The 288,358-nt window shown below is 41.1% G+C and overlaps 1 protein-coding gene across 3 annotated transcripts; it reads right to left on the reverse strand.

Annotated features, from left to right (window-relative positions):
• Positions 1-8,928: 8,928 nt before the first annotated feature.
• Positions 8,929-207,902, reverse strand: CLNK (cytokine dependent hematopoietic cell linker). Of its 3 annotated transcripts, none has more exons than XM_032272611.1 (19): positions 207,618-207,902; positions 192,594-192,646; positions 120,355-120,426; positions 108,153-108,181; positions 94,398-94,435; positions 88,312-88,453; positions 87,276-87,382; positions 81,155-81,200; positions 63,349-63,374; positions 63,116-63,135; positions 61,640-61,750; positions 52,781-52,808; positions 49,014-49,032; positions 46,806-46,887; positions 42,750-42,790; positions 35,599-35,732; positions 30,465-30,542; positions 24,133-24,288; positions 8,929-12,427 (listed from the first exon to the last, which is right to left on the reverse strand). In XM_032272611.1, exons 2-19 carry the CDS (start codon positions 192,602-192,604, stop codon positions 12,281-12,283), a joined length of 1,287 nt encoding a protein of 428 aa, XP_032128502.1. In that variant the 5' UTR covers positions 192,605-192,646; positions 207,618-207,902; the 3' UTR covers positions 8,929-12,280. The 3 variants fall into 3 exon arrangements, with proteins under 3 accessions (XP_032128502.1, XP_032128513.1, XP_032128508.1); XM_032272617.1 differs by lacking the exon at positions 8,929-12,427 and adding an exon at positions 15,978-16,956; XM_032272622.1 differs by lacking the exon at positions 61,640-61,750.
• Positions 207,903-288,358: the final 80,456 nt, after the last annotated feature.

The following is a 288,358-nucleotide window of genomic DNA, read 5'->3' on the forward strand; positions in this document are numbered from 1 at the left end:
AGGGCAATTGATTGCACTAAATGCCCACAAGAGAAAGCAAGAAAGACCTAAAATCAACACCCTAACATCTCAAAAGAACTAGAGAAGCAAGAGAAATTCAAAATCTAGGAGAAGACACAAAATAACTAAGATCAGAGCATAATTGAAGGAGATAGAGATACAAAAACCCTTCAAAAAAAATCAATGAATCCAGGAGCTGATTTTTTAAAAAGATCAACAAAATAGCCAGACTAATGAAGAAAAGAGAGAAGAATCAACTAGACTTAATAAAAAATTATAAAGGGGATATCACCATCGATCCCACAGACATACAAACTACCATCAGGCAATACTATAAACACCTCTATGCAAATAAACTAGGAAAATCTAGAAGAAATGGATAAATTCCTGGATACATACACCCTCCCAAGTCTAAACCAGGAAAAAGTTGTATCCCTGAATAGACAAATCACAAGTTCTGAAATTGAGGCAGTAATTAATAGCCTACCAACCAAAAAACGTCCAGGATCAGATGGATTCACAGCTGAATTCTACCAGAGGTACAAAGAGGAGCTGGTACGATTCCTTCTGAAACTATTCCAAAAAGAAAGAGAAACTGCTCTCTAACTCATTTTACGAGGCCAGAATCATCCTGATACCAACACCTACAGGATGGGAGAAAACTTTTGCAATCTATCCATCTGACAAAGAGCTAATATCCAGAATCTATAAAAAACAAATTTACAAGAAAGAAAAAACCTCATCAAAAAGTGGGTGAAGAATATGAACAGACACTTCACAAAAGAAGACATTTATGCAGCCAACAAACATATATGAAAAAAAGCTCATCATCACTGGTTATTAGAGAAATGCAAATCAAAACCCCAGTGAGATTTCATCTCATGTGAGTTAGAATGGCAATCATTAAAAGTCAAGAAACAACAGATGCTGGAGAAGGTGTGGAGAAATAGGAATGCTTTTGCACTGTGGGTGGTAGTGTAAATTAGCTTAACCATTGTGGAAGATAGCGTGGCGATTCCTCAAGGATCTAGAACCAGAAATATTATTTGACCCGGCAATCTCATTACTGGGTATATACCCAAAGGATTTTAAATCATTCTACTATAAAGACACATATGTTTATTGCAGCACTATTCACAACAGCAAAGACTTGGAACCAATTCAATTGCCCATCAATGATAGACTGGATAAAGAAAATGTGGCACATATACACCATGGAATACTATGCAGCCATAAAAAGGATTAGTTGAGGTCATTTGCAGGGACATGGATGAAGCTGGAAACTATAATTCTCAGCAATCTAACACAAGAATAGAAAACCAAACACTGCTTTTTCTCACTCATAATTGGGAGTTGAACAATGAGAACATGTGGACACAGGGAGGGGAACATCACATACTGGGGCCTGTTGGGGGATGGGGGACTAGTGGAGGGATAGCATTAGGAGAAATACCTAATGTAGATGACAGGTTGATGGGTGCAGCAAACCACCATGGCATGTGCATACATACATACCAAACCTGCACGTTCTGCACATTACCCCAGAACTTAAAGTATAATTTTTTAAAAAGTATATATTTTGGCTCACAGAATAAAATCTTTCTAGTTTTTTTGTTTCTTAAAATTTATTGCAATATGTTTTAGGTCCCAGGAGATGGTTCTTCTTGGATGTTCTATATATTTGTTTTGTGTTGTTTTGTGAACTATTCTGTAAATAACAAGTCTAGTTGGTTGATAGTGGTGTTAAAATTTTCTATATATCCTTATTTATTTGCTTACTTTATCAGTTTCTGAGAACTGTTTTAAAATTTCCAAATATACTTATTTTTCCCATTCAGTACTCTCAGTTTTTGCTTCTGAATATGTATTTATTTAAATAGCATTCTATTCATATTGTGTGATTTCAGTGGCTTATCTCTCCATGAAATTAACTATATTTCTCGTGGTCGTATTTTTTCTTCAGCATTCCATATTCTCTCTCTCCCTTGAGTTTTCCTTTTTTTTCTGGTTTTGTAGCATTTTCAAACATGTCTTAGCTGGGCATGGTGGCTCTCACTTATAATCCCAGCACTTTGGGAGGCCGAGGCAGGTGAATCACCTGAGATCAGGAGTTCAAGACTAGCCTGGCCAACATGGTGAAACCCCATCTCTACCAAAAATTCAAAAATTAGCTGGGCTCCATGACGGGCAGCTATAATCCCAGCTACTTGGGAGGCTGAGGCAGGAGAATTGCTTTAATACAGGAGATGGAGGTTGCAGTGGACAGAGATCATGCCACTGCACTCCAGTCTGGGTGACAGAGCAACCCTCTGTCTCAAAAATAAAATCCATGTCCTTCCCATTAGAAGCTTCCCTTCAAGCTTCTTATAGTTCACATGTAAGAATGAGGCACAATCATGTGGACTGAAATTTGTATGTGCATGGGTGAGCTTCACTATAGCATCAGAGAGTAGGAATCTGCTCTTTCATCAGGGAGTCTGTTCTTTCACGATGTCGTTTATGAAGGATCAGTATTCGTAGCAGAACTGCTCTGTTCTCTTGTTTAAGGGTTATAATTCTATCAGTTCCTCCTTGGAATCAAATGTTTAAAAGGCATTGGGGGTTCTAAACATTGGTAATGGAACTTTCACTTAAACCCCATTTCTCAGCACAGCACCCATCTCCCACTTTCAACTGTATCTTACATGCTTAATTCAAATATTTCCTGGAGATGCATTGCCTTGATGGCTGCCAGAGTTGGGGAAGGATGATATCCTGGCTAAGTAAACCTCTGGTTCCTAGGTGAGGGATGTGTTGATTATAATAGATTCTTATAATGACTGCTGATGAATAACTCTTCTTTTCACCCCAGTCCCTTTACCAGTTCTGCTGTTGTTATTGTTGTTTTGAGACAGAGCTTTGCTCTTGTTGCCTAGGCTGGAGTACAATAGGGCAATCTTGGCTTACCACAACCTCCGCCTCCCAGGTTCAAGTGTTTCTCCTGCCTCAGCCTCCTGAGTAGCTCGGATTACAGGCATGTGCCACCATGCCTGGCTAATTTTGTATTTTTAGTAGAGACAGGGTTTCTCCATGTTGGTGAGGGTGGTCTCAAACTCCCGACCTCAGGTGATCCCCCCACCCTCAGCCTCCCAAAGTGCTGGGATTACAGGCATAAGACACTGTGCCCAGCCCCCTTTACCGGTTTTTAAGGGTACATAATGACTCCAATTTCCAAGTCTTTCAAAGTTTTCATAATGGGAATCAGCTTGTTTCTTATTGAGCTTCCTGATTATAATTGAGTTTCTACAGGGATCAAGGTTACGTTCTTATTTAGCTATATTTTTGTTGTTTTGTTGTTGAGACAGAGTCTCACTCTGTTGCCCAGGCTGGAGTGCAGTGACCAAATCAATAAAGGAATTGAAAAGGCAAGAACCATAGGATAGAAGGAATGGAATCCTTCCGTGGAAGAAGAAGATCGATGTCAACAAAATTCTGGATGATGGAAATTAAATGGACAAATTGTAACTGAGTTACCAAAATGGAGGAAGCTAAAATGTTAGCCTTGTAGGAGGAAGTTCCATAAGAAACAATCTGATTCCCATTATGAAGGCTTGGAAATTGGAGTCACTAATTACCCTTAAAATTAGTAGGGCGTGGTGGCTTATGCCAGTAGTCCCAGCTACTCGGGAGGCTGAGGCCCAAGAATTGCTTGAACCCAGGAAGTGCAGCTAATTCTTGTATTTTTAGTACAGATAGGGTTTCACCATGTTGGCCAGGCTGGTCTTGAACTCCTGACCTCAAGTGATCTGCCTGCTTCTGCCCCCCGAAGTGCTGGAACTGCTGTGTGAGCCACTGTGTCTGGCTTCTTATTTAGCTATGTTTTAACTGGAAGTCTTATTACAGTGGGTGCATACATTTTGTATTTTACTAAATACTGCTAAATTGCTTTCCAAAATGCTATACTGATTGATGTTCCAACTAGTAGATGAAAATTTTAGTTTGTACATCCTCATCAGCTTTTGACATTATCTGAATGTTTAATTTCACTCAGTGTGATGGGTGAAAGTGCTATGTAGTTGCTATTTTAATTAACACTTCTCTGGCTGCTATTGTAGAAGTAGCTGTCAGATATGCATGAAGCCTGGAAGTGCTAGGAGAGTTTTCTGGGTAATAGTTCTTTGCCAGGCCTCCGAATACGCGCTGAGTAATGTTCTAGGATCTGTTTGCTCACTTTACTTTTATCTAATGGACTTCCGATACCAAAATCTGTATTAGTCTCCGTTCTCTAGAGGGACAGAACTAATGGAATACACACACACACACACACACACACAAACACACACACACGGAGCCTAATGTGTGTATGTGTGTATATATATATATATATATGTATGTATATATACATATATATATATACACATACATATGTATATATATATTGTATATGTGTGTGTGTGTATATATATATATATATATATATATACACATGCACACACAAAGGGAGATTTATTAAGAATTAACTCATATGATCACAAGGTTCTACAATAGGTTGGCTGCAGTCTGAGGACCAAAGAGAGCCGGTTCTTGTTCCAAAACTGAAGAGCTTGGAGTCTGACGTTTGAGGGCAGGAAGCATCCAGCATGGGAGAAAGATGGAGGCTGGGAGGCTAGGCCAGTCTGCCTTTTCACATTTTTCTGCCTGCTTTATATTCTAGCTGTGCTGGCAGCTGATTAGATGGTGCCCACGCAAATTAAGGCTGGGTCTGCCTTTCCCAGCCCACTGACTCAAATGTTAATCTCCCTTGGCAACACCCTCCCAGACACACCCAGGATCAATACTTTGCATCCTTCAATCCAGTCAAGTTGACACTCAGTACCAACCCTCACCAATAGGTAGCCAGTAAGCTCATTTGCCATTCTCATGGGGGTTGCTCACTCTTCAGGCCTCTCTTTAGGCATTCTGGCTGAAATCTCCCTCTGAGTGGGTCCATTGTCTAGTACTGAGGGACCACAGGAGCCAGACTCCATCTCCCACTCTCCTCCATTAGGCTCCATGTCATTTGTCCTTTTTTTTTTTTTTTTTTTTTTTTTAAGAAGGAGTCTCACTGTCACCCAGGCTAGAGTGCAGTGGCGTGATTTCAGCTCGCTGCAACCTCTGTCTCCAGGGTTCAAGCAATTCTCCTGCCTCAGCCTCCCAAGTAGCTGGAATTACAGGCACATGCCACCGTGCCAGGCTAATTTTTGTATTTTTAGTAGAAATGGTGTTTCATCATGTTGGTCAGGCTGGTTTCAAACTCCTGACCTTGGGATCTGCTCACCTCGGCCTCCCAAAGTGCTAGGATTACAGGTGTGAGCCACCTCGACCGGCCATCATTTGTCTTTAATGATAGCTCCATGATAATGGCTATTGGCATCCTCTGTTAATTCCATCACAGACCGGCTGTAATAGACACACAAAACAAAGCTGGATGTTTTAACTTACAGGACTGGGTAATGCTTTCTAATCAGGGATACCATAGCTAACCCTTCTTTCTTGAGACCCCATGCCATAGCTAACCCTTCTCTCTTGAGGCCCTTCTGGGAGAAGCCTCTATACCAGCTCTGCTTGCTTCTCACCTCACTTGATATTAGCTTTTAAAAATGTTTGATAGGATTCATTTTGGTCTAGAGATTTTTTGCATGAAAAAGCTTCTCATTTCTTTTAACAATGAATTTTCTATTTCTTCTTGTACTGATTTTCATGTGTAAAGTTATCTTTTTCAACTTCACTGGAATAAAAGCGCTTCTGATAGTTCTTTAATATCCCTTCAGTGTCTGCAGTATCTGTGGTTTTGTCTTTTATTTTTTGTTGGTAAGGTGTCCTTTTACTTAGTTTTTTTATTATTTTAGCTTAGGCTGGAGTGCAGCCACTGCCTCCCCAGTTCAAGCAATTCTCCTGCCTCAACCTTCTGAGTAACTGAGACTACAGGGGCATGCCACCATGCCCAGCTAATTTTTGTATTTTTAGTAGAGATCAGTTTTCACCATGTGGTCGACATGGTCTTGATCTCCTGACCTCATGATCTGCCCATCTCAGCCTCCCAAAGTGCTGGGATTACAGGCATGAGCCACTGCACCCTGCCTGTTAATCTTCTTAATTGTACTTAATTGTTACTAATTTTCTTAACTTACAGGAGTGGGTATCCAGCTTTTCATGTATGTTTACAACCGTTGCTCATAATATTAGGTTAATTGTCTTTTGACTTTGTCTAACTTTTGTAAACATTTTAAATTTTGATGTAATGAATCTATTTTTTTGTCTTAAGAACTCTTTCCCTGACTCAAAGTCTTAAAAATTATTAGACAAAGATGTAAGACTGAATTTAAAGATTGCTTTTTGCTCTTAAGTATTTGATTCATGTAAAATATATTTTTGTATATGATTTGAGGTAGAGACATAATTGTATTTTTTTCTGGATGATGATCCAATTTACCCAGAACCACTTAATACATTATCTCTCCTTTCTCTACAGATGCTGCCTCTATTGTATCCATTTACCCTTTCAGATCGGTAGTCCCTGCTTTATTCCCCAGGGCCTAGAATAGTGCCCCTAAAACAGGAGTATCAATTGAACAGTATGTTCAATTGTACTCCCTACATTTACAAGCACGTAGCCCATTATTGAATCTGGGCCACACTGGAAGAGTCATCTTGGGCCACACATAAAATACACTAACACAAACAATAGCTGACGTGCTTTAAAAAAGCTTGCAAAAAAAACCTCATAATGTTTTAAGAAAGTTTACAAATTTGTATTGAGCCACACTCAAAGCCACCCCGGGTTGCACGTGGCCCATGGGCTGAGGGTTGGACGAGTTCATTCTAAAGCTTGCATTCTGGGTGCACCCTTCAAGTCTCTTCCTGAACATCTTCTCTGGGAAATTTTCCCAACTACATCCCTCCCCACACATCCCATTTCTGCCTACCAATGCAGTGGTGGTACAAGGGAAAGAATTTCCAAATCTATTATTTTGCATTACATGATCTTGTTAACGTCTGCTATCTTTTGCTTAAAAAAAAAAAAAAACACAGCTTCATTGAGGTATAATTGATATAAAAAAAATGGACATATTTAATGTATACAATTTAATGATTTAGGAGATATACGTACACTCACGACACCATCATCACCATCAAGGTAATAAGCACATCTGTCACCTCCAAACATTTCCTCCTGCCCCATTTCCTTTTTGGTGGTAAGAACACTTAACAAGCTTAACATGATGTCTACCTTCTTAACAAAATTTTAAGTAGATAACATTATTGTTGGCCCAATGCTATACAGCAGATCTCTAGTACCTATTAACCTAGTGTAACTGAAATTTTATATCCATTGAACAACAACCCTTCATTTCCCTCTCACCACAGCCCCTGGTGACAACTATTCTATTCTCTGTTCCTATGAGTTTGAGATGCCTCATATAAGTGGAGTCATGCAGTATTTGTCATTCTGTGCCTGGCTATGTCATTTAGCATGTTGTCCTCCAGATTCATCCACCTTGTCATATGTGGCAGGATTTCCTCCTTTTTTGAGGCTGAATAATACTCCACTGTATGTGTATAACACATTTTCTTCATTCATTCTTTTTATTTTATTTTATTGAGACAGAGTCTTGCTCTGTCGCCCAAGCTGGAATGCAGTGACACAATCTCGGCTCCCTGCAACCTCCGCTTCCCGGGTTCAAGTGATTCTCCTGCCTCAACCTCCTGAGTAGCTGGGATTACAGGCATCCACCATCAAGCCCAGCTTATTTTTTTATATTTTTAGTAGAGATGGGGTTTCACCATGTTGGCCAGACTGGTTTCGAACTCCTGACTTTAAGTGATCTGACCGCCTCAGCCTCCCAAAGTGCGAGGATTACAGGCATGAGCCACTGTGCCCCACCCATTCATTCACTTTTTATGGACATGTAGGTTGTTTCCATATCTTGGAATAATTGTGAAAAATGCTTCAATGAATATGGGTGTACAGATATCTTTTCAAGATCCTGATTTGATTTCTTTTGGATACATACCCAGAAGTCAGATTGCTGAATATCATAGTTCCATTTTCAATTTTTTTAAGGAAACTCTGTACTGTTTTCCATAGTGGCTGCACTACTTGGCATTCCCACCAGCAATGCACAGGGTTTCCATTGGTCTACAGCCTTGCCAACACTTGTTATCTTTTGTTTTTTGATACTGGCCAACAGGCATATGAAAAGGTGCTCAGTTTCACTAATCATTGGGAAAAAAAACCACAAAGAGATATTAACTCACACATGTTAAGATGGTTATTACATGTATATCTTGCCTGCCAGGCTCTGAGCTCTCAATCACAGGGATTATGTCTTTTTCATCTTCACCTCCAAAGTCTAGCATAATGCTCTGACATCAATAACTGTTCTAGAAATTTTATCCTAAATTTGCCCTAAATATAATTTCAAAAGGGTTTTAGGGGCAATAGGGCATGAAACAAAATTAAGCTATGTTTTGAATTTCTTTCTTCAATACTCAGATACAGAGAAAATTATAACATTTAATTACATATTTGCTTTTATTTAAATTAGCAGGGCTATAAATTATGAATGTAAATGTGCTTAGCTAGAACAAATATTGCTCAGAATAAAGAAAGATATACAAATATAATGCTAATATTATACAATGTAGGCTATCTCATAAAAAGTTGTATATGTGTACACACATACATGACAAGTGGCTACCTTCGACAGTAGAGTTCATTTGATTCCTCCACAGTAATTAGGAGATTTAACTGATTACAGCTATGATGCAGTTACTCAATCACACCCACGCATGCACACATACACACATGCACACATGCATGTGAACACACACACATACCCCCCACATAAATTTGGGAACATTTTAAATTTTCTGACTCAGGACTTTTCAAAGCTATTTCAAGGGAGCTTCATGAAAACATTTAATGTTGGCCTTACCCCACAAGCACTCAGAGATAAGTGTTAAAATAGAAATCCAATTGAGTAATGGGAAACCAACCTAGATTATCTTATTTTTTTTGTATATTTATTTGTCATCTGTCTCTCTTATTTACTGCTCTATTTTCAACATCTACAACAGTGCCTAGTAATGAATACACATGCAGTACACAAAGGTGCTAACACAGTACATGACTAATGATGAGGCTATGCACGTTTCTCCACAATGGGAATTATATAGTCCAAAAAATAAACTAAAATTCTCTTACTCTGTTGAAACCAGATATCAAGTAATACTTTTAAACTAAACATAAAGTAATGGTTAAAAAGGGATGAAAACACTGGAATTTGGGCATGTCAAAGCCAAATCATTGAATATTCAATTACAGATCTAATAAAGCAGGTAGACTGTGAATAGTATAATTGTGTATGAAGACCTTGGTTCTAGTCACAACTATGTCACTGTGAGATTTTGGCCAATGAAGTACAATTTCCTGAATTGTAAAATGCTTAGAAATCGCTGCCCTCTGTTCTTTGCAGAAGTGTTGTAAGAAACAAATACAATTAGATTTATATACCCTTATTATTTAATCATCCATTACAAGCAAAATGTAAATGTGATTGTCCTTACTATGATCAACACTGAAAACAGTGAATTCAGAATGTCACTGTGGCAGGCCAGAGGTGGGTCACTTGGGACTCCGCTGAAGGACCTTCCTGGCCAGAAAGTTAGTGGCCAGAATCCAGCCGCGCCTTGTGGATCTGCCACAGCATTTGCAGGTCTTTTTTTGTTGTTGTTTTCCAGGATAGCCCCAGACCATGACTTAGCATCGTGGGCACTGAGACCTGGACATTTCTGCCCACCATGACACTCTCTCCTCTATGGGAAGACTTTGCTTTGGGCTTCACCATGAGCTGGCCAAGACTCTCCAGAACCGTATCTCAATCTCGTGCTTTTTCTACTCACTCCCACACCTCCCCTCTTCCCTCTCACAGGTGGAAGCCTGAAAGCCCACCCCATACCCATACTTCTGTTTCTTCTCCCTTTGATCTTTCTCAAACATTAACCTTCAATCAGTGTTTACACTTTGAACTCTGTCTTGGTGTCTGAGTTCTAGATAACCCAGCTAACACAGTCCCTCAAATCCCAATCATCCGAAGCAGCCCATGTCAATATTTTCAATTTTATATTTTTTACAGAAATGTTCAAATAGCTAAAAATATTGTGGGCTTTTTATTGCAAGATGTTTCTTTTTTTCTTTCTTTTCCCCTCATTCTTGCTGTCATCTTAAGGCTACTTAATTTCTACTTTTTTCTTTTTGGAATTATATCATGTATGTGTGATATAAGGTGATAAAGATAAGAGGTGATAATACATTATTTCAAATATACACCTCATCAAATGCTAACCTCCACCTGACATTCACCTATTTCATCAACAGCAATGGTTGAGAGGACTCATAGACATTTCTTGAGAACACAGCATTGAATGCTATGACTCAGTGAGTCAGAGAGTTGGAGTTATCAGTCATCTTCCAATAGCTTTGTAGGATGAGGGTCAGATTCTTTCTTGACATGAGCCTGGAGCCCTTCTGTAGAGTCCTTGTTTCCATACTGTCCCTGGCTTGTTGAATTCCAGTAGAGAATGACCAGCAACCATGTAGATTTTAGCTCTGGCCAGACCAGTGAGTTCCTTAGTATCCAAGCTCCAATGTAAACACTCTTATCTCTTGGTTCATATGTAATCTTCTTCAGGTACACTCTAAGATAGGCTCAGTTAGGTCTCAAAAATGCCAGCTTTACAAAGAGCTTCTTCATTAAATGCTCCAGATGTAACTTACAGGCATCACTTCACATTTACCTTGTGGAGGAAGAGCACCTGAGCAGGTGTTTGGATGGTGGGTAGATGCTAAGAGATTTTCCGAGAGCTCATTGTCTGCTGTCTTACAGAAGGGATGATCCTGGGCATTGATGGTATTGTTTTCATCTGATTCCATTGCCTTTTAATTCTTTTCAGTTTTCTTTCTGCATTAACGCTACAATTATATAAATATGAATTTCCTGTGTAAGCTTTGCTACCATTTGACATCATGATATACTGTTATTTTCAGCAGTATATATATAGTTTCAAAAAAGCCTATTACCAGTAGAAGAGTTTGTTTTACGGTGGTAAATCTGTATTTTCAAATTCTTTCTTTCTCTCTCTTTTTTATCACTTTTCAACTTGATAGTAAAATGCCACAGTGTGGAGAATGTACCTGGGAAGATGAGCTTGCATGGAGCCAGGCAAAGCAGATTACAATCTGGGGCTCTCTTCTCATAACTGATTAAGATCCATAGCTTCTTCAAGCCTCTGCTTCCTCATCTTTATTGTAAAACAAGAATAAAATTAAATCCTCTTAATTTTATTTAATTAAGGCATGAGCCACCATGCCTGGCACAGGAATAATATCATGACATGTGCAATGTTACTGTAAGAATTAGCATTAATTTCAGGACAGTTTTTCTTCTTCTTTGAATAGAAGTCCATAATTGGAATTGTTAATACAATTTTTAGTTTCCCTCAGACACATGCTTGGCTGACGGCTAGAGAAGGATATAATCTGAGCTCTTTACTATGAATGTGTTAATTCCATTTGACTTAAAGCTTCTAGAAGCATAGGATGCTGGAAGCTGGTCCTGTGGACATTTCACACCATGGTCAGGGTATTTTCAGTTTCGTCTTCAAGGTGATATTCACAATTGCTGGTCTTCCATATCAAATTTCTTCCTTATACTTGAATTTCTAGGATTACAATAAAAGAGAGCTAATATTCACCAACATCTTTAGTGTAAGAAATCATCCACACATTGCAGATGTGTAAGGCCATACAGCTGACATAAAGGCAACACAGTATCCTGTAAAGAGCTTAGATTTGGGAATTTCCCATAGACTTTTCTGCACTAGCTGCAAACAGTTAAGCAATAGCTTCTGGTCACCTTTGCTGCTTGCCTGTATCATAAGCATAATGGCTATGTTTACAGAATTTTGTTGTAGTTTAGAAGGTACTTTTAAAACCTGAGTTTTTATTTATTTTTACTTACTTTCCAGTGGCCAGATACTAGAATGTTTTTATTTTCTCTGTGGTTTGAAAATAAACGTTTTCTCTGTGGTTTGAACTTTTAAAATCGTGATTGATTTTCCACTTTCTGTTCTAGAGTGTTTTCTTTTCTACAAAGTCAAAAAAAGTCATCCTTGGAAGACACAGAAAATAATCTTTTGAAATTAATGAAAACAATGGAAGCATTGAATCCAGTAAACCAAAGATAACACAAAGACCACACTACAGAGGTGAGAAGTGTCTGGTGAGAGAGAGTGGCTGAGTCAGGTAACATTGTTTCCTGTGGGCCCCAGTTTTATCTTTCCCATCAATTAGTATAATGGGAAAATACTTGAAGTGTTCGATGATGGCTTCCACTGAATCAAACTTCTGAAACACAGAAAAGAAAGTTAATGATTTTTAAAGTATCTTTTGCATCTGCAGGTTAAAGTATAGCTAAGGTGCTTCATTTTGCATAGGGAAGAGGTAAACCATGTAACAATTTTGGTATGGTAAAGATGTTTCAGGAAATGCTTTTTGTTTTGTTTTGTTTTGTTTTCTGAGACATTGTTTTGTTCAGTCACCCAGGCTGGAGTGCAGTGGCCTGATATTGGCTCACTGCAACTTCCACCTCCCAGGTTTAAGTGATTCTCCTGCCTTGGCCTCCCGAGTAGCTGGGATTACAGGCATATGCCACCACGCCCAGCTAATTTTTGTATTTTTAGTAGAGGCAGGGTTTTGCCATGCTGGCCAGGCCGGTCTCAAATCCTGACCTCATGTGCTGGGATTAGAGGTGTGAGCCACCACGCCCGGCTGGAAGTAGTTTTTAAAAAGAATAGGCAAGCTTGAAGGATGAGTGAGAAGAATGATAATAAGGGAGGAAAAAAAGTTATTAAGAGGACCAAAAGTGAACCCTATGGCAGCTCTTTAAATTTCCTCCACATGGAATTTTCCCTCTCTGGAAGCAGATCACATTGGTTAAGTTCCATTCTATTGTTATCACAACCTTTGTATCCTAGCAACTCAGATGGGTTAATTACACAGCAATCAGGCCTTGGAATCTCTGTTGCCTCCCAAACCTCAAACTTAGCTCTAACCAGCAAAAATATAGAAGATTCAGGAATGAATGTATTAAATTGGGAGGCAGTGCCTGCAGTGAGTTTGCCCTCCAGTAATGAAGTCTAAGGAATTCTAGCATACATAGAGACAACCACAGGGCTTATTTAGCCAATTTAGCTGCCCTCCTTGGACTTCTTGTGAAATAATGAGATGACTGCAGATTTCAGTGTTTCTAGATATACAGATAAAATGTTATGACAATTTAATGGAAAGTAAGATTATTTCAGGTTTTGGGAAATGGAGAAGTGCTTTGTCAAGGATAAAGACTTGAAATGGGCTATGTTATGGTTCATTCCAGACAGGAGGGTTTAAAGACATTAATAGCGGAGAATGTACAGAGCCATGCACAAGGACAGGTATTGAGAAGACTTGAGCATATACAGTAATTTTTTAAAAAAAATTCAGTAGCTTTAGAGGTACAAGTGGCTTTTGGTTATGTGGATGAATTGTATAGTGGTGAAGTCTGGGCTTTCAGCATACCCGTCACCATCATAATATACATTGTTCCAACTGGTGAGTTTTTCATCCCTTACCCCCCTTCTCACTCTCTCCCTCTCTGAGTCTCCAATGTCCATTCTGCATATATAGTAATTCTGATTAGGTGAGCTTGGATGAGTTCCTGAAGGAGAATATTGGGAGATAGTCAGGAAGAGCTTGCTCAACCTGCCTTTCCAGTTTCAAGGCACCTTAGATTCTCCTTAACAAGCCTATGAGGTGAACAGGGATGGGGAATTATTTTCTCTAAAGAGCTAAAGGAATTTCAGCTCAGAGAAGTGGACTAACTTACTCAGAGACCCTTGGTTAGGGAGGCCAAGACCAGGAATGAAGTCTCACTTTTCTGGATACTTCTTTTTATTATTCAACTTTGCCTATAGCTCGTGACCTCTGATGTTCCAACAAACCAATGCAGAGATGACATAGCCTGGAGAAATGAAGCCCACGTGGGGGCTACTCTGCTTCTGATTTGGTTTTGTCTACTCCTTCCTCTGCCCAGGGCATCCTAGGTGCAGAAATGTTGGAAGGCCTCAGGAATAGCCAACAGGGAATGAGACTGACCAGTTAGGACCTCACAGAGATGACATTCTGTTGGAAGCATGCAGAAAATAATTTCCTATGCAAACAGATAATTTCATTTAGGGATATGTGCTGTGAAAATTGTCAATTGAGCTTAACAATCTCACCAGATCACTCAGTGGCTTCCCTCGGGGCTGTTAAGAGGGAACATTCTTTTTTGTTAGAAGCACACCGACTAGAAAGGAGTTAAAAAGCTAAAAACTTGTGACCTCCAGGGTCATCTCCTCCTTCCTACCATAATGGGGGTGGGCGGAGGTTGAAGAGCAAATAGACACCACAGTGAGGACAAAAATGTGGGGAAAGAAATGCAGAGTGGGAATTTCTTGATGTTAACTAGTTCCTGGATCTAGCCCATTTCTATCCTTTTTGGTTATATGGATCAACCAATTTCCTCCTCTCCCACCTGAGCTCATTTGAGTTGGGGTTTCTCTTTTTATACCCAAAGAGTCCTGGTTCATTCTGTAAGTCCCTTGTCCCTCTGAGCCTTTTACTGGATCTGTGGCAGTTTCCAATGATATAACCTATGTGTCAGCCTGACTTAGTGTGTTCAGCCTGTTAAGATACTGGGCTGGAAGGCGTGGTGGCTCACACCTGCAATCCCAGGACTGTGGGAGGCCAAGATGGGCATATCACGAGATCAGGAGTTGGAGACCAGTCTGGCCAACGTAGTGAAACCCCATCTCTACTAAAAATACAAACAATTAGCCAGGTGTGGTTGTGTGAGCCTGTAATCTCAGCTACTTGGGAGGCTGTTAGATGTAGTGAACTCCAAGTTTCTCTTCAAAGAATCAGTATGTCAGTATGTTCAGCTCTCTTATTCTTTAATTCTCCATTTTAAAGCTTAACTTCCTTGCAGGTTCAGTAAAGAACTTTTTCCACCAGTTCTAATCAGTAGTTCACATCTTCTTCCCTGGTCCCCTGCTCCATCCTGACTCATCCCTGTCACCTGCTCCGGTCGCCTGCTTTGACCCCTGACTACCTGCTCTGACCTGCCTGTAATGTCCTTCCCCCCAAACTACCCACCCCGCCACTCTGGCTCATACCGCTGCTCCCTTTAAAATCGGCAGTTGGAATTAGACTAGACTGTGCGATCTAATGCTAGACAATAGGGGAACGACACAGCAGTAGGGGCTACCTCCATCAGGAATAAGTGCCCCTTCCCCTCTGTCCAATTGTGCGCTCACCATTGTTCCGTCTGTGATCTGCACCCTTCTATACAAGTAAACTGCCTTGCCAAGGAAATTTATATCCAAATGCTACTTCTTTTGCAGCACCGAAAATTTTACTTAGAACACAGAGGCAGGAGAATCACTTGAACATCGGAGGTGGAGGTTGCAGTGAGCTGAGATTGTATTTGGAGGTTGCAGTGCCATTGTATTCCAGCCTGGGCAACAGTGTGAGACTCCATCTAAAAACAAACAAGCAAACAAAACTAGGCCAGGCTTGGTGGCTCACACATGTAATCCCAACACTTTGGGAGGCCAAGGCAGACAGATCCCTTAAGGTCAGGAGTTCGAGCCCAGCCTGGCCAACATGGTGAAATCTCATCTCTACCAAAAATATAAAAAAAATAGCCAGGCTTGGTGGCATGTGTCTGTAGTCCCAGCTACTTGGGAGGCTGAGGCAGGAGAATCACTTGAGCCCGGGAGGCCGAGGTTGCAGTGAGCCGTGATCACGCCACTGCACTCCAGCATAGGAGACAGAGAAGAGACTCCATCTCAAAAAACAACAACAAAAAGTACTGTAAACTTAGCAGCGTAGAAACAGCAGAAATTTATGTCTCACAGTTCTAGAGGCTGGGTAGTCTAACATCAAGGCACTGGAAGATTCAGTGTCTAATGAGCCCATTTTCTTGCCTTAATGCTGTGTCCTCACATGTTCAAAAGAGCAATGCCCTCTTTTATAATGGGACTAATCCCATTTGTGAGGTGTCCACTTTCAAGATATAAACACTTTCCAAAGTCCCCACTTCCTAACACCTTCACCTTAGGGCTTAGTATTTCAATGCATGAATTCTGGAGGAATACAAACGTTCAGACCATAGCACCACCCATATTACGTCTACAATAAATGAGTTTCTACCTGATGCTAAGGTAAGGTACTTTGCCTGTTGTCCAATGGGAGAATAATTTCTACTACATAAGGGTAATTGTAAGCAGAGGGCCTGTGGAACCTAAACGCCTGAGTTCAAAGCCCAGCTCTCCCAACCACTAGCAGTGTGACTGTCAACAAGTTTCTTGCATTCTCTGTGCCTCAGTTATTCTATGAACAGTGATGGTGATGATGGGACCTGACTTTGAGGTTCACTGTGAGAATGGAATTGAGGCATATACAGTACAGCATTGAAAAGAAAGTATAACACACAGTGAGTGCTCAGTAAATGCCAGGCCTTACTATTAACTCCTCCCTTCTGGATGTGCCAAGAACATCATGGGAGAGCAATGAAATCACCAAGAAGTTTATAGACCATTACTGTAAGCCTTTAGGAAGAGAATAATTTTCTGTATTTCATTTCCAATTTTAAACCAAGCACAAAGTTTTCTTTTTCTTTCTTCATGCTTGATAAAACGAAAGGTTATTAATAACAACAAACACTTTTCATGCAGAATTCTTTCACAAACTTGGTTAAATCCACGTTGCTAAAAGGAAATCTTTCCTAGTGTCAGTCTTCAGAAGGAGGATTATTTCTTTGTCCTGTTCTCATTCCTGTTTTCTTTAAGATTGTCCTGAAATAATACATTTGCTATTAATTGTTTTAATAATCTGCTACATGGATGACATTTCATACGAAATTGCAATTTTAACAGGTAGTAGGAAGCAAGACAGGTGAAATTAGTCACATGGTCTTTCCTTTTCTTTTTTTTTTCAGATGGAGTCTCACTCTCTTGCCCAGGCTGGAGTACAGTGGCACAATTTTGGCTCATTGCATCCTCCACTTCCTAGGTTCAAGCAATTCTCCTGCCTCAGCCTCCCAAGTAGCTGGGATAACAGGCACGTGCCACAGTGCCCAGCTAACTTTTTGAGTTTTTAGTAGAGATGGGGTTTCACCAAGTTGACCAGGCTGGTCTCAAACTCCTGACCTCAAGTGATCCTCCCGCCTCAGCCTCCTAAAGTGCTGGGATTACAAGCGTGAGCCACCATGCCCGGCCTGGTCTTTTCTTATTATTGGTTTCTAATGATGGGGTCAAAACTGAAATATTACCCTGAAGAGACTTTTTAAAAAAGATTATAATTGGCCAGGCGCAGTGGCTCCCGCCTGTAATTCCAGCACTTTGGACGGCCAACACAGGGGGATCACGAGGTCAGGAGATGGAGACCATACTGGCCAACATGGTGAAACCCCATATCTACCAAAAATACAAAAGTAGCTGGGCATGGTGGTGTGTGCCTGTAGTCCCAGCTACTCAGGAGGCTGAGGCAGGAGGATCTCTTGAACTGGGGAGACGGAGGTTGCAGTGAGCCAAGGTCATGCCACTGCACTCCAGCCTGGGCAACAGAGAGAGACTCTGTCTCAAAAAAAAAAAAAAGAATTATAATGAAGTTCTTGCATATTGAATCATCTTTTCCATGGGTACAACAAATGTTATGCTAATATTAGATCTTGGCCGGGCGCGGTGGCTCAAGCCTTTAATCCCAGCACTTTGGGAGGCCGAGGCGGGTGGATCACGAGGTCAAGAGATCGAGACCATCCTGGTCAACATGGTGAAATCCCGTCTCTACTAAAAATACAAAAAATTAGCTGGGCATGGTGGTGCGTGCCTGTAATCCCAGCTCCTCAGGAGGCTGAGGCAGGAGAATTGCCTGAACCCAGGAGGCAGAGGTTGCCGTGAGCCGAGATCGCGCCATTGCACTCCAGCCTGGGTAACAAGAGCGAAACTCTGTCTCAAAAAAAAAAAAAAAAAAAAAAGATCTTAAAATCCGTTTAAACCTTTTGTGTTTATTCTATATATGAACTGTGGACAATGTTTCCTTGCCAGAAAAGTAAATAAATCTGTTTGGGTGCACACATGAGAGTGGAAGAAGGAAAGGGGGTGAAGAGAGAGAGAGAAATGCCAAGCAAGAAGGATGAGGAGGAAGCAGACGGGAGGTGTGAAAAAAAACCCACGGGTTAATTATTTGTCTCTGTCCTCTAGTCTTTAAAGTTTAGTTTATCATGTATATGGTGATCTTTAGAAACTTATAAACATTTGCAGAACAAAAAGGAAAGATCTGGAAATCGAAATTGCTCCCTTCTCTGAGATTTCACAGAAATGTTGACAAACATGACTTATAAAACTGATATGCAGGCTGGGTGTGGTGGCTCACACCTGTAATCCCAGCACTTTGGGAAGATCACCTGAGGCCGGGAGTTTGAGACCAGCCTGACCAACCTGGAGAAACCCTGTCTCTACTAAAAATACAAAAAATTAGCCAGGCATGGTGGCACATGCCCATGATCCTAGCTACTCAGGAGGCTGAGGCAGGAGAATTGCTTGAACCCAGGAGGTGGAGGTTGCAGTGAGCTAAGATCACGCCATTGTACTCCAGCCTGGGCAACAAGAGTGAAACTCCATCTCAAAAACAACAACAACAACAACAAGCAACTGAGATGCAGGGTTGACATTTGGCAGCAGTTTGGCCTCCCAAAGTGCAGGTTGTTTAAGGCAGGTGCCTCCTTGGATGGCTAGGGCCAGTGTTCTACCAATCTCATTCTTGCTTAGGTGCCTACAGAGATCAGCACAGGTGAACAGGGCCTTCCTGGGATGGCAGGGACTTGAAATTACTCTTTCTGTGTTCCCAGAATGCAACACTGAATCTAACATACTGTAGGCATACAATTAATGCTTAGACAATAAATAAGTAAATGAGCAGGGGGTGCTGAATGATTCCCCCTCCAATATGTCTATGTCCTAATCCCAGAATCTGTGAATATGACCTTACATTGTAAAAGAGTAAATACTATTTGATATGCTATAATACAGGATTAAGTTAAGGATCTTGAGAAGGGGAGCTTATCTGAGGTTATCTCAGTAGGCCCTAGAAGCAATCATGTGTTTCTTCTTAAGATAGGAGCAGTGTGGCCAGGCCTGGTGGCTCAACCCTGTAATTCCAGCACTTTGGGAGGCTGAGGCGGGTGGATCACAAGGTCAGTGGATCATAAGCCTGGCCATTTTGGTGAAACTCCGTCTGTACTAAAAATACAATAATTAGCGGGGCGTGGTGGTGTGGGCATTTGTAGTCCCAGCTACTCGGGAGGCTGAGGCTTGAACCCAGGAGGTGGACGTTGCAGTGAGCCAAGATCGCACCATTGCACTCTAGCCTGGGCAACAGGGTGAGACTCCATCTCAAAAAAAAAAAACAATAGGAGCAGTGGGAGATTTTGATCAGAGAAGAGGAGAAGGTCATGTGACCATAGAGGCAAAGCCTGGAGTGATGCGGCCTTAAAGGAAGCCAAGGATTGCAGGCAGCCATGGAAAGCTGGAAGAGGCAAGGAGTGGTTCTCCCCTGGAGCCTCTGGAAGAAGTGTGGCCCTCCTGATACCATCATGTTGGACTCCTGGCCTCCAGCACTGTGAAAGAATAAATGTCTGTTGTTTTAAACCACGAAGTTTCTGGGGAAGTGATACTTATTAAGCACCTGCCTCTATGTGTCTGCCACTATTCACATCATCTCATGTCACACTCAAAATAACTCCTATGAGTTAGGCATTGCTGCATCATCTGTGTGGTTAAATTCAAAAGTTGCAAGATAGCTACAAAACCACAGGAAATTAAAATAATCCTAGAAGATGCTGTTTCTTATTATGTTTTTCCTGCTGAGTTGGGTGAAGATGCTCTCTTTATTTGAAGAGTGGCTAAAGTAGCTAGTTGTTGGCTTGCATTTAGCAGAGCCTTGCTATGCAAAGTGCCTTTATCTTGTTTTAAAGAGGTGTGATTCTTCCTCAGCAAGACAAAAGGCTCAGGCTGTAAACAGCTTGAGGGAGCTGAGTGAAATCCAGATGTCTTCCTCTTAAACCAGGGTGTAGCTCCCTCAGAGGGGAGGCAGGAAGAACCACCTATGAACTGTCATTTTTTTACCTACTCTCCAGCATACAGTAAACTCCAAGTAAGTGTTAACTATTCCTTAACGGTGATTCAGCCTGAAATGTTTTCAAACAGGTGGGGGATTGCTTGTATTTGCCATGTATGTGGAAGGGAGGCATGAGAATAGGGTCTGGAGACAGGGAAGCTAAGGACTTTCTAGAACCAAGTCAAATGGAAACCCATCAGCTATGACAGGAAATAACCTCTCCACGTACATACGGCATACATCGAGTAAATGACTGTGTAATTTTACTTCATTCTCTACATTTACATAGGGTGCACACCAAATAACCAATGGAAACCTCTAGAGGATATTTAAACTGCAGATAATTCTGTAAGGGGGCCCTTGAGCCCCTAGGCTTGGGCCTGATTCCACCCTCTGGAGTGTCTTTCATTTTCAATAAACCTCTGCTTTTGTTGCTTCATTCTTTCCTTGCTTTGTTTGTTTTGCCCAATTCTTTGTTCAAGATGCCAAGAACCTGGACACCTTCAACTGGTAACAGAAGTCAATACTGTATCCCAGCATTCTCATTTGCTAGCTGTGACTTTGGGCCAGATACTTAGTATTTCTGTGCCTCAGTTTCACATTTGTTAAACTGAAATATTGACAGCACCTAACTCAGAGGGTGGCTATGAGGATTCAATAGATTAAATTAGTTATTAATGGCTCACTGCACAGAATAGTTTCAGTGCATATAAGAAACCACCAAAACTCAGGATTCTGCTTTGGATTTCTTTCTCATTGCTTGATTTGTGTATATATATTTGTATTATTAATGAATGCTTTAATTGATTCATTCTTTCGACTGTGGAAATGTATGTTCAACACATATATGAGAAAAACAATAAGGAATGCAAAGGAGGAGAAAATTCCAGATGAACACAGTAAGGAGCTTCTTAAAACAGACATTAGGTTCTCTAAGGGATCCTTGGTGACAATTATTAGAGCAGCTCATCTGGAGGCTGAGGGTCTAATCTGTGGCCTGCCGTAGGAGACACTCCTTATTTGCTAAGATAGGCAGTGAACCAGCTGACAGTCTGATTAAGCTATTAGGATATTATCACAGAGTCGCTCTACTACTACTTCTTTATTAGCAGACCGAAGTAGGGAATGTTCCAGAAAAAGAAAAAGCTGTAACTATGTTCAGGTCTCAGTTTCCTTGCTAGTAAATGGGGTTCATTAATGTCCTTTCCAGAGGTTTTTCAAGAACTCCATGTGAGAACAAGTTAAAAAGCATTTGGCCTAATGGCCTGGCACATGTAAAGGCATACCACGTCCACATCCTCTATTATCTAAGGAAGAGAAACCCTTAAACCCAAGCATTTAAGAATTATATAATGATTTCCTGGCTGGGAGTGGTGGCTCATGCCTGTAATCCCAGCACTCTGGGAGGCTGAGGCGGGTGGATCACACGAGGTCAGGAGTTCGAGACCAGCCTTACCAACATGGAGAAACCCCATCTCTACTAAAAATATAAAATTAGCTGGGTGTGGTGGTGCACACCTGTAATCCCAGCTACTCAGGAGGCTGAGGCAGGAGAATCTCTTGAACCCAGGAGTCGAGATTGTGCCATTGCAGTCCAGCCTGGGAAACAAGAGCAAGACTCCATTTCAAAAAATAAATAAGAATTATATAATGCTTGCCTAAAGATGAGAAATTCTATGAGCTGGGAGAAGATAAAGAAGGATAAAGGGACATTGAGCTGGAAAGTCCATTACCATAGGTATCTAGGGGGACTATATCCTAGTTATTTAAATGACTCAGTAATAGTTATAAAAATATAACATAATTATCATGGACTTGATAGGTCCCAGGCACTGTCGTAAGTGTTTGACATTCATTAACGTGCCAATCCTCTTCACAAAATGAACTGGCCACTTCTCAATTTCGTGTTAACATAGCACTTTCTTAATGTGGTTGTGCCTGGTAGATTTATGTATTAATCTAGTGATTCCCTCATGCACTTGTTCATGTCACAGTGTTCCTGGGCTGTAGTAAAGGATGGTAAACTGACCCCATGGTCGTTTCACTGGTGCTGACTACTCTCTGAGTCTCAAAAGAGTGCTCTGAGTCAGACACGGGATTTAAGCTAGAATCTACGCAGCTTGCGAATCGATTTCACACACATGCCTACCTGAAGCGTGTTGGCAGCCCCGGCAATGTGCCCTGTTTTGTTATCTGCTGAAAAATAATCGGTATCTGTGTGAAAGCTCTGGTTTTATCCTGTGTTAGTTTGTCAAGGCTACCATAACTAAGCACTGCAGACGAGGTGGCTTAAACAACAGAACTTTCTTTCTTCACAGTTCTCAAGGCTGAAGTCCTAAGATCAAGGTGCTAGAAGGCTGCTTTCTCCTGCGGCCTCTCTCCTTGGTTTGCACATGGTCGTCTCTTCCCAGTGTCCTCACGTGGTCCCCCCTGTGTGCATGTCTGCTTCCTAATCTCCTCTTGTCATAAGGACATCAGTCATATTGGATTAGGATGCGTTCCAATAACCTCATCTGACCTTCATGAGGTTATGACCTCTTTCAAGGCTCTATTTTCAATTACAGTCACATTCTGGGCTACCGGGGGTTAGGACTTCCATGTGTAGGTTTTCTGGAGTGAGAGAGACACGATTCCGTCCATAACTACGCACATCCACAGACAAAACTGCGACCTGGAGATGTTAAACGGGAATCACTAAATTACTGAAGTCTAGGCTTTAAAAGAACATTTACGTTTGAGGAAATTAAAGCCCAGAGAAGCTAAGTCACTGCCTGAGCTCACATCCTTAGATACGGTGACTCGTAACTCCATTTCTTCTTTCCTTTACCCCTTCCTTTATCAACAGAAGAGTTGCAAGAGCAGCCTGTCCTTCCCCCTCCCGTTAGTGCCCGTGTATCTTTGGCCATTTATTTAATTTTCCGAGCCTCAATTTTCCTACATCTAAGATAGGAAAATTCATGACATCAAAGAGTTGTTGAGGATTAAAACAAGTAATGCTAGCCAGGCACAGTGGCTCATGCCTGTAATCCCAGCACTTTGGGAGGCCGAGGCAGGTGGATCATCTGAGGTCAGGAGTTCAAGACCCAGCCTGACCAACACGGTGAAACCCCATGTCTACTAAAAAAAATACAAAAATTAGCCAGGTGTGGTGGTGCATGCCTGTAATTCTGGCCACTCAGAGGCTGAGGGAGGAGAATCACTTGAACCTGGGAGGAGGAGGTTGCAGTGAGCCGAGATTGTGCCACTGCACTCCAGCCTGGGTGACAGAGTGTGACTCTGTCTCAAAAAAAAAAAAAAAAATGCAGATAGACTAGGCCTGGCATATACACTTTTTAGTGAAAATTTCCCCTTTCTTGTGGATTGATTTATATGTTATTCACAAATATTTTACTTGATTCATTCTTTCACCCCCCACCAGCAGATGTGTACTGAGAACAGGCACGTTCAACATAGCCGAAATGCTGTGTCTGAGTTCACATTTATTTTGGGGACACAAATCCATAGATAAGGAATTCCAACAGACATCAGAAATGTCTGCAGTGGGCAGTTCAGTGCTGAGGAGGAAAAGGAACCTGGCATTAGTATTTGCTCCCCTGAAGGTTTTCCTGGGAGGCAGAGTTTAGATGTGTCTTATAGAATGAGTTTCTTTAACAGGCAAAGCAGGGGATGAGGTGCATGAAATGGTCAGAACTGGCCGCTGGCCTGGTGGGCCAAAGTGTAAGACATGTGCAGATGTTCGTGGAAGGGGAGGGGAGGTCAGCCTACATCCCCCTCCTCCAGGGCAACATCTCCCAAACTCTTCCTTTATTTCTTGCACTTAGCCTGGAACAGGAAGGCAGTTAAGTTAGACCCACCTCGTCTCCTCTGAGTCCTGTCCCCAGGGCAAACTGCTGATTCCTCTCCAGGAAGCGGATTTTTACATTGTAGACTTTGTTCCCATTAAACACAACCAAAACATAGGGCTCTTCCTTGGATTTTGTGGAACAATCTCGGACCAAGAAAGTACCATCCTGAGGCAGAAAGAGTACCAGTCATCTTTTCAGGCATGCCAGCATTCTGCCCTTGTAATGGTGGCAACAATGATGTTTGCATGTATGAGATTCCCAGATGGATTTAGTTTTCAGTAAACCACAATTCAGTAAGTTTTTACCGAGTGTCTGCATGTCTAAGGGTTCTTGTCATTTTCTGAGATGTGTAGCAGTTGGATCTTGAGACTCTCTTCTTGAAAATCTTTCATCAAGACTAGGGGGTGGTGGCTCACGGCTGTAATGCCAGCACTTTGGGAGGCCAAGGATCACCTGAGGTCAGGAGTTCAAGACCAGCCTGGCCAACATGGAAAAATCCCATCTCTATTAAAAATACAAAAGTCAGCAGGGCGTGGTAATGGGCTCCTGTAATCCTAGCTACTCAGGAGGCTGAGGCAGGAGGATCACTTGAACCCAGGAGGCAGATATTGCAGTGAGCTGAGATTGCACCACTGCACTTTAGCCTAGGGGATAGAGCGGGACTCTGGTTAAAAAAAAAAAAAAGTCTTTCATTATCTCCTACTGACCTGGGCACAGTGCCCATGAACTTAGCATGACCAACCTATCTTGCAGTTTGATCTCTCATTGCTCCTGCAGCCTCCTGCTCCTGGCTCCTGGCTCCAGCCAAGCCATCATTTCCCAAAGGCACCATCTGATTTGAGACTCCCAGATTTTGCATGATGTATTAGTCTGTTTTCACATTGCTATAAAGAAATGTCTGAGACTGGATAATTTATAAAGGAAAGAGGTTTAATTGACTCACAGTTCCATATGGCTGGGGAGGCCTCAGGAAACATAATCACATGGAAGGCGAAGGGGAAGCAAACTTGGACCTTCTCACATGGCAGCAGGAGAGTAGAGTGAGGAGTGAAGGGAGAAGAGCCCCTTATAAAACCATTAGATCTCATGAGAACTCACTCACTAGAACAGCATGGGGAAAACTGTCCCCATGATCCAGTCGCCCCCACCAGGTCTCTCCCTAGACACATGGCAATTATGGGGATCACAATTCAAGATGAGATTTGTGTAGGATCACAAAGCATGTCACATGTGCTACTTCTTCTGCATGGAAAAGCCCTTCTTCTGGCCCCTTCTTGATATATTCATCTCTGAATGTTCACATATTTCCTCTTCTGCCTGATGCTTGGGTATTATTCTAAAGACAGTGAGAGCCACTGCAGGCTTTGAGCAGAAGAAGTTTTACCTAATAAATTGGACTTCTGTGTGGAAAGATGTCTATGCAAGATTAAGGTTCCTGAAAGAGACGTGGGGCTTCTAAGTCATGGATATGAAACTGAGTGGAGAGATCCTGTATGGGAGGAGGTATTGTAGCCTAAGTTGAGGTGAAGGTGAGTACAGGGCAAAAAAGCGGAGACAGAAAAGACCTGGAAATATCTGAAAGATGAAGGAAGACCAGGAGATTCAGAGTGACAGAAGTCAAGACGTGGCCGGGCGCGGTGGCTCAAGCCTGTAATCCCAGCACTTTGGGAGGCCGAGGCGGGTGGATCACAAGGTCAAGAGATCGAGACCATCCTGGTCAACACGGTGAAACCCCGTCTCTACTAAAACTACAAAAAATTAGCTGGGCATGGTGGTGCGTGCCTGTAATCCCAGCTACTCAGGAGGTTGAGGCAGGAGAATTGCCGGAACCCGGGAGGCGGAGGTTGCGGTGAGCCGAGATTGCGCCATTGCACTCCAGCCTGGGTAACAAGAGTGAAACTCTGTCTCAAAAAAAAAAAAAAAAAAAAAAAAAGAAGTCAAGACGTGGAGATTGACGGTTTCCAAAAGCAGGTCAACAGTGTCAAATGGTCCAAGAGCTGAGAACAGGATATCGATTAGAAATAATTTTTACACTCCAGGGAAGAATTCAGAATGATACTAAGATCTGGTTGTAAAAGAGTGAGAAACGGAGCAGTCCTCCTGAATGTAAACACACCTACCAGGCTTAGTTTTGTGGTTACACTGTGTCATTTACATGATGAAGAACACTGAAAAATCTGTAAGTATAATTGTATGTATTGTATAGAGGGTTATAAGTGATCTATGAGGAATAAATAGAGGCCAAATGAGATGGCTTATGCCTGTAATCCCAAAACTTTGGGAGGCTGAGGTGGGTGGATCACTCAACGTCAGGAGTTTGAGACCAGCATGGCCAAGATGGTGAAACCTCATCTCTACTAAAAATGCAAAAGTTAGCCAGGCGTGGTGGCATGTGCCTGTAATCCTAGCTACTCTAGAGGCTGAAGCAGGAGAATCTCTTGAACCCAGGAGGCAGAGATTGCAGTGAGCCAAGATCACGCCACTGCATTCCAGCCTGGGAAACAGAATGAGACCCTGTCTCAAAAAGAAAAAAAGAATAGATATGATAGATATAGATAAAATATAGAGTGATTTATGTCTATAATGAATTATAATTAGATTTTATAAAAGCTACATATAATTATATATTTCTATAATGAATATTTATAAATTTAGATATATAATAATGGTAATAATACTATGTAATGCAATATAACAATACTTTAAGTATACAAAATTTATAAAGAATACTGTAACATTATAGTGATGTTATGATGATACCGGCAGCTAAGGTGCATTGAGAATTGCCCTCAAGGTGCCAAGCACTTCACACACATTGTTTCATTTGCAGGTTCTTTTTTTTTTTTCTTTTGTGATATAGTCTTGTTCTTTCTCCCAGACTAGAGTTCAATGTTGTGATCTCAGCTCATTGCAACCTCCATCTCCCAGGTTCAAGTGATTCTCCTGCTCAGCCTCCTGAGTAGCTGGGATTACAGGTACAAGCCACCACGCCCAGCTAATTTTTGTATTTTTAGTAGAGAAGGGGTTTCTCCATGTTGGCCGGGCTGGTCTCAAACTCCTGACCTCAGGTGATCCACCCACCTCGGCCTCCCAAAGTGCTGGGATTATAGGCATGAACCACCACACCTGGTCCATTTATAGGTTCTTTACATAAATGTTGGGTTCTTTATATAAACTTTGATAGAAGTATTTTAGTCTCATTTTACAGGTAAAGGAGTAAAGGTCTAAAGGCTTAAATGAATCCCCTAAAGCATCACAGTTACTAAATGGAATACTTCAAAACCAAGCCAAATTCTTACTCTTTAAATACACAAGCCTCTGAGTATATAAAGTAGGATGGAGGAAGTTTCTGGAACTTGTTCTACCTAAAATGTTTAGTCATAATTGAAGTCTGAATGTTCAAGCACAGAGCACTGCCAAAGATCAGAAAGAGAGAAGAGGCCAAAACTCATGGCCAATTTTTGGGTTTATCCTCTTAAACTTTGCAATGAATTTGTCAAAATAAATCTGAGTAATCCTGAAATTTAAATTAAATTATCTTTCATAAATGGGAAACACATTTTGACAGAACTGACTGAGACGAACAGAAAAGGAAAATATGAAGTCATTTAACTGAGATTTTATTTTCTTAATGTTTCTTGGGAAGAGGCAGAAACAGGCATACAGAAAGAGAGGAAGGGAGCATTTGCTGAGCGCCCAAATGCTACCAGAAAAACATCAGGTAACATGCATATTGCTTTTCCAGCACAGTCCTGGAAGCAGGTCTACTAAGAGTAGTTTTTCTGGAAAACAGGCTCTGTGAGTGCCATAGTGCACCGAGCACTGATTAGCCAAGAAGGAGAGCCAGGGTTGGAATCTACCATCACCAGGTTCACCACTCTACCACGGCATGGACAGATTCCCTGGAAGGAGAAAAGGAAGGTTCTCAAGGAGCTGCATCAGCCAAGCACCCAGGCTTTCCACCTGGGCTGTGAAAAGAACTGTGAGGGCTACTAAAGGCAGCTGGGATTTTGTGAAAAGCACACTGATCTTGAACACATGTTCTGCCGATTTATTTACTTTTCTGACCAACGAGTTGGCTTAGCCTCAGTTTCCTCATCTAGGAAATGGGATGTTCCATTTATCCCACGTATGTTCAAGATACTTTTTTAGCAATGGTATCATTTCCTACTGCTGCTATAACAAACAACCATGAAATTAGTGGCATAAAACACAAATGTATTCTCTTACAGTTCTGGAGGTCAGAAGTCAAACATGAGTTTTGCTGGGCTGGAATCAATAGGGAAGACTTTGTTTACATGACTTTTCCAGTTTTTAGAAGCCAACAAGATTCCTGGCTTGTGGCTCTCTCATTCATCTGACCTCCACTTTCATTATCATGTCCCTTCTCTGACTCTGACAAGGATCATTGTGATGACGTTGAGCCCACCCAGATAATGCCTGGTAACTTCCCCATCTCAAGATCCTTACCTTCATCACATCTGCAAAGTCCCCTTTTCTATGAAGGTGACATATTCATAGGTTCTGGGGATTAGGATGTGAACATCTTTGGAGGGGGCATGCTTCTGTTTATCATTGCAACTTATACATAAAATTTATTTACTTTTACAACATCAATTCTGGGAGGTAGGTTTTATTAAAATTTATTGTAGGCCTATCATTTATTCACTAATTAATTCATTCATTCATTTTGGGTTACCTCCATCAACAATGACCATTGTACTGGTTAGCTGGGGATATATTTTGATGTTGCAGCAGTCTGGAGACACTTTCTATAACTTCTAAGCAATTGCGTGTAGTTCTCTGCACATAGTCATTATTGGATAATTATTTGCTCTTTGGGATGATGATTGTGGTAGTCATTTGACCTGAGTATCAGTCTCCCAGTTCTCTTCTCCTTTCAGCCATCTGGTAAGTTTGCACTTCCACACCATTGAACTTAAGGTTGGTCATGTGACTTCCTTTGGTCAAAGATATATAAGCAGAAGTAAAATATGTTACTTCTGAGGGATGTGTTAAGAGCCAGAGTGTGGGCCAGGTGCAGTGGCTCACGCCTGTAATCCCAGCACTTTGGGAGGCTAAGGCAGGTGGATCACGAGTTCAGGAGTTCTATACCAGCCTGGCCAAGATGGTGAAACCCTGTCTCTACTAAAAATACAAAAAAATTAGCTGGGCATGGTGGTGGGTGCCTATAGTCCCAGCTACTTGGGAGGCTGTGGCAGGAGAATCACTTGAACCTGGGAAGTAGAGGTTACAGTGAGCTGAGATCACATCACTGCACTCCAGCCTGGGCCCCAGAGCAAGACTCTGCCTCAAAAAAAAAAAAAAAAAAAAAAAAAAAAGAAAAGAAAAGAAAGAGCCAGTGTGTGAAGGTGGAAGCCCACCATTGAGATGGAGCCCCCAGCAGCCTAAGTTTATCCACTCAAACCCATCCTGAACATGGTATGCAAGCAAAAAATAAAGTGTCATTATGTTAAGCAACTGAGATCATGAGGTCATGGGGTTGTTGCTGCAGCATAACCTGTTACATCCTGACTATTGCAGGCTTCACAATCCCTGCTCCTTTCTTGAAGAAGTGAGACATAAAGACCCAACAGTACCTTGGGCAAACCTTGATTAAGAAGATAAACGTTGAAGAAAGCAGAAGGAAGCCCCTTCTATTGTGACCTCTATAGCCCAGTTTCCATATTTCGTGTAGAAAATAGTTCCTTAGGGTTGATTTTACTATGTTTCATTTTGCAAATAACTAAATCTACATGGGAAGTTATTTAGAAACTTGACAAAGCCACACAGCTGATAATTAGCTCTGCCAACCCTAAGGTCTGCAACTCTCCATGTTGTTTTATTTTTTATTTTGTTATTTTATTTTATTTATTTTTGAGACAGTGTCTCACTCTGCTGCCAGGGCTGGAGTGCAGTGGCACAATCTTGGCTCACTGCAACTTCCACCTCCCTGGTGGAATCAAGCGATTCTCATGTCTCAGCCTCCTGAGTAGCTTGGGTTACAGGTCATGCCACCACACCTGGCTAATTATTTTTTGTATTTTTAGTAGAGATGGGGTTTCACCATGTTGGCCAGGCTGGTCTCAAACTCCTGACCTCAAATGATACACCTACCTCGGCCTCCCAAAGTGCTAGGATTACAGGTATGAGCCACTGCATCAGGCCTGAAACTGTCCATGTTAAATGCTCTTTTCAACTGCAACCTCCCAGCATTGAGAAATGCAGGGTGATGCAGGAAATGCTACATTGAAGCTGTTGCTTGTTACATCTTGCAACCCATGAGCAGAAAACCATAAGATGCCTATAGAAACAACGATGGGCCATGTAGAAGACATTACCTTGTTCTCCTTCATTAATGCCTCTTCCACTTCCTGGCGACTGTATTCTCCAACGTACCATTCATTGTGCTGGATATCCTGCAGAACCGAATCAATAACAAATATTTTAGGGTTAAAAAGAAGTATAAATTATTGATTAATTAATTCAAAGTTTACTTTTATTCCACCAATGCCTAGTCATAGTTTAATTTATAGTAGATATTCAGCACCCAACATTTAGTCTCTGACCTGGAGAAGCCCACAGATGCTTAGGGCAGAGAGACATAGACAAAGTTACTATAGCTAGGGAGTTCTGAAGCCTATGAGAATCTGTTGAGAAAGATCCTTCAGCACCACCCTCAGAATAGATCATAAGCCCCCTATCTATCAGTGCTTTCTGAATCTTCAGCAACTGAGTCTTGTTGAGGTGGAAATGTGTATTGTTTGTGAAGCCTGTACTGCCCTCATCGCATACAAACAGCAGGGAGGGAGAAAGAGGTGCAGAAAGAGCTCAATCTCTGCCACTTCACCAGAGGCACAGTTGGCTGAGCTATGAATTGGGGTTCTAGTTTATCTAGCCTTCTCCCTGTGCCACACTGCTTTATTTTATATCAATATTAAATGATTTTAAATTCTTTTGATTGTAAAATCCAGACTAACTGGGAAAAGGAAGGGCAGTCAGGGAGCTGCATCATGGACTTGCAATTCCTTCACAGGGTTCTGAGGATCATAATATGAAATAACCCCCTTGCGAGGCCAGCATCTATAAGGTCCTTCCTTATATAGTAGCTTGTCGATCCATCCCTTCAACACTTCTTTGAAGTAGGCATGTCAGGTAGTATTAACCCTGGTTAAGATGGACAGTGAGGGTTCAGAAAGTCAACACCTGTCACATGGTTGGCGAGAGTTAAGTACGTGACATCACATCTTTGGTTTCTCATTTATTTGGAGTCTCTGGTCCACTGAAAAATAAACCTGATCCATCCAATACTGAGATTCTGATTCTATTCACATGAGAACACACTGATGTGAACAGCGTCTGGAAAGGTATGAGCTAGCTCTAACTCAACCCTGCAGCCTCACTTCCTGACACCCTATTTCAGACATGGGTCTGGCCAAAGTGCTTGTACTCCGGACACACACAGCTTCAGGAAAGACCAGAACTGGCCCTACTGCCTGGAATCCCTCCTTGTCCTCACCTCTGCCTACCCGGCTCAGCCATTCTTTTGCATCAAGATTGGGACCAAAAGTCACCTCTTTTTTTTTTTTTTTTTTAACTTGGAGTTTTGCTCTTGTTGCCCAGGCTGGAGTTCAATGGCACAATCTTGGCTCACTGCAACCTCTGCCTCCTGGGTTCAAGCAACTCTCCTGCCCCAGCCTCCCAAGTAGCTGGGATTACAGGCATGTACCGCCATGCCCAGGTAATTTTCACCATGTTGGTCAGGCTGTTCTCGAACTCCTGACTTCAGGTGATCCACATGCCTCGGCCTCCCACAGTGCTGGGATTGCAGGTGTGAGCCACAGTCCCCGGCCCAAAAGTCACCTCTTATTTGACCTATTCCCTACACCCAGGGGAGAGCTGGTGCTGAAAAAGTCCATGTCGGGGCCAGCTCTGCTTCACTCCCCAAAGGCATGTGACAACCTCTAGAGATAAAGGAAGCCTAGGAACCCCATCTCCCCACTGAAGGCGGAGCTGTCTGAGCTTGGAGTGGTCTGCTGATTCCAGGTGGACTCTTGGCCAATCCATGGACATGGCAGAGATCAGTCACGGTGCATTTCATCTACTCTTTTTATTTATTTGTCCAAGTTGGAAGACGTTTCGAGATTAGACCTGTGTTCCTCCAAGTGTGGTCATGAGGGATGACTGGTGAGTTTAGCTGGTGCTCAGAAACTGAATTATGTTATCTCCACATCACTTGGGGGAAGGAAGTCCCCTTCAAATTCTCTTTCTAGCCCCCTGAATAATTCAAAAGGGAATTTTCATTTTGGTTCTAATATGTCCTTAATATCTCTCTGACATTTCAAATCACTTCTTTAACAGAAGAAGAGCAATCCTTATGGTGACAGCTACTAGCAGGTAACAGAATCCTGCTACAATTTAATAGCTTGTTTTGTTTGCATTGCAATTACTTTTTTTAAAATGTAAGCAAAAATATCGTAAACCAAAAATAAAATTCTAAGGCTGCCCCAACCATCTGAATGGACTTCCTCCTCTGCCAGGGCATTGTTAAAATTTAACCTGCTAGACTAGTTTGGGTCATGACGGGAAGTAGGGGTCAAACATGCCTCATTATACCTCTCCAGCAGTAACATCAACACAGACTTTAAGTCTAATAAGAAGCATTTACAATCTCTTCTCTCTGAAGCCTGCTACCAGAAGGCTTCATCTGTACAATAAGAACTTCGGTCTCCACAATCCCTTAACTGATAATTAGCCCTCTATCTATCAGTGACATTCCCTTTCTATTGATCCCAGGTCTTCAGCTAAACTCAACCAATTGTTACCCAGAAAATTTTGAAATTTACCTATAACCTGGAAGGCCCTACTTCGAGCTGTCCCACCTTTCTGGACCGTAACAGTATATTTATTAAACGTAATCCCAGCACTTTGGGAGGCCGACGCAGGCAGATCACCTGAGGTCAGGATTTCGAGACCAGCCTGGCCAACATGGAGAAACCCCATCTCTACTAAAAATACAAAAATTAGCTGGGCATAGTGGGGTGCTCTTGTAATCCCAGCTACTAGGGAGGCTGAGGCAAGAGAATCACTTGAACCTGGTAGGCAGAGGTTGCAGTGAGCTGAGATTGCGCCACTGTGCTCCAGCCTGGGCAAAAAGAGCAAAACTCCATCTCAAAAAAAAAAAAATGTATTTGATTGGAGTCTCCTATCTCCCTAAAAAGTATAAAACCAAACTGCACCCTGACCACCTTGGGCACAGGTTCTCAGGATCTCAGCGTCTCTGGAGGGCTGTGTCATGGGCCACGGTCACTCATATTTGGCTCAGAATATATCTCTTCAAATATTTTCCAGAAATTGACTCTTTCATCAACAATGTAATAAGATTTACCATTTTAACCATTTTTAGGTGTATCAGTCAGTGGCATTAATTACATTCACATTGCTTCACAGCCATTGCTACTATCCAAGTCCAAAAGCTTTTAATGACTCTAAACTGGAATGCTGTATCCATTAAACAATAACTCTCCATTACCTGACCTTCGTCCTCAGAGCCCAGGTAAAGCATTCTATCTTCTGTCTCTATGAATTTGCCTATTCTAGGTACCTTGTATAAGTGGAATCACATATTTGTCTTCCGAGTCTGACTTATTTCACTCAGCATAATGTTTCCAAGGTTCTTGCATATTGTATTACACATTAGAATTTTATTTCTTGTTAGAGCTAAATACTGTTTCATTGTGTGCGTATACCATTTTGTTTATCCATTCATCTGTCAATGGACATACAGGTTCTTTCCATCTGTTGTCTATTGTAAATAATGTAATGAACATGGCTATACAAATATATGAGCGTCGGCTTTTAATTCTTTTGGGCATACACTAAGGAATGGAATTACTTCCAAAGTCACTTTCTATGATGTACAATACTGGTTTTTAAAAAAACTAACCTGAGTAGTGGTATAAAGTGAAAACAGGTCAACTTAAAGAGTATTAAGTAAATGTTTTTACTGATAGTGCATAGATATGGCACAAATCATAAAAGTATTTTCAAATAGCTGAAATCAGGGAAATCCTGATGTGGTCCAAGCCTGTGTCATGTCTATGAGGAATCTGGGACCTGGGAGGGAGTGTGATCTTGTGTAGATCTCTAGTTAGAACCAAGAGATCCCCATGTTTATGAAGAAGATGACAGAGCAAAAGGAAGTTGAGTGCATGACAAGGGGCAATAAATAAAGGATGTGTAATTTTTGTGTGTGCGTGATGAAGTCTAGCTCTGTTGCCCAGGCTGGAGTACAGTGGAATGATCTCTCTCAGCTCACTGCAACCTCCGCCTCCCAGGTTCAAGTGATTCTCCTGCCTCAGCCGCCCAAGTAGCTGGGATTCAGGTGCCTGGCACCATGCCTGGCTAATTTTTGTATTTTTAGTAGAGACAGAGTTTCGCCATGTTGGTCAGGTTGGTTTCGAACTCCTGACCTTAGGTGATCCACCTGCCTCAACCTCCCAAAGTGCTGGGATTATAGGTGTGAGCAATTGTGCCTGGCCAGAATGTGAAAATATTTTTCAGGGTCGAATTTCAGATTATGAGACCCCTTTTAGAATTAGGTAGAAATTAATATGAATATAAGGACAACAACAGAGCTTTAGGATACTGTAGGAATTTACCAGAGATATCCTGTACACCCTGCCTCTGCTTAGAAACCTTCAAAAGCTCTGTAGCAGGACAGTGAGTAATAGCAGGATATGGGATGGATACCTGGAAAAGGCACATCCTCTGGGGCTTTACAGTGAAAGACTTTAATAAGTAGCATCCCAAGGTGATGGGGTAAAAGCGTACAAAATACAGTGAAAGGTTTATCCCCCTATCATAGGATAATGTAAGTGAAAAATGGTCCAAAAATAACCAATTGCAGGGAAGGAGCATATTTTAGAAAGAGACCAGAAAATAGATGAGGGACACACAAGAACACATCTGTAACCATTTGCATCTCCCCCTTCTTTACATCTCCATTGAGGTAGGGACCATAACCTCTACCACATTGTCTGGCACATAATAACTGCTCAACTAATGGTTGCTGAACTGTTCAACTGAAATGAGTACGTCATACACAAATTTTTTGCTGGAAAAAAAATTGCAACCTGTAAATCCCAGTTAATCCCCCATAAGATTATTGGACAGTCAGTAAACATAAAACACATGTCTAAATATCTGTATTTTTGGATTAATTTTTTAAAAATACTTTAGAATCTGGAAACATGCCAGTCAAAGAATCTGGTGAGAGACCAATGTAGTATGTTATACAGCAACGTATTTAAAGATATTAAAATACTTTAAAAATATTAAAACCCAGTAATATACAGCCAGACAGGAAAAAGTTAAAGTCCGACATAAATAATCTCCTTTTGGGCACTGTTCAGGAAAGCTCTATTTAGATGCCAAGTACATCTAGAAGAACTTGGCAGAGATATGTCTGCTTACCTTTCTATCAGACCTTTCGGGGAAAGGCAGCCTCCAGCTTCTGTATTTATAGGGCGGAACATTTTCATGAGGGGTGCAGCTGGCTGGAGACTGGCATCTGTGAGGAGAACAGGACTGCATGCCTCCTCTATGATCTGGAAAGGTTAAATTCACATTTCAGTGTGATTTTGTGACTGGTGCAGACTGTCCCCCACCTCCAAAAAGGAGCTGGAACCCTTTGCTTCTTCCTATATCTGTGAGGACCTTCTCGGTCTACACCACCAACAGCTCATTCAGTGATGGTAATTCTCTCTGTTTTGTTCTCTGGCTGTAGCTTTGCCCTTCCCTCTCTTTTTCCTTAGGGCACTGAGTCATCTTTTCAAAATGTAATTCTGAGCTGGGCATGGTGGCTGATGCCTGTAATCCCAGCACTTTGGGAGGAAGAGATGGGCGGATCACCTGAGGTCAGGAGTTCAAGAGCAGCCTGGCCAACATGGTGAAATGCCATCTCTATTAAAAATACAAAAATTAGCTGGACATGGTAGAGCACTCTTCAGGCTGAGGCAAGAGAGTCACTTGAACCTGGGAGGCAGAGGTTGCAGTGAGCCTAGATCGAGCCACTGCACTCCAGCCTGGGCAACAGAGTGAGAAAAATACACACACACACACACACACACACACACACACACACACACACACACACGGAATTCTGACTTTGCCACTCCCCTGGTAAAATTTCTGACATGATTTCCTTTCCACCTGGAAGAAAATATAAATGTTTTCCTTCTGTCCATAAGGCTCTGAATGAACTGTCTAGTCACGTTTCTCCATCGGCATCCTCATTTCTCCTCCAATTGTCTATTCTGTTCTGTATGTAATGAACTCTGTTCATTTTCTTAAACATCAATAGTTCGTTCCCTATTTTGGGAACACCATTTTTTTTCAACTTGAAAGAATAACTTTAAAAAATGAAACATCATATTTTTTAACCTAAAAGAATGACTGACAAACTATCGTTATTCTGAGTTGGATATTTGACAGATATGTTACTAAAAATCAACAAAGTGAGCCTGTCACTTCATGGAAAACAAGGGGCAGTATCTGTTACTGATTATAAAATCAGATTTTGCAAGTGCAACCTGGAATTTGAGGAATTTTGTATCTGTCACTGTTACATTTACACTTTTCTGATGTGGTAGGTGGTGCAAACGTGATTTTAAAAATGTATTACATAAAGGGCCGGCGTGGTGGCTCACGCCTGTAATCTCAGCACATTGGGAGGCCAAGGTGGGCAGATTACTAGGTCAGGAGTTCGAGACCAGCCTGAACAACATGGTGAAACTCTGTCTCTACTAAAAACACAAAATTAGCTGGGTATGGTGGTACATGCCTGTAATCCCAGCTACTTGAGAGGCTGAGGCAGAAGAATTGCTTGAACCTGGGAGACAGAGGTTACAGTGAGCTGAGATCATGCTACAGCACTCTAGCCTGGGCAACAAGAGCAAAACTCCATCTCAAAGAAAAAAAATACATAATGACATATATCAACAGTGGAAGACCTGTGTATGTCTATTATCCATTATTTTCCAAGAAATCAATGCATGACGCTGCACAATCCTGCCGGTGTAAAAGATAAATTCAAGTACAAGATAGACCAAGGGATTTTAAAGTAGCAGAATATAAGAAGTTCATTGATAGGGCTTTGATTTCACATGACAGCTAAGCTTTAAAATACTTCCACTTGTCAAATGTTAATGTGGTATTCTCTCTATCCTCAATCAAAATAACTTATTTTCATTGCATGTCTTTCCAGTCAATAATAATAAAAAATATTTTTTTTTGAAATTTAGACCACAAACATGGAGTGAAGTATAAGAAGGAATACCAAGAAAAACATCTGTAAATGTATTGGTAATTTTAAGCAAGGAGTAACTATTAAAAAAAATCATAAAACCTTGAGGATATACAAACATTATGTAAGTAAAATACAGGCAAAAATAACATATGAAATGGAAAAGATGTAATCAGAATGAATACAGAATTATAAGCTTTTTAGTTGTAGTTCATTCTAAAAAACATCACCAAAGTTACGGTCATGGTTATCAACTGAACAAGAACTTTGAAAGGATGGTTTTTTTTTGATCCAGTAAATTTTTGAGATGAAATATTAATTAGACATTAGCAAATACATGCCATTTTCCATAATATTTAGATTATATAGGCACTTATTCTGCTTCTTGTAATCAAAAAAGCCAAAATTATCTACAAGTTTACTAAGAAGAACAGTACTTCTGATACATTGACGACAATTTTATTCTAATGAGAGCAAGGATTGTAGCTTTTTTTTTTCCCTCTGAAATGGAGTTTTGCTCTTTTTTTTTTTTTTTTTAAGTCTCGCCCTGTCACCAGGCTAGAGTGCAGTGGCGTGATCTCGGCTCACTGCAACCTCTGCCTCCTGAGTTCAAGCAATTTTCCTGCCTCAGCCTCCTGAGGAGCTGGGACTACAGGTGTGTGCCACCATGCCCAGCTAATTTTTGTATTTTTTAGAGAGAAGGAATTTCACCATGTTGGCCAGGATGGTCTCGATCTCTTGACCTCGTAATCCGCCTGCCTCAGCCTCCCAAAGTGCTGGAATTACAGGCATGAGCCACTGCTCAAGGCCGAGTTTTGTTCTTGTTGCCCCGGCTGGAGTACAGTGGCAGAATCTTGGCTCACTGCAACCTCTTCCTCCCAGGTTCAAGCAATTCTCCTGCCTCAGCCTCCCAAGTAGCTAGAATTACAGGTGCCTGCTGCCACACCCAGCTAATTTTTGTATTTTTAGTAGAGTCAGTGTTTCCCAATGTTGGCCAGGCTGGTCTTGAACTCCTAACCTCAGGTTATCTGCCCACCTCAGCCTTCCAAAGTGCTGGGATTATAGGCATGAGCCACCATACCTGGCCAGGATTGTAGCTTTTAATGTTGGGCCTAAGGATTTTTGTTATGAGGGCGTATTTATATCAAAATATTTGTTGCAGAAAACTGTTTGATCACTTAAAGTTTAAATTATCTTAATTGTGGTTAGTTAATTTCACCTGCCGATTTCTATTTTTAAGTGGGAATAAAACTAGAGCTATTCCAAGTTTTAAAATGTTATTTTATAAATAAAAAAGTTTAACCTTCAAACACAGTGAAGAATTCACACCTTCAGCATTCTAAGTTTTTTGTATTGTTTGAAAAGAAAATATGAATTTCAGACTTAAAATTTTAGCATGCCATTATTAAAAAATATTTAGGGTAACCAAAAGAAGACTAATATTGGAATATATAACTTCTAAGAAAAAGAAAGAAAGGAAAATAAAGGAGAGATGAACCCAGTATATGGCAGGACAAAAAAAAAAAAATACAAAGCAGTACAAATAGGAGGCACAACATAATAGAAAAACAGACTCCAAAATATCAGTAATCACAATAAATATCAAAGGTGCAAACTTAGCGTTTAAAAATCAGATACAGATTGATTTAAAAATTCCAGTTATGTGCTAATTGTACTTCTGACATATAATGACACAGAGAGTGAACGGATGGAGACCTGTATACCAGGCAGATCCTAACCAAGAGGAAGACAACAGAGCTATGCTAATACACAATAAAATTGACTTAAGAGTTATTTAAATGGCCGTAATTAACTTTCCAACATGGATTGAAAAAATAGGAACATACCCAAGAGGAGAAAATAATCATTTTCAGTATTTCCTATCACTTAAATGGTGTTGCATACATAATAATGTTCAGTGATTATGAATTTGTCATGATATTGTGGCAACTGATTTACTCTTTTTTAACCTTCAGTGTCTTGCTTGGATATTTTAAAAGTCCTACTTTAAAAAGGGAATTTGGAAACAGCTACACATCTGTAGTTTGTTCAGAGAATGACTTAAAACAAAACAGAACAAAGAAACAGAAACAAGTTTGCCAGGTAATTTTTCCCTGAAAGCCTGGTTGGATCTTTGTTGAAAGAATGAATGAAATTCTGACTATGTAACTGGCTGTAAGTATTTAGTAGATTTTGTTTTAAAGTAATCGAGGCTGTTCATCTTTGGAAATTTTATTCTTAAATAAAACATTACGTTTAAGTTTTATAACCCCAGGAAACAGTACTCTCCTAACATGGAGAATGGAAGGTCACAGAAATGAAGCCACAAGCTAAGGGGAAGAACAGTGGGAACGGCACAGTGTAGGTGCACAATAAATTTGAGGGAGAGTAGCCTAATAAAAAAGACATGGGTTGAAAAACCACACTGATATCAATAATTGCTAATATTTAAAATTCTTATGTGTTATAGATTAAGCTCTTAGCAAAATGTCTGATCATATAATCACTCATCAAGGCTAGCTGTGAGTGTTGCTTATGTTACTAGGGAAGCACAGCTCTAGACTTCCCTGTTGTAACTTATAATAAAGCATTTTATTTTAAGCAGCTTGTCCATATTTATTAGAAAAATTTAATTACCTTTATATGTGATTTAAAAAATAATTTTATAAGAAAAAGAGCCACCCATTTTAAAGCAAAAATAAATCATTAGTGAACAAAAACTAAAAATAGAAAGAGAAAAGAAAACAGATGATTGACAACCCCAGACTTAGGAAATAACGTTGTTACTACTTTGGAATCTAACCACAACTGGAGCCTCTTCCAACATGTCAAAATATCTTTTTCTGTCCTGAGATCCACTTCCTTGGGATCCTAATAATTTAACTTGAATTAATTTACGAGAGAATGGAGGCAAATCTGTTTATCAGGTTGTAACTGAACAAGAATAACTGAACTTTCCCAAAATTATTTTCTCATTTGTAAAATAAGTATAATAACATGTAAAACTACAGAGGTATAAATTTTACTCTGCTGTATGAATGCCCATACCTGGTGCATTAGAGAGCCCATTAGACCAATAATTCTAGGAGTGTAGACCGTGTTGTTTTCTGCTCACTTAACATCACCAAGTACTGGTGATTCAGGAATGAATTTGTGCCCAGTAAGATGAGTATGGGTTCTGTAGCTGGTGGAGGAACATCGCATGGGTGCTTAAGCACTGGTTAAAAGAAAGTTGGGTGGTCTCCACTGTGTATTCTTGGGGCCCAGCCCAAGTTTTGGTACAAACCATGTTCTTGGTGGATGTTTGTTTACTGAAACAGGAATTAATGAAGACTCAAACATTTCCCCCATCTATCCCAGGCTTCTTTCAGTAACCTGTTTCCTCTGAGATAAGGTGAGATGAGCTGAGAGCAACCTAAGCAACCCCAGTACAAATGATCTACTTAACAGCCCTGGGACGCTTGACCGGACTCATGTCTGTGAAGGCCATTTGCATCACTCCATTCCATTATTCAATTGCTCTTTATTTTTTATTTGTGCATGATTTTATTTTATTTTATTTTATTTTTGAGACAGAGTCTCACTCTGTCACCCAGGCTGGAGTTTGGCTCACTGCCACCTCCACCTCCCAGGTTCACGTAATTCTCCTGCTTCAGCCTTCCGAGTAGCTGGGATTACAGGCACGCGTCACCATGCCTGGCTTATTTTTGGATTTTTAGCAGAGACGGGGTTTCTCCCGTGTTGGCCAGGCTGGTCTCCAACTCCTTATCTCAGGTGATCCTCCTGCCTCAGCCTCCCAAAGTTCTGGGATTATAGGTGTGAGCCACCATGCCCGGCCAATTTTATATTTCAAGTTAAGATTCTGGATTCCTCTCTAGGCTATGATTCTGCTTCCCCATCCCTGCAATGAAACCTCTATAAGTAATGCCCCTTCTGGGCCTGGTCAGCCCCTGGACTTTCCTCCTGGATGCTCCAAGTCTTTTCATCTTCATCCACCTACTTCTGACCTTTAGGACTCCCGTTCCCGACATTTGATGACTAGGGATTGAGTCCATCGAGTTTATCTCAGCCCTCTTTGGGCACCTTTTAAAAAAGGGAATCCTCTGTTGGGAAACTCTCATTAGCAATGTGTGTATGAGAGGAAGTGAATTGATAAGCTTGGTTTTCCAGCCTCAGGTCCCGATGGCATATGGAGAAATGATATGAAGGCAGGCATGATGGAAGCCAGTGAGACAGCCTTTAGGTCCACCCAGGTCGATTGGATGGGAAGAAGAAAAGAGAATGCAGAAAACAAGAAAAGACATTAAAATGTATCAGTTACCTACCATGTGGCAGGCAGAGGGCTGTGTGTGTGTGCGTGCGCATATATTAATGTGAATATATCAGTGAACAGTACTACTTGAATTTTATGAAAGGGAAAATGTGAAGTTTAAATAATTAACTTGTTCAAAGTGATCTTGGTATAAGGAGAGAGGTAGAATTAGGAGCAGGATCACTAGAGCCCTCATCCTCTCCACAATACTTGGTGGGCTTTGCTTCCCCCAGGCCTAAGCTTCTTCAGGCCTCCAGGCTTTTTTTTTTTTTTTTTTTTTTTTTTTTTGTGCTCAACAAAGAGAGATTCCAGCGCCAGATGTCAACACAGAGTCTTCATGGCACATAGAGTGAAAAAAAAGGAAAGACAAATGAATATGATGGATCTAGTTTGTGCAAAATAATTAATAGTATCAACACCCACCACAAACAGTCATATAACTCTGTATTTATATGCCACTTCAGACATGGCCACAGATGGGATATCCTTTTGATTTTTACAAACAGTAAGAGCTGTCAGTTTTATTTTCTTCATTTCACAGATTTTTCTTGAGACAAGTTTGTTTTGCATCCAATGGATTGGGAAAAATTAAGTTTGTCAAAAACAATTGTTGGAGAGTGTGGGGAACAACGGGGACTCACACCGTTGGTGAGACTAATTAATGTCTACTTTGGAAAACACATCTGGGGCAGTTGAAGAGATGCATATCCTAAGACGGAGCCATTTCAGTCTTATGAAGGGAAATAATCACATTGTATACATGGAAGACATCTATACTAATGTTCATAGCACAATAATATTCACAAGAGGAAAAACTAGAAACTGCCTAAGTAGCCATATTTAATCATGGATCAAAACTATGTCATAGTAACACAAGGGAAATGAGCCAATTACATCTGTACGCATCAGCTCAGTGACTCTGGGGTTCACAAAATTTAAGTCACAGTGCAGCAATATCACAGTATCATGACTTACCTGTTTATTTTATAATTCTTAAAGTGCTCTTACCTCTGTTTTGCACATTGTGGTTGCTTGTTATGAAGGAAGAACTGTAAGAAAATACGTTAGAATTCAAAGAATGTTAGTATTTCCCTTGGTGGTAAAATTCCACGCAGAGGCAGGGTCAATGATAACAGCCTGAAGTCACATTTATAAGGCACTTTATATTTTACTGGATATGCCAGAAGAATCATTTATTTTGAAAGGCACTAGGAGGCATGTTCTCCTCCTTTCTGAAGCTGGCAATATTAGACATGAAACAAATTAACCATATAAGTTCTTCTCATGTCTTTTCAGTGAGCACATATCATTATTCTTTACTTTTTAAAGCCATAAGTTTAAACTTGCTTTGTAGCTACAGTCACTATGGAAAACAATATTTTGCTGATTGGGACTTACAGTCAATAGAAACTATTTACTAATTGAAAGGCAACTGTAGAGTGGAAGAAGAATATAGAAATTATTGTATTCCTTCTAGAAACATGAGCTAAGAAAATTCAGTGATTATAAGAAACCCCCAAAGAAAAAGAGATTATAAAACTGTAAGTCGAATAAAATAACAATAGGGATTTCTAAATACAAAAATGATACTACCAACACTTCATCAGTGGCTTTTCTTAGCACTCTACTTAATACTTAGCTGTAATTTTCTGGCTCATTTTGTATTGTGGTCAGCATCAATAGAAGCTCCAGGTGCGACTACAGTTAAATCTAATTACATGAGAGATGCTCTATTTCAAGGACTGTGCTATTGACTAAAGCCTCTGGGTTAATTAAATGAAACCTGATCCATTTATAGCGCCAATGAAATCAACTGAGCATATATCTGGTTTATGTTATCACCATAAAAGCCTGGGGTCATGTGTTTTGTTTTGTAGATAAAAACACCAACAGTTCATCCAACCATCACACTACTCTGCCATTGCCAGACTTCTACTGAAATTCAAGATTTGACTCTGTTAAAACCAGAATCCTTTTACTAGCAGCCCGTGTACAATTTTGTTAAATGTCTGGGAAAAAGTAGGGAATAGCAAAATTTTTCTGCTCTAATAGTTTAGGATTTTTAGAAAGTGTTGAAAGAACAGAAATATCCTCAGAGGATATCCCAGAAGTGCATAGTTGATAGGAATATGAAGGGAAAAAAATAAAGGCAAAATAATTAAAAATTTTGAAAATGATGACTCTTTCATTTAACAAACATGTTGGACACTTACCAGGCACGGTATGGTATGTTCTGGGGAACAGACGATGAAGAAGATACGGCCTCTGCCTGAATGAAGCTTCATTTATGAAAGAAACACATCCTTGTACCATAATTATAATGTATAATAAATGTTATGGTAAAGGTGTGCATAGCATAAGTTTTTGTGGTAGTAAAAGGTCATGTAAATAAGACAAAATTGCTTTTGTTCTCAGGAAAGGCTTTGTGGGAGAAAGGACTAACCAAGCCGACCCCTATGTGAACAGGAGTGAGAGTGTATTCCAGGCAGGTGGAGCAGCACATCAAAGGCCCAGAGGCAAGGAGGAGAGAGTATTCCAGGCAGGTGGAGCAGCACAGCAAAAGCCCAGAGGCAAGGAGGCATAGCCTCTGATGCAAGAGACCAGAAAGCATTTCCTTCTAGATGAAAGGCAGGGTGTGGCGATGATCAGCATCACTAGAAGGCTAGCGCAATAGTCCAGGCTAAAGTTGATGGTGGCTGGGCCATGCAAGGAGCTAGGCAAGTGGGGAAGAAATATACACATTCAACACACGTTTTAGAGATATAATTTTGGGAGCTGAAAATGGATGGGTTAGGAGGAGTGAAGATGGGAAAGAGAGCTTACTGAGTTTACTGGGATGAAAAGCTTTGCAGAAGGATATTACGAGTTTGGAAATGAGACTAGAAATGAAGATTTCAATTTTCACCATTATGAGTTTGTGCTGCCTGGGACTTAGCTAAGGAAAACTGCTCGCGGGGTCATTAGATACACAGGTCTGGAGCTAAGAGAGGTGGTTTGCAGAAAATAGGGATTTGGGAATTATCAACACAGGGTTGACGTTTGATGCTGGGGATGGATGCGGTTACGCAGGCCTTAGTGATAGTAAAGCAGACCTCGGATGAACTCTGAGGAATACCAACATTTAGAAGTCAGCTTGGGAAAAAGTCCAAGACGAGGAATTAGAAGAAGCAGCCAGTTAGGAGGAAAAATCAAGAGTCGTTATTCAACAAATTAAACAAACAAACAAAAGAAGTGAAACCACATCAGATAACTACTACAACTTGAGAACTTGTTATTTTTCCACTATATGATACTGTGTATATTTTTTCCTTTTAGAAAATTACATTAAGAAAGGGGGCCAGGCATGGTGGCTCATGCCTGTAATCCCAGCACTTTGGGAGTCCAAGGTGGGTGAATCTCTTGAACCCAGGAGTTCAAGACCAGCCCCGGGCAACATGGTGAGACCCCATCTCTCTAAAAAATACAAAAATTAGCTGGGCATGGTGGTGTGTGCCTGTAGTCCCAGTTACTCTGAGGGATGAAGTGGGAGGATCTCTTGAGCCTGGGAGGTCAAAGCTGCATTGAGCTGTGATTGTGCCACTGCAAGACAGAATAAAACCCTGTCTCAAAGAAGAAGAAAAGAAGAAGAAAAGAAGAAGAAGGAAGAAGGAAGAAGAAGAAGAAGAAGAAAGAAGAAAGAAGAAAGAAGGAGTATTGTAGTTTTGTATTTAGCTTTTCGGAACTTAAATACCAGACAGCCCCCAAAGCACAGTGAAGCTACATATCCCAGTACCCATAGGCCAAGAAATGAGAACAAAGTTACTGAAGGTGCCAGATGGGACCAGAGAAGAAAGTTGAGGGGAAAGGAATAGGATATGGTGATATGTGATCATGCCCCCCGATTCACTGGGCTTTTAAAACATGCCTGACTCTGCCCTAAGTGTCTCATGTAAGATAGTGAGGTCGCCCCAGTCACATGGTTCACTGCTGATAAAAGTCAGGCAGCCTGACTTCAGTGCCGTTCTTCATTCTGTTTCACCACAAACATCGTACATTCCCAGTAAATACTTATTGAATAGATCAAAGGCAGCCTTTTAGCCATGGGCAGTCACCAGGGATAGTCAGGATTTATGGGCTGCATGTTTAGAATCAAGTCCTTATGGGCAGCACTGGCTACTGAACAGTGCTTGGGCTTTGAGGCTGGGCTTGGCTTCAGTGGTAAAGGGCTCAGTATTTCCCAGCTTCATGTTTTTCATCTGAAGAATGGATACAAATTATCTCCTGGATTCATTAAGCTTTAAGCTGGGGTTCCATGGAGGAATAGGAGTTTTCCAAGTAGGGAGAGGGTGGAGAGGAGCAAATATGGGGCAGGTGCTACCGGCAGGGGCATGGTGTGCACCAGTGCCATGCATGAAGTGGCATTGTGGTTGTTGGAAGGCATCTGATGAGGCTGCAGTGCCGAGACGGCGGGGAGAGTGGCTTGAACTGAGGTCAGAGCCGCTGGCCAGAGTGAGATCATGAGGGCCTTACAGCACTAACACTGGGGGCCCTGGATTTTGTTTTAGGGCAGTCACTACTAATTTAGTGACTTTGGGCAATGAATTACCTGCCTGAGTCTTGGCTTCTTTAAGTCTTCAGTTGGGCTGACAGTTGTCACAGTAAGTAGAGCAGGCAAGTATCTAATCTGATGACGGCATTTTCACCAACACTTGGTCATGTATCCATAAATTGCTGTTCAGAAGTAGCTGTGAGCTTTGGTGTGGTCATCAACCCAGAATAGTTTGAAACAACCAACTTTTCCTCCCAGGCTGACTAGCATCCTTTCCAGTTAATCCTATCTGATTAATATTTAATCCTTAGAATGCCCCAAACTTCTATAACAATCAATCATTTATAAATTTTAGAAAGAACAACATTATTAAAATCAGTAACAGCTGTGATTCACAAGTTTCTCTTGAGCCTCTTTATTTGGCTTCAGAAAAAAAGACTTCTGTTTCTCAGAAAGTCTTAGTGATCCATTTATCCGAGACAGCACATGGCCTGACCCCCAGCCTCAGACCTGAGAAGGGATTCCTGGCTCCTTACCTGCTAATGGCAAGTGGAATCTCTTGAGTATTTTTGTTTTGCAACAGATGAGTTGATTCAGGCTTCCTCTGGTTATGAGGAACTATATAAAACAGTGACATAATTTGGTCAGATTGCAAAATAGGAATAATTGAGAACCATTAGAAGCCCCCAGAACTACTATAATTTTCTCCATGTAATCTCTGATTATTAGGAGGGGGCTCTTGATGGTCAGTGGAAACTATAACTCGGTATTCTACAACTCTTCTGGCTCCTGAGTGTGACTTTTTCTGAGGTTATAAAAATTGCTTTGAATATTTACAAGCCAGAACACATCATTGAACCTCCCGGAAAGACAGAATATTTCATTGGAAAGTATTTAGGTATTATTCTGAAGCCATGATTTTAAAAGATTTTTAGTTTCAATCTCATTCATTCATTCATTCATTTATAGCATTTGACAGATATTTACTGAATAGCTGCTATGGGACAAGTACTCAGCCAGAGTCTGGAAATACAGTGGAGAAAAAGACAGACATGGTTCCTACATGCTAATGAAAGCAAACAGAAAATAAGCATGCAAGTAGGTCAAAAAGAAGGTTTCTACTAGGCAGTACAAGTGATATAAAGGAAATAAAGTATACTTTGGGATACAGAGTGACTATATGTATGGCTAGAAACACCTTCTGAGAGATGGCATTTGAGCTGAGATCTTCACAAGAAGAAAGTTAAACAAAAGGACTGTTCTGGATGATGGAGGAGATTGGGGTGCCCCGCTGGCCATGGAACTTGTATTCTCATGTCCTCCTGTGACAGGGCAGGTAAGCTCCTACGGTTCTAATGTAGACCAGCAGTTCCTACCTGGTTCCAACCAGGGATACAGTTTCTCAATTTTTTCCTTCCTCAGTCATCAAATTTTTAAAAGTTCTGCCAACCATACAATCTGGAGTTATTTAGTAATTACATATGCAATTGATGTTACTGCTTTTTATTTTCTTTTCATTACAGATAGCTTTAACCAGCCATCCAGAATTGCCAAGGGCACATCATAATACTACGATGTAAAATCTCATAAAACACTCTTCCAGCTGTGACCATAAGTAATGAAGCTAAGGATGCGCACAGGCACCGGCACATTTTAATTGTGGTTGTTGCTCTGTACTCTGCCCAGGGTTCATCACAAACTGAATGCCTTTGGTTGAAGGACTGTGATTACTTGAAATGTGAGTCAGTGACTGGTCCATTAATCATGCACCCCATAAAATCACTTCATGTCATCAACAGCCACCCAGAGTATCTGCCCCTCTTGAGCTGAACAATGCCACATTGTTGTGTTAATAATCACTGTTGTGTTGCCTGTTGAAACAATATCTGAACTACCTGAGCATTTTAGTTAGGATGTTGAGCTTTGTTGTGGTAAAGGGCATGGTTTCGGTTAGGTCTGTGAATTATTTAGGCTTGCCAACTAACTCCTACTCTTCCATCAGGGACCCATGAGGAATCCATAAACCCAAGTTAGGCCTCTCTTCAAGTTTAGCTTTGTCAACATATAGAGAAGAGCAGACCTGAGACTCACAGAGAAAGAGCTACTTGAGCAAAACCACACAGTGAATTGATGGCAAGCCTCTGAATTCCTAACCTAATGTTGCTCTGTCGAACTATGCTATCTCTTACAAACTCTGGTCTGTGATGCAGGCCCTTTGGCTCTGGACATAATTCATCATTCTAGAGGGATGGAGAGCAGGATTTCAAAGGTGAATAGGAAAATACTTCCTGCTTAGCATCCTGCCATTTAGGATATGAGTGACCCTTGGATTGCATACTTGCACAGTGACACCAACACTGTAGAGGTATGTGCATGTGTGTACTTGTATGTGTGTGTACATGAAAGAGGCATATGTGTGTGCATGGCTAACATCAGAGGCAGAGATGCCAAGAGCTTCTTTGGAGCAGTGGACCAGCGATGTCTTTCCAAAGTGGTAGAGGGTGACAGTATAATGCCTTTTGGTCAGTAGCCTACGGCTAAAGAAAGATGTGTGGCCTACCCTGGATTTAAATCACCTGTTTAGACTAGAGGACTCTGAGGCTCACGTCATCATGCACACACATGCATCCCCATCCCAGACTTCTAAACAGTCAATCCTTTTCAATAACCGTGAACACTGTAGGTCTAGAAACAGAATCCACGCTAACAGTATTAGGGTAAGAAAACAAAAGTAAACAATTCACCTTTTTCTGCTTCAAGGACCTGTATTGAATTAAAAACAAATGTTTACTGACATTGATGATAGAGAATTTAATATAACACCTTGTGTTTTAGAGCTTTTGGTTGGTAGAATTTTGGTAAAGTTTTTGTTAGCATAGTTTATATTCTTAAAAAAAGCTAAATCCCTCAGAAAACTAAACAAAAATCAAACATTTTGAATCTTTGTGTGAAGGAACAGGCAAGTCCACAGTCTGCTGATGGGACTACCTATCGTTTTGACTCCTTCTGAAAGCAATTTACCATAATTATAAAAAACTTTAGAAATATCTTAATAATTTCATTTATGAGACTCTTTCTAAGACACAACCTGAAATCTGAGCCATGTTCTATGCACAAAGATGTTTATTGCATCATTACTTCTACAGAGTTAAATAATTAAAAACAATCTACATGCCCAGATAAGTGAAAATCGTTAGTTTTGATGCTATACCCACTTACTGGAATATTATAAAGACATTGTAAGTATTTCTGTCGAGAATGAAATAAGATTATAAGTATGCATCCATGTTACGTGAAAAGTTTGAAATAAAAACTGGACCCGTGATATATTTTTATGTGATTATATTTTATACCTACATATATTTGCATGCAGAAAAAATGATTGGAAGTAATATGATAAAATACTAGTAAAGGCTGTGCTTAAGCAGTAAGGCTATGGTTAACTTTTTCTTTACACTCGCTCTGAAATTTTTATTTTTTTAAAAAGGCTTGGAAATAGTCACGTTATCCTTTTTAAGTGTAGCCATTTATCTTCCTAAACATTTTCTTTCTCTTTCCTTCCTTCCTTACGGTGGTAGAATTCTTGATCATGCCTCATTACGAAAATCTTCATGCTTAATGGGCTTGTATATTGGGGCCCTACCCTTGAAGCAGCAAAAAGCATTACAGTAGATACAGTGTTTGCTGCAGTGTTTATTTAACTGCAAATAACTTTACGAAGTCTATCTATATATTGCATCAGTTGAAGAGGACCTCAGGTATCATTTAGATAAGAACTGCTTTAACCAGGGGGATGAAAGAGATCATTGAATGGCCTAGGAGGGTCCAGGAACCTTCTGAAATGAAAAACTAAATTTTTTTCTCTATAAGTATATACATATATATTTTTTTCTTTCTCTGGGGTGAGAAAGGTTTATTATACCTTCATCAGATTTTCAAAGTGGTATGAGGGCCATGAAATGTTAAAAACAGTTGGTTACAGATGAGGTCCCAAGGGGTCATGCCATTCACCTAGATTCCCGCAGTCATCTGAAGGCTAAACTGACCCTGAGCCCAGCTGTCCTGACTCATATTTGCTTCATAGATAAGAAACTTTTGGCAGCAAATTGCTTAGAGAGGCATTGTATATCTCCTCCGAAGCTAGCCAACAGAGAAGGCTTTTTATTTCAAAGACTTTGGCATTCCCTAGGATTCTGGAAAGAGGACATACATTTCATTATGGACAGAAAATCAAAGAAAATCTATAGGCTAAGTAAAAAGAGTAATGAATCCGTTCTAATGAATGGTTGGAAAGTATCCCTACTGAGTCTCCCCCGGGACTTTGAGCCTGACTGTTCAAAGTGCTCAATCAGAAGCAGCAGTTGCTCTCAGGCTTGTCAAAGGGGAGGGGAAGAAGAGATGCCAACGCTGAGAAGCCCTCCATCTGGGGGAGCAGTTGTTTTATTTAATTGAGACCAACCAACTTTTTGCTTGAGGGTCCTGAATTTAAAATCAAATGTAGTTAGAAAAGTAGAATGAAATCACTCATTTTTCTTATGTAACTTTTTATTGTTAGAAAATAGTCAAGTTAAATATTAGTATCTCTTTTATTACCTCTCTCCCTTTCTTTTTCCTTTCCTTTCTCCTCCCTCCTTCCCTTTTCCTTCCTCCCTTTCTTTCTTTCACCCTCTCTGCCTCCTCCTTTCATTCCTTCCTTCCATATTCTGTTTAGTTATTTTAGTTCAGAGGTATTTCTGTAATTTTTTTTAAGGCAGAGAGACATGGCTGTGGGGAAGACACATAGACCTTGGGATTGCCAGGACTGGCCCCGTCTCCTTCCATCTATAAGGACTCTGGCCAAGTTTGCCACCTCTCTGGGGCTTCATTTTTCTCTTAGAGCTTTGCGAGTATAAAATGAAACAAGGAGTCTTTCCTTTTTCTGAAAACTATAAAATGCTATGCGAATCTGAGTGGAGGCAGGTAGCACATAAAAGATTCCAGTCCACAAGATAGCATTCAGGCAGGCAGGGAGTGCAGGCACACGTACAGTTTGCCCTGATGGGCTTCTGTCATGAAGAAATGGTCTTGAATCTCAGCCCAAACAAACAATGGGAAATGTCTTGGCAAAAGATAAGGAGCAAGAATGTGTTTTTCCATTAGACCTTGTTCTTTAGACGATATCAACTTCTAGCAGAATGCCAACTGAAGTTGAAAAGAAAACAAACAGTCCTGCACACTTCCTGCCATCTAAGGCTGACTCGCTGTCCCCCAATTCCTTTTTGCCTGTTTGTGATTGGAGGGCCTACCATCCTCTCAGACTGACCAATGGGTTATGATTTGAGGTCATCGTGAGTAGCAGCCAACTACCACTTTAGATACCCAAGCCTGCCTTACAGGAAGAAGTGGGTGGAGTCCTGGATTCAGGCACCTTGGATGTGTGGGTTCCCCCAGCAGCTGAGCATCACCCAGCCTGCTCCTTCCTGGAGACACTAAGGAAGTACAACCCCTCCCAGAATAGCATGAGCCTGGGGAAGTCCTCAATGGAACCAGAACTGTTCTTCTCATCAAGTAGTTATGTATGTTATCTTTCTTGACATGATTGTCTTGTGGGTTAGGGAGATTAGGGGTAGTAAATGTCTTGTTTGAGTGACAAACTAGAAATGTGAGTTGTTTATGTTAACATTCTCCTAAAATCAACAAATGAGAAAGAAAACAAGGAAAGAAATTTACGTCTATGTCCTAGATGACAGCATCGGTCAAATACAAAGACAAGAACAAAATTCCTTCGAGTCCAGTGGGAGTGAGTTGAGGTCACTTGTGCTGTTGGACAGTCTTATCATCAGTCATGGTGACCCCACTATCCTCTTAGTGAACTTCCTTTTTGGGCAGTGAAGGGAGTCAATCCCCTTGGAAGGCTCTATTACAGCTCCCTCGCACAAGGCTTTCATGCCATGTATTGAGCCTCTACTGGTCACTGCTATTTGTGCACTTGCTTTGACTTTATCACATCAGCTTTGCACAGAAATGTACCCATCCCTATTTCATGGCTGAGGAAACAGAAACTGGGGTGATTGGGAGTATTTTCTGAAGTTCACCTAGCAAGTAGGTGGCACAGCAGGATTTCAACCAGGTCTTGTGCAACGCTGAATCTCACGTTCCTTCTACTTTGCATTCCTGTCTTTCTTATGAAGGACAAACAGCAAAGTGCAATACGATTTCTAACACTTTATTCCTGTAATGCTAGACACTGGAAGCGATCAGTAGATACTGTATATCTTCCATGTGGAACTGGGCACCTCGAACCCTGAATGACCATGGTGGCCAAATAGGATCTTGGTTTAAAATCTGGAGTGAAACTTATTTTACTTTGGCCTTCTTATCTTTAAAATAGAGATACTAATGCGTTTTGAGCATAGCTATTGTGAGAATTAAGTGTAATAAAGTGTCTGAAGCAAATAGAATCCTGCCCATTGCAGACTTTTAATGCTTCAAAATTCCCTTCTTTGCTTCCAAGGATAAAATTGCTACTTACCTCACTTAAGTCCCTTAAGTTTATCTGACTGCAAGAAAAAGAAATATGGTGTTACATAAAACACAGTTCGTAATGACCGAGATAAAATCATTCTGAGCCTTACAAACCTTTGATTACATTTTCATTGCCAAATTAATAGCCCATAGTCCAGTGTGATGTTTATCACTGTTCCATAAAACTAAAGCCAGGTTATTTTTCTCATAATTTTCTATGGAAAAGTCAAAGTTACGAGCCAAAATAAAAGGTGGTAATAGAAAGGGCATGAATAAACTTGCCTCTCATTTTAGGAGAAATTAAAAATCATCATAATTTATCCTGATATTTGATTCCTACGTCAAGTTTCATTAGCACAGTCAGACCTGTTATTAACTTGGTTTTCAAGCTCTTACTTTTTTACTTTGAGGGAACATAAAGAGTTTTCAATATGAAGCTGTCAGGTGCAGCGGGATCCCAGGAAGGCAAGTATAAGAGAAAGAATGCTGATAAAGAGCGGAGACAGGAAAAAGACATGAAATTGAATGGTAGAGAAAAAATTCCAACATGGAATTGAATAATGTGAATTTTGGAAAGGTCTCAGTATAAACTCCAAGCTTTTCATTCTATTGGCAAGTCAATTAACTTCTCCAAACCTCATTTTTTAAAAATCTGCAAAATGGCAGCAAGAAGACTCATGAGTGTTAATGTGAGAATTGCTAGAAATAAAAAGTAACAATGTTGGGGCCTGCCGTGGTGGCTAACACCTGTGATCCCAGCACTTTGGGAGGCCGAGGCAGGCGGATCACTGAGCTCAGTCTGGCCAACATGGTGAAACCCTCGCTCTACTAAAAATACAAAAGTTAGCTGGATGGTGGCACATGCCTGTAGTCCCAGCTACTCAGGAGGCTGAGGCAGGAGAGTAGCTTGAGCCGGGGAGGTGGAGAGGTTGCTGTGAGTTGACATTGTCCACTGCACTGCAGCCTGGGTGACAGAGTGAGATGCTATCTCAATAAATAAATAAATAATAACAATGTTGGGCATTCACTGTGCATTGTTGTCAGGAAGTGGTCAATGGTGAAGAAACTGTGAAGGAAGTGGAGCGAGGTTATGCATTCCAACTCCCCAGCTCTGTCAGTGAAAACACCAGATCTAAGAAATATGGGAATATTAAGTGTGCTGATCACAGTTGAAAGCTATTGATCTAGAGTTTTAGGAGTCAGGCTGTGCCAGGTAGGATGATCCCAGAAACATACAGTGCTCAGATGCTAGATCCTGGCCTCAGATCTGCAATAGGCAACTATACTGACGTTCCACAGCCTGAGCCTCTTACATCTTACACCCTCCCTCCCCCTGTTAGCTGGAAACCTGAGAAGACAAAGAGATTTGAATAGAGGTAGTGAAGTAGAACAAACAGCCAGAGTATTAATTATTTTGGGGTTAAAATGTGACTAATCATAGTATTAACGTTTAAGAAGCCAGAATATTAAGGATATTGACAGATTGGCTGTGTGGCTTCAATTTGAAATGTACATTTGAAGTTAGAAGAGTCAAGATGTGTTTGTTTCCATTTTAAAGAGTTTGAACTGTTTAAGAGAAATTAATTCTTTAAAAATTTATACATTTACTTTACTGGATTTACAGAAATTGTTAAAGTTTTGTTGGCTGGCATTTAAATCTGCCCTGTCAACATTAGAAGTACTTAAAAATCAAGTAAATTAAATGTATAAAGATATTTCAAATATTTAAGGAGATTTAACTTTAACAGTTTTCCCAAGATTCTTTAACCTATCCAACTCGAGTTGGTTGAACATTTGTTGAAGAATAAGCAGAGCGATTGTCTTTCTGTCTGGATAAAATCACTAGATTTATAAATAGAGTAATATACTTTATAGATTGAAATCTGAGGATTCAGGAAAGCTAGGGCTTGGAATGTGCAGCTTTAATAAATGGAATTTTAACTGAGAACCCAAGTGATTGTGAAAAGGCATTTCTGTGCAAACAAGAGTTTCTAACTCTTCGAGAGCTTTGAACACATGTTTGTGCAAGTTCTGTCCACTGAAGATGGCCAAAAAAACCACAGTCATTAATTTTTTCACAATGTTTTCCTATGCATAAGAGGTCCTCATTATAAAGATAAGTATATTACCTTTTACTATAAATACAGGCCTTCCTGAGACTCCCTTAGTTTTTGGCTTAGTTTTAAATGAATTGAATTTTATTCTTGCTCTGTCATCTGTGGGTTCTGTCACCCTGGATAAGTTAAATTCTCTCTCTGAAGCTTAGTTTTCCCACATGTAAAACTGATAAATCCAGACAGTAGTGAAGAGAATTGTTGAAGGTTCTAATGAAAGAATGTGTTGTGGAAACTATTTGGAATGAGATAACACTCTACATTTGCAGAACATTTTCATGTTCACATTTGCTTTTTAGTCTGAGATAATTATGGATTCCCATGCAGTTGTAAGAAATAACACAGAGAGTTTCTATGTACCCTATACCCAGTTTCCCCCAATGGCAACAACTTGGAAAACAGTAATAATAATGAAGTTTGTACTTTAAAATCAATAGTTTCCATTCATAAGTACAAATTTGTATATCTCCATAACCATGCAATCTATTTTAAGAGATCATGGTTTCTTTATATCTATAAAGATTTTTTGTTTTCACTTCCCAAATCATCAGAGCATATATTTTTGCAATAGAGATTGCATGAACTGATGTGATGCTGGCATGGCTGGTTGTAAAGGGAAAGCTGGCTGGGTGCATTGACTCACACCTGTAAACCCAGCACTTTGAGAGGTCAAGGCAGCCAGATTGCCTGAGGCCAGGAGTTTGACCAGCCTGTACAGGAGTCTCAGTGAGGCCCCTATCTCTATTTTAAAAAGAAAGAAAAAGAAAATGGAAAGCCACAGTTAGGCAAGGGGGTGTTTTGTTTCTTAAAGATTGGGTCCTTCATTTAAACTGTATTTTGGCCGAACCCTGCACCTTGAGCCATTGAGTGTACTGAATCTGAAAGAACATATGAGACAATGAACTCTCAATTTCTTCATTTTTATCAGTAAATTGGAGATAGTAATATCCATTTTTTCATAGTGCTGTTTTGAGACTAAATGAATTAACACATATAAGACTTCAAACTGGGCTTGTGTGTAGTTACAACTCAGAAAATGTTGTTGATTACTCTTGCTGTTACTCAGGATGATTTTATTTGTTGCATGAACAATGGTATTAAAACTGCAATTGATCCATCATAGAAAAGTTATTCCCTTTTTAATTGTCTTTCAGAATATGTCAAGGAGAAAGGCTCAATGTAGTGGTTAGTAGATATGAAATACCCTTCTAATATTTGTCTACTTTCCCTTTTATCAGAGGGAAAATTCCCCAGAGCTCAAGCTATCTGTATTGAAGTTATTTATGATAATCATGTCTTTCTTTTAAGCAAATTTATTTAAGTTGAAAAAATGAGCAGAGCAGAAAAATTGTTAAGTACATGGACAGTGTAAAAATCATAATGATGGAGGATAAGTGGTTGAGAACACCTCACCAACATTCTCCAGACTTCAAAGATCTCTTCTGGTTTTGAGTTGTCAATGAATGACTGGGATGACGTGTTCCTTTGCTGAATGCCTTCAATTCAGTAATTGTTTTGTGAACCAAGGCTTAGCTTTAACAAAGAGAACAGCAGAGCTGGCAGAGACAAATGGGGCCTGAAATACAATAGCTGGAACCACAGCGGCCATCCAGGGTGAGCACAGCCTGCTGCAAAGGACTGTAGCTGTCTAACTGCCTGCCATTGATAAAGTTGATTGCCAGATGTAAATCTTGGCCTCTGCCTTAGGGAAGGCGATTCATCTCACTCACCGTGCCTTACCAACAGCTGGCAGAGAGGGAGCAGGCACTCTGCTGCATGGTTTGGCTGCAGAAGCTCTGATTGCCAATGTTCCGTCTGTTTTCAGAGCAATATCCTTATGTGGTTGATTACATGGGACTTGGGCATCACAATGATGACATTACTACCCATGTGGACCTTGCTAAAAAATGAATTTGAAAGCGCACCTCTTGCTTTCAGAAGCAAAGCTGTCACATTTATCTTGGTATCCCCAGTGTCTTCTATGAGGCTCTGCAGGTATTTTCCCCCTCAATCGTCAAATGGCAACCCTGTGATTTTCAGTTACCTAACTTCTTTGAAGCTTGGGGACCTTAGGTGCCCAATAAGTAGGGAAGTACTATTTTTCTGAACATGTATGCCATCCACTGGACTAGGCAGTTTACTCCTTTGAGGCTTAGGAAACCATCCTTTACAAATCTGGTGGAAAAATTCAGTAAGAGAAAATACCTCTCTTGAGGTATTTTAGTGAAGAGATACAACGTAATTCTCAACACATTTAAAAATGATTAAATAAATGCAAATTATAACTACAGGAACCCCAGAGATATCAAATGCAACTTCTAAAGATGTCAACATCACCAAGACAGTGACCCAATAGACTGGTGCGATTTGGGCCCACAGAGGGATGCATTTGGCAGTCAATTGAGCATTATGTGAGACTCCGGAAACTCGGGCACAGGTAAGGCTTAAACACCTTCAAAGCCTTTGTGGTGGATGTATTCCTCGAACCTGGGTCCCTCTGGGTTCTTAGCCCTGTCTGCCTATTTGCTTCACCTGGGGAAGCCTTAAAAATTCTGATGCCCAGGTCCCACTTCAGAGCAATTAAAATAGATACTGGACATAGTGCTTTAAAATAAGCTTTCTAATTATTTTAAGTGTAAAGCCAGGATGAGACCCACTCTGCTATAAAACACAGCGTCTATTTCTAGAAAAGTATAGGGTTATGCATGCTGGTTACCTAATTCTGCTAAGAACAGATGGGAGGAATTGGGTTTCTCCCTCACTTCCTTCCTTCCTTCCTTCCTTTCTTCCTTCCTCTTTCTCTTCCTCCTTCCCTCCCTCTCTTTCTCTTTCTCCTTTTCTCCCTTTCTATCCTTCCCTCCCTCCCTCTTTCCTTCTTTCTTTTTTCTCTTTCTTGCTTACTTGCTTTCTCTTTCTTTTCTTTTTTTCTTCTTTTCCTGTGCTGTGACAGATATTATCCTAGGCCCTTTACAGGAATGGCACGTCTTTTCATCATCACTTTATCACACGAGGATGGTTATTCTTTTCTTATAAATAAGAAGAGCAAAACTCAGAGTTGTTAAAGAGCTTTTCTGAAATCATACAGCCAAAAGTGGCTCAACTGGGATCCAAACTCATTGCTGCTGGGTCCCACGATACTGTTCTTTCCAGCACGAGGAAGCAGAAAGAAGATAAAATCCTCTTTACTCCACATTGAACAACCTCATCATCTTCAATATTTTATTTTAGTTTTTATTTATTTGAGACAGAGTCTCCCTCTGTTGACCTCTGACGCTGGAGTGCAGAGGTGCAATCTTGGCTCACTGTAACCTTTGTCTCCTGGGTTAAAATGATTCTCATGCCTCAGTCTCCAGAACAGCTGGGATTACAGACATGCTCCACCACGCCCAGCTACTTTCTGTATCTTTGTAGAGATGGGGTTTCGCCATGTTGGCCAGACTGATGTTGAACTCCTTGCCATGTGTGATCTACCTGCCTCGGTCTCCCAAAGTGTTAGGATTACAGGCGTGAGCCACTGCATGCAGTCTAGATATTTTATTGATCCTATTTTCTGTCTCCTTCTCTGAGGTTTGATCTGCCCTTTACATGTTAGACTATTTCACCAGGAGTTTTAGGAATGCAGCATATTACATTTCCAATTCTGATGACACAGCATCATGGCTTTGATGGTCTATTATTATTGTTGCCTCCCGGTTTCTCACTCTTTGAAAATGGAAATCAAAGCACAGCAAATCTGCTTACTCCTAGTCTGGTTAGGTTCCTTTGAAAGCTGCAGAAGGAAATTTATATTTACCCAACATCTACCATATTTCAGGCACTGTGCCAGGTTATATGGATACTGAAATGAGTCAATTCCTCTTCCACCCCTTTGTGGGGTGGAAGAAACAGGCTTGTTAACTTCTTATATTATATGGAGTAACATAGGTACCAATGGAGAAGGGCCAAGGTAAAAAAAGTGTAATAAATGTTGGTTAAAAATAGGTACTGGCCAGGCATTTTTAAGCACTTTATAGGAATCAGCTCATCTAATTTTCACCTTAGCCTATGAGGTAGGTAGCAGATATTAATATTATTTGTATTTTACTGCAGAGGAAAACCTTGGGCTTAGAAAAGGTTAGTTTAGTACTTTGCTAGAAGAGCTAACACAGTTTTCAACCTTTGCAATATTAACCTTTGAAGGTTATTCTCTGTTGTGGGGCGGTCCTGAGCACCACGGGATTTTAGCAGCATCCCTGGCCTCTGCTCTCTAGAAGCCAGTAACATCCCTTCTTCAGGATGTTGCAACCAAAAATATCTCCAAACATTGCTAACTGTCCACTGGGGAGAGGAAGGATAAAGTCACCCCTAATTCACAATCACTTTCCCAGATCCACCATTCATGAGAAGTAGAATCTAAATTTCAACCTTGACATGGTTTGGATCTGTGTCCCCCTCAAATCTCATGTTGAAGTATAATCCTGACTTTTGGAGATGGGGCCTGGTGGGAGGTGATTGGATCACGGGGACGGATCCTTCGTGAACAATTTAGCATCATCCCCTCAGTGCTGTTCTCATGATAGTGTGTTATTACAAGATCTGGTTGTTTAAAAGAGTGTAGGCTGGGTGCAGTGGCTCACACCTGTAATCCCAGCACTTTGGGAGGCCGAGGCGGGCAGATCATGAGGTCAAGAGATTAGGACCATCCTGGCCAACATGGTAAAACCCCATCTCTACTAAAAATACAAAAATTAGCTGGGTGTGGTGGCACATGTCTATAGTCCCAGCTACTCAGGAGACGGAGGCAGGACTATTGCTTGAACCTGGGAGGCTGGGAGGCGGAGGTTGCGGTGAGCTGAAATCCCACCACTGCACTCCAGCCTGGCAACAGAGTGAGACTCCGTCTCAAAAAAAAAAAAAAAAAAAAAAAAAGAGTGTAGCATCTCTCCCTCTCTTGCTCCTGCACCTGCCATGTAAGACAAGCCTGTTTCCCCTTCATCTTCTACCATGATTGTAAGTTTCCTGAGGCCTCCCCAGAAGCTGAGCAGATGCCAGAATCATGCTTCCTTACAGCCTATGGAATTGTAAGCCAATTAAACCTTTTTTCATTATACATTACCAAGTCTGAGGTATTTCTTTATAGCAATGTGAGAACTAATACAAATGCAGACCATTTGAATCTAGACTTGAGAGCCTCTATTCCTTCCCATAGTGCCATGACAGTTGAAAGGGGAACAGAAAAGAGGGCGTTCCATGGGAGAGACAACAAGGAGGGTGCTTCTCGGAAGACTATGCTTGTGTGGGGCTGTAGGAGGGGAAAAGCTGAAGAGACATTCACCACAGAAGGCGGAATGACATTTTAGGCTGTTTAATGTTCCCCGTTAGAATCAGTGATGAATGGATTTCCCATAGAAGCTCAAAATGAGCCTGAGAGCCTGAGTTTCTGTATTCATGAGAAATGCTTCCTCACTAAATAATGCCTGTGCCCCAAACTGCTGATGCAAGCTTGAAGAAGAATGAAAAATAAGAAAGCATTCTTCATTCCATGCAAAAACAAGAAGAAAATGCTAATATCTTTTCTGACTTTCAAAATAAGGTAATTTTGGAAATTTAAACTCTTTTGGGAAAATAAAATAGGTTCATTCGAGTTTGTCACATTTTGTGATTAGCGTCAGCTGCCAAATGTCTCACACGTTTGGGAACAAGGAGCCATCATCAGTATTTAATACCAGAGGGTTGGTTTTATAATATTTATTTTTCATAAAGGCAATAATGTTTTTGATAAAATAGTTTTCAAGCATGGCTATATTTCTCCAGCCTGGGTGATGGGAAGCTGGGGGCCAATATCGGTCCTGAAATAGTCTGAATTCCCTTTCAGTTCTTACATAAAATATGCTGATTCTGTTCTGGCATTTGACATTTTCTTTAATAACTAATTCAGGCCACAAATGAGCAATTCTTTCAGTAACTCATTTTGTTACAGAGAAGCTGTATTTCCTGCAAAGAATCAAAACATAGGTTTCTAGGACTATTTTCCTCTGGTATAACTGGTTCCTCCCTGACATGGTTAGGCTTTGTTTACCCACTCAAAGCTCATCTTTAATTGTAATCCCCAGGCGCTAAGGCAGAGACCAGGTGGGAGGTGATTGGATCACGGGCAGTTTCCCCTATGCTGCGCTCATGACAGTGCATGAGTTCTCATGAGATCTGATAACTTTATAAGAGGTTCTTCCTCATTTGCTCTGGACACAGGTTCTCTCACCTGCCGCCATATAAGACATGCCTGCTTCCCCTTCCAGCATCCACCATGATTGTAAGTTTCCTGAGGCTTCTTCAGCCATGTGAAACCGTGGGTCAATTAAACACCTTTTCTTTCTTTTCTTTTTTTTTTTTTGAGATGGAGTCTCACTGTGTTGCCCAGGCTGGAGTGCAGTGACATGATCTTGGCTAACTGAAACCTCTGACACCCAGGTTCCAACATTTCTCCTGCCTCAGCCTCCTGAGTAGCTGGGATTACAGGCGCCTGCCACTATACCTGGCTAATTTTTTTTGTATTTTTAGTAGAGATGGGGTTTCACCATTTTGGTCAGGCTGGTCTTTAACTCCTGACCTCGTGATCCACCTGTCTCCACCTCCCAAAGTGCCGGTATTACAGGTGTGAGCCACCAACCATTAGGGAGCCTGCTCTGACAGGTACTTTGTTTGGTTTCCCTTGTTCCCCTCCCCCATACCCACATTCATGCTGGTCATTTCACCATTAATGATGAATCTCTTACCTGGGCTTTCCCCGGACTTCCGGAAAGGTGTGTCTCTGAGAGAAAGACAGCTTGCTGTTCTCTGGCTCAGGGGGCAAAGGCTGGTACTTCTTCGGAAGTGTGACCAGAGGCCTGTGTGGAGAGTCAGAGTAGGGTCCTGAGAAGGTTTGCTGCATCAATGATGCCTCAGGCCCTGAATCCACACTGCTCTGCCCTCAGTGTCCCCAGCTTTGGGTTGAAAATGCCAGTTTGAGGATGCTAACTTAGGAGAAGCCTGGTCAGGTCTTGTACTGTTTTATAAAGGGCCTGATATAATTTTCTACAGGGAGTCACATGCTGTTCCATAGTGCACCTGTTTGGGCTTTAGGAGGCCTGTGGAGAAAATGATAACAGCCTTCCATTCATCCCAGACTGGGAGACCTGAGTTCTTAGAACTACCCAAAGAAATACAAAAATGTGTCCGGGATTGGTGGCTCACGCCTGTGATCCCAGCATTTTGGGAGGCTCAGGTGGGCGAATCACCTGAGGTCAAGAGTTCAAGACCAGCCTTGCTAACATGGTTAAACCCCATTTCTACTAAAAATACAAAAATTAGCCAGGCATGGCGGCATGCACCGGTAATCTTAGCTACTTGGGAGGCTGAGGCAGGAGAATCACTTGAGCCCAGGAAGTGAAAGTTGCAGTGAGCTGAGATCATGCCTCTGCACTCAGCCTGGGCAACAGGGCCAGACTCTGCCTCCAAATATGTATATATAAATGTTTGAAAGTCAGTGAATGCCTCACTCACTCATTTTATTCACTCATTCACTCATTTGTTCATAAAGTGCATCAGGTACTTTGGTGGATGCTGGAGATATAGAGAGGAAAAAGATAAAGTTTTTGGTTCAAGCTGCTTCCCTCTAGGAGGGAAGAGAGAGAAGTCAAGAAATCATTGCCAGAGAGTGTAATGCATGCTACGGCAGAGGTGCTCATGGGTCCCCAGTAGAGCAAGAGTGGCCAGTCACTCAGAGCCTCTGCAGCCGTCTGCTGCTCTTTTCTCCCTAGATACGTATACGTGTAATAGTATTTGTGTATGTATCACATAAATATCACATAAATATATACTTATATATTGTAAGTTCCTTGAGGGCATATTCTATTTTCATATGAATCTAGGCCTACCAGAAGTATACCCAGCATATCATCCAGCAGATTTCTGTACTAAAAGAGTGGAGAGGAACAGAAAGAAATAAGGGAGGAATACATTCATCAAGAAATAATGAGTGAAGGTATATTGAATAGGTAACTTTGAATAAATGTTTAAATGGGTGAATGAAGGCCTGGTTAATCCTGCTCATTGAACATCTCATATTAGTTTTTCTTTCTCTCTACATCCATCTCTCACTCTGAAATCATATTAGGTTTTCAATGTCAAATGTTTGTGTTTCTCTTTTTCAGATGCTGGCACAAATTATTTCAGTTTACTGCAAAACAAAATGCTATTTTAAAGTGTCTTACCGAGGAGGTGGTAAAGGAATCTGAAAAAGAAAGGAGAAACCTAAATTAAGTTTATCGTTCTGTGAGCAGGGCCACTGGTTAACAGGTTTTTGGTTTACAAATAGAAATGACAGATTGTGACCAGACTTATAGGACATATTTTTCAAGAGCTATCTGAGCTTTTGCATTGTCTATATTGGTATGCTTCTAAAGTACATAACAAATAACAAATGCATTTTAATGATTTCTCCTACCTTGTTCTTCCTTAAAGATGTGTCTCCTAAAACATAAGAGGGAATGCCAGTGAATTTATGGAAAATGTCATCAAGCATTGATTTTATACATGCTTACAGCAAAATCATTTTTATTTATGATAATATTGATGATAATGTCAGTTAATATTTGTTGAGATCTTATGAGATACCCAGAATAATAATAAACATTTTAGTGATGTGGTCTTTTTAAATCCTCACCCTTGTTCTGTTAACGAAGAAACTGACACATAGGTAGGTTAAATATCTCACCTATACTCACCCAGCGAGTAAATGGTAGAATGAAGATTTCATTGCATGTGGTATGACTCTTCAAAATAGAATAATTTCTGAAGACCCCCAGAATCCAGCTTCTTTATTTTATGGATGAAAACACTGAGGACAAACTAGGTGAGATAATTTCTCAAGGCCAATTAACCCTAGAAAAAGCCCAAGTAGAGCCTGAAACAGATTTGTCTGACCTCTAGGTAGTTTTATTTCTGTAATTCGACTCAATATAATTATTGAGCTTCTATTCTGAGCTAAACACAGTACCAGGCACTGGGGTAAAAAGGCAAATTCAATCCTTCCTGTCAAGGTGCTCCTAGCTGGGGTGTTCACAGGCCAAGCTTCTGGCTCTGGGGATGTGACTGTGAAGTTGACTGGTAGGGTTTATACCTTTGTGGGTAGACCTGCACTGAAGGCATCATGAGCCATCTGATGAGGACTTCAGGTAGAGAAGACAAAGTATTAAATGAATATGTGGGAGACTTAAGTTAGTCTGGGTTGTCAGAAGAAGGCTCCTCGGAAAAGCAATGTTTGATTATCTCTAAAAATGGGCGTGATATAATAAATGCTATTTGATAGGGCTGTTGTGAAATCAGTGAGAAAATGTCTATCTCCTGCTATAGGAGACTTAAACCTCCACTGAAAACTGACTGGGTGGCTTCACACTGAGTCCCCTTTGCTTTTCTCACTTGTGAGACAAGGACGTTGGACTAAATCAGTGATTTTTAACCATGTGCTGAAGAGCCCCCTGCACTTTCCCCTGGAAGTCCTGTGGTGCGTGTGTGCAGGGGACTGGTTACCAGTTTACCACCCCATGTCATTAAAGGTTTAACTTCAGCCTGCTCTCCACTGTGCCTTCTCTTTAGATTCCTCTTGGTGAAAGGTCCAACTGGCACAACGCAATGCAAAGCAACACAACACAACATAACACAACACAAACTGGTCTGTATAATTTTAATGGCTCTTCTGGGTCTAAGATAATTACTTTAAAGAATAAGAATAAAATTACCATTCTTCCTTTCCATTTTCGGTTTTGAAAGACACTTTTGCAATAGCTAGGATTAACTTCTTTATATGAATTCCAAACACTGATTGCACCCAGAAGTAATGTATGTCTTTGGCATTGTGAAAACACAAAATGTGACCCAAGATGTACTTCAACAACAGGAGCAATCTAGTTAACATGAGATCTTTGACTATTTCAAGGAAGTCACAAAAAAGCTTAGGTCACATGATGCTTGCTTAAGGCACAAAATTAGAAAACATAAATTAATTTCCTTTCATTTGATTGTTTATTGGCTTCACCTCCAGAGCTCCCTGGTGGACCATCTTGCTGCCTGGGTTGATGACTTTCCCTGAAAAACTAGATGCTGGCTTTCCAAGAGAACTTTTTCCACTATATCTATTGGGGATCAGTTCAATTCACTGGAAAAAGAATTCAATAAAGAGACTGAGTTTCTGTAGCTTAATAGGAAAATTCCATTTATGGTTTTCAAGATACCTACCCAGTTTGCTTCAGGGGTTGTGAGTTTCAAATGGGACATCTATCTTCTTTTGTTTCACTGATTTATTATTGAGCACATAGTATGTGTCAGGCAGGGACTCATTTTTAATGTATTTATTGATGTAGGTGTTGGGAAGTATAATACCAACAAATAAAGTTGCTATTCCCATGAAACTTACATTCCAGTGGCAGAAGTTAGGAAATATGTAAACAAAAATATAAATAAACATTCACAAGTGATGACAAGTGCTACGCAGAAAATAAAGCAGACTAGGGGACAGGAGGGCCCGGAGAGCTGGGGCCGGGCTACTGTGTTTTCAGCCGGTCTGAGGAGGCTTCTGTGGTTAGATGAAATCAGAGGCCTGAGGAAAGTGAGGGAGCATGTCCTGTGGATATCCTGGGAAAGGGATTTCTGGAAGAGGAAACAGCAAGGGCAAAGATCCTCAGGGTGTGTCCGTTCATTTTCTGTTGCTTAAAGCAGAAGACTTAAAATTCGGTGATTTCTTTGAAATTAGGTAAGTCCAAGAACACACAGGTGCACGTGGTGAGAGCCTTCTTGCTGGTGGGGACTCTGAGGTGTACTAAGACGTGCAGGACGTTACATGGCCAGGTGGCTGACTGTGCTAATGTCCTAGCTCGGGTCCCTCTTCCTGTTCTCATAAAGCCACCGGCCTTCCTTCCATGATAACTCAACACCCATTAATTCATTAATCTGTGAATAGATTAATCTATTTATGAAAACAGAGCCCTCATGATCCAATTGCCTCTTAAAGGTCTCACCTCTCAATACTGCCACCTTGGGGCTGAAGTTTCAGCATGAGTTTTGGAGGAGACATTCAAACCAGCATTCCACCCCCTGGTTCACCAAAATGCATGCCCTCACATACAAATATATTCATTCATCCTTATACCCCCAAAGTCTTAACTCATTTCAGCACCAACTCAAAAGTTCAAAGTTCAGAGTCTCATCCTTGAGCCTATGAAATCAAAACAAGTTTCTACTTCTAAGATGCAATCGCAGGACAAGTATAAGGTACACATTCCTATTCCAAAAGGGAGAAAGAAGCAAGAAGATAGGGATAACAGGCCCCACGTGAGACTGAAACCCAAGAGAGAAGACTCTGGGTCTTAAGATTCCAGAATAATTTATTTTTATTCCGTGTCTGGCATTCTGTGCACGCTGGAACAAGGGTTAGGGCCTCTAAGCCTTCAGGACACCCCGCCACTATAGCTTTGTTGGGCTTAGTCCACCCAGTTCTCCCAGATTGGCACTGCACACCAGTAGCTCTACAGCTCAGGTCTTGGTGCCAGGCTCACTCCCATTACCCTGGTGGGGATTCTCTGCAGTGGCCTTGCTCCCATGGCTCCATTAGGCATTGCCCCGGTGGGGACTTTGCATTAGCTTCAACACCACATATCTGCTTTGTATTGCTTTAGTGGGTGCTCTCTACAATGTCTCCACCTGCACCAAGTCTCTGCTTGGGTGCTCAGGCCTTTGATGACATCTTTTGAGATCGGATGGAGGTTGCTGAGCCTCCACAGCTCTTGATTTCTGCAAGCCTGCAGAATTAGCACCACACAGATAATGCCAAGGTTTATAACTTATACCTTGCAGAGCTTCAGTACAGGAGTCTCAGCTGGGGTTGCCTGAGCCAGGCAGCCGTGAAGTGCTATGCTGCAGTGTACGGAGTTGAGTCCCAGGGTGGCTGTGGGCAGTAAGCTGGTAGACATACCCCAATCCTGTCCCTTGAAACCTTTCTTCCATTCTAGAACTCTGGGCCTGTGATAAGAGGGCAGCCTCAAGACCTGTGAAACATCATTGTGGTCATTGTTTCATTGCCTTGAGGAATAGCATCTGGCTGCCTTCCATCTCTGTTAATCTCCTTAAGAAACGGTCACTGGGATATACCCATGGTTTTCTCTCCTGAACACTTTTTCTCTGTTTATGTGGCCAGGCTGAGTTTTCCAAATTTATCCACTCTACTTCCCTTTTAATTATAAATTCTGTAAATTATTTCTCTGCTTTCAAATATCAATGTAAGTTGCCAAAATAACCCTGCAGCTCCATATATACATATATATATACATATATGCGTATATATATATATATATATATACACATATATATATATATGTATTTATTTATTTTTTTTTTTGAGACGCAGTCTTGCTGTCACCCGGGCTGGAGTGCAGTGGAATGATCTTGGCTCAATGCAACCTCCGCCTCCCACATTCATGTGATCCACCCACTTCAGCCTCCGAAAGTGCTGGGATTATAGGCGTGAGCCACCATGCCCAGCCTCCTTCTATATTTTATTTAGAATTTTCTTCTGCCAGATATCCTAGTTTATCACTCTCAAGTTTGGACCTCCTCAAAACCCTCAGGCATAAAAACAATTCATTCAGGTTCTTTGCCAATTTATAACAAGAATGGCCTTTATTCCCGTTTTCAATATCTTGCTCCTCAGTTCTACCTCAAACCTCATCAGAATGGCTTTTACTTGTCACAACCACTTATCTAATTACCAAGAAGTCCCAAACTTTACTTAGCCTTCTTGTCTCCTAAGCTTTCACCAGAATTTAGACTTTTTCTATTCTGTACCTCCAAATTATTCTACTTCTGCCCATTGCCCAGTTTCAAAGCTGCTTCCACATTTGCAGGTATTCATTAACAGCAACACTCCCCTTCTTGGTGCCTATTTTCTGTCTTAGCCTGTTTTTTGTTGCTTAAGACAGAATACTGGAAACTAAGTGATGACTTATATGCAAAAGGGATTTATTTCTTGCAATTGTGGAGGCCAAGAAGACCAAAGCTCAGGGGGTGCAACCTGTGAGAACCTTCTTGCTGAAGGAGACTCACGGCAGAGTACTGAGGCAGTACAGGGCATCAGGTGGCAAGGGGGCTGAGTATGCTGGCTCAGGTGTCTCTTCTTATAAAGCCACCAGTTCCCCTTCCACAACAATCCATTAATCTATCAACCCATTAATCCATTAATGGATTAATTCATCCATGAGGGCAGAGCACTCATGATCCAATTACCCCATTATGCCTCACCTCTCAATACTTCCACATTGGGGATAAAGTTTCAACATGAGATTTGGAGGGGACATTTGAATTATGGCAGATGGGATGAGCACAAGGAGGTGATGGCAGAGGTGGGAGAGTGCCCAGATCACATGGAGTCTTGTACAACATGGTAAAAACATTGCCTTAACTATGGTGAATCTTTCTTAAACCACTTCATTAAGGTATCATTGACATAGGAGACCTTTACAAATTTATTGTACACATCAAGATTGAATTTGGGGATATGTACATATCCATGAAACCATCACCAGCACATATCTGTCACTTACCAAAGTTGGCTCCTGCCCTTTTTGTTACTGTTACTTTATTTTATTTTTATTTTTTGGTAAGAACACTTAACACCTACCCTCTTGACAAACTAAGTACCCAGTACAGTATCATGAGCTATAGGCACTAGGTTGTAGAGTGGATCTTCAGTTTCTTTATGCACCGTAACTGAAGCTCTGTCCTCTTTAAGCATCGCCTTCCCATTTCTCCCTCCGCCTTGCTCCTGGCAGCCACCATTCTACTCTTGGCTTCTGTGAGTCTGACTGTGTTAGATTCCACGCATAAGTGAGACTCTACAGTATTGTCTTTCTGTGTCTGACTTACCTTGGCCCAGCATAATGCCCTCCAAGTCCATCAATATTGTCACAAATAGAAAAATTTCCTTCTGCTTAAGGCTGGAAAATACTCCATTGTATGTATACTCCACAGTTTCTTTACCGTTCACCTGTCTATGAACCCTTAGGTTGCTTCCATATCTCGGCTGTGCTGAAGAATGCTGCCATGAACGTAGAGTGCTGACAGTGCTTTAAGATCCTGTTTTCAATTCTTTGGATATGTACTCGGAAGTGGGATTCCTGAATCATATGGTGTTTCTATTTTTAATTTATTAGAGGAAACTTTATTCTGTTTTCAATAACGGCACTACCAATTTGCATTCTCACCAACTGTGTACAAGGGATCCCTGTTCTCCGTATTCTTGCCAACACTTGCCATCTTTTTCTTTTTTAAGTAATAGCCATCCTAAGAGTTGTGAGGAGATATTTCACTGTGGCTCTCAGTTGCATTTCCCTGATGACCAGTGATGCTGAAAACCACTTCCTCTACGTGTTGGCTACCTGTATTTCCTCCATGGAGAAATGTCCACCCAGATCCTTTGCCCATCTTCCAATAAGGTCACTCATTTTTTAGTTATTCAGTTGCATGAGTTTCTTGTCTATATTGAATATTAATCCTTATCAAGTATATGGTTTGCAAATATTTTCTCCCATTTCATAGTTTGCCTTTTTACTCTGTTGATTGTTTCCTTTGCTGGGCAGAAGCTTTTTAGTTTGATGTAGTCCTGTGTGTTTATTTTTACTTTTGTTGCCTGCCCTTTTGGTCTCATACCCAAAAAGTCATTGGCAAGACCCCATGTCAAGGATCTTTTCCCCATGTTTTCTTCTAGGAGTTTTGTAGTTTTGGGTATACCCCAAGTTAATTTAATTCACCCCAAGTTGATTTCCTTGAATGGTGTGAGACCAGGGTCCTACTCTGTTCTTCTGCATGTTAATATCTAGGCTCTCCACTATTCTTTGACAAGCCCATTTTGTCTCCATTGTGTATTCTTGATGCCTTCGTCAAAAATTAGTTTAATCAATGCATGCATTTATTTCCAGGCTCTGCGCTTTGCCCTACTTGTGTACATGCTTGGTGTACCACTGACCGCTACAGCCCTGTCATGCTATTTGTAATCAGGAAGTGTAGATGGCTCCAGCCTTGTTCCTCTCACTGAAGATTGCCTTGGCCACTCAGAGTCTTGTGCGTTACTCAGGGTGAATCTTTGTGATACGCCGTCCATGTGTCCTATGTTGTCATTATAATGTAGAATTCTTTTCTAGCATCACTTAGCATTCCTCCCCCACTTTTAAGATTCTTGTGTAGGGTAATATAAGCAATAGTTACAAAAATCCATGGGGGTTTCAGCCACATCAAAAATGCCAACTGGCAACCACTAATACCATGAGCGTCACTTAATCATTGCTTAGCTAACCAAAATCCTTCAAAGTAAGAGGTCAAAGTGAACTTTAAGGAACTTTGCAAGTGAAAAAATAACTGGATCAAACAAGCAAAGTAACTTATCTACCGTTATACAGCTTTGAGGGTAATTCAGATAAATTCTAGCAAGCTTTTTTAAATTTGGGGGTTTTATTTAATGAAGCAATAATAAGTCAAGTATTTGTGATATTTAGAGGAGAGTGAGCATTGGAGCTGAATTTGTAAAGATTGAACCTTGATTCTGTTCATACTATGGGCAGGATCATGGCAAGTGCTTAATAAATGTTTATGAAATAAGCAAATGGATTGGGGAGTGAATGAATTTCCCCATCTGGAGGAGTAAGGAGTGCTTATTTATACTTCACAGAAATTCATGTGTGGAATAAATGCACTGATGCACTTCAAGGCACGGTTCTTAATGCACAGCTGCAGTTACTGCTATCATTATGGTATGAAAAATCAGAGGGAAAATGGGAGTTTACTCTCCTAGTGAAGTACCCAGATATTCTAAAACGCTAGGAAAAGTTCTCTGTCTGTCAAACAAGAGGAGCCAACATTGTTCAAAGTCTTTCCCATCTTCAGTTTTCTCTTGGAGAAGCCCGGCATGCTCGCCACCTCGTGGTCACAGGGTGTAATTAGCACCATCTGCCCAGAGACTCATTTGCTTTTCCGTCTCAAGACAGATCTCACATGAGCTGTCAAAACTACTGCTTTTGTGGAGGTAATGTATTGAGGAGGGCATAGCATGGTTGCAGAATCCGATGGACCTTCGTTTGACTCTTTCAACTACAACCTATTATGGTGAAACCATGAAGACATTGTCAATATCACCGTGCTCTGGGAGGGTTAAAGTAAGGCCTCTTGGAGAAGGGGAAAGAGTTAAGAGATTGTTCTTTGGAGTGGCTGGTGCCGGCTTGCAAGGGGCACTTGCTTAACTTTCAGGAATTCTGTGAACTCGTTTTACATATGGCCATTATTAAAAATAAACTATGTAAATGTACACTGAAGTTACAGTAGCCCCCCAGCTTATCCTGGGGGGAAATGTTCCAAGACCCACGGTGGATATCTGAAACTGAGGATAGTAACAAATCCTCTATGTCCTCTGCTTTTCCTAAATATACAGACAGACCTATGACAAAGGCGATATGTGACAGCAAAACTAGCACATACTTTTTTTTCCTTCTTCCCAATTTCATGGATAGAAGATTCATTTTTGTTGTAGATCCCAGTAACCTCAGCATACAACATCTTTTCTTGCCTTTTCAAGTTGAGAACTTCCACCTTTTCACTGAAAGGACTCACTTTACATCTTCTGTTTGGCAAATCAGAACTGCCAGCATCACTACTCTTGTACTTTGGGACCATTATTAGGTAAAATAAGGGTGACTTGAACTCAAGCACTGCGATACCACGCAGGGGATCTGATGGCCAAGACAGCCGCTGAGTGACTAATGAGTGGGTAATGGACACAGTGCAGTGGAAACGCTGGACAAAGAAATGATTGGAGCGGGACTGCTCAGGATGTCATCATGCCACTCAGAAACAGTGTGCAAATTAACACATAGGAATTGTGTATTTCTGGAATTTTCCACTGGATATTTTCGGACCTTGGTTTGCCATGGTTAACTAAACCTGTGGAAAGTGAAACTGGGGATAAGGGGGGACCGCTGTCTTTGTTTTTCACTTAGCTACTGTTCAGTTAGTGCTAAATATGTAACATATGCAATACCCTCCCCCCGCTTTTTTTGAGACCAAGTCTCGCTTTGTTGCCCAGGATGGAGTGCAGTGGTGTGGTCTTGGCTCACTGCAACCTCTGCCTCCTTGGTTGCAGCAGTTTTCCTGCTTCAGCCTCCCGAGTAGCTGGGATTAGAGGTGTGTACCACCACACCTGCTCATGGTTTTTTTTTTTTTTTTTTTTTTTTTTTTTTAAGTAGAGACGGGCTTTTACCATGTTGCCCAGGCTACTGAGTTGTCTCGAACTCCTGGGCTCAAGTGACCCACCGGCCTCAGCCTCCCAAAGTGCTGGAGTTACAGGCATGAGCCACCACCCCTGGCTGCAATACCTTTTAACTATGAAATACAATCATGCAAATCAACACTTTCAGGAATAGAACATAAGTATAATGCTCTGTAATTAGAGATGCAGACTTGGGACAAAATTAGATAAACTTGGTCTCAATCAAAAAATGTATTGTGTTTAAGACCTTTATGATTTATGAAAGCAAACCATTAGGATATGATGTCCTGATGATTAATTATGGAAGAGTCCACAGAAGCAACTTATGCTTCACGTGGCTACTAATGTCTATTTGGCAAGGCCTGTTTGAGAAACTTCTCCAAGTCTGCTGAAACTTTCAGAAATTAATCACAGCCATACACGGCTGAAACCATTGTTTGGGTTTCAACGGGAAGAGATTAAGTTAGGCAAAACCAAGGATGTGGGAGAAACCTGCCTGCTCTAGCAGCTCCTCAAGGAAGGTCAGAAAGTGTATTTTCCTAGGAACACGCACTTCAACTGCTTTCATGCTAAGGTTAGTGAGAGATGTGGGCTAGAAACATTTTTTCCAAAGGAAGCCTGGGTGATATCTTTTCCCCTGACCTGGGTGTCTCAGGGAATAGAGGAAGGGAAAGGAGAGGATGATACGGGTGGTAGTGTAGCTGGATTTGTATGTATGAATCATATCCATGAATTCACAAAATGCTGGACCACTGAGTTCTACTGTGTTTCTACAGATAAGAGATTAAGGCCCAGCGAAGGAATATAATATACCTAAACTCCAAAAGAGACAGATGGGGCCAGAAGCCACCCAGGCTTCTTGACTGGCCCCTCTACAGGTGCCCACCTAATGGCAATGTGTGATTGAGGCCACAGCCTCATCTCCAGGTGCTTCTAGGACCTACTAAACTATTAAAATGGGCTAAATTACAGATTTAATTTGAGAAATATTTGCTATGCATCTGATACAGGAAAAAGAAATTATTTAGGCAGTTAGTAAGGGCAAAAGAGTCCCCAGCAGAACTTTTCTTCTAAAAAAAAAAAAAAAAAAAAAAAACAGCCCAAGCAATCATTTCTTTTCTAACCAAGAGCCTGAAAGATTGAGCTGCAAAAATAGATAAGGAAGTTGGAAGCTTGTGTGGTCGGTAGCAGGGTGGGGCAGGGAGGAGGCCTGTAGCTATATCAATTAAAAAAAGGCTACATGTCCACCATGGAATCTTCATCTTCCCTTTTTTTGTTAGCACGTGTGCAGTAAGAAGGAAATGGGTGGCATGGAAAAGCTCAGGCCGAGAACCCATCTGCATAATAAGATTGAGGTGGGGCTGCCAGAGATTCGTGCCCTATGTGGATGGCACAGCTAGTCCTGATCGGGTTTTCATGCCCTATGTAGAACACACATTGCCTCCTCACTAGCTCATCCATAACCCCCTATTTCACTGTAGATTGGCAACCCATTTTTCCGGGGCTCCTCTCCATAGCAGAGAGCTATTCTCTTTCTTTTGCCTGTAAAATTTCTGCTCTTAACCTCACTCTTTGTGTGTCTGCATCCTTGATCTCTGTGAGACGCTGTGAGACAGCAAACTTCAGGTGCCAGCCCAGAAAACGAGGCCAGTTCTCATCCACCGTGTCCCCGAGCCGATGCCACGTGTTTGCTATCAGGAAAACAATGTTCCATAAACCAATGTCTCTGTGATTGAGACATCTAGCTTATCTTTATACGTTCGTCTAAAACATTTTATACATTCATCTAAGTGATTTACTTATATGCTAAAGAAAAAACTCCACCGGGCATGAGAAGTAAGATTCTGATGAAATAAGATATATTTCCCTTCTATGTGAAACTGCCTTTGGCCTTCAGAGAGAGAATCTGGAAAACTTTCCAGAGCTAGGAGGAGGACAGAGGGTAAAGGAAGGAGGACAAACGCCTTTGCTGCACGTCTGCTCCGTGTCAAGGACTGTGCCGCAGTTTTTTGTTGGTTTTCACCTTTAAGGAAGTCAAATACTGTAGGATGTAGGTGCTGTTTTCTCTGTTTTTCTACACATGGAAAACTACATTTAGAGAGGTGAAATTTCTTGTTGTAGGTCTCATATTTGGGAAGCAGTAAAGCTGGGATTTGAACCCAGGGCTACTTGTCACCAAGTCCAGCATTACTTAAACACCTTCTAGCTGCTTCTTCCTGTGTTTTTTTGGGACAGGGTCTCATCCTGTCACCCAGGCTGGAGCGCAGTGGTGCGATCTCAGCTCACTGCAACCTCTGGCTCCCAGCCTCAAGCTATTCTCCCACCTCAGCCTCTCTGGTGGCACAAATATGTGCCACCACACCCAGCTAATTTTTGCATTTTTTTGTAGAGATGGGGTTTTGCTTTGCTGCCCAGGCTGGCCTTGAACTCCTGAGCTCAGGTGATCCACCCACCTTAGCCTGACACAGTAGCTCACACTGGGGTTACAGGCATGACCATTGCACAGGGCCTTGGCTGCTTCTGAATATCACACCTCACTTCCCCTGAGGACGCTGTCTCACACCTCAGTCAAATGTCCTATGAAGCCTTCCTGGGAGACACAATTCTTCCTCCAAGGCAGAATTAAGTATGTACTTTTTTGAGTTCCCACAATACTTAGTATAGGAATCACCAGACTGCAGGCTCCTCCAGGCCTAAGGTCTCCCATGACTCAGAGCCAGCTTAGTGCCCAGGCACAAGGTAATTTTAAACAAAGTGGCCTAAGATCACACAAACACACTAGGCAGTGTTGTAACTGTCAGTAAATACGATGTGCTCCCTCCCTTTCGGGAAATCCTTGTCTGGTTAGAAAAACAGACATATAAACAGAGTGCTTATGATGGGGCTTACGGATAGCCAGCCCTAGTGTTGAGCACATAAGAGGTGCTATATATTATTGGTTGAATTATGATGAAATAAGATACATTTTCCTTTTATGTGAAACTGCCTTTGTGAAGATTACATCAGTGAGAGAATTATAATATTAATAGTAAGCTAAACTAACTCACTCCCCATCTTGCCTTACCCTTATCTACCCCTGCACGATTGGGCCAAGCTAACTTTGGAAGACACTCAGGCTACAGTTTCAAGGATAATAGGCCTTGCCCAAAACTCAATCACTTTTGTAAAGCTAACAGGAAACCATCAGGCGGTGGGGAAGAGAACAGCCTAAGTCCTGCTAAGGCGCAGACATAAGTGATTGTCAGCCATTACTCCCAAGGTTATAAGACATGCAACTTCCCCAGTTATTCCTGCAAATAACACCACTGTTGTAGGGTGGCTTTTGAAGATAGCTTTCTCGTTTTTTTGCATGCATGCCTGATATCTATGGTTCCACCTAAATCCAATGGCTCCACCATCCCGCTAACCTGTGGCCTCACCCAGAAGCAATTCATCAGCTGGAAGACAGCTTCAAACCCCTATGATTTCATCCCCACGCCAACCAATCAGCAGCAAGCACCTGTTACCTGCCCTCCCATCTCTTCCCCCAAACTGCCTTTGAAAATCCCCTAACCCATGAGCTTTGAATAAGGTGATTTGAGTATGAACATCTCGCACGTGGCGTGGTCAGCCTCGTGTCTATTAAGCTCTTTCTCTACGGCAGTGCCATGGTCTCTCTTTATGCAGTGGACAGGAAGAGCTCCTCTGGAGGTTACATGTGTACCCATTTTCCTCCTGCTTTACAATCTTCTCTATCCTTTCCATACAAGCAACTTTTGCTATTCCAATTTCATGTTTATTATTAATGGCCTTTTCTTCACATTGTGATGTGGATTTGGAATTGGAAATACTAAGTAGAGGAGAGAGACGGCAAGCTTATCACTGTCCAACACTCCCCCAGGGACTGGCAGGAAGAGGAAGGGAGGCACGCAGGGCGGAAGCAGTTACATCCACAAGATGTCTATAGATGTGGCTTTCATAGATTGAGGAATATCCGCCCCAAACTTTGAATGGATCATTTATAATACCCGAGAAACCACTCTGAATGGGAAATGTACTGTGAACCCAGAAATGAAACTAATATATGAGTCAGTCTAGGCTTTTCTCACATGTTTTCTAAGGAGCATGGGCCAAAGAACATGACCCAAGAAAAAGCAGCATCCATGGACACTTATGTTATAAATGCTCCGTGCCCTGTTCCCCTCTGGAGATCCACAATGCTCTAAAAACTTGGGCAGTAAAGGTTATCTGTTTATTTTTGTTTAACTCAGTGTTTCTCAAGGTTAGTGCATTCAGAGTTTCCCTTTTATTTATTTACTCATTTATTTTATTTTATTTCTGATGCGAAGTCTTGCTCTGTTGCCTAGGCTGGAGTGCAGTGGTACAATCTCCGCTCACTGCAACCTCTGTCTTCCAGGCTCAAGCAATTCTCCTGCCTCAGCCTCCCAAGTAGCTGGGATTACATGTGCAAGCCATCATGCCCAGCTAATTTATTTATTTATTTTTTTTGTATTTTTAGAAGAGATGGGGTGTCACCATGTTGGCAGGCTGGTCCTCAAACTCCTGACCTCAGGTGATCCACCTGCCTTGACCTCTCGAAGTGCCAGGATTACAGGCATGAACCACCACGCTTGGACTTCCCTTTTATTTATTATGACTCTCAACATCTCACACAATTAGTTTCAGATAACTTTACTTTGAGCTTCTTAGAGCTTCATTCATTGCATCTTACTTAGAGCAAGGACCAGTGGGAGGAGGTTGTAGGAAGACATTGCTGTTGCTCAGATTGAGCTGAAAGTAAACAGCTGGGGCCACTTAAAGGTAGCGTGCGCTTCCTGGGAAGGTGGTGAGGCTCCTGAGCCACTCGAACATCTGTGAGGGATGGGGTGTCTCAGTTACAATGAGGGGCTGAATCATGGAGATTCTGCTATTTTAAAACTTTTGATTAAATAAACAAAATAACCCTTCCATTCTGCTGACTTGCACGTAAGCCATGTAGGTATAGAGGCCACTTGTCCCAGTTTAACCTAGATGTCTCTGGTTTTAATTTGGAATGTCCTGCTTTTGAAGAATCCCTCCATCCGGAGCAAACTGGGATGGTTGATTCCAGTGAACACCCCAAAATCACAGGGAAAAGAAACAGTGCTATTCATTATGCATGCGTATCAAGTCATTCTGAAATGGTTTCATGGGGAGGACCATGTTTTGCCTATGCAAAAGGCAGTTCTTGTACATTGCAATGCTATTGGGAACCGAATCTTCACTGGGGAATTATTCTTTGGGGATATGAATTTTCTGGAGCTTCTTTTATTAAGTACCTTTTCAGTCTCCTATTTGTGGCTACTTCATATTTCTCTATCAGAAAATGAATTTGTTACATCAAGCAGTTACAGATTCCTTTCCTTTTCTCTGAGCTGCATTATTTTTTTCGTGTGGTAGTGAGACAAAATACTGCTCTTTAGTTCAATTAAGGAGTGATTTCATGAAGTTAACGTTAACTTCGAATGAACATTGTATCAATGTCTCTGTTGCTTTTGAGCCACAGGTTGTGGCTGAAATACATTTACATCTAAAATGCTCGGGGAATAATATTACATTTATTGCCGATCAATTCTGCAACCTCAGGCGAGTTATTTATGCAAAGGAGAGACGATACCAAATCTCATTATTGCAATATTGTGTGTTGCCAAGTTCTGCCACTAGGGAGCAGTATCATCTATCAGTTCACTCTGGCCCTGCACTTTGTATAGTCTGGATGAATGGGATATTAGCTACGGAATGAGAGGGAGAGTTTGCAGAAAGCATTTTATACACTAGCCAACACAGAAAACCCTGGCAACATTACCACAGTGGAATAAACCTTGGCTTTGGTCTTGTGACTACTGGCTGATGGCCTTGAGCAAGCCACTTCCCTTGCTAAGTTTCCTTATGTAAAATGAGGGAATTGACCCAGATTAAACTCATTTCTGATTCTAATTTCTTCAGCATCTAAACTCGTCTAAAAGCAAACTAGTATAAAGGTCTTTTGATGGCATTTTGTGGAATTCTACTTTGCTTCTTTTCAATCAGCTCGTATTTCTGGATATACATGTTCACTAGCCTAAGCCTAATTCTCTTTTTTTTTTTCTTTTCTTGGAGGTTTATTGTATTTCTTTATAAATTCATTCTTGTATATGGTATACTTGTCACCTCAAACGAAATTGGCTTAGAGTTTGTGCTTGGTTCACATCTACAGCAAAGAGAAAATGCAGTTTAGCTTCCTTTATTCTCAGCTTTGGTTTCTCTAGGAAAATAAGCTACACAATATTTGAAAATTATAGCTATTTATCTGAAAATAAGATGATTTCTTCTAGATCTGTGGTTAATGCTAGTGGTGCATCACACATAACTTGTATTGTAAATACTTTGCTGCCAAATAAACTTTTACCCATTTTATAGGAATGAAAAACAAAAAGTCAAGCTTGGGGAAGATAAGTTCTTGAAATCTGACAGTTTCCAGATAATGTCAGAATATGATTGCAAGAAAAATGACATAAAATGTACATTAACATAAATCTATAACTGCTCGACTTGATGAAAAATATCACCATAAAATTCTGCCATTACCGAAACCACAGATATGTTTTTTTCTAGGACTTTTTGTGAGAGTGAATAAATTATCTGAGAATGTGTTTGCATCAAAAATACAGAATTTTGTAATAAACACATAAATCATCCAAGCATCTTTTCAGCAAGATGCCTGATCCTAGAATGGGGGGCATTCATATTAATTTCTCCCCTTCCAGCCTCGTTCTAGATATGGTACCTTAGGGCTCTGCATGGTGATGGGGAACCATCAGTTATGGAGGTGAAGGGGAGGATGATGTAAAAAAATTACTCGTATTGAAGAAGTCTTCTATCCCAACCTGTCCCACCCCAAAAGCCTCAACGTCTCTGAACCTTTTGCTTTCACTGAAGTCCTCTTTGCAGTTGTGGTCTCAGCTTACACTGGAGTCTGCTTTACAAAATGCTCATATTTCTGTAGTCATGGGACTCATATATCAGCCAACATTTGCTGTAAAACAGACACAGCACTAACTTAATCCTGAAAGATATGTTTTTGTTGCTTTCCTTGAGGAACTGGTTTGTTTTTTGCAATGGGAAATTCATATCATGTAAGAAAGTTTGATTCCCTTTTTGCTTAGACTACCAGGTGGCTCAGAGGCAAGTTCACAGTTTAACCATAATAGAATTTAGTGATGTGTGTCTGAGAATCTTACATTTTATCTTCATTTTAATTATGTCCTCTATCTAGATTTTCTTCTGTTTCATTGTTCAAGCTTTTATTAACTAATATCTTTGTGAACTGAGGCAAATGGTAGATAAACATACAGATAGGTAAACAGACATACTGATATGTGAAATAATGGTCAAATAAATTTTTGAAGCCAGAGAAATGAGGGTGGATGCCCATAGTGAACTATAATAAGGTGGCAATTGTGAAGTTCATTTCTCATCTGATTTCTCTCCAGGACTCATTTCTCAATGAAAGCCTACAAAGCATATTATTATGACTGAGGCCATTTGTGTATCAGATGATCCTGGTCTGGTGTGTGATTCCTCTAAGCTTCCCATCCCATCCTCTGTTAAGAAAAGCGAAAATACTTCCTCTGTGTTAATTCACCAGCTGTTCTTTAACCTGCTGGTTAAAAAAAGGAGAAGGAGGACTCAGAAAGGTTAGGTGTCTTACTTGAGGTCACACAGCCAGGGAGTGTGCCTTCGTTTCAGCTCGTCTCCATGCTCTTTCCACTGTGCTGGCGCTTCCTGCTGAGTGTCTTCCATCTGCCCTCCAGAACCTCCCTCCGCCTTCACCCTGCTCTACCCTGCTCTCTGCCTGGGACACTGACCAGTAGGGACACACAGGGACTGCCCTGTCCTCTTGTTTCTAGTTAGGTGTAGCCATTGGGAAGCCCAAGCAGGAGGTCACAGAGAGGTTGGAGAGAGAGGTCGGACGTTTACTCCCTTGATCTCCTCCCCAAGAAATCTACCTGGGCTGGTGGCGTCCAGTGATCACTGCTCCTCTCAAGGTGGCATACAAGTTCCTTGTAGTTTTCAGTTACTGTCTCCTCATCCCTTTGCACCTGGGGTAGGGCCAGTCCCGCTGCTGTTAGCCGTGTTCCGGCACCATTCCTGCTTCTCCCTATACTGCACACACCTGGTAAATAGTTCCTTTGGCATACATTTCCTTAAATGATCCTAATTTGAATGTGCAGTCTATTTCCTGTTGGGACCCTTGCTGGTACACCTTCCCATTAAAGAAAAGATGGTGCTGGTAATACATTATAGAAGATAGCATTAGACACATGAAAGGTGAATTTGATATGTTTCAATTATTGGGGAAAGTAAATGTTGACCCTGTCTTCTTTTCCAATCAAACCTTGCTAGAGGAGATAGGGGCATGTGGGAATGGCGAGAGAAGCTATAATGGACAAAATACCATCAAAATGTCTTTGGCTTATCTTACATTTATGCTTCTAGCACTACTGAAATTGATTATTTGCTTTCAGGCTCGTACCTGTATTTTTGTCTTCAAATTGAGTTGTTTTGCCTAAAGCCTTAAAATCTGTTTTCATATTAATTAATCAACGTTTTAAAATTAGATTTCTATCTTGTGACTTTTCGGGGCTATGCTTAGAGAGATAACACGATTTTATATTTAATGCAATCCATATGTTTCAAAACAATTCATTTCCCAAATTGCACAACAGAGAATGTGAGTTTTTACAATCAATTTCATCATTAATAAGGTAAGGCGATAAATAGGCGTAAACTGTGCGAGACTCTGTCTAAAATTAGTTTTTCCTGAAGTGTAATTCAGTAGATCACCTTGTTTAAGATCACTCATGACCACAAACAACAGTGCAAGAGGTTCTCAGAAGCAAAATAAATGTTTTCATACTTACGTTTTAAAGTTTGTGTGACATGACTTTACCTTTTATGTTTTGACTCCTGATGTCCTTGGAAATGGGTTTGTTCACCTGTACAAGACAATGTGGCACCATTATGTCTTCAGTTGTGACTATGAGACCATCTGTGGTCTTGACACCCTCTGTGGTTAGGTTCCCCAGGATAAAGCCATAAGTCCCTAAACTCTCTGGTTTTCGATGTATGGTTGGCTGTCATCAAACATGTATAAATACATGCACCTCTGCCAACGAAGAGTGCAGTGGCCTGAGTGGTGTTTGGTATAAAAGCACGTGGGGTTGGGAACCAATCCTGCCTCTATTGCTGGCCATGTAAAAGGCATTGAGTATATTATGAACTTCACATTTTTCATCTTTACCACCAGAAAAATGCTCATCATTCACGTCTCTGAGTTAACATGAAGATCCATCTATGGGGTCAGGTACATGAAAGCAATGAGGCGGGCAGGTCAGAGTATGGCCTTGTGAGAAGGGCTGAATTAGGATTCCATCTCCAGCTCCTGCCGACTGTGAGAACATGGCAAATTACTTAGCCTTCTGAGGCTCAGTTTCCTCATCTGTGAAATGGAGGTAACAAAAGCACTGATACCTTTTTGAGGATGGGAGGATAACACAGAACACACCATGCAATGTGCCAAGAACACACTAACCACATTGAATAAATGTGTCACTATTAATATTATTAAAGACATTAGTGAACTATTAATATTATTAAAGACATGAGTGAACTATTAAGGGGTACACAATGGGAAGACGTAAGCGTGAAGAAGATGAAGATCATAAAGGGTTCCCTATGTCTTTGAAAACCTTTAAGCCCAGGTTAACATTAGGCTCTTAGTATTAGTCTTGATTGGCAGCAGGTTGAGTTGGGCATGGAGGGTCAGGGGCTCATTGAATGCCCTGTCAGCTCTTATCTTCTGTGGAACACTGAACCACAGTATTTATGCCTGGAAAGGGCATGACCCTTCTTCTTTGGGTTATGTCTAGTCAGGGTTGAGTGCTGCTTGGATTTTTTAATTGTGGCTGTTGTCTTCTTAATTACACCATTTGCTTCCAGTTTCTCCAGGGTTACCTTAGGGCGACTGGGTGCTGGAGGGTGTTTTCAGCGTTCTGGTTGCACCCTCATCTTTTAGTCTTTCCTGCACGCCTGCTCCACGGAGGGAGTTTCTCTCAGTGCCACGCCCCGCCCTGCATTGCTAGCCTGGTCACTCAGGCAGGAGATGTTCCCCGTTGTCTCTATCTCAGGTGGGACTTGCATGCTCGGGGTCTTAGGATGGGGCTCCACACAGTCCCAAGCAGCAGTATTACTAGAGAATTCCCAGGCCCAGGAATATTTCCTGCCCCACTCCTGGGGAGAGTTCCAATTTCTATCAAATACATATTTACTAGTGCCTACTATGTGCCTGTAGCAATGCTAGACTGTGAAGGAACAAAGAGAAATAAGAGCTTGGATTCACAGGTGCATTATAACGGATTTTTCAATTTGGGTACTATTGAGAATTGAGATTTGGGGTCAGATAATTCTTGTGCCTTGTAGGACGCTTAGCAATATCCCTGTCTTCTCCCACCAAATGTCAGTAGCTCTCAGTCATGACAACCAAAAGTGTCACCGGACTTTGTCGAAAGTCGCGGGGGTGGGGGGGGGCGCGGAAACATTCACGGCTTCTTTCATAAGACTCCTCCAAAGGCACTGGTGTGCTCACCCCCATCTGAGCACTTCCTAGAACATGGAAACTGCCCATCTGGGTCACTGCCTCCTCCCTTAGACTGTGGCCACCGGTTTGCCTTTCTACCCCTATTGCTAAGCACAGTGCTTGGTACGCAGTACACACTCAATAAATAGAAGGTTGGGCAGTGGTTTAGGGCAAGACGGTTGTAACCCATCTAAGGGTTCTAGATAAGAACTGGCCTATATAAAAATTATTGAAGATCCATTTCATTTTTTCTTTTTTTTTCCCTTTAAGGCAGGGTCTCACTCTGTTTCTCAGGCTGGAGTTCACTCTGTCATCCAGGCTGGAGTGCAGTGGCACGATTTCAGTTCACTGCAGCCTTGACCTCCCGGGCTCAAGCGATCCTCCCACTTCAGCCTCCCAAGAAGCTGGGACTACAGGCATGCGTCACTATGCCCAGCTAACTTTTGTACTTTTTGTAGAGAGGGGGTTTCACCATGTCACCCAAGCTGGTCTTGAACTCCTGGGCTGAAGCAATCCACCTGCCTCAGCCTACCAAAACATGGGGACTGCACGTGTGAGCCATCACACCTGGCTGAAGATACATTTCACAGATAATCACAACAAAAATGTGCAGAACTAGTAAGAATCAACTCCTAGGAATGAGATTGCCACAAAAAAGATAATCCGCTTGACATACATACTTGACATTACAACACGGATTACAAAAGTAAAACAACCCCCGCTTTTGTTTTGTTTTGTGTGTTCTGTCACTCAGGCTGGAGTGAAGTGGCAGGATCACAGCTCACTGCAGCCTCAACCTCCCAGGCTCAGGGGATCCTCCCACCTCAGCTACCAGAGTAGCTGGGACTACAGGCATGCTCCACCATGCCCAGCTATTTTTTTTTTCATGTTTTTAAAGAGATGAGGTGTTACTATGTTACTCAAGCTGGTTTTGATGGAGCTCCTGGGCTCGAGCAATTTGCCTGCCTCGGCCTCCCAAAATGTTGGGATTACAGGCATGAACCACTGCACCTGGCTAAAACTCCCTCTTTATCTGAATTGAGGCCAAACACTTGTTGAATTTGTGAGACAATGTCCCTCCAAAATCTTGCTCACCTTGCCCTAGCCTTTTTCCTCACATGATTTCACTTGACTTAATGAACTCAGATTGTAGTTCCACCTACAAAGTGATCTAACCAAAGGAAGAAACTTGTTTTTAACAGGAAGCTGCAAAGATGATACGAAGGAACAGAAAGTAAGGATAAAGACTTAAATCCTGGCATGGTTGTTTTTTAAAAAATCAAATGAGAATTATCCTTTGTAAAAAAGGAATTCTACTCAAGGTTTACTTATGTGAAAAGGGATTGTCAGTCATTTACAGGGAAGGTTCAGCTCAACTTTTGGTTCAGTGTTCCCTCCTTCTTCAGCCACTGGTCCAATCTCTCTGGAATTCTCATTCCCTGACAGTGTTTTATGCTCTGGTGATGAGTGTTCTGAAATGCCCTCCTCCCTCTCAGAAAGCCCCTGGGGGACTGCCCTAGATGCAGATCTTGACGATAGTAGCAAATAATAGCAGGAAAGCAGAAGGATTTTGAAGGCCAGACTGAGAAAGTCTTCTTCGCGAACAGAAGTTGAACTGGGGAAGGACTCTGTCTCTTTTCCTATTAAACAGGTATTTATTTTTAAAGCTTGAGCTCAAATGATTGAAAGTTTGTTATTTTTCATTCATTTAACCAGTATCTATTGAGAACCTCTTACAAAGGCTCCATGCTAGGTGCTGGGGCTAAAATAGCACCTGACCTCATGCAGATGTCCTCTGTGGACTGATTGCTTTGTGCTTCAGGCTGGAGGTCCAAAGATCCATTTATGGGATCTTACTGAAGTTCCATTTCCTTTCTTCCCTTTCCCCTTCCCCTTCCCCTTCTTTCCTTCTTTTCTTGACAGGATGTTACTCAGGCTGAAGTGCAGTGGCGCGATCTCAGCTCACTGCAGCCTCGAACTCCCAGGCTCAAGTGATCCTCCCACCTCAGGCTTTGTGCTGGAAGCATATAGAAATACTGTGTTTTCTATGTATTACTATAACAGTGATGGGATTTTATAGGTAAGACCATGAAGGCCCAGAGAGGGTAACAGGTCCAAAGGCACAGGGCTTATAAAATTGGAGCCATTAAAATGAGAGTGATGATTTTGCAAGATTGTTGTGTTTTATTTTTATTTTTTTTTTAGATTGAGTCTCGCTCTGTTGCCCAGGCTGGAGTGCAGTGGTGCAATTTCGGCTTACTGCAATCTCTGCCTCCCTGTTTCAAGTGATTCTCCTGCCTCAGCCTCCTGAGTAGTTGGGACTATGGGCACCTGCCACCACTCTGGCTAATTTTTGTATTTTTAGTAGAGACAGAGTTTCACCATATTGTCCAGGGTGCTCTCAAACTACTGAACTTGTGATCCACCTGCCTCAGTGGATGGCGCTTTTCAAAGTGCTGGAATTACAGGGGTGAGCCATCGCTCCTGGTGCAAGATTGTTTTAAGGATTAAATGTCATTCATTCTTTCAGTTCGATCTCTACTGAGAATTTTTTTCCTTGACCTTCCTTATCCTGCATTATCATTATTTTTCAAAGCACATTTGCTTATCTATTGTTTAGTGTGTATTAATTTATTATTGGTCTCCTACCACTAGCATATATGTTTCTTGAGAGCAGGGAACTGGTCGTTCACGGATGTGTCTTTGGAGTCTGTAATTGTGTCTGATCCTAGCAGGCATTAATGACATAGTTCTTGAATGAATTTGTCGAGTGAATGATTGAAGTGTTTTACCATCATTGCTGCGCCTGTGTGAAAAGGAAGAGTTTGATTTTTCATCACTTGTCTTGCCCCCTCAATGTCTATCAGATATCTTCTGTGTAAACGGTCGATCTTGCTTGGTAAAATTTGTAGTTTCATTTTTCTGTCCAAATTAACAGAATCCCTCAAGTTAAACAGGCAATGTGAATATGTAATACGTGAGGAATATTTGAAAGCACTTTAATACTCACTCATAACTGTGGTGCAAACTAAAAAAAACATAGTAAAATCTCTTCTTAAAGAATGCAACTGAAAATATAATAGCCAGTTTTGATGATATTTCTAAGGGGGTGGACATTCTTATATAGGGTTTCTGGGAGGGTAAATGGAAATAATTTTTTAGAAAGGAAATTTTACGATATATATTAAAAGCCTTTAAAATGTCTTCACTCAGTGATTTAGTAAAATAATTTGAAAATCCCATAATGGATTATGCTTTATCTATGAAAATGATGCTTATGAATGCTTGCTTATCACATGAGAAATTGTTTTGTAACCAGAACTTAATGTAAGTAGGAAAATAAAGCAGGTATATAAAAAACAATTAGGCTTTCCTTGTATGACAGACATCTGCGTAGAAAACAATGACAATGAAGAGCACCACAATGTTATAACCAATAACTGCAATCCCAGGGGCGATCATTTGTATTTTATGCATTTCTCTATTAAGAAAATTAAATGTTGGCTGGGTGTGATGGCTCACACCTGTAATCCCAACACTTTAGGAGGTTGAGGAGGGTGGATCACGAGGTCAGGAGTTTAAGATCAGCCTGACCAAGATGGTGAAACCCATCTCTACCAAAAATACAAAAATTAGCCGGGTAGGATGGTGGGAGCCTGTAATCCCAGCTACTCGGGAGGCTGAGGCAGAGAATTGCTTGAACCCAGGAGGCAGAGGTTGCAGTGAGCTGGTATTGCACCACTGCACTCCAGCCTGGGTGAAAGAGTGAGATTCCATCTAAAAAAAAAAAAAAAAAAAAAAAAAGAAAAAGAAAAAGAAAAAGAAAATTGAGTGTTAGCAAATGTTTTATTAAAAATAAAATTCTATGTATTCATTTATGGCATTTGCCCTTACTAGATTTTTTTTTTGAGACACAGTCTCACTCTGTCGCTCAGGCTGGAGTGCAGTGGTGCAAACTTATCTTTCGTAGCCTTCAAGCAGCATTTTGAAATAAGCGTGGTAGGATTTTCTGTTTTTCCCTGTTTGGTAAATAAAGTTACAAGGAGGCTTAGAGAGTTTTCATGACTTACTTTTACCTCCCAGCTCATAATTCACCACGTTGGGCTGAGACTCTGGGCAAAATCTTATATTATGATCAGAAAGATTTGAATTCATGTTCTTTCTCTGGAGAATGCAATGAACATTAGATGAGATGCATGTGAATGTCCTTAGCTTGCTCTCTGGCTCACAACCTTCAACACATCTGAATTCTCCTCCCTTCTAGAGGTAGGGCCATGATGCTACCAGTCACAAGAGTCACCTCCTGTCCACCTCAATGAGCTCGACCTGCTCTTTCCCTAATGAGATCGCCTGAGGGACAGGAGATGGGGCAGTTTCTGACTGGTTAGGAAGAGCCCTACACATGTTTGGGTCACAAGGTCTAGCCTTTACTCACTCTTTCCAACTTCGTCTGTGTGTTCCAGGCTTGCTGTCCAATGGGGATAGAGGTCCTGGTGTCTAACAGAAGGGAAGTGTCCATTGCACCCTTGAAATAGCGTGTATCTGTGCAAACAGAAAAATATTAAAGTCAGACCTTATGTGGACTCCGCACACTACAATTTACAAAATATCTGCACATCTACAAACTCATTGGATCATGACAACGAGCAGGGATCATGCATTGTTTGTCTTTGTGTCCCCTGATCCATCCTAACACGGAAACTGGCACATAGTGATGCTCAATGAATGCCTATTGAATGAATGAACAAAAAAAGCCATCACCATTTACAAGATGATTTTCTCCAGATACACTTCAATAAATTTATTTTAGTAGTTCAGGCCCTCAGAAACTGTGAATGCTTCCCCTTTTCTCTTACAATAGGGTGTTTTATCTCAAGGAACTTGCTGAAGCTGCCCTATGTGCTACAGTTAGAGACAGAGGCAAGTGTGAAATTAGGTCCTCTTTATTCTTAACAATTGCAGCTTTACTGTCATGCCCTGCTGATGCTCATAGGCTGGCTGGCTGCAAAATGAATTAATAAAGTTAAAAAGTCTTTTTATTTATTTATTTTTAAAATTCTACTGCCTTCTATGCAGACCTCATCTTCACATTTCCCACACTGCCACATCCCTGCCTGCCCACCCTCTGTTATGCTCATAGTTGTTCCTAGGGCTCAAGTAGAGCATCACGATAACAGTGGCTGAGAGTTACAAATCTCTGGCTTGGTAGCAGGTCCTCTGGTGAGATCTCATCACGCATCATTCATCTAGTCTTCAAAAGAACTCTTTAGGGCAACTTCTTTTATTATGAATCCTATTTTCAGATGGAGAAAGTGAATTTGAGAGACTTTCTCAAGGTCACACAGCTAGTAAGTCATGGGGGCAGATGTCAACCTAGGGTTGCTTAATTCAGAAATCACATCTTTAAATAGTATGCAATATGGCAGCAGGTACATGCATCTTCACATTTTAGGCAGACCCCCAAACGTTACCTGCATATTCAGATTCCTTTATAGGGCGGGCTGGTAAAATTTTAATCGACTGCCACGTCTCTTCCATCTGAAGCTCAGGGTCTTCATAGTCATCATTACTGCGGCTTTTTGCTCCATCCAGGACTGCAGGAAAGTTTCTTTCCTAAGCAGGTGGTAACATTCCAGTGAGTCAAAGGAAGGTACAATGTTGACAAAGGAAGACTACAGTGCTGGGCTGCAGGGGTGGGACAGATTTTCTTAGCTGCAAGTTAAATATTTAAAACTCTAGCGTCTGAGGTCTTAAATGGAAGTTTAATTCTTGTGCTAGTGAGAAATTTAAAGAGATCTCCCAATAGTTCCATCTCTGATTACTTAGTCAATACTAATCTAGGTACTGCTGTGAAGGGACAATGCAGATGTAATGGAGATCGCTGATCAGCTGACTTTAAAATAGGGGGATTATCCTGGATTACCTGGGTGGGCCCAACGTGATCACACGAGCCCTTAAAAGCAGAAGGAGGATGTATTTGTCAATAAGATAATCTTATATTTAAAGAATTCACTAAAAAATTATTAGAACTAATAAACGATTCCTCAAGGTGTCAGGATACATGATTACTATACCAAATTCAGTTGTATTCCTATATACTAGTAATGAAAATTCATATTTCTATAAATTAGTGATGACAAATTGAAAATAGAAAGAAAATGGGCTAGGTGCAGCGGCTCATGCTTATAATCCCAGCGCTTTGGGAGGCCGAGGTAGGGGGATTGCTTGAGGCTAGGAGTTTGAGAACAGCCTGGGCAGCAGAGGGAGCTCTCATCTGTACAAAAATGTTTTAAAAAGGAAAATGATTATATTAGCAATAGCGTGAAGGAGAATAAAATATATAGAAATAAATTTAACAAAAGAAGTGTAAAACTTGTACACCGAAAACTGCAAAACACTGTTGATAGTAATTTAAGAAGACCTAAATAATGGAAAGACAACCAGTGATCATGGATTGAGAGACTTAACATTGTTCAGATAGAAATACTTTGAAAATTGATATGCTGATTTTTTTGTTGTTGTTGCAAAAGTGGAAAAGATAATCCTAAAATTCTTATGAAAATAAGAGGAACCAAGAATAGCCAAAACAATCTTGGGCAAAAAAAAGATAAAGTTGGAGGACACTTATTTCAAAAGTTGTTCCATAGATGCAGTAATCAAGACAATGTGGTATTGGCAGTAAGACAGACATGTAGATGACTGGAATATAATTGAGAGTCCAGAACCAAACCTTCACACTGAGGGTTAATTGATTTTTAAGTGTGTGCTAAGACAATTCACTGGGCGGGAAGAATAGTCTTTTTTTTTTTTTTTCTCAACTGCCACCTCAAGAATTTTATTGTCAGCATGAAATGAATTCAGGTGTACAAATTTTTCCTTTTTCTTTTCTTCATCTTTTTTTTTTTTTTTTTTTTTGGTCACTCATGCTGCAAGGTAGTGCTGTGATCACAGCTGCAGCCTCAGCCTCCTGGACTCAAGTGATCTTCCTAGCTCAGCCTCCAAAGAAGCTAGGACTACAGGCATGCAACACTACGCCTAGCTAAGAATAGTATTTTAACAGATAGTCCCAGGACAACTGGATATTCACATGCATGATGGTGAAGTTGAACCTCTTTTTTTATATCATATGCAAAAATTAAATACAAATGGGCCATGTATATAAATTTAACAGCTAAACGTATAAAACTCTTAAAATATTGGAGTAAATCTTCATTTCTTGGCTTAGGCAATGGTTTCTTGGAACAAAAAATACAAGCAATAAAAGATAAATTTAACTTAATTAATATGAAAATCTTGTGTACTTCAAAAGACCACAAAAAATAAAAAAGCAACTACAGAATGAAGAAAATACTTGCAAATCATGTATCTGATAAGGAGCTTAAATCCAAAATATATGAAAAACTCTTACAACTCAATGATTTAAAGGCAAATAGCCAAATTTTAGAGTAGCTAAAGGATCTGAATGGATGTTTCTTCAAAGAAGATATACAAATCATCAATAATCCCATAAAGAAATACTCAGTTTTATTACTAAAAATGCAAATCGGCCAAGCACTGGTGGCTCATGCTTATAATTCCAGCACGTTGAGAGGCTGAGGCAGGTGGATCAGGAGGTCAGGAAATCAAGAGCATCCTGGCCAACTGGTGAAACCCCGCTTCTACTAAAAATACAAAAAAAATTAGCTGGGCATGGTGGTGTGAGCCTGTAGTCCCAGCTATTTGGGAGGCTGAGGCAGGAGAACTCAGGAGGTGGAGGTTGCAGTGAACCGAGATCACACCACTGCACTCCAGCCTGGTAACAGTGAGACTCCATCTTAAAAAAAAAAGAAAATGGAAATCAAAAGCACAATGAGATGTCAGCCATACACCAACAAGATGATTTTTAAAAAGATAATAATAAGGACTGACAATAATGTGGAGAATTTGGGACTCTCATGCATTGCTGATGGGAATGTAATAGGGTGCACCTACTGTGGAAAACACTTTGGCAGTTCCTCAAAAGGTTAAACACAGAGCTACCATATAATCCAGCAATTCCACATTCACACAAAAACTAGCACATGTTTATAGCAGTGTTAATAGCAGAAGAGTAGAAATAACCCAAATGTCCATGGACTGCTGAATAGATAAATAAAGTGTTATATAGTCACACAATGGAATACTATTCAGCAATGGAAAGGAATAAAGTACTGATATATGCTATAACATGGATAAGCCGTGACAATATTATGCTAAATGAAAGAAGGTAGTCATATACAAAACAGAATGTTGCATGATTCTGTTTATGTGAAATATCCAGAAGAGGAGGACCTATAAATAAAGAGCAGATTGATAATTTGCCAAGGGCTGGGGGAAGGGGGAAACTGGGTTTCATTTTGAGATGATAAAAATGTATTGATTGGAGTAATGGTTATACAACTCTGTGAATATACTAAAAAGCCATTGAATTGTACTCATAAAATGGATAAATTGAGTGGCATGTAGATTTTATCTCAAAAAAAAGCTGCTTTAAAAAGCAGAAGAGGAAGTCAGAGAAAGGAAGTAGAAGAGAAAGAAAGAGCGATCTGGGAGGACAATTTACAGAGAATTCAACAGTAGAAGGATTTGACAACAGTCAGCCAGCAGGGACATGGGGACCACAGTCCTACAACAGAAAGAAGCTGGATGCTATGGAAGCAAGTGCCCCTTCAGAGCCCCTGGAGGACGATGTAGCCCTGCCAGCATGTTGCTTTCAGAGTTGTGAGACCCAGAACAGGGGAACTAGTTGAGCCCTGCTGTGCCCAGGCTTCTGATTGCACCCACCGTGCAATAATAAATAGTCAAGCTGCCAAATCTGTGGGGAAGTGTCATGGTGGCAACGGAAAACCAATGCAATTATTTGGATGTTTATCATTAAGGATGGGTCTCAGGAAGTGACACCAATCTCTGTATATTGTTCTAAAACATAATACCATCACAATAAAAGCAACTGCAAGGTGAACTTTTGTGCTAAAACTGGTACCATCATTTTTGAAATTCTAATTCATTCAATCAAGTTTAGGTGTGAGAATTTAGGTAAAATGTATAGTTGAAAAAACTCTATGGGTTCGTATCCCCCCAGCCGCCCCCTCCCCAAGTGAATTGGCCAAGACTGCCATTTTTTGTCATTTTTCCATTTTGGAAGTGGAGCCAGGACACCAGGTTGGTATTGTACACCAGACTGTTGGTATTGTACGACATTTGAGGTGGAATAAGCGTCATTGGACTAAAGTCTTCATTTGACTAAAGTGTTCACTTTGCTACATTAGAGATATGCCTTCGCCCTGAAGCTTCATTTTTTCATCTGTAAAATGGGATTCCTACATATCTGTACTGTTAATAAGAACAGTTGCCATAAAAGATGGCCTCAATCATTTCTCTCTAGCGTTAGTTTTTGCTTTGGTTATTAGACTAAATGTTTCTCTATCCCCACCCCACCCCCTACTGCTCACACGCTGTTTGTATGCTGAAGCCCTAATCATCAGTGTGGCTATATTTGAAGATGTTACCTCTAAAAAGTAATTCAGGTTAAATGAGGTCATAAGGGTGGGGTTCTTATCTGATAGGATTAGTGTTCTTATAAGCAGAGACACCAGAGAGTTTCTGTCTCTCTCTCTCTCTCTCCCTCTCCCCACGACTCCCCAAATGCACACACTGAGGAAAGGCCACGTGAACACATAGGGAGAGGGTAGTCATTTGCATCACAAGGAGATAGTTCTCGATAACCCTGCTGGCACTTTGATCTTGGACTTCTGGTCTTCAGAGTCATGAGAAAATAAACCTCTGTTGTTTGAGCCATCCAGATAATGGCACTTTGTGATGGCAACACTAGAAGACTAACACAGGTACTCATCAAAGGCTCTGGGTCTGAACGCTAGACTGGCAGGAATGGACACCGGTCCCCATCAGATGCACTCAGACGCAATGGTCATCATAGGAACTCTGGAATGTGCACCTCTGCATTAAAATCTGCAGCCGGCATTGTGTTATGTGTAAGCAGGGACATGACTCTTGATCTTGCATTCTTTCATCATCACATGGAGCCACCGAGCAGTTGCTTATCCTCCCTGCATCTCAGAATGCTCACCTCTTGCCTCATTTGCAAAACTGTGTTTAGTTTTCATTTGGGCCTGAGAGTGAAATCCAGGTGCTACAATGTGAAGCTTTGTAAGATTTAAGCAGTATCATGTCATGTGGAGAGCACAAAAGGACGAAAAGAAACATATTTTCATGCACATTCCCCAATCTGGCCCTCAAAACTGGAATTTTATCCTCTTTTTACAAATATAGAAACTAGAATTGGTAACTTTCCAAAGTCACAAAGATCAGAGATGTGATAGGTGGGCCCAAACAGGTCTTCCCTCCACATCCCCACTGGAACTCAGCACAGGGAATTAAAATTTGTTTTGCATGGCTGGGTGTGGCAGCTAACACCTATAATCCCAGCACTTTGGGAGGCTGAGGTGGGTGGACCACTTGAGTTCCAGAGTTCAAGACCAGCCTGGCCAACATGGCAAAACCCAGTCTCTACTAAAAATACAAAAATTAGCCAGACATGGTGGCTTGTGCCTGTAATTCTAGCCACAAAGAAGGTTGAGGCATGAGAATTGCTGGATCCCAGGAAGTGGAGTTTGCAGTGAGCTGAGATCATGCTACTACACTCCAGCCTGGGTGACAGAGTGAGGCTCTGTCTCTAAAAAATTAAAAATAAATAAATAAATAAAATTTGTTTTGCACCTCAAAAATAAAGAGTAGAGAATTCGAAGCATTCTAGGTGTTGCAGCATCTGTAATTTTGACATCTGTCCAAATAGTGTTGTTTTAGTTCATGTTCGTTCTTATAACAGAATATAAGACTGGCTAATTGATGTAAAAATCAATTTATTTCTTACAGCTCTGGAGGCTGGGAAGTCCAAGGTTAAGAGGTCATATCTGGTGAGTGCCATCTTACTGTATCATAGCACGGCCCAGAGCATCATATGCTAAGCGGGTGAGGGCTGGCTCAGGTCTCTCTTTTCTTATAAAATCACCAGTCCCACCATGGGGGGTCCTAACAGGTGACCTTATCTAAATCTAATTACTGCCCAAAGGCCCTGGCTCCATGCTATCAACATATGAATTTGGAGACTATGTTTCCAACACATGTTCAATGTTACTTACTTCGTATTATAAAATTGCTCGCAAGAAAGTTTATTTCAATTTAAAATTTTACTATGAGTGTCAGAGAGTGCGTTTCTCATAATGTACTTGCCAGCACAGTGTGTTGGTATTTTCACTTTATCAGCCTTCACAATGACCATGTTAATTATTTTTATTTACATTTTATAGCTGAGGAATTGAAATATAGTTTTATACCCAAGAATTAAAATGTAGTTTATCTTGCCAGGAAAGTATGCCACTTGGAAAATTTATTATTGTTATTATTTTGTTGTTGTTGTTGCTGTTGATTTTTTAAAATTTTACCAGGTACCTTGAAAAAATCCACCTACTTTGCAAATATTAAAGACTGAGAAAATAGATAAGGGAAGCAGCTGACTTACCCAGCCGGGGAGAGGCTTGTTAATCCTCTGGTACTGGCCTGTCAACACAAGCAGATCGAGTGTTATTTTAATCACTGTTGTAGCTCCAAACATCAAAGAGACTGGGCCCACTTTTTCTCCAGAAATGTTTTGTCAGTTTTAATTAACTTAACCTTGATTGTAATTTTTCAAAACTAAAGTGCGTTTTTCTTTATTTTCCATTCTACCTGTTACTCTTGCAAAACAGGGACAATGAAAAGGGAGAAAAGAAAATCGAATTCAAATCAAACCGTGACCTGGAGGTAAGAAAGCTCACCGATATGGCAGCAGGTCAACATTCCCATTGCTGAGAAACAGAATGTTAGAAGACCTCTCATATTAGTTGCTCCCAGAGTCATGAGTCAGCTGCTGCTCAGCTAATGATGAGGTTTATTTTTCCCTTCTCTTCCCCCACAAGGCACACACAGCATGTTGCAATTGCAATAATCTGTCCATACACCTGTCTCCTTAAACAGACTATAAGTATTTTCAGGACAGGAGACATAGCTACTCACTCATCTATTCCTAGCGCCAGGCACAAGACTCCCTATTGAACAACTGAGTTATGGACCGGGTGTTTGTTGAATGAAAACACAGCAGTTGCCGTTTCTCAGCACTGGACACTCTTACTTGCACTTGTTTTCTGGAAGGTTACCTAGGGTCATTCAGCCCACGCAGTATTCTGTGTTTAAAATTTTATCCTCGGATTATTCAAAACACTGCAGAGCTTTTTGTTCTTCATAAACTTTATTTTCCTAAATTGCATTGTAGTTTCCTGCTATTAGCCTGCATCAGCGAGCATTAGAAACAGACATTTAAAAAAAAATTGTTTCTTTTAATCAAATTCTCTTTATTAGCACATATGTGAGAAGTTCCTTTCAGGTCTCAGGAGCAGAAGCTGCATGCTTCTTAGCAACTGGTTTGCTTTGATTTAAGGATATTTCCCTTCTTCCTTTGGCTGCTGAGAAATTCAGGATAAATTTCTGAATGTGATCTAGGTATTGCAGAGGACCATGATGTGATAAGCATTTCTACATCTTGTTCTGGCTTTATTATTTTCTTTTTGAGACAGAGTCTAATTCTGTCACCTAGGCTGGAGTGCAGTGGTGTGATCTCAGCTCACTGCAACCTCCGCTTCCTGGGTTCAAGCGATTCTCATGCCTTAGCCTCCTGAGCAGCTGGGATTACAGGAGGATACCACCGTGCCTGGCCAATTTTTGTATTTTTAGTAGAAATGGGGTTTCACTATGTTAGCCAGGCTGCTCTGGAACTCCTGACCTCAAATGATCTGCCCACATTGGCCTCCCAAAGTGCTGGGATTACAGGCATGAGCCACCGTGCCTGACCTATTATTTTCTTAAACTTTTGTTCTTTCACTCTAAATTCCCTTATCTTACCAAAATATGAAATAAAGAGTTAATTGTATCAGCATACCCAAGTCTTTTCTAAGGTGTAATGTATAAATTAATGCAAGTTTGGCTCGGTGGAAATACAGTTCTGGAATTTGCCTAGGAACAGTACATACAAGGAGTGTTAATGAGACAGAGCTAATCTCCCTGAAATAATGAGCCTGGAGGAACAGAATCCTGCCTGCACCTGCCCTCGGACCCAGCCCATCCTTGTGGTTGGATAGCAGCTCTGGAGCACTGATGACACCTTCCTGACCCAGCACAATTACATCCCCACTGAGATCCCTGGCAGAGAAATCAACACATTTTCCAGCCCTTTAGAGCAGCAATTTGTACTCTCTTATGAATCGAGTTAAATTAATAAGGTCACCCACTAAAGACCAGCTGGCCCGGAAGGAGCAAATGCACTCAGAATTATTGGGGATCTGTTCTGGCCCTTTTTATCCAGGAAAACAACGCCACTGTCTAATTCAGGGTTCAACACAATTTCATTTTAGGAAATTGGCCACAAGGAGTGCGGTCGTGATGCTGACGTCTTCTCGGGGAGCTGTAGAGTCTCTTTTATCACCAGAAGCGAGCATCCCAGCCTGAGACTCTCCCGGATTCCCCAAATATGCTTCATCCCCTTCTGTGTCTGCTGGTGCAGACCCTGCCTGGAGCCCCTTCTCCCTCCCACCTCCCCTTTGCTTCCCAGATGCTCACAGTCCTTTCAGATCCAATTTCCCTGCGAGACGGAGTTTCGCTCTTGTTACCCAGGCTGGAGTGCAATGGCACGATCTCGGCTCACCGCAACCTCCGCCTCCCGGGTTCAGGCAATTCTCCTGCCCCAGCCTCCTGAGTCGCTGGGATTACAGGCACGCGCCACCATGCCCAGCTAATTTTTTGTATTTTTAGTAGAGGCGGGGTTTCACCATGTTGACCAGGGTGGTCTCGATCTCTTGACCTCGGGATCCACCCGCCTCGGCCTCCCACAGTGCTGGGATTACAGGCTTGAGCCACCGTGCCCGGCCTATTTCCCTGCTTTTCTCTCTGACCACTCCAGGCCTCATCAATCTCATTGAACTGTTAAAGCATGTATTTTCTGTCTCACCATGACCCTGAAATACGAATAGGCAGGATCTGATTACTTCTTTCTTGTGTGTTCTTTAGGAAAGGAATTATCTTTATCTCTCAGTCTCCTAGAGTACCTATCTGTGCCATTAGTGCCGAGTTTTGGAAATGCCATCTTAAAGCATGGTCCTGACACTGTGCATCAGTTCATGTCACTCGTTGCCCATGTCCTACAGTCCAGGTGCCCTGTGTGGCCCCCAGAGCTCAGCACAACCTGCCTCCACCCTGCTCTCTGATCTCATCCCTTTCCTGCCTCTTCTCTCCTGGACCAAACTGTAGTCAGGCTCCCGTGAACTCTCTTCTCTATGAGGCCTTACTTTGTGGGATTCCGCATTCATCTCTGCATTGTCCAATTTTTGCAAGACTCCCGCTAAGTCAGTTTAGCCAGAATCCCCATTCTCCTTGTCTGGTCACCCTCCACATCTCATCTAATCAGGGCCTCCTCTGCCACCTTCCTTCCATGATGATATCTGATCGCCCTGGCCTGCCTTCAGCAAGAATCCTTTCAGGTCAGTTTAGCCAGAATCCACCTCTGCCCCCACCCTTTGTAAAGGAGAACCATGAAATGATAAGCATTTCTACATCTCCTTCTGGCTTTATTCTTTTTGTTGTTGTTTTTCTTTTTAACAAAAACTTTTCTCTTTGTAATTTCCTTTCCCATACCCTCTCCCTGCTCCCTTGGCTGTAAATTTCCACTTGTACTTATTGTATTTTGAGTTGATCCCAATCTCTCCCATACTGCAAATGCTCATTACGGTAATGCCTATAGCTATCTCCATTGTCTGGAATAAAGCCTGTCTCACTATTCTGTAATGATAACCATGAAACTCTTCCTCTACCTCTTTCTCACCTCCCACTTCAGTGGCTTCAACCTCTCAAGTGATTCTCATGCCTCAGCCACCCGAGCAGCTGGGATTACAGGAGGACACCACCATGCCCGGCTAATTTTTGTATTTTTAGTAGAAACGGGGTTTCACTATGTTGGCCAGGCTGCTCTTGAACTCCTGACCTCAAATGATCCACCTGCCTTGGCCTATGAAAGTGCTGGATTACAAGCATGAGCCATTGCACCCAGCCTATAGTTTTCTTAAACTTTAGTTCTTTCACGCTAAATTCCCTAATCCTATCCCTTGAGTCTCACAGCACACCCAGCTCACGCTGTTGCAGGAGCTTGCACACACCATCCCTCTGTCTAGAGCCCTCTTTTCTTGGCTCTGCCTGTGTGTGGATCTTTGTCCACCATCCAACTGTATCTGAAATGTCATCTCCCCTGGAGTGGTCTTCCCTGACCACCGATGTCAGGCAAAAATTAAAAAGCACCTCTCCAGCCCCGTTCCTCACCACCCCTGGCACCTGGTATGGCAGTGAGAATGTTGCCCACACGTGTGCACTAGGCCAGCCTCCTTTTCCTGTGGTGCTTGGCTGCTGTACGTCTCTCTCCTTCCCCTGCATTGGGCAGGCGGGTGGGCATGGCATGGATCTCTTGCCTCATCGTTGACTGTGATGGACTCTAGGTTGCCCTACTTGACCTTCCATGCTCTTGTTCTTGCCTCAGTGGCTGGACAGAGTCCCTGAGGCCCATGGGGATGATGGAAGCCATTGGGTAAAAGGGAGGTGAATCAGAATGAGTGTTTGGAAAAAGTCTTCCTTTGATCCACATTGGATTGTGATGTGAGCAAGAAACAAACCTATATTATATTCCACTAACATTTGTAGTTTATTCATTATAGATGGTAGTCCTCCCTGATTCATACTTAAAAAAAAAAAATTTCTCCATAGCATTTAGGAACAAAGCCAACCAGTAAATAATCTCATTACAGACTGTGGTACCTGCCTTCCCCCAGGCAATGGCAAGACTTCAGGCTCCTGATGGCTTTTGCAACCCACGTGTAGCAGAGATGGGCATATGGTGAATGCACAATAAATAAACAGTCAATTGTCAAATATAGCATGCGGTACAGCAGGAACATGTCAGAGCCGGGAAGCCATGGCAGAACATTCCTTCACCCGTGCTGAGGGAATAGAGCTTTACACTTCCTCTCGTGGACCCGGATCTCCACCAAAGTGGCTCACCCAAACCCTTCCAGGCCTTTGCCTCTTCCCGGACCCTAAAGACAGATTGGCTTCCTAGGGCCATTTTCGAAAAAGAGAAAGGGTGTTTCTCAGTAGATTTCACATCTGCATCCCGGGAGAGTTATGGTTGTGTTGTGTGGATGTGTGGAGGGTCATTCATCACCTACAGACACCAGACAGCTCCAGAGAACAACTGACTTCTGTGTTTCCCTCAAGGAAACATCTTTTTGCAAAAAAACAATGTCCCTTTGAAAGTTATTTTTAAGAGGGAAGTGAAGATGGATATGTGCAGTGTAAAGCCCAGGGGGTCTCCTGATAGGCAGAAGGCAATGACTCTAGCCCTTCAACAGCTCTTCTCGCATCTACAGAGGCCAGCCAAGGATGAGAGGGGTGTTTGGCCAATACCCATCCAACTGGGGTCTCCTCACCATTGGCATCAGCCTCACCTTGGGAGCTGTAAAAGGTAAGTAAGGCAAACCCTGAGCCCCAGAGCAAACCAGTTCAATCAGTCTGCTTTTCTCCTCAAGCTCCCGTGGTGACGTTTATCACCCTGAAGTTTTAGAACCGCTAACCTAGAAGCTCCAATTCCCTTCCAAAGGAAGGTAGGCCATTAAGTAAATAGAGACTCTCGGATTATTTTCATTTGGAAACACTTCTGTGAGCTTAAGTTTCTGGAGGTACAGGACCGGTGCCTTCATCTGTGCCCCCATTTAGTGGCTTTTCAGGGACGGGGTAGCCAGTGGACCTTCAAATGCTGTTGCCATGGGATATTCACATTCAAAGGAAATCCTGGACTGGAAGAATTCCCAGTGGGTCCTATGGCAAGAATATGCTTATCTTGTATGAGAAGAGAGATAAAATCAGGAAGCCTGCAGAGGGTTAGCACTTTCCATTTCTCTAGAAAGGAAAGTCAGCAGGTTTCTCAGACGTTCTAATGCCAGACAGTTCCCCCAGGCAAAACCAGCCTCTGGTTTCATTTCAGTTACAAGAGAAGACTTGGGAGAGTGAAGAAGGGAAGGAGAGGTGTGGCGATGATCAGGGTTGGCTCCAAACTGGAGGTTGCCAGCTACATTTAATAATACGTGTTGAACAAGATCAGAAAACCAAAGACCACATGGTCTCACTCCTAAGTGGGAGATGAACAATGAGAACACATGGACACAGGGAGGGGAACATCACACACCCGGGCCTGTCGGGGGGTGGGGGGCTAGGGGAGGGAGAGCACTAGGAGAAATACCTAACGTAGATGATGGGGTGATGGATGCAGCAAACCATCACGGCACGTGTATACCATATAACAAATCTGCATGTTCTGCACACGTACCCCAGAACTTAAAGCATAATAAAAAAAATAATATGTGTTGAAAATTGAGAGGTCTGTGAGTCCTGGTTACCTGTCACTAACCACTCTGTGGCAGAGACAGTTGTGTGTCTCCCCATGTCTATTTTCTCTGTCTTTGCAGGTACTAGAACCCCTTGCTGTTTAGCTGGGCACGTGGTCACCTGGAGCTATACATCTTCCTTGCAGCTACACATGGCCATGAGTCCAAGTTTTGGTCAATGGAATCTAGGTGGAAAATCAAGTCACAATTTTTAGGATACTTCCTGAAGTTGTTATGAACTTTTGTGTGTGTGTATGTGTGACAGTGTCTTGCTCTGCTGTCCAGGCTGGAGTGCAGTGATGCAGTGGCGCGATCTCAGCTCACTGCAACCACCGCTTCTCGGGTTCAAGCAATTCTCCTGCCTCAGTCTCCCTAATAGCTGGGATTACAGGTACCCACCACCACGCCCGGCTAAGATTTGTATTTTTAGTAGAGATGGGGTTTCACCATGTTGTCTAGGCTGGTCTTGAATCCCTGACCTCAGATGATCTACCTGCCTCAGCTTCCCAAAGTGCTGGGATTACAGACTTGAGCCACTGTGCCGGGCCTGCACATTTATTTCTCCTTCTTCTCTTCTTTCTCTGTCCTGTTGCCTGGAGTACAGATATCACTATTTTAGGCTGTAAGATTGAGGCCAAAACAAGGGAGGGAGCAAGAAGGCAGGAAGAACAGGGTCTCTGAGGGCTTGCAGGATCAGAGCTGCCAAAGAGCCTCGGACTGCTTACTTTGGGACTTGACTTATGTAAGAGAAAAAAAAAATAAGCATCTATCGTGTTTAAGCCCCTGATTTTTTTTAAGTGCCTTGCAGTCTTTGATGTTTTATCTCCTTATGGAGGTCAGGGTTTGGCAGTAACAGAGCAGAGCTGCTGATCAAAGGCACGAGGAAGGCAACATGTGTTTCATGGGAGCTGGTTGAGAAGTTTCAGGTTTAAATCCTGGCCCTGTCACTCTTGAGCGATGTGATCTCAGGCAAACCCAATTACTTATAAGCCTCAGTTAACCAGGGTTAACCTGTAGAATGGGAATAATAGTACCTACCCTCAAATGGCTGTTGAGAAGCTTTGGTCAATGGAATTTAGGTGGGAAATCAACATATAATTCCCATAGGATAACTTCTTGGCTTAGCGCCCGGTAACAAGATGCTGTGTTCTGTGTTTGTCTTTTCAAGTTTAACTTCACGATCAAATCCTTCTCACTCAACCTGGGTCGTTAGCACTGCTTTCAGGTCTATATCAAGAACTTGTTCATTTTTAGTGCTGATTTTTAAACAACGTGTGGATTTTTCAGCATTCAACTCTGTTGACATCCACCTGCTGATTCTTCTTCACACTGGTTCTTCAAGCTGGGATCCCCTTCAGCTGTGAGGCACAGGGATTCAGTGGTCACCTTAAAATAAGGGTGTCCCCTTATGATAAGATTTAAAAAAATACAGAGGCCAAAACTGTTTGGCACAAACACCAAAAAGTGCATTGTTATGGATATGAGTTCTACTTCTCCAATTTCTTTCCAAATATTCTAACGTCTCTTGGACTTGTTTTACCTTATCTGTTTGTTTGTTTTTTGTGATGGAGTTTCAACCTTTCACCCAGGCTGGAGTGCAGTGGCATGATCTCGGTTCACTGCAATCTCTGCCTCTAGAGTTCAAGCAATTCTCCTGCCTCAGCCTCCTGAATAGCTATTATGACATGCGCGCACCACCATGCCTGGCTAATTTTTGTACTTTTAGTAAAGATGGAGTTTTACCATGTTGGCCAGGCTGGTCTTGAACAACTGACCTCGAGTGGTCTACCTGCCTCACCCTCCCAAAGTGCTGGAATTATAAGCATGAGCCACTGCGCCTGGCTGGTTTACCTTGTCTTTACAGTGAGAATAATAAGATCAGTCCTGTGAAACTAAATTGGATACATTTATAAAGTGCCAGGCACAAGCTGGGGACTCCGTGTATGTAGGTGTCTTTCCTTTTTCCTCATCCTCAGGTCCTGAGCCTCGTTGGTGGTGTGAGAGAACCAGGGTTCAAACTCTGGGGTCCGGATTGACAACCCCACACACTTTCTTTTCTCTATGCTGTGCGGCCTTCCTCAGTTTCTCTTAGGAGCCATATGATATTTGGGGATAGAGGGCATCAAGCTGATTTTACTCAGTATAATGAGAAATGGGGTAGTCTACACCCTTTCCCCTGGAAGTTTCCAAACTTCAGAACATCTTCAGTTTGGCATCAATCTATGTCTGCAGGGAAAGGGAGAAATCAGCTTTCTTGTATTCCTTTACACCATTCCTGAGTAAAGGATTATGATAGTCAATGAGTTTTGACTATATGGCTTGTAATTAGGAAGAAGAAAAGAAGGAAGAGGGAAATGAAAGAGATAGGTATAGGAAAAAAATATGCATTTACATGCCACATAACCCTGTTTTGGTCAACGATGAATCACAGAGATGACTGTGATCTCATAAGATTATAGTGGAGCAGAAAAATTCCTATTACTGTTACAGGAGTTATTAAGAAATTGTTTTAGGCAAATAGAGAAGAAAAAGGGTCCTTGGAAAGTTTTTGTTTTTTTAAGAGCAGCTCCAGAAATGTTTCTCATCTAGCAGGAAAGCCCCAGCTCTCAGAGCCTCTGGCAAGCTTTGATATGCAAAGGCAAGCCATTAGAAACCGGGTCCACACAAACACAGTGATTCCCGCCCCCTTCTTGCCCTTGCCCCACTTGTGCCTGGCAACATGGCCACCCCCACATCTGCACCCTCTCTTTGTGCAGAACATCATGGCACCTTGCTTTGCATATTAAAAGCTAAGGTGGGAGGGCCAGTTTTTTCACAGGCTACATGAATGACATGCCTGGTCAAACCAATCCCCTACGCCCTATGCAAATCAGGCTCCACCTCCTCCAGCCTCCACTTATAAGCAACCACTTTTCTGCGGTACATCGGGATTTCTGTTTGTTCAAATCCCCCATTCCTCTTTCTCTGCACCAGGGAGCTGTTTTCTTCTTCCTTCCTTCTTTCTTGCCTATTAAACTCTGAACTCCTTAAAACTACTCTACATGTGTCTGTGTCGTTTTAACCAGTTGGGCACAAGACTAAGGACTCTGCTGTTCCTCCACTCATCGGATCCGTATCATTGCTCATGATGTTGTAGCCATTATAACATGATAGCACAATGCAGGACTCACGTGCTTGTGGTGACCTTGGTGTAAATAACCCCACAGCTGCCAGTCATATGAAAGTCTAGCACATACAATTATGTTTAGTATGTAATACTTCGTAGTGATAAAATAACTGTAACACTGGTTTATGTGTTTACTAGATAATACTTTTTACTTTTCATTCATTTATTTTTTTAGATGGAGTTTTCCTCTTGTTGCCCAGGCTGGAGTGCAATGGTGTGATATCGGTTCACTGCAACCTCTGCCTCCCAGGTTCAAGTGATTCTCCTGCCTCAGCCTCCTGAATAGCTGGAATTACAGGTGCACACCACCATGCCCAGCTAATTTTGTATTTTTAGTAGAGATGGGGTTTCTCCATGTTGGTCAGGTTGGTCTCTAACTCCCGACCTCAGGCAATCCACCCGCCTTGGTCTCCCAAAGTGCTGGGATTACACGTGTGAGCCACCATGCCCGGCCACTTTTTATTGTTATTTTAAAGCATCCTTCTACCTACTAGAAAAAGTTAACTGCAAAACAGCCTCAGACAGGTCCCTCTGGATAGGTTCTAGAAGAAGGCATTCTTATTCTAGGAGATGACGGCTCCGTGCCTGCCACTTCTCCTGAATTCCTTCCAGTGGACAAGATATGGAGGCAGAAGGCAGTGATATTGATGATCCTGACGCTGTGCAGGCCTAGGCTCATGTGTGTGTTTGTGTCTTAGTTTTTGGCTAAAACATTTAAAAATTAAATAAAAATAGAAAAAAATACCTTCTGGAATAAGGATATGAAGAAGGAAAATATTTTTGTAAAATGCTACAATGCATTTTTGTTTAAGGTAAGTTATCAGGAAAGAGCCAAAAAGTCACAAAACTTTAAACATTTATAATTGTAAAGGTTATGGTAACCTAAGGTTAATTTATTATCGAAGAAAAAATATAGTTTTATCAATTTAAGGTAGCCTAAGTGTAGAGATGATAATGGCCCCATTGGGTTACAGTGCCCTAGGCCTTCCCATTCTCTCACCACTCATTCACTGACTCATCCAGGGAAATTTCCAGACCCGCAAGCTCCATTTATAGTAAGTGTCCTACACAGGAGTACCATTTTTATCTTTTATGTTGTATTTCTACTATACCTTTTCTATGTTTAGATACACATGTTTTTAGCATTGTGTTATAACTGCCTACAATATTCAGCATAGTGACATCCTTTTCAGGATGTTTTGTTTGTAATCTAGGTGCAACAGGCCATAGTATATGGCCTAGGTATGTGGTAGGCGACCCAATCTAGGTGTGTGTAAGCACACTCCATGATGTCCACACAATGTTGAAATCCCCTAACGATGTACTTTTCAGAACACATCTCCATTAGTATGTGACACACACGTATATGTGTGTGTATACATACACACATACACACACATATAAAGAGAGAGGAGAGAGACAGACTCAGTGATCTAGCTCTCTGGGCATTTCAGTTTATTCACTGAACAGCAGTTCTTTGATCTGAAGATTATGAGGCAATAATTCTAAGCCACAAATAGTCCAAACTCACAGAAATAGCTACACAGGAAATGTTGAATGGGAATTTGAAAAACAGGCACAATGTTCTCACCAGGTGGCCCTTGGAAATTGACTTCTGTTCTCTAGTTCTTAATTTCCTCATCTGCAAAATACAGTAATACATTCTCAGACTACCTGAGTCACCAGGACCTTTAATTTTTGTTTTCTTTCTTTCTTTTTTAAAAAAATCTGTGCCCAAAGCTGGTTATATGGACCTACCACATATTGGTTGAATGGATGGATGGATGAATGAGTGAATGGTGATAGAGAAGGCAGCTGCTTCCCATCCCATTCCTTGAGTGCTCCTTAAAAATTCAAACAAAATATAGAGACATTTGTTATCTAGAGAATTGAGAACAGCTTCTTGATGGGAACAGTCTGGATAATTTTCTTCTTTCTTCTCTCTCTTTAACCCTCGGCCAGCAATTATAAAGAAGAATGGCCCAGAACTACTTGTATTGAAACAATCTTGTTAAAAGTAAGGATTCCTGGCCTTGTATGCCAGCCAAAAAGCTTAAACCCTGAAGTAGGCTTGAGAATATTCATTTTTAACAGTTGTGATTTTTAACTGTTGTAATTGAATTTTGAAGATAGTGTTAATCCTTCTGTTTACCAGTCTTGGGATGATTTGAAATCCTGGCTTTTCCCAGCAATTCAACTGTCATTTTCTTATTTGTTTCTGTTCACTAATATTCCCAACACCTTGGGGAGAGAACCAGGAGGATGCCAGCCTCCGCTAAATACATACAGGCATTGCAGCATCTAGAAACAGCCAGCAGGGGGCATTGGATGCTCACATATTCTATACCTGCCTGTCTCCCTCTTGTCCTAAAATCCGAATTAATTTTTCTTTTACAAGAAGGAAAAATCAACCTTGAAGACTGCTTTCCTGAGAAAAACTAAAAAGTAGCATTTTCCTGGACAAAATGAAATTTCTTGTCTTTTAAATCAAATCAGCTAATATCTATCTTCATCAATGTTTTCATTATATGTGGAGGCTTAAGACAGAAGGACCCACTTTCTAAATAGGGCCATCTTTTCCAAATTCATTCTTTATTTAGTGGAAGGAGAAAAACTCATGAGTTTATTTCATGGAAAACATTGCACTATTCTCTGTGTCTCAGCCTCTGAGAAGGCATTGACCTTGACAAATTGTCCCAGTTTAAGTGTGTGTGTCTTCTCCAGGCTTGGAATAGTTTTCTAAAGAATATTTTTTGATAGATTGTTTTTAGCATACAAAAACATATGCTTCTGTAGAAAATTATAAGACACAGATATGCAAAAAAGAAGGGAATAAACATTACTAAAATGTTACCTTAGCAAACAAATAATACAAATATACAAATATTTGGTTATAGTCAAGTCACTGATACACACACATAACCCCACACACCGCACATCATAGATACATAGTTTATACATATTCGATCACTCTGTGTATGCTATTTTTACCTTTTTCACAAAATAACATGCTATCCACCTATCCATGACAATGAATATGCTTCATCATCATCATTTTAACAGCTCCATAGGATTTTCTCACATGAATGCCCTCTCCTGTTTTCAAATAATCCCATCGTAAAAAATTGGAAACAACCTGAAGTATCTGGGAATGTTATAAATACCGCCGTCAGGCACCGTCTTTTTTGTAAATCCTCATGCATATCTTAATTATATCAGGTCTGCTATACTCAAGTAGACGTTTGCAGTGGTTCATAAGTATGCCTGCACCGATTCATAAGTATGCATAGGTCTGCTGGGCTGTCATTTCTAACAGACTGGGAATGTCATGCTTTGCTGCTGTTTTTGGTAAGGTGTATGTTTGAGGGTGTATGAGCTGGCCTGGGCGACTTTGCCTCAATGGACTTTTGTGGGGTTTCAGTTTGTTCGCTTTTTCCTGCTGGTGTCTTTGGATTGTTGTTAAGGAAAAGGAATGTCCATCTGTCCGTTTCTCTCTGCCTTAGCCAAGGTGAGGAGCAAGATGGAAAAAAGAGGGTGCAGGCAGGTGGAGCTAGCTGCTCTGTTTTACCTGTGTGCTTTATGATTGACCAGTCACCAAGCACATCAGACAAGCCACTTCGTTCCCAGGTACAACCCCCTTAGAATATTCTCAATCCTCCAGGATTCCAGTGCAGGGTGGGAGGGGATGTGAGGTGCAGGTAGGTGGAGAGGTGCATTTCATACTAACGACCCCAACACAATTTGGAAACATCTACCTTGAGAGAACATAGCCTTGGTTAAGCCTGACTGGGAATCTGAATGAAAACTTTTTCTGTAAGGGGGATTAAGGCTGGGGCCCATTCCCTGTGTGAACTCACATTTCCCAATTTCACTTCTGCTTTTGCCCAGTTCTCCTGGCTGCTGGGTGGGACATGCTGAGTTATATGTGCCAATGTGTTCTATGGTGAAGCTTCCAAATTCCTTTGCTGGTTGTGTAACTCTTCACAACTCCATCGCTTCTTTGCATGCTTCCTTTGGACAATGTCTCCGTTTTTCTGCCTCATTCCAGTCATTCTATGTAGACCTCAGCTTTCTAGGGAAGTTCTGTGGGACTTTCCCTGAAATAATAACCCTCCCGGATGAATAGTACATACTTTTACTCCAACTTTAATGGGCTCCTGTTAAGTGTCTAGTACCAGCAAATAGGCTGTGAAGAGAGATACAGGAGAAGCATCAAAGCTGGCTTTTGAACCATTCATTCTTTCCACCCATATTCTGGGGGTAAATTAGTGAGTTGCCACAGGACTGGCACTGAGGTAGACTTATACCCATTGCACAGATAAAGGAACTCAGGCTCAGAAGGATCTGTGCTTCATCCAAAGCTGCACAGCTAAGAAGAGAGCCAGGATCCCCATCTGGCCAGCCAGCTTCCAAAGCTTGTGAGAGTCACGGATCAGGCTGCACCCTGGGGCAACTGGAAGGAATGGCATTAGTAGCTAATGGCATTTCAAATAGGCCATAGTCTTATTGAAATGAAAACAAGAAATAATGGAAATAACAGCCCAACAGATCCTTGCGGTCATTCCCACCACTTAGGTGGCAGAGAGCCCCAACTCACCTGTGTCACTAGTGAGGTGAGGCCACGACCTACGGCAGAAAAGAAACAAGTTAAGTGTCCACTGCTCCGCCTCTACCGACCACCCCCTGCATAGGAACAGGCAGTCATCAAGGGTCATTGCACAAGTCAGCCTCTGAAGTTACTTTATGTATGTACTATTATAGACCTGAAGTCACATATTATTCTATTATATGTAGAAATATTGTACATATTTCTATTTTCTAGAAAATAGCATATAGAAGAAAATAAAAATGGACACCACAGATTATATTTTGGTTATCCCCATGTACATAGCTGTATACGTACGTACCTGAAGATGTATGCATACATTTAAACACATAAACATATTGTTAAATCAAGTTTAACCTAAAACCGCCTCCTTACATATTTTAAGTTCTGCCTAAAGGTTTCCCTGTACATCATGACTATAAAAAGTGGAGGTGTAAACAGACAGTAGCCTTCACTTGTGCCCATCACAAAGTTTTGGCCAATCAAATGTAGCCAGTGGTTCAAACTGTGTTCAAATCAGACAAACGCTGAGCAGTAACCTACCTGGCTGTTTCTGTACCACCTCACTTCCGTTTTCTATACATTGGTTTACTTTTTCTGTCCATAAATCTTCTTCCACCATGTGGCTGCGCTGGAGTCTCTGAGCCTCCTCTGGCTGGGAAGGCCACCGGATTCTCAAATCATTCGTTGCTCAGTTAAGCTCCTTTAAATTTCATTCTGCTGAAGTTTTTCTTTTATCAGCATAAATATAATATAAAAGAGCCCAGCATGGTGGCACACACCTCCAGTCCTCCTGTACTCAGGAGGCTGGAGTGGGAGAATCACTTGAGCCCAGGAGTTCAAGTACAACCTGGGCAGCCTAGCAAGATCTCTTGAAAAAATAATATAAAAGAATGTGTAGAATTTTGATGTTACGAATACATTCTATATCTTCAAATGTCATTCAAAAACAAGGTACTGATTATCTACCTCAGTGGTCCCCAACCATTTTGGCATCAGGGACCTGATTCCTGGAAGAGAGATTTTCCACGGATGGGGGTGGAGGATGGTTTCAGGATGAAGGGAAGAAATTGTTCTACCTCGGATCAGCATGCGTTAGTAGGATTCTCATAAGGAGCGTGAAACTTGATCCCTTCCACGTGCAGTTCACAGTAGGGTTTGCAATACTCTGAGAATCTAACGCCGCGGCTGCTCTGACAGGAGGCGGAGATCAGGTGATAATGTTCACTAGTCCGCTGTCCACCTCCTGCTGTGCAGCCCAGTTCCTAACACACCACAGACCGGTACTGGTTTGTGGCCCAGGATTGGACACCCCGATCTACCTGATATTTCAAAGGGGCATTTAGGTTCTTGCTAGTCCTAAAAATCATGTTGCCGTGTGTATTATTCCTGCATCTTTGAATCTTCAAGCCTCATCTCTGAATCTTTCTATAGAGAGATGTTATCAGTCACAATTAAGGAGTCAAATAATGTGAACATTCTAGGCCCCTTGTTGCATATTGCTCAGTAGCTTTCTGGATGAGCTGCGCCAATTTATATTAATTTATAGTCTTACCCATGGAGTGTGATGGTCTCACTATACCTCACCACCTTTAAATCTATACTTTAGAACCACTTTGCCTACATGGCACTTGATTCCTCATTTTACCCATTTCGCTTCCTTGATGACTAGTGAGATATTGAATTTTGTTTTTGCTGAAAGGTTTTGGGTCATTTATGTGTCTTCTTTGGTAAGTTATCTGTAATGTCTTTGCCCATTTTCTTTTCTCTTTTTTGAGGCAGAGTCTCGCTCTGTTGCTGGAGTGCAATGGTGCGATCTTGGCTCACTGCAACCTCCACCTCCCAGGTTCAAGCCATTCTCCTGCATCAGCCTCACAAGTAAGTGGGACTACAGGCATGCACCACCACACTGGGCTAATTTTTCGTATTTTCAGTAGAGATGGGGCTTCACCATGTTGGCCAGGGTGGTCTCGAACTCCTGACCTCAGGTGATCTGTTTGCCTTGGTCTCCCAAAGTGCTGGGTTTACAGGCATGAGCCATCACGCCTGGTCTCACTTTCCAACAAGGTCTTTGCACAGCCACAATCCAACCCTTGGATGGGGTCCTTTTGGAAACACCTTTTCCCTAGGTTTTGGGCAATGCTTTGAAAAGCCACAAGGTAGTGGAAGCCTCCTGAGGATGCTGCTTCCGTGAGCTGACTTGTTTGTGCCTTTAATAATCACAGGCCTTTGCATTACACCTTTCCTCCAAGGCAATCAAAGTGCGTCATAGGAGCAATTAATTCAACATCACAACACACGCTAGGTGTAAATATTTATGAGGTCTATTCGGTGTCTGGGACATTGGGCACAGAATAGGTAAGCAGTAAGATATCTGTAACCAGGAGACCAAGGTCTACAAGGTGAGTCTGACTTCAGCCTACATTGCTGGCTTCTGCTCACCATTTTTTTTTTTTTTTTGAGACACAGTTTCGCTCTTGTTGCCTAGGCTGGAGTGCAATGGCGTGATCTCGGCTCACTGCAACCTCTGCCTCTCGGGTTCAAGTGATTCTCCTGCCTCAGCTTCCCTAGTAGCTGGGATTATAGGCCTGCACCACCACACCTGGCTAATTTTAGTAAAGACGAGGTTTCTCCATGTTGGTCAGGGTGGTCTTGAACTCCTGACCTCAGGCGATCCACCTGCCTCGGCCTCCCAAAGTTCTGGGATTACAGATGGGAGCCACTGAGCCCAGCTGCTCATCATTTTTAAACCCCCAAATGACCTGTGGGCTCACTGTTATTGCCTCAAATTTACAGAATAGGAAACAGGGTGGTCAGAGGGCTCTACAACTTGCCCACTGCACAGAACCTCTAAGAGTGAGGGATTTGACACCAGCCTATCTGCCTCTCCGGCCCTACTGTTTCCCCCACCCCAGGCCTACAGGAAATGGCAAACCCTGCTTAGGAGGCACCGCGCAGCTGTGACCTCGGAGCCCCTGTAATTAACAGTTGGCGCCCTTTCAAGCTTCTGCAGAAATTAACAGTAAATCAGCCAGTGAGGAGCAAATCATTTATTGAGGGCCTGAGAGCTTTCTCTTGACACTTAAAACATATGGCCTCTTCTCTGACATCTTGGTTTTTGACTAAGGCCTCAAAAGTTTCCCAGGACTTGCAACTCATGACATGGAAATGGAAATGATACGTTTTTGTGATTGTGTACAGTTAGCTTAATATAATCGTGGCAAGCCATCCCGTTGACGGAAGGCAGATCATCCAGCGCAGGCAGCATGCAAATCTGAGCTCAGGAATTTCGAATGGAAGGCAAACTGTTCCTGAGATTCCAGAAAGAGATTTGGCTTTTAAATTAGAGTTCTGACCATCTTCGAACCCTGGCCTTATCTGGATTTTAGCATCAAAGGCAAGCTAGTGCTAAAAAGCATGTGGGGGACAATGCTGTCCAATGCATTAGGTTTTTAAATGGGAGAACTGGGGCCTAGAGTGGCCAGTGGGTTGTTCACAGTCTCAGACACTTGGAGGCAGAACTCAGTCTTTTGACATCTAAAAAGAGTGGCACCAAACAGAAAGGAAAATAACCTGTTTAAGCTCTGAGGTAGGTTCAACTCTGGCCGGCAGGCATTTTTTTTTTTTTTTTAATGGTCTGTTCAACCCATTTACATTCATTTTCACAGTTTTTATTTTACTTTGAAATTCAATGTTCCTGTTTACTTATTTTTTTTTTAACATACAAAAAGCTGTACATAGTTAATATATACAACTTGATGAGGCTGGATATAAGTATATACTTGTGAATGGACAAATATTACATGATACTACATTTATGATACATGTAAAATAGTCAAACTCATAGAGGCAAAGTGGAAGGGTGGTTTCCAAGGGCTGGGTGGAGGAGAAAATGAGAAATGAGGAGATATTAGTCAAAGGGTACAAAGCTTTGGTTAGACACGATACATAGGTCCTCAAGATCTTCTGGCTAGCACAGCGCCTACACTTAGTGGTACTGTATCATAGAATTGAAGTTTGGCTAAGAGGGTAAATCTTATGTTAATCGTTCTTGATGTACACACAATAATAAGTAAAGAGGTTGGGAGGAAACTTTTGGCGGTGATGGGGACGTTTAAGGCATAGACTCAGGCTTTAGGCATTTTAAGCTCCGCTTTGTAGATTGCAACTAAAACTTAGACGAATTCAGCATCTTGCCTGAAGTGGCGCAAGCAATCAGCAGAGCTGGGATTTGTCCAACTCCCTCCAAATCCCTTCTTCTTTACAGGCCTATAGCAGCAACTTAGCTGCGGAGTTCTCTTGTCTGGGAGCTTCCTCCGGATTGTGCAAGTGGCTTATCTAATCCACTCTGCCTCTCAGTGGGGCTCCAGAGTGATGGTGCTCATTCATATGTCACATCCTCCGGGAGTAGGCCCCCTGGGGCTCTCCGTGCGTCAATGCAAGCCAAGTGAATTAGCAGAGGAAGCATCAGCAAAACAGGGAATGGTGCTGTTATTCCAGCTGAGTCTGCTGCAGTGAGCCAGAGAGCTGCAGAAACAAAGCAGGAAGGAAAAAGTGGAGGGCTGGGACCAGCCGCCTAGGGTCTGGGAGGGAGGGGATCAGGGAGGTGTCCCGAACACCATAGTTTTGTCTAGATGGATTGTGGACATTGTCTTGACACAAGCAAGGGATGAGCTATCTGAAAGGACTCCTGTGTTAACATACAGCAACTTGACAGCCCGGGGTGATTAATGAAGGGAACTGCTAGCAAACTTCATGGAGATTTGATGCACTCTGTCTGCACTCAAGCAAGGCCCATGTGTTAGAAAGCTGCCGCTTGCCAGGGAATTACAAGGATGCACCCGGCTTCCTTTTGTCAACAGCATCAATAACACGGCCATGTGCGAACGGGCCACAGCTGGATGGTGTTATAACTTGGCAGCCGCCCTTCTGCCTTCCCTATCCCTGCTCCCCTTCACATCTGGGCCTGAAGAAAGCAAGTCCTCCTTCCTCTCTATTTCCGGTGTGTGTAAGCAGGTGTCAGCACTGCGGCAGGAGAGTTCATGGCGCAGGAAATGAACAAGCCTGGCCTCTGGAGGCCTGTGCTTTTTAATATTTAAAGCTCATTACAAATACCGATTTTAAATTCTGAATTATTTTTAATTTGTGATATTTTAAATAATTAAACACAGTTAATAATTTTTAATTTTTAAAAGCTACTAAAGTAAACTCATCCCCCTCTTCCACTTCTCTCTCCTGCTGCCCAGCAGAACTGGCTCTGATGAAATAAATGGGGCATGCTTGCCTTCTACTTATCCATGGGAACAGAGTTTGGATGGTGTGTTATTCCAGTCCCATAGAGAGGGATTTGATTCTGTCTCCAGGGTCAAGCTCCTGGCATGGAGACGAATCTTTCTCTGCCCCCTCGTGTGTGGTATGCAGTCCTTTGGTCTCCCCAGGCACCGACTGTTAGTCCAGGATTCAGCAGCAAAACCCTCGGGAAATGATCAGGGTGATTTCACACTGCCAGCCTTCCCTCTCTCTCAAGCTTCTGAAATTAACTGGCTCAGCACCATGTCTCATTTTAAGTTCGTCCCCTGAAATTAAAAGGCTACTCTAGAATAAGATTCCCTAAATTTGGAAAGACAATTTATACTTCTAAGAGTTACTCATTTTAAATATAATCCAGTGCAAAACAAGGAAGGATGGAAAGTTTCTGCATTCATCATCACCTTCTTCCCTCTAGTTGAATGTCCGCTCTGCACCTGGAACTGAGCACCTTACAAAAATGATTTCACCCAAACCTCATAGCGATTCTTGGTGGGAAGCACCTTTATCTCAATTTGAGGGCCAGAATAAAATATTACTAGTGCCACAGAAGACATTAAAGACAATAAACTAACCCTTTAACTTTGCAGAGGATTAGCTGAGGTTAGCCGCCCTGGGAGTCACACCGAGCCTGTTTGACGATGCATCTCTCTTTCTTTGTCTCCACCACTCAAAGGTGAAGCATTTACATAGTGGAGCTGTGGGGACTATGGTTTGGAAATGCACAGTGTGCTCAGAGAGTAGGCAATCTGGAGGGATGAACTAGCAAAGCCTGTGTCATCCTGGAAGTAGTGTGGACGTTTGCAAGGCTAAAGGATGCTTTGAACTGTGTCTCATAGAAGTAACATAGGAACACACAGCACTGATTTGGGAGAGAAGGAGTGGGATTTATAATGTTCCAGGGAATAGGTAGTGATGGCCTGGACGTACTGTGTATCCTGCTTCCCATGTGGCCACCAATGCCCTCTTCTCCTTAGCTGGGCATGTTCCTGGTGCCTAGGTAATGGAACTCACACTGACATAACTAAAACAGAATGTAAGTTGAATTCTCAGACTTCCTAGACTGAACCTCTAGCTCCTAAAATGGAGATCTGGTGCCTAACACAGTGCCTGGAGCATGTGCACACCAACGTGTTGCTATATGAGAGGGAATGAGTGAATGCCTATGTGAATGAATGCCATATGCACATGCACAGGGAAGCATAGAAAAGAGGGGCATCCCAAAGTGAGATGGTCCAGAGATACACTGCAGATCATGTCTGGGTCTACCCATGGACCTGTCCTACCCCAGCAAGGCCAACAGAGTGCCTAGCGCATGGTAGGAACCTACTCCACATGTGTGCACAAGTTCCACTTAAATTCCCCTGAATTGGTTGTACATTTTCATTAAAGATTAGATATTAGAGAGCGTCTCCTGATCCAGATGAAATTCTCTCCAAGGTGGAGTCAGGCCAAGGCTTATTTTTAATAAGTGAATACATGGATTCACTCTTTCTTGAAGGCATTCCCAATTGGTTTCAAGAATTCTCCTCTTACCTATTTTATTTTTATAAGAAATATATGGGGCATGCAATTCCCTGAAGGGAACCTGGAGAAAACACTGGAGGTGTTTGGTGCTACTCAGAACTCCCGTCAAACTCATATACCCAAGACCCGCCTGGCCAAGTGAGGCTCCCACCTACTCAGAAGCCTGACCTGCCAGGGCCCATCTGGTCTCCTCCCTCCTCTGAGCACCTGTGGCACTTCTTGCTCGAATCATGCATTTAGTAAATCTAGAAGAAGACATATCATTATTGATTTATTATATAACTCTTATATGGTAAAATCTTACCTGTGTTTTTTCCCTTTCCTCAAATAGATTTTAAGATCTTTGAGGGCAGAAAACACGTCTGTGTAAGCTATAGTCCTGTTCCTACCAGCTATTGATGCTCCCAACAAATATTAAACAATGAAAACAAAAAGACTTGACATTCTGGTGGGTTCTGCAGCAGACAAGCAGAGTAGCAGGACGATTTGCTGGACCTGTCTTAGCTCAGACATCCCTCTAGTGGGCAGAGCAACTCCTGAAATCCTTTCATCCCCTCTCTGAGCCTCCCCCACGTCCCCCACTTCCTCTTTTCTCCATCCTTTTCTCCCTATTAAGTTTCTTTTTCACATCTATTTAAGTATCTGGTAAGCCAGGCACCATAGGAGGCTCTTGGTATACTGCAGATCAACACCGTCCTAGGGTATCCACAACATAAGACCCCAGGGTTCTGCCTTGATTCTCCTTCTTCCTCCTCTCCCATCAGCCAGTGTTTCTTGAGCATCTACTCTGTTTTTTATTTTTTGTTTGTTTTTTTTGAGGCAGTATCTCACTCTGTTGCTCAGGCTGGAGTGCAGTGGCACAATCTCGGCTCACTGCAACCTCCACCTCCTGGGTTCAAGGGATTCTCCTGCTTCAGCCTCCCTAGTAGCTTGGATTACAGGTGCCCGCCACCACACCTGGCTAATTTTTGTATTTTTAGTAGAGACCGGGTTTCACCATGTTGGCCAGGCTGGTCTGGAACTCCTGACCTCAAATGATCCACCCATCTCAGTCTCCCAAAGTGCTGGGATTACAGGCGTGTGCCACAGTGCCTGGCCTGAGCATCTACTCTGTAGGAGCCCTTTGGGGGCAACTCCTGGAAAGCCAGTGGAGCACCATGTTCTATTCCCTGCATCCTCTGTGAAAGAACCTAGAACCTGTAGTAAAGCTCTCTGTTTGTGAGATCTTTCTAGATGGCACTATGCCTTCTGACAAGGAGGTGGCCCACGGTGAGAAGAGTGACCCTTATGGCAGTCTAAGTGCTACAGAGGCTCAGGGCAGGAGGGGCAGACCAGAGCAGTCAGGAGAGCAGGCGGAGGTGGTGGTCAACCAGCTCCTGGTCTTGTCTGGCTGAAAGGGCCCAGTAGAAGGCCTCCTAGTGTACAGAATAGAAGAGGACTCCAGACCCGGAGCAGTGGCTCACACCTGTAATCCCAGCACTTTGGGAGGCTGAAGAGAAGTGATCACCTGAGGTCAGGAGTTTGAGACCAGCCTGGCCAACATGGTGAAACCCTTTTTCTACTAAAAATACAAAACGTAGCCTGGCATGGTGGTGGGTGCCTGTAATCCCAGCTACTCAGGAGACTGAGGCACGAGAATTGCTTGAACCCGGGAAGCGGAGGTTGCTGTGAGCTGAGATAGCACCACTGCACTCTAGCCTGGGTGATAGAGTGAAACTCACTTTCAAAAAAAAAAAAAAAAAAAAAAGACTCCAGTCTCCAAAGGATGACAACGGGGCCTCAGGGGCCCTGAGAAATTACAGCTGCCTGCCCTTTGTCTCCCTGGATCTAACTATTGCTGCAAGTGCTATGGCAGAGACGAAGAAGTCCACAGCCAATGAGGTGATGGATGGGAAGGGGCTGAATGTGGATAGTGTAGTGACACTGTTCCCAGCAGCGCTGTCACAGGCAGGGGATGGAAAGGAGACTAGAGCTTGGCAAGAAGACGTGGATTGGAACCTTGGTGCCGCTGCTCGCTAGAGTGAGGACTTGGCAAGCCCTTCGGCTCCCTGGTTGACCCTGTGTCGCTCCTGTTCCCTGGTCCTGTGTGTATGTCTGCCACGAGCATGGCACAGGCTTACGATCTGTTGTGTATGCATTTTATAGCTCCACACCCACTCTTCTGCTTCCCACCAGACACTGAGCATGCAGGTGTCAGGGACTATGTCTCGATCATCTTTGATTTTTCCAGCGCCCAACAAAGAGAACTTAAGGAGGTTAATGGAAGGGGTCAGACATTTTCCTAGTGGGGAAAACAGCTTCTGCACCCACCACTTCTCCCATCTCCCCGCCATCCTCTACCTTTCATCTTCCTTCCTCCACCCCACTCACTGTCACTCAGCAAGTAGGGGCAGAGCAAAATTCCAGCCCAGGGGCCTCTCACTCCAACTTGGAAGTTTGTACTCCTGGTAACCAGGCTTCCATCTGAGGTTCTCTAACTTGAGCAAACATTGGAACCCACAGGGAGGGCTTATTTCAACCCAGGTACACCAGAAGTGGTGCAACAGGCCAGAGTCTGGGAATCTGCACTGCTAAGTGCCCAGATGACGCTGAATCTGCTGGTCCCAGGCCCATGCTCTAGGAACCACAGCTACCAAGCCTCCCTGTGACAGATGTGGCTGAGCTTTCCAGGGGCTGGGTACATGCTCCTTCCTCATGGTGGGGAGACTTGACATGAGTAGATTAGTGACTCATCAGAATCGAAACCTGCATTCATATGGATATGCTGACATATAAGGAAGTTTTGATTACTTGGAACCCAGAAACGTCCTTGACTTGAAGCTAGACTCTGCATTCAAATCCAACTGGTACCAAATTCTACTGGGACTGTGACAAAAACATGTAACCCTCTTTAGACTATTTTTCCCTATCTGTAAATGGGAATACGAATGCCTACTTCAGAGCATTATGGTGAAGATTAAGTGCCAAAGTTCTGGTGCATATCGAGTGCTCAGTTATTGAGTGGAATTTGGATTTAATTGAGAAGCATCAATTGGTGTTTTTCTTTCACTGAATACATGAGGAAACAGTACAAAATAAAAGTGGGTACCGGGGATTTAATGAGATAATTTTCATGAGATGTTATGAAACACATTCATCTCAATATTGCGGACAGTTCACAGATAATGAATGTGGATGTGATCTGCATTTTTCTTGGAGATTCTCCCGGGCCGTATCATCCAAGTGGGGCCCAGCACTCAGCTTGGCGTTTTATTTTGTTTATTACCAGGTGATCAAGGCACTTTTGAGCTTGGGGTCGCCGGGCTGTGGGGGAAGCAGCCCTCTTGAGCTTTCAGGAGAGTTAGTTCCCACACTCAACCTAGCATGAGGGCAGTGGTGGGGAGCACCAGAGTTGTCGATATTAATAATAATTATAGCTTCCATTTGCCATTTCACAACTAGCCACTGAGCCTCGAGGGAAGCTATTCACCCTCTCTGGGCTGCATTCTTCTTTCCTGTAAAAAGGAGACTAATAAGTGTGTAATTTTGGGATCCAGTGCGAGTTGCCTATTAGCTCTTACAACAGCACCTCGCACATAATGAGCACTCAGTGAGTCTTAGTCCACGTTATTTAATGAGAACCTACTCTATTCCTAGCACACCTCATGGGTCATTCATTTATTTTGTGAACACAGGAAGGTTCAAGAGATTTAATAGTGAACAAGAGAGCCTACTTTTTCAAATACCATTTCTAAAACACAGGTGGTGTTGGAATGAAAAGAGGCTTGTCTGGGACCACACAGCTAATAAGCAGGTCAGCTGCGATCCGATCCAGTGGACTCATTCTACACAGCAATGCTGCCCACAAGTAGCTTCTTCCTTACCTTATCATCAAATGTGGATAATTAAAATTTTTACAGGAGTAAATACATTGGTTAATAGTTAAAGGAAGACGGTAGACAAAAATTTGTAGTTTTCAGACAGTTTTAGTTGATTTATATATCTCAAATAGTAGTTTATATTCATATAATACATTCATTATAAAATATGCAGTGGTATAGAGATTTGTATGTCTATAGATTTTTAAAAATTTTAGGTTTATAAATAGTTTGGAACAGGTTGCAAAAACATCATCTGTTGCTCTTTTTAATATATCTTCAGCGTGCTATGACACATTCTGAAATAATTTGCTTCAGAAAAAAGCACTGCTCTTCTCTCTCTGTCTTTTTTTTTCCCTCCAAATGTAACTGTAAACATTACTTTGATGTATGTAATTGCTTCAACCCTCTCCATTTGAAGGAAGGCTTCGAAACCTTCCATCTCCCATCTCTTGCTATTGTCAAGAAATAAGGAAAATGGACTTAAAATGCATTATTCAAATGTATTTAATGTAAACATTAAAGAAATCTGAGAACATCCACAAATTTCCCTCATCTCAGAGTGGTTTTGAAAAACACCTCAAGTATTCTATCATCTTACTGGCATTCATTCAGTCTGCTTGGGGGAACTATTTATTTCGGCACATTTTAGGATTCCAAGATTGCTTCTAGTGTCTGGTACATAGTAGGGGGGATTGAAAGATGCTTGATGGATGGACTTGAATTGGGATTCGAGGATTAATATAGCTTGTGAAGACCCTTGGGTACCTCTAGGAATAGAAGCCACTCCAGGAAGGCTTGGCCAGGAAGTCCTGCCTGCACATCCTCATGTGCAGAACTGTTCTCAGGAAGTGGCCCAGATTTAGTGTGCTGGACAGTGCTGGGCAGCGCAGAGCTGGATTTGACTTTAGGTCTTGTCTCTTGTCAGTAATTCCATCAAGTTAGCACTTGATTCTGAGGTTTTTGACTAGTCTGCGGGGCCCTGGAGGGAAAGACTGTCTTTTGTCTCTGCATTTTCAGTAGCCTGTGCAAGTTTTGATGCCATAACTGCTCAGTAAACGTTTTTCTCTATCAAAAGACAAAGCAGATAACAGTGTAAGCACTTGGCTCTCTCTTGTCTGCTTGCTGTGAGACTCCAAGGCAAACTTGTGGCCTGATCCATGATCCATGATTCAAATCATTCACTGGCAGAGGAACAAAAGCCTCCCCATCACTGGCTCTCTCTGGGGTTGTTCAGAGCCTGGGAGGGATCGGCGGAAAGAGGTCTGGCCTGCAAAGCTGTGGAGGTGGGGCTTCTCAGCATAGGCTTGTATCACACACACCAGCTGGCTCCTCCATCCCCACCAAGCCCCTTCTCCTGCACCTTGGTCTCTATCTGACTCTAAGTCACTGCCAGTCATTCCATCACATTGACAATTTCTGTGTGTGTGATGCTCAGCTTATTTGCTACAGAATTAAATTTTTTTTCACTCCTCTATTAATAAACAAGTAAATATTCTGACCTGTTTTTCGGCAGACTTAAGTTCTGGAATTTCAAATCATTGGATACTCCTTTAGTTGTCCTTCTATTGCCCCTGGGATGAAAGAAAATAAATTATAGCTGGGAAAAAGCAAGAAGCTAGGGGAAAAAATTAATTAAGTGCATTCATTCATAGAAACAACCACCCAGTCAGATTTAAGTAATTACGTCTTACATATAATTCTGAATCTCTCTCTGCATTGCCATTGAGGTTAAAGAAAATCTATGTTTAAAGTAATTCAATTACCTAATTTTTAAACGTAAGAGCTTTATTTTACAGAGAACAGTAGTGTGGGGCAGAATAAGTGCCCAGTCAAGGCAAGGATGTGGGCTGCCTCTCCCTCATCAGCAGGGTGACCTTGGTATCTTCCTTAAGCTCTGCCAGTAACTGTCTCCTCTGTAAAATATCATACTTTTGCCACATGGTTGATGAGAGGCTGTTAAAAAATTTGAGGAACAGCAACCGTGAGCCAGGCAATGTCTCAGATGTTTTCCTATGTTTGTTGAATTTGATAAAAATCTAGCAAACATTATCCAACGTGGGAAGACAGACTAGTTAGCAACTCTGATTCAAGTAATATTTATTGAGCTCCCATATCATTTAGGCACTTTGCGAAGGCACTTTCTATGAAAAGATTAAATTGTTTTTCATTGAGTTAATTTGCTAACATTCATTAAATATATTAACTACCATAAACCATCATTGTTATGCATTCCTCATTCATTTAATCAGCCACGTTTCACACACTTTCCTTTCTTCTGCAGCCATTTCATGTGCTCTATCAAACACTGACTGGTGATTTTTTCCTCCACAAATGCTCCTGACAACTGCCTCCTTAGCTTGGTTACCCCCCTTGTCCTAACAATTCCACTTGGGGCAAATTTGCCTCTCCCTGGTCCTTGGACTTTCTCTGCTCCCACCCACGGGGCTCTTTCAGGTACCATTCGCTGTTTCTCGGATGCCCTTGTCTTCCTTCTCATTAACTGCAGCCCTTACTTCTGAACTCAGCTCAAGTGCTACTTCCTCAGAGAATCCTCCTCGACCTCTCAGACTCGCTCCTTCAGAGCACTTGCCTGAATTTTAATTCTACTTTTGTTTTAGCTAGTAACTTGTGTTCACATCTGACTGTTGAACTTCCATCTCCGCCGCAGCAGAGATTTGCAGGGCTTAGCATCCTGCAAAATTCAAGAAGGTGACTTAATAACACGCTACTGTTAATAACTAGAAATGTTGTTCTTGCTGCAGTTTGGTGTGTGGACTGGAGCCCAGGAGGCCAGGAAGGCAGTTAGGGGTAGATACGGGAGGCCAGCCCAGAGATGCTGAAAACAGAAGTAAGGCTGAATATATTAATTCAATATTATGGGTCAATGCCTGGCCCACCAAGGAGCTCCGTGGACACACATGCATGTACACACAAAACCAAAGAAGTCCAGGAACTACGTCATGAGGACTTGAGGTTCTCTCTTCATCTACAGGGATTCTGCCTTTAGCCCATAGAATAGAACATAATAAATTTAAAAATCTGTGAGTTGTTTGGGTTATTTTGTCACTATATAAATTGACCATCTAGAAAGATGATGGCTTATTTCATTATTTATTAATTAAAATTATTTTAATTTTTCCATTTTTTATTTTAAAATTTCATTATTGCACTATTTCACATATTCCATTACCGATTTTTTTTTTCCTAACCAAATACAGCTAAATTCAAAAATTTCCATCTGTACTCTGACTTCTCTACTAAGTTCCAGACATGAACACTGAACTATTTTCTGGGTCTTTCTAATTGGTTATTCCCCAGCAGACACAGGCCTTTTTCCTAGTGAGAGGTTCCATTGCTCACATGGTTTCCAAACCAGTAGCGTGGGTGCCAACCTTGAGTCTTCCCATTCCTTCCCCTCTGTCATTGCCGTCATTCTAACCTGTTACCGTATTCGAACAGTCAGATTTTCCACATGCCTCCTGACCCTGTCTCTTATTTGTCACTCCCATGAGCCAGTTAATATATTCAGCCTTACTTCTGCTTTCAGTCTCTCTAGGCTGGCCTCCAGCATCTACCACTAACTGCTTTCCTGGCCTCCTGGGCTCCAATCCATACACCAGACTGCAGCAAGAACAACCTTTCTAGTTACTAACAGCAGAATATTATCAAGTCACCTCCTTGAAAATCTTCATCAGTTCCCTATTCCTGCAAGATAAAACCCAAAGTCTTAACCATGATCGCTAAGATTCCTGCCCCAGTGGCCCTGAATCCCATTTCTGTTGCTCCTTTATTTCCTGCTACTCTTTCTCTCTGCCAGGTCACCCCACACTGTGACCTCAGGCCAGACTTTTTTTTTAAATGATCCCATCATTGACCTAATTATTCTTTTTGCCTCCTCTGGGCCTGGAAAAATGCTTTTCATTCTTCGAGGTCAAGTTCAAATATTACTTCCCTATGAATTCTTTCCTACTGCTTCCGCTTTGAGTCTCTCTGGTACTTTTGTATACTTATCTATTGCCATTCATTTCATTTGTTTGTGAGTCCAATCATTCATTTATTCGACAAACAGTCATTGGGTTTTTTCCATGCCAGGCGATGCATTAGGCAATAGGGTATGGTAATTACAGAACAGATGAAGGCTGCCTCCTGGAGTTTTTAGTATATTTAGGGAGCCAGGCCATATGCAAGTAAACAATCTTATTTTGTCCAATGCACTGCACATGCATTCATTATTCACGTCTATGTCCATGTCCCCTTGCATTGGAGTCTTGCAAGGGTAGGTTGTATCCTGGGCGTCTTTTTCTCTCCCAGGACACTGGGTAACTGACCCTGCATGCTTGCAGGAATGTTTGTAATATAATAAATAGATACCTAGATAACAAATACATAAATGGCTTGTGAATATGGGCTCATACACAATAGTGAGCCATGTAGTTAATTGGATAGAGTCCTTTGAATCTTCCTGATACCAGGGGAATTCTGACCCCCTTCACTGAGTAGGAGCCCTCAAATTTCCATCTGCACTCTGACTTCTCTACTAAGTTCCAGATAATAAACACTGAACTATTTTCTGGGTCTTTCTAATTGGTTATTCTCCATCAGACACAGACCTTTTTCTTAGTGAGAGGTTATATGTATCATTTCTGTGCTCTGACAGCCCATGTAGCATTTGCCTACATGGCTTTAACAAAGCCAATTTTAGGAGGATGAGACACAGTCTGGGAATTTCTCAACTTCTTCCTAGGGGCCTCAAGAACCCAAAAGCCTGGGAGCTACCTCTGACCCTTCTAGATAATCAGTTTTGGCCTTTTAGAGAAGAGAGCTGAACTCAAACTCCCTTTTTATTTCATGTTTGCAGCAACACTCGTTGTAAATGGGCAGGCATTCTCTTCAGCTCCATGCTACAGATGAGGAAATGGGGCCTGAGAGTGGAGAGGATTTAGTTCCAGGTGGCCAGGCTAGTAGGGGGAAGAACCAGGGCTACACATCTGTTTGCCCGTTTCTTGCAGAGTGTGTGTCAGCTATGTTGCAGAGGAACCCAGAGGAGGCCGAGCTGGAAGCAGCAGAGGGATGCATGAGAGAGAAGGAAAGCAAGTGGGGAGAATGGAGAATGGGCAGGAGGAGCTGTTCTTCCTACAGTGGATTATTGAAGGAAAATATTAACAAGGCTGGAAAATAAAGAGCCATCTAACTGGACAGTGAGTAGTTAAAGCCTGTTTTTAAAATACTTACAAAGAGCAACAAGCATTCCCAGGTCTCTCTGACTTAAATCTGAATCCTAAGTGTTCAGATTTTAGGGACACTTTAAAAAAGTGTACAATGCTGAAAAAATTATAAACTCTCAACATATCACAGAAAATGTTATTAAAGAATGTTAAGCGTAATGGGGCAAAATTGTTTGGTTTGCATTGAATTGAGATTTGACCTTGAAAGGAGATGCTCAAGGTTCCCAGGTTGGCTGCCACGCTTGGGGAGGACAGGACCGTTTACTAGTCTCCTAAGTAGATGCACATCATTTTACAAGGCCCCAAACATCTGGGACCAGCTGTCTTTACTGTCCACTCGGCCCATCCCACCCACATAGTGAAATGACTCACATAAGCATTTTTAACTGCTGCTCTATATTTGCTTGTCACGGACGCTGGTCAAGTGTCCTCCAGGGAACCAACACAGGCTAATTGATCGCACCAAGACCTCAGCACATCATGGAAAGCTGGAAGTGCCATAGGCTTGTGGGGAAACTGAGGCACAGAACATCAGCAAACCAACCAAATAACTGTTCTTGCAATCACTCCATCTTCTGCCAAAACAGAGCACATCACCCCACACAATCCAGCCTCTTTTCTTCAGCACCCTTCCAGCACCTTCAGGTCCAACACTTTGCAGTGATCTTTGATTTCCTTTTCCCTTTCTGCATCTCCCACCTGCATGGCCAGTCAATGACGCCCATCTAGTCCTCCTTCGTGTTTTCCTTGCCATGTCTCTATATTATTTTCCCTGTGAAATTGCCTTCTGCAGAGCCTCATTATTTTTCATGTAGGCCTAATAGAAGCCAGTTCAGTGTAGTTGAACTGATATGTGGATTTAACGATGTGTGCCAAGGTGTATGTCTACCCAAAAACTGTACATGTGACCCTATTTGGAAAAAGCATCTTTAGTAACATCACTAAGCTAAGGATCTTGAGATCAGATGAGCTTGGGTTAAGGTGGGCTCTAAATACAATGCTAGGGGCTCTTCTTCTAGGAGGCTATGGAAGAGACCCATGTGAAGATGGCGGAGATTGGAGTGACACTGCCACAAATCAAGGAACACCTGGAACCACCAAACGCCGGAAGAGGCAGGAAAGATCCATCCCCTAGAGGCTTTGGAGGGAGCGTGACCCTAGCTAAACTTCTATTTCAGACTTCCGGGCTCCAGAACAGTGAGAGTAAATCTCTGTTTTCAGCCAGTATGTTTGTGGCAATTTTTTTCCCCCTCTTCTTTTTTGAATTGTACTTTAGGTTCTGGGGCACATGTGCAGATCATGCAGGATTGTTGCATAGGTACATACATGGCAAGGTGGTTTGCTGCCTCCATCCCCCCGTCACCTATATCTGTCATTTCTACCCATGTTATCCCTTCACCACCTCCCCACCGCCACTGCCCCTCCCTTAGCCCCCCGCAACAGACCCCAGTGTGTGATATCCCCCTTCCTGTGTTCATGTGTTCTCATTGTTCAACACCTGCCTATGAGCGAGAACATGCAGTATTTGGTTTTCTGTTCTCGTGTCAGTTTGTTGAGAATGATGGTTTCCAGATTCATCCATGTCCCTACAAAGGGCATGAACTCATTGTTTTTTGTGGCTGCATAGTATTCCATGGTGTATATGTGGTTTGTGGCAATTTGTTATGGCAGACACAGGAAAGACATGCACTGAACATCTCATCTGTCCCAAGAGATTAAAAATGAATCAGACTCACATCCAAACACGGGAAATGCAATAGACACAACGATAAAAATAATGTACCCATGGTCTAGAAGAAAAAGGAGGAAGAATCTGGTCAAATATTTAAGTGATGGTATAGTCAAGGAAGGCTTTCAGTAGGTGGTGACAACCAGCGAGGGGTTGAACTTGCCAGACAGATGACACGGCGAGTTGACAGTGAAGCCTACTCCAAGAGTTAAAGACATCTTCTCCATCCCATCTTGGTCATTCTTCTCTAATTTCTCATCTTTACAGTGAGATGCTCCCAGCTATACCCAATATAGCAGGTGCAGGCTGACTAGCCCAGAAAGGATGCCATTTCTTCTGTTATGAAACTACACTTCTCTCAATGGACTTTTAGCTTAAGTTCTGATTTTTCCAGAAGCTTCTCATTCTATACACTCACAGTGAGCTTGCAGGCTGCTGAAAAATCACTAAAATTGCTCTTAAACCACAATTCTCTTTCAGGGTCTTCTACAGTTGGATTTTTGATACAAACATCATGAAGAAAAATAAGGTATAAGACTATCATTATAATGAAATCAGAACTGCAAGAAACTTATATAAGATTTTCACCTAACTGGTCCTCTTTGGCATTTCACCACATATGAATCCATTTAATCCTCAGAACGATCTTATGAGGCCAGTCCTATTCTATCCCCATCCTGCTGAATTTCTTTATCACATGTCTCATCTCCTCAGGAACTGCCACAGGTTTGGCTCCTGAGGCAGCAGACTCTGAGACAGAGGTGACCATGCAGAAAGTGTTTTAGGGAGTGCTCTTGGGACCAGCCCCTGTGGGAAAGAGAAAGAGGCAGGACTGGGTAGAGGGAAAAATAGGCTATAATGCAGTTGCAACAGAGGCCTCAGCGGCCCCCACAGGGAATGAGGGCTCCTCTGAGCGTCCCACATTGGGGTGGGAAGGCCAGGTCTATGCACCACTGGGTGGCCCAGCCAGTGGGTGTGGGCTGCTCCAGGTCAGGCAACCCTGCTCAGCCAAGGCAATTCCCAAAGAAGGTTGAGGGGGAAACCTGGATGGAGACTCACAGAATGTAGTACAAGATCATCTTGGATTCTGACTCTTTTCTTTAGTGAGTTTGAGGATGCAAAGAAGCCAAGATGGGCTTTGGCTATATTTGTCGGTAGAAGAGAATCAGAAGGAGAAAGGATGGGCTAAAGACAGGAGTAATCCTGAGGGCAGGTGTCCCCTGGGAGTGAGTAGAATGGATATGAATGCAGCTTTGCAAATTGAGCAAGCCATGCAGTTAATCTGATTTCCATTGTACACATGGGGAAGAGTGGGGTATAGTACCTTCCTCATGTATTGATTACATGTTTGTAATCAGATTTATTCTCTAGGGCCCAATTCTTACCCCAAATGACTAAAGAATATCACAGTTGAACAACCAGTAGCATCCAGAAAGGCAGTTGGTAATTAAGATATTTCAGCCAGGTCAGAAATGTGGCTTATTCAATAACAGAGAGGCAAAGCTGCAGCTCTAGAACTGTAGCCAAGTGATGGATGTCCATTTTCTTCATTCCATGTGGTCCCTAAGCTATAAGGGTGCTAGGTGTAAACTTCTTTCAAATTGCATATTCCTGCACACGCTTCTTCTAAATCTAGGAGATTTTAAGCACTCTCTTTGAGCAACTAAGTGAGGTTCTAGGGTCAGGATGCACCATGGTCTAGATGCCAATCACCATCCATCCTGGCAAAAGCACAGATCACAAAAAGCCTTCTTGTCACAGCTTTTTTTTTTTAAAGTTTAAATATATGTGCATAGGGTCTATTCTTTCAAGTTCATGAAGCCCCACCATTCATTCCCTATTATCTCATGTTTTTAATTTACAGACTGGCCCCTGAAAATTTGAGCTTGTAACCCTTCATGGAGGAACTTGAGAGGAACATCCAATAATGAATTTCTGCCAATGAGATATTTTAAAAACTACTCGTCACCTATTCACTGCCTTTACAGTTGCATGGTGTGTGATGGTTAATTTTGTGTGTCAACTTGGCTAGGCTATGGTGCCCAGTTTGTTCAAACACCAGTCTAGACGTTGCTGTGAAGCTATTTCTTAGATGTGATTAACATTTAAATCAGTAAATTTTGACTAAAGCAGATGATCCTTCATAATGGTGGGGGAGGTGGTGGGGGGCTCATCCAATCAGTTGAAGGCCTTAATAGCAAAATCTAGGGTTTCCTGAACAAGAAGAAATTATGCCTCAAGACTGTAACATAAAAAGCCTGCCTGAGTTTCCAGCCTATTGCCCTATTGCCAATTTAGTTTTAAGATGACAACATCAACTCTTACCCGAATCTCTCGCCTGCCAGCCTGCCCTACAGATTTCAAACTTGCAAGTTCCCAGAATCTTTCGAGACAATGCCTTAAAGTAAATCTCTCTTGCGCGCGCTCTCTCTCTCTCTCACTTAATGATGGTTATATGATCTGAGAAATGTGTCCTTGCGTGAACATCATAGAGTGTACTTACACAAACCTAGATGGTGCAACCTACTGCACACCCAGGTGATATGGTATAGTCTATTGTCCCTAGACTACAAACTTAAAAAGCATATTACTGAATACTGTAAGCAATTGTAACACAATGGTACTTGTATATCTACAGATATCTAAAAATAGGAAGGTACAGTAAAAATAAGTAAAAAAAGATACAAAATGGTACACATGGTAAATATAAGGCACTTACCATGAATGAAGCTTGCGGGACTGGAATTTGCTCTGGGTGAGTCAGTGAGTGAGTGGTGAATGAACATGAATGTACACTACTGTTAACTTTAGAAACTCTGTATATTAGGCTACATTAAATTTATTAAAAAAATATTTTTTTCTTTAAACTTAGCTTACTCTAACTTTTGTACTCTATTAATGTTTCAATTTTTAAAATGTTGACTTTTATAATAACACAACAAAAACACATTGTATAGCTGTACTAAGATATTTGTTATTTACTTATTCTGTAAACATTTAATTTTAAACTTTCAAAATTTTTATTATTTTTTGAACATTTTTGTTAAGAAGTTAAGAAATTAAGACACACACACATTACCATGTAGGGTGAGGGTCAACACTACACTGCCTGCCGCCCCAACACCGTGTCCCACTGGAATGTCTTCAAGGCAATGACACACATGGAATTGTGATCTCCTATGATAACAATGACTTCTTCTGGAATCCCTCCTCAAGAAACTGCCTGAGGCTGTTTTACAGTTAACTTTTAAAAAATATATATGTAAGTGAAAGAAGTATACTCTAAAATAACAATAAAAAGTATAGGCTAATAAATGCATAAACCAGTAACATAGCCATTCATTATTACTAAGCATTGTGTACTTTATGTAATTGCATGTGCTATGCTTTCATATGCTGGTAGCACAGTCTTGTTTACACCGTCATCATCACCACAAACACGGGAGGAATGTGTTGCATTACAGTGTTACAGCAGCTGCAACGTTACTAGGTGATAGGAAGTTTGCAGCTCCATTATGATCTCATGGGGTCACTGTCATACATGAGGCCCATCATTCACCTAAATGTTATGTGGTACATGATTACATATACATTCGGTTGATTCTGTTTATCTATAGAGCTCTGACTAATACACATCATAAAGATGTATTCATTGGGAATTGCCTCTTGACAGATAGAAGAGAAAAAAACATCTTTAACAGGTAGTAAGCACCTCGGTTGTTGCAGCTACTGCCCTGGGTGAGCTGATTTAATCCTCACAATCTCTTAAATCAGATAAACATATTGTCCTCATTTTACAGAGGAGAAAACCAAGGCTCAGGGCTCTAGCCAGTTGGGTCCTATAGTTAGTCATATCTTGGTTTAAAACCTGTCACTTCAATGAACAGACACTATTGATAATTGGTTGTCCATTCTAGGCAACCCTGGGTGTCTGAGGAATGGGGGAAAAGGTGCATCCATAAGAGTTTCTGTGCTGATGGATCTCACAAGAGTTGAGCAAAGCTCTGAGCTGGTTTCTGCTAAAAAGAACAAGGACAGGTGAGACGTTCCTAACGAGTTGCTGTTGCCCTGCTGTGGCATGCTTGCTCTCCCCCACCTGAGTCATACTGGAGTTTGAGCTGCCAGTAAAGACACAGTGGGCCTTGTTATCTATCATTTGGCCATAGTACAAGCTCTCTCCTGATCTGGGTTGTTGCAATGAACCTGTGCCTTGCTATTTAGCAGGAAGCTTCATTTGCTGGGAAGCAGACACTGATGATAAGGCATGATTGCAAACCCTGCTCAGAGATTGGAATCCTATAAAGTACTGTATCTCCTTGTGGATCTGCATGCGAGGAAGCACAATTCACTGAATTTGGAGGCTGTTTTTGTCCTGCCTGGCAATATGTCTGTAGGACAAAGTTGCGGAAATGGCTCAAATATAAGACAAACTTCTATTCAGAAGCAGCTGCAGCGTTAGGAACCTTGCTCAGAGAGTCCTATATATCTTGTCAGTGCCTCCCATTAGTGGAGTTTTCACTTTCAGCCACAATCCTAGACAATGAGTCAGGGACAGCCAGCTGAATGGAACTGAAAGCTTGGCTGTGTGATTCAGGTTTGAGCCCTGGGTTTTCTTTTCTTTTTTTTCCTTTTTTTTTTTTTTTTTTTTTGAGACAGAGTCTTGCTCTGTTGCCCAGGCTGGAGTGCAGTGGGTGATCTCAGCTCACTGCAACCTCTGCCTCCTGGGTTCAAGCAATTCTCCTGCCTCAGCCTCCAGAGCAGCTTGGACTACAGGTTCATGCCACCACACCCAGCTAATGTTTTGTATTTTTAGTAGAGTTGGGGTTTCACCATAGTGGCCAGGCTGGTCTCGAACTCCTGACCTCGTGATCTACCCTCTTTGGCCTCCCAAAGTGCTGGGATTATAGGCATGAGCCATGGTGCCCAGGCAAGCCCTAATTATTTATCAATGCATTGTGTCACTCAACTAAATCACTAACCATTCATAACTATAAGCCCTGGTTAATGCTTCTGTAAAATCAGAGAGTGAGGCTATTTGATGTTGTCCATGGTGGATAATCAAATATATCCTGAGCACTTATCTGTCCCTGTGTTAAACAGAGAGGAAAAGGAGTCCTGAATCATTAGCAGCTGAAAGTCTAGTAGAAGAGTCCTGAAAACTCCATGTACTCTGAGAGATGTGCATATGTAACACGACATGAGAACTTGGAGTGTCTTGTGCTAACCAAAGCCTCTTGATATTTCTCCTGGACCCCTGCAAGAATTCCTTCATTAATCTCCTTGATACGAATCCCTTTCCACTCCAAGATCTTTTACAATTTTATCTTAGTAATCATTTCAACTTTTCAGTTTTGTTTTGCAACCTACAGTCCAAGCACACTGGACTTCTCGCTCAGCTGAAATATAGCAAGTTGAGACACACTTTGCTCATGCAGTCTCCTTGGCCTGCTGGGCCCATTCCCTCCCTTTTCCTTCTCTTCTCCCCCTTCTACATCTTCCAATTCTCCTTGGTCTTCTGGTACCAGCACAGATGCCATCCTTTCCAACCATCTTTCCGAAATCTATCTAGGCGAGTATAACATGTTTCCTCTCTGAACTAGAATGATGCTTGCTTTCTCCTTAGTGAACAACAGCTGTGTTTCCTGAGCCGCCAGCTTCATCCCAAACCTCTTGCCTCTCCTTCTGCATCCTTGTTGACTATTCCTAAAGGGTTCTGTGTCTGGGTCATGGGAACCAACTCCTTAACAATGATGAAAATTCTTTACTGAACTGAATTAAACTTGGGAAGAAAACCCTAATGTTATCCTGAAGTCAGATAACGCATTAAGTAGCCACTGTGGGCTGGGTATCATATTAGGCCTTGCCTGAGTCAATTCAGGCTACTATAACAAATTACCATAGCCTTGGGGGCTTAAATAGCAAACGTTTATCCCTCCTAGTTCTGTAGGCTGAGAAGTACAAGATCAAGGTACCCTCACAACTGGCATGTGGTGAGAGCCTGTTCCCTGATTTGTGAATAGCTGTTTCCCTGTAGTATCCTCACGTAGCCAAAAAAAAAAAATCTCTCTCATATTTCTTCTTAGAAGGGTACTAAATCCATTCACGAGGGCTTCAAGGGTCCCACCTCCTAATACCATCATTGGTGGTTGGGATTTTGACACAGTAACTTAAGGGATACAAACATTCAGTTCATAACAGGCGTGGGTCATATTAAACAAGACAGAATAGGTGCTTCCCTCATGAAGCCAACAGCCAAGGGAGTGGGAACCAAGCCAGGGAGCAAGGCGCTCTCATTCCCCTTGCCTTTCTTTTCCCCACACTCCTACTTTTGTTTACTCCTGATTGGAATGGCTGCCGGGTTTCAGGACAGTCTACCTCGCTCTGGCCCGATTATCCCTTGGCACTCAGCTCTAACAGCTGCCTATTGAATTCATACCTAGTCAGAACTCCCTATTGGTCAGGAGGTCACTCATTCTCTGATCTCCTTCCAGTCCCTGGAGTCCACCTGGGCTGCATTCCTGTCTTGTAGCTTCTGACTCAGAGTAAGGCCCTGGGTTCTCATTGAAATGGATCAGACTTTGGTTTTCAGGGACTGCCACCTGCACAGTCATCATCTGTGTGCACATCTTCTACCAAAACTCTGGGTTTCCTGACATCAGGGACCACCTGTCAAGACCCTCACACAGAAGAGCAGTAGAGGAAATATTTGTGCATGAGAAGATCCAAGATTGCTGGAGGCAGGAATGCCTCAAGGGAATAACTAATTCCTGTTTACTGAGGCAGAAAAGGGATTCAGAGTATCCCAGAATAGACCAGCACTGCCTATGGGTTGCAGGTGCAAAGTTGGAGGGTGGCATTTGATTTTAGCTCTTTCATTTCCCATCCCAGAGTTGTAGTCTCAAAGAATCTTAAAGCATGAAGCTAGATGGAAAAATACATATCATCTGCTTGAACCTGCCAATTTTACAAATGAGAAAAATGAGACCCTGGGAAGTGAAATCATCCCTCCAAGCTAACCAGATGCTGAGAGACAGAGAAGGTTCCATTACAGCTTCTGGCTCCATCTGAGGTGACCTGGGTCCCTTTTATTTGGCCTTGACTTCTTTAGTATTCGTTTTCTAATTAAGCCTCGTTATGTGCCTTTTAAACGAATGCTTGCTTTTTTTTCTTTTTGATCTTCTTGAGGAGAGAAAAAGAGAAAGACGAAAAAAGCTGATCTAATTTAGAAAACAAGAAAATAATCCTGAATCCTTGATGCCCAGATTTCCAGAAATCCCATGAAAGCTTTTTGCCCCCTTTTCTTTTTTGTTTAAATTTTGATTCAGCAAGAGGAAATAAATGAACCTAGACAGAGAGGCCTTACATCTCATCTTTTCAAATGCTTTCTCCTTTTATTTTTCTCTGTCTTGACTGTCAGGGGATGTGGCTTTTAACAGAACATCAATGTATGTAATGAGCAAATACAATAACAACAGTGAATTACTCTTTTTACAGTTCCATAGATGTGTTACCAGTGAGATTTAATTTATAATACCTGGAAGATTCTGGATACGTGATAGAAAACAACATGAAAAAAGCAACGTGCGCTCGCACACACACACAAAACTTCATAATAAAAACTTGATTTGTACCTGGTAAGTAGACACCCCATAAAAAGCCCAAGCGAAAAAGATGTAATGGCTCGGGCGCGGTGGCTCACGCCTGTAATCCCAGCTCTTTGGGAGGCTGAGGCAGGCAGATCACTTGAGGTCAGGAGTTTGAGAACAGGCTGGGCAACATGGTGAAACCCTATCTCTACTAAAAATATGAAAATCAGGCCGGGCACGGTGGCTCACGCTTGTAATCTCAGCACTATGGAAGGCCGAGGCGGGCGGATCATGAGGTCAGGAGACTGAGATCATCCTGGCAACATGGTGAAACCCTGTCTCTACTAAAAATAAAAAATTAGCTGGGTGTGGTGGCTTGTGCCTGTAATCCCAGCTACTTGGGAGGCTGAGGTACAAGAATCGCTTGAACCCAGGAGGCGGAAGTTGCAGTGAGCTGAGTTTGTGCTACTGCACTCCAGCCTGGTGACAAAGCAAGACTCTGTCTCAAAAAAAAAAAACAAAAAAAAAAATTAGCTGGGCATGGTGGCTGGTGCCTGTAATCCCAGCTACTAAGGAGACTGGGGCATGAGAATCATTTTGCACCGGGGAGATGGAGGCTGCACTCCAGCCTGGGTGACAGATGGAGACTAAGTCTCAAAAAAAAAAAAAAAAAAAGACGTGATGGAGCTTCTTCTGCAGGAAAGCTAGGAGGGGCCTCCCATGAGTGCTGGAGGGGCTTCCGGAGAAGGAGCCCCCGGAAAAAATAGCTTTTCCTCCATCTCTTACTACTATACTTTATGACTCCAGCAGGTCCAAAGAAAAGCAGGGAAAACAAGGTAGGGAAGGGAAATGAGAAGAGAGCATGAGGTCTGATGATGTGCCGGCTCCTGGGGCTGGGTCCTGTCTTCTGTCCTCTGGGAATCTCCAGCACTCTCTCCCCTTCCTTCTATCCACTTCTCACTTCCTCCAATTTATTTGCTGTCTTGCAGCCAGGATCCTCATTCTCAAATCGGGCATTCCTGCTGCCTGTGGTCACAGTCCGTCTTTAGAACATGGCTCACAGGCCCCTCCGTGGTCTGGTCCCTGACACTCCACACCCTCCCTACAGCTCCTCTTCTGCCCCCAAAGAGCAGCGATCATGAACAATTGGCCAGAGCTCTGTCTGTAAACGGTAAACGCAGCATGTCACAGCCCCTGTTCCCACAGTGTCTACGGTGAAAAGGTGCACAGGTCAACATTGAAGGCAAGCTTTCTGGTACCAGGCCCATCTCATTTGATCCTCTCTGTAACTGAGTGTTGAGAGAGCTGAAGAAACCTGCCCACATCTCTTAGTGAAAGAAAACAAAAGACATGTTTTGTATTTCCATATTCTCAGCTCTTAGAAGGGGCCCCCACCCACAGGAAGAGTTCCATACGGACTGGTGTGAAGTGACACAACTGAGCTTTTGTGTAAGGACTGTCCAACATCATAGTCCCAAGAAAGAAGCCTGAGTTTGAAGCCATTCCCCAAAACAAAAGGCAATGGACACATTGGCCTGTGAAAGGTACCACTTCCACAGTGTCGTGCTGAGAGTGTGTCAGCCTCCCGCCTGCCCCCACCCCGTTTCTCAATTATTCCTGTTGACAGCACTTCAGGTTAAGCCATATTTCTACTTTACAGATAGGGAGGAAAAGCCCAGGGAGGCAAAGTCTATTGTCTGCAGCTGCACAGTAGTAAATGCCCGACAGCATTCAGTATCAGGCCTATCTGACCCAAAGACTGTTTCTTTTGTTTCATGCTGGGTTTCATGGAAATGGAGAGTGGCTAGAAGCCCAGATTTACCCCAGGGCTTATCTACTGCCCTTGGTACACAGTGGCTTTGCCAGGCTGATGAGCTCTGGGCTGTGGCAGATCTATCTTGTGTTGTCTGGTGACATGAGGATTCAAATTACTTATCAAAAGATAATCAAACCTAGAAAGCCAGGGTCAGAGTCAATCATTACAATTCGTCTCATCTGCGTTCCCAAGGGACTGTTTAATAGCAGCATTTGGCACTGAGGGTGTTCAGGTTTTGCTCTATCTTGAGAACATTCTGAGAATTAAAAGAGATAATGCATGCAAAATGCTTACAACCATACTTGGAACAGAACAAGTCCTCAATAAGTATTTAGGCTAGAAATTTTTACCAAAATGGATTTAACAAATTTATTTTTTCTTAGTGCTCAGTGTGGGCCAGAATTACTCTCAGTGCTCAGGACATATTAGTGAACAAAATAAAGAAGGTGCCTAACTCTTATGGAACAAAGCAAAAAAGGGTCTCTGTCCATGGAACAGAGAAAGACAACAACAGTAAACAGAATGAATCAGGAATGGGCATAGCACATTAGCAGGGGACGAGGTGCTCTGGAAGGACCACAGAGCAGGTGCCAGAATCAGAGTGCTGAGTGGGGTGGGCAGGTGGGTGTGAATATTCATTGGGGTGGTCGAGGTCAGCCTTGCTGGAAAGAACAGGGAAAAGGCACTGGTCACATCAGCTGTGGGGTTTCTGCAGGAAAAGCAGAAAGGCAGGCGTTTGGCTAAGTAGTTGAATGAAGGTAATGAGGTCCACGTGGCTGAACTGGAATGCGTGCAGGGATGCGTGGGGAAGATGGTCCAAGAGCCTTTTGGTAGAATCAGGGCAGATGCGGGGAGACTCTGTCTATAGTGATTGAGAGGCGGTAGACTTGGGCTATGGATATGAAGCCATGTCAGGGTCTCAGAGGAACACAAAGATAACAATTATGACTCAGTAGGAACTCTCTGTCTTCTGGCTGGAGAATAGGTATGTCATTGAAGGATTAAGTGGAGGCAGAGAGACCTTTTGGGAAGCTATTGTTGTAACCCCAGCAGAAGATGGAGCAGGGTGGGAGCAGGGAAGTGCTATTATCTTCACAATAGCTGAGACTTCACCCACCGAATTAATCTCTCCTGAATGTCTGCTCTGTTGGAAGCCATTAAAAGGACAAGTCTTCCAACTTTGCATGTTTTCCTTTGTTCCATTCTGCATAGTTTGACTCTGTGGCTTTGTCTCTGACATCCTGCAGGACAGGTTCTGTCCCACCTGGAGCATGTGCTTAGGATTCCAGAGGAAGCAGGGAGCCAGGTGCTGAACCAAGGGCCCTGGGTGCCTAGGCCACCCTCAGTGGCCACCACCATACCAACTGGAGATTGAGAGAGCAACCTCGGACTCATGGTGTGCCTGCCCTCTCCAGACTGAAATTTCTCCAGCTGTAATGTAAGAATTTAGATGATTTGGGCTCTGAGAGTCTTTGGCTCAAACTTCAATAAATTTAGTGATTAAATTTTCCTCCCCTGGCAGATGTCTGGGTCAGATGTCTGCACGGAGCCTGCTGGTAGGAGATTTCTGTGGGATGTTAGACATCTTCTGTGTATGGTGACTAGCACATTGATGAGTGGCTCAAATAATGGTAAACACTGTCATTACAGAGATGCCAGGTGACCTGGGGTATGCTAGATTTATCCACAAAGAGCCCTGGTTCCCTTAAGGAAGAGCTGAGTTTTCTTCCTTGGTTCTACAGGTATTTACAATGCTCTTGTTTCTCCAGGAATTCTTCTCCATAGACTCATGCTTTTCCAGAAGGTTGAATATCAAGGACATTAAGAACGCGGGATGTAAAATTGTCTAACTGGCCCGTATCTGATTTTCAGCCTGGGCATTCCCATTTCTTGCTAGTCAAAGTGTAGTCCCCAGACAAGCAGCATCTCCCAAGGGTTGGTTAGGCAGACTGAATCCCAGACACCACCCCAGCCCCAATGAATCAGGATCTGTATCGTAATAAGCGGCCATGGGATCTGTGGGCACATTCAAGTTGGAGAAAGTTGATGTGATTCCTCTGGGATTTATTTCTCTTATCTGCAATACAGTTGATGAGAACACTTCAGAGAACTATTGTGAGGATCAAAAAATCAATACGTAAAGAGCCTTGTTGTGACTGATTCCTATGAGTACCCACTCTCCTAATCACAGAGACCATCTGGTCACTAGCAGTTCTGGGTGCATTAAAAACAGAGATTAGAAGAGCAAAAAAAGGGCCAGGCGTGGTGGCTCACACCTGTAATCCCAGCACTTTGGGAGGCCCAGGAGGGCAGATCACTTGAGACCAGGTGTCTGAGACAGCCTGGCTAACATGGCCAAACCCCATCTCTACTAAAAATGCAAAAATTAGCCAGGCATGGTGGTGCATGCTTGTAATCCCAGCTACTCAGGCGACTGAGGCAGGAGAATAATTTACCAGAAAGTGGAGGTCAACAGTGAGCTGAGATTGTGCCACTTCACTCCAGCCTGGGCAACAGGGTGAGACTCTATCTTAAAAAACAGGAAAGAGGCCGGGAACGGTGGCTCATGCCTGTAATCCCAGCACTCTGGGAGTCTGAGGCAGGCAGATCACCTGAGGTCAGGAGTTCAAGACCAGCCTGGCCAACATGGCAAAACTCCATCTCTACTAGAAAATACAAAAATTAGCCAGGCTTGGTGTCATGTGCCTGTAATCTTAGCTACTTGGGAGGCTGAGGAAGGAGAATACCTTGAACTTGGAAGGCAGAGGCTGCAGTCAGCTGAGATCGCACCACTGCACTCCAGCATGGGCAACAAGAGTAAGACTGTCTCAAAAAATAAAAAATATAAATAAATAAATAAAAAGAAGAGCAAAGATGGGCCAGTGGAGTTCTCCATGCACCTCCTCCAGGTATAGACCCCAGGACTTTTGAGGGGGAGATGAGGGTGCAAGTTCATAGTTTCTGAGCGGGTATGCTGTCTTGCCACGGTGCTGGTTGGTTACTTTACCTATATTTACAGTGATGCTATGATGAAGGTACAATCATCCTTGATTTACAAATAAAGAAATGACTCTCTGAGATCAAATACTTTTCCAAGGTCAACTGGTCAATAGTAGTGTTCTGGTAAAGCCTGAAACATTTTCATAGAGAGTCAGCAATAAAGGACGCATTCAATGTCAGACCTGCGTGGAGAGGAAGAAGAAGGGCAGAGGCAATATCGGGTTATCAGAGGCGTGCTGAAGCTGGCTTATGCTCCCCAGCACAGCTGACTTCTGCATTAAAGTTTCAGGAATTTTGCACACCAGCTTTTAAACAGTCATCATTGAAAATTAAATTATATAAAATTATAATTGAATAAATGAGGCTAAAAGAGCAAAGATAAGGAATACACAAAATGTATCACCTTCTAATTATTTATCACATTTTGCTATTATCTATGGTCTTGATGTTATGTACATCTATTTTATCTGAATGGTGGAAATATGCTACTGTTCAGCTCTTCACCACTCTCAATTTAGTGAAGTCATATTTGCAGCCAGACATTGGTCACAGTGGGAATATTTACACCATGGAAATTGGCATGTACTACAAGTCAGCTTATTGCTTTGTTGACACATTAGACTTAAGAAGATAATGGAGGAAATGTTAATAAAGCAGATTTAACTTAAAAGTGTGCTGTGTCGATATCTATAACACTGCGAATAGCACAAAACAGGATGCACTCTTCCAGTATTGAAAACTATTATCTGATTCAACAAAGGAGTTGCCCACATCCCTGAAGAAAAAGCGAAGTTCTCAGATTTCTTTGTTGTTTCACTTTCGTTTTACTCATCACTATAAAGGAAAATATTGACCAATACTGATGGTAGAACTATAATCATTTGTCAATTGCAACCACAGATTTGCTAAAAATAGGAGCATTCAGCAAAAATCAATAAAATCATTCTATGAGAAGCAACTGACTATATGGAATTTATAATGAGGAGTACTGCATATTTTATTATTATTTGTAAATTATGTACTATACATCTTTTATACCAGTGACATTTATAACAAAGTTGTGTGTGTGTGTGTGTGTGTTTGTATGTATATATATATATACACACACACACACACACACACACACACACACACACATATATATATACACACACATATATATACACACACTTTATATATATGTATAGGCATACTTCTTTTTTTCTAGAGGGTTGTTCAACATTTACTAAAATTTACCAGAACGTTGCTGGCTAACCCACCTTAAAGCATTGCCATTTATAGCATCCTGTGGTAGAACGAGCTCAACTTGGGGGCCAGAAATAGCTAGTACATGGCACACCTAGAATGAAACCCTGGGCCTCTGGCCTAACAATGATTTTACTGCTCTGATCCACATGCTTCTTATCTTTAAAGTGTGAACAGTGATAGTGTCTTAGGTGTACTGTGAGAGTGACTGGACAATATAAGTTAATGCTACTATCCTTTCAAGAATAGCAACACAAAAGAAACAAAAATCCCACAGAACTTCCTCCCCTCCTTTCTTTCCTCCCCTCCCCATCTGAATGCATAGGCTCTAATTCTTTATATAAATTAAAGAACCTCCTTATCCCTTGCCTAATATGCTAATGTCTTCAGTATTTGTTTAGCTGTACTGCAAGTTTAACTCCCCAGTATCTATTTTTTATAGCTGGAGATGTAAAACTGGGGACCATTCCAAGTTCAATCTTCCTTTTCCTCTTCTCCCCTAAAAGAATCTTTGTTAATAGGATTGATGTGTGCAAAAGGGGAGAAAAAAATCCAAAATCCCCTTATGAACTACAATGTGATATGTAATAATAAGGTGCAGATTTCTCACCAGTGGGACTACAAGCTGCTCATTTGAAATTTCTTTTGTCTTTTTTTTTTTTTGAGATGGAGTTTTGCTCTTGTTGCCCAGGCTAGAGTGTGATGGCCGATCTCGGCTCACTACAGCTTCCACCTCCCAGGTTCAAACGATTCTCCTGCTTCAGCCTCCTGAGTAGCTGGGATTACAGGCACGTGCCACCACTTCTAGCTAATTTTCTATTTTTAGTAGAGACAGGGTTTCTCCATGTTGGTCAGGCTGGTCTCGAACTGCTGACCTCAGGTGATCCACCTGCCTTGGCCTCCCAAAGTGTTAGGACTTATGATTACAAGCATGAGCCACCATGCCCGGCCTATTCAGTTGAAGTTTCTACTTCCATCATTTTCTGTACTAGGCACTTGGTAGGTGCACAAAACTCTCGGGTAAATTAAATTGCAATGAAATAATAGTTAATTTTTGCTCAGAACATTAAAAATAAAGGCTTTAGCTAGTGATTCATGAGTCAAACGCAACTTTTGAAGCTTGTAGTTTGATTTTCAGTATCTCTACTGTTACTTCGTTTTACTTGTACCATACAGCCAGAAAAGACTGAAAAAGAGAGAAAAAAGAGTTTATCACTTCCTTGGCAGTCTCATTTTATGGTTCAAACTCTGCACTTTTCTACTATGAGTGCAATCAGGAGAGAAAAACAGCTTTGTTTCCTTCTGTTTTTGCTTTTCATCCTGGGCTGTAGGGAGAAGTGTGGAAGTATGTTGCTTACATTTGAATCACTAGTCTTTTAGTTGGAGAGAAAAGAGGAAATGAGCTTCTACAAAAGAATCAAGATTCTGGAGACAGTTTCTTAAAAAGCTGAACACAGATAGACCATATTAACCAATAATGCCACTCTTAGGTATCCACCTAAGAGAAATAAAGATGTATGTCCACACAAAGACTTACACACTCACATTCCTAGCTGTATTATCAATAAGAGCCTCAGATGGAAAACAACCCAAATGCCCATCAATTGGTGAGTAGATAGACAAAATGTATAACCATGCAATGGAATATTATTTGGCAATAAAAATGGATAAACTGTTACACACGCTATGTCAACTAACCTCAAAAATGCTATGATAAGTGAAAGAAGCCAGACACAAGAGACCACCTATTGAATGATTCCATTTATGTGAAATAATCCAGAAAAGGCAAATCTGTAGAGACAAAGGTAGATTAGTAATTGTCTGGAGAAGTGGGTGGGGGTGGGGTACTGAAATGAAATGAGATGTTACCAACAGTAAATGGGCATAAGACATCATGTTAGGTTGATGGAAATCTTCTAAAACTTATTTATAGTGATAGTTACACAAGTTGGTGAATTTACTAAAGAATCATTGAGTAGCATACTTTAAAATGAGTGCATTATATGACATGTAAAATATGCTGTTTTTGTTTATTGTCGCACTGCTATAAAGAAGTGCCTTAGACTGGGTAATTCATAAAGAAAAGATGTTTAATTGGCTCACGGTTCTGCAGGCTGTGCAGGAAGCATAGCTGCTTCTGCTTCTGGGGAGGCCTCAGGAAACTTACAATCATGGCAGAAAGTGAAGAAGATGCAGGCACATCTTACATGGCAGGAGCAGGAGCAAGAAAGAAAGGGGGAAGGTGCTGTACACTTTTAAACAACTCTATCTCACAATAACTCACTCACTCACTCACTATACCGGAACAGCACCAAGGGAATGGTGCTGACTCACTCAGGAGGACTCTGACCACTGAATCCAATCACCTCCCACCAGGCCTCACCCCCAACACTGGGGATTACAACTGGGTGAAGACACAGATCCAAACCATACAGTATGCCTGAATAAATTTATATCTAAAAGAAGGTTCAGGAGATAAGTACATGTTGCCAGCATTCTTTTAGCCTTGACCAATCATCAATGAGTGTCTCAGGCTCTGTCTTTGACCACAGAAAAGCTGTCAGTAGCTCTGTGTTCTATACCACCAGTTGCTCAGCTCCAGTGAAACTTGATAACACATTAGTCCTTCTAGAGCTATACCTGCAGGTAGGTGAACACCCATGAACCAAGTGCTGTATTTCATGCTAACAATGCCCAGTTATCTCCAAAGGCAATCGCTGGAGCCTTTTCACGCTAAATTAGAGCTAAGCGTTGTAATCACCTGCTAGGAAAATAAACTCACTCTGGTTTCAGGAGCTTTGTGTTTTTATACCGGTCAGACTCCTTGAACTGCTGCCAGCAAACCAGGAATAGACATCAATGGGAGACAGATGGAGCCTTTGGGACTGTGTTTTGGTAATAATGATGTGGTTAACCTTGTTCGGAATGAAATGAAATGTTATGAGCCACCCTCCCTCTCACAGCACCTTGGCTGCTCCTTGTGTGGCAACGACTTCACTAATTGAGTGTTAGAATTATCTTCATTTCCTAAAGTGCAATAAAAAATATGTATTTTAAAAAAAGAAAAACAAAAAAAGAATTAGCTTCATTTCTGCAGGAAACATAAGTGTGTTTGTGTACGCAGGGGCGTTTGGGTGGAAAAAGGGAAAATAAAAAGGAAAGGAAAAGGGGCATTCAGCAAATGAATGGCTTGGAATAGATCTCTATGATCTACAAAAGATAGACCAAAACAAACAGCCACACATAGAAAGGCGGTCAGCACGCTGTGCTGTGTGATCCGCACAGAGACTCTCAAGTAGTCTTCCCCACATTGTGTGGAGCTGGCATTCCTATTTCTATTTCACAGGTGAAGAAACTGAGGCTAAGGAGGGTAAAAACCCTACCTCAGTCACTAAGAGGTAAGTGGCTGCTGCAGGCCAGACTCTCCTGTTTGGCTCAAAGCCCAGGACGTTTTCCCACAATACCCTGTCTGAATATTCTCTAGTGGGTTTCAATGGTACAGAAAGAGGGAGCCTCACTCACCAGCCCGTTTTCTTTTCACAAAAGAATGTGAGAAATCTGTGGCCTGGACGGTCCCTTCCTTTCTCTGCTCTTCACAGCCAAGTGAGAAATTCTGTGCATTAAGGAAAAGGGAGAGAACTGAGCCTGTGTCTCATCTTCTTAGACCCATCCTCCTCCCTTTCCTCAGAGCCTAAGCACTCACAACTCCTCGCTATGAAAATGAAAGATTTGAATCTGGAATCAGGAAGCTGTATAGTCCAGTCACACGATAGGTAGTAGCTGTAACAGTCTTCGTTCCTTAGATGCATCATTTTACTGGGAGGCTGTCGCTTCATTTGGAATCCATTGCTTTGTCTTTTTCAGAGAGGTTCTGTCACCCAGAGTATCCATGTCAATCAACATCAATGCCAGAAATCCACCTATCCTAAAATCACCTCACTTAGGCACTGAGTTAACTGTGAAACAATTGTTATTGATTTTATTTGGAGCCACTCAGTGGGGCTCTCTCTAACAAAGCTGTCCCATCCCCTTACATTTTGCTACAAAGTTTCCATTCATTCCTCACGGGGCATGCAGCATCTCATATCCATAAGGTTTCTCATGCCAAGGCTGTGGGGCTCCCCTACACTTCCAGAGTCAGTTTGTTCTTACTTTGCTCTCAAAACCAAGATCCAGGTCTGCCTTCTTTAGCATGTGGTTCCTGCCTGCACCTGTTCCATGGCTCCTAATTCTCCTGGTGCTCTGTGCTTACTTCTCTTATAATGTTGACAGTACAGTACTGTAACTGCTGATTTGCTTGCCTGCCTGTTCTTGAAACACAATAGAAGCATCTTCCTGGAGAGGGCAGAATGGTAACAGGACACCTCAGATAGGGAGGTTCTTGAGGGCAGGGACTGTATTTTATCTGTCTTCTAATTGCAGCCCCAAGGATAGTTACTGGAAGATAGTTGACCTATGTTAAATGTTTGTAGAATAAGGAATAACCGAAGAAGTCTGTAATTCAATCCAAGAAAACTAAACGTCATTGGAAGTCTTTCCATTCTGGGGTCCAGTCAAGAGGGCTCAAAGGATACCCACTGGATAATGGGTGTTATCCTTTCTTTCAGAGATGCTCTGCCCCTGCTCAGAGGGGAGGAATCTAGAGAGGCAGTATGGCTATTCACTCCACTAAAACCATATGACCACAAGCCTCAATTTTCCCATCAGTATAATGGGAATAATACCTGTTGTAACCCCAGATTCCAGGTTGGCTATGCCCCTAAAAATCTATACAATATTTACCAAATAAAGGGACAGATAATCTTTGATCGAGTTGTGGCCAGAAATGTGACATGTGTCTGAATCCAATCAGATCCAGTTAAGATCTACAAATGTTAGTAACTGGACTCTATAGCCCTTAAATTATTCTGTCCTTAGATTTGCTAAACCAATGTCAGTTTTATTGTTATTATTTATTATTCTGTCCTCTCCAGGAAGACATTAAGAACATGCTATCAAGAAAAGGATGATATGTGTGTTGAAAAATGCGGAACAATTCACTTTCCAGGTGGGGTGTCGGGGCTGTGGCTTCTCTGTGAACTTTCTTTGTGTGCTGTGAAAAATTTTCCAACTGCAGCTTATTGTCCTGTGATTAGACTCCGGGGCTCCACAGGTAAGAGATGAACAATTCTAGGGGTAATTGAACACTCCGCAAATTTTCACAGTGGATCAGCACTGAGCCACTTAGCCCAGGTATTTCTGTGATTGCAATGCTGAGAAAATGTACACCGTTAAATGGTTCTCAAATCACTCTTTCATCTGAGCAAAACAGAACTTGTTATTTGCAGTCTAGGTCATAAAAGCAAGTGGTTTTGGAACAATGGCTGCTTAGAGACTAAGAAAAAGTTTTTGTTTGGAAATTTGAGTTCTTAAAATCCAGGCATCAAAGATTTCAAAGAATAGAAAATATATAAAGGTCCTTGCACTCTCTACCCCTTTATTTGGTAAATACCATATAGATTATCGGAGATATAGCCAGCCTGGAACCTGGGGTTATAAGAGGTATTAGTCCCATTATATTGATGGGAAAATTGAGGCTTGTGGTCATATAGTTTTAAAGGAGTAGATAGCCATTCTGCCTCTCTAGATTCCTCCTCTTTGGTCAGGGGGCGGGGCATCTCAGAAAGGCAGCAGCCCTAGTCAGGGGCTTATAGATAAAACATCCATCTTCCTGGGGTGGCTGTGGGCCGAGCTTCAGCAGATCTTACTGTTTCTGCCTATGGGCTCTGAAGAGAGCAGTGGATCTCCCAGCACAGCACTTGAGCTCTGCTGAAGGACAGATTGCCTCCATAAGTGGGACCCTGACCCCTGTGCCTCCTGACTGGGAGACATCTCCCATCAGGGGTTGACAGACACTTCATACAAGAGAGCTCCAGCTGTTATCTGGTGGGTGCCCCTCTGGGACGAAGCTTCCAGAGGAAAAAACAGGCAGCAATCTTTGCTATTTTACAGCTTCTGCTGGTGATACCCAGGCAAACAGGGACTGGAGTGGGCCTCCAGCAAACTCCAGGAGTCCTGAAGCAGAGGGTCCTGATTGTTAGAAGGAAAACCAACAGAAAGGAATAGCATCAATGTCAACAAAAAGAACATCACACAGAAACCCCACTGGAAGGTCACCAGCCTCAATGACCAAAGGTAGATAAATCCACAAAGATAAGAAAAAAACAGTGCAAGAAAACCTGAAAATTCCAAAAACCAGAACACCTCTTCTCCTCCAATGGATCACAACTCCATTCCAGCAAGGAAACAAAACTGTATGGAAAATGAGTTTGACGAATTGACAGAAGTAGGCTTCAGAAGGTGGATAATAACAAACTTCTCTGAGCTAAAGGAGCATGTTCTAACCCAATGCAAGGAAGCTAAGAACCTTGAAAAAGGGTTAGAGGAATTGCTAACTAGAATAACTAGTTTAGAGAAGAACATAAATGACCTGATGGAGCTGAAAAACACAGCACAAGAACTTCACAAAACATATACAGTATCAATAGCCAAATCGATCAAGCAGAAGAAAGGATACCAGAGATTCAAGATCAACTTAATGTAATAAAGCAGGAAGACAAGATTAGAAAAAAAAATAAATAAAAAGGAACAAAGAAAGCCTCCAAGAAATAGGGACTATGTGAAAAAACCAAGCCTATGTTTGGTGTACCTGTAAGTGGAGAATGGAACCAACTTGGAAAACACTCTTCAGGATGTTCTCCAGGAGAACTTCCCCAATCTAGCAAGACAGGCCAACATTCAAATTCAGGAAATACAGAGAACACCACAAGATACTCCTCGAGAAGAGCAATCCCAAGACACATAATCTTCAGATTCACCACGGTTGAAATGAAGGAAAAAAATGTTAAGGGCAGCCAGATAGAAAGGTTGGGTTACCCACAAAAGGAAGCCCATCAGACTAACAGCCTATCTCTCTGCAGAAACCCTACAAGCCAGAAGAGACTGGGGGCCAATATTCAACATTCTTAACAAAAAGAATTTTCAACCCAGAATTTCATATCTAGCCAAACTAAGCTTCAAAAGCAAAGGAGAAATAAAATCCTTTACTGACAAGCAAATGCAGAGAGATTTTGTTACCACCAGGCCTGCCTTACAAGAGCTCCCAGAGGAAGCACCAAACATAGAAAGGAAAAAAACAGTAACAACCACTGCAAAAAATTGCCAAGTTGTAAAAGCCATTGACACTATGAAGAAAGTACATGAACTAATGGGCAAAATAACCAGATAGCATCATAATGACAGGATCAAATTAACACATAGCAATATTAACCTTAAATGTAAACAGGCTAAATGCTTCAATTAAAAGACGTAGAATGGCAAATTTGATAGAGTCAAGACCCATTGGTGTGCTGTATTCAGGAGACCCACCTCTTATGCAAAGACATACATAGGCTCAAAATAAAGGGATGAAAGAATATTTACCAAGCAAATGGAAAGCAAAAAAAAAAAAAAAGCAGGAATTCCAATCCTAGTCTCTGATAAAACAGACTTTAAACCAACAAAATCAGAGAAGACAAAGAAGGGCATACATAATGATAAAGGGATCAATGCAACAAGAAGAGCTAACTATCCTAAATATATATGCATTCAATACATGAGCACCCAGACTCATAAAGCAAGTTCTTAGAGACCTACAAAGACACTTAGACTCACACAATACTAGTGGGAGACTTTAACACACCACTGTCAATATTAAACAGATCAATGAGACAGAAAATTAACAGGGGTATCCAGGACTTGAACTCAGCTCTGGATCAAGTGGACCTAATAGACACCTACAGAACTCTCCACTCCAAATCAACAGAATATTCATCCTTCTCAGCACCACATCACACTTATTCTAAAATTGGTCACATAATTGGAAGTAAAACACATCTTAGCAAATGCAAAAGACTGGAAACCATAACAAACAGCCTCTCAGACCACAGTGCAATCAAATTAGAACTCAGGATTAAGAAACTCATTCAAAACAACACAACTGCATGGAAACTGAACAACTTGCTCCTATGTGACTACTGGGTAAATAATGAAATTGAGGCAGAAATAAATAAGTTCCTTGAAACCAATGAGAACAAAGATACAGTGTACCAGAATCTCTGGAACACAGTTAAAGCAATGTTTAGAGGAAAAGTTATAGCACTAAATGCCCACAAGAGAAAGCAGGAAAGATCTAAAATCAACACCCTAACGTTACACTTAAAAAAAAAACAGAGAAGCAAGAGCGAGCAAATTCAAAAGCTAGCAGAAGATGAGAAATAACTAAGATCAGAGCAGAACAGAAGGAGATAGAGACATGAAAAACCCTTAAAAAAATCAGTGAATCCAGGGGTGGGTTTTTTGAAAAGATCAACAAAATAGATAGATTACTAGCCAGACTAATAAAGAAGAAAAGAGAGAAGAATCAAACAGACACAATAAAAAATGGTAAAGGGGATATCACCCCTGATTCCACAGAAATACAAACTACCATCAGAGAATAAATAAACACTTCTACACAAATAAACTAGAAAGTCTAGAAGAAATGGATAAATTCCTGGACACATACACCCTCCCAAGACTAAACCAGGAAGAAACCGAATCCCTGAATAAACCAATAATAAGTTCTGAAATCGAGGCAGTAATTAATAGCCTACCAACCAAAAAAAGCCCAGGACCAGATGGATTCACAGCCAAATTCTACCAGAGGTACAAAGAGGAGCTGGTACCATTTCTTCTGAAATTATTTCAAACAACAGAAAAAGAGAGACTCCTTCCTAACTCATTTTACGAGGCCAGCATCATCCTGATACCAAAACCTGGCAGAGGCACAACTGGCCAGAAAATTTCAGGCCAGTATCTCTGAAGAACATCAATATGAAAATCCTCAATAAAATGCTGGCAAACCCAATCCAGCAGCACATCGAAAAGCTTAACCACCATGATCGAGTCAGCTTCATCCGTTGGATGCAAGGTTGGTTCAACATACACAAAACAATAAACATAATCCATCACATAAACAGAACCAATGACAAAAAAACACATGATTATCTCAATAGATGCAGAAAAGGCCTTCAATAAAATTCAACACCTCTACATGCTAAAAACTCTCAATAAACTATGTATTGACTGAAGGTATCTCAAAATAATAAGAGTTATTTAGGACAAACCCACAGCCAATATCACACTTAATGGGCAAAAGCTGGAAGCATTCCCTTTGAAAATCGGCACAAGACAAGGATGACTTCTCTCACCACTCCTATTCAACATAGTATTAAAGGTTCTGGCCAGGGAAGTCAGGCAAGAGAAAGAAATAAAGCATATTCAAATAGGAAGAGAGGAAGTCAAATTGTTTCTGTTTGCAGATGACATGATTGTGTATTTAGAAAACCCCATCATCTGGGCCCAAAATCTCCTTAAGCTGATAAGCAACTTCAGCAAAGTCTCAGGATACAAAATCAGTGTGCAAAGATCACAAGCATTCCTATGCACCAATGCCAGACAAACAGAGAGCCAAATCGTGAGTGAACTCCCATTCACAATAGCTTCAAAGAGAGTAAAATACCTAGGAATACAACTTACAAGGAATGTGAAGGACCTCTTCAAGGAGAACTACAAACCACTGCTCAAGAAAATAAGCGAGGACACAAGCAAATGGAAAAACATTCCATGCTCATGGGGAAGAATCAAAATCGTAAAAATGGCCATACTGGCCCAAAGTAATTTATTGATTCAATGCTATTCCCATCAAGCTACCACTGACTTTCTTCACAGAATTATAAACAACTACTTTAAATTTCATATGGAGCCAAAAGAGAGCCCATATACCCAAGACAATCCTAAGAAAAAGGAAAAAAGCTGGAGGCATCACACCACTTCACTCAAACTATACTACAAGGCTACAGTAACCAAAACAGCACGGTACTGGTGCCAAAACAGATATATAGACCAATGGAACAGAACAGAGGCCTCAGAAATAATGCCACACATATACAATCATCTGATCTTTGACAAACTTGACAAAAACAAGCAATGTGGAAAGGACCCCCTATTTAATAAATGGTATTGGGAAAATTGGCTAGCCATATGCAGAAAACTGAAACTGGACCCCTTCCTTATACCTTATAGAAAAACTAACTTAAGATGTATTAAAGACTTAAACATAAGACCTAAAACCATAAAAACCCTAGAAAAAAACCTAGGCAATACCATTCAGGACATAGGCATGGGCAAAGACTTCATGGCCAAAACACCAAAAGCAATGGCAATGAAAGTCAGAATTGACAAATGGCATCTAATTAAACCAAAGAGTTTTGGTACAGCAAAAGAGGCTACCATCAGAGTGAACAGGCAACCTACAAAATGGGAGAAAATTTTTGTAATCTGTCCATCTGACAAAGGGCTAATATCCAAAATTTACAAGGAACTTAAACAAATTTACGAGAAAAATCAAACAACCCCATCAAAAAGTAGGTGAAGGATATGAACAAACACTTCTCAAAAGAATACATTTATGTGGCCAATAAACATGAAAAAAAGCTCATCATCACTGATTATTAGAGAAATGCAAATCAAAACCACAATGAGATACCATCTCGTGCCAGTTAGAATGACAATCATTAAAAAATCAGGAAACAACAGATGCTGGAGAGGAGGTGGAGAAATAGGAATGCTTTCACACTGTTGGTGGGAGTGTAAATTCTTTCAGCCATTGTGAAACACAGTGTGGCAATTCCCCAAGGATCTAGAATCAGAAATACCATTTGACCCAGAAACCCCATTACTGTGTATATACCTAGAGGATTATTAATAATTCTACTATAATGACACATGCACACGTATGTTTATTATAGCAGTGTTCACAATAGCAAAGACTTGGAACCAACCCAAATGCCCATCAATGACAGACTGGATAAAGAAAATGTGGCACATATACACCATGGAATACTATTCAGCCATAAGAAAGGATGAGTTCATGTCCTTTGCAGGGACATGGATGAAGCTGGAAACCATCATTCTCAGCAAACTGACACAAGAACAGAAAATCAAACGCTGCATGTTTTCTCTCATAAGTGGGAGCTGAAAAATGAGAACACATGGACCTGGGGAGGGGAACATCACACACCAGGGCCTGTTGGGCAGTGGGGGGTAGGGGAAGGGTAGGATTAGGCGAAATACCTAGTGTAGATGCTGGGGTGATGGATGCAGCCAACTACCATGGCATGTGTACACCTATGTAACATACCTGCACATTCTGCACATGTATCCCAGAACTTAAAGTATAATAATAAAAAATAAATAAATAAAAGTTTTACACAAATAGTGTTAATTTATCTATATGTATTTAATTTTTAATTGTAAAAGAAAAATAAAGGAGTGATGCTGGGAGGCAAACTTGGGTGACCTGATTTTCAGTCTTATGTTTTCTCCAGACAAGTATGTCACTTCGTTTATTCTTGGGTTCATTTAAAAATGTAAAACAAATGTCATTTTCCTCTGAGCACTTACAGTCCATGAGAGGAGGTGACAGGCTATAACAACTTATGGCTAACTGCAATACGGGCATGAGGAAAGAAGGTATTTGCACAACCTTGGTTGAAACAGTATAGGGCAGAAAGGGAGCACCCACACCTTCTGGAAGTTTTCACCAGTTCTTCGCCAAGAAAGAATGCAATTTTGGTCTTAAAACTTGTTGTCATGGTTTGGTGGATAGAACAGCAGTACAAATGCATATAAAAATTATGCTACGAAATTCGCCCATTTTGAGTATATAACAATGATTTTTATTATGAAAATGTCTTAGTCAGCTTGGGCTGCTGTAACCGAATGGCATAGACTGGGTGGCTTAAATACTAAACATTTTTTTCTCCTCACAGTTCTGGTGGCTGGTAGTCCAAGATCAGGGTGCCAGCATAGTCAAGTTCTTGGTGAGGACTCCCTTCATGGGATACAAACAGCTGCTTCCTTACTGTGTCCTCACTTGGGGGAGAGAGGGAGCTCTGGTCCCCGTATCCCTTACAAGGGCGCTGATTTCATCATAGGGGTTTTATCCCCTTGACCTCATCCAAACCCATTTATTTCCCAATGCTCCACCTCTAAATGCTATCACATTGGGGATTAACCAGGGCTTTAATATACCAATCTGGGGTAAATACTAATATTTAGTCCATAGCAGTAAATTATACCCTAATAAAGCTGTTAAATATTAATTACAAATCCATATTACATACAGTTCTCATTCCAGAAAATGAGTCTCCCTTTACTCAGTAAACACATTGATCGGCTTCATGAACTCCTGACTTAATAAATCCCTCTCTAGGTTTTTCAAGACAGATACCTGTGTTAGAGAGTGTTGGTAGACTATTTGCTCCAAGATTCAGAGTATGTAAAATCAGAGAAGCAGCTGTCTTATGGAATGCTCTTTTAATAAAGTCTCATACTTTTCTCTTTCAACAAATGTTTGCTGAGCATCTCCTCAGTGCCTCTGGGTAATATAATATGGTGGGCAGAGTAAGAGTTCTGGAATCTGACTGTCTTGGTTCAAATTTCAGCCCCTAACTTTGTAGTTATGCAGCATCTAATCCTAGGCAATGCCAGGATATGTTTCTAAGCCTCCAATTCCTCATCAATAAATCAGGTGAAGGGCCAGCTTCTACTTCATTGGATAATTGAGAGGATTAAATAAGATGGTACCTGACATAGTATTTAAATGAATTAGATATACAAACAATACCTAAAGTAAGTTTCAGATATTAAGTGTTAACCACACAGGTGATAAAATACTTAAAAGTTTGTACCCTGACCTGTAGGAACTCCTAGTATAGAAGGGAAATAGACAAGCAATTTCGGTTCAGTGTGAAAAGTGCCCAGATAATGAAACATACAGTTGCTACAGAAGAAGAACCCAGCCCTAGAAAACCTTCTGTGGAACTCCAAGTCAGGACAGCAATGTCTTCTCTTAAAGGATAAGAAGTGTACATGATTGAAGAAAGATAAGAAGTGTAGAAAAGTGGAGAAAGGAAGAAACATGTTGAATATTACGTGCAGCCAGATACGTGTCTAACTTGAAAAGTTGATATGTGCCTAAAACATACATTCCTGTGCAATAAGAGTGTACCAGTGATTGCAACAACCTAGAATTCTCTGAAAAGAACGCTTTTTATTTTCCCCATCTCTAGGTGGAAAAGTAAATAGCTTAAGTGGTTTAGGTTTACACAATCTAAACAATCCAGAGCACGTGAGCTGGAGGAACACAGATGCTGGAACAGGCAAGCCTTAACGTGCTATGCTGAACCCTAACCCCTAGCCATGTTAAACAGTAGCTATTCGATGAAAATAACCTCAAGCCATGTTAAACAGACAGTAGATATTCCACAAAAATTAGTGTCCAGTAGTTTTTTTTTTTTTTTAAACCTATTTGATAGCAAATACAACAGGCATAATTCCTGCAGGACTTCTCAGGATCTTTAATATGCAAACAAGCATCATGAAACTCCAGAGAGTTTGAGCTGCTTCCCATATTATCTGGCTATGAAACAACTCATTTTATTCTTTTACAGAATCTTGATGACTTGCATTTGGAGGAACACACCTTGGGAAATGGTGATTCTGCCCAAACATTTTGTGTTATGTCTGTGAGAAATAGACTTGCAGAGGGAGCCGACCAGCCCAACATCTCTAAACTCATGGTTGGAAACTCAGGTTGCATTTAACATTTTCTTAACTCTATTTCTCTGATTTCAGAGATGAGAGTCTGTGATGTCTTTCTTGGTAGTTTCCAAGGACAAATCACAGTAGTTGTACTGGGTGGTAGAATAATAATCCTGGTATTGTGAATGTGAACGCATCTTTCATGCCCAAAGCTGCAGGCACACCAAGATCACAGTAACATTAGCTAAGAGATGCCTTTCATAGGAAGATCTCCTGCCCACGGTGCTGTTAAGCCATGCAAGATTTTACCAGGCCAATCCACCAGGCCCTGGGGATGGCTGACAGGATTTGAGCATCGCTGTGACAGGGAAACATTAACCGATGTCATTGAAAGCAGAGCTGTCCTCCACTCTGCAGAGGGAGGCGTTTGGTGTGTAAGGGGAGAGACAGGGCAAACATGACAGGTTGACACCACCGGCAGGTTATTTCAACAGTTTATGTTTGCTTTCCTTTCTGCCTCTGCACTGAGCTTGGCTCTTCTGGGCTCGTTGCTCTTCTTCCAATGGACTGGTCCCCTTAGACCCAGTGAGATCATTAATAGACTTTGGAAATGAAGAATGCCAGATGGTTATTGTACTGCGTGGGTGGGTGCATGTGCTTTTGTGTAAAAGGCAGAGAGAGGCAGAGTAGGACAGACACAGAGAGAGAGAGGGTCAGAGAGACAGAGTCAGAAAGACAGAGAGGGACAGAGATAGAGATAGGCAGAGACAGAGATTAAAACAGAGAGAGACAGAGACAGAGCAACAGAGAGGCACAGACAGACAGAGTGACAGAGACAGATAGGCAGAAATATACATGGAGAGGCAGAGAGACAGAGACAGCAGGAGATAAAGAGAGACAGAGGACAGAGACAGAAACAGAAAGACAGAGACAGAGAGAGACGCAAAGAGGAAGAGTGACAGAGACAGGCGGAGATAGACAGGGAGAAACAGAGAGTCCGAAAGCAGGAGATAGAGACAGATAGGGACAGAGACAGAGGGACAGAGAGAGATAGACACATAGAGAGACAGAGAGATAGCATCAGGGGACAGAAACAATGAGAAATAGAAAGACAGAGACACAGAGGGGCAGAGACAGTGAGATAACAAAGACAGAGAGAGTGACAGAGCAACAGAGAGACACGGACAGAGTGACAGAAACCGAGAGGCAGAGATAGGAAGAGGCAGAGACACAGAGACAGCAGGAGATAAAGAGAGACAGAGAAGGACAGAGACAGAGAGACACAGAGACAGTGAGAGATAAAGAGAACCCAAGAGTCAGACAAGCAGAGACAGAAACAGAGAGAGACAGAGACAGGTGAGAAGTACCAACATCAAGCCTCCACTTTGGCTGAATTACGCCAGTCCGCTACCAATCAAACTCCTATTGACAGGTCTGAGACCAGCGTAGCTCAAGACTGAGGGTTCTCATAAGGGGAAGGAATTCTCTAGATTATGGAAGGAAGCCAATGTTTATGATCTTCTCTGTACTGGGCACATTCATTTCAACTGCCCTTTTAATTTAACCTTCACAGAAGCATTTGTGTGTGGAAATAATTCCCACCTTTCAGCTGTAGAGGCTGAATCTTGGGGGACACCCTTGACTCACCCACTTTGACTGGTTGGGGGTGGTGCTGACTTCAAACCCTGGCCGGGGCTCATGCCTCGTCCACTGTGCAGTGTCTGCCTACCCAGTACAGTTCTGCCTCGGTACCTGCAGACTTGGGGAAGTGGCCTCAGAGCCCAGTGTCCCACTGCTACATCTGTGAAGTGAGGTTTGCTCTGAGGTCTGACCTGAGCCTGATTTCTCTGTGAGCTCTGGAGCTGAGCTGTATCACAGACTGTGCAGCCCAGAGGTGAGGGGCTCAGGCAGTCCGTAGCCCAGGATGCCTGTCGGGTGGGAGTGGGGAACACAACCTCTCAGACATCAGCAAGCGCTGTGGCTTCTGTCAGTCAAAGGCAACCCTCCCAAAAAGGATGAAAACAGGAGTAGTGAGTAATCACCCTGTAGCAGTAGAAGGAGGAGCTCCCTGACCCTGACAGTATCTACTGCAGCTCCAATCTGTTTCCAGAAAGCAGCCTATGGAATTTTTTCAAAATGTGTATCTGTTTATATGACTCTCATGCATCAAAACATGTAATAGCTTCTTGCTGTTGGGACAATGGCCCATGGACCTACATGGTCTGGTCTTTAATAATCTCCGAAGCCTTACTTCGATGTTTCTTCCTCACACAAACTCCCTTACTGACCTTCCATTTCCTTAAAAGGGCCTTTCTCCCTTCATATTCAAGGCCTCTCTCCATGTAGTTCTCTTAGATGAGGCTTGTGTGTGTTTTTCACTCTGCTGAATTTTCCAATTGTCCTTCAGATTTCAACTCAAGGTATGCTCAAAACTCAGATGAAATCAACTCAGAGTAGTTTGCAAATATTCATGTATGAGATTATTTACTTTTTTTCAGTCTGTATTGATGTTAAGTTTGTCAAAGGGAGTATCTGTTTCCCTAGGTTATGACAGTATCTAGGATATGACATATCCTGCTCTCTAGGATATGACAGTACCTAGAATCTGGCCCAGCACATTGAGAATAGAGCAGAGGATGAAATCATGAGGGGCACGCAGGGATGGGCTCAACTCCTCATTCCCTGGGATGAAGTATGCACAGTGGCCTCTGATCCTCCTTCTTCAGTGAAGACTGCAATGCCTGTGTTGGGGCTCAGAAACCGATACCCCAAAATATGATGCTTTGTATATGCTGAACTGAACCAGGAGCTTTAAGCTCCTTCAGGCCTCCCCACATCTTACCATATCTCCCAAAGCATAGAACTCACTGAGGTTCCCTGTCTGCCTAAAGTCCAAACCTCCAAAGAAGAAAATAGTCACCTCCTGCCCTTTCTCTGAGTTTTCATGAACTGAACCCATATTGCAGGAAGGAAGGCTAAAATCTGTCAACACATCTGGATGGACTTTTGTCACAAACCGTTGTCTGCTCTGCGGGCCCAACAGAGCTTGCCCCAGATGACTGCCTGTTTTTAAGCCTCTTAAATTCTCCCTAGTAGCCACTTAACATCCTTCAACAGAAGTCCTCTTCTCCCTGCTCCCATAATCTGCATGACCAGCTCCCATGCCGCCGTCCTTTCTGTAACCTCAAGATGATTTATCAGCTTCTGTGCCCCATGGTGGGGTTGGGTCTTCATCGAGAGGGCTCTTGTGTCACCTACAACTATGGTCAAATAAATTTGTATGTGTTTTCTTCAACTAATCTGCCTTTTGTGAATTCATTTATCAGTGAAACTTCAGAGGATAAAGGAGAAATCTTCCCTTTGCACGTATGTTTGCCTCCCTCACAGGTTGCGTGAAGGTCCTTCTTCAACACATAGTGGTTTATTCTTGGCACTGACATGGTCTGGGCTTTCCAGAAGAGAGGTGAGGCAGGCTACCTTTCCCAAGACATGCTGGCAGCCTGAGAGTCAAGGTCATGGGATGTTCACATATGAGGTACCATGATGTTTACACATCAGGGATCGGAAGTGGGCACAGCTGGGGCAGGGTGAGGAGATGCTAACTCCCACCAGGCATCAGCGAGGGGATGCCCACATCAAGAAAACCTCAACACAAGTTTCAGTGTTTCAGCAAACCTCAAGGAGATCGCACATTTACTCATGAAGAGACCACCCAGGCCAATGTCTCTCAAGCCCAACTAGTTTTCAAGACACTGTCTTGTAAACTATAGAGTTCAGCAGGGAAGGCAGTGTGAAGGTGAGCATATCAGGAGCTACCTACTGTGCTGGCTGCTCACTGGGAAATTCTTTTATAAACAGAGAGCCACAGTCTCTCTCAAGGTTTCCAAAAATTAGAACCTCTTCAAACTTGTTTATTTTCAAGGCTTTAAAAATATTCCATAAATCTTTGAAAATAAAAATTTCTCCTATACCCTCAGTCCTCACCAAGCAATGTCAAGTCATGCATGGTGTTAGGGGACCATGGCAGTGCAAAACCTCTGAGGGCCTGGGGAGCAAGAAATACCTGCAAGATTGAGAATAATTAAAGGCTAAAACAGAGAATAGCCTTACTTTGCTCCTACTCCAGAAAATTAGATTATTGTCTGCAAAGATTCATCAGCCTTGTGGACACTGATGAGATACTGTAGATTGGAACTGAAATTGAATCTGGCTTGTCGTCTGTTTGTTCATTCCTGAGCCTGCTAATTTCTTTGAACAACTTTGCCTTTCTATAGTAGTTGATGATCAGCAAGTTACTATGACACACTTTTGTACCCATTGGATCCTGTGACCGCTCTGTAAGATAAGCTCCTGTCACCCTCCCTCAAGGAAAAAAATAAAGATCCGGTGAGCTCAAAAGACTGGCCCAGGCTCCCACAGGCAGAGCTGGGATTCCAACTTGTGTCTGCTGAGCCAGAACCTCAGAGTCATTTCTATTCTTTCTGCTCACTCTACACTGAGTTCTGGGCTATGTGTTGTGGATTCAGCACACATATTATAGAGCCACTATATCTCCAAATAGGCTGTGAATTCTAGAAAATTAATTATAGCAGTATAGAGGGAGAGGGAAGGCTTATATACCTTTCCCCAAGTCCACCTCATTTCCATTCCTAGCTTCACAATCTTAGCATCCTTCTTTCTCATTCATTCATTCATCAAGTTTCAGCCCATCTTTTCATTTATTCATAAATTTGTACATTTCTTCAGTAATTATAACAATAAACCATTATTTATGGGGTGCTTACCACTGGCCTGTCACTGTGCTAGGCACCATTACCCTATAGGTGTTGTGATGGGCAACTGCTTATAAACAGGTAAGCAGAATTGAGGGTGTTTCTCTCTTTAGACCAAGCCGTTTAACTCCATGCATATTTGCTGAATGAATAAATGGATGGAGAAATAAATAAGGGCTGTACTGATGTTATTTACACAATGTATGAAGGAGAAACACAAAGGAAGAGATTTCCTGACTTTCTCACAGATCATTGGTACCAAATGCCAGTGCTGCTTTAGGGAATCAGCATTTCCAGATCCACTCTCATAGCTTAAGGAAAGCTTCCCTTTTGGCCTTCTGTGTCCCTCCTGCTCCTCCCGATGTCTAGCAGTCTTTGGGTAAACATGGTAAGGTCAGCCCCAAAGAGCTCTTCAGGTTCTAAGCAGAAGACAAGTGACTGCTGCCCGGAACATATTGATGGAAAGACATGTCCAAGTGCCTAAGGCACGTGCTCTTTCATAAAGGCTGAGTGCTCCAGCTGCCTTCTCTGGGAAGTCACTTAATTATGTTCTGTTCTAGGATGGGTGGCGCTGGGTAAGTAGAAGGCTGGAAACCAGAGACAGGTGGGAGAGGAAATACTGGCTTGGCCACAGATATGTAGACCAAGAAAAAAGGAAATGAAATGGCAAGAGAGGAAAGATCACAATTATGGGCACCTGAATGTTTTCCAGATCTTTGCGCTGTGTGAAAATAAGATGAAGATCATTGGTGGATAGGCGACTGATTGATCAATCAAATCTAGACATGTATATGCAATGGTCAGGAACTAGGGGCAAGGCAAATAATTTTAAACATTACAGAACAATTTCAGTAATCTTTGATTCCATGTCTAATATTAATTCACTCTAGCCTCATTACCAAGTAACCGAGATATAGGGGAGAGAAAGGGAAATGAACAAGTGAAAGGGGAAATATTTTAACAGTGGTGTCTGCCAATTAGAAAATTTTCATTTTAGTCTCAAAGCAACTCTGTGACATAGGAGTTACCTTTACTTTTTAGTGAAGCTCACACACGCAGAAGATTTTCTCAACTGTCTTTCAAATATCACACAGCTATTGGACAATGGGATAAGGACTCAAATGTGTCTGTTTCTGAGGTCTGTCTTTTTATTTAAACACCTATCCTCTGTTTCAGAAATAGAATGCTCAATGTACGCATTACCTGATTTGCAGGTTGAGTTGCAGTATAACATGGCAGCTGAAGGCATGAATAGATCTTGCCTGGTTTACCTGCTCTCTCTAACTGGATGCCTGATAAGCATCTGATAATTAAAATATCCAAAAAGTAACTCTTAACATTCAAAACTCCATCTTCCCAGACTTCCTTGGTTCAGTGAATGGCACCTTCTTTCCCCCAGCTGTATAGTATGAGTGTCCAGGCATCATCCTTGACCATCTCACACCTAGGGACCAGTTCACAACCAATCCTGGAGATCTTCCCTCCAAACTATCTTGGGTCTTCCCACTTCTCTCCATCTGACCTCCGCCATGTCCACCATCACTTTTTTCTGTCTCCAAGCCCACAAAGGGTGAAGACAATGTCCTTAGCCTTTAGCAGGGATTCAACAGGAATACATCAGGAGAGGGGGAGGGACTTCTAATTCTGCCCTAGCAACATGCATAGGGTTCCACAATATCATACTATACAACTTTCATTTAGCATCTACAAGCTTTGTGTGACTATTTGTGGAATATTTGTTTCCTGCACCATACTGCAATGCCACAAGGTCAGGGACATCTCCTTTTGCTCATCACTGGACCCTGGGTCTCGCCTAGTGCCCAACATTCACTTTTCCTCATCTCTTGTTAAACGCTGTTGGTGCACATTGCTCCCATTTTCAAACATAATGACTTCTCTTTGTCTTTCTGAATGTTCTTACTATTGAAAGATCATGCCATGCACTCATGTTACCTTTGCAATTTTTATTCAATTTTCACAGAAAAATTCTCAATTTTCATTTGCACAACTTTCAATGCTTTCACCACTTTTACATTCATCATATATTAGAAACCAAATACTATTTTAAAATGCCTCAAACTTAGGCCCAAATAATCAGATGCGGCTGCTAACTCACTCATCACAGAAGCATTTTATTTTATTTTATGACAGAGTCTCACTCTGTCACCCAGGCTGGAGTGCAGGGGTGTGATCTCAGCTCACTGCAACCTCTGCCTCCTGGGTTCAAGTGATTCTCCTGTCTTAGCCTCCTGAATAGCTGGGATTACAGCCATGCACCATCATGTCTGGCTATTTTTTGCATTTTTAGTAGAGATGGGGTTTTGTCGTGTTTTTCATGCTGGTCTCGAACTCCTGACCTCAGGTGATCTACCCACCTCAGCCTCCCAAAGTGCTGGGATTACAGGCATGAGCCACTGCACCCAACTTGGAAGCATTTTAAATTTGGATATTCCTTTCCTTTATAGAATCAAAGCTAAGTTGAAAGTACTTAAGTTTAGAGAATGTACATTCTCTCAAGTCAAGAGCATTATTATTTATGCATGTGTTATGTTCTTCATCAGCTTTGTTGCAATTAACAGGCTGTGGCTTTCCCAGAGTATCCGATGCAAGCACACGTTTTTTGAGCACTTACTATGTACCAGATGATAGGTTAACACTTCAATGACATTCTCCCATTTAATTCTCATTCCCTACATGGTGAATTTGATTGTGATCATGATTTGCAGGTGAAAAAAACGAGCTAGGCAATTTGACAGAGACCCATGCCTAATCCAGAAAGATCTGACCCTAGAACCAATGCTTGTGGTGTCTATCTGCCAGGTCTCCAAAGAGGAAGAATTCTGTCATTCTTGTACTGCACTCATTTATAACTGCTCCATACCACACCAAACAGTAGGAATGTAACGGGGCTGAAGGATGTACATACAGAAGCAGACAGAATCTGTCACTCAAATGGTAATGGAATTGGCAATCATAGTATAATCTGTGCTAGATATTGTATGCACTTTCACATACAATATCTCATTTGTTCCCTGTATCAGCCCCTTGAGGTTGGTTGTAGTGGAAAAGGTTAAACAATGCTGGGTGCTCAGTCACATGATGGTAATTGCTATGCATTGAGTTCCCATTAATACTTAGGCCAACCATATTCCCATTAATACTTAGGCCAACTAGTGAGGTCAGAATTAGAACTCCCATTTTACAGACAAGGAAAATGAGACACAGCATAGCTGAGCCCCCAGTATAAGATCACATAGGTAGAGCTGGGTGCAGACTGATGGACTCACCCTGAGCCCTTCCCTTTGTCACCCCGTGGAACTCACTCTCCTTGGACAACATTTGCATTGTGAAGGTGCCAGAGTCAATGAAGAGAAACAGAGGCCATCAGGGTCATCAGTAAGGCCCACGAGAAGAGAAGGGTCACAGAGTAGAGGCTAGGGGAGGAAGGTTGATTGTTTGCCTTGAAAAAGGGCCTTTTTCCAAAGGGAGTTTTGGATATAAAAGGAGACACCGGCATGGTCATTTTGGGAGGTGTGCCCCACATGAGCACCGAGCCAGTGGGCAAGCCTGGAGACCCCACTCTTCCCCGCTTCCCAGCCAGCTTGCTGTGTGCACTCGGCCCTTTGTAATCTGGGGAACGAGGCTGCAGTTAATTAGTTCTCTTTTCTTCGTTTGCCTGTCATTTCCCTTGCAACTCAAGCTTCATGCTTTCTACCTCTCCACATTTGATCTAAGGAAGAGCAAATAACCCAGCAGCCTGCATTCTGCCGACTGGGCTTACACTGCGCTCTGAAAAACTGTGAATTTTTAGCACTAATTACTCTAAGTACTTTCAGTTGCCCTACTGCTTTTCAGAGGCACCTCTGCGTTTCCAGCTTTCCCGTCTAAACTTGGTTTTGTCAGATACCTGTCACTGCTCTGCCTTCTGAAGATTTTTTGCTTCCTTCCCATGCAAACCTCCTGCAGAACAATTGACTTTTCCCTTCAGGTTTATTCAGATTAGTGAAAGTCATTAGAGATGAGGAAGGATCTGAGAATATCATTGCTGGAAAAAAAATATTTGATAAAATGAGCAGTTGGACTGGGACTGGGACTTCTGGGCAGAAAATGAGGCCCAGAGAGAGAAAAGCCTATCCCATTTGCATGGCTCCTTAGTTGAAGCAGGTGGACATCTTGGCCCTCCCCATTCCAGGTCTAGAGCTTTTCCCATCATAACAGCCCTTTGGCTATTTCCCCGTTCAGAAGAGATGACAATCTTATGAAGCATCTTCTAACCTGGTTTCTAGATTGACAACATATTTACTACCTGGTCAAGTGCTATATTAATTTACTTATTTAGGCATTCAGCATTTTGATAAGAATTTAAAGGGAAGTTGGATGCTACAACAGGTTTATGAAGCTTTGTGATTTTCCTGAGTTTCCGACATTCTGTATTAGACACATGTTGCTCATTTTGACTGCCCCATTGTGACCGGCAACTTACTCAACTGGCAGTGCTCTCAGCCACGTGATCTGCCTCTCCTGACTGTGAAGTGCAGGAGATCCTGCCTGGCTAATCAGATCGCTCCATTTCCTATGGCAGAGACTGACTGATCCTGTCCACCTCTGACACTAATCTCTTGGCAGGAATTTGGCTGTACAGTAAGTGCTCTCACCAAGAGCGAGAAAGCCTTTTCTCTCCTTGGGATAGCATGTTCGCCAGATTCCATATACTTAGACACTCTCCACCATCTGTGCTGGATGTGGAAAGCGACTGTCTGCAGATAAAGCTGGCACTGCAGAGTATCAGCAAGGAAATGGAAGAGAGCAAGAGAGAGGGACCTGCTGATGTCCTTTAAATCCTTGCATATTGCTCTGTCTGAATCTAGATATGTTCTGGAATCTCCCAGTTTTCTACGCCAATAAATTCTTCTCATGAATTAAATGGGTTGGGTTGGGTTATTATTCCATCTCAAAGATGAAGAAATGAAAATGCTTATAGGTTGTCCAACCTGTAGGACAACCTATAGGACCTTGTCCAAAGTCACATGGCTAGGAGATGACAGGTTTGGGGTTGAAAGGAATGCCTGTCTTCAAAATCCATGTGTTTTTTTCTTCTAGACTAGGCTCCTCTGTGCAGCATCTGGCTTCGTGAGGAATGCTGCTAGAGACATGCAAATGGTACATGAGATGTGTTCTCTGCAATTTGCTTTTCTCACAAAGTGGGAAAGAGAGATGTGAAAACCGCTAACTCCTGCCACAGAACAAACATAACAGACGGTCTATGATTAATGAGAACAAAGAGGAGGCAGGGAGTAATTCTGCTTGACGGGGGCTGGGTAGACCTCTCAAACGCTGTCAAGGTTGAGTGGTGTCTTCCAAAAAGATGTGTTGGAGTCCTCACCCCTGGTACTGTGAATGTGAATTTATATGGAAATAGGGTCTTTCAGAAGCAATTAAGATATAAGTTCCGTTCATCTTGGGGTAGGGTAGGTCTTCAATCCAATATGACTTGTACCTTTATAAGACGAGAAGAGACACAGAGAGAACCACACACAGAGAGAGGAGCACCCGTGAAGACACAGACACAGGGTGAAAGACAGCCACATAAGGATTGAGGCTGAGACCTGAGTGATGCAGCTGGAAGGGAAGGAATGCCAAGGACTGCCAGTAGACACTGGGAGAGAGGAGAGAGCACATGGCCCTGCTCACAACCTTGACTTCAGACTTCTGGCCTCCAGATTGGAGAGAAAATACATTCCTGTTGTTTTAGGCCACCCAGTTTGTGGCACTTTGTCATGGCCGTCCTAGGAAAGCATAAAGGCAGATGACACCGAAATGTATCATGGGGCCCGAGTGGTCTTGGGTAGAGGGGAGGGGAGGAGAGCATAGCAGAAGGAACAACAGCATGGCAAGGCATGGAGACAGCTTTCGTACCACACACCTGGGAGTGTGTCTGGAGCTAGGGCGTGCAGGCAGGACCTTGTATCTGTGAGGCTGAAACCCTTGATTGCAACTGAATTTGGAAGGATGGAGGTTACCTGGTAAAGGTGCTGTCTGGTCACTGCTCACCCACTTTGTCCTTCCCACCAAAGCTTTTGTAGGGGAGGTCTTTTAAGTCTTCCCAGTTCTTTAAAGTAGAGCATCTATCATACCAATTTATCTTTCTACTGTAAATTCCTGCCCCTCTCTCATTCTTTGGACTCCAAGCACACTTGTGACTCTGAGGAGAGAAACAGTTCCCTCAGGGGCACCATGGCCCTGTGCACACAGGTGTTGCAGTATGGAGCAGGGCCTCCCAAGTGCCTACTGCAGGTAGACTGCAGAGGCTGCTAAGAAGGACATGGGAACAGCAAATAAACGTGTTTCTATCATTCTCTGGATTCTGTGAGGTTGCTCATCAAAGTCACCTATTGCTTATTGAGGACCTGTGTGGTTTCCCACATTTCCCAGCCTTAGACAAGGCCATTCAACTAGTTCCAGACAATGGGGCTCGATCAAAAGGGAGTGTATGGTACCTACTGCCTCCCAGTTCTCCATCTCCAGCCTCAGATGCCTGTTCCAGATGGGGAAGCTGCAAGATTGGAACCTTTGTATCACTGCTTGGAAGAAATCCACCAAGAAAAATTGCTGTACTCACAACAAACTTTGTGAGAACCAAAAAATAGACCTTTATGTGGTAAGCGACAATTAAAAAATTTTTTTGTGTGTGGCAAGATTGTTTCTTATTTCAGATATTTTGAAGCATTAGAATCACACGTATGTCCTACCTTTCCAAAAGACTCCCAGCTCCTGGAACATGACCATCATTCCTCTTTTATTGCATACTCTCTCAAAGGCTCCCTTAAACACATTAGGTGATTACTGAATTAACCAGAAAATTAAAGCTGGAGTGAGCACAGGGTCATCTAGTTTAATTCTCTCATTTCACCTATGCTCTCACTGCAAGCCAGTGGCAGGTCCAAACCAAGGTACTGGTTGCCTGAATTTAACCCTTAACTGTACCATGTTTTCTATACCACAGCCTGATAGTCAGCCTGCGTTTGCACCCACAGGTGTGCCTGTGAGAACACCGATTGCAAACAGACATTTCCTTACCGTACTGACAGCCACCATGCTCTAGTGAGGATTTGTAACCACCCTGGGAAAACTTTCACTGTTAAATATAGCTTATATGTAGGATGACTATATAATAAATTGTATACATCCAGATGCTTTGAGGGGGAAAGGGGGCTCTACTAATAATTACTCTGGGAAAACAGCATGAACGTGAACAGTCTTAGGAAAATTGGGGAATATGGTAAACCTGAATCAAAGGTGGCTTTGGTGAAAAGCAGGTATATGAAATGATGACATGGAATTTGCCCAGGATTGAGGAGTCTAGGAATTAATATTTGTGACTCAGCTTTATTAAATATAGACTTTGTGAACTTGAAAATGTACATGACAGGGGTGTATTAATTGTGAAACTCTATAATGCTTTCATTGTTTGTGACTGTTGTTGCTGTTGACACTGGCGTTGCTATGATTATCATTCCTTGATGAATTAAAGCTGGAGCTGTCCACCTGTGCTTCTTGCTAGACCCATCTGGGGAGATTTATCAAATTAATGCTGTCTTAGTTTGCTTGGGCTGCCGTAGAAAAGAACCACAGACTGGGTGGCTTAAACAACAAATATGTATTATCTCACAGTTCTGGAGGCCAGAAATCTGGGATCAAGATTTCTCCCGAGGCCATTCTCTTTGGCTTGTAGCAGGCTGTCTTATCTCTGTGTTTTTACGTGATCCCCTCTGTACATCTGTGCCCAAATTTCTTTTTTCATGAGGACATCAGTCACATTGGCTTAGAGACAAACTTAATTGGCCCAATTGGAATTAGTTCCTTCTGAAAAGACCCTGTCTCCAAATGCGGTCACATTCTGCGATGCTTGGGGTCAAGGCTTCAGCATATGCATGTTTGTGGGACACAATTCGGCTCAGATCAGATGCCTTCCAGAAGGCATCTTTTAAGGCCCACAATCACTGTATTGAAGTGGGCATTTCCGACTATTCTTTACCTGGCGAGTTAGAGACATTTGTGGCCAATACAAAAAGAGCCTAACATCAAGTTTCAGGCCCTTTCTTGCACTGCTGAGTGAGGCTGCATGAAACTGACTGAATGGCTCTGAGTCTTTTACCCAGCCAGCCTCTCCCGCTGGTGACAGGGATGGGTTAGACAGGATGCCTCAGTAATGACACAATGAATAATGCTTTGTCAGTGGCTGTGGCTCATTGTCCAAAGCACATTCTCTGCTCAGGCGGTGATCAACTGGCTTTAGGGCTTGCATGTGTCCTGCTGGGCTGGGTGAGAGGGGGCTGCCTATAGCTCTCAGCTTGGGAACCAACTAATGGCATGAGACACCCCTATGAGAGCCTAGTGGGATTTCCTCTGTGACTCAGTTTCCTCATCCATAAAACGAAAAGACTCTGCATGACATAAGTCATGGAGAACAATTAAGACCATGAATTAGTAGTTTCTAGATATTTACTGTCCAATATGGTAGCCATGCATTCATGTGGCTACTGAAATATAAATTAAAATTAATTAAACATTTAAACATGAATAAAAATAAGTTCCTCAGTTGTACTAGTCTCATTTTAAGTTCTCAATAGCCACATGTGGCAAACGGCTGCCATATTGGACAGAGCAGATTTAGAACATTTCCATCATCATAGAAAGGTCTGTTGGATGGTGCTGCTCTGATTGCCCGACAAATATTCTCGTATGAAAGAAATTACTGCTACATCGGTGAAACATTGGAGGCATTGCAATATGAAGTTATTTCTTCCATAATGCACATAAAGTGGAATATCACTGAGACTTAACTCCACAAGTGCCCAATTTCTAATGTCTGGGCTTTGTTTCACTATACCACACTACCTTCTATTTTCAGTGTGATGATGGACTATTGTTCTTTAGTCATTCAAATCAATAACACTACAGTCTAACTTTCAAGGCAGTGAGTATGGTTCTTATTTCTGAAGCCTCTGGCAAGGAGGTTATTTAGGGCATTGTTGTATGGAGGAGGACAATGGGCTAAATTTTTTGAAGAGGTTTTGAAAGTGTCTCTCTCTCTCTGTGTCACACACACATATAGACACACTCACACACCTTTTATATTATAATTCTTCCTCTATTGCTAACTGCCATGCAACGTTATGGAAACTGCACACACATTCTTCACTTCCACCTCCTTAACAAAATATGGATCTCATGGCCAGGGTATTAGTTCACATCACCAGACTTGAGATGCAGACTGGGAAGGGCTGCACTAGTGTGAGCTGTTACTATTGTTCTTCCTCTTCCATCATCACGCTTCTGCCTTCTTCCAAGCACCCCAGGCTTCTGCTTCCTTGCCCAGGAACTGTCCTTGTAGCAAGAACTATAAAAAGCAACGTGAAACCTACTTATAGGCAGATAAAAAGCAGATGCTGGAAGCCAGCAGGAAGTGCTCATCTAGGAGCCTGTGCTTCAAACTTCAGAGGCAGACCTTTGCTATAGCTAGAAGTGAAGCCACAGCTAAGCGGGCCTCATGGTAGCTGCCTCTGGAAGCTTGCCCAATCCTCAACTCCTGAGCATGTCAGGGCTATTTTTCTGTAAAAAAAATTAAAGCATTGGATTTCTGTAGGATTTTTGCCTTGGGTGTGTTGAAGCTGTGTGAGAATACAGGGAATCACGTTTAAACTTTCTAGCATGATTTTGACCCTTAAGCAGAGAAGAATGGACCTCCTAAGGGACAGCTGGAGTGGGAGCCTGGGAGCTTTGCTAGGGGTATGTGGAGGGCTGACTCAGTGGGATTTCACAGGCTTCCTGGGGCTGGAGGACTGGTATGAGAGGGATGGGGAGTGGCAGTGTTGTTACTGGGGTTTTGCTAGTTAAAGCAGAAGCCTCCGTGGAGGCAGAGAGACAGTAGGTGGTTCCCATCGTTGGGGCTTCTGATAACCCGAGTCTGCACTAAGAGAACAGCATGACTTCAGCAGAAACAGGAGCCTACATGGAGTAGAGGGGCAACTGCAGATACTTCTCTCACTCTTGTGGAGACCCCATTGCCCTTGGGATAGAATCCAAACATTATGCCAAGACTGTAGTGGATACTGTACTATGATGTGCTGCCCAGAACTCCTTTGGAACTAAGAGATTTATTCCCCCGGCTGCTGGGAGTGCTTTTAGACCCCTATTCTGAATGAGTGAATAAATGAACAAATAAATGAATGACAAAAATGCATCCTTCAAGTACATCATCCATTAACTTAGCACTCTCAAAAATACAATTCTCCTACTGATACGGTTTGACTGTGTCCCCACCCAAATCTCATCTTTTTTTTTGGGGGGGTGGGGATGTAGTCTCACACTGTCCCCAGGCTAGAGTACAGTGGCATGATCTCAGCTCACTGCAACCTCTGCCTCCCAGGTTCAGATGAATCTCCTGCCTCAGCCTTCTGAGTAGCTGGGACTACAGGCATCTACCACATGCCCAGCTAATTTTTGTATTTTTAGTAGAGACTGGGTTTCAGCCTGTTGGCCAGGATGATCTTGATCTCTTGACCTCATGATCCACCCACTTTAGCCTCCCAAAGTGCTGGGATTACAGGTGTGAACCACTGTGCCCAGCTCCAAATCTCATCTTGAATTTTTACTCCCATAATACTTGCATGTTGTGGGAGGGACCTGGTGGGAAATAATTTAATCATTGGGGTGGTTTCCCTCATACTGTTCTCATGGTAGTGAATAAGTGTCATGAGATCTGATGGTTTTTTAAAGGATTTCCCCTTTAGCTTGGTTCTCATTCTCTTTTGCCTGCCACCATGTAACACGTGCCTGTTGCCTTCTGCCATGATTGTGAGGCCTCCCCAGCCACATGGAACTGTTAGTCCATTAAACCTCTTTTTCTTTATAAATTACCCAGTCTCAGCTATATCTTTACAGCAGTGTGAAAATGGACTCATACACCAACCTAACATATGAGAAACAAACTGTGTAAGTCAATTTCAATAAAGGCAAAGGTATAAATAAAAGTAAAAATAAACACAGAAATTGGCCATACACATAGTTCTTTACTATTTTCAGCATACACTGCCATACACACTCTTACTTCACATCCAGTTCCTCCTGCCACATGCCTGACATGTCTCAGAATTGCGCTGCATCATGCAGAGATGGCTGAGATGCTGCACTTGCCCTCAGGGAGCTTCTGATTGAAAGGCCAAGGCAACATGAACCAATGCAAAGGGAGAGAAAACAGGCACAGAGAGGATGTTCCTTGAGGTTCAGAGAATAGGGGACATTTTTTCTGGAGAGTCATTTAATTTATACCCTAAAGGTAGACCAGTTGGGAAGAGGAGGTCTTTCTAGGCAAAGTGGACAGCCAGGATAGAAGCAGGGAGGAAAGAATGAGGAGAGAGAAGACAGCATGAGCATTAGGAAGAAAAAACTGGTCAGGTGAGTGTGCTAGTGCATCTTGGACCTGTATGCCTGTGGGTAAGTCATTAAAACTTTGCCCTGAAGTCTCCTCATCTATTTACCAAAAAGAGGGGGGAAAACTAATCAATGCAAACAACAATGACCCAATCTAACTCACTGGGTGCACTCTCATTTACTATATGGGTAGCTGGGAAAGTCATCTAAATTCTTTAACCCTCAGTTGTCACAACTCTAAAATGGTAATAATTATGTTTGCCCTGCAATTCCTTTAAGCTCCTGGGAAGGATATGTAAAATAGTGAACACTGAAGGACATTTAAAATGTTAAATGCTTCAAAGCTGTAACTCACCATTTTAAAATGTTTATCTTAGTTGGTATCCGGTAAATCTGTATTGATAGATGACAGATACATCTACTTAAAACAAAACAGGCTATATATACACGCACATATAGGAAAACAGACAGACAAATGGAAAAACAGACATGATACTTAAAACTGCATGGTCCAAGTTCAGAATGTAAGTGTTCTGAATCTTGGCTAGTATGTGACCCTTGCCTTCACGTTTTCTCTGCTGGCTGTGTTTCTAACTTATGTCACCTGGAAAAGAATGCACCTTCCTGGAAGTTACAAATATTTCTTTATACTTCCTCCTCTCTGTGATGGCTGCAGAGGGAGAAACTGATATGACTTCACACCCATGAGATACCATCTTTAATTTCTGCTCATCTTTTAATCAATTGCTCTAGCACCCATTAATCAACAGAAAGTGTGTTAGATGCCTACTCTGAAACAGGCTTGGTGCTATATCCTTGAGATGGATAAAATAACAACCAAGAGAGACACAGTCCTTGTTCTGACAGTGCTTACAGTTCAGAAGTAAGAAAATAGTCTATCATGGTTGCCCAACAGTGACTGGTTTTTTTTTTTTTTTTTCTTTTGCTTGCTGCTACTATCTAGTAACTTCCTGCTTCCACAAGGACAGGTGCTAAAGTAACAAAGGAGAAAACACTGGGGAAAAGCTATGCAGCCATGCACAGGTGCATAATAACAGAGGATAGGTACAGGATGGGTGAGGGAGGAGCTACACCAGTATCCTCACTCTCACACGTCTTCCACTTTTTAATATACCCCCAATCAGAGTTCTAATTAGTTTATAACATGCCAAAATACCAATTCAATTGTAAACTGTCAGTGTCACAAATAAATGTTCAAATGTCACAGAGGGAAATTCCACCATGACATCATTGGGCCCCCAACCACATCAAATATCTTATGTTCCTCAATTATTTTATGCTCTTAGATGCTTTATAACTGTAGTTCCCTAGATCATGTTACATGGAAATTCCTTCTTTCTACTGTGAATCTCAGTGAGCATGACTATGAATGCAGGCCTGAAACTGATTTTTGAAAGGACTCGAAAAAAATCAATGTGTTATGTATAATATGGAGACTAATTGGGGCAACATAGAAGCAAGTGGGCAAGAAGGATACCCTCCCTAGTGAAGGGAGAAAGGGGGAGCCCGTTGGATGTCAGGAAGCTGAGCCATATGAGGGGTGGAGCAGCATGGGAAGAAGTCACAAGGAATGAATCTGTCTGTTGGGTGATTTAAGTTGTGTCACACATAGAGCATATTTGCTTCACATACAAAGACAAAGCTTTGCTTGTCTTGGCTATTGCTATAGTGGGAGAGGAAGAGCAATGATTGCTCATGTTTATTTAGGTGCTTTCATAACAACTTACAACTGTGCTTTCTAGGTGTTTGGTTCTCTTCTACGGTATTGACTCAGTTAAACCTCACAACTGTCTCCATTTTATAGATGAGAAAGCTGAGAAACATTGAGGTTTGGTCACTTGTAAATTGTTTCCCAGCCAGGAGGAGGCAGAGCCTAGGTTTGAGCTCAGGCAGTCTACACTGTGCAACCCAGCACAGAGTGGAGGCTCAGGAAGAAGAACAGCGTGAGACAGGGGAGGCCCTTGCATTGAAAGCAAAATTTAAGAGGGAAGAAAAAATGTCAGTAATCAACGTGAATGCAATGTTAAAAAAATAACATTAATGCAAACAATTTATAATAACACATTTTAAAATAAAAACAGGATCAGTATTACTGATCTTCCTTTTCTCACTGACTTCAATATGGCTCAGCAAGATATTAAGTCAAGTCAGTTTTTCTGCTGCTTCTCAATTTCTGTCCTGCACTCTGAACCAGAGACAGTTATGAGAAGATACTCATTCTGGGGATTCATATACTTCTTAAGTAAGGCTTCAAATTTCTACAAAGAATAAAAAGGGCATTTACGCCAATCTTAGCTAGATCTCAAGGCTTCGAAGATCCCAGTTCAGAGCTGGGTAAGCATCTTGTATCTTTCTACACTTGCATGTACTGTTTACTTTGCCTGTGATTGAATCTTGAAATACATTTCTGAGTTGACCTGGAGCCATTAAAGGAAGTGGGGTGAATGGTGAAAATAAATACGTATTCCAGAGAGCCTTCCCTGATCTCCTTCCTCTCTGGGATTCCACTCCAGTCTTAGGTAGGTGTCCCCTGCAATGTCAAACATCCATCCTATGTCTCAGCCTTGAGCCTTGCTGCCTCTAGCAGCTAATAGTATGATGTGAAGACACAAGTGAATGATGATGGACAGATGGAGACATTTCATGTCACTGTCTCCAGAGTCTACTCATTGCTCAGCCCATACTACAGAGCACACTAAATGCCTGCACAGTGAATAAATGTGCTTCAAGGGAACTTTTAACCCTATTGTTTTAAGATTCTATATTCATTCTGAAATATCCATTCCTCTCCTTTCTGAGGGTTAAGAACCTTATAAATTTACATGGTTAAATAGAAATGATACAAGTGCTTAAGTCAGATAGATGTGAATTTAAATACTTAAGTGCTTAATCATTTACTTTAAATATAATAATATAGTTAAACCTCATTCAATATTTAGGATTAACTTATGCCATAATATATGTACCAGGTACATAGTAGGTACTTATAAAATTGCACATATGCACACACAGATAAACTTTCATTAAAACTGCATGTGTAGGCTGGGTGCAGTGTCTTACACCTATAATCCCAGCACTTTGGGAGGCTGAGATGGGTCGAACACAGGGTCAGGGGTTTGAGACCAGCCTGGCCACTATGGTGAAACCCCAACTCTACTAAAAATACAAAAAATTAGCTGGGCGTGGTGGCACATGCCTGTAGTCCCAGCTACTCAGGAGGCTGAGGCAGGAGAATTGCTTGAACCTGGGAATCAGAGGTTGCAGTGAGCCAAAGTCATGCCACTGCACTCCAGCCTGAGCGGCATAGTGAGACTTCATCTCAAAACAAACGAACAACAACAAAACAATAACAACAACAACAACAAAACACCAGGTACATAGCTCCTTTGAAGAGAAGTTGCTTAATGGGTACAAAAATGCAGTAAGATAGAATAAGTAACTTCTAGTATTCAAGAGTACAGTAGAGAAATTAGAGTCAACAATAATTTATTGTATATTTAAAAATAGCTAGAAGAGAAGAAGTTTAATGTTCTTTACACAAAGGAAAGGTAAATGTTTGAGGTGATAGATATCCTAATTACCTTGATTTAACAATTATACTTTGTATACCTATAATAAAATATCACCTGTACTCTCAAAATATGTAAAATTATTATATATCAATTAAAAAGTTTTTAAATTTTTCAAATTCTAAATGCATTTTAGTTAACTTGAATGATTCTTTTAAATAAAGCCTAAAGAGAACTAAAGGCTGAATTTTGTAAGGTTAAGGTTTATTTTTAAATCCAGAGAGCTTTGGCATTTTAAGAGACAGTCTATGTCACTTATGTGTCAGCTCAGGAAATAGGCCCAAGACTTGAAGTGCAAAGTGAAATGGCCCGATAATGGGTTTCCAAGACATATTATCAGCTTTGGAGCAGATGTGCCCAAGCAAATTCATTTTGCCAGGAAGAAATTCCTCAGTGCCAGTGAAACTAGCCTGTGAAAGACAGAAATGGAGAAGACAGAAGTGGGCCACCATGCTGCATGCTTCTTGGCATGGAATGTGACACCCCAGCCACACTGCAATCAATATAGAGAAGGGCTTTCTTCTCTCATCTGCTCTTATTTTTTTTTTATTTTTTTTTTCTAACATGTAAGCCTGAACATAATCATGGGTAAAATATGTTCTGCAAGGAGCAAACATCCACATTCAAACCATTATTCTTAACTATTCATTATCTCTTAAGATCAACTTTGTTCAGATGTTCCTATAGTAACTCTGTGAACAAACTGTGTGCATGATTTCACAAGTCATAGATTTGGCAACAGGAAGAAATTGCTGAATCAAGACTCTTGTTGTTGAGACTCCACTGAAGACTTATGTCTTCAAGAAAGCCTATCATTGGGTAGGTTTTTTTCACACTCTTTTTGTTGCCGTCACTGAACATTGTATACAACTCTATCCATGTGTTTCCCAGGTGATGATGTCATTTGTGTGCCTTCCAGACCCCTATAGACTTTCATATCCTCAGGGATAAGGACTGAGTCTTACTTCATTAACCCCTAATAAGTGGGTCCAGTTTCTGTGTGATATACAGGAATCATATCTCATCATAGGCTGGCCCTGGAGTAACCACCAAAAACTTGTTATGTATCAAGAGATCATTCATTTTCTTAACGATTTCCCTCTGTGACTATCTGTTGAAACATGGGGACTTATCATAGAATCTCAGGCTTGTTAGAGGTCCTTGGACATTTTCAGTTTCTGTCTCCTATCTTACTACTTGTTATGAGACATCTGAGCTGGTGGATTTTGAAGTCTTTGAAGACTGAGAAATAGTTATACATGTGTGTCATTTGGATTTTGAGTTTTGCAAACAGAATCTTGTCATTTTCTTTTGTTTGTTGCTATTAATTTCAGTGAAGAACAAGAAGGGAATTTAAGACATAGCCTTTTGGAGTTAGGAAGAGCACTTATTCTATGGGCATGTGGTTGAGCTCTGACTTGTAGAAAAAGAAGTCATATTAAATCCACCTAGGATACAAATATGAGATTCTTATTAGCAGTTCAGGGAGGGACATACTCTATATTAAGCAACTACTGTGTCCTAGGTGAAGCCTTTCCTATGTATCCAAGTAATTCTAAGAGGTAGGCATTATAATCAGTATTTTACAGAGGGAAAACAAACTGTAAAAACATTGTTTCACTTATTTATTCACCTGACTCATGCAAGAAACTATTATAGGTGATGGATATGCAAGCCTGAGGAACGTAGATATATTAGTTGCTCTAGATCCCATAGACCCTCCTTCTCTTATCCTCAAAAATTTGTCATAGATTCTGAACCGAAACCTGGATTTCCAGATTCTAGATCAGTGCTCATTCCACTATATCTAATTGCGTCAAATCCACTGATTTCACTGTGACTCCTCTCTAGACACTAGCAGACCTTGAAGGTTCACCTTCTACATAGGCTAGAAACCAGAAAAAAAATAATTCCATATCTCCTATTTCACTTGAATCCTGGTGTTACAGGAAAGACTCCCTATCTTGTTACTGATATTCTTAGTTAAATATCTCACTGTACAAACTACCATGTAATGAGATATCTCATATTTGTGGTCCTTTTGAAGTGATGAAGACCTTTCCCATGCATTCTATCAAGTGGCATTAGGGGACTGGTCTTGTGAGACATACATTATTATCTCTGCTTTATGTAATAGAGGAGGAAACTGACCAGTTTATCTGAGTCTCAAATGCCATTATATGTTGGAGCTGTTATTGTCTTAGGACTCCAAGTTCAAATAACTAAAAATTAAGAGGCACTCAATGCCACACATTTCTCATGTGTTTTACATACATTATATCATGCAACTCTTATCTAGCAGAGAAAAGATTGAAACTGTGAACTGGTTGATTTCAAAGCTTAAACTTTTCTCATATAATCTCTTACTACAACAGCCGTAGTGATCTATCTTCATGATCAAACATTCCGCCATTTCAAGCATGGGCATATGAAAGATGGTGGAGAAAACTGGTAGAAGTTATTACATTTCTTTTTCCAATAAAGAAATCCAAGGCTTACAGCGTAAAGGTTTTGCCTGTGTTCATAGAGGTTCTGAGTTAGTGGAGAGAAAATGAGGGCTCTGGCTTTCTGGTTCTGAGTCAATGGTTTCCCCTTTGTTCCATTCTTCTAGACATTCATGCCCAAAGCTTGAAAGAACACAGAAACTCAGTACAAACAAAACCCTTCTCAAAGATATCTCCAACATCTCAGGCATCTTATCTATTTTACATTTCCCTGACAATGAGAGGTTTAACAGGCTCTACTTACCAACCTCAGCTAATGTTCTCTTTCATCTCTCAAACCAAGATCTCATTTTTACATCTTAATATATAGAGTAGCTCTTGAATCCTTTATCTCTGGAGATTAAATCTAATGCGATAATGTATTTGAATAGGAATAGCACAAAGTTTGGCCTGCAGTAAGAACTTAATTCATGTTCATCAAATGTGCCTTTGTAAAATGTTGGTGAATCACATTAAGCAAAGAACAGATGTGTCACTTTATGTAAAAATAAGAGTATCGATGGTGGAATGAAAAATATAAAATCCACCTTCTTTCTATTTTTAACTACAATTTTATTAAAATAAAAATAAAAAATTGAATTCCGCAGGGAGTATATTGTTTATTTTTTGTAGCATAATAAATAGATATCATGATTAACCTTCAATAGCAAAGTTTTTTTATGTATAGAGAGTATGTCAAAAAGCCTTTTATTTTTATACTTCAAATGCTCTAAATTGATGAAAAGTGATAATTACCATGTTATCTTTTACTTTTTATTTTCAAGATGCTTTAGTGAAATAGCCCCATAGTAAAAATAGCCCATAGTAGTAATTTAGGACAGGTGTCATGGAGACTTTCAGTTATTCTTGTTGACTTTAGCTACTGATCAGCATCATTTCTGGATGCAGATATAAAATCAAGTTTGGTTATATCCAGACCAAGGAGCTATTTTTGGTGGTGCATGTTAGTACAGTAATCCTTGGAAATGCTAAGTGTGTTTCTTTTTTGGAACATTTTCCCTTCATCATATATATTTTAATATTGCAGACAGCCAATGTCACACCTGAAGCTGTTGTTTAAAACTAATGACCTGGAAATGCAGTTGTGTTCTATACATTCTTCCTAAGAATGGCACAGGTAAGCATGCTGAACAAAGGTATTTGGATGTAAATACTGAGGGCACAAATGGGTCCAAGGAGTGCTTCCAATTTGTGAAAATATCTCATCAGCAAAACTGGTCTTCAAAGTGAACTATGTGAAGGAAAGTAGTTTAATTTTATTTCAGGTTTTCTACTTGTTAGAAGAGATTTTGAATATCATAATTAAAAAATACATGCTTAGACAACAGTGTTTTAACATTCTGTTTCAAATGGTGTTTGAAAATGCCTGTTTATTATCTTACAACAATGTAAGATATAAAGTAGATTTAAGAAAATGGAGGCTGGGCGCGGTGGCTCAAGCCTGTAATCCCAGCACTTTGGGAGGCCGAGGCGGGTGGATCACGAGGTCAAGAGATCGAGACCATCCTGGTCAACATGGTGAAACCCCGTCTCTACTAAAAATACAAAAAATTAGCTGGGCATGGTGGCGTGTGCCTGTAATCCCAGCGACTCAGGAGGCTGAGGCAGGAGAATTGCCTGAACCCGGGAGGCGGAGGTTGCGGTGAGCCGAGATCGCGCCATTGCACTCCAGCCTGGGTAACAAGAGTGAAACTCCGTCTCAAAAAAAAAAAAGAAAAAAAAGAAAATGGAGCTGAGACGTGTATAGTTACTAAAGAAAACCAGCAGATCTACATTTTAAAGTAGTATTCATAACATTAAACATTCTTAAAAGGTCATTTTAGTGCACTTTAAAAACATTTTTCTTGTGCTCTTTAAATATTATTTATGGAATAATTTAATTCATTATAAAAACTGTTTAAATTTTGGCTTAACTTTTTTTTTTAACCCAGTCTTTCTTTGAATAATTTGATTTATTTTCAACAGTTTAACCATTTCTAGATCTCTTAGGGAAAATACTGATCAATACAGTGAATTTTCATTGTGAAGCAGTGAAGAGGAATATTGGAGACAAAGTTTATATTTATTTTATGAAATATATGATTTCTATGCTATTTTTCTATGTTCAGTTTAAATACGACATTGTTTTATATATTTTTTTCTTCTCATGGTTTTATTTATATGGCCAAAACTATCATCTCAAGTTGTCTAAAGATAATTTTAAAGTATTAAAATATATTTTGTTCTTGAACAGTTTTCTCCTTCATAATTATACACCTGGCTGATAACAGCCTCTCTTCTTCATGGTGCTACATAGCAAATATCCATTATCTCAAGGGGGAAAATCACTTCCTGAGCAAACACCAGCTCTCTGAAGCCATGAATGGGTGTATTCATAAACCAGGAGCATCACTGCATCACCTGGTCCAAGTCTCCTAATCTGGGGAAGCAGGCCTTTGTACAAAGCTAAAACTCCTTCTTCCTGATAGACTGCTGCCATTGTTTTAAAACAGGTTGTGTACTTGATCTCTCCAGGAACTGGTTGAGGGCCTTGAATCCTACTTTTGGCAACATCAAGAGGGATGTTAATGATTGAGGCTATTGTCCCCAAGAGAAGACCAATTCCGAGTTATCTCAAAAACTCCGAGGTTGGATCAGTTCCACATGGCTGGGGAGGCCTCCTAATCATGGCAGAAGGCAAGGAAGAGCAAGTCACATCTTAACGTGGATGGTGGCAGGCAAAAGAAGAAAAAGTTTTTTTAAAAAAAAAAACTAAGCTAATTTTCAATTAATAGATGCCAAAAGTAGGGAGCAGTCAGAGAGATCCCAAAATCTAAATGAAGGTAAATAAAGATGAGAATCTAGAAAGAGAAATAGAGAGCTGAAATCTGCTTTCTCCTTGCTTGCTTTGCCAACGCAGAGGAAAATGGTCTTTGATTTTCATGGCCTCGCAGAACATGGGAGACTTGGTACAAAGCTCAGACATTCTACTCTGTGGAATAATCTAGCAGGAGAGTGAAGAGAAAGAATCTAGTAGGAGACACCCCTTGTGTAAAACTGGCCCCTAAAGAGCTGCTCTCTCAGGGTAAGGGTGAACTAGAGATAAGCCTACCTCTGCACGCTCAAACATTGGTACTTAGGGGACAACATTTCCTTCTGCGAATTAACAGATATGTGTGGGCTTTCAGCCTAGATTGTCTAGAAACCTTCAATCTGAGTAATGCAAGGAAGATCTGTTTTCATAGTTCGTTTAGGCAACTGACAAAACAAATACAAATTTTCTCTGGAGGATCACACTTTCAACCCAGGCCTCAAAGCATTCCCATGGATTAATTTCTAAGAAATATGAGCATGTGGACAAAATAAAAAAAAAAAGAAACCTTCAGATAACAACAGCAAAGCAACAGCTAGAAGAAACAACAGACAATTGGATTAGATGTTCAGACTAGATGTTAAAATTAGTGGACCGATGTTATATGTCATATATCCATAGTGGACATGTGAACAAAGTATACAGACTACGTTTAACTAAAGAAAAAGAAACTTTCATATAGAAATAAAAATAAGACATAAAAATGATCAAGCAGATTTGTGAAATATTTATAGTAGAAAAGGATGGCTAAATTTTAATTAATGAAGCACCTAATTTGGTGAATTGGTGAAATATCAAACTCATATTGCTGAGAACACAAACAGAGGAAATAATAAAAAGAAATTACTCATATAGAAAATAAAATGAAAATATAGAGGACTACTGAAATTTATTAACTTTTGGCAAGCTTGATCAGGAACAAAAGGGAAGACACCAACAGACAAAGTTAGAAATGAAAAAGGGAACACCATTAGAGACACAACAGAGTTTAAAATGATAACAGAATATTAGTGAACACGTTTAGAAAAATATATAGCAACAAAAATTACTCATGAAGTAAGCTGAATAGTAAAACTAAATATATTTCTACAACCATCTACTATACTGAAGGAATAGCTGAAAATCTTCCCCCAAGGAAATACTGATCCAAGATCAGTTTACTGATAAAGGTCCAATGTATTCCCCATTAAATAGTATCTTCTCCAGAATAGGACCCTGGGAACTACACGGCAACCCCATTTGATGAAGCTAGCACAGATGTGATGTTAACCAGCAAGGAAAGTGAAAGAAAGACAATTACAGGCCATGCTCATTAATACTCATTAATGAAACACTGTACCAATATATTAACAATAAGATCTCATGACCAAGTTGAATTTATCTCAAAAATTCAAGTTTTGTTTAACATTAGCAAACCCATTAATATAAATTACTACATTAACAAAAACTGAAGAAAAGATATGTAATCATTTTAATAAATAAGAAAAATATTGATTATATATTAAATATATATCTATATATGTATGTGTGTGTACATATATATATATATATATTTAAAGTATCTTTGAAGACCAGTCTTTAACCTGATATTCAAAGCCTATCTAAATCTGAAAACAAGACTTGTACTTTGTGGTAAAACATTAGAGCATATCCCTTAAGATTTAGAACACAGGTGGCTGCTATCACCACTCTAATCTAGCCTAACCAGTGTAGTCAGGTAAGGAAAAAAAAAAAGTAAAGGAAATGGAGAGGAAGAAATAAAATTTAATTATTTACAGATGATGTAATTATTTATATAACAAACATAAAAGAATAAACAGGTTATTAGAATTGATCAAACTTCTAGAAATCCTGATGTCTGCATCATCATAAAAAATATATGCCAGCAACAGACATGAAGAAATGAAATGTTGATATCTTAGCATTTATAATATCATTAAAATAAGTAAAATGCCCAAAGAAGATTTCTCAAAAGATTTAAGGTCTAGTCTTTTGGAAAGAAAATTATAAATCATTGTGGAATTATGTTGATGAATTTCTCTCTGTCTCTTGGTCTCTCTGGAGATATATAACATGTTCATGAACTAGAGAACTCAACATCATAAAGATGTCATTTTATCATCTAAGTTATCTATAGATTTCAAAGTAATTCCAGCACAAAATCCCAAAAGTCTGTATGTGTGTGTGTGTCTGTTTCCTACATTTACATGAACGAGTAGCCATTCAAGAGCCAATTTCCTGCTGAAGTGCTAGCTGGAGAATATAAATGCTAAGATATTATCAGCTACAATAAAGCTATACTAATTAGGACATGTGCACTGATATGGGATAGATACATTAATCATGGCAAAGAAAACCTAGAAAAGAACCACCTGCCTACTAAAACTTGGTTTATGACAGAGCTGGCATTGCAGATCAGTGGAGAAGGGATAACATTTTTAATATACAGTGCTGAGTAATTTATTTATCCATGAAGAAAAAGACCCCCAAACCTTTTCACCTCATACACAAATTAATCAACTTCAGGCTGATTAAAGATTTAAAAAGGGAAGGCAGATTTTATGATGTTTGGAATTCAACGTAGGAAGCTATGATCTCAAGTTTCTTTAAACAATACAGAAAATGAATGAATTATAAGGATAAGTTTGTTATGACTCATTGACCTGAAATTATGGTCACCAAAAGGAAGTATCAAAAGAGAATAACAACTCAAGTCACAAACTGAGAAAAGTTTACAGAATACATAAATAATGCATAGAAATCAATATGAAAACGACAAATGCCTGACAGAAAATTGGGCAAAAGATTTGACAGGCACTGTGTGCAGAAGAGAAAGGCTTAATGACCAATAAATATCTGAAAGGATGCTTAGCTACACCATAGTCAACAAAATACAGATTAACGCCACCCGCTGGTTTGGTAAAAATTAAAACTGCCAGTATGGAAGTTGGAGAAGGTCATGAACAAACTGGGTCACTTAGGCACACTTGTGGGTAGAAAGCCTGGTTGCTTTGACAATTGTGACGCTGCCCAGTAAAACTGGAGGTATGCCTACTCTGAGCCTCAGAAATTTTAATCCTAGGAATATACCTTCTGTACAGATACTCCTGAATATATGCTTTAAGACACACAAACTAGAATGCTTTTAACAGCACTGGCATAAGCCATATTTAAGAAACAACTCAAGTGTCTATTGACTGGAAAGTGTGTAAATAAATGGTATTACATGCACATAATGAAATACTATATGTCCATGAAATTGAAAGAAGTATGGCTATCCACCATAGCGTGGAATATCTTTGGAATGTACATTGGGGCAATCATAAAACAGACTGTAGAACAATCAGAACTCACATTTACATAGCACATTATGTTTCGGACACTGTTTTAATGTCTTATATAAATTAGTTCATTTCATTCTCACAAGAATACTGCATAGTTCACACTATTTGTTTTTCATTTTGCAGATGAGAAAACAGGTATGATAAGGCTTATTAAATTTTTCAAGATCTCATAGCTCATAACTGGTAGAACCAGTTGTCGGGGTGCAAGATAAAAATCTGTAACATGATTCTTTTGGCAGGAATCTCAAAAACAAGCAAAACCAAAGTACTTATCATGATAGAAACTAAAGATTAAAGCAAGTGAATGATTAACCCAAACTTCAGGATAGTTTTTCCTTGTTGGAGATGAGCAGTTGTGAACATGAAAGGTGGAATGAAAACATCAAAATTAACGGTAATTTATAAAAACCAAGAATCTACACACATATCTAATACATTTTATTGTTTTTTATGCCTCATGCATATTTTATTACTATTCTTTGTATCTAATCAATATTTAAAACAATTGAAAAAATAAAGGAGAAAATGAAACCTTGACAAAGCCGGTAGAGAAATACTTCATGCTTCTTCTTCATGAAACTCCTCGGATCTTTGCAGATAGAATTCTTAGAAAATTCTACGGAAGATGAACTGGATGTAGAATTTTCATTATTCACAGATTTTTTTGTTCAAACAAACAACAATGGCAGCAAATGGCAGCACAAATGCCTCTAATTGCAGCCTACCCAAAAGGAAGCATTTCAGGGCAGCAGAATCCATCCCGCCAACACAGGATTTTAAAAATTGCCCGTCAGATTCAGCCCTTTATTCTCTGATTTTGCACTGCAGCTTCTTCTTTTCCCCACCAATCGAGAGATAGGAAATCAAATTCCACCATCTATCCTAAGTAGTTCGAATTATCTCTCCAATTACTCAGAATGAGCTTTTGAGCGACATAAGTCAAATTATCAATCTTAATGTTATTCTTTACAGTAAATCTGGGTAGAAGTTCTCCAGCTGCTGTAATTACTTGAGAAAATCTATCTCCACTGTCTTCTTCCATTTGCTGCTTGGTAACATCCCATTGTTCAAGGTCAGCTCACATCACTGCCTCTGTGAGGAAGTCTCCTCTACTGCCACCACACCCCTTCCCAATATTTGCTCCCAGGAGAATAACCACTCACTCCTCTGTGTCCCCTTAGCACACTGCATGCACTCAGAACAGACGACCTCTTATTAGCATCCTGCTCTCCCACTCTCACTTGCTGATTTATTGTTATTCTCACCTACAATGAATGTTCTTCATGGTGGAATATCAAGCCCTATGAATCTTTAAATTGTATCCTGAATATCTAACAGGAAAGGTCCTTGCCTAAAGCGTTGACTGTGATGATGATATAAACAGCAGACAACATGTTTCAGTCATCTGTTGCTTCCTAACACACCACTCCCAAACAGTGGCTTAAAATGACGATTTATTTTTTATCTCTCCTGGTTTTCAGCTGGTGGTTTCCTCTAGGGTTCTCTGGTGCTGTTTCATTCAGATGGTTATTTCAGGGCTGAATTGAGCTGAACGTCCAGACTGGATCCTTGGTTCTCGAGGTGGGTGCCTAGTGCCACCAGCCTCTCTATCTCTCCACAGGGTGTCTCCCCAGGGCTTCTTCACAAGGCTTGGGTGTCTTCACAGTAGGGCGGTCACAGCGCATGACTTTGGTGGAAGCTGGCTTCTAAGGCAGGAAACAGAGCTGGCCAGACAGTTAAAGACTGCGCACAGACCTGACATAGTGTCCCTTCTGTCACAGTCTGTTGGTCACAACAGCTGTAGGCCCATGCAAATTAAGCAGGGTGGAGAAAAAGATTCGTCATTGAATGAGGAGTGTCCAGGATACACTGCAGAAAAGCATGTGGGGTGGGATACATTTTTGTAGCCACCTCTGGAAAGTGTTAAGCTGGTGTCAAAGTAATCATGGTTTTTGCTACTGGACAGGGGAAATGTGGCACATATACACCATGGAATATTATGCAGCCATCAAAAACGATGAGTTTGTGTCCTTTGCAGGGACATGGATGAACCTGGAACCATCATTCTCAGCAAACGGACACAAGAGCAGAAAATCAAACACTGTATGTTCTCACTCATAGGTGGGTGTTGAACAATGAGAACACATGGACACAGGGAGGGGAGCATCACACACTGGGGTCCGTAGGGGAGAAATAGGGGAGGGAGAGCGGGAGGTGGGGAGTTGAGGAGAGATAGCATGGGGAGAAATGCCAGATATAGGTGATGGGGAGGAAGGCAGCAAATCACACTGCCACATGTGTACCTATGCAACTATCTTGCATGTTCTTCACATGTACCCCAAAACCTAAAATGCAATGAAAAATAAAATAAAATAAAATAAAAGTAATTGCCCATTTGGGGAGTGAGTTGGGTGGATTACCTGAGGTCAGGAGTTTGAGCCTGGCCAACATGGTGAAACCCTGTCTCTACTAAAAATACAAAAAATGGGCTGGGTGTAGTGGTAGGCACCTATAATCCCAGCTACTTGGGAGGCTGAGGCAGGAAAATTGCTTGAACCCAGGAGGCAAAGGTTGAGTGAGCTGAGATCGTGCTACTGTACTCCAGCCTGGGCAAGAAGAGTAAAACTCCATTTCAACAAAACAAAATAAAAGAAAACAAAAAACAAACAAATCAAAAAACAGTAGTTGCTAAAATTGTGATTACTTTTGAACCAACCTGATTCAATTGGCTACAGCACCTATGGCATGCTCCCTATGTGCCAGACACAGCGCTACACATCTTGTATACATTAGATCACTTAATTTTCTCAACAACCCTTTGAGATAGTTACTATTTCATTTAATAAAGAAAATGAGGCTCAGAGGGGCTAAGTTCCTAAAATGTCACAGCTCCGTTGGCACATGGTACAACCAATATTTCTGTCGGATTACTACAGAGTGATACTTCTATTGAAGTATTTGTTCTTCCCACCATGGGAGAAATAAATATTTGACTTTATCTCTTGTTTCATGGATTACCTCAACAGAATCCTTTCTGACCTCTCTCAGAAAAAATCCTCCCCACCCCCACAAAATAATATAGAGAAGAACGGAAGGCAAGAATGAAAAGCCAAGCTGGAGGCAACTGATACCTGGCTATGGTAAGGACTCCTCTCCTCTTACTGTGATCTGGTCTCTCTTTACCAGGAATTCTGAAATTTTAGGCATCTAGAGCTCCAGGAATTCCTTTTTTTCCCCTTTCCAATGGATACATTTTCTAGGACTTCCTGATATTGGCCCCAAATCATATTAATTCAAAACTTCCAGCAATCATTTTACAATTTTGCTATCAGGTGTACTTGCACTTGACCAAAATTTTCCTGAAGTCAGCTTTTCTACCTTCTTATGTCTCATCTGTAGGGGAATGTTGGGTTAATGTAAATTATAGACATGCAAATGACCAATGGTGTGGACTCCATGGGTCAAATAGCAACCATAAATGCTGGACCTTATTACTGATTGCCCTGTATGTTTTTATAATCAAATACTACTCTATTATAAACTGTCATTATGGCTCAGGCTCTCTAAACACTGGCTTAGCTCACAATATTTTCTAGGATGATTGTTTTTCCTTAGTTCCATGTAATTAAACACAGCCTCTTAATATTTGGGCATGGTTATGTTAATTGAATTTGTCAAATTAGTTCATGAGTTGCATTGTTTTCCTGCAGTGGAAGAATATAAAATATGGGATGCCTAGGGGATGAAAGATTGCATAGCTGTAAAATGACTATAGTAACATTGGGAAACATTATACATATGATACATCAAGTTAAAAGCAAAACAGAATGCATAGTTGTACTGGAAAGTCTGAAAAAAAAATCGAATACTGTTTACCATTTTTCAGTGATTCAATTAGTGCTAGTTTCCTTTAATGTATATATTTTTGTACCTTAAATGTTCTACAAAGAATACACATTATTTATATGATAACAATAAACTCATGTGTTAAATATATCAGAGCCTTTACTATTCTTTGTGACATTTTCAAAGACCATAATGATGGAAACTCTAACCTGTGGACAGTCAGCAGGAGAATTTGTTCAGCTGGAAGTTTCCCAAGTGGTGCTAAGCTGGTTAAGTCAACTAGTTCTATCAGCAGCTGGTAATCTCGCCAGTAAGAGAGAGAGAAGGCTATCTTAAAATCTTCTATTCCCTCATCACCAACCATCTTTATTGAATCCCAAAGCCAACCACACCTGCTGCTCCTGCTCCTAACACTGGCCATGTCTGCAACCTCTGGCAAAGTCTCTCTCTGGATCTGAGCTATGTTCCCTCACAGCTTGCAGCTTTTTAATTACCAGCCAACCATGAAGTTGAATCCTACCTATGTGACTTTCATAGCATCAGAGGACAGGCCCGGTTGGCCCAAGAGTTGGATCATAATTACTTCTGGGTAACTAGGAGGGCAGCCATACTGACTACACAGCTGGGTGTAGGACTCTGATCTCAGGGTGCCAAAATTGCTGGTTCTCATTTTCCCTAGATTCAGTGGGATTTGCACTTATTTATTCCAGCAAATCAAAATGAAGGTACCCCTGGTGGTCGAAAGCAGGGGTTGTTCACACATGTCATGAAGGCAAATAATGATCTGGAGTTTACATGGAGTTTTATCATTCATACACACAGAGAGAAGTATCATCTATTGGACATCTCCTGTGTGCCAGACATTGAGTCCTCTCAAGAGGAGCTGATATACATCCCCACCTAGGGATTGAATACATTTTATTGTGCAAGGTTTCAAAGAGAAAATAGGCTTCTAATGAGCAAAACCGTCATTCACTCGGGTGATGTATCTGTGATGAGAAATACACAAGCAAGATGTTTTTAATCACTACGTCTTATGACATAACACCACAGATATTGGAGTTAGAAATATGTCAGTTTTACTCCTGAACCTGAATTTGGGAAAGTTGTTCTTATGTGGCAATACGGAAGGCTGTTTTAGTGCTGAGCAGTCAAGAGAGTATGACACAGATCCTCGTGGAAAATGACTAGCACGGTACCTGGCATGTCAGGGAGGGTCAACAATTTCTGTATTCTTTTCACTCTTTTTCTCAAAGGGAGACACTGAATTCAAGTGAGAAAAATATTGCAGAGATATATCACTGTTTTTGACTAAGAAAATGTAAAACGTCAATGATTAACATTGACTTGAAAGTGGCTTTGTTGACATCAGTACAAAGAGGAATTTTCTTACTGTTTTTTAAGTCATAACCTCAGAAGAGGTCATCTCTTTTTCCAGAAGAGTGTTTGAGAAGATTCTCAATTCTGTCTCACAGAGCTATTGCTAAGGACATTATAACCATGTGTGTAAGGTGGAATTCTATACCTCTAGGACTCTGTCTACCTCTAAATCTCTACCGCTATTTTATTGCTTTGTTTACCATCAAAATTCTTTCCAAAACAAGCAAATAGGAAATACATACTCCCTATGCAAGAAAAGAAGTGCTAGGTTATTACTATATAATTTGAACTCATGTTCCTACATAGTATTAGACAATTAGGGTAGAGTTAGCAAATGTGCGCTACATATACAGTGTTGTCAGCTGGGGAGCACCACAGCACTGTCTGCTCTAATACTCCTACAGTATATAGTGTTAAGTTTAATCTTGGTGATAAAACTGCCTCATAAAACTCTATAGGTAACAACTTAAACGTCCAACACCAAGGGCAAGATAAAATAAACTGCCAGATAAAATACAGGTTTGCCATCCTTGATCCAAATCCCTGGGGCCAGGAATTCAGAATATTGTGGATGTTAGAAAAGTAACAGAGTGCTTGTGCTGTACACTATGTAATATTTCTAGTGAAGACTGGAACAAACCTCTGGTTATTAAACATGCTGATATTTCTGTAATGAAACATGCGATAGATTAATTAGGATGAATGAAGGACTTACATTAGCTTGTTGCATGTCAGGTTCTGTGAAATTCGCTATAAAGACCTTTCAGTTTTTCAAAGCCTTTTGACTTTGAAATTATGGAGAAGGGGTGGTAAACCTCATTTAAGTCATAGCTTCAAAACACCATGATTCTAAAGAAAATTTAATCATGTAGGACAATACTCAGAAAACGAAACATTATTATTAAGTGAATGACTTAAAACAATGAGTTTTAAAAGTAGATTTTCTAAAATTTTAAGATATTACATATAGATATAGAAAAATGAACTAAGACAACTGTAGCAAGTTAGTGCTGGGTGTTAGGATAATTGGTAATTTTTATTTTCTTCTGTGTATTTTTGTGCATTTTCTAAAATTTCCATCAGTACTGGGGATAATTTCACCAATGAACAAAACAAGATTAGTAACTGTTTAAGCCTTATTTCAAAGTGGACACTCTGGAGACCCTTCCTCTCTGATCTATCCCCAATCTGGTATGTACAAGAGTGTCACTGTGTTTCACTCAAATTTCCAAAAGAGCCTGGCTGGCGAAAGAGGCGGAAGCAATCACTTGGGTGACTTTGTCTCTTCCAAAGCACTCAGAGCCACAGCGTCAAGGTTCTTATCAGTCCTGTCCAGAATGATGAAGAGGTTCTGGAAACCAAACCCCAAGATGCCCTTATCCAACCCCTGTGGTGTAATGAGGCCACTGCTGAGTCTGTCTACTCTTCTCTAACAGCATCCAGGAATGAGGCTTTCTGCAGTTTAATGCATTGCTAGGGAAGCTGCAACTTTCATTGCACGGAAGTCAGTGAAAAATAGCCTGCTAATTTCAGAAGCAATTTAGAATCACATCTACAGAACCTCTTCTTAGTACTTGTGGAGTTTTCTCATCACTCTCTATGTAATACTGAAATAATTCTCTTTACATATGGCTAATGTTCTTTGAGGGCAGAGACTAGATCTTATTCATCTTTATAAATGAGGTGTGTGAAATGTATACTCAATAAATAAATGCTTTTGACTGATACAATCATATACAAATATGTGTGCCTATGCTTGTATTGTGAGACCCCTAAGCCCAATGACACTTAGATAGGTTCACATAACTGTGTACATGTATAATATGTATTTCTATATCATCCACTTATTTGTACTTATTAATTTATTCATTGTAAAAGTGCTTAATGAGAGATACTCCTATGATTTAAATGTTTTTGAACCCCTTAAATTCATATGTTGAAAGCTAATCACCAAGGTAATAGTATTAAAAGATGGGGCTTTTGGGGGGTGATTATGCCAAGAGGGCAAAACTCCCCTGAAATGAGGTTAGTACCCTTATAAAAAAGGTCCCAGATACATTCCTTCCCTTCTTTACCATGTGAAGACACAGCAAAAAAAAACAGCTATCTATGAACCAGGAAGTAATCTCACCAGACACAAAACCTGCTGGCCCCATGTGTCTGGACTTCCCAGCTTCCAGAACTGTGAGCAATAAAATTCTGTTGTTTCTGAGTTACCTAGTCTGAGCTATTTTGCTATAGCAGCCTGAGAAGACTAAGACAGTAAGGAATTAGTTGTAGTTACAAAGTCTGCTTAGGAGTCCAGGTTATAGAATTGTGAGGCATTATTCCACAAAAGCGGCCGTAGATTACATTGAGTTGAGCATTAACAAATAAAAGACAAGACTGATATCCAACTATTCTGGTTTCTTTGCTTTGGGGAAGGACATTGAAATTGTTCTTGTTTAAAGCCTCCCTGATGATTCTAATATTCCTTCGGGTTTAAAATCTACTCCCTTGAATTGTCTGGGCTAATAATTTTGACAGAGGAGGTGAGTACTACCTCACAAGCCACAGCAAAACAAAAACCTCTGTGTGTGCGGTGATGCGGGGCACACGTTTCCAAAGGACACTCACACCCAGCCCCATATGTGGCTGCCTTCTCTGAGTCATGCCTTGGCAACTACTGTCGATAAGTTCTCAAGTGTGCTGGAAAGGAAACGGTGCTGGGAACTCCCATTCTAGTTCAGCACTTCTCAGGCTTTAATGTGTCCAGGAATCAACTGAGGATCTTGTAAAAGTATGGATTCCGACTCAGCATGCCTGGGCTAGGCTGTAGCAGCTGGGATTCTGCATTTCTAGCAAGCTCCCTGGTGATACTTTCACTGCTGTCATGCCGTCTGCACTTAGATCAACATCATCTTCCAGCTCAGGACACCCTGCACGGGAAACCTGAAGGTGGAGAATAAAATGTGGAGTGTACTAGGGCATCTTACCTTTCATTTGGAGAGTGCCAGCTTATGCATTTCTCTTTAATGTGTAAGTGTACTGGCAGGGGGGATGGTGCAGGGGGAATTCTAATTTTAATATTTGCTTTTCACTTTGGGACAGGCCAGCAGCAATCCCATGTGGATCGACTGGGTTGAGGCTGCACAAGAGGAAAGAGTAAAGAAGAGATTGGGATTAGGGAAGAAAAAAGATGCCCTGAGCTTTGGGAAAGAATTATTTGTCAAGGCAGGTGCCTAATGTTGAGGTGTCAGATAGTCAAGTGTGTAGGCTCCACGTGAACTCATCCTAATGAGAGGAAGCCAATGCTTGTGAAATGGTGATGGTTTGACTGTCCTCTGGTCTACGCATTGCCTGCTTCAGATCTAATGTGACTGTAAAGCTGAAACCACAAAGCTTCCCTCTGGAAAGTTTCAAGGGAGACCAACTCCCTGGCTAAAAACCAAAGCCACTGAAAGGCCTCATAAAAGGGGAAAACCTCTCCTCTTATGTAAGAGGCCCTTGGCACAGGGTGGAATTATTAAAAGACATAGAAGCAGAGACGGAAGGGGTGGGAATCTCAGCTACAAAGCCAGGCAGATGCTCCTGGCAAATATTGCCAGATTTTCAAAGCCATCCCACACGGCCCCCTAAGAGAGGAGAGAGTGTGAAGATATGCCTGCTGCCGTGGACTGAATGGTGGCCCTACCACACATCCACATCCAGAGGACAGAGTGTGAAGATATGCCTGCTGCCGTGGACTGAATGGTGGCCCTACCACACATCCACATCCAAATCCCTGTTGCTTGTGAATGTGACCCTGTTTGGAAAATGTGCAGATGTTGTTAAGGATCTTGGTAAGAAATCATTCTGACTATCCAGGTGACCCTTAAATCCAATGACAAATATCTTTATATCAGACAGCCAGAGGGAGAGTTGAGGTGAGAAGAAGAAAACATGGCCACAGAGGAGAAGGTCATGTGAAATGGAGGCAGAGAACGAAGTGATGTGGCCACAGGCAAGGAAAGCCAGAAGCCTCTGGGAACTGGATGAGACCAGGAATGATTCTTCCCTTGAGACTTTGGGGGAAGAAAGGCCCTGCCGACCTCTTAATTTTGAATTTCTACCTCCTAGAACTGTATGCAAGCAGAGTCCTCCTGTTTTAAGCCACGCATGTGGTGATAATTTGTTAGAGCAGACCAGGACACAAATACATCTGCTGTGCTGGTTAGGCCATAAGCGCAAACCTCCAATTCATCTATCCTACAATGAAACTGCTGTTTGCCACGTTTATCCCCAATGCCAACCTTGAGTCAGAGAGTTCATCCCCTTTGTGGTGCAACCACAGGTTAACCAGCTCACCTGGATTGACATTAGCCCTGACTGCCTTTCTGGTGCTTTCTCCATTTCCCACTGTGGGGAGAAGAATGGAAGGAGCACTGAACAGGGAGTCAGACAGACTTGACTTCCAGCTCGACCTTCATCTCAATGCTCTGAGCCATCTCAGACAAGTCATCGAGACGAAGAAGCTAATCTTCCAGGGAGCTAGTGATACCTGCTGTATCCCTAGCCACCCAGTCCTGCTGTAAGGATCGAGGAGGAAAAGGTCATAACTCCTGGCAAAGAAGGGATGCTTGATGAGCTTAATTCTTACTTGAGTGAGGAGCCCATCTGTGGACTACATGCCAGGGAGCTCCTGCTATGCTGTTCATGGCAAGAGGAAGAACAGAAGCTCCAGACTTCTCATCCCTTGGGCCTGGTTGTGAATCAGGTCACTCCACCTGGACACCTGTGGGCATCCGTGGGTAGCTGAGATGCCAGGGCTGCCATAGCACCTGCTCTTTCCTCTGTCTTTTGGATCAGAGCCCTCCAGCCAGTGCCCACCTGCGAGATGCAGCCATTGCCTGGTTATCCTGCTCTGTCCCCTAGCCTTCCTCTAGGATCAAGACATCCACCCAGAAGCCAGGCTGTCCTACTCCCCAAGTCAGATTCTGCTTTTTAGAGGGTTAAGTAACTTCTTGCATATCCAGAGGGTTAGGATATCATCATTCTCCAGTATCATACAGATGTAAAATGACAGGGCAAGGGATTTGGTCTGCCTGACTTTGAAACTCACGCTCTTTCTAACACAATCACTCTGCTTTTCACACCACAGAGGAATAACAAAACTACCTTTCTGACTGGCAAAATAAAGCAAATAAATAGATAAGGAGATTAATTTTAAAACTGGTACACCAAACTGCCAATTTCAAGGTTCTTTTTTTCACTGTAAATATTTCTTAAACTTTTGAGTCCGGCTTTTCTTTTTTTTTTCTTATATGAAGACATCAAGGGTGGCATTTTTAAATTTCAGGCACAAATTTGGGTGTCTCAGACTGACCACACCACTTACTCTGGTTGTCCACAAAGAGAAAGGGACTCCAGGCTTGCTCCAGTGGGAAAAAGTGCACACCCCACTTCTTTTTACTTACTCCCTCACGCCCAGGGATGGAAAGTGACTGAGTGCTCTTCTAGCATCACGGTGCTGGGATATGTCGTCCCTGCACCACCACACACCCATGCTGGGTGAGAACCAGTGCTCTGTCAATAAGAAAATGCAGCTACTGGAAAAAGGAGTTTTCTGAACACCAAAGCCCACACTCTCAACCATGGCCTCTCAGGAAGTCCCCTTTCCATGGTGGGCAGAGGGGGCACAGCAGCATCATTTCTTAGTTCATCTTCCAGGAAATATGTCCTGTCTCAGCTAAGAAAAGGGAATTGGGGCTTGCAGTGATGCCATGGTACTTACTGCCTGTTCATAGTTCTTGGCACCCAGCAGATAAGAAGGATCTTCAACTCAGCCTGTGGAAACAAAAGCAAACTCGTTACTGGAACTTCCCCATCATGTTTTAATTCTGGGGAACAAGCCGCCGTTGCTTCTTGTTAAAATCGGATGCAGGTGCTGGTTTAGAGGAAACGACAGGAAGAGAATCAATCCAGGTCAAGAATTGGCTTATTTCTGGAACACTGTGGGGGAGGGGATTTCTTTCTCTGACAGGCTGTGTCCTCTTTCTGTCAGCATTCATCCCATCTGCCCCCAGGAGCTGAGCAACCATAAACTGAGCCTGGATTTCCCTGGCGTGCAATTGTGTGCTTCCCCTAGGCACCGAGGACACGTTAGCCAGGCTTGGCTGGCTCTGCTCTGAGCCAGAGCCTGCAGGAGAAGGGGTGCTTTTCATTTCCAAGTGTGACTTTACCATGAAATATTTATTGGAAGTCACAATTCTGTATCCCTTTACGTAGAATGCAACATTTTATTTGAGCCTTGTATTCACCCACATAGGAGAGATTATATTATTTACCATATAAATTAGCAGCAGAGATGCTGGGAGTATTCAGTAAGGGCTTCGTATCAATAATCACATATAATCTACTCAAAGACCCTGAGAGGTATAAAGGATATCAGCTGAGGTTCCAGCAAGAAACAGATGACACTGTCAAATTGGGTAATTTGAGTACGGCTTAATAAAGAGAACATTTAAAAGGTGTGGGCAGAGTAGAACGAATGAACAGGAGACAGTGAAGTATCTGGAAGTGGTAACATAAGGGTGCTGTCACATGCCTGGGTTTGGAGGGGTTTGGGGACCAGGTGGCCACTGGGACACAGAGACAGAGCTCTCTTTCTGGGTTGCAGGAAGCGGAGCTGTGGCTTTCAGTTGTGGGACATGCAGGGAGGGAGCTGTGGTGAGTGGAATGAAAATCTCCATCTCATGCTCCTTCTCCCCTGGATCTCCTGATGCTATCTCCCATTAGCTAAACTCAATAGGAAGCCAAGGGCGAGGAGCTATTAATATGGTTTAATATCCATCAAGTTCCCTGGGCTCCCAGCTGGGTGGAGTAGGGTAGACAGTGGGCTTCACAGTTAAGAATGAGATGCAGGAAGATTAAATTATGTGACCAAGAACATCCATATGCAATAAGAGCCGAGGTCCAGAGGACCCAGAAATTTCCATTTCCTAACCTGTCAGCATATGGCACCCCACTGCGCCTTAAGCATTTTTAGTATATTCTGCCACCCATCTATCCATTCATTCATTCATTCATCCATTTAGGAAACTACCATTTACTGAAAATTTACTTTGTGCAAATATTGAGCCCAGTGAGATGCAGCCTCTGCCCTTAAGCCATTTCTACAGTTTCTGCATCTCTCCATGATGGCTGTTGTTAAAATGTTTTGCAAAAAAAAGATGAATGTAAAACAAAACATAACAAATCCTCACTCTATCTTGAAGAGTCAGTCAAGGTGATCTTCATAGAGAGAATACTTGAGCTGCATCTTACCAGGTAAGTAAGTCTGGGTCTTCTGGGTTCAAAATTAAGGAAGGTGTTCCAAGCAAATGTAACATCATGTGTGAAGGTATGAAGATGTTACAATGCACATTGTGCCAGAGTGGCTTTGCACATTTTGGTGAAACTAGAAGGATCGGTAACTGGGATGTTGGTAGTGCCTGAGAAAGATCAAGGGAAAGTCCCTGGGATTGAGATGATCAAGGATCACGCTTGCCAGGAGATGGGATTTGAACTTGAACTGTGTGATCTTCAACCCATACTGGCAACCCATACTACAGAACTTGAACTAAGCTCTATGTCCTCCAATACCCTGTGTATTTTCCTCTGCCCTCACCCCCATGCCTCATCCCCTCATCTTATGCTTGTAGGTCAATATTGACAGCAGGGACAGGGGAGGTGGCTGTTAGGCTTTCATTCACAGATGGCCCGGTGTGGACAGTGTGTAGAGTGTCTAGCTCACGGTTTCCTTTGGAAGTCATCTCCATCCTGGTGGTGGGAAAGAGGACTTGAACCTTCATTAGTGTAATATAAAGAAGGCACACCAAATACTGGAAGGTCCCTGGACTGGAAGTTGAGAGACCTCCGTTCAGTTCCAGTGCTGTCATTAACTAGCTGTGTGGCCTTGAAGGACCACTTGGCCTCTCCTAGTTAATAAATAGTAGTATCAGTATCTTTCTTTTACAGCCTGTCTTAAGTGTGAAATAAATTGATGCATATGAAAATGTCTTACAAACTATGAAATGTTATGAAATGCAGGTATGCAATTACTTGTACAACAAAGCAATGTTTGCAAGTTGCTTTAACATCAGTCATGTTATATTTGGGTTTGTAGGGTTATTGTGCCAATTTTTGAATATTAATATTTATAGAGATTAAATTACTTGATTACAGTCATACAGGACAAATTCATCCCTTATCTCTTAAGGGCATCTACCACGTGCCCAGGGCGTGGTGGCTTATGCCTGTAATCCCAGCACTTTGGGAGGCCAAGGCGGGTGGAGCACAAGGTCAAGGGATCCAGACCAGCCTGGCCAACACGGTAAAACCCCGTCTCTACTAAAAATACAAAATTAGCCAGGTGTGGTGACACATGTCTGTAATCCTAGCTACTGGGGAGACTGAGGCAGGAGAATAGCTTGAACCCGGGAGTTGGAGGTTGCAGTGAGCCAAGATGGCGCCACTGCACTCCAGCCTGGCAAAAGCAAGAATCTGTCTCAAAAAAAAAAAAAAAAAAAGAGTACCTGCTGCTGAATGGTAGCTGCTTATACAGCTACTCCATTCTTTTGAATGCATTAAGTAGCATTAACATAGGACAAAATCAATCCGTCTTTATGGAGGGCTCCCTGCATGCCTGGCTCTTGGCCAGTTATCATGTACAGATAAGGGGACCACAGATGCAGGACAGTTCTCTACAAGGCTTATTGCCTCAAATTAGATGTCTGGCAAGGTGGCCAGGGAAACTGCTTTCCAGCCCCAGCCCTGCCATGCACCACGTAGCTTTGAGTAAGGCATTGGAGCTCCCTGGGATTTGGTTTCTTCACCTGAAAAATGAGCAGCTTAGGCCAAATAGATCTTTTTCAGCTCAAAGAAATGGAAGTAGTTTCATTAAAAAAATTACAATCCATCAATATTTGGTGACAAAAATGGTTTCAAAAGTTAAAGTATGCCATTATATTTCTTATATTTTATTGTCTTTTCCAATAGAGCTCTGTGCAGAGCCAAATTGCAGAAGATTCTGATAAATTGCCAATACATAGGATAGCAGGGATGGAAACTGGAGGGATCAGGGAGAAATCCTTAATTTTTGCCTTATATAAATTTCTGTATGTTATTTGATCGTTAACATCAGTGCTTATTAGACTTGTATCTTAAACTTTGAATAAAAGCTAAAAATATTTTATTAGTAGCTTTTGAGAGATGCAATTTATTGTATTAGAAGAGTTTAAAAATATAGAGAGAACCCAAATCCTTCCATCATTTTAAAGAGCAGAATTTGAGGCCGGCTGCAGTGGCTCATGCCTGTAATCCCAGCACTTTGGGAGGCCAAGGCAGGTGGATCACCTGAGGTCAGGAGTTTGAGACCAGCCTGGTCAATACGGTGAAACCCCATCTCTACTAAACATAGAAAACATTAGTCGGATGTGGTGGTGGGTGCCTGTAATCCCAGCTACTCGGGAGGCTGAGTAGGAGAATTCCTGGATCCAGGCGGAGGCTGCAGTGAGCTGAAATCGTGCCACTTCATGCCAGCCTGGGCAACAAGAACGAAGCTCCATCTCAAAAAAAAAAAAAAAAAAAAAAAAAAAGCAGAATTTGAGGTCTCAGCAACCCACGCCAGAGACTGAGCTAGCCACACAGTGTCATCAGCAAGACAAGAGAGGCCTTCTACAGGGCAAAGAGCTGTGCTCTACTCAGAATGGCTGACACACTGACAGCACCACACTCTGATCTGATCTTAGTCATTGTGTAAAGGATGTGGTGAGTCAGTCAGAAAGAGTCTTAGGTTCACCAGCTTTATGAAGGTAATACGTTATACACAATACAGGCCCTTCCCTTCCTGGTGTGTGCATTTTCAAAGACAAGGGAATGAACATAGATCACCTGTTATACATCCCCCCATCTCCCCAACTCAGTAACCTCACACAGTCTGTATTATCATCCTCATTTTATACAAAACCAAACTGAAATTCACAAAAGTTAAGTACTTGGCTCTACCTGGCTGAATACAGCCAGCTAGCATTTGAAGCCCACTGATCCTGATATGTTTTAGTTATAAAGGAAATAATGTATGATCATGGTCCATTTCTAAGACAAAGTGTCTTGAATAGGCTTAGGTCAGCAAACTACAAAAGAAATAGCTTTTCTTCCAACGTAGTTGCCCTCACCTGAACCAAAGAATTTTAGTCAAAGACAATAGTTTACTAGTATGCAATAGGTCACTTCGTCTATTCTTACCAGCCTGCCCAGTTACTTAGGTCATAAGTGAAATACTTAAAGAGCCCCTGAGCCAACTAGGATCGCAGTGCATTGTGGGGGGCTACAAAGTGCAGCCAGACAACCCTAAAAAAAGAACACCTAAAGCCCCTGCCTAACAATAAGTAGGTGATGTCACAGAAGATGGTAACCCCATAGCACTCATCCTATGAGGAAACTGGGGAGGGACCTGGGCACTATCGGATAAATTGCTTGTTGAGACTGTGCTGGGTGTGAGTGCATGCTAAATACAGGATGTTGCAACACTGCCATTAAAAGTCTCGCGTCTGCTGTTCTCCGGATCTCGGAGTCCATTCTTTGGGTTTGAACAGGTGAATTTGTTTCTCACAGTTATGCTTTGGAACAACCATTTAACCATTCTGAACCTCCACACGCTTATCTGTAAAATGGGGGTAACACAACAGCTACCTTTTAGCACTCTTATGAGGATTACATGAAAAAATACTATATCTAAGACACGGCTAAATAGTGATTATATGAACCTGAACTTGAAGATTAATTAAATGCCATATATCACTTTAAGTGACTTAAAGTGGCCCTGGATTTAGTTAGAAATGAAAGATGCTTGCCTGCTGCTAATACCCACTGATGGAGTCATAGAATCTTCTATCTGCCTGAGCTTTGGAATTACCTGGAAACCTTACAATATATAATGTCCCAAAAAGTTTGATTCAGTTGTACTAGGGAGAAGCCCAGGTATGGACATTGTCTCAATGTCCCAGGTATTTTAACAGGCAGGGAGACAGAACAGAGTGGGCATGAGTGTCATCCATTCCCTTCTCCATTTGCCCAGCACCACACTCCGGCAGCACCATGCACTGAACACACCTACGTTTTCTCATTCTCAGGGAAAGCACCAAATAATCACATGCTCATCCACTTTGCTTTCCAAACGCATCTTAAATAGACATTTAGGAAATGGCACTGCTTGCAAATAATCCTCTATATAGTTAGAGTTATTTTGGAGTCAATTTTTAGTGAAAAATTAAAAAAAAAAAACAACCTACCACATCCAAGCATTTAACAATTTGATCATGGAAAAGGTTTCTAATCATGTCAAGCATCAATTTCTCTACCAGGTCTTATTTATAGGCAGTGAGGAAGTAAAGTCCAGATTCTTGCAGTTGTACAGGGTAGAGTTTACTACTGTATCTGCAACTATTTATGAGGCTTTACTATGTCCCAATCACATTCCAGATACTAGGAATTACAGAGCACACGGCATGGTCTCTGCCATCACTGTGTTTATCTATTTTCTCCATAGTGCTATAGTGATTGTAATGGAGTGACATTAAATATGGACCTGTAAAAAAATAGAAGAATATAAGGTGTTATGGGAGCACAGAGAAAAATAAGCCCCAGAGGGATCTACATAGCTTCCTATCGAACAGTCTCTTACCCAGCTTTGCCACAACTCTCCTTAGCAGTAATCCCAACCCCCATGTGGGCCATGATAATGGAAGGGGAGGCAGGATCCCCAGCCTGTTGCTGTGGAGGCTCTGGAGCCCCAGCTTTCCAGGTCTTTCTTCAAGGGGCTTACTTTAAGATCTGACCCAGATCAAAGAGTGTATGGCCTCTTCTTGCCTTGATCAGGAGACCTTGAGAAGCTGGAATGCCCCAGAAACGGAGCACATCTCATGGTGTTTGTGCATTCACTTTCTATAGTAATTGAGGTATTTATTTCAGTTTCTCTTCCTGGTTAGGCTCAGAAATAAAGGCCATGCATAGCTCTCTCTGTCAAAGAGAAGTGACACTGGGGTGTCATCCATAGTTCTGCTTGTGGAATCTAGAGTCTCAGCAGGGCACTTGGCATTGGTGATATTAATAGGTCCACAGTCGATTCTGCCATGGGGAAGCTGAAAGAAGCTCTGAAGGTCTCAAGAGAAGACCACACCCTACCTTCAGGGACTCACCATCAGGGATGGACCAGGCAGAAAGAAAGGTGTTGGTTGGAGCAGTGTGGAGGTGCAAAGGAGCCCAGGGTCCTCCGGGAGTCCACAAGGAGAGGCTGCCTGTTTTCATGATGCCAGTTTTCTTCTCCAACAAGGAAAAACACCACTGTACTAAGTGCTAGATGCCAATGCAAATCTAATTGCAAATGCCAACATGGGCAATAAAATCGCCTGAGCGTACATCAGGCCCTAAAGCCTAGGCAAAAGAGCCAGAATATGCTCGTAATTAATTTACTTTGGGTTGAATCGCTGTGCTTTCATTTCGTTAATACAGTTCCCATATACTTTATAAACCCTGATCTGGAACTCTTTGGGGAACCAAAATGAACCCCAGTTTGAGAAGTGGTGTGTGTTGTCTCCATACAGGGCTCACTGTACTCTCTTCCAGGTATAACGGGGACCACATCAAAGAGAGGTGCACAGGGTGGCTCATATCCTGAGTAGAAAGACCCCCGTCTCAACCATCTATTGGGATCAAACAGTGTTACAGCTTTGGAGCTGATGGTCTCAATGATTATATTTGATTAACTCATTAAGTAAATTGTGGTTTGAAAAATGTTTTGTAAAGATAATGGATTTGATTTCATTGTTCAGCTGCCACTTAGGAGTGAGAACATGTGAGTGTTTGGTTTTCTGTCCCAGTGTTAGTTTGCTGAGAATGACGGCCTCTAGCTCCATCCATACCCATGTCCATGTCCACGAGAACACATGGGCACAAGGAGGGGAACATCACACATTGGATACTGTTGTGGGGAGGGGGCAAAGGAAGGGAGAGCATTAGGACAAATACCTAATGCACGCGCCTAAAACCTGGATGATGGGTTGATGGATGCAGTAAACCACCATGGCACATGTATACCTACGTAACAAAACTGTATGTTCCGCATGTGAATCCTAGAACTTAAAGTATATATATATATATAAAAGAGGTAATAGATTTGAGGGTTAAAAAAGCACACCTATATTTTAGAAAACTAAAATAAAGAAAATAGCATTCTGCAGATGAAAGTATCCATAAGATTTCTGAAGAACATACATTCGATTTGGGAATTAAAACCCTGATGGCTGCTTCTGAGCTCAGAACCCACCTGGGGTCTCAGTGAATGTGTTAGGAGGCACAGCCTTGTTTTATAAATAGGCTGGATTTTGATGTGTGTCTTAATCCAAAAATAATGAATACCCTTATGGTATCACAAGCAGTTTAAACAATTGGAAATGCGTAATGCAACAAATCGCATTTCCCTGTTATCCTTGAGAACTCTTGCTATCCACTGGGAATTCACCAGTACTACCAAACTGAGCTTGCAAAGAGACATTTATCATAAATAATGCTGCTGCATTTCACCTGATCCAAAATTAATATTTCATGAAGAAAAAAATTCTTTTAGGGTAAAGAAATTATTTTGCTCCCAAACATTACTTACTTATTCCTAGAAGATAATGCTTATAAAAATACTGGCCCCAGTTTATTTTAAAGCTTAGGAAACATCATTCTAATAATAGCCACAACATACCTTCTAGATATAGGAAATGACCAAAAGCAAACTGTGAATGGCTAAAGAAACGCTTTGAATGAATCAGGAAGGTAGGAGGTAGCTGTGCAGTTAAATCTGGGTCAAGGCTGGAGAATAAGGTCTATATTAAGGCTGAAGGCTTTTTTTTCTCATCAAAACAGGAAAAAAGGAAAATAATATAAAACCCAAACAATACACATCTGACTTTTTCTACACAATCACATCACACATATCCAAAATGGTAAATGTCTTTTGGAATTGAGAAAGAGAGCAATTTGTGTATATTTGGAGAAGAGAACCAGTAGAGAGAGAGAGAGAGAGAGAGAGGGAGAGAGAGAGAGAGATTGTGTGTGTGTGTGTGTGTGTGTGTCTATGTGTGTCTGTGTTTGCCCACACATGTAGGAGCTTTGAGTAAACATGTTGCAATCAAGATTTCTCAGATGCAGGTTATATTCATTTGGTTACAATTCAGAGTTATATGTATTTTCTTTAATTTTCATATCGAAAATGAGAAAGTTACATTTTAGAGATGCTCATACTTAGAGGAAAATATATGCTGATTGGATTTCTAATTCTATACCCTGGTCAGGTCAATCAGCTAAATTTAATTAAATATAACATTTAATTTTATTGGATTTCCATTGAGTGGAGGCATTTGAAGTCAAAGGGATGGTTATTATAGATTTCCTTTTTTTTGAGGGGTAAGGGAAGCTGCTTTCCTAGTTTTTCTGCTATTATGTATGGCATATTTTTATGACATTTTACAACTGTCTTGGTAATGAACAACTTCCTTTAAGTATCTCAAGGCAGTGTGACTATGCATTCATTTTTTTATTTTAAATGATTTTGAAAACACTGTTAATGAACCGATACAATCTATAGTTTCTGAATTTATTAATCCTGTTGAGTTTTCTTTTAAAAAACCATTCGTTTTTTCTCTTGAGCTGTCTGATTCTGCAGAAAGAGTATTCTTCTTCAGTGGTAAGATTCTTTCTCTCTCTTATTCCATTTTGTGGTGAATAGACTCTTTCATTATCCCTTTTCTTGTTCATTTAGCTTTCTCATATTCCTTTCCTCCCTGTGTCCTTTATTTTTCTCCCTTCTCCTCCTCCTCCTCTTTTCCTTGGATCTTGCCTCTCTCTGCTCTTATTATTAAAGTGATTTTTCTGTTCATGTAAAGTGAGACTAGAAAAATAGTCTTTAAGTTTGCCAAAATCCTAACAGATATTATATTTTATTATTTTTAAGTTTACCTCTGTCTTGCCCCTATTTTTCTTTTTTTCTTTTTTCTTTTTTTGGCTTTCATAAATGATGGCAGAACCACACTGACAAGGGGCAGGTACTTCCAGCCCTGGATTAAATCAGAACATACCCAACTGTGGTTGTTCTTCCACTGATTGATTAATGCATTGAGGTGGTACTGAAAACAAATTTTAGAGAAAAAAAAGTATAAGAAAATAAACTAAGACTTAGGGATTGCTATTTATTTACCACAATTTACAGGCTGGTCCTTGGGTGAAGATGGGGTGAAGATAGATCCAGTGAACCCCACCATCCCCATGGGCATCTAAAAGCCAATGGCAAAAACACTGCAATTTTTTAAACAGTCATTTATTAAGCACCTGCTGTATGCTGGTGATTTTCTGAGGAGCTGTTTCATGATCAGGAGAGCCTGAAAAAATTTTCAGGGAAATTTAAAATCCAAAAGAGGAACACAAAAGTCCAGGTCGTCTAATCAAGACTGGAAAAAAGTAATACAATTTATAATGATGGTAATATGGTTTAGCTCTCTAGTCCCACCTACATCTCATCTCAATTAGTAATCCCTAGGTGCTGAGGGAGCGAGGGAGGTGGAGGTGATTGGAAAATGGTGGGGGGTCACCCATGATGTTCTCGTGATAGTGAGTGAGTTCTCAGGAGGTTTGATGGTTTTATAAGGCAGTTTTCCCTGCTCTCGCTCACTCCTCTCTCTTTTTCTGACTTAGGAAGAAGGTGCCTACTTCCCCTTCTGCCATGACTGTAAGTTTCCTGAGGCTTTTCCAGCCCTGCAGAACTGTGAGTCAATTAAACCTCTTTCCTTTATAAGGTACTCAATCTCAGGGAAGTTCTTTACAGCAGATGGAAAATGGACTAATACAAGTAATAATAATAATAATAATACCATTGACTGCTTACAAGAACTGTATGTAGGGCATTTTGTTTAATTTAGTTTCCGTTATACAGCAACTATCCAAATGACCTAGATTTTTCAGTATTGAACAATCTTGTCATTCTGTGCAGGAGATCTTTCCTGAGTCAAGCCAGTCCATCGAACAAATGCACAGTGTGAATCCAGATGAGATCATCTTTTCATCTGTAACTTCAAGTACATTTAGAACCTAACTCCTGAATTAAACTTCCCCTTGCATAATTAGCTATTTCTTTTTTCTTTTCTTTTATTCAGGATCACTTATCTAGCAAGATGGGAGTCAAGTCTTTCAGCCCAGTTGTGCAGAATTATACAGCGAATTCTGCAACTTGAGTCTTAGTTTCTCTAACCTGAACGATGAAGCTACGACAGTGCTCATCCTTCTTTGCTCACAGGATTACTTTGAAGACCAAATGAGATGATGAAAGTGAAAGCACTTTGTAAAGTATAAACTGCTATGCAAGTATAGTTTCTCAGATAATTACTGAATAATTTCTATGTATCTGTGCCATGAAGGACTCTGAAAATTTAAGATTGGCGAGGAGGATATTCCAAAAGAATTTCTATCATTTTTCATTAAATCTTAACATTTTCAGAGGATTAGTACATTTGAGGAATTGTGAGACACCACCAAGGCTTTGATAGATGAATGATAAAAAATAAATAAGAATATGATAAATTAGCTTTCTGTAGAAATCACCTTAAAATAGGACTTCTTCAGGTCAAATTTCCTAAGAGAGGACAAAAGGCCAAGAATCTAAGGAAGGTTTGTTTAAATAGAAAATAAACTCACGATAAGAATGCTAACAATGATGATAATAGCCAATACCGTTTACTTTGTCCTTAACAATTGCCAAACACCATGATATGCATGTTTATGTACTAAATCCCATTTCTCACCACAAATTCAAGAAGTAGATATTTTTATTCCATTTTATAAAGGATAAACAGAGGTTCTGAGAAGTTAAATAACCATATTGCCAGGAAGTAACTGATTTCAAACCCAGGCTATCCACGTCTCAACAACTGGATGGCATGGTGCAGTGAAAAGAGCATGTAGAGAACCAGAGTTTGTGATGGGGACAGTGTGGAGGTGTCCTGTGTAAAACGCCCAGACAGATAAAGTTGATTGGGAGGTTCTCTAGACTTGCTCATGAGTGAGGACATCCTGGTATATAAATATTTGTAGGTAGCCATGGGGCGGACTGGCTTTCCAGGTGCCTACCAAGGCATCAGACCATCTACAGCTTAGCAAATCCAGCTATGGAAATGACACAGCTCTGACTTTGTGCTCACCAAGCTACTATCCAATAGCAAGTTAGTTTCCTGTGTACATTTGTCTTCTGGGAGGGAACATGCCAATCATCTGAACTTATAATTTGAGTACACTTGAACAAAATCACCAAAGATGGATGCACAGGCCAGCATGCCAGAGTGGACTGACCTCCTGAGCTCCACAAACTCTGTGTGGCTTGGATACAATTAGCCTTCTGGATCTGCAAAACTGATGGTGAAATGTGATTCCTTAGGCACTCCACAAAAATTCAGGCTTCTCAGAGTTTGGACCTGGGCTATTAGCCTCATCTTTATCTTAAACTAAATTGAACAGAGAACCTGTCATAGTTAAAGATTATGACCCAAACCCATGGATATTAAGATACTAACTTTTCATGCTGCATCTGGACTTTTTGGCTTATCTTAGTTCACATGACAAACCACAGTACCACTTAAACACAATGGGATTTTGATTCTCATGCATAAGTGTTTAGGAAGCAGTGTTTCAATTAGTATCACCCGTGAAATTTAAAAGAAACAACTAAAATACATAGTTGGCTAATGCTTGTGGTGTATCTGGGAGTTCCTAAAATTCCATTGACTAGTTTGGAAGACAGTGATGCTCTGCCCATGACCCTGGGCACACAAGCAGGACACTGATTACGCACCATGCAGAGAGCAGGAGCTCCGGGCCCAGGTGGACCTGGGCCTCATTTATGGCATATCTTGTTGTTCATTGCATGAAACAGACAATGTGTGGAGCCTTCCTGAACTTCAGAATCGGGTTTTGTAATGTAAGAATTAAGTACACCTTCTAAAAAATGAGAAATGATGAGTGTTTCTTGTCTAAAAACACTTAAATGGTAACCTATAAGTCACTGGTCTTTGGAAGACATTATTAAAATTAAGCAGAATAATCACAATAATTATTCCCAAATATTCTGCCCATAAGAGTAACAAACAATAAATAATAAACACAGAAAGCAGTCCTATAATAACTCCTTTTTTACAATTCTGGTTTGGTGTGTGTGTGTGTGGTTATTTTTTCTTTATTGCTGATATTTAACCTGATGCTCCTCAGTTTTGTTGGCAAAATCAGTGAATGTTTGGTTTAATATGTTAAAAATCATAAATATTTATATTCAAGTATTTATCTTTCTGGTTAATAATTTAGCCCCTTTGAACATTTTATGTCTCTCTCTTTGTCATGCTGGGGCGTTAGGTACAGCCTGGAAACTCTGCAGAACTAAAGTCTTGGCAGATGTTGTCAGTAGCTTGTGATAGTGGATATAACTGCTTCATGTATTAGGATCCAGAAAAAGATGCTTCTAGGTCTCTATTCTTCATGTGACTATGGGCATAACACCACACAGCCACCATTTATCCAGTTCCTGGCTGTCTCTTCTTTGTCAGACACTGTGTTCACATTTGCCCTCACTCTTACGGCAACACACAAAATGTATTCTTTCACCCAGTTTCAAATTACACAACACCAACAATAGCCAACTGAATATCTGAGTGGTTAAGCTACTTAGATAAAGTAAAACACTGAAGTCACACACTAGATTCATATCCATTTTTGATGATCGCAAAGCCCAGTTTCTTTCCATTTCACCATGTTGTCTATCCTCATCTTTTCTAAGCTTCAGTTTCATCTTTTAAATGCTCTAATGTGTGCTCTGCCTACTTCATTAAATTGTTAAGATCATTCAAGAAGAAAACATGTATTCATAGACCTAGATTACAGAAGTCTATACAACTATAGAATATTACTATTTTCTAATGAGATTAAAATACAATATGTGTAAACATATGTGTATTAATCAATTCCACGGTAATTGTGGGTATATTTTATGAAAACAAATCAGAGCCAATTTGGAGTGAGGAAAGGAAAGTAATGGAGAAAGAAGGCAACACTTATTAAATAACTACTAAATGTTAAGAATATACCATATTTCATGTAATATAAATGTTATATTATTGAGGCTAAATAATTGCCAATACAGGTTTTATATGATCTTACTCTATTAAAAAGATGCAGGAATTGTGGATCAGATATGAAGCAACATTCCTGGTACAAGTGACAGAGTCACGATCCTCACCATTTTGGTCAAGTGTCAAATCCTACAGTCTTTCTAAGACAGCACCTGAATTGTGGCAAAGTAAGCAAGAAACAGAAGCCCCTGGTGTTCAGGCCAGAGCTGGCTAAATGGTACAGAAAATTATAAGCATTGGCTTTCAAATGGTCTTGCCTATAGGGTCATCTGAGAGGGCTGGTTGGAAATAAGAAAGAAATACTACCATTTAGATGGTCGGTGTCAGAGACCATCCAGGAATGAGTTTAAGGATGAGCTCTGTGAAACTGCAGATCAACACTGTTCACCATTCCGATCAGTCAGTAAGGAAATCCAGTTTCCTTTTGAATTCTGTTACTGACATTAGTGACCAGACAACATTGCACCTATTACTTAGATAACTCAAGTTCTTCACCTGTAAACTGGGGAAAGTAATAGCCAACTTTCTAGGCCAGCAGGAGCTAGAGGTAAGTAAACGCCATTTACCTTTCCTGCTTCTCTAAGGCATATTGTATCTTAAACTTCTCAGAGGATTTCTGAAGCACTGTCATTTCTCTGGTAGGCCTTCAATTAACTAGGTCTACAATTGTCTTCTTGAAATTTGCAATGATTATTCCTGGTGGGTTGAGAGGCCCCTGGAAATCCAAAGAACAACACTTTTGAGATGCTGTGCCACAACATAAATGAAGAGAGACAGCCAGAAAAATAGCTAGGTAGGTAACAGACAAGTAACTCTGGCAATAGATTAAGCCAGATGAGTAACACTGTAAACTAATAAAAAGAGTATTGATAAAAAGTTTAGACATATCAACACCTTTTAAAATCAAAATATCTGTCTTTTGATGATAGTTATTTTCTTTTCTGTCTCACTCCAGTTTGCTTTATCCAAGAAAAACCAGGAAGAGACGACTCCTGGCTCTTTTCAAGAGTAAGGATTTAACCCCAACTTTAACCTCACTTTTGAGCTCCTTACTCGTGTGAGTGGAAAGATGCCTGCGTGATTCCAAAGTCTAAGTCTCCTCTACACCAAAGCAGAAAGAAAATCGTATTACTTCAGAAAATGTTAAAAATATATTTCCACAGGGCTCCAGGAGTTAACTTCTACTTTGAATGACCTACTTTGAATGGAGGCTTCCTTTCTAGGGGGCTTTCTTAATGAAGATCAGCCAGGAAAGCCAGCCATGGGGCCTGGTCTTTAGATTTCAGTTGCAAACAGTCAGGGAGTCCAAGCTCCAGGAAAAGAAAATTGAAAACATTTAGTCTTTCAATTTCCTATGGGTAGGTATCTTGATTCCCTCTCCCAAAGAATGAAAGAATCTTTAACAATTGAGTAAAGGGCTTTCTTCTTGCTCCTTTGATGCTATAGAGAAGGCCCAGACTTCCATGTTAGAAACACATTTTGGCTTGGTGCTCAGGTCTTTCCTATGATCATTTGTAATGAGATGACCATGAAATGCCCACTCAGACAAGCTGGCCTAACGAGTTTACCTGAACAGCGTGGAAGGCACCAAGGGCGCTGGGCTGAGGCGACCGTCTCCTGTGAGGGGGGAGGCAATGCAGAGACCTCGGGGGTGCTGGAAATTAGTAAGGCCGTGGGTTGAATTGTTCTCAATGCTGAGCAGTGCCCTTCAGCAGAAAACCTCCTGATAGGTCCCTTTTAGATTTGGTTTCCTGTGACATGCAGCCACAGACCTAAGAGTTCTGACCCAAAGGCCGGCAGGACTTCCTCTTCTTAGGTTGGAGTGCAATAAATGAAGCTTTCAGAGGCTAAAATTTTCCAAACCTAGTACCTGTTTCCTCTTCTGGGGACTTGACATTCTAGTTTTATGTAAATTGATGCTGAATTTCATAACAAACTCCAACATTATTTACAATAAATTCAAAGGTAGAGGTTTATATTTCCTTGGGTAAATAACTCTGGTTTTGGCTTAACATACACCCCAAGGAAAACAGTAAAATAAGCACTCAATGAATGCTAATTACGAGTCAGTCACATTGCTAAGCAACTTGCCAGCATTATCCCCCTTAATCTTACTAATAACCGTGTAAGGAACCTACTTTAAACCCAATTTTGTAATTGTGAGCACTGAACACTAAGGAGACTGGAGTAATTTAACCACTTTATCAATTAGCTTTTGCTGCATCAGGGGCTTAAAGTGGTAACCATTTTATTTAGTTCATGATTGTGTGTGTGTCGCTTGCTCATTTCTTTTGGTCTGGACCTATATTAATTTTCTAGGGTTTTCATAAAAAAGTCCTGAGCACTGAATGGCTAACAAAACATAAGTTCAAACTGTATTGTCTCACAGTTCTAGCCTCTGGAATTCTGAGATCAAGGTGTCAGCAGGGTCGGTTCCTCCTGAGGGCTGTAAGGCAGGATCTGTTCCAGGCCTTTATCCGTGGCTTGTGGGTGTCTTTGCATCCTTGCTTTTGTGTTTACGTGGCATTCCTTCTGTGTCTGTCCAAATTTCCCCTTCTTAATCAGGACAGAAGCCATGGTGAATGATGTCTCACCCTGATTATCTGATTTTAACTTGATTACCTCTTTAAAGACCCTGTCTCTAAGTCAGATGGCATTCTGAGGTATTGGGGGGTTAAGACTTTAACAAATGAATTTTAACAGGAACATATTTGACCCATAATGAGACTTGATCAACTGATCTGTGCTAGTGGGTTGGGAGGCAGTTGGATGATCTCGGATTATCATATTCATGCATCTGTTGGTTGGCAGTCATGTCAGCCAGGTGCCTCGGTTCTCCTCTGCATAGCTTCCTGTTATCTAGCAGGCCAGTTCAGCCCATTTACATGGTGGGTTTGGGGCTTCAAGGACAGTGGGAGAGGGGAAGCCCCAGCCTCCAGCCTTTTCCAGGCCTCTGATTGCATCCTGTTTGCCATGCTCCCGTTGGCCAAAGCAAGTCACATAGCCAAGCTCAGAGTGAATGTGGGAGAAGATTGTTCCAGAGGTTAATACAGAAAAGTGAATTATTGTGGTGGTCTTTATTGGCAAATAGTCTTAAATCCATGTTCACATCCAATTGGTGGCTAGACCACAATAAGAACTCAAGTCTAATGATATGAATATTCTTGTTTTTTACTAAGGAAGAACTGAAGACAGTGTGGTCTAATGAGAAAGCTGATAATAGTGTAGGTGATATTTATAGCATTTTTCTTGGAATATCATTCATTAATTTATTATCTGTTGAATATGTGCCATGTATCAGGAGCTCTATTAGGTGCTGAAAAATAAAATTAGGTAAGAGATGTGCCTAATCATTTGATGGAGCTTATGGCGTAGAAGAGGTGAAAATAAATGAATGGACTTCAGATATATATAAGACTACAATTACTGGTAAATGCAATGAATAGTGCCTGATCAGACATGTATTGATTAAACAAATAGATATTCACATCCTCTACCTACTACTACCAGGCACTGGGCAAGGTGTGGGGATATAGAGCTGAAAAAAAATATCTTGTCCCTCCCTTCATGGAGTTTAGAATCTAATAGGATAGAGAGGTACTGAACAAGAAATAAACCATCAAGATAGGAAGGAAGAGGGCTCTGAAATGTGTTCTACTCTGTGAATTCAGACAAGATTTCCTCTGCAGAGGTGCCAAGAAAGCTGAGGTGTTGATAATAAGTAGAAATTTGCTGGACCAGAAGTGGAGAAAAAAGGGGAAGGAAGAAGAGAAGAAAGGAAGGAAGAAACAAAAGAAGGCTTCTAAGAAGGAAGGAAGCAGGAAAGAGGAGGGAGGAGAGAAGGGAAGAGTAAAGCAGGTGTCTGGGAGCACATTCAAGGCCAAAGATATTGTCAGTCTGGATGCCTGGGTGGGAAAAACAGCACAGCTCACTGGAAAAGCTTACATAGCAAAAGGTGGCTAGAACGGAGAGGGAGCAAGGAAGCAGCAAGGGAGGCCAGCCGAAAGTTCTAACTCACGTGTTCTTGCTGCCTGTTCCACATTCCACAGTTAGAGGGACTCCCTTGCGTTCATCTTCTCTTTGGGTGATCATTCGTTTTGTGTTCATTGCTTCGTGAGGTTTTCTTGCCTCTTATCCCCCATCCCCCTCTTGCATACTTTATTGGGTTCAGGGACCCTGAGTCATAATAAGAAGTATAAATCCAGAGACATTTGGGTTTTGCCAACCAGGTTACAATTATCCAGACGTGTCACAGAGTGGGTGCCTAGATCTGGGCAAGGAATTTGAGTACTCAGGGTGCCATATGTAACATAAGGATGATAATACTTACTTGGAGGAGTGGCTATTAAGATAAAATTACTTACCTCCTGCAAAGGTCTAGTATGTGTCTGGCTATAATTAGCATTAGCCCCCATAGCTTTTGTTGGGCTTGTCTCACAGTGCCACCAAAGCATAGTACGGGACCACCAGAAATACTCGGTTGTGGATAAGTGATTGAATGCAGTATGTGCCATATACATAGAGCTGCATCTGTGTTCAAATGGGATATTTCTGAGTCAATGCTTGACCTACTGATTTTGTTAAGTTTTCACTTTCTGGATAATCTACTCAAGACGTGAAACTCTTGGGTAGATCATGTGGAAGAATTACAGGGAGCCAAACAAACAAACAAGCAAGCAAAAAAACAAGGGGAAAAATCCCAAACAGGACTTTTAAGGTCAATCATATTCGAGTAGGACCATGGTGCCTGGATGACTGGGAAAGAGCTTTTTCTGGCTCTCGTACGGCATGCTGGGAGGCTAATTTGCCAGGTGACTGTCAGGTTTTGGAGTTACACTGGCTTAGGTCAAATCCCACCCAGTTATACTAATTGGATAAATGTAGATGAGCTGTGTCACCTGACCGATTCTCTCCTTTAAAGAGAGGTTTGATACTACTAACCTCCTAGCATTGGTAATGCATGAAACGATTAAATTATCTTGCAAATACAGGCAGGTAAGACTATATGGGCATAACACATCTGTTAACTACTTGAAATCTATTCAAACAGAACATGTTTAAAATTTTTTTCAGCTTCGGCTATGCATTTAGTGCATATGAGAAGAAACTGACATTTTTATCTATGCTTTAAATATCATTTTTATTATTTTAACCTTTTAATTTTGAAGCAATTACAGACTCACAAGAAAGAAAAAAAAATAGCACAGAAAGGTCCCATGTAGTACCTGCCACCCAGTTTTCCCCAAGAAACAGATTTCTTATGAATAAACATTTTGTGCAGAAACAGATTTGATTCTTAATTCACTTCCTCTTTCTAAAATTGAGACAGTGTGCTGGGGGAAAAATAAAAGATGGCAAAACCTTACCTAACCTTACCACTTTCTCGCTGTTTTTGCTATCTAAGTTTTCTTTTTCTTTATTCTTTTCTTTCTTTTTCTTTTTTCTTTTTTTTTTTTTTTTGGTTTGAGACAAGATCTTACTCTGTCACCCAGACTGGAGTTCAGTATTGGTATCATAGCTCACTGCAGCCTTGAACTCCTGGGCTCAAGTGATTCTCCTGGGTCAACCTCCTGAGTAGTTGGGACTACAGGCACACGACACTGTACCAGGCTAACTTTCTTTAGTTTTGTAGAGACGGGATCTCCCTATGTTGACTAGGCTGGTCCCAAACTCCTGATCTCGAGCAATTCCCCATTTAGGCCTCTCAAAGTGCTGGGATTACAGGTGTGAGCCACTATACCCTGTCCTCTTTTGAAATGTTTCCAACAAGACAAATTTAAATGATGAAAGAAGTCCCTGGTTTTGGGTAAACACTCTGTCATTATTCAGTGTTTGGTTTCATCCTTTCATCTGGTAATGACTGCCAAGTTCAGGTTCCTGTCAGACAGCTAGTCTCAGGCTGGTTTCAAGGCCTGGGGTTACACCTTGCAACTTACACACACACACACACACACACACACACACACACATACATACACACGCACCCTCAAAACACAAAAGATAACTATTGAACACAATCACAGAAGGATGTGCTATTTGTTTAAAAAATTCCTAGTTCAGAGTGCTGTCTCCTTCAATGGATTAAAACCCATGTATTTTTTTTAACAAATTACTTGAGTGGAAACCTGCGTTAATTAGTGCCAGTATCTCTGGTTTATTATAGTTTAGCACCTGTTTACATTGGTGGCTCGGGCAGTTTGACTCCAGGCCCTCGCGAGGAACTCAACTCACACTAATTGCTGTTTCCTTCTCATCTCATGGCCTGTCTCCTTCAGGACACATGCTATGAGCCTCCCCACAATTAACTGTGATTTCTTTTTCACAACCAGTAGAACTTTTGAAAGGGGAAGCTCCATGTGAACTTAAGTCATGTCCTCTGCTGGATTTCAGATGTGCTGAATTTAAACTGCCATGGTCTACGGCATGAGTTAGACAATTTTCGTGGCTGCTAAGAAATAATTCCCCAGTCGACACCTCAGTAAATAAACATGGTTGGCATTCAAACTCATCTGGTCAAGTCTGGGAACTATATTGGGGTGGGGGTGTTCCTATCTTTCTCCAGCAAGGATCTCTAGGTGTCCCCTGCTTCCTGGCCCAAAGACCCTGACTAAAGTATCCCACAGTACAGAAGAACCCAACATGGGTAGATCCAGGGCTCAGTATAAGAGCTCATCAGTCATTTTGAGCATAACATGGTTTCTGACTTTTGTATTTATTTCTTAGCCTCATTTTGTTGCATTCATATCTAGGTTCTTTGGAAATCACAGAAGGAGAGGTGATAAGTGAATGTAGAAAAAGTTCTCTTTGAAAATCTCTGCCTTGGTTTCCTTTACCTCTCCCAATTCTTCTTCCAAAAAATGATAAAAGCTTATCAATTAATAAATATCCATTAATTACAAATTCATTGCTGAGCTCACACTACTTTTCCCCAGAAGAACCTCATGGGGCTAACATTAATTAAGACCTCATTATATGCTATCATGGTGCTAGGCACTTTGCATGAAGGCAGATTTTAATCATTACAATAATGCCCCTGTGTATGTATCATTATTTTATACTTTTGAGAAAGCTTTGGTATCATTATTGCTGTTAGACATTTGCCTATACCAGTCTCAGAGTCACCAAGTTCTCACAACACTAATGATACATTCATTCATGCCCCATTGTCTCCATGAGTCCCCTTTCAGTTCTGGCACCATGAGGGCTCTCGGAACATTGGTAGTTCTGTTCTACTGAGGCCATGGGAGCAGGTAGAGGCAGAGGCGGCTGGACCTGGTGAAATGCCAGTAATAAGTAAACATGTAAGAGAAACTGCAGTGCAATAAAAGAATGGGCCAGGAGGGGTGGCTCATGCCTGTAATCCCAGCACTTTGGGAGGCCAAGGCGTTTGAGGTCAGGAGTTCGAGACCAATCTGACCAACATGGAGAAACCCTGTCTTTACTAAAAATACAAAATTTGCTGGGTGTGGTGGAGCACGCCTATAATCCCAGCTATTCAGGATGCTGAGGCAGGAGAATCGCTTGAACCCAGGAGGCAGAGTTTGCGGTCAGCCAAGATAGGGCCATTGCATTCCAGCCTGGGCAACAAGAGTGAAACTCTGTCTCAGGAAAAAAAAAAAAGAATGAAACAGGATAATGAAATGAAGAGTGGCTTGCGATGTGTGGGGTGGGAACCATTTACAGGGAGGTCTGAGTCTGCATCTCTGCAGAGGTGAGGTTTGAGCTGAGGTCTGAGTGATGAAAAAGACCCAGCCAAGTGAAGCTCTGGAGGGGAGAGATTTCCAAATAGAGGAAACCCATGAGAATTTCTGAGGGAAGAATTAGCTTTGGGTGTATAATATGTATTAATAAATTAAAAACTCCTTGAGGGTGGCCACAGTTATTTCTCATCTTGGAATCCATTGCAATACTAAGGACCCACCTTGCTTCACTCAGCAATAGTTGAACTGAAATGATAATAGTCTAAACCTCACATTTTCAAATAAGAAGGTGCAGTCCTAACTAGGTGAAGTGACTGGCCACCAAGATGAGTAGGGGGAAGAACCAAGACAGAGACCTGGGTTCCAAATCTCTTTCCAGGTCAGAATAGCTATGTCTCTCAATTCTGCATTTAAATTGTATTCATTGCTAGCAATTTATCTTGAGCAGAGCCTTGTTTAGACAAATCTGGCTGGGAGAGTGACATTATCCATAACAGAAACAAAAAAATCTGCTTTGGGTTATTTGCCAAATGCTTTTCCCCCAGGTTAAAAACACTGTAGTATTTTTAATCCATGCTGACAAAATTATTCCCTCTCTGTGTGGGGACTGAATTGTTGCCAGGGTCTCCAAATTGGCAGGGCAAAGAGTCCCACACCATCTGTCCTCAAACTGGTTGAATTTAGGTCTTGAAGCAAGAATGAGATTAAGAAAGAAAAAAAACAGCACAAAACACCACCAAAGAATCACTTGGTGAGCTTCGTGTTAGCACACGTGATTATTAATCGATGGGTGGGACAAGGAGACTCCTAGAATAGAAGAGACATGAAGCCAATTTCAACTCTTAAAATAAAATTAGACCTTTGACTTTTATACAGGGACAGGACTTTTCAACTTCCTCATTCTCTCTCCCTACCTCTCTCTTTTTAAATTTTTTTTTTTTAAGCTTTCTTCTCTAGAAAGAATGAGAAGGGAACCAGAATTACTTTTCTCTCTTTAAGGCAAATAGAAATAACAATAGCTGGTATAAATAGAGTAACTGACACTTTCCCAACATGTTCCTGTACTTTGTTTTCCTTCATTTGAAGTTTTAGTCTACAACGTGCAAACTCCTCAGCATAATTTTTTGAGACACAAAGAGGTTAAGTTCCCAGTCTTGCCTGGATCTTGCAGCTTGTAAGCTATTGGACAAGGACAAGCTCAGATCTTCAACCTTCAGATCACTTGTCCTTGCCAGTATGTTAACAGAGACATAGCAAGGTTGAAAGGCAGGGCCGCGTTCACAGGCAGCAACTGGTGATCCTGTGACCCAGGTTCTAAGCCTAGACGTCTTTGTACAGCTCCATGGTCTCCTTGCACATGAACACTCTGAGACTGGGGTTTTGAGTGGCAGTGTGGCTCCCTAATGATCAGAATTTTCCATGCATGGAAAATTCTCAAAATAGGTCAGGCATGGTGGCTCACACCTGTAACCCCAGCAATTTGGGAGGCTGAGGAGGGCGGATCACCTGAGGTGAGGAGTTCGAGACCAGCCTGACCAACATAGAGAAACGCTGTCTCTACTAAAAATACAAAATTAGCTGGGCATGGTGGCACATCCCTGTAATCCCAGCTACTCAGGAGGCCAAGGAAGGAGAATCCCTTGAACCCGGGAGGTGGAGGTGGCAGTGAACTGAGATCATGCCATTGAACCCTAGCCTGGGCAACAAGAGCAAAGCTCTGTTCAAAAAAAAAAAAAAAAAAGAAAAGAAAAGAAAAGAAAATTCTCAAAATATTTTATGGCAGACTAAGATTCTAAGAAGGAGATTATACAAATCCAAAATGTGGAGGAAAGAATTCTAGGGCACAATAAGGAGAAAACAAGAAAATGTTTTCAAAATGCATGCTATGTGGGGCAGGGTTTTGTCTCACTTGAAATCTAACATGTAGAACATCCTCAGCAACATACTAGGTGCTCAGTGAATATTAATAAAAAACATGATAAAACTTCCATGGGACTTGGGATTTATCTGTATTGTTCATGCTCTTCCTAGCACCTGCAAAGAGCACTTACTCAGCCTTGTAGAATAGCAGACAGAAAAGAGGAAAAGAAAGGGTTAAATATACTTCACAATTTATACCAAATAATTTGATCATTAAGCCAAATTGGTCCATACTAAGTGTTACATCAAGGTATGGCTCCTGTATTGAGAGATTATCTTGTGTGGATTGAGCATATATACTGATCAGTTAATCTGGGGACATAATTTTCATGATAGGTCAGTTAGTGTATGTATAACAAGCTGCAGCTGGGGAGGAAGCACTGATTCTGGGCCATTCGGGAACCGTCTGGGCTTGCAACACAGCTGTTTTATTTGGTTATCCTTGAGCCTGGTATAAGGAGTCTGGTAACAATGAATGTAAAAGGGATTAGTAGATGTAAAAGCAATGTGAAGTGATTCTGATGTTGCCGATGGACAAAAAGACTCAGGAGCGAAGTTGGTTATAATTGCAGACTGGATTTCTCAGCGATATTTTGGTTTTGGAGCCTGTTCTGGGTTGAATTGCCTGTCCCAAAGAAATGTGTTGGAGTCCTAACTCCCACTCACATTAGAATGTGGCCTTATTTGGAAAAAGGGTCTTTCCAGATGTAATCAAGTTAAGAGGAAGTCACTAGGGTAGTCCTTAGCCAAGATAACTGGCACTTTTATAATGAAAGGAGAGATACACAGAAAAAAAGACTGCATTTGAAGGAACAGAGACACACAGGGAGATGACAGCTATGAGAAGACAGAGGCAGATATTGGAGTTATGTGGCCACAAGCCAAGGAATGCCTACGGTTGCCAGAAGCTGAAAGGGGCAAGGAACGGTCCGCCCTTAGATGCTTTGGAGGGAGCATTGCCCTGTCTATACTTTGATTCAGGATTCTGCTCTCCAGAACCCTGAGAGGACTCACTGCTGTTGTAAACCACCCACTCTGCGGCACTTGTTTCAGCAGCCCTAAGTGCCTGATACAGAGCCATATATTTCCTACTCTTGTGCATCACTGTTTTGAAAATTCCTATAGAAAACCCACATTTATGCCTAAAGATTACATATTTTTAGTTCCCTATCCCTTTTAATCCTCAGGGAAACCATTGTTTTTAATAAATGTGATCTTAAATTAAGGATCTGAGATTTCTTAGGGATGCATATAGACCATAACCATGTGTTGCAGAGTGAGGAGATTGCTGTTTGAAACCATCTTGAAGCTCCAGTGGCCAGAGATCCTATGGACAGCAGCTATAATTTGTTTAAATAACACTTGAGATAACGCAGTCAAATATTGTAGGCTTTTCAACAAAAATACTGTCGTATCTTCTGGAGATGGTGTACCAGCTTTTCCAGCCTTTGCTACTGGTTGTGGTAGAGGCGAGGGAACAATTCTTAGGCCCTGTCCCTAAATCACCCCCCAGGATCCTACAATTGCCATGTCAGTCTTTTCAGCAGCAGAAGCACCAATGACATAAGTACAGCCAAATATGATGCCTCTTTTGCTGATTCATACTAGATTCTCAATTTCTATTTAATTTCTATCCGACCAGGTGGGACCAAGTGTGGGCCTTCAGCTTAACATTCACACCTTTAGACACCTTGAGGTAAAGAACAACGGCACTCACAGTGGTTGGGCATCTGTTTAGTTCTCAGAACTGGGCATGAATAGTCATGCACTGCATAAAGATGTTTTGGTCAATGATAAACTGTATACACAACGAAGGTCCTAAAAGGCTATAACACCATAATTGTACTGTACCTTTTCCATGTTGGATATGTTTACATATACAAATAATAATGATTATGTTGTAATTTCCCACCATATCTAGATTATAAGTTATAGTTTATTATTCTCAGGCTACAAATCTGTATTATATGGTATAGTTTGCTACAAATCTGTAGCCTAAGAACGAACTATATCATATAATCTAGCTGTGTAGGAGGCTATACTTTCCTAGGTTTGTGTAAGTATACTCTACAATGTTTGCACAACTATGAAATCACCTAACGATGTATTTCTTATAATTTGCCCTGTCATTTGGTGATTCATCACTGTATTATGTTATGGTGTTATACTACCAACATTTCTCAGGGTGGTCATTATTTTCATTTAAAAATAAGGAGATCATGCAGCATTTGTCCTTGTGTTCCTGGCTTATTTCACTTAGCATGATGTTCTCCAGCTTCACCCGTGTTGTTGCAAATGACAGTATGTTCTTTTATAACGCTGAATATATTCCATTTATCCATTTATCTATTGATGGGCAGTTAGGTCATTTCCGTATCTTGCCTGCTGTGAATAATCATGCAAGGAACTCACAGTAATAGAGAGTAGAAAGGTGATTGCCAGAGGCCTGGCAGGGACAGAGAAGTGGATGGGAAAGGAGGGTGTTGGTCACAGGATACAAAGTTTCAGTTAGACAGGAGGAGCCAGTTCTAGTAAGCAGGATAACTATAGTTAACAGTAATGTATTGTAGATTTCAAAATTGCTGAAAGAATACATTCTAAATGTTCCCATCACAAAGAAAGAATGAGCATGTCAGTTGATGCATTTGCTAATTTGTGTGATTTAATCATTCCACAATGTATACATGTGACATAACTTCATATTGTACTCCTTAAATATATGGACAATTATAATTTAATTGACAATTATTATTTCTCGATTTATAATTTATAATTTAATTGACAATTTTTACTTGTCAATTAAAAATAAAAAAATGAATAAAAAGAAGGAGATTGAAGCTGTGAGAGCTTGAATGTTATAACATCAGAAAGCAGCTGGGTCTGTGCTTTAAGTAGCTCATACCTGGCCAACCCCACGCCCTAGCCTGCTTCTTTCTCCTTTCCTCTCAGACTAAACTCAGTGGCTCATTCTGTGCCTGCTTCTCTTTAAGCCTGTCCTGACCCGTCAGGGCCTCCCAGATCTTATGCTAACAGAGGCAAGAGATGATAAGGGGGATAAAACCCTCTCCTCTGAGTCATATTCTCGGAGTTTGCTTCTGTATCCCCACAGCCTGGACAAGGCCAGCTTTCCAAGTACGTGGTGCACCAGCCTATTTTCTACAACATAGAGGTAAACATAACGAAGAGGGAAGAGGAGAGGAATTTCTAGCTTAGAGTTTCATTTATTACCCCACAGAGCATTCAATTCCCCTGCTTTGTCTTTGAGAATCTCATTTTGTCCTCGTTCACAATTACAGCTTCTTCTTCTTTTTCTTTTTTTTCAGACAGGGTCTCACTCTGTTGCACAGGCTTAACTGCAGTGGTGCTGTGATAACCTGCTTTTTGCCAGCTAAAACGAACTCTCTTTTTCTCAGACTAAAAGCTGTTCAGGCTTTATGTTAGCTTCTTGAGCCGGACAGACTCCATCTTAGCTTCTTCCTTTCAGTTATGTTCCCACCATTGACTATGTAACTATAGTATGTAACTGGGGCAGGCTGACACTGGGCACCTCCAGGAATGCATTTGTTGATAAGAGGCTGAGTTAAGTGGCACCAGCGGAGCCTGGGAATGCAGGTGCTGTTGAGCGCCTAGAGCCCCCATTATCTGTAAGTTGTATGTCTTTCATGAGCTTTACCCTTTGCACCTGGCACTGATTTATTTCTAATGTGCTAGTTTATCTTTTAACTTTTTGCTTACTCTGCTTTTGTGAAAAATTTGCTTCAGCTAGGTTCCCCCTCCCCTTCAAAACTAGGGTGTAAAAGACCACCTAACTTTTTCTTAGGAGCGGAGAGAATTTTGGGCGTTAGCCACCTCTCAGTTGCCAGCATAATGAACTCATAATTAAATCTCAGAGCGTGGCGCATTCCTTGACTTGCTCTGGTATAACAGTGCGATCTCAGCTCACTACAACCTCCGCCTCCTGGGTTCAAGCGATTCTCCTGCCTCAGCCTCTTGAGTAGCTGGGATTACAGGCACGTGCCATCACACCTGGTAAATTTTTGTATTTTTAGTACAGATGGGGTTTCACCATGTTGTCCAGAGTGCTCTCTAACTCCTGTCCTCAGATGATCCGCCCACCTTAGCCTCCCAAAGTGTTGGGATTTTAGGCATGAACCACCACACCAGGCCTAGAGCTTCTTCTTTAAGTAGATGGCATGAGGAGTTTGCTTCTGTATCCCCAGAGGTTGAGCCTGGAATCTGCATCAGATGGGTCTTCACCACAGGTCTTTTAGGCCTCGCTGTTCTTTGGTCCTAGGTCATCTGTTTAGACTGAGATCTAGGTACAGTCACACCCACCACGAACTTCGCCGGCTCCCTCGGTGCATCTGCTCCATGTCCACTTTGCAACCTGCCAGCACCCAGCCTGATGTCTCCACCTTGAGCTTCCTGCTGGAGCACTGAGCAACTGAGTTGCTGCTGAGGGATGAGATGCTTTAGGGCTTGCTTGCAGCCCATGCACCAACCACCTGGCAGTCTAGAGGAGTTGAAACTCTGTGGGTTTTAACTTTAACATTGGAAGATGTAAGCTGGCAAATAAGCTCTTTGCACTTTTGTCCTCCAGAGAAACTCCTCAGGACATAGTGGCCTATAAGGGACATTGGAGAATAGCACCACAAGAAAGTGAGATGGAGCCACTCCTTGGGCATGATATGAAGAACTCAGCAGCCGAACATCTTCTCCTCTTGTTGGCTTTCCCTCCCAGCCTGCTGCTTTCCCAGTTGCCCTCATTCCAGCCTCCCTAGGATTGCCTTCTCAAATGAAGTAGTCAATCATAAATGCTTTAGGTTCTGTTTTCTGGGAAATCCATGTCAAGACAGGCTCCCTCTAAGATTGAGTTTATAGAGTTCTCTCTGGATCAATCAGGAGATTTGTTAAAAATGCAGATTCCAGGGACCTCCCCAGACCAGTGATTAAAATCTTTGGATTTCAAGAGTAGTACTGTGCATTCTAAACAAGTTCTCCTGGTGATTCTTATGCACATGATAGCCTGAGAATCAGCAGTCTAGTCTAGACTGAGGAAGAAGGTCAGGATGTAGAATCAATCTTTGGCTTCCTATTTTCTTGGAACAATTGAAAAATCTCTAGCTATTACCAGGAAACCCAACAGTCACTCCTCAACCTTTCCACATTTTCTGCCACTGGTGAATGGTTCCAGACACACAAGATTGCAAAAGAAATATTAAAATCCCTTCATAAAAGTCAGTTGTGCACCTGGACTCAGGGTTACCATGGAGATTCAAGGCAGTGATCTCACTGATGTTGGCCCCATGCCTTCTCCCACCCCAAAGTTTCTCATGAGGAATTTCTGAGTTTTACTGTGGTTCATTTAACATCCGGAGTTCAGAGACATGAATACGTGAGCAGGCAGGGGCTTCTGAGAACTAAGACAATGTCAGATGAGCCTGCATGACTGTCTTAATGAGGAAGACTCTGCTGGAGCTGGGGTCAGCCTCTCCAGGGAATTCCAGTCCATCATTTCTCTTGGTGAGCCAAATAAGCCACTGGTAGTCCTTGCAAGTAGAAGTGCAATGAAAACAAGATTATGGCAATGGATGACAGTGTGAGAGAAAAAATAATTATCACCTTCTTCCCCCTCCTCAAATAATTCATTCTCTAAGTTTAACAGTCCAACAAGAATGGCTTCTCATGCCAGAGTATATTCGTCATCTACTTAGGAGGGCCACTGAATGTGTAGAGAATATATTTGCTTTTAATTTTCTCTCTGCTGGCTCCCCCTCGGTGAAGCTGCCTAGTGGTTCCCAAGGCAAAACTGTCTCTTCACTCTCTTGGGAACATTGAACTGTACCCAGTCATTCTAAATTTTGATCTACTCCTTTGAACAATGTCCACCTTGCCTTCATTTTTTTGAACTGTGAGAATAAAATGAGGCTCATTATAAAAGATCCATGATATATGATATATCAAGAAATTATAGATACTAATCCTCATTGTCTCCATCATGATAATCATCACACAGAACCATGAAGGCCAGAAAAGGGTATATGTCTACCGAAGTGCTGACTGTTTTGTGTTAATTTCTGTAACATGAGTAGGAGTGTGGGCATAAAAGCTGCAATAAGCAGATTGTAGTTCAGAATGGAGACCTTTATGAGAGGTGAACATCCATGAACTATTAACTCAGGAGTTGGTTTGTAAGTTCCTTGCAAGTTCCTATAGTCATATGTCTGCAAATTGGGAAGCCCCTAGTGGTGAGAGTGGTGTCATGGGTGACGATGATTTTATACTAGGTAACATTAAAGGCAACTTCCGAACTAGCGATTATAGGGTTTTATTAAACATCATTCTGAATACATTTATAAACATGGTCAAGTTTACAGGGACACTCTGAGGGCAAGGTCCATACTGCAGTTGAATCTTTGACCCTTGTACCTGGTGAAATACCCATGCCACTATTATGCCCTTAGTAAATGTTAATTGCTAAGTGAATACATAAATGAATACATGTGTGACTAATGGAAAAATAAATGTGACAACATGTATAAGACAGGTTTGTTTATATTTCCGAAAATCTGTGAAGCTAATTTTGTTCTTGGTGCTCTCTGCTTTTTGCTTCCGTATACAGATCCACCTGTCCCTTCTGTCTCTTGATACAGCACCTTCTAAATTTTTCACATTTCTCGGATATTTTCACCCCCTAACTAAAACCTGCAAGGAAAGGTCGAGGAGCATCTTTCAACTTAAGCAGTGAAAAAGCTCATGTGAACTCTAATTGCCACAGTTAATATTATGGGTCAACTTGACTCGACCATGAGGTGCCCAGACATTGGGCCAAACCATATTCCGGGTGTTACTGTGAGGGTGCTTCTGAATGAAATTAACGTTTGAGTGAGTAAAGCAGATTGCCCTCCCTACTGCAGGTGGGTAGGTCTCATCTGATCAACTGAACACCTAAATAGAACAAAAAGACTGAGTAGGAGGGAACACTTTGTCATGGTGGCTTGAGTGGAGACATTGGTCTTCCATCCTTCAGACTCAGACTTAAAGATTCACTCTTTTTGGGTCTCAAGGCTGCCAGCTTTTCAGCTAGGGCTTACATAATTGGCTTTCCCAGTTTTCTTGCATTTGGACACAGACTGGAACTATACATCGGCTTTCCTGGGTCTCTAGCTTGCTGATGGCAGATCTTGGAACTTTCTCAGCCTCCGTGATTGTATGAGCCAATTCCTTACCTCTCTTTCTGTCTCTCTCTGTCTCTTAAACACACACATACATACCACATATATGTGTGTATACACACACACACTCACACACACACACACATATGCAGTCATCCCTCCTATTTGTGAGAATTGGATATAAAAACCCATGGATATTCAAGTCCCTTACATAAAATGACATAGTATTTGTATATAACCTACGCACATCCTCCATATATATGTATATTTTTTTTTGAGACGAAGTTTCACTCTTGTTGCCCAAGCTGGAGTACAGTGGCACAATGTCAGCTCACTGAAACTTCCACCTCCCCGGTTCAAGTGATTCTCCTGCCTCAGACTCCTGAGTAGCTGGGGTTACATGTGCCTGCCACCACACCCATTGTGTGTGTGTATATATGTGTTGTCTATTGGTTCTGTTTGTGTGGAGAACACTAATGTACTCATAAAGTTTTTGCATTTTCACAGAAATCAGGAAAGAAACAGGTTTCACAAAGGGAAGAATGGCTATCTATGGAATAAGGCATAATGAGATGAAGAAGATGCTGACTTTGGGGGTAAAGAAAGTAAGAATGATAATTATGATAAATGAGATAGACTACATAGTATATCCAACATCAGATATATTCAGTAAATGCTTTGAGATTGATATGATTACTTTACAAGAATCTGAAGGTAATGATGGTTAGAATAATAACTAGCAGGTTAGAATCTAAGTCTGTCTAACTCCAAAGCCAAATAAATATCCAGGCTGACTTTAAAGAGACCTTGGAATTATTTATTATCTTGCAAGACAGACTTAGGTTGGTTGCTGTTGTACATTCACAGGGATTCACAGTTTCCAAAAATCTTTACCTCATTCAAATTTCAGAACCCAACTTGTGATGTAGGTGACATTTAGAATTTTACAGATCATGCAGATAAGGAAACTCAGGACATAGATAAGAGGAAGATTTCTTAGTCATGTGGCTTGAATGCAGTGGTCATGCTGGAGCTCAGGTCTCTGGACTCTAAGCCATGTGACCCTTTATTTGGTGCAGGTGGCTCATAAAGGAGTTTACATTCTTCTGTAAGGTGGTAAGGCAGCAAGCATGGGTGGGGAAAATTACTTACAAAAATCCCTATATCTTTCATATAGTAAAATAAACATGGCTTTGTGTAGATAACAGCAAACTAATACACAAGTGCCATTGTGGAATGAAAATACTGATTATATATATACGTATATTTTATATATGTGCAAAATGATACACATATAATTATACAGATTTTTTTTTTGATTTTTGAAAATAAGATTAGTCAACTGTTTTATTGCTTGAAACATTTCAGCAAATTGTTACAATTAAATTGCTGGAAAATCGTGATCACCGTTTGCACCTGTAACAGCGTTTACCAGCTCTCTAACTTTTGCTTAGTCAAAATTGCCTTAAGCCTTCAACTCCTTCTTCCAAGTCTTCTATAAAGATGTCCAGGGGCTATCACCATCCAACTTTCCTAGCCATGAATGAAATATAGTTGTTTCATTTGTTTGTCAATATTCTGACAAGGAAATATTTAAACTCATGCTACAGATTTTCCAAGCAGACATTGTCAATTTAAGTCTTGTTTGCATCTATTGCCTGTGAATGTAAAATAAAATCTCTCCCTTAAAAGTATTATTTTCCTTGCCTCTCTCTTAGCCAATGTGGCTGAAGGTCCTTCATTAAACATGTATGTGCTGACCCCCTTGTATCAGGCTGCGTGTGTGAGAACACAGCTGAAAACCAGCATTATTTGCTGCTACTGCAAACCTTCACTGAACTCCTAGCCCTTGCGTGTCCTGTGCTAGGTGCTGGAAGGAGAAACAAGACACAGTCCTCTTTCTCAAAGAGCCTGTTGTGCTGTGAGATACTGAAAATAGGCAAGTTGTTTGGTGAATGGAAGCATACAGACATGAACCTGATAATATGCAGAAGTGGATCTTAAGAAACATTCACATAGTGCTTGCCACAGGGCACCATAGAAAAGGGATTATGTTTATTAGCTCATTTGATCCTTACAATTACTCTGTGAGGTAGATTGGATGATCCTCAACTTATAGATGGGAAAATGAGACACAGAAAGGTGAGGTGACATGGAGTCAACAAACAAGAACAAGTTCATCTGCTGAAAGTGAAATCCAGGTAGACTAGCTCCAGAGTTCATACTCTTAAGAGGAATATCACACCATCCAAGTAGCGATCAGTGGAAGAAGGAGTGGTTACGCAGTCAGAAGAAGTGGGAAGCCCATTCCATGCAGAAACAGCTGCCTATTCAGAGGCAAAGGCACTGAGAGGGCACGGCAGGATTGCAGATCTTCCACTTGGCACACAGGTGTGAAGATATGAGAACCAAGAGGTGGCACTAGACAGGTCAGCATACTTACCATGCCCCTTGCCTGTAAAGATGTCCCTACTTTATTCTGAAGACAATGAGAAGCCATTGAAGACATTTTACGTACAGGGATGGTATGATCTAATTTCCATTTTCCATGTCATTTGCAGGAGCAGACTTGTGGGTAAAGACCTGGAGCATGGAAGGAGACAAGCTGAGAGGCTCTCACAAGTGTCCAGATACCAAGGGAAGACAGGACATTGCAGGCACGAAAAACACTCAGCCTAAGATGGACTGGGAAATATGCAAAAAGTAGACTTGGAAAAAATGGGCCATGAAAGTGAAGAAGAGGAAGGTGCTGAGGAGTATGGCCAGTTTAGGTAGGCTGAAGGAAACACCTAAGATCAAGTAGGGAGGAGGAAGTCAGTCCTGTTTTGGATATTTAGGGCTGGAGCTGCTTGGGAGATCTGCCGAGAATGATGCATGCACATCGCAGGATGGATAGAGATAGAAGTGCTGAGAGGCAGCAAATCTGGGTAGAAGCACTAACTAAGAGCATCTTACAGCTGTGCTTGTAGAATAGTGACATGCATAATTATTCCTCAGGAAAGAGTGTTCTGGAGGAGATAGTGGTGCAGCTCAAGTCCTCCAGATGCCACACTCTTGCACTGCTACACTCTTTTCTATTTTATTTTATTATACTTAAGTTCTGAGATACATGTGCAGAACGTGCAGGTTTGTTATATAGGTATACACGTGCTACGGTGGTTTGCTGCACCCATCAACCCATCATCTACATTAGGTATTTCTCCTAATGCTATCCCTCCCCTAGTGCCCCACCCCCAGACAGGCTCCCTGGTGTGTTATGTTCCCCTCCCTGTGTCCATGTGTTCTCATTGTTCAGCTCCCACTTATGAGTGAGAACATGCGGTGTTCGGTTTTCTGTTCTTGTGTTAGTTTGCTGAGAATGATGGTTTCCAGTTTCATCCATGTCCCTGCAAAGGACACAAACTCATCCCTTTTAAGGCTGCTTAGTATTTCATGGTGTATATGTCTCTAGCACTACTATTTCTTAGACAGGAGTTTGGAATTCTGTCTCTGGCCAGGCTTACTGCCAAGTTGTAAAAGTTATCAGCCTTAAATGAATTATCATTTATGAAACACCTAGAATAGTGCCTATAACTTATAAGTGCTTATTAAACAAGTAAAATAAGCAGATGAACTCCCATTGAGATAAGAGCTGCACTTTTCCTTTTCACTTGATTTATGCTAGTCTTGGGTAGAAGAACAGAGGGAGAAGTCTGAGGAGCCAGCAGCTTAGAAATAGCCAAGGATGACTGTGAGAAGGACCACAAAGAGACAGAGGGGAAGCCCAGCAGAAGTACATGTCACATGAGGTGTGTTTACTTATGGAGATGGCATCCACAGGACAGCCTTCAGCCCAGAGGACAATTAAGTTAAAAATAAAAGTGATTAATTAGGTTTAGTATCACCTCAAGGAGAAGAGTGGGCATGGGCTTTGAGGTATTGTTAGTGATAACAGTCCTGTGATAATGTCTAATTTTTAGACCTGTTTGGTTCAGCTTTGAACCTGGAGCCACAGGCACTAACTGTGCTGTTTGTCCACATGCCAGGAATGGACTACTGTTTGTTTAAGTGACTCGATAACCATTTGTTGAGTACATAATATGTGACCAACACTGAGTCAACTGGTAGGGTAAATAGAACAAAACGCATCTCTAAGGAAAAACACGTTTTGGGATTTGTTTAATGTCTAAGCACGACTTGCCTGCACCCCCTGCTATGTTCTCCTGGGTTTCTTGTCTCAAAGCCATTCGTTTGCTGGATTCTGCATTCCTTAGTATAACTAAGAGTTGCAGAAACTGTCTCACTGTAAGCTCCAAAGAGCAGAATCTTTTCTGGGTCTATACAGTCATGTGTCACTTGATAAGGGGCGTATGTTCTGACAAACATGTCATTAGGCAATTTTGTAGTTATGCAAACATCATGAAGTTTGTATACACACACCTCAGTGGTATAGCCTACTGCACACCTAGGCTACATAGTATAGCCTGTTGCTCCTAGGCTACAATTATGTATAGCATGTTACTCTCCTGAATACTGGAGGCAATTGTAACACAATGGTAAGTATTTTTATATCTGAACATACTTAAACACAGAAAAGATACAGTAATAATACAGTATTATAATCTCATGGGACCACTGTTGTATATGCAGTCTGTTGTTGACCAAAACGTCATGTGGTGCATGGGTTGTACTTCATGATATCCTGAGCACCTGTCACATAAACACAGACAGAATAATAATCACAGTTTCAGTAAGTGCTATGAATAAATAGTACAATATTCTTTCAGAGCATATGGCAGTGGAGGGGAATCTTATTTAAAATAAGGCGTTGGTCAGGGAAAACCTCTCTGATAAAGTAATAAATTTGAGATTTGCAAGAATGATATGTGGCTAAAGGAGAGGGGAGAGAGAGAGAGAGAGAGAGAGAGACACTCCAAGTAATTGCAATCCATCTTTCTCATGTCAGATAGTGGTTTCCTTTAAGCCTCTGTAAAATGTCATTTCAGGAAATTATGTTTTCTGTTTCACAAAATGACTCATGTAAAAGAGCTCTTTTGTTGTCATTGGCCTTAAAAATAAATTCAGGATAAAATAACTTAGAACCATTTTTACTTTTATTCTTGATTTTTTTTTTTTACACGCAACATTGGAACTGCAAACTTAATTTTTCTTTTGCCATTTGAAAAAAATTTTTTTTTCCTTGCTGTCTGATGCCAGCTCCCTACTCTGAACCCCTGGGGATGCTGCAGCCTACAGACCCCTTCCCTCTCTCCACTTTGATCAAACATATGCTGCAGTAGTTCCCTGTCTGCCCCTCTAGGTTGGGCGGGGTGGAGCTGCCTAGACAACACACAGCCTCTAGACCCAGGACATGACCGTTCTGCCCAAAGCAGCTGGTGCTGATAGAGTCTTTGTGCCCACAAGGTCAAGCCCCCCTGTACCCAACATACTAGGCAGTCTGCTTCCTGGCTGTAGAATCAGGAAGTAGTAGTTAACACACCTCTGAAGCTCAGAGCCCTGACCTTGGAGCAATAAATGACAAAATTTTATAAAGTGTCTGGTGAAATGTCTGGCACCCAATAGATTCGCAGCACAGGTTAATCAAAGCAGACTTGGTCCCTGTTGGCTTGACCTCTTCCTCTCTTAAATTCAGTCCTAAATGTGTCCAATGGTACCAAGGTGGTCAATTTGACATCTTAGAGCCAAGAGACTAGGATGGGTATGGCCCGAGCCTGGTACTTAATGAAGTACCTTCATTAAGCAAAAAAGGTAAGGGTAATTTTTGAAGTAGGCATCAGTAAAGAACTAGGAGAGAGTAGGAAGAATTTATCTGAGGCCTCATTACCAACATTTACATATAAGCTTATATAAAACACTCCTTGGGAACTACAGGTAATAATGGGATGGAAGGAATGGAGTCTGAAGGCTGCATTCCTTCTGCAGTAAGTGGAGAGAAAGAGGGAAGGAAATACACATTTATGCTACTAGAACCCATTTGTCTTCACCAGCTGGTGTGACCTTGAGAAACACTGGTTACAGTTAGATGGAATTATCATTATTTGGCTGCTATAACAAATTGCCAAAATCTTAGTGGCTTAAACAACACATTTTTAAAAATCTTATATTTCTGAAGGCCAGAATTCCAAAATGAGTCTTACTGGGGTAAAGTCCAAATGTAAGCAATGCTGTGTTTCCTTTTCGTGGCTCCGGGGGCCAATCCCCTTCCTTGCTTTCTCCCACTTCTAGAGAGAGGCCGCCCTTGTTCCTTGGCTCACGGCCTCATCCTTCATCTTCAAATCCCACTGTGTCAGGCTGAACCTTTCTCAAGTCGTATCACTCTTACCCCCTCTTCTGCTTTCCTCTTCCACATTTAAGGACCCTTGCAATTGTACATTGCACTTGCGCAGACAAGCCAGGACAATTTCTCAATCTTAAGGTCAGTTGGTTAGCACCCTGAAATCCACCTGCAACCTTAATTCTCTTTTGTCCTGTAACATATTTATGGCCTCTTGGATTTAGGATATAAACAGCTTTTGGGGATGCTACCCTTCCTTCCACTGGCACTATGCACAAAGTCAAATATTCCATTTAAGTCGGGTAAGGAGCACGGGACAAGTGTAAGGCACTGAACTAATTTGAGAAGCCCACAGTTTCTCTGGTTTCAGCATCATTGCTTAAATGTGTGTAATCCCGACAAGCCATTTTGACTCACAACAAAAGTGTGGAGAAGAGGAAGCAGAAACAGGGTGGGTCTGAGGGACTGTGTTAAAGGAAAAAACGTGTCTTCCTAGGTCCACAGGGGGCGTGGTCTCAAAGGTAAGACCTTCCCAGCGCCATGCCTCCCTCCGCCTCCCCGTCCGGGAACCTGGAGTTGTTTGTCTAACTTTCCCCGGCAAGGATAGGCAAAATTTCAGGTGTGCTCCTTTGTTTAAAAAAAGCCCGGGAAAAACACTTGGAGGAAGGGCCTCTGTTCTGGGCTGGGCAGCCAATCCAACGTCAGAGTTGAAGATCAATCATTCCAGAGGAAGTTTGAAATAAATCCTCTCATTGGACAAGAACATGAAGGGGGCAGGAATAACTTCAGAGTAAAAACTTAACAGTTAAAATTCCCTGCACCTTACCAGTGCGGATTTTCCCTCTCTGGGATCCCCTTTCCCCTCTCTACCTGTACTGATATCCCCTTCGGATTCCCATCCCAGGACAGCGTGGGAGCGTTTACTCTTTTTCTATCTCCCACTGCCTGAAAAAATCACTTTCTGCTAAACTCTTTGGGTCCGATATTTACTTGAACTGTAAGCTCACAGTACTGCCAAGGCCCCTTCCCCATTCTTGGGGCAAAGAGAGGCCAAGAACCTCGGGCACATCAAGTGGCGGGGGTGGGGTGGGGGGGGAGGAGCTGAGCCCTGTTCGTCCCGTGACCGGGTTACAGGTCTGTGTTAGTGTCTTGCTCTGGGGTCACATACTTGCATGTTTACAAAGAGATGCTAAGCATTGCCCTCCAACAGGGAACGTGGGAATAGAGGCAGTGGAAATTCCACTTGTCTCAGCAGCTCAGAGTCTCAGCCCACACCTGTGTTCGGGCAAGTCACCTCCTTCATGCTTCTCAGTTTTACCCTCTGAACTTCTAAACCTCCCGTGTCCTTCCAAGGGCTGTGCTGCTATTACTATAAACTCAAGACTAAAGGGATTTATTGGGGGAAACTTTGAGATAGTACCAGACTTTGTTTCTATGTTACGCTGACTCCACACAGAAGTTCCCAGCCAAGAACCACATGCCTGGGTTCCCTGGTGTACACGCGGAGATGCCAAAATAAACACCAAGGTTTCACTGGGCAAGGGAAATACTTCATTTCAATCCCTTCTGAGGCAATCTCTGAAGAGATCCATATCTGTTTGATATCAGCTGTGGGAACTTCAGGGGAAGAAGAGGAGGTACACATATGCATTTGCATACATCTCCTATGGATGTCCTGAGCTGCTCATCTATTTTTCTCATTGAATCTCTCCCTCACATCTTGGAATATTGGGAGTTCTGCGATCTACACAAGAAGAATTTTGTGGTCTCTTCTGTACAGGTAAAGTGAAGCAGGGACCACTCAGCAGGGCACTGACCAGGCCAAGCGACCCTCCCTTGCCTTTCCCTGTGTGAGGTCTGTAAAGCAAAAATAAAAGACTGCCAACCAACTGGAAGGACCGTCCTCTTGGCCAAAAGGACTCTAGAGAAAATTGGACAACTGTATTTCTGGCCATGAAGGGAAGGGAAGCTGAACATGCCTCATTATACCTCCTCCCTTTTGGTGTTTAGGCACAACTACCAGCATTAACATTGAAATAGAGACCAAAAGAGGAACAAAACAGACTCTTGTGGCTATGAGATGCCAAATTCCCACCTGACTCTGTTGTGGCATCTTATGACAGAAGATCCTGAAGGAAATAAAAATACCCTATCCCAAAATGTATTTCTTTGACACATTTTTAAATGACCCTACAAAGCCATCTCTTATGGAGGAAATTTGCAATTGTAGAGAATCTCCATTAACACAACCAAATCTTCTCTCTCTAGATTGTTTTCCTGAATCTAGGAGAGATTAATTGAGAATCTGATACCTTTATGGTCTGAAAAAAGATATTTATTATCTATTATCTCTGAAGTCTGCTTCCTGGAGCTTCATCTACATAACAAAAACCCTGGCCTTCACAACCCTACTTATCTTTTTTTTATACTGTACCTTAGGTTCTGGGGTACATGTGCAGATTATGCAGGATTATTGCATAGGTACATACATGGCAATGTGGTTTGTTGTCTCCATCCCCCCATTACCTGTATCTGGCATTTCTCCCCATGCTATCCCTTCCCAAACTCCCCACCTCCTGCTGTCCCTCCCCTAGCCACCCCCAACAGACCCCAGTGTGTGATGCTCCCCTCCCTGTGTCCATGTGTTCTCATTGTTCAACATCCACCTATAAGTGAGAACATGCGGTGTTTGATTTTCTGTTCTTGTGTCAGTTTGCTGAGAATGATGGTTTCCAGATTCATCCATGTCCCTACAAAGGACATGAACTCATCATTTTTGTGGCTTTATAGTATTCCATGCTGTATATGTGCCACATTTTCCTTGTCCAGTTTATCATTGATGGCCATTTGGATTGGTTCCAGGTCTTTGCTATTGTAAACAGTAGTGCAATGAACATACATGTGCATGTGGCTTTATAACAGAACGATTTATAATCCTTTGGGTATATACCCAGTAATAGGATTGCTGGGTCAAATGGAATTTATATTTCTAGATCCTTGAGGAATCTCCACACTGTCTTCCATAATGGTTGAACTAATTTACTCTCCCACCAACAGTGTAAAAGTGTTCCTATTTCTCCGCATCCTCTCCAGCATCTATTGTCTCCAGATTTTTTAATGATCGCCATTCTAACTGGTGTGAGATGATATCTCAATGTGGTTTTGATTTGATTTGCATTTCTTTAATGACCAGTGATGATGAGCATTTTTTCATATGTTTGTTGGCCTGATATGTGTCTTCTTTTGAAAAGTGTCTGTTCATGTCCTTCACCCACTTTTGAATGGGCTTGTTTTTTTCTTGTAAATCTGTTTTAGCTCTTTGTGGATTCTGGATGCTAGCCCTTTGTCAGATGGGTAGATTGCAAAAATTTTTACCCATTCTGTTGGTTGCCAGTTCACTCTAATGATTTTTTGTCGTTGTTTGTTTGTTTGTTTTTTTTGCTGTGCAGAAGCTCTGGAGTTTAATTAAGTCCCATTTGTCCATTTGGGCTTTTGTTGCCAATGCTTTTGGGTGTTTCATTCATGAAGTCCTTGCCTATGCCTATGTCCTGAATGGTTTTGCCTGGGTTTTCTTCTAGGGTTTTTATGGTGTTGGGTCTTATGTTTAAGTCTTTAATCCCTCTGGAGTTAATTTTAGTGTAAGGTGTCAGGAAGGGGTCCAGTTTCTGCTTTCTGCACATGGCTAGCCAGTTTCCCCAACACCATTTATTAAACAGAGAATCCTTTCCCCATTGTTTGTTTTTGTGAAGTTTGTCAAAGATCAGATGGTTGCAGATGTGTGGTGTTGCCTCCGAGACCTCTGCTCTGTTCCATTGGTCTATATCTCTACAAATGGCCATAATTCTCTATCCCTCTCCCTAGCCAGATTCTTGTAATACGATATACTAGATCTTCCATCTGGAGGTAAACTCCATTCCCCCTCTTTGAATCTAGATGCCTTGTAACTTGCTGTGGGCAATAGAATGTGGCAGAAATGGTGCTATGCCAATTTTAAGAACAGGCCTCCAAAGACTCTGCACACTTTTCTTAGCTCACTTAGAACCCTGTCCAGTAACTCACCAAATAAACGCCACCAGGCAAGACTGCCGGAAGATGAGAGACACAAAGCCCAGTGGCTCTATCACCATAGCTGACAACTGCAGACATGTGAGGCCATCCAAGATCAGCCCATCGTGGGCCAACACCCCTGCTCATATCACTGATGCAGGAGGGATCCCACCTCAAACCAGCAGAGCTTGGACCAGATCATAAGCACTGCCCAAGCAACCCTCAGTTGCAAGCTCAACAACTGCTTATTGTTTCAAGTCTTTGATAGGATGTTGTTTGTTAGGCAGCATTATTGATAGCTGATATGATAATCATTTGATTGCAATATTCAGACTGAAACATTTCTGGAAGGGAAAGAGGGTTCTGTTAATAAGTACAATAAGATAATAGGCAGAAGGAAGCCTCCCAGGTTGCCCTGTCTCAGGGGATGCTAACTCAAGCAAGTGCACAGATCTGGGCTCTGGTCAGAAACACAGCCTTTGTATTTCTGGGCACAGGAGTGAGGCATTAAGAGTGGTTGGTTTTCTGTGCTTCTCAGTCTGGAAGTGATGAGTGACCAAAAAAGCTGGTCAGACCAACCAGAGCTGAGGTCCATACATCACAATTAAAATATAAAGGGGAAAAAGTGGGCTAAGTAAACTGAAGTAAAGCCACCAAAGGTTACCAGCCTTTCTGAGGTTTTGTTTTCTGGAATGCATTCCTTTATTATAGTCCTCTCTAATAATAGGAACTAGTGTTCTTCAAGAACTGATTATGTGCCAGACACTATGTGGCTAATTTAAAAGCATTAACTCATTTTATTCTCATGCTTTCTTGAGGCAAGCACAGTTCCTGTCCCCATCTGACAGCTGAAGACACTCTTGCTTTGAGAACTTGATTGGAAATGGAGCTGTGATGTGCTCAACTCCAAAGGCAGAGGGCCTGTTTCTCCCCTGAGCCATTTTGGTGACTTCCATAGGTAATTTCTCTTAGAGTAGGGTAATTAGTACTACAGACATTACCCATTAAGGCCTTGGTTATGTCTGTCTCCCTTGACATTGTCCCCTCCTCACACTCAGCTTCTGCTGCAATTTTTTTGTATAGTCCTCTTCACATATCACTCCTCCATAAAAGAAAAATGAACAATTTGATGAGAGAACATTATGGAATTGATAGGTAGGACAACCTATTTACTTTGAATTTGAAACTCAATGCTGCAAGAGTATTTTTTGGGGGGTTTGAGGTCTTTGACACTGAGCATAAGATGGGTGCTATTTATAATTCAGGAGTCTGTCTTGGCTTCAGATTGGTTTCATACTTAAGGTGTGGTGGTTCCAGCTTCTCAGCAACCAAAAAATTTGTAGATCAATATGACAGATGCAGAACATGTGGGAAGGATACTCCTTTCTCTCTAAAGGCACGGACTGGTGGCCAAACCTATGTCTGGGACACTAAAGCATCACTGATCTGAACGGACTCACTGCACTGAGTCATGGGAATTAGGAACAGGGAGAACTCTGAGGTCCTTTCTTCATGCAGTTCAGGGTCTGGTGTCCAATACGAGCGTAAGAAACATCAATTTCTCTTTGGAAAAACAAGTGCTTTCTAACTTGGGTCTTTAATCTCACAGAAGACCTTCTGGCCTAATACTGCAGAGCCACATAACATTCTCTTCCAACGAATAGCTGCCAAATAATTTTGAAATATAAAAAGTATATATTAATCCATAAAACAAAATGTCTCAGAGAACACTGAAACAGAGAGTCTTAGAAACAGATACTGTTGATATTTTCTTCACAGGGTCTTTTTTTGTTTAGCAACACTGGTTTAGTTCCACTTAAAAATTGAAACATATTTTTAGTCTCCCTCAATTTAGAAAAAAATTTAAATATTAAAGGCTGTCTTTTTCCTAGACATTGGTGATTGAGGAGTGTCCAAGTCAGGGCAGCTGGCTTTGTTTCAGCCCTTCCAATTAGAACCTGGGTGCCTTGACTTCACCAATAAACTTTCTGAGTCTCAGATCACCCTCTTTACTAAAGGATGAAATTGAAATAGATTATTTCTTGTCTTGTGCAATGCCAACATTCCAATAAAGTATTTACAAGAAGCATTCCTGACTAGTCCTGTGATCTGCACCATGAAAAGAAGGTTTGAAGTTGGGAGAAATTTCAGAAATACTCTTGGGGATTCCGGAGGTTCATTAACATATTCAACAGAACCTGGACATGGAAATATTGGCTGAGGCACCAGGAGACAATGGATATAGCCTTTCAAAGGAAGTGTGTTATCTGCTAGATCACATGCAGAAAGTTCAAAGCGGGTGATCAAACGTGAGTTAGATGTCTCACCCATGTCCAAGGTATCAAAAGGGGCATCATAGGGGAGTGTAAGGAGAATTTTTTTGAATATGTATTTTTGGAAAATATATGGCTGTGTTGTGAGGTCTTTACCCCTCCTGGAGAGAAAAGTGAGGAAGTCCAAGCCTCTAACCTCAAGCCTGGTGATTTGAGGGACAGGTGGTTTTCAGCAGGACCACTCAGAGAATTTTGCTTAAGTCCCCTGCAGTGGAATATATGGATCAGGGGTGGGGTGCTGGTGGTAGTGGTGGTGAAACTGCCTTTGCAAAGATTTTAACAGTAACAAGAGAAGGATCTAATATAACTGACTCCATCTTGCTTGTAACCGCACAAGCTAACCACCCTGGCTCATTCCTGCAAATAGGCCAGACTAACAATGGGAGGAATTTAGCTTATAGTTTAACTTTAAAACAAAGACAATAACAGCTGCTTCCTGAAACTAAACCCCTCCATGGTTGGGGACTAAAATAACCTGCATAGCATTAATGAAAAGCCACAAGGCTGAAATTGTAATCAAGGGCAGAATTCTGTTAAGGCATAAGCAGAAGTTAAATGGCAACCAGCCACTCTTTCTTAGCTTCCTTTTCTATAATTGTTCACTTTACTGCTCATGGAGTCAAGCAGCCAGGGACAGTGGGAGGGACAAGATTTATAACTTCCCCAAATTGCTCCCATAGATAACATCACTATTGTGAAACTCAGGACTTGTCTTTAAGATATTTTTCACGGGCGTGGTGGCTCACGCCTGTAATCCCAGCACTTTGGGAGGCCAAGGCAGGTGGATCACGAGGTCAAGAGATCGAGACCATCCTGGTCAACATAGTGAAACCCCGTCTCTACTAAAAATACAAAAAATCAGCTGGGCATGGTGGTGCATGCCTGTAATCCCAGCGACTCAGGAGGCTGAGGCAGGAGAATTGCCTGAACCCAGGAGGCGGAGGTTGCGGTGAGCCGAGATCGCGCCATTGCACTCCAACCTGGGCAACAAAGAGGGAAACTCCGTCTAAAAAAAAAAAAAAAAAGATATTTTTCAGAGTCTGCATTCTTGCGGACCAACTGATGCCCACCAGATATGTGGCCCATACCAAGGAAAGAAGTGACTCAACTGGCCCTATGACTCCCACCAGAAACTGACTTTGTTCATGAAGTTAATTTCAACACTGCAATGACTTCATTCTTATCCAATCAGTAGCCCCCATTCCCTAGCCCCTTACCCACCAAATTATGCTTAAAAGTCTTAAGTCTCTGAGGTCCTGGGGAGGCAGATTTGATAGATATCTTCCATCCTCTTTGCTTGGCCTGTCTGTGATTATTAAACTTTTTCTCTGCTGCAACAGCTGCTGAGCTCAGTGCATTGGCTTTTTCTGGGCAATAGGAAAGAAGAACCCACTGGGCTATAACAATGGTGATCACAGAGTTCTGGAACCTGAATAGTCTCTGACACAGGTAAAGAATAAGAGATAAGCTGACCAGTTGTATGTGGATAAGTTGGATTGGATGGGAGATGGGGGTATCAAATGTCCCACACTCTAAGAATTACTCTGGGAAAAGGATGTGTGAGTGAGTCATGGACAAAATGAGTGCCATGAACAACAGAGAACTGTGGTGGATTGATCTTAGCACCTGTCCAAGATAATGCCAGGAAGAAGGGGGAATAACCTCAGCCAAGAGGAGGTAGAGGAGACAGAGGAAAGTGTTGAAGAAGATGAGGTTATGGCCCACATCAGACAGCTGCAGAGAGAGACCTGGGGGTAGTGAGGGTGTTTCTAAAATTTACCCTTAATATGGTTTGCACATTTGTCCCCCCAGAATCTCACATTAAAATTTGATCTCCAATGCTGGAGGTAGGGCCTAGAGGGAGGTATTTGGGTCCTGGAAATGGATCCCTCATGGATGGGTAGGTGACTTCACTGCAATAATGAGTTCTCACACTTTTAGTTCATGTAAAAGCTGGTTCTTAAAAAGAACATGGCATCCCTCCCCTTCTTCTCTTACTCCTTCTCTCATCATTTGACAACCAAGCAGATAACAGCACCATGCTTCTTACATAACCTGAAGAATCATGTGCCAAATAAACCTTTTTTAAAAATAAATTGCCCAGTCTCAGGTATTCCTTTAGAGTAATGCAAGATAGGCTAATGTAATCCTTTTTTAGACACTTCATGGGCCTTTTGTAACTGCCAAACCCAGGCAGCAGCTCACAACATTATTGGCTAAACAAGAACCTTTCTGTCATTCTCCCTTCCTGCTTTCTTTCCATGCCACAAACCTAGACAGGCAGAGATTGTTGGGGAAGAAAGTGCCATGAAGGAGAAAGAGCTGCAGCCAACCAGAGCCCCCTTCCCTGACTGTGTCTTCCACAAACTATAGACTCTTCTAGGAGAGAGGCTGAGACTCAAAATCAAGTTTGGGATTTTGCTACTTAAATAGTAACAAATATTTCAAACAGTAAAGCAAGATTATACCAGTGACTTAAACTGAGTAGAATATTTTGTGTTACTTAAGAGGGGCGAGGGAACGGAAAGAACTAGACTCCATGATGATGAACTTAAACAGTGGGAAATAAAGAAAGCAAGTTATGCTCTGCAAAGTCCTTCAGTAAGTAATTTTATTAACTTTGACTGCATTTTCGAAAACTATTTTCCTACAAGCTTCTTTTTGTCAAGAAGACCAATATATATGCCATGGAAAGGAGAATCATTTGGAACATACTTAGGTATACAGTGTTCAAATGGCTAAATATTTTCTTTTAGATTAATATGCAGAGAGTTATTGTTTTGATTTGAAAAATCATAGATCAATAATTAGGACAACAGTTGGTATATATATTCTGTGGTTCTCAGATCTCTTTTAATCTAAAATATCTTAAATAATGCATTCATATTGATGTGTGTGTGTGTGTGTGTGTGTGTGTGTGTGTGTGTGTTATTCTCATATTGATTTCATGGCTTTAACAGTTAAATATTGCAAATCTCAGTGAAAAGGTCACTCAAGTTAACAAAATCTTGATTTCACTTTTTAGTTTTTTGTCAAGCTATTAAATTATGCATTCTGACCTCAATGTAGCGAAAGAATATTGAAAAATGCTGGTAAGAGGTAAAAATTTTTCTTTTTATATTCAGCATTATGCTTTTAATTTATTTATGTGCATTAAGTTTTTTCCCCCTATTTAAATCAACATCCTTCTTTGGTTTCAGTATCAGTAATAAAACGGTCATGTAGTTTTTATTACTATATTTCATTTTTAAGGGGAACACAAACAATAAATTGCCCCAAAATAAATTTCAATTAAAAGTCAAATTCATATTGCTGTACTTCATGTATTGTCAAAGTGGGTCTTTTAGGTCCTTGCTATTTAAAATGTAGTCTGTAAACCAGCAGCATTGAAATATTGGGGACCTCGTTAGAAATACAGAACCACAAGCCCCTCTTTAGGCCTACTGACGTGGGAGTCTCCTGCCCAGCAGTGTTTGATAAACATCTTATTAGACAGATCCATGACATTTACCATGGCGTTTATTGTCCGTGTATTTAATTACACCTTGCAGCTCCCACCCCTGCCCCATCATAATGGAATGGACAAGGGCAGAACTGAGCTGAATCCAGATCTTGGGCAATTCACTTAAATTTCCAGCTCCAGTTTTCTTATTTTCAAAATATAGATAATAATCTTTGCCACAATGTTGCAAAGTGAGACTTATTCAAAATAATAGTATCTGTCATGGATCCAGTGTACTCTTGTGATTCACACTAACATTCCCCAAATTTTATGCCCAACAGAAAAAGTTATTCTTACTTATTTCATTTCTTCTTCTTTATTTTTGATTATTGTTTGTTTCTTTAACATCTACTTTGGCAACTTCAGTCACATAGCTTATAACTAAGAATGTTAAATTAAGTTTACGTTACTTTAGTGTCACCGTAATTATTATCAAAATCACCTATGTCAAAATCCCTATTTGTTGCTTGGTAGGAGAGGCCCTGTGTCCTTAGCCGAAGTGTTTGACTCTTAATTTCCCACTACTTCATCAGGCATAGTTGTTTCATTTCCAATTCCCCAGAATGTTACGGGCAAGAATTAGGGATGTGGGTGCTGCAGATTCAGGAAAATGCATTAAGCGCTCATAGCTGCTTGGCAGAGAGAAAGCAAACTGCCCCAGCAGCTTAGAATTAGGACTGAGTCATCAAGAAGAGGTGAATTCTCTTCCTGAGCATCCGCTGTTTGAGAAAGTAGGAAAGATTTTTAATAATATAGAACCAAAGTTCAACACGTAATATTATTTTTAAAATTCGGATTTCTGAGTGAATGCCACAGAATTGAGGTTTCAGCAATATTAAATCAACAATAAGCAGTTTCTGAATTAATTCTCAAGAAGTTTCTTCCTTAGAAGTGACAACATTAACTCTCTCCTAAGCCAGGAAAGCTTCTCTGACTTGTTTTTTCTTTTTCCTTGTTTTTTCAGCTGTCTTTGGCTTCGAGGATGAGGATTGATAGGATCAAGTAAATATGATAATAAATAAATAAATGTATGTATGTCTCAGTAAGGTAGGCATGTAAGCAATTTAGTATTTCTAAAGGTGAATCATGAAGAACAATTGTAACATCTGCTGAGATGAAGATAGAGTAGACATATTTTACCCACTTTTTTCCACTAAATACAATTAAAAACCCTGGGCATACTTAAAAAAATTTGAGAAAACTTAAATGTGGAGAGAAGGTGATAGACTGGCTAGGGACCTCTAAGCCCAAGTACAACAAGGTGGTGAGTTCCCTGAGTTTTCTTTCAGTTTTACATGTCCCAAACGTCACGTTGAAGAACTAACAATCAACAGATGCTGATAGGCACAGATAGAAAAAGCCTTAACAAAAGCTTTCCCTCTCTGCCAAAAGGAATAGGAAAGAGGCAGGCTAGCAAGACAGAAAACTTTTCGACAGTACCTGCTGCACCGTAGACAAATACCAAAGAAAAAACATTATATTCCACCCACACCAGCCAAGGATGAGAGAGAAGTCTAGACTTTCACCTTGCTTGTTTGCAATGAGGGGCCGTAGGCACCCAGCTGGGGTAGTGTGGGAGGAAGCTGAGCAGGAAGTTAGAGCTTTCCTTCTTGCCAGGCAATAGTAAACCCTCCCCATGGCGGTGTCTGTAAAGACCATGTGGGATACCTAGACTTTCAGCCTCATTGAGCAGTAATAAGGTGTTTCTCTCCCTCTTCATTGGGGTGGTCTCAGAGAGGAGGGAGTAGTGAAAATCCGTATGAGGCACTCCCACACCTCCTGAAGAGGGAGGTATCAATGGAGTCAGGTGAGGAATCTGGATTTCTACAGCCAACCTACCCCTGGGAGCCGCTTTCTTTCCCTTGACAGAAAAGTATCAGAGGAAGTCAGCTAAAGAATGAAGTTTAAACAAAATCCAGGGTCTCATAATATAATACCTAGAATATGCAATTTTCAATAAAAAAGTCATTATACCAAGAACCATAAAGTTTCAGTTGGTAAAAAGACAATCAATAGATGCCAACAGAGATGTGATAAGACTTATCTGATGAAGATTATAGTCATCACAAAAATGCTTGAAAGAGCAATTATGAACATGCTTGAAACAAATAAAGAAATAAGGTCTTAGCAAAAAAGCAAAGTCTTATAGAAAATAGAATAGAGAAGAACAAATGGACATTTTAGAAGTGAAAATACAATAAGCAAAATTACAATAAAACAAACATACAAAACCTCAGTGGATGGGCTCAACAGCAGAACAAAAGGATCAGAGTAAATAATCAATGAACTGGAAGTAGAACAATTAAAAAGTGTTAGATGCCCTTGGAGCCCAAGAAAGAGAGGAGAAAAGGGGCAGAGTTGAAAGAAATACTCAGAGAAATAAATACTAAGAATTTCCCATTTTGTAAATACATACATAAATCCACATATTCAAGAAGCTGAATGAACCCTAAACACAAGAAACCCAAATAAATGGTCGTTTCTGAAAACTAAAGATGAAGAAAAAAATCTTGAAAGCAGCAAGAGAGAAACAATATCATATAAAGAAAAAACACTTTGATTGGCAGTAAATTTCTTATCAGAAACCAAGAAGACCAGAGAAAAGTGGCATAGTATTTTTTAGTCCTGAAGAAAATAAAATAGCTATAAAGCCAGAATTTTATATCTAGTAAAATGTCTTTCAGGAATGAAGGAGAAATTAAAAATTCTCAGACAAAAAAAACAAAAAAACAAAAAAATTAGGAGAATTTGTCACTAGCAGACCTGTTTTAACAAATTGCTAAAAAAAGATCCCTAAACAAAAAAGAAAATGTTAAAATAAGAAATCTTGGAACATCAGAATGAAAGAAATAATACAGTAAGTTAAAATATGGATAAACAAAATAGATGTTTTCTTTTTCTCTTGAGTCTTCAAAATTATGCTTAATGGAAAAGTAAAAATTACAACCCATCATCAATATGTTCTAAATGTATATAAAGGAAATATTTATGATAATTATATTATAAATGGAGGGTGGAAGGAGAGATGGAAAGGGAGGTAATTTTTCTATATTTTATTTGAACTGGTAAAATGACAACGCCATACTGTGTTGACTGTAGTAAATTTTGAATATATAATGCTAATACCTAGAGCAAGCACTAAAAATAATAAATAAACCTCTTCAAAAAGACATAGTCAAAAACTCCTTAGATACATCAAAATGTAATTTTAACAAAGTTTTAAAATAACTCACAGGAAGGCAAGAAAATAAAACAGAAATGAAAGCAGAAAGAACAAAAAGAAAACATAAAATAAAATAACAGTCTTAAGCCCTAATGTATCAATAGTCATACTAAGTATAAATGGCCTAAATACGCTAATTAAAAGACAAATATCAGCAGACAGGATTAAAAAATATACGACAACTATATGCTTCCTACAAGAAACTCATGTCAAATATAATAATATGACAGTTTAAAAGGATGGAAAAGGCATTAATCTTTTAATTTTAATTAACTTGCAAAGATTAATCAAAAGAAGAGTGACTGTATTAATATTAGATAGACATCAGAGAAAAGAAAATTACCAGAGAGAAACATTACATGATAAAAGGGCCAACTCACTAAGACATAACTATCCTAAATATATGTGCATACATTCACGAATAAACAGAACTATAAAATACATGAACTGAAAATTGGTAGAACTAAAATAAGAAATAGATGAATTAACAATTGTAGATGGAAACTTCAATACTATACTCTCAGCAACTGATAGAAAAATCAGAAAATTATCAAGGATATAGAAGAACTCAGTAACACCATCAACAATAGCATCTAATCAACATTTGCAGAATACTCCATCCCATAATGGCAGAGTAGCATTCTTCTCAAGTGGCCATAGGACATATATCAAGATAGACCACATCCTGGAGCATAAAACAAACCTCAGCACACTTAAAGTATTTAAAATCACACAGAACCAATATGGAATCAAACTGGAAATCAGTAACAAAGATATCAGAAAAATCCCCAGACACCTGCAAACTAAGCTACAATTCTAAATATCCCATGGGTCAAAGAAGATTCTCCAGGGTAATTTTTTTAAAAAGTACATTGTGTATGTAACATATAAAAATTTTGTAGGCTATGACTAAAACACTGCTGAGAGAGAAATTTAGAGCACTAACTGCCTATGTTAAAAAAATAAAGTTTCAAAACAATAATCTAAGATCCTACTTCAAGAACCTAGGAAATAATAGCAAAATAAATCTAAAGGAAGCAGAGAGAAGAAAATAATACAGAGTAGAAACAAATCAAAACACAAAATATATTACAGAAAAAAAAATCAAGTAGTTTGTTTAAAAAAGATCAATAAAATTTACAAGTTTCTGTGAAAAGAGAAAGACAAAGAAAAAGAGAACAGAAATTGCCATTACCAGGAATGGAATATTACAAGGAACATTACTACAAACTATTTAAAGACCTCTCAAAATTTGATGAAAAAATTAAATTAGAAAATAGGCTAGATATATGAACAGACATTTCACAGAAGAGGATATGCAGGTGACAAATGAGCACATGGAATGTTCAACATCATCAGCCTTTAAAACAGTGAAAATTAAAACTGCAAAGCATTATCACTGCATACCTATTAGAAAGGCTAAAAATTCCTCCCCAGAACTTGTACATTTTACTTCCTACTGTACTATGAAGACGTAATTATGTACAGAAAAACCACAAGAGAGAAGAAAATAAAGAACTGAACAAAAATACATACAAAAAAAAGTACTGACACCACAAAATGGTGACAAGACTATGTTGAAACTGGATCACACATACATTACTGATGGGAATGTAAAATTGTACGGGTACTCTGGAAAACAGCTTGACATTTTCTTAAAACAATAACAGCTGACAATTGCACTCCTGGGCATTTATCCCAGAGAAATGAAAGCTTACGTTCACACAAAAACTGGTACACAAATTCATTATAATAGCCAAAAACTGGAAACAACACAAGTGTCCTCCAGTGGGAGAATGATTCAATAAACTGCGGTACATTTGTATCATCAAATACCACTCAACAATACAAAGGAATGAATTGTTAATAGTATACAGCTTGGGTGAATTTCCAGAGTTATGTTGAGTGAAAAAATGCAATCAAGAAAGATGACTTACATATGATTCCATTAATATAATATTCTGGAAATGAGAAAATCATATAAATGGAGAACAGACAGGTGGTTGCCAGGGACTGAGGAGGGGGGGTGCTGAAGGAAACTGGGTGTGGTTATAGAGGGGCTGCATCCTTGTGATGATGGAAATGTTCTGTAACTTGACTGTATCAACTCCATGCCCTGATAGTGATACTGTATTAATAGTTTTGAAAGTATTACCACTGGGGGAAAATGGGTAGACACACAGAGCTCTTTTTTTTTTTTTTTTTTTTTTTAATTTCTTGCAACTGCATGAGACTCTACATCTGAAATTTTTTAAAGTTTTATTTAAAAATTAAAAAAGAACACATTGACATATTTCTCTTCCCAAGACTATGGGCCACTACTGAGTCATGCTGTGGTGGAAAGAAGCGTAGACAGCATATGGTATGTGTGGGTGAAATCTCTACTCCTTATGGGGAAAGATAAATAGGATAGAATATTAATACATTTTCTTCTTTTATTCATTTGCTGATGAAGTTAATTTGTCCACACATTTATATTCTCATACATTCATTCATTTATAAACTTATTAATTCACTTGTTCACTCTACCTTTCATTTAAACAGTAATTATCAGGTTGTATGTTAGGCATTGTACTAAGCACCAGGAGAGAGTGAGAAGCAGCACGGCATGACCTTGCATTTAGAGAGTTCACATTTATTTATACATTCCATCAAACAAGTACCAACCCAACCAAACAACCAATGTTGACCAGGTGCCTATTGTATTGCCAACACCTGACATACTGCTTAGCATAAAAGTATGAATAAACAGCCATGCGGTGGCTCATGCCTGAAATCCCAGCACTTTGGGAGAACAAGGCTGGAGGATCACTTTAAGTCAGGAGTTTGAGACCAGCCTGGGAAATATAGGGAGAACTCATCTCTATCAAAAATACGAAAATTAACCAGGCAAGGGCTTATGAATGTAATCCCAGCTACTCGGAAGGCTGAGGTGGGAGGATCGTTTGAATCCTGGAGGCAGAGGTTGCAGTGAGTCCTGATCATGCCACTTTACTCCAGACTGGGTGAGAGAGACCCTGTCTCAAAAATAAATAAATAAATAAATAAATATGATAAGGTAAACATGGAAGAGGAAAGGAGGGAGAGTAATTCACTAATTTGGTGAAGAAGGACATGCCAAATCACAGATTCAATGAGACTGAATTTTGATATCCCCAGTATAAAGTCCAAGCTCCTAAGCTCCTAAGCTCCTAAATATGAAACATATGGCTCTCATCAACATGACTCCAACATCACCTTCCAATCTCATCTCCTGTTAGCTCAGCTGGGCTTTATGTGCTTTCCTCTTTCCCTGCATGTGGTCCTGCTGTTTCCTTCACAGGAATGTCCTTTCTCCACTTGTCAACCTAGTGCCCCACTATTATGCAGCTTTTGGTAACTTTCTGTATCTCCACAGTGGAGGAGTGAATGACCTGCTCTTCTCTGCTTTCATAATGTTACCAGTTGAGGGTGTCGAGGTTCTTGGCGTTTTGAACAAGTAATTGAACAAAACACCAAAGCAAGTAAAGAATGAAGCAACAAAAGCTGATTTATTGAAACTCCACAGGGTGGGAGTGGGCCTTGAGCAAGCAGCTCAAGAGCACCATTACAGAATTTTCTGGGGTTTCAATAGCCTCTAGACAGCTGGGTATTGTGGTTCATGCCTGTTATCCCAACATTTCGGGAGGCTGAGGAAGGTGGATCACCTGAAGTCAGGAGTTTGAGACCAGCCTGCCCAACATGGCAAAACACTGTCTCTACTAAAAATAAAAAAATTAGCTGGGCATGGTGGTGTCCACCTGTAATCCCAGCTACTTGGGAGGTTGAAGCACAAGAATCACTTGATCCGGTAGGCGGAGGTTGCAGTTAGTTGAGATCACACCACTGCACTGCAGCCTGGGAGAAAGGGCTGCAATCTCTCAAAAACAAAACAAAACAAAACCCTCTAGACATTTCCCATTGGTTACTTGGTGTATGCCCTATGTAAATGAAGAGGATGTAGTGAAGTTACAAAGTTATTTATTGGTGTACACCCTACAGACAAACAAAGAAGATGTTTCCTGTCACAGCTGAAGTAAAGTTACATTGTTATTTACTTGGACACAGAAAGTTGGGGATTTTCTCTGTGATTTAGTTCCAGGAAGTCCTTAGGGTCCCTGCTTCCAGACTCTATTCTCTTGCCTCAAGAACACTTATGGATACATTTGGTTCAAGTTCCAATGGGGACAGGGAACATATTATGAAGTTCGGGATCACAGGGATAAAAACTAAATTCTACTTTTAACACTTAACAATTGTTTTAACTCGGGGAAGCTTGTGAAAGACTTTATAGATATCAATAGGCTCCTGTCTCAGAACTGATGTGTGTATTAAGAGAAGTAATACTAAGAAGGTGTTTAGGAAACTGCCTGGAATGTAGGTGGCCCTGAAAAAACGATGGTTCTTATGGTATTATGGGAAATCCTTTTTGTGTTTCCACTTCCTTGAGGCAGGGACTATTTCTTGTTCATTGAGACCCTAGTCTCAATGCAGTAATAACAACATTACTAAAACTAATCATGCCTATCCCTCAGCATATTACTTACCTGTACATAGTAGATAACAGGTTTGTTGAAACAGCTTGTTTGGGAATAACTAGATTGCAGGACTTCTTGTGTCTCCTCTGTCTCCTCCAGTTAGAGCACACTAATCTGTGTTCAATGAAATTCTAGTGCTCCCTGGAGAGGTCTGAAGATAACACAGGAGTTGGGGGGGGGGGGGGGGGGGGGGGGGGGGGGGGGGGGGGGGGGGGGGGGAAAGGGGGGGGGGGGGGGGGGGGGAGAGAGAGAGAGAGAGAGAAAGGGGAGAGAGAGGGAGAAAGGAGAGAGAAAGAGAGAGAGAGAGAGAGAATAGGGCAGCGTGGCTCTGCTTACTTTTCTGTGTGGGTGGGATAAATGAGTTTGCCCAGAAATGAATAAGCAGCTATTTGAACAAGAAGTTATTCCTTGTCAAGATAGCATAAGATGCTCTGTGAGATATTTCAGAACAAGAGTCCATGGGGTTGGGTTGCTCTCAGTATAAGTCCTTATCATGGGGCTAAAGAAACTCTATAAGGGCTTATACATTATTATACAGTTAATATTTATATATAGTTAACATTATATAAATATAACGTATTCTGCACATATCACAGTTCCATCTTTGCTCTTTGTTTCATTATTTCATCTGCCCAGGATGCTGTCCTGCTGGATGTCTGCATGGATAACTCCTTCACCTCATCCTTCAAGTCCTTGCTCTCATGTCACACTCTTCAAGAGGCTTATCCTGCCATCCTATGTAATTCTACAACCTGTCTTCTCTGTGCTCAGAATTCAAATCCTCCTCATCCTTCTCTACCTTTTCCTGTTGCTATAGTTTAAGTCATCTTCGGGAATACTATACACCACAGTTGATGTTACATTTTAGTTTTTTTTTAAAGTTTTATTTTTTAAAGTTTTTTTTTTCCTCCCCCATCATGACATAAATCCAATGAGGGCAGAAAGCTCTTTCTGCTTTGCCCACTGCTGTATGTAAGTACTTGGAATTGTGGGCAGTAACACCATACATGTCCAAAGTTTGGTGAATAAAAGAATAAATCAGATGGGGCTTTACAGAAGAAATAGCTCTTAGGAAGAAGAGAGGAATGAATGAATGAATTTATTTTACAGCAACCATTGCCAGATAAGAAGATATGGATTTGCTTAGAGATCATCCAAAAAAAAGCAGGAGCAGGTACAGCTTGGCGCTCAGATCTTTTTATAAGGACACCAGTCACAGTGGATTAGGGGAACAACCCACTCCAACATGCCCCTCTCTTAACTAATTACATCTGCAACTGCTCTATTTCCAGGCAAGATTACACACCTAGGTCCTGGACATTAGGATTTCAGCATATGAATTACAGGTGGACACAATCCACCCATAACAGGGTAGAACGAAGATTCCAATTGTAAAATTATTATTATTAAAAATTTAAAAAACCTCTTTAACCTTCCAATTTTATAATTGCAAGAACTGAAGCCCAGAGAAGTTTTAGGGTAGTTTGAAGTGGGAAAGACATCCCCACTGCAGCTCCACCCATGATAAACCCCATGGTTTAGAATCCCCCATTGTGAGCCATATCCTTCCCATGGGAATGACAATGCCTTCTTGCTGTTGCCTAGCAGGAAGGTTTGAGACCAAATGGAACTGTTGCTATAACATGTTGTCACCTGTAACAGACATATATGTGTAACAGGTGTTTCTTTAAGGCCACATAGCAAGTGACGGGCCAATATGCAATACGTATCTATAGAGCATCACATCAAGTCTGGAGTTTTTCCTCAGACAAAGCACTGTCCCAGCCACTCTTCTGTGTAGAGGTCAAGGCAGAAATCTGAGACTCACAAGCAGGCACAGGGGATACATGGCAACAATTCATTCTCAAGCCATAAAAAAATGGAAATTTGATCCAGGAAATCCAACCCAATTCTGTCGAGAACTCATATAAAGCAAAAGCTGTTACTCTTTTCACTTACAAAATTCTCAGCAAGATGACTGATCTTTCTGTCCACTTAAGAACATGAGTAGGAGGGTAAACAAGCACACTTTACAGGTGGGGTTATACTGAAGGTCAACTTGAGGGTTGTGGAAAATTCCATGGTGGAACTTAAGGCCGCTGAAAGATTATTTCGTCAGTTACCGGCAGGGTGGAGTCGGACTGGGATTTGCACCAAGACATTCACTCACTAGAGGTGTTAATGGTTCAGTTGGAGGGCCAGTCTAATTAAATTTCTGCTTCATACCTTCATCCTTCGTTAAACGGGGATAAAGCTATTTATGCATACCTGGGATCAGCTATTCTAGAGTGTGATCAGGCAACGCTTATTGAAATAAAGCATCTACACACCCTATGAACCTGCAATGCTATTCCTGGGTAAAGACCTAGAGAAAGTCACACCCCAAAGGGTAAGGGGACAGGCATCAGAATGCTGACTGCAACCTTGTTTATGAAAAGAGGGAAGTAACACTAGAGCAATGAAAAAGTGAAACACTAAAGTTGTAAATAATGGAACACCAGGCAGCGGAGAGAAGAAATGAACTAGAACAGTGATTCTCAAACAGTGATACCAGGACCAGTGACACCAGAATCACCTGATAACTTAAGAGAAGTGCACATTCCTGGGCCCCAACCCAGTTCTAGTGAATCAGAAAATCTGGATGTGGGGCTTAGCACCTTGTTTTAACAAGCTTTCTAGGGAATTCTGATGCATAGTGTGCTTGAGGTTGAGAACCACCAAATTAGATGTACAAATGGATAGGCATGAGTATTTTGCCTCCTAGTGGATATGGTACAATGTCTGGAGACATTTGCTTGTCAGAACTGGGGAAGGGCTTCTGGTATCTATTGACCTGACCAGGGCTACTGCTGATCATCCTACAATGCACGGAGCAGCCCAGCACAACAAAGAATTATCCAGCCCTAAATGTCAGGAGTGATGACCCCGAGAAAACAGGGTGCCTCTCCTTCACAAAACCTCTCTTGTCTCCCCAAAAAAACAATGTTTGCCAAACTTTATTTAGAAAAATAAAGTTTATTTAATGAATACCATGAGTTTTAAATTAGGTGCTCTGTTGTTCTATTGTGAAGAACAAACAGGAACAAAGCAACATTTTACTTTAAAGAGAGAGAGAGTAGCTAAAAGCATTTATAATAGATGATCTTAGTGTTAAGAAATAACATGACATGATGGCTAAAGCAAAATCTCCCTGCTTCCCCTTGGTCAACAGGTACCTTTACCAATGAATTGCTGCACGTTTGCAATCACCTCGGTGGTCACTGATCCGTGATATATCCTTTCCTGTATTTTTAGCATATACATTTGATAGTATTCTTGGCTTGTATACTAAACATCCAAGTTTGATCATTTTATACAGCAATTAATTACTCATGGAATATATCTTTTGCCATGAACTTCAGCCCACATGCATATTTTATATAACAATTTCTGTTAATTTCCTGATAATATATAATGTTAGTTAATATCTCATACTCAAATCTTTGAATCATTGTTAAGTAAGAATGATTGCGTCCTCTTCTGAATTTGTCTCTTGTTTGGCACTCTGTACCTTTTAATTCAGAATCTAGATTGTCTTTTATTCATCTTACACCAGTCAGAATGGCTATTACTGAAAAGTCAAAAATAACAGATATTGGAGAGGGTGTGGAGAAAAGGGAACTCTTATATACTATTAGTAGCAATGTAAATTAGTACAGCCTCTATGGACAACAGTATGGAGATTTCTCAAACAACTAAAAACAGAACTACCATTTGATCCAGTAATCCCATTACTGAGTACCCAAAAGAAAATAAATTATTATATGAAAAATAGACCCGCACTTATGTGTTTACTGGAGCACTATTCACAATAGCAAAGTGTCAACCTAAGTGTCCATCAACAGATAAAGAAAACCTTACACACTTACCCGTACCCACACCTCCACACACACCCATCAACACTGAAATACTATTCAGCCATAAAAAAGAATGAAACCATCCCTTTTGAAGCAACACTGAAGAAACTAGAAGCCGTTATCTCAAGTGAAACAACTCAGAAACAGAAAGTCAAATACCGTCATGGTTTGCTTTTTAATATTAATTAAACCTCTATATTGTAAGTCCTACAAGGATCATTGCAAAATTTAGAAAAATATAATTACATGCAATTACCTGCCCACTACCTTTTTCCCCATAATATTTACTTGACCACGTTTCATTAAATGTTTAATATATAGTTCTTGCAAGTATGAAAGATTAGATAGATGAAGCACGAAAGATGCATGTTGGAAATTCCCAGAATGGTTACTATATTTGGTCTCAAGACAATACTTTTGACTGCCATTTGTTTTTGAAAAGCAAATGGATTTGAAATATAGACACTTATTTATATGAGTCAAACCACTAAGTTTATCCAAAGAAACCAACAGGATGCTGAGCAGGTGTGAGTTGATAAGTAAAAGCCAAAATATGTGGCCAGTGGCTGTTTTGGCAGTGGCTGTGGGGCCCTAGTCACACCACTGCACCATGAGTATTTCCGTATTTCTGGGCACCTACCTGCTAAGTGTGGGGTCTGCATAGCCACCATCTGCAGCCACCCTGGCTCATCACCGCACCATTGAACCTCACGCTGTACAGACTTTCCTTCCGTGGTGTGGTGCTCCTGCAGTTTCCCCCCATTTCACTAAGGGATACCAGCATGCCCTCAACTCTGAGAGTCATTAGATGACACCTCTATTTCCATCACCTTCAATGTGGGTCTATTGTCAAGTCCTACTGATGGTGCTACCTCCAAAATATATCTGCAAATCTGCCTGCTACTCATTCCCATTCAGCCTCCATTGGTTCTTGCTGGATGAATATAATGACCTTGAACTGTACAATGAATTTTTAATCTTGCATTTTAATCTTGCCTCCAAGTTTTCCCTTTCCCCTACCTCAAAAGGGACTTGCAACTACAAGTGAAGTATGTCCTTTTCTATAGATTTAGAAATAGAACCACCACTGAAATACATGTTCCCAGTCTCCCAGCACCTTGAGATCTAAAGAAAAAAAAACAACCAACCATTCAAAATCTTACATGCCTCATGAACTGGCAATTCTAGAACTGCTAAGATTTTCATATGGGTCTATTCTTACTTCACTATGATCACCTCTAGTTTACAGCTTATATGTATGTAACCATTTCAGTTTATGAGGTTTCTTTTTTAACCATCACATGCATACTGTATCTATTCCCTCTAGCACCACCCCAAGCATGGAATTCATTCGCTTGGTTATTTTACACTTATGTGCACACATACATACACACACCATCTTTTTGTGCATGGACTTTACTAAGGTTTAGTTAGGAAGGAAAGCTACAAATTTCTTGGGGACATGTGATATTGTGATACATGCATACAATGTGTAATAATCAAATCAAGTTAATTAAAATATCCAGCACTCTGAATATTTATCACTTGTGTTGAGAACATTCCATGTCTTCTCTTCTAACTACTTTGAAATATACCATAAATTATTGTTAACTGTAGACACCACACTGTGCTATCAAACAATAGACTATATTCCTTCTGTGTAACTGTATTTTTGTGCACATTAAACAACTTCTCCAGAAATTTGTATAATCATCATGTATTCGTTTTAGAAAAAGAATTATTTACTTCTCATCAACAAAAACTTCAAATGAAATAACAGACATTCTTTTTCTTAAACACTCTCTGGCAATGCAACCACAGGGGATTTCTCACTCGTGGTTCAGGGCGCCTGGTCTTCCAGTCTCATGCCACTGGGCTACCCATTCCTCTCCTCTCACGCAGGGGTTTTTAGCCACATCTTTTGTTCCTTGGGTTTCTGCTAATCACAGTTCTCAGGACTTTTCTATAACCTCAGCTTATCAATGTTACTTCAAAGAAAGACAGATTCTTCCTAAGAGGAACTCTCTTTCATCTATTAAGAAAATATTTTGTTATTCTCTCTTAAAAGGGGCTGACGATTCCAACGCATGTTGAATGTTTCTAATATTTTGAGTTTGATATTTACCCTACAGTTATTTACCAATAACTTCTTATGAGTTTGGCATCCTTTTTGTTGCTGCGATATCATAATGGTATGTAAAACCCGTCAAGAATTCTGCTCTCATGGAGTGTAGAATCCATACATGTAGTAGTATCAGTTACTGTTAACATGTAATTACAAAAGAGAAGGTTGGCAAGAAAGGAATTCAGTCCAATGAAATCATACCACATGCAAATCTAACCTAGTTTGAAGTTTGGTGAGTTTGAAACAGTGGTTTTCTGCTAAAGGATTAGCAACTGTCTCTCTGGGTGTGGGGCAGGGGACAAGCCCTGGTGTGTAGTATTTGCTGATTTTCATGTTGTAAATGTCCCCATTATGGCTGATTTCAAGCTATCAGTGTTTGAATGTAGAATTGGGAAGACAAGCGCAGTAGCCACCATTATATAGCATTTCTATTACACAAAAACGACCTCAAGATCATAGAGTATCATGTGGTGAAAATAATTAGAAAGTAATGAGTTTTGAGTATTCATTATATTTGTCTTTAATATATCTATGAGTTTATGTAATTTCATTCTTAATAATAGCTCTGTTTAACAATCAGCTCATAAAATATTTGAAAATTTAACAGTCCTTGTGAGCTTATTCAAGTTCTATCTGGTACATTACTGAAGATTGAGTAGATTTAACAGGATTTGAGGAGCACACAGAGCTAGCAGCCCATGCAAAAGGCCCTGTGGTGAGAGAGAGATTGACGAGGCTGGTATGACTCTTTTTGCATTTCATCTTAATAACAAGTGAAAAGCTAGAGGTTTTTAAGTAGAATTGAAATGGTATGACTGAACTTGGGAAGTCCTGTCCTGAGATGAGGGGGCTTTCCACTGTCACTGAGCTATTTGTTTGAATTTGAGTAAACACCCAAGGACAGAGATTCAAGCTTTGCATGGGGACTAGTGTTTTACATTCCAACCAACTGAAGTTCCATGGCCAAGAAAGACTAAACTTTTAGAGGACAGGCAGAAGAGGTGAGAATTGATGAATTAAGAACCTAGAAGCGGTGTCTTGTACATCATAAGCAGACACACACACACACACACACACACACACACACACACACACACACACATATACATGCCAGCAACTCGAAGATTTAAAAAAAGGCCTTTTCTTTAAAATAAATAGCCACAGGAAGCTAAGTGAGTCAGGTGTTTTTTCTCTCTCTCCCTCCTCATGAGTTCCTATTTTTAAAACATCACTTCCTTGAAGTGTCAGACAATTATATCAGGTAATATATTTTTGCCAACACGATCCTACAGAGAATAATGTGAATTATTTATGCCACTCCATTTTGGTGGGAGTGAACAGGACAATAAATGCTGCAACATTTCATTTTAGAAAATTTCTTGTGGAGGAGATTTCAGAGAGCACAACCCAAGACTAAGAAGACGAATGAGCAGCTTCAACTAGAAAGGCAAATAATCCACCAGAATTCTGAGCCCCTATTTCAGTTATAGCTGTCATGATGGCATTGGCTTTTATTTTCCCCCATCCCCAAGTGATAGCCACAGCTTCTTGGCTCCACAGCTGCCTGTCACCGGGGTGCCTCTGCCAGCATCTGCCATAACCTCTTTCATGGCAAGATCCCTGATGCCACTACAGCCCCCATGTCTGCCCAGAAACCCTGGGCCACAGTCCACCCCTTGGTCACCAAACCCTTCAGGTCATCACCACCCTGGACATTCATGACAACAGCCCACCTTCTCCCTTTCGCTACCCATTCAGACCATTTCCCCATCAGTGCTGGGTCAGGTTAGCCTTAAGAAAAACGGCTTTGGAGACAGTCAAATTCCAGCCTCATTATGTATTAGCCATGTTATGCTTGCTAAGTTAAGGGACCTCTCTTGGCCTTAGTTTTCTGATGTATAACACGGGGATCTTTTTTTTTTCCAAGTTAGGTATTAAGAAAATGAGCCTTTCAAAGTGCCTAGCACCATTGGTGAATGACAGCACACCAGTTTCTCTGATTATTAATTTCATGCACTACCTGGTTTGCTGTGCCTCTTTGTGTTTTTCAAAGACCTGCTAATTTATTCATTCTGAGCATCTGTCATATGCCAGGCACCATGCTGTCCACCTTCTTTTGCTGGCTGTTGTTGATAGGAGCTTGTTGTATTTTGTCTAGAGATGCTTTTATCACTTTTCATAGAATATTAGTTCTGTGTTGCTGCTGAACTAAATACTAGAGAACTGTGGAGAATGCAGAGATGTGTCTCAGCCCGAGAGAGTTGACGCTCCTGCATATCCACCATATGTAAGTGCCATTCTCCTGAATAGTCATTTCTGAATATGTATTGCTACTGTTTACTTCCTAAAAGTGCATTTTTAAAGTTAGATATGGCCTGCTAGCCCATTAGAGACACATATCTTTTTCTTTTCTCTTCTTTTTCCTTTGGAATGGAATAGGAGAAGGAGACAAATCACTACTCAATAAGCATCTACTATGTTCCTGCACCTCTGTGAGTTTTATAGTCATTAGCTCATTTCTTCCCTAAAACAACCATATGAAAAGCCTTCTTTTACCTGTAAACAAGTTAGCTAAAAGAGAGGTTAAGGAACTGACTCCCAGACCTAGGATTTGCAAAGCCTGAACCCGGGCTGCCTGACACCTAACCTGGGCATTTGGTTGTATGCAATGCTGTAAATCTACCATTGCTTGTATATTTCTGCCGTTCTGCTCTTGGGCCCACATATATCCCCTCTCACAACATTATGGCAAAACTGGTTACATTGTATTGTCAAGTGATAGAAACCCGACATTACCCAGCCCAATCTTTCCCTCTTCTTTATTAGGGAATTCAGGCCACTTTTACTCAGGACCAGTCTGTTGAAAAGTTTCTCCTTTTCATGGTTGAGGGAAGCATAAAAAAAGTAAAATTGAACAGACTCACTATTGAAGGCACAGCAATTTAGCAAGAAATACGACTAAATGACTTGCAACTGTATTCACCATGTGTCTTCTAGATTACGGGCAGTTCCAAGTTGCCAAAACAAACATCTTCTTTGAGGTCAAAATGCCTGGTATTTTACACCAGTGCTCTTCCAAGGTGATTTTAGGAAGGTGTAACCTGCGCTGGGAAGTGTGAGCCCAGAGAGGTTGCTGGGGTCTGTGTGCTCATGATGACACAGACCTCTGTGGTAAAAAGATGAGATCTTACTCTGCCGATTATTGGGTTCCCAATCTTTGTTCTATTTATTAGCATCAGGGTGAAATGTATGAGATTATAAAATAGGGCTTGACAGACAGGAGAGACAGAGTAACAAGAACAGGAGGCAGGAAAGGCTTAGAAATCAGCAGTTGGGCATCAACTAAAGGGCAAAACAACCAGCTAGCATCAAAATGGCAGGGTCAAATTCACACATAACAGTATTAACCTTAAAAGTAAATGGGCTAAATGCCCCAATCAAAAGACACAGACTGGCAAATTGGGTAAAAAGTCAAAACCCCTCTGTGTGCTGTATCCAGGAAACACATCTCATGTGCAAGGACACACATAGGCTCAAAATAAAGGGATGGAGGAAGATTTACCAAGCAAATGGAGAGAGAAAAAAAAAAAAAAAAGCAGATGTTGCAATCCTGGACTCAAAGTATACTTTAAACCAACAAAGATCAAAAGAGACAAAGAAGGGCATTACATTACATAATGGTAAAAGGATCAATGCAAGAAGAAGAGCTAATGATCCTGAATATATACACACTCAATACAGGAAGACCCAGATACATAAAGCAAATTCTTAAAGACCTACAAAGAGACTTAGACTCCCACAGGATAATAGTAGGAGACTTTAACACTCCACTGTCAATATTAGACAGATCAACGAGACAGAAAATTAACAAGGATATCCAGGAATTGAACTCAGATTTGGACCAAGCGAACCTATTAGACATTTACAGAACTCTCCACCAGAAATTCACAGAATATACATTCTTTGCAGCACCACATCACACCTACTCTAAAATTGACCACATAATTGGAAGTAAATCACTCCTCAGCAAATGCAAAAGAACAGAATTCATAACAAACAGTCTCTCAGAACACAGTGCAATCAAATTAGAACTCACAATTAAGAATCTAACTCAGAACCGCATAACTTCATGGAAACTGAACAACTGGCTCTTGAATGTTGACTGGATAAACAATGAAATGAAGGCAGAAATAAAGATGTTCTTCAAAATCAGTGAAAACGAAGACACAGCGTACCAGAATCTCTGGAACACATTTAAAGCAGTGTCTAGAGGAAAATTTATAGCAATAAATGTGCACATGAGAAGAAAGGAAAGATCCAAAATTGACATCCTGCCATCAAAATTGAAACAGCTAGAGAAGCAAGATCAAAAATCTCAAAAGCTAGCAGAAGACAAGAAATAACTAAGATTGGAGCAGAACTGAAGGAGATAGAGACACAAAAAATCCTTCAAAAAATAAGTAAATCCAGGAGCTCCTTTTGTGAAAACATCAAGAAAATAGACCACTAGCCAGATTAATAAAAAAGAAAAGAGAAAAATCAAATAGATGCAATAAAAAACGATAAAGGGGATATCACCACTGATTCCACAGAAATACAAACCACCATCAGAGATTACTGCAAACAACTCTATACACATAAACCAGTAAACCTGGAAGAAATAGATAAATTCCTGGACACTTGCATCCTCCCAAGCCTAAACCAGAAAGAAGTCAAAACCCTAAATAGACCAATAACAAGGGCTGAAGTTGAGGTGGCAATTAATAGCCTACCAACCAAAAAAAGTCCAGGTCCAGATGGGTTCACGGCCGAATTCTACCAGACATACAAAGGGGAGCTGATACCACTCCTTCTGAAACTATTCCAAACAATCCAAAAAAGAGGGAATACTCCCCAAATCATTATATGAGACCAACATCATCCTGATACCAAAACCAGGCAGAGACTCAACAAGAAGAGAAAACTTTAGGCCAATATGATGATGAACATAGATGCAAAAAATCTTCAATAAAATACTGGCATACCAATCGGTTTTGATGTGCAACAGCACATCAAAAAGCTTATCCACCATGATCAAGTAGGCTTCATCCTGCGGATGCAAGGCTGGTTGAACAAACGCAAGTCTGTAAACGTAATCCACCACATAAACAGAACCAAAGACAAAAACCACATGATTATCTCAAAAGATGCAGAGAAGGCCTTTGACAAAATTCAACAGCCCTTTATGCTAAAAACTCTCAATCAATAAACTAGGTATTGACGGAATGTATCTCAAAATAATGAATGCTATTTATGACAAACCCACAGCCAATATCACAATGAATGGGCAAAAACTGGAAGCATTTCCTTTGAAATCTAGCACTAGACAAGGATACCCTCCCTCATCACTCCTATTCAATATAGTATTGGAAGTTCTAGCCAGAGGAGTCACGCAAGAAAAATAAATAAAGTATATTCAGTTAGGAAGAGAGGAAGTCAAATTGTGTCTATTTACAGACGACGTGATTGTGTAGTTAGAAGACCCCATCATCTCAGCACAAAATCTCCTGAAACTGATAAGCAACTTCAGCAGTCTCAGGATACAAAATCAATGTGCAGAAATCACAAGTATTCCTATACACCAATAGCAGACTTAAAGAGAGCCAAATCAAGAACGAACTGCCATTCACAATTGCTACAAAGAGAATAAAATACCTGGGAATGTAACTAACAAAGGATGTAAAGGACGTCTTTAAGGAGAACTGCAAACCACTGCTCAAGGAAATAAGAGAGGACAAAATCAGATGGAAAAACGTTCCATGCTCATGGTTAGGAGGAATCAATATTGTGAACATGGCCATACTGCCCAAAGTAATTTATAGATTCAGTGCTATCTCCATCAAGCTACCTATGACTCTCTTCACAGAAGTGGAAAAAAACACCTTAAACTTCATAGGGAATGAAAAGAGAGCCCGCATAGCCAAGTCAATTCTAAGCAAAAAGAACAAAGATGGAGGCATCATGCTACCTGACTTCAAACTATACTAGAAGGCTACAGTGATCAAAACAGCATGACACTGGTACCAAAACAGGGATATAGACCAAGGGAACAGAACAGAGGCCTCGGAAGCAATGCCACACATCTGCAACCATCTGACCTTTGACAAACCTGACAAAAGCAAGCAATGGGAAAAGGATTCCCTGTTTAATAAATGGTGTTGGGAAACCTGGCTAGCCATGTGCAGAAAGCAGAAACTGGACCCCTTCCTGACACCTTACACTAAAATTAACTCCAGATGGATTAAGGACTTGAACATAAGACCTAACACCATAAAAACCCTAGGCAAAACCATTCAGGACATAGGCATAGGGAAGGACTTCATGACTAAACCACCAAAAGCATTGGCAACAAAAGCTAAAATAGACCAATGGGATCTAATTAAACTACAGAGCTTCTGCACAGCAAAAGAAACAATCATTAGCGTGAACCGGCAACCAACAGAATGGGAAAAAAATTTTTGCAATCCACCCATCTGACAAAGGGCTACTATCCAGAATCTACAAAGAACTAAAACAGATTTACAATAGAAAAACAGACAAACCCATTCAAAAGTGGGTAAAGGACATGAACACACACTTTTCAAAAGAAGACATATATGAGGCCAACAAACATAAGAAAAAATGCTCATCATCACTGGTCATTAGAGAAATGCAAATCAAAACCACATTGAGATACCATCTCATGCCAGTTAGAATGGCGATCATTAAAAAATCTAGAGACAACAGATGCTGGAGAGGATGTGGAGAAATAGGAACAGTATTAAACTGTTGGTGGGAGTGTAAATTAGTTCAACCATTGAGTGTAAATTAGTTCAACCACTGTCTTTAACCATTGCGAAAGACAGTGTTGCGATGCCTTTAGGACCTAGAAATAGAAATTCCTTTTGACCCAGCAATCCCATTACTGGGTATATAACCAAAGGATTATAAATCGTTCTATTATAAAGACACATCCACATATATGTTCATTGTGGCACTGTTTACAATAGCAAAGACCTGGAACCAAACCAAATGCCCATCAATGATAGACTGGACAGGGAAAATGTGGCACATATACACCATGGAATACTATGCAGCCATAGGAAATGATGAGTTAATGTCCTTTGTAGGGACATGGATGAATCTGCAAATCATCATTCTCAGCAAACTGTCACAAGAACAGAAAATCAAAGACTGCATGATCTCACTCATAGGCAGGTGTTTAACAATGAGAGCACATGGACACAGGGAGGGGAGCATCACACACTGGGGTCTGTTAGTAGGGGAATAGGGGAGGGACAGTGGGGGGTAGGGAGTTAGGGAGGGATAACATGGGGAGAAATACCAGATATAAGTGACAGGGGGATGGAGGCAGCAAACCACATTGCCATGTATGTACCTGTGCAACAATCCTGCATGTTCTGCACATGTACCCCAGAACCTAAAGTGCAATTAAATACACACATACACACACACACACACACACACACACACACATATATATATGAAAACTATATTGGTAAGCCAAAAGGAGCAACTTAAAAAAAAAAAAGAGAAATCAGCAGTTGACAAGTTACCAGCCTCAACTCTTTCAACAAGAAGCTGGGCTCCAGCTACACGTTTGACATTAGCAGAAGCTTCTATTTGAGGCTAGAAGCATAGCCAAGAAAGAAAGTTAGGGGCTCAGTCTTTGACAGATTGGGGATCATGGGAGTAATGGATTATTGAAAGAGGCTTTGACTCAAGGGTTGGGGCAGCAATCTAGTTATCAATCTTGGAGCACAGGAGACAGGAAGGAGAATAGGGCTTAAACCTGTAGTGGACCATCATAAGGGCAATTGTTCTTGTGGACCATAGGACGATGTTTTCAGCACCTGGCGGAAGGTTCAGTAGCCAGAACAAAGCTGACCTGACACTCAGAACTTTTAGCTCATACATTACCTGCAGCCTTAGCAGAGGGAAGGGGCACACATTACGCCATTTGAGAGACCTGAGTTTCAATCCCCACTAGGCCCTGTGTCTACAAGAGTTTGAATACAGCTGGCTCTACCACAAGAGATTGAGCAGTCCCGGCATGTTCCCCAGGATGAGAGTAGAGATGGTGGTGAACAGCAAAGGCAGAAGAGCCCTTGCAGTGGCAGGGGGAGAGCCTGGGGTTGTCTTGCCGGCTTTGCCTGCTCTGTGCTCTCTGCCTCTCCCTCCTTCTCATACCCAGGACTTTTAAAATTGAAACAGAAAAGCAGGATTTAAGCAGTTCCAAAATAACAGTCCTGGGTTCACTATCAGGCAAATCTTGTGAGCTCCAGTTTTGATTAACACAGCATCTGGCCCACGTCCCCAGCCTATTCCCAAATGGTTCAGCTATTGCCCAACTGAACGACCTTGGCCAAGTGTCGGGGACTTTCGGAGCACATAATTCCTCATCTACAAAACAAAGAGAGTAATTCCAACGTAATAGAGTTGACATAAAGCTTTCTTGAGGATATTGGTGAAACCCCTATACCACCCACTACACATCTATACTAAATGCTCAACAAACGTGATGGTTGTTGCGGTGATGATGATGATGATTATGACACATGCTGACCTCATGTTCTCTGTGAGTCAGACCTTGGTAGCCTCCCTACTTGCCCCACTTGCTTCAGAAAGAGAAGAGCAGGTATGTGGGTTAGCGAAGGAGAAAGGCCCATGTGAATGGAAGAGTGCAAGGTAGAGCAGGAAGAAAAATCTATCTGGAGAAAGAGGCAGAAGTGAAATTAAGCAGATTCTAATTTTAACTTTTTAATGGCTTCTTAGTGGCTTCAAGATAGAAGTAAGTATGGGATTATAATGAAAGATAGTATTCAGATGGGGAGTTGAATGGGGAGCTCATTAGGTAAGTTGAGTTAACTCACCGGTTTGATTCCTTTTCATGACATAAAACCATCTGTGTTTTGGGTAGTGTGAACTGAGAGCTCCCTCTCACCCTTCTCCCAGCCTATGTTACTTTGTCTTTATCTTTGACTCTGTATCATTAACATTTCACATATCAGATTTTATTATAATTTTCTATTTATCTCTCTTTCCCACCAGACAATGAATTCTTTGGAGGTAAGCACTACGTGTATATTTTACCTTTGTTTCCACCACAAGGTAGACAATGAGGATCTTTGTGTTTGGGAAAAGAATAAAAGTCAACCGTAGTGAAACCTCTCAGAAGTAGGATTTCTAAACAGTTCTCAAAGGATGCACATGAAAATGTAATTTCTCGGAAAAGGGGCAAACAGAAAAGAATCAAACAAACCGCAATTGTGTGTGCAAGGATAAATATGCAATGCATCATCAGTAGTATTTGTTGGGTGAATAAAAATAGCCTTTTAGCCAACAATATAGAAGCAGAAGAATGGAGCAGGAGTTAGAGAGATCCCTCAAGCAATAATGGAAGCCACAGGAGAGACAAGACTGCCAAAGGCTGAGTTATTGACCCAATACTTCTAAAACTGTCTTCAATGAAAGAAAATAATTTGTGCATTTAGAATATATTTTTCCTTTGTGTTTCTACCTACTTCCTTCACAAGCTATTTTTGGTAAGTTTTCATTAACCTTCTAACAAAATGCCAATTAAAGCACCTTTTAATAGGCTGTGTTTAGAAGACTAAATCCAAAGAGAAAAAATGTATTAGATCAACACGTCAGTGTAGAAATCAGTTTCTTAATCCTACTTGGATAACAATTGACGTTCTCTGTTGTTTTCACCTGGGACAGCAATATATTACATGAAACACAAACTCTCTAGCAGCGATAAGGAATACATAATATAGTACAAGTGCCGGGCTGACTTTCCTGTTTCGTTTCTTGGTATCTATTATTATTATTATTATTTTTGCCTTTTTTTCACGAGTTTTTATGTTAATAGGGATTTGTTTTCCACATATTGCCAAACATCATCCCAGGGTTTGTGTTTGTCATATAACCTGACAATATACTCAGATCTGTGTTGATGTTCTAAATGTTCTGCATGACATCAGCATTCACCTATTTCTGGGAATATAAATTAAACCACACTGCATGTTTATGTTTGGATTGCAGGTGCTCTGGGTGGAGTTCCAGTTATATTTATATCTCTTGTTGAGAAACAAACTCATAGTGAGATGAAACAAAAATTTAACTTGGTCCTACCCACACTGATATGGTTTGTTTCTGTGTCCGCACCCAAATCTCAATTCGAATTGTAATTGCCACATGCCAGGGGAGTGACCTGGTGGGAGGTGATTGGATAATGGAGGTGGATTTCCCCCATGCTGTTATCATGACGGTAAGTGAGTTCTCACGAGATAATTTAAAAGTATGGCACATCCCCCTTGCTCTCTCTCCTGTTTCACCATGGAAGATGTGTTTGTGTTCCCTTCACCTTCTGCCATGATTGTAAGCTTCCTGAGGCTTCCCAGTCATACTCCTCATAAGCCTGTGGAACTATGAGTCAATTAAATCTCTTTTCTTCATAAGTTATCCAGTCTCATAGTTCTTTATAGCAGTGTGAAAATGGACTAATACACATACCTTTTCAGATTAATCAGACTTTGACTTTCCTTTTACATCTGCACATCAAGATGCACCCTCTTCTCTCTACATTCTGTTCCTCCTTCCCTCTATGACTGTTTAATTCCTAGCCATCCACCAAGTATCCTTCAGGCATCACTCCTCCATGTCCCCACCGCACCATGTGCTGACCTCTCTCATGTGATGAGGGAGTTCATCCCATTGAAGTGTTATTAGGATCACTTGTCAGCCTGCCTCCATTTAACTGTAAGCTAATGGAGGCCAGATAGTTACATTATTGACTATCATACTCTTATCTAATAGAGGCACTGACTAATACAATAAGTGCCAAATGCATTCCTGTAAAATAAAGAAAAATTCAAAATAAAAACAGAGAGACAGATGGGCGGGCACCTACATACACAGTTTGATATGGATGGTAAATGATAAGTAATGTAAATAGAAAGATAATTAGAGGGATAAATACATAAGCAGTTGGAGACACAGGCAGATCACGGAGACAAAGCTAAGAGGAGGAGGGATGTGAGGATGCCAGGCCCAGGTTGCTCTCTTGTCTCATTGCTTTTTCATTCTTCATGACCTTCCCATTCAATTCTTCGCAAAGTCCTAAGCAGTGTTCTATCATATTCATGTTGAATTAGCTGGTTTCCTTCTCTACTCCCTTCCTGAAAAGATGGACAACCAAACTTTTGTTGCTGCTGTTGAATTTAATAAGCACTCAATTTTTCAAAGCTGTCTATAGCTGATCTAATTTCCTTTCAAACTAGTATAAGAAAACAATGTTTTTGCCAGTTATACCTGACACAACATGTATGAGGTGTTTACATGGTAGAAGTTTATATACTATACAGAAGAGAAAACAAAAATGAGCTGTGTCAAAAGGAGTCGCCTTTAGTCATAACAGCGCTAGAAGGGGTGACTCATAGGGACAGGGGGTCTTTTCTGCTAAATGAATTCCAACTGATGAATACAAGATGTCGCCAAGAGGAAGTTCTCTGACACTGTTCGTGGCTTATATGCTGCATGTTTAATGTGAAGAAGGCATTACTGTTACTTCTGATTTCTGAGGTGAAAGTTGAGTTAGGCTCATTTGATGGAAAAACTCTACCCTGCAGAGGTCAATGTAGCAGCCTCAGCCAGAAGGGAAGTCCCTATTTCTTTAGGAGTAAAATGTGGTTTTGGTTGCAGGGCTAAGATGCAAAATTGGGTTCTTTCTGTCATGGTGGCTGCCCTCCTAATCAGATAGGGAATTCAGAGTTGGAAAAGTAAATAAATCCCAAGATAGGAGTATGTGAGGTTAATACAGGTTAAGCTTCATCATGTGTGGGACTGTGGCCAAGTCATTTTTAGTTACCTTTGGTAAGAACTAAATCTTCACCAAATATTCTTAGTAATTATTAGAATGTTTTAAGGATCCTGTGAAGAAAACTACACATTTTATTTTTTCCTTAAGAACTATGAATTTTACTTTATGACAAATTATTATTTTGTGATCCAATATCACTACTCTTCCTGTGTCTTAATTGATCCACTATTCCTCCTCTTTCTCTCCCAAGTTCTAGACACAGGTGTCCACTCTAGGTGCTATACAGATATCAGTTTATCTCTTATAGACAAATTACTAGGAGTTACTAGAATTTCTTCATAAACCTAGGAGAAGTAAACTGGCTGTAAATATTTAACTGGAGTTTGGAAATATTTAAAACAAAATGTGGAATATTATAGCACACTAACTCCCAAGCCTCAGCACTTCTTAACTGTAACCACAGCTAAGTTGCCCAACCTCTCCTGGTCTCGAGTTTCACAACTGTGAATCAAGATACATCTGATTGTTTAGGTTCTGATAAAGATTCAATGAGCTAATGCAAAGAAATTATGTAGCCAAGTATCTAACATATGCTAAGTGATCAGAAGATGTCAGTATTATTAAAATAAAATTGGAATTTGTCTTACTTGCCAAGGATCAGTGATGGTGCTGCCCCTAATAGCTCTGTGTTTCATTGGTTTCCTGTAAATCACCTCGTCAAATACACTTCTTGAAAATTCTGAATATTATCAGTGCCTATGATATTTATAGTACAGGAAGACATTTGAAACAGGAAATAAGAGCATCATATTGTGTATTTGATGTAGTGATGTCGTGCCCTCTCCAAACCTGCTGATTGCCGCAGAGTCAAAGTCTAAGCTTGCCAGCATGGCAACAAAGATTACTCTCAACCAACCGTCTTTAGCTTCAATTTCTGTTGCTTCTTTACACAAACATTCTCTACACGAGTTGGGCAAGAATACGGCTCCACAAGCATCCCTGGTTACCTGGTCATGTACTCTTTCATTCTAGGAGCATTTGGCCAGAGTGATCTTTTTGAAATGGAAGACTCATGTATTGCTCCTGTGAGTCAAATGGGAAGCTGATAGAAAGTCTTCAGCAGAGAAAAATCCAAAGTGATTGCAGTGATTTACATGACTCCATAGATCGTGGCCTCAGCTACCTGTGGGTCTCACCTCCCACCTCTCTTCTCTTCACTGCACTAACCTGGCCCCAGCTACCTGTGGGTCTCACTTACTACCTCTCTTCTCTTCACTGCACTAACCTGGCCCCAGCTACCTGTGGGTCTCACTTACTACCTCTCTTCTCTTCACTACACTAACCTGGCCCTAGCTACCTGTGGGTCTCACCTCCCACCTCTCTCCTCTTCACTGACTGCACTCCAGCCAGATTGATTCCCTTACTTTCTTCACACTCAAGGAGAATGCTGCACCTCAGGGCCTTTGCATATTCCATTTCCTCCTCCTGCAAATGCCTGATCCCCAGGTTTTCACATGTCTCCCTGTTTTGCTTACTTTGGGTGGCAGGTGGAATGTCACCTTCGCAGACAGGCTGTTTACTGCAAGCACTTTATTACATAGCAACACTTCCTTTGTCCCTTTCAATTTCATTATGCTGCTTTATTTTTTCATAGTACATCTCTCCACTGGACAAGTCTGTCTTTATTTTTTTGTTTATTATATAAGGTCCATGAGAGCATGCAGTTTGTCTTATTTTATCTTCGTTGCCTAGAATAGTACACTGGGTACTATTCTCCATTATCCCCAAATGACTGGAGCCGCCACCTATCTCTCTAGTGTGTGCACAGTTTCCCCTTGTCTAGAGTTCCTTGTTACTGTGTTTAAATTTGGCTCAACTCTATGCAGCCTGCTGAAATCTATCATCTCTTTGAATCCTTCAATGACCATCCTGGTCTATAGTGATCATCTGTCCCCCTGAATTTTTGGAGAAAAAAAATTACTTGTCAACTATTATCTGTGACTTTATATGTGCAGAGTAGATTGTTGGTTAAGTAAATATGTCCTGGGATCAGATTGCCTGGGATCAAATCTTGGCTCGGCCATTTATGAGTCAAGTGGCATTGTGCAAGTGACATTTCCCACCTGCCATTCCTTCACCTGTCAGGGAGAATGGTATGCAACAGTATCCTATTGCATGCATTTGCTGCATGAATTAAATGAATTGCATTCATCAAAGCACCATCCCTGGCACATAGACGTGCTCTGTCAACATGCATACATTGTGTCCCCAGCTAGATCAAAAGTTCTGCTCTATGTGCCATAACATCTGGAAGAATCTTCCACACAGCAGGTGCTCAATAACTCTATTGACTTTTGGTAAAGTTATTTCCCAAAAGAAATGTCAGAAGAAATGCTTAGAAAAATTATGCCAAAGCAGCTATGTTTGTAAAGCTGTTTTGAGACTTAGAAAGGGTAAAGGAGAGTCTCAAAAGAAATTCCCTTTACATACTCAGTTGGAAAACATTTTCTAAGCACGTACTAAGGGCTGCTCCGTGCTCTAGAGATGCAGTGATGAAAACGACATGGCTCTTTTCCATAAGAGTTTGTGGGGGCAAATATGTGAGCAAATGGCTGTAACAGAGTATGAGAAGGGCTGAAAGAGAGGTGTGTGCAAAGCATTATAGTGTCACAGTGGTCATTTATGGATGGGGGATGTACTGGATAGTTGCTTTTTCAGGTTGAGTTAGGTAGCCTACATTTCTATTTCTGTGTGCCGCACGAACGATTTTAAAAATGAGAATGGCGTTAAAATTGAAAATGAAATAGGATCCTCAGGGAATGAGAGCAGAAGTGGTTTGGGGAGAATATACCAAAACGGTGTAAAACAAGAAGCACAGATTGAACCAAACTTGTTTATTTCTTTAGGTTTCACTATAACCTAGAAAAAATACTTCTGAAAACAGCACATTGACTAAGACTTAGGATTTGTTACCTTTTTGTTCTAGCATGTTGTTAATTAATACAATTGTTTCTATCTTCAGTGTTCTCTAATGGCAAGAATAATATGAGACTGCATAAAACTGTAGGATAACTGTCAGGGATATGAAGAGCAAAGCATGTTCTGACCTCCAGGACCATGGTTTATGTCACCAGCTCTCATCTGTCTGCTCCTACCCATTATTCTGATTTCTACCTTCTCTGACAATTTCTTTCAAAGACAAACACAAAATTGAGGTAGGTTGAAAATGTAGTTCTAACCAACATTTTTATGAGTTAAAAGGAAAAAGTAAGCATCTCTTACTTGAGAATTTACCTGTTCACAAGTAAATTGAATTTTCGATTAATATTTGTACATGTGTGGCTGGTGTTCCTACTGTTAGCTTAAATTGATACAAGATCAAGATATAAAATCAGTTACATTTCTATATACTAGCAATAAACAATCTGAAAAGTAAACTAATAAAATAATTCAATTTACCACAGCATTAAAAAAGATGAAAATATTAAAAAATTAATTTAACAAAAGAAGTACAATACTTGTATACTGAAATTATGAAGCATTACTGAAAGAAGTTGAAGAAGAATCTTTAATTTAGGGAAATTAAAGAAAAATCTTTAATAAAGGGAAAGCTATTTTATGTTCATGCATCAGAAGACTTAACATTGCTAAGGTGGCAATACTCCCAAAATTGATCTACAGATTCAATAAAATCTCTATCCAAGTATCAGGTAATTCTTTGGAAGAAATTAAGCTGATTATAAAATCTGTATGGAAAAACAAGAAGCCCAGATTAGAAGAAAAAATTCTACGAACAAAGTTGGATAACTCACATGTTTTGACTTAAAAGTTTACTGCAATTCTATGGTAATTAAGATAGTGTGGTACTGACATAAGAATGGAAACAGAATAATCGAATCAAATAAAGGATACAAAAATAAACCCTTATATTTAACATAAAAAATTAAAAAATTATCCTTCAAGGGATACCAGCAAGAATGTGAAGAGGCAAACCACAAAATGAAAAAAAAAATTGTAAATTATTTATCTAGCAAGGAATTTGTCTTACATTAAAAAAAATTTTTGCCGGGCGCGGTGGCTCAAGCCTGTAATCCCAGCACTTTGGGAGGCTGAGGCGGGTGGATCACGAGGTCAAAAGATCGAGACCATCCTGGTCAACATGGTGAAACCCCGTCTCTACTAAAAATACAAAAAATTAGCTGGGCATGGTGGCGCGTGCCTGTAATCCCAGCTACTCAGGAGGCTGAGGCAGGAGAATTGCCTGAACCCAGGAGGCGGAGGTTGCGGTGAGCCAAGATTGCGCCATTGCACTCCAGCCTGGGTAACAAGAGCGAAACTCCGTCTCAAAAAAAAAAAAAAAAATTTAACTCAACAATAGAAAGGCAAGTAACCCAATAAAAAATGAGCAAATAATCTGAATAGACATTTCTCCAAGTAAATATTGAATATTTCTCCAAGGAAGATATACAACTGGCCAATAAGCACACAAAAATAATGCTCAATATAATTATTCATTAGGGGAATGTGTATCCAAATCACAATGGGCTCCCACTTCACACTCATTGGGATGATTAAAATAAAAAAGACAAACAAGGATGTGGAAAAATGTTAAGCAGAGTTATAACCTAGAAATCCCATTTCTAGGTATTTAAACTTGTACATGAATGCTCACAGCAGCGTTATTTGTGTTAGCCAAAAGTGGAAACAACCCAAATGTTCATTATCGAATGAATGGATAAACAAATGTGATATATCCATACCATGGAATGTTATAAAGTCATAAAAATGAATGAAGTACCCATGCATAATACAACATGAATGAACCTTGGAAACATGTGAAGTGAAAGAAGCCAGTCACAAAATATCACATATCATATGAGTTCATTTCTATGAAATGTCCATGACAGGCAAATCCATAGAGTCAACAGGTAGATTGGAGGTTGTTCAGAAGCAGTTAGGGGAATGGCTTAAAATAAAAAAGTCATAATTGTTGCATAATTCTGAGTATACTAAAAATCATTGGATTGTACGCTTTGACACAGTGAGTTTTCTGACTTTTACTGTACCTCAATAAAGCTGTTATTTCAAAACACTGCATAAATTAAGTTGAAAACAGTGTCAGCATTAGAATCCTAGACTCCTAAGATCTGAATGAATCTTTTGAGCATCTTCTAGGACAATGATCTTCAGTTTGCTTGAATCCTCTCCTGAAAAATATTTTCATCTGTGTTAGCGTCACACCACAGACAGGAATCATCACTATTCTTTCTCTGGATGAGTCTCTTTGCATGTTAGGAAGCTTAATAGCTGCTATTATCATTGTATTATTACATTATATTTTTATAAAGCATTGTATTTTGTTATGTTTATTATAAGCCACTCACAGAGTGCTTTACGTCACTAAGTATTTAATATCTGTGTCATAAATTGGTTTTGAGGTTATGATGGGCTCCATTCTACACAAACAAAACTAAGGCATTAAGCAGTAAATAAAAAATTCAAAGTCACATAGTTAATAAAAGAGTTGAGCTTTGTTTGACTTCACAGGCTACATTTAATTAGTATTTCATATTGGCCTAAATCTAAACTGAAATGTCTCCTTACAATTGCTAAGCCTTTCTTCCTGACTTCTTCATGTCACCTGTAGAAGTCTATTCACTTATAGAAAGATGTTTTCATATCCCCTTAAGTCTTCTACAGATTGAGTACCTGGACTTAGTTAAGTTCCTGAGACTTTTCCTACATTTGTCTGAAAGTGCAGTGTACAGAGGTCAAGAAATGAGATGCAGTTACTCCCAGCCATGGTGTCCTAGGCACCTTGAAAGTAATCTCTTGCTCCTTCCAAACAACCATAAAAATTAGGAAATATTCTGTATATTTTACAAATGACAGCATTGAACGCAGAGAGGCTAAGATCTTGTCCAAGATTACACAACCAACAAGTAATGGATCCAGGATTTGAAACAAAGTCTGGTTGTATTTGTCACTACTGACTTGAATTAGTTAATAGACTAGAAATTCCCCATTTCCTCAACATTGTAGACACACAAGAATCAACAACATTAGCTGGAAGGATCCTACTGAAGAACTAAAATCCTCCTAGCAGCTGGAGGCTGTAAATCTTAGCATTGGAAGTTAGTGTGAGACCAAGCTTATTAGTCATAATTAGAAGTCCTTAACATTTCAGAAAGGCTCTTTGTTTGCTGAACTGGACACTGTCTCTTGAAAGGAATAATGCAAATCTTTCAATTTATTTTATTTTATTCTGTTTTTCCTACCACAGTGAGGTAGTGTCTGGGTGAGAACATTCCTTTGCTTCTCATTTCTTCTCCCAGAGCACCCTATTCATAGAATGCTTTTTAACTTGGCAGTTATTTTGATTTGAGTATAAAATTCGCCTTTTATGCAGAAGGATTTTTTTTCCGAAAGCTTCTAGCATCATTGCAGCTATTTGGCAGCATGTTGAGGATGGGGAATGTGTACCCACCCTTGAAGAGGAGGCCCAAGCCTTTGGCTGCAAGCATGGTAGAATCCAGGGAGTGGCTAGCAGCTCTTTTTACGTGCTAGGCCACTGGCCATTGAAGGCATAAAGAGGGCTTTATTTTAATGAGGCAGCTGGTAGGAGGGCTGCCTAAAGTCAAGCTATGGCAACCAGTATGACTGTTGGAAATGGTAAACAAATTGCAGCCCTTTTCCAAAGACTTCCCAGAATTGCCTGGGAGGTGAGTCCACCTCCCCCATCCCAACAAAGGAGGCTGTAACCAGAGGGACTTTCGTCTGAGAGACTGCTGTTGGTTCGCATTTTTACTTTCAAAATGAAAAGTGAGGACCTGAGGCCTTAGAAAAGGATGGCCACGCGGCTGTATCTCAATTCTCCAACGGGCAACTGTCCTGCTGGAAGAGGAAGCAAACCCAGTCACCGATGGAACACCTTGAGGACTGGGTTCTCATTTAGGAACTTCGCACACATCATCTTAGTTAATACCCACAAGAACCTTTGGTGGCAGCTAATCTTAACCACCTTATATATATATAATTTCCATATAAAAAGATTAAATATTAAGAAAAAGACCTGTAATTTGAATGCAGACCTGTGTTACTCCAGGCACATACCACTGTGTCTCGTAGCCTCACCATAGAATAGAAGAAACATTTTATTTGACAAGTCTGTGAGAGTTCTTTGTACTACTTAGAGTTAAAGAAATAGTTCAGGTTTTAATTAGAAACTTGTTTTTTCTTTGTTATCTTTTTTCGTTTCCTTTCTGAGACTCCTGAAATAACTCATTAATAGGAGGTAATATCTCATGTGTTTAGCACCATTACTTGACTTCATTTATTTATTCACTCAACAAGCATTGACTAAGCAAACCAGATGTTTACAAAGAGTGTGGATATAAGAGTAAAACTGTAAGCAAAATGTCTGACCCCACAGATGATGTATCTTAGTGAAAGGGAACCAATAATAAGCCAATGTTTCTACAATACCACAGGAGTTAGCACTAAGTGCTTTGAAAAAATAGAGTAGGGGTGTTAGGGAGAAAAAGAGTATGCCTACTTTGGTCTGCTGCTCAGAAGACAGTTCTTTGAGGCAATAACATTTGAGCAAAGCCCTGAGTAAAATAAAACTGTACACCATACAGATATCTGAGAGGATATTCCAGGTGGAAAAACCCATTAGTATCGCTTAAGCAAATGTTCTGGAAGCAATTGTTGGAAGCATCAATATCCTTTTAACAACTTTTCATGTTGGAGAATCTTTGTTCAGCAGATGAAGGTCTGAATACCATGCTAGTAGCACCATGGTTACAAGCTGAGTCTACAGCTGCTCCAGAGAGCTATAGCCCAGCAGTGACCCACAGAAGTGAGTTTAATCTGATGAATGGGGAAAAAAATCCTTATAACATGGATTTTTCTGGAAAAGGACCCATGTTTTTAATAAAAAGCCATAATAGCTTTAATAAAAATTTTAGTCTTTATGGGCCTTAGGCTTTTTTTTCACAATTCAACTTTGTCATTGAAGGAGAAAATCATCTGTGACATAAGTAAACCAATAAGTTCCACTATGATTCAACCAAACTGCACCAGCGCAGTCTGGTTGAGGAGTCCTCCCCTAGAGTTATGCTATTTGACATCGAGATGGATGTCTGCTGTTACAGGAAAGATGGCCAACTGTTAGGTTTTTAAAAATTTCTTTCTGGTTCTTCTCTTTTTTCTGCTGTGTCTGCTGTCACTGACTGCTTCCTGCATTGGCCCCTCCAACACCTCATTTGGCGCTTTGCCTGTGCCATGGGCTGGTCATCCCATTATCAATCACATTACAGTTTTATGAAAATTAAGAGTAAAAGATTCTAAGTTAAGAAAAATGATGTAAAGGGACAAGGGGGAAACATAAGTTAGTGCCCAAAGATCATCTGCCAATGCTTCAGAATATGAACTTTCTGAAAGTTATTCTGGGGACTCTGGGATCTTTGTCTTTTTCTGTGTTGTTTTCTGAAATCTGGAGGGGTCAGGATTCTGGGTAAGGAAAATGAGATGGGACTGTAACATGAAAACCCATTTCATTGGATCCTACTAACACTTCGAAAAAACTGTTACGCTTTGCTTTTCTCCATAGGTTATTTTTCATGAGAACAAAGTAAATATCCATAGTGAGTCGCAACTGTAAATGTATGGAGTGCCCAGTGTATGGAGCCCTTTCTCCAAGACCTTGCTGCCGTAAATACAAATACGACTGAGAACTGGTGATTTGAAGATGTCTCTTGGGATAGCAGGCTAGGTGGTACTTCACACTAGCTTTTGGGACCACATAGGGGTGTAATCAGGTTATCACCCTGCACAACCCCAGAGGGTACCGTTCGCAACCCATTTAGCCAAACATTGCAGCCCTGGAAGGAATGATGATTGAAAACCAAGACTGAGCTTTGGCAAGGAAACCACCTCTGAGTTACCATCTCATTGGCTGTAATGTAATGATAGCATCTACCTCTTAGTAATGTGTGAGCATTAAATGAAAAAAGCATGAGCAAAGACCTACTTTGTTCTTGGTACATAGTAGGTACTCAATAAAACATTTTTTCTTCCATGCATAAACAGATAAATGAAGGCATTCAAAACAATAGTTCATAGTAAAGAAATTAGTCTCAGAAAATTTAATTTAAACCACAGAAAACTGAGAAAAAATAGATTTGATACATTTTCTCCTACACATCTAGAGGCAATGGGATTTTCTGGTTTCAGTTACCCACAGATGTCTGTTTCCTACCACTCACTGACACCTCCTTTCCTCACTAAAGCAAACGTCCTCTTCCACAAACACTCTTCCTAAGTGAAGCTGGACTGCAGTAACTCCAAAGAGTGTCAATATTTCACTATATGCATGATCTCTCATGATATTTATAGATAATGACAACTTACTATATAACAAAGTTTTGGTAAATTGCAATACAAATATGTAGACATTGAAGATCTTATAAAACAAAAGGGAAGTTTCATGAATGACAAATTTTCAAAACACACATCTGATTATGCCATTAATTTCCTCCTCCCTAGCCTAGGACCTGTTGTTGTTCACTTCCTGTGGGTGTCAGGTCATGGCGCATTCTATCTCAGAAAGCCCCTCCTCAATAAAACCTGCTTTGATAACTCTATCCCACTGTCCCTTAACAGGGTGAAGAGACATAACCCCTGACTTCTGTCTTTCTCCTTGGCACACCTGGAAATCTGCTTGTTACAGCATTGGGATTGGATGATTCCCAAACTAGGTACTCTTTCCTTTCCTCTCCCCCACGTTACATAATTAGTTCTTGAATTGCAGAGAGGATATCTCTATCTTAATTCACCTTTGAATCTGCAGAACTCAGTCCATTGACTATGACTCAGCAGGCAAAGTGACAATTGTTAAGTGGATGTTTGATCTACATAGGATGATAGCTGTTCAGTGTGGCCTCCTCACTACTATACAGACACCTCTGGACTTGTCCTGAAGGTAGACTTTTAAATACATTTCTAGAATTTTCTTTCTTTGTTTTCACTAACTCCATTCTTATTCCTAGGTAATTCAAATAAACTTGGTTATTTGTGATTTCTCAATTCATGGTAGATTAAAAGATAAATCAGAATATGGCATTCTTTAGAAGGGGAGCTTAAGCATGAACATTTACTTTTGTTCCCTTTGAAGGTAGAGAGGGAGAGGGGACGTCATCTGGAAGGAGGAGCAATCTTCCCTTTCTCGATTGCATGAGGTGGGTTCTCATGTGATGCAATATCCCCACAGGAGGAAACCAAGGGGAGAGGCTGCTGGCCAGTGGCCACCAGGCTCCCAGAGCTGGAATTCAAAGCCATGGATGGAGAGACAAACTCTGCGTGTGCTTGGCCTATTATGCTGTAAGTAAGTAATAATGACAACATAGAGAACAGGGAAAGTTAGACAGATGTTTCTGAGCCTAGAGACTCCATCCTTGGCAGCATGTTTTGTAAAATGCTAGGTTTCAAAACAAATATTATGAGAGTTTGTTGAAGAATTTTGCTGTTAACTTAAGCTTTAGGTATGCTTATTACACTTCTGAGCTTAAAATAATAAAAGTTCATTTGGACTATAATTTCTGAATCTTGATTGTGTTACGTGCCTCCAACATACACTTCATTCTTCCTGTGCATCCCAGGCTGGTCCTGGACAATCAGAAACCAAAGCAGAAAGCAAACAGTAGGGTTCTGCCCCTCATTAAAGGTCTCACTTTTGGTTCCTTCTCAGAAGAAAGTAGGAAAACACCTAGTGCAGAGGAAATTCTGCTGTATTACTCATAGACTGTAATCAGACCATATCGCTGATATTTCATTTCAATTCTTGATATAAGCAGTGTTCCTTAAAATAGAAAATTGTAATTTCTAAGCTGTAGAATCAATAGATTTCTCTGCAATTTCTTTCAGTTGGCATTTAATAACTGCACTAAGTAAATTTCCAACATATGACTGAACTCAACCCATACTGTTGATAAACTGAAAGTACAGTTTACCTGGCAGTTTTTTAAAACAAGCCAACTTTTTTCATTTAATTACATCACTGAAAGAACTCAGATAGGAAGTTGAGTTCAGATGTTTTAACACTGCTCTTTTTGAAGCCCTACACTCAGCCTTGCAGGGGGAGAAAGGGAGACAGACATTTAAACACAAGGGCAATACATTTTTATGAATAAAATATAGTTGTTCAAAGGGTAGAAATGATGAAAGGAGGAATGTATCAGATGTGTCTAGAAGATGCATTGAAGACTTTGCCCAAAAGGGGATGTCTCAGTAAAGTTTTGACTATTAATAATATGCAGAAATTTGTGAGGTGTATACAGCTCTGGAGAGGGGTTCAAGCAGAGGCACCTAGAGGTACAAAAGAAAATGGGCATGGATTTATTAGCCTGATTTGATCATTCCACAAGTATAAATGCATTGAACATTACACTGAACCCTGTAAACATATACAATTATTATTTTTCAATTAAAAATAGAATTATGCTTAAAAAATACACAAATGGGCATGGACCAGCATGATGTCTGAAGAAAGACAAAAGGAATTGAGCAGTGCTAAATTGAACAAGCAGTGGTTGAGCAGAGCAGTTGAACATGCAGCGGGTGAACAGGTTCAGCCCCTACATTTTGCAGTAGAGCTGCAAAGCGAGACATGAGGTGAGGTAAAATGAATATTAATGTTACTGAATACTGAGGTGGGACCAACTCAGACACTATAAAACACTCAAATACCTAAGACTTATAGTAAAGCTTGGCTTACACCAGTTCATTACTTTGGGATGATTTAACTAAATAAACCATTTAAAAATCTTAAAACATTTTTAATTAATTTCCAAAGGCACAGTGGATGCACTTATATATTCCCTATCCAAATATTAATCCCCACTCATTGTTAAGTCCTGGAATAAATACAGATACTTTAAATCCTGGATTGGTGCAGTTAACATTCATTCTTAGAAGAAAAAAACCAAAAGACTCAACACCATTAAATCCTACCTCTAATTAAAATTAGGAAGAGATTTAAATTAATATCCAGAAATAAGCCAACAGCTCAAAGAAATGAATACAAATGTTGGGAAACGGTTATATTTTCCAGCAAATATCATTAATACATTTTAAACACATCTGCTTCAGACTGCATTTGACCGTGCAGGAAGTCACTCCTGTAATGACTTAGTAAGGGACTGACTGAGCAAAGACATTTCAATTCTGGAGGCTTATTTTCAAAACTTGTATTTGATGTTTCCAAAAATGAAGAAGCTAGGTTAAATGCATGGCCCCATCTGTATCCCTGAAATTCCTCTCCCTGTGTGCCAAAGATTTATTTTTAACAGCATTCAAGATATTCATTAACCTGGCAGGAATTCCGGAGACAAGTTATGATTTTTGCCATTAAGGCATACCTCATCTGCAAACCTTGAGTCCACAGACTGTCCTGGATGGATAAATTGGGATTGCTTCCAAGAAGGCGGGAGGTTGGCCCTAGGATAATCCATACCTCCTCTTCGCATCTCTAAAGTTGAAATTGAATTGTCATGAACATTACTTGGCATGGTGGCCATGTGTGCACCTTGTGTAAGGAACTCTGTCCTCTCTCTTGATTCCTTGCTGCCCAGGAGAAGGCCCGCCTCCATTGCCTTTCCCTCAGACTCTCACATGGGGTTGTTAGCTCATCTTCCCGTCTCCAGTGTTAATTGTGCTGCTGAACTATTAACTAAATGAGTGTCCAAATACATCCTTGCTGGGCACGGTGGCTCATGCCTGTAATCCTTGCACTTGGAAGGCTGACGCAGGTGGATCGCCTGAGGTCAGGAGGTCGAGGTCAACTTGATCAACATGAATAAACTCTGCCTCTACTAAAAATGCAAAATTAGCCGAGCATGGTGGAGCATGCCTGTAATTCCAGCAACTCGGGAGGCTGAGGCAGGAGAATCGCTTGAACCTGGGAGGCAGAGGTTGCAGTGAGCTGAGATCGTGGCATTGAACACAGCCTGGGCAACAAGAGCGAAACTCCGACTCAAAATAAATAGATAAATAAATAAAATAAATACATCTGTTATGAACTGTCTGTTGGCTATAGGATAAACAGTCACATGCTTTAGCCCTGCATTCATAATGAGACCCAGCATATTTTTCCAAAAACAGCCTTCTAGTCATGCTGCTTCCAGCCTCTAGGCCATCCCAAGCTCAGTCCCTGCTCTGTCGCTTTGAGCATTCTGACTCTCTGCCTGATAGTTCTTGTTGCTGTTTCTCGCTCAACTCAAAAAAATGAAACAAAAATCCTTCCAAATAGAAACTTCCCAAGGTTATCCTCCTGCATAAGTGGCCCTCTCTAATTTGACTGGGGACTCCTTGAGAAAGAACCTAGGCTTTATTATTCTTTGTCTCCATAGTGAAGCCTAGAGCCTGGCATGAAGTCATGTTTGGTAAATGATGGCTGGATTCCACTGCCTGTATGGGCCAGCTGTCAACCATGCTGAGATACATGTGAGTGGCCTTTCCTGTCTCCTCCTGGCAATTCTGAGCAGCTTAACTGAGCTCAGCAAGAGGCAGAGTTCACTTAATTTTGTTCCATGATCTGCAGACCTGTGAGAGGGGATGGAGGATTACAGTCATTCAAAGAAGGACTCACAGCATGAAGCTTAAAGGTATGCATATGGGCTGCTCCACAGGCTGATCCCACAGGCCCTGGGGATTTTCTCCTCCCAAGCTGTGAGTCTCTGTGGCAACCACATTTCCCAAAGCTTCTTTCAGGGGAAAGAGACTATTTTAGGTAATGAAGACTTCGGTCACACTTCAAGCATACCACTCTTAGGGAAAACAAAAATTGGAGCCCTTCTTCCTAAAAACTTTCCCATTCTCTTTACTCCTCTTTCTACTTAATCCAGTACCTCTGTGCTGAAGGAGGCTACTGGAGCCAAGAAAGGACTCTCTCTAACACTGGGAAATGCTCCAAAATGCCTATGGTGGGTGAAGCATAGGGCAAACCCCCTCATTTCACACCCAAACCTGTCCCATTTTGGAGTCAGGCTACACAATCACCCTTTTCTTCCCTAAGTCAAAATTTAGCACTTACCGCTCTGCAAATTTGTTACGCAAATATTCTTTCTAGTGTCTTTGATTAATAACAGTAGCACACTAAAGTGAAGAATACAAAAACTCAAATGTGTATATATAAATGTATACACACACACACACATATATTTATATTTTATATATATATATATATAAAACATATATATGGAGAGAGAGAAAGAGGGAGAGAGAAAGGGAAAAAATTGTCTTGAAACCTTTTGAAAGCTGTGAGGGAGGTGCTGTTTACTGGATTTTACAAAGGGGGAAACTGAGGCTCAAAGGACAAGTTCATTTCTCATGAGCAGTGAATGAACAGGCTAGATTTGAACTCCAGTTTGCAGTACCTTTGGTACTTTCTCTAAATGATCCTGCCATGAATCTTCTCCAGAAAGCACAACTAATTATACATGTAAGTCAAAGTCCAGAAAAAAGAATTTGTGGTAAAGAAGCAATGTAAGGTTCAGAGACATTGTTTTCTTTGCCATTTCTAGTCCTCATGCTTTCAGCTTTTGTTGGGTTATTTCTGCTTAGTGAAACATCAATATCTTTATGCTCCACTATTTTATTAAGTATATTAAACAGGGGAATTGCAGTCACAAAATGTACTTTGAAAAATACAAATGTTCTGCAAACAGAGGCCGTATTAGAATTGTTATCACTGTTGTGAGCATTCGTCTTGCTATAGTTTGTTAGTTTGTTGTTTCATCTAATCGTTTTTATTGTGCATAGATTGGGTGGAGCCTACTAATCGCTTCCTCAATATTCATTTTCCTTTTCTTCTTAATTGATGAGGTTTCTTGTATTTGCTCATTGGCAATGTTCTCATCTAAAAACTACATTTGTGATTGTCCCCTGGTTAAAGATGGCCATGTGACACACTTTGGGATAGCTTTGTGGAAGCAGAAATCACTAGGCAAACTCTTAGAAGAGACCCTTAAAAAGTGGACTTGGCTGGCCAATGTCTTTTAACCACCTTCCTTTCCTTTTTTGCTTTTCTAGAATGCAGACATAGAGGTTGAGGTATTGGGATTTCAGCATCTTATAACTATGCAGACCATATGTACCAAGACAGACACAAGGACTTGGCTCTCAACATCCTTAAGCCAGCAAACCATAGCCAGCAAAACACCTACGCCTTAACTTCTTATGTGAGAGAATAAAAATAAACATCTAACTTATTTATGCTTCCATTATATGAATTTTCTTTTGTGTGTTGCTAAACTCAACCCCTTAGTGACATATCCATCCAAAAGAAGCAACGTATATTGTAGAAGTCCCAGACTAGAAGTCTGAGATCTCGTCACTGATCTTCTGGCCATGATTGTTTTCTTTAGGTCTAGAATGTCTCCACATTTTAGCTGGATTGGTCTTTCTATTGCCTTGTTTTAACTTGTACAACAAATTTTCATTGTTTAAAGACAAAGTCCCAAACACTTGTAATTAGAAGTCCCTTCTAGATCTGGCCCCTGCCTACCTCCCCATCCTCATAACTCATTTCATTGCCAGTCTCTCTCCCCTGTAGCCACAGTGATCTTTTTTCCCCAGTGCACTGCATGGTTATTTGGTTTTCCATTCTAATTGGTATTCCCTTTGCTCACAGCATTCTCTCCATCATGGCTTTCTCTTTAAATATCAAAATAAATGGAACACTGTTCACAAATACCTTTTATGTCTCTGTGGCTATCCCTTTTAGAAAAATTGCATTTACTCTCTCAATGTCTTGCTCACTGGACTGTTCCCAGTGTTTTGCCCACTAGAGAGGTGATGATGAGAGAAGGGGCCCTGATGTGTCTTGTTTATAATCATATCCCTAAAACGTATTCTAGTGCTAGGCATAAGGAAAATGCTGAACTTATGATATGAGTGTAAACTTCAGAAAATCATCTATCTTATCTCAGAATTCTGCTTCTAGGAGAAATCTAAAAGAAGGCTTCAAATGCAAATTTATTTGGAAGGTGATCCAAGGAAAAACTAGGGGAGTAAGAAAGTAAGAGACAGAAAAAAAAAAGAAGCTAATAAGGAAGATATTATTATATCAAGCAATGTTTGATCATGCACATTATGGCACTGTGGACAGCTTATTCCTCTGAGGAATTTTGAGAAACAGTGGAGAACAAATCTGAGTTACACTGCCAAGGGGCAAGGGAGCTCTGGGGCATTAAGCAATCAGCTCCTACCAGGCATTGATTAAAGGCTGTTGGGTGGTGGTGGTAATAATACCCCAGCACTGCTGGCCTGCCTGGCATGCAGGTAGGGAAAACTTGTCTACTAAAGAAAACCAAACCCTCCAGGGAGACAGACTGGATTCTGGCAACTGGAAATGAGATAGTGTGAATGGATGGTAAATGCTGAGGGGATACAGATGGACACGCACAGAGCCGCTCACATCACCACTCTTCTCTCAGTCAATACTTCTCATCATAAAATGGATTTGGCAGCCACTTGGAATATTTCTGAAGATTGAACTATTGGATCTATTTGAAACACGAATCTTCTGATTAATCTTTAATAGAATAATATTGTTCCATACAGGCTTATTTCCGTGGAAAATGGAGAGACATTTCTTTTTATGTTAAATTTAAGTTGTAATATCATTTTTATTATAAATTACATTGATCTCTGTCAAGTCACCTAGAGCTAAGACTTGATGGGGATTTTAAGATAGGCATCAATTGGTTTACTAGTTTGTAGTTGTAACAAATAGGAAAGAATCCAGCACAGGCTGGTTTGCTAAGCGGGGAGAGGTACCATGGACAGAGGCACGGCTTCTGACTGTAGTAGCTCAAACTCTGCCTGGCCTAACTATAGACTTGGGTGAACCTGGACAGGTAAGTGACCTTTTCTCATCTATAAAATAGAAATGACAACTTATATAATACATATTTATTATCAATACTTGTGAGATATATGCATACATACATATATGTGTTATTTATTATGAATACATATGGGATATACGTATACTTGTGTTACATATATTCTATACATAGAATAGAAAGTTGGCCTCACATTATCTGAGTTTATATTCCAGCCACACCACTTGGGATCACCTTTTAATCTAAGTTTCAGTTTCCTCGTCTGCTTAATGAGCATTATAATGGTATGCCTCTTATTTGGTTTTAAGAATTAATAAAGTGCATTTTAGAAGTTTCTGGCATTCAGAAGGTGCTCAATACAGGTTAGTCACAATTGTGTTATTGGCATTTAAACTAATAATAATATCATTATTTTTCAAGCAATTGTTACTGTGTAGTTTTTACCAGCCTTGCAACTTTTTACTTGTGATCATTACAAAAAGTCAACATATCTTTTGATGGTAAGCTTTGGCTAGCATTTTTTTTTGTGCCAAACTCTATGTGCAGATAGTCATTCAAGTATTTGTAATGTTTCATCATGTGGGAATTTTTAATTTAAAGGGAGCCTAAGGCTTCAAATGATCCATACAGAGAGAATGGGTGATAATTTGATATTCAACCTTAAAGCAAACTTTCATTCATCTTAGATCTTTTTCCCCTGCCTCCCATCACTATCTTGCTGATGGCTGCTTCTAAATGAAGTATTGCCATAAATTGTAATGGCTAACTAGGAGTCATCAGTCCTCTGTTGAGGGTCAAGTCACTAAATGGTAAAATCAGTAATAGTCTTTGCTATCTTCACCCAAATCACGACTCTAGCTGCAATAAGTGTTGATCCAGCACATTTGCACGTCACCCTTAAACACTTGTAGGGTACTTTAGCCTTAAGGTGCAGAGCTGATATATTAACAAGAATGTCTTTTGCATTTAGGCTCTCGGAAGTTTTCCTTCATCCATGACTTTAATTGACAATTACAGATGGAAGTCAAGTTTGCAGGAAGCAGAACGTTCATGCATAAGGAGGGATGAAGGTGCAATGCATTTTCCATGAGAGGCACAGCATTACTTTTAAAGATCAAGCTCAGCTCAGATTTGTTACGGTATTTTAGAACTTGAAGGCATCTAAGGGGCCTTCTAGTTATAATTGCCTTCTTTTACAGATGAAATCGGGCTCAGAGAGGTTAATTACTTGCTCAAGGTCATATATAGAAATGCTTCTCAAACTTTGATGAGAATAGGAATCCACCTGAGTGGATTTTGTAACACTGCAGTAGATTTTGGGTGGGATCTGAGATTCTGCATTTCTACAAGCTAAAAGGGAATGCAGCTGCTGCTGCTTCATGGATGACTTTAAGTAGCAAGGGAATTCTATGATAGCTAAATGAGAATGCAGACATTTTTGATATCTCACTTATTGTTTTATTTTACCTACTGAATTTTACCTTGTTGCTGAAAATGGAATGTCCAAAACCACAAAGGCTTAGAGTGATGACTGCCATTGGTCACTTGGGAGGAGTGGTACACTTTTTAATTAATCAGATTCCACATTTATAAAACATGGCATTCCAATGGATTCATGAACAAATCTATTGATGAATCCATTTGAATGCCATCAACACACCTAAGTATTGTGTTGTGAATGCTATGATGTGTCACACAAAACCTCTTTTAGGATGAAAGGTTGGAGTCTCCAGCTGCGGGAGTGCTGCTGCTGGCAGCCCTCAGCTTCCAGTTCCTGTAAAAATGGCTTCAGCTCCAGAGAATTCCATTACCCAAGCTCATGCCTTTCCTGGGATGTTCTGCATCCAGTGACTATTCTTTGGATATGCCAGGTAGTCATTCTTCCTGGTCCCCCATTTATGTCATTGCAATAAACATTTGTTACAGGATTAATTGTGTTCCCTCAAATTTATATGTTAAAGTCTTAACCCTCCAGCATCCAAGAATATGAACTTAATTGGAGATAGGCTTTTTAAAGAGGTAATTAGAGTAAAATGAGGTCATATACATGGGTCCAAATCCAATATGATTGATGTCTCTATAAGAAGAGGAGATTAGGATACAGACACACACAGAGGGAAGGCCATGTTAAGATGGAGGAGAAGATGGCCATCTGTAAGCCAAGGAGAGGGTCCTCGGGAGAAAAGAATCCTTCCAACGCCTTGATTTTGTACTTCTGCCCTCCAGTACTGTGAGAAAACAAATTTCTGTATTTTAAGTCCCTCACTCTATAGTGCTTTGTCATGGAAATCCTAGAGAATGTTTTGCAACACCCTTGGTGGCTGTCATCATTCCCACAGATTCCTCTGCTTAATAGGTAAGGTCAAGTAAAAGTCTCTGAAATGGGATGCTCCTCGGCCAAAGGAGTAAATCTAAACAATATTGCATACCAGGGGAAATGGCAGAAATTAATATCCTCTTAAAAACTCAAAGTATGTGGGGATAGTAGTCCCCATTATTTTACAATGTACTGTCTCAGACTAGATCCTACAAAACCCATGCAGATTCTGATGGGCAATAACCAACTCTTGCCATTTCATCCAAGGAGTAGCCCCAATTACAGATGCTAGGCCATGTGTGGGATGTTACTAGAGCAGGTTAACATGTTTCTAGGTACACTGCCTGTGCACATCAATCTAGCAAACCATTCTTTTAGATCTCTACCAGAAAGAGGATCAAAGTTTGCATTGCTCTGGAATAAACAATAGCCCTGCTCTGAACAGTCCTGCTCAGGGCTATATTAACTTTCTTCTGTCTTAACACATAGTCCTGATCTGAAGACTCCAGGACCAGCTGGACATTCTGCAGAACAGACACCAGTCCATGATGCTCATGACATTATCCCAATCAGATAGAATGAGCAAGACGCGGCTAGTTCATTGGAAACTTTCATAAGATACATGCACACCAGAGGGCAGGAGATAAACCCTTCAAAGATCCATGCCTACAGGTCCTCAGATGTTTGTTTTCTACCAGGACAGGGGTAAAAGAGATTGAAATGTGTTTACATCTAGATTACTTTGCCTCACAGAAATTTTCCCATTGTAGATTTTAAAAATAGCTTAGGGATTTAAAAACTGATATTTTATGTTAGTGTCTGTCTTCCCACGGGCTTTGAACTATAAGAGAATCGGACTGGCTATAACTAAGTTAAACACATTTTCTCTCTGTTACTGGGGAAAATGTTTGATGATGACATGAAGCAATATATATGAGACACCTAGTGCCTGTTATGTAATAAGCTCAACAAATCTAAGCATGTCATTTGTCGTTAGCTATTGGTGTTCAAAAAATTTTTATTGAGTGTCTACCATGTTCCAAGGTTGATTAAAGAAAGCCATCTTATAATATCAGAGCTTAATAAAACACTTGGGTTTAATTCTAATAGAGCTGTTTCTAGGATAAAATGACTTAATGTAGGTTAAATACTTAGAACAGTTTCTAGTGCATATTTATTTCTCAAGGAGGTTAAATATTTTAACATATATTTTCCTTTTTTACAGGCAAACAAAGTAGGCTTACATATTGCGGCTTGGTCTTCCAGAAAATAAGAAATCACTGTGAATTCTAGATTATAAGAGAAAATTTTATGAACATTAGCCTGGCAGAGAAGAGTGGAAAAACATGAGGTGACCAAAAGGCGTCAGCTAGATTGGCACCTCTCAGCCTTGGCACTGCTTCCACTTGGGCCACATATGCTTTGTTGTGGTATATTAGTCTGATTTCAGGCTGCTAATAAAGATGTACCCAAGTCTAGGCAATTTACGGAATAAAGAGGTTTAATGGCTCACAGTTCCACGTGGTTGGGGAGGCCTCACAATCATGGTGCAGGGTAAAAGGCTCATCTCACATGGCAGCAGATAAGAGAAGAGAGCTTGTGCAGGGAAACTCCCCTTTATTATAAAACCATCAAATCTCATGAGAATTATTTACTATCATGAGACAGCATGGGAAAGACCTGTTCCCATGAGTCAGTTATCTTCCATCGGGTCTCTCCCATGGCATGTGCGTATTGTGGGAGCTACAATTCAAGATGAGAGTTGCTGCGGGGGACACAGCCAAACCATATCATGTGGGTAGCTGCCATTTGCATTGTAAGATATTTAGCAGCTTGTATACTCCTCAGGAGACACTCTGCAGTTATGACAGTCAAATTGTGACCAGACATTGACAAACATGCTTGGGGTGGGGTGGGGGTAAAGATGACCGTGGCTAAGAACTGCTGGACTAGATAGAAGGAGGGATCTGCTTGAGTTGGGGCAGAAGGCAAGGAATCTCTCTTTTTTTTTTTTTTTTAAATGAAGTCTCACTCTGTCACCCAGGCTGGGGTGCAGTGGTGCGAACTCAGCTCACTGCAACATCTGTCTCCCGGGTTCAAGCATTTCTCCTGCCTCAACCTCCCGAGTAACTGGAATTACAGGCATGTGCCACCATAGTTGGCTAATTTTGTTTTCTTTTCTTTTTTTTTTTTTTTGTATTTTTAGTAGAGACGAGGTTTCACCTTATTGGTCAGGCCGATCTGGAACTCCTGACCTTGTGATGTGCCTGCCTTAGCCTCCCAAGGTGTCAGTATTACAGGTGTGAGCCACCGTGCCTGGCCCAGAATCTTTTGTTAGAAAATACCATAGGGAAGGGTCTGGGGGACTGGAAGATTCATTAATTAGGAGTCAAGGGAAAGAAGGAATTGGAGATGATCCTAAGTTTTGTGTTTGTTTCCAGAAAAAGGGAAGCTGGCTTTTTGTAGAGATAGGTGAGCTTTGGTTTTTTATTTTCTAGTGGAAAGAGGTGTGGGATAATCACGACTGCTTATTTTTGTGCCAGATAATTTTGCATATGTGATTGCGCTGAATCTCCTGACTACCCAAGGGCAAGTCATCATTTTCATTTTTCTGTACATAATGTGAGATTCCAAGACCAAGTGACCTTTCTAAAACCACAGAGCTTTTAGGTGATACAGCAGGATGTTGACCTACATTTCCTGAGTCCAAACTCCATGTTGTGTCTATTGTCCTCCACTGCCTTCTTGGGGTACAAAAGTGAGTTCTGGGAAGAGATGTGGACTGTCCCAGCATAATGGAAGAGAGAGCCTCATTTTTCCCAGGCGGTGAATGTATCAGAATCACATTGCCTTAAATGTGTCTACAGTTAGCATTTTCATGACTGTAGTTTCAAAGAAGCTCTCACTTACATCTGGACTTTTCCAGCAAGCAGAAAACTCCAGCATGCGGTTGGAATTTGACACCCAATGCACACAGTGACACTGCAAGTGAATCACAGGCCTGTGTTTGGGCCTTTAAACAGAAGGCAGATTTCAACAGCTGGGTGCCAACTCACCTCTAAGGAGCTATTATTAATATGCCTTCTTCCAAAGCTGCTTTCTTTATGATTGTGTTAAAATCCTTTTCTAGTATCGTGGAGCGTGTGAATCTGGCAGGGGGACAGCAGGCCAGAGATGGACATGAGGCCAGTGAACAAAGCAATGTGGGTTCCCTGGCTGCTAGAGTGAAGTTGTTTTTCTTGAGAATTGCGTGTATTTGCTCCCAAACTGCCTAGATTTGGCTTGCTAGTTTAGCGTAAAAATTAAAGGTAACAGTTAATCCACAAACAATCCTGCAGAAAGTGACTCAAAAACCAAAAGATATATACCGAAATACACCTAAGATGTCTCAAAGGATTCATGATACATTGTTGACAGCACTTGCCTCTGAGGAGAATCAGCAGTGAACAAGGTCAGAACAACTTACTCTTCACCATGTATGTTTCTTGATTATTCAAATACTCTGTCATGTGAATGCATTATTTGAAAACGAAGCACATAGTGGTAGAAACTGCTAGAGTGGAAACTCTTGGGCTGTGGGTAGTGAGTGGAAGGAGGCAGATGGGGGTCCTAAAGGCAATGAGAATGTTCTGCATCTGGAGCTGGATATTCACTTCATGAACTTCAGTAAGCTGTCCACTGATGGTACGTACCATTCTCTGGAAACACATTATGTTTTTATAAAACATTCAAAACAAAATATGTTTGAAAAGTTAAGCAAAAAAGTCCATTTCAGCAAATTTGATATGCTGATTTATCCATTTATATATTTATTAGTATTTTAAAAATTATCCTATTTAAACAGAGATTTTTTAAAATCTTAAAAAAAAAGATTGTGTTTGCTTTGTGACACAAGCTACGAATACAAAGGTGAGTAAGGCAAGCTCCTTCTCTTTGAGAAAACCTGGCTTTGTGATGGGGAAAGAAGTTCTGTTACAGTGAAGCAAGGAGACGTGTGTGTGTTCATCTCCTATGGCTGGTGTAACTAATTACCACCAACTTTGTGGCTTAAAACACACACAATTATTCCTGACAGCTCTAGAGGTCAGATGCTCAACACAGTCTCATTGGGGTAAAATCAGATTGTCAGTACACCTGGGTTTCTTCATTAGGTTCCAGGGAAAATTCAGTCTTTTTGCCTTTTCTAGCTTCCAGAGGCCAGCAGCATATTTTGGCTCATCGTCCCATGTCTGTCTTCATAGCTCGTCACGCCAACCTCTGCTTCTACTGTCTCATCACCTTCTTCTGACTGTGCCACTTGCTTCCTTCATTTCTTAACACAGTGGGTGATTACTTTAGCACTAACAAGATGATCCAGGATTATCTATCTCAAGGTCTTTAACTTAATCACATTTGCAGTCCTTTTTGCTGTCTAAGGTAGCAAAATCCAGGGTTCTGGGAATTAAGACAAGAATATATATGGGGTGCCATT

Source organism: Sapajus apella, unplaced genomic scaffold, assembly GCF_009761245.1.
Source record: "Sapajus apella isolate SASKATOON/1434 unplaced genomic scaffold, GSC_monkey_1.0 scaffold5, whole genome shotgun sequence".
In the NCBI taxonomy this organism is placed as follows: Eukaryota; Metazoa; Chordata; class Mammalia; order Primates; family Cebidae; genus Sapajus; species Sapajus apella.

Bases quoted from the DNA above. Each gene is read 5' to 3' on its own strand.
- CLNK (XM_032272611.1), bottom strand. The intron at 94,436-108,152 runs GTGAGTTGGGGC...TTGTGTTGACAG, and splicing joins TCACCTCACTAGTGACACAG to GCCAGTACCAGAGGATTAAC. The intron at 61,751-63,115 runs GTAAGACACTTT...CTCTCCACACAG, and splicing joins ATTCCTTTACCACCTCCTCG to GCCTCTGGTCACACTTCCGA.